This window comes from Oreochromis aureus, linkage group 1 (assembly GCF_013358895.1).
Source record: "Oreochromis aureus strain Israel breed Guangdong linkage group 1, ZZ_aureus, whole genome shotgun sequence".
Classification (NCBI taxonomy): Eukaryota; Metazoa; Chordata; class Actinopteri; order Cichliformes; family Cichlidae; genus Oreochromis; species Oreochromis aureus.
Genome location: NC_052942.1, coordinates 15,216,846 through 15,505,203, shown reverse-complemented (window position 1 = coordinate 15,505,203; position 288,358 = coordinate 15,216,846). Strand labels below are relative to the sequence as shown.

The 288,358-nt window shown below is 39.4% G+C and overlaps 14 protein-coding genes across 22 annotated transcripts in view; 5 read left to right on the top strand and 9 right to left on the bottom strand.

Moving 5' to 3' along the window:
• Nucleotides 1-577, bottom strand: part of LOC120435446 (cell surface A33 antigen-like) — a 2,252-nt gene extending 1,675 nt beyond the window's left edge. Inside the window, exon 1 of the mRNA XM_039605277.1 lies at nt 394-577. Coding sequence (XP_039461211.1) covers nt 394-433 — 40 coding nt within the window. The 5' untranslated portion in view covers nt 434-577. The remainder of the gene's footprint in view (nt 1-393) is intronic.
• A 4,897-nt stretch (nt 578-5,474) lies between these two features.
• gpa33a (glycoprotein A33 (transmembrane), paralog a) lies at nt 5,475-10,458 on the bottom strand. Its single transcript, XM_031728938.2, has 7 exons — nt 10,273-10,458; nt 9,525-9,697; nt 9,194-9,413; nt 8,710-8,874; nt 8,017-8,133; nt 7,773-7,899; nt 5,475-7,150 (listed from the first exon to the last, which is right to left on the bottom strand). Exons 1-7 carry the CDS (start codon nt 10,307-10,309, stop codon nt 6,664-6,666), a joined length of 1,326 nt encoding a protein of 441 aa, XP_031584798.2. The 5' UTR covers nt 10,310-10,458; the 3' UTR covers nt 5,475-6,663.
• A 7,769-nt stretch (nt 10,459-18,227) lies between these two features.
• Nucleotides 18,228-21,402, top strand: grpr (gastrin-releasing peptide receptor). Its single transcript, XM_031728937.2, has 4 exons — nt 18,228-18,598; nt 19,659-20,010; nt 20,311-20,424; nt 21,049-21,402. The coding sequence occupies exons 1-4, from the start codon at nt 18,228-18,230 to the stop codon at nt 21,325-21,327; spliced, it is 1,116 nt and encodes a 371-aa protein (XP_031584797.1). The 3' UTR covers nt 21,328-21,402.
• An 8,930-nt stretch (nt 21,403-30,332) lies between these two features.
• On the bottom strand, nt 30,333-38,856 carry vegfd (vascular endothelial growth factor D). 2 transcript variants are annotated; one of them, XM_039608850.1, is made up of 9 exons: nt 38,587-38,856; nt 37,912-38,143; nt 34,894-35,110; nt 34,693-34,813; nt 32,830-32,899; nt 32,570-32,697; nt 32,369-32,481; nt 31,360-31,525; nt 30,333-30,632 (listed from the first exon to the last, which is right to left on the bottom strand). In XM_039608850.1, exons 2-9 carry the CDS (start codon nt 38,023-38,025, stop codon nt 30,614-30,616), a joined length of 948 nt encoding a protein of 315 aa, XP_039464784.1. In that variant the 5' UTR covers nt 38,026-38,143; nt 38,587-38,856; the 3' UTR covers nt 30,333-30,613. The 2 variants fall into 2 exon arrangements, with proteins under 2 accessions (XP_039464784.1, XP_031584811.1); XM_031728951.2 differs by having other exon boundaries at nt 37,912-38,856.
• A 471-nt stretch (nt 38,857-39,327) lies between these two features.
• pir (pirin) lies at nt 39,328-52,355 on the bottom strand. 4 transcript variants are annotated; one of them, XM_031728875.2, is made up of 10 exons: nt 52,159-52,355; nt 51,028-51,146; nt 50,852-50,944; nt 49,268-49,348; nt 46,900-47,106; nt 45,015-45,099; nt 42,649-42,693; nt 41,106-41,188; nt 40,667-40,733; nt 39,328-40,539 (listed from the first exon to the last, which is right to left on the bottom strand). In XM_031728875.2, the coding sequence occupies exons 1-10, from the start codon at nt 52,274-52,276 to the stop codon at nt 40,421-40,423; spliced, it is 1,017 nt and encodes a 338-aa protein (XP_031584735.1). In that variant the 5' UTR covers nt 52,277-52,355; the 3' UTR covers nt 39,328-40,420. The 4 variants fall into 4 exon arrangements, with proteins under 4 accessions (XP_031584735.1, XP_031584736.1, XP_039464783.1 ...); XM_031728876.2 differs by having other exon boundaries at nt 51,028-51,124; nt 52,159-52,295; XM_039608849.1 differs by lacking the exon at nt 52,159-52,355 and adding an exon at nt 51,677-51,815 and having other exon boundaries at nt 51,028-51,124.
• Nucleotides 52,356-61,223: 8,868 nt separating this feature from the next.
• zgc:113276 (uncharacterized protein LOC553748 homolog) lies at nt 61,224-70,124 on the bottom strand. Its single transcript, XM_039608830.1, has 10 exons — nt 70,024-70,124; nt 69,530-69,740; nt 68,675-68,877; nt 68,376-68,591; nt 64,187-64,601; nt 63,821-63,942; nt 63,486-63,725; nt 62,773-62,934; nt 62,495-62,584; nt 61,224-62,402 (listed from the first exon to the last, which is right to left on the bottom strand). The coding sequence occupies exons 1-10, from the start codon at nt 70,039-70,041 to the stop codon at nt 62,232-62,234; spliced, it is 1,848 nt and encodes a 615-aa protein (XP_039464764.1). The 5' UTR covers nt 70,042-70,124; the 3' UTR covers nt 61,224-62,231.
• A 3,570-nt stretch (nt 70,125-73,694) lies between these two features.
• Nucleotides 73,695-80,510, top strand: il1fma (interleukin-1 family member A). Of its 2 annotated transcripts, XM_031728873.2 has the most exons (7): nt 73,703-73,775; nt 73,906-74,024; nt 75,104-75,200; nt 75,276-75,618; nt 76,089-76,214; nt 76,383-76,522; nt 78,956-80,510. In XM_031728873.2, exons 1-7 carry the CDS (start codon nt 73,764-73,766, stop codon nt 79,169-79,171), a joined length of 1,053 nt encoding a protein of 350 aa, XP_031584733.1. In that variant the 5' UTR covers nt 73,703-73,763; the 3' UTR covers nt 79,172-80,510. The 2 variants fall into 2 exon arrangements, with proteins under 2 accessions (XP_031584734.1, XP_031584733.1); XM_031728874.2 differs by lacking the exon at nt 73,906-74,024 and having other exon boundaries at nt 73,695-73,775.
• A 414-nt stretch (nt 80,511-80,924) lies between these two features.
• Nucleotides 80,925-91,245, bottom strand: ace2 (angiotensin I converting enzyme 2). The gene is made up of 18 exons (XM_031728950.2): nt 90,928-91,245; nt 90,690-90,848; nt 90,477-90,570; nt 89,626-89,769; nt 89,158-89,273; nt 88,891-88,996; nt 88,191-88,288; nt 87,810-87,982; nt 86,383-86,609; nt 85,534-85,678; nt 84,283-84,381; nt 83,959-84,081; nt 83,503-83,732; nt 82,849-82,907; nt 82,635-82,732; nt 82,430-82,546; nt 81,746-81,940; nt 80,925-81,313 (listed from the first exon to the last, which is right to left on the bottom strand). Exons 1-18 carry the CDS (start codon nt 91,114-91,116, stop codon nt 81,220-81,222), a joined length of 2,466 nt encoding a protein of 821 aa, XP_031584810.1. The 5' UTR covers nt 91,117-91,245; the 3' UTR covers nt 80,925-81,219.
• A 3,918-nt stretch (nt 91,246-95,163) lies between these two features.
• nhsb (Nance-Horan syndrome b (congenital cataracts and dental anomalies)) lies at nt 95,164-147,251 on the top strand. The gene is made up of 13 exons (XM_039612925.1): nt 95,164-95,716; nt 136,149-136,301; nt 136,388-136,524; nt 137,859-137,906; nt 138,137-138,181; nt 138,304-138,345; nt 138,689-138,751; nt 140,615-140,807; nt 141,927-142,058; nt 142,410-142,562; nt 142,845-146,033; nt 146,229-146,370; nt 146,524-147,251. Exons 1-13 carry the CDS (start codon nt 95,437-95,439, stop codon nt 147,155-147,157), a joined length of 5,211 nt encoding a protein of 1,736 aa, XP_039468859.1. The 5' UTR covers nt 95,164-95,436; the 3' UTR covers nt 147,158-147,251.
• An 8,911-nt stretch (nt 147,252-156,162) lies between these two features.
• scml2 (Scm polycomb group protein like 2) lies at nt 156,163-183,604 on the bottom strand. Of its 4 annotated transcripts, none has more exons than XM_031728872.2 (14): nt 183,474-183,604; nt 179,793-179,866; nt 179,465-179,533; nt 178,973-179,043; nt 176,825-177,059; nt 176,191-176,279; nt 175,688-175,931; nt 162,279-162,586; nt 161,883-162,015; nt 160,318-160,524; nt 159,382-159,555; nt 158,898-159,113; nt 158,473-158,627; nt 156,163-158,188 (listed from the first exon to the last, which is right to left on the bottom strand). In XM_031728872.2, exons 2-14 carry the CDS (start codon nt 179,812-179,814, stop codon nt 158,063-158,065), a joined length of 2,049 nt encoding a protein of 682 aa, XP_031584732.1. In that variant the 5' UTR covers nt 179,815-179,866; nt 183,474-183,604; the 3' UTR covers nt 156,163-158,062. The 4 variants fall into 4 exon arrangements, with proteins under 4 accessions (XP_031584732.1, XP_039464721.1, XP_031584730.1 ...); XM_039608787.1 differs by having other exon boundaries at nt 158,473-158,624; XM_031728870.2 differs by having other exon boundaries at nt 183,470-183,559.
• Nucleotides 183,605-189,428: 5,824 nt separating this feature from the next.
• On the top strand, nt 189,429-226,390 carry cdkl5 (cyclin-dependent kinase-like 5). Its single transcript, XM_039608768.1, has 20 exons — nt 189,429-189,519; nt 193,241-193,275; nt 204,409-204,454; nt 204,533-204,669; nt 205,056-205,176; nt 205,498-205,557; nt 206,452-206,542; nt 208,935-209,037; nt 211,261-211,347; nt 211,795-211,875; nt 212,013-212,188; nt 214,558-215,405; nt 215,599-215,939; nt 217,244-217,345; nt 217,673-217,778; nt 217,996-218,131; nt 219,941-220,046; nt 220,451-220,612; nt 222,109-222,360; nt 223,778-226,390. Exons 1-20 carry the CDS (start codon nt 189,483-189,485, stop codon nt 224,186-224,188), a joined length of 3,438 nt encoding a protein of 1,145 aa, XP_039464702.1. The 5' UTR covers nt 189,429-189,482; the 3' UTR covers nt 224,189-226,390.
• Nucleotides 226,391-227,065: 675 nt separating this feature from the next.
• rs1a (retinoschisin 1a) lies at nt 227,066-236,347 on the bottom strand. Its single transcript, XM_039608762.1, has 7 exons — nt 236,242-236,347; nt 233,680-233,786; nt 233,434-233,459; nt 233,110-233,230; nt 230,866-231,007; nt 230,119-230,314; nt 227,066-229,382 (listed from the first exon to the last, which is right to left on the bottom strand). The coding sequence occupies exons 2-7, from the start codon at nt 233,732-233,734 to the stop codon at nt 229,230-229,232; spliced, it is 693 nt and encodes a 230-aa protein (XP_039464696.1). The 5' UTR covers nt 233,735-233,786; nt 236,242-236,347; the 3' UTR covers nt 227,066-229,229.
• Nucleotides 236,348-236,363: 16 nt separating this feature from the next.
• On the top strand, nt 236,364-248,542 carry ppef1 (protein phosphatase, EF-hand calcium binding domain 1). The gene is given in 28 exon segments (XM_039608763.1): nt 236,364-236,499; nt 236,811-236,918; nt 239,785-239,822; nt 239,824-239,893; nt 239,896-239,912; nt 239,995-240,055; nt 241,455-241,618; nt 241,711-241,825; nt 242,295-242,341; nt 242,682-242,739; nt 242,742-242,847; nt 242,957-242,993; nt 243,122-243,273; nt 244,068-244,071; nt 245,206-245,305; nt 245,343-245,359; nt 245,476-245,575; nt 245,578-245,667; nt 245,670-245,710; nt 245,815-246,000; nt 246,890-246,959; nt 246,962-247,031; nt 247,202-247,308; nt 247,419-247,582; nt 247,993-248,005; nt 248,008-248,076; nt 248,168-248,218; nt 248,221-248,542. Coding segments are annotated over 28 exon segments (2,274 nt in total). The 5' UTR covers nt 236,364-236,456; the 3' UTR covers nt 248,397-248,542.
• Nucleotides 248,543-254,956: 6,414 nt separating this feature from the next.
• LOC120438332 (phosphorylase b kinase regulatory subunit alpha, liver isoform-like) lies at nt 254,957-269,572 on the bottom strand. Its single transcript, XM_039608757.1, is given in 34 exon segments — nt 254,957-255,949; nt 256,030-256,230; nt 256,307-256,503; nt 256,506-256,539; nt 257,972-258,090; nt 258,318-258,419; nt 258,539-258,668; nt 258,754-258,832; nt 258,915-258,994; nt 259,474-259,636; nt 259,728-259,864; nt 259,965-260,074; nt 260,775-260,945; nt 261,038-261,183; nt 261,275-261,353; nt 261,551-261,695; nt 261,804-261,913; nt 262,006-262,140; nt 262,517-262,595; nt 262,862-262,969; nt 264,275-264,345; nt 264,348-264,369; nt 264,482-264,604; nt 264,755-264,808; nt 264,913-265,059; nt 265,143-265,189; nt 265,192-265,240; nt 265,340-265,420; nt 265,793-265,875; nt 266,035-266,203; nt 266,382-266,429; nt 267,233-267,391; nt 269,074-269,163; nt 269,284-269,572. Coding segments are annotated over 33 exon segments (3,630 nt in total). The 5' UTR covers nt 269,152-269,163; nt 269,284-269,572; the 3' UTR covers nt 254,957-255,775.
• Nucleotides 269,573-288,358: the final 18,786 nt, after the last annotated feature.

Below are 288,358 nucleotides of genomic sequence, written 5' to 3'. Positions count from 1 at the left end.
TTATAAAGACAGTAATTTGTGGTATTTTTCATGTGCAGATTCTTTGCTGGAAATGGAGGGGTTGTAAAAAAAAAAGAAGTTACAGCCATTGGGTAACACAGATAAATTGCACACGAAAATATTAATCTGTTACAATCCCGCATTGAATAAATGTTGTAAAGCAATCCATCTATGCTTTGAGGGAAACAGAACCCATTCTTATCAACGGCTAACACAACCAAGTCTTATTTCTACTTTGTTTGCTCATATTGTTTTGGAAAAAATCACACTTTAAATCATCAATTTAGTAAATCTGTAAGTTTCAGTAAGACTGATCACATCTAAACAGGCTTCTCAGGCAGTTTGGTGAGGCGCAGAGGGAAAAAACAAATGTTTGCCAGTAGAATAACTCACCCATACACAGGAGCATCAACGCAGAAATCCTCTCTTCCATGGCAAAATCAAAGGTGGAAGCTGAGCTGTGCTGAACTGTGCTGAGCTGCTCCTCACACGCATACAAACTCAAAATCCGTGTGAGGGATGACACGAAGTTGCTTTATATATTTTCTTTGTTAACTCAGGCTTTCTGTTTCAGGGTCTGTGTGCATAAAAGTGGGTGTTTGATGATCATTTGACTGTTCCTCCCTTGCCCCCCCCAAAATACATAAAGTCTGTACCACCTACTCTGGTCAAGGAGTCAAGGACAGTACCAGACAAATAGGTCATAGAGATCTATTTTTTAAAAGGTATGAAAATGATTACAATAAAGTGGAACACTGGTGCTGAAAATAAGATGTGAGAGTAGGCCTACTGCAGCAGAAAAAAACGTTGATCTCATTTGATCATCACAAGTGCAGAGAGTGTAATTACATCAGTCAGCGCTGTTGTGTTTTTTTGTTTTTCAAATATAAAAGCTGCACATAAGAGCTCTGAACCTTTAAACTAAATGTAGTTAAACATTAAACATTAGTCAGTGTGTACAGGTCAGACTCTGTCCTGTGGACTAAAAAGAATGATAGCATCAGAACATCCACTGTACCTGCTGCTGAATCAAAAGAATGCTGAGTACGCTGTTTTGCTTGCATTTCTAAATAGTATTGCACATACATAAATACAATATACATACGTTGTATATTACTCGTGCATATTTAAATTAACCAGTTAGTCATCCCAGCTAAAAGATGGACAGTAACGACAGAGTCCAATGAAACAGTAATAGTAACTTTATTAATAAATGTATTTATACATACTTGTGTAAGATTCCTAAATCATAAAACCAACTAGCAGATGAATCCTTCCAAAATGTCACGTCTGTCGGAGCAGCGGCATGGCATGAGAAGACTGTGGACCCAAATGCAGGCGCAGAGATGAGGGGTGGATGATAACAGAAAGTTAGCCTTTATTTCTGGCTGCGAAACACTGTAAACAGGAGGGTCTGAGAAAACTAACACAAACCTAGACTGGGGAAAACTAAGCATAACACATAATCTGAGGATGGAGACCAGAAGCAAGGAATGAGAAACCAGGAAACACAAGGTAAGCTGATGGAGGAAAAAAAAAGAGGCAACACGGAGGAAGACATAAAGACAGTCCAACAAGGAAAAGAGGGAAACACACACTATATATACACACAGAGGGTATTGAGGAGATAGCAAACAGGAGGGGAACAGCTGTGACTGATCAAACGAGACCGGGAAGGAGCAAAACAGAATAAATAATAAAATAATAAATAAGTAAAACAGAAAACACACGGACATAGAGACAAGGAATGACTAGACTTGACACAATGGTGATACACACATTTTGTTTAACATTTGGTGGTAATCATCAATAACACACAGTAATTGATGACGATAGTAAATAAAGTGGCACCAGAAGATTTTATGTGTGTAGTTGTACCCTGCTGCAAGATTTTGTAAAAATAACAAGTTAGGGGAAAAAATCCATTGTCCGTCCTCTTTCACTTCACCCTTGTACTCAGACGCAAATGGACACAGGCACAGAAATGCACACATGTGCACGCACACCTACACATACCAACGCACACCTACACATACCAACGCACACGTACCCACATTTCAAGATCATTTCACGCTTGTTTTGTCATCCCCTGTATGCTTCTGTATTTGTTTTATGTCTGTCTAAGTGTTATTACTTGACACATGACTAAAGCAACAAACAGTCGACTGCAGCTCAGTGAACCAACAAGCATTAAAACCCAAGTTAAGAGTTTATCATTGTTAAAGGGAGACATTTTGGAATCCATGCTATATTCTCTCCTTCCGTCCTCCCCAGTCATTAACACAAAAAGGTGAGCAGGGCAGCTTCATCATCCACAAACATAACTGTTAATCCGATCACAGTTTAACAACCTGTTTCAGCTCTGTGTACATAACTCTGTGTACACAGTTGAAACGCATGCCTCTCAGACATGCGACCACTTATGGAGCAAAGACATATTACAAAATCCTCAAGGTTAGTTTCGCAACTGTTTCCTAATCATTGACAACTGCTAGCAACCCACTTTGATCATAAGTGGGCCAGACCAAATAAAGTCAACTTTCCTTCAGTCTACAGAATTTTAATTACACATTATCTACCTATATAAAAACGATAAAATTTTGAAGTAGTGAAAAAACTGAAACTTCTTATCATCTAACTTTTTATTAATTTGGTGTAGTATGACTAGGCATGGGGGATCTTTATTAGCAGGAAAAGTTGGAAAACTTAAGTAAATACAATTAAAAGTCCAAAGTTTTCCAATGCCGTTCAGTGGGTCAGATTGAAGTCTCTGCCAGGCCATTTCTGGCCCTCGGGCCTTGTGTTTGTTTGTCTCCTGTAAGTTCAGTACGATGCTCCCGTTCATCAGAAATGAAACATGCGAGCAGTGCTCCTCTCATGCAGGCACACTTTTCCTCCCTGCTCTCCTGTGTTTAGCTACCCCATGACTCTGAACCATGGCAAGGAAAAACAAAACGAAAAGTCCCAGTTGGGAAAAAGCCAACCTCTTCAACCTGTGGTTAAAAACATCAGTGACACTGGTCGTGTCGCTCTTTTATCAGCTGATAAACATCTGGTTTTGTGCTGCTACCTAGTGTTTATAGATCAGAGATACATGTTATTTTATGTATGATATTTAGTGTTATGAATGTAAAAATAAACTGTGACTTCACCCAGAAATCTGTTTAACATTTAAAATTTTGCTTCTCATATCTCCCTGAACAAAATTAAACATGTCCACAAATGACTGAACAGTGTTAGCAGGTAGGACTGTATGTAAGGTGGATCTCTTAAATGGTGTAATCTTGGCCCCTCAAAGGCAGTCTGAGAATTAATTCATGATCCAGCATTTGTACCAGTAGCACCAGTAGGAATGACAGTGTGAATATGGTCTGAAAGTAAATGAACAATGACATAACAATGACATTAACAAAACACAATATACAGATAAATATGAATATAATATCCTAAGTTACTTAAACAACTGTTAATGGTTCCTAAATCAGTATTAATCTAGAGATTTGTCGTCAAACCAAATTTCCTAGCTCTATGGGAATTAGGGCATTCATATTTAAATATAATCAACAGTGCCATCTAGTGGCTATACCGGCCATATGCGAGATAGACATGCTCTCACATGCCCCCTCCACAAATATGTTGTCTAGTTTGCCACTAGTTTCCACCTGACAAAAACATTACATAAACACTACAGACAAGTTAAAGTCTCTATCATCTAATCGTTACAATGGTTAAGGACTACACAAAGTCTACATAAAGAGAACTAAACCTCAGATTTAAGTGGTTACATCTGTGATAAAACACACTGCAACACACATTTATGCTTTATCCTTTGCAACACACAATGATGGAGGGACAATAAGGAACAGAAACTTAAGGCTTAATCCGCTAACCCCAAAACAAGCTATAAATCCTCTCTCTGCCTCTACAGACACCAACCTAGGATGGTTGCCATGGTAGAGTGGGAAGAGTCATCTCCCATTACAGGAAGATGTCTGAAAGGTGCAGAAGATGAAACTGGCATAGGATCTAAGGCCTTCCCACACCTTTTAGAGAGTAAAACTATTTAGAAATTCTAACTGTTTAATAATACATTTTGGAAACATATAATTTGAGCGTATTTGTCTTCTCTCAAAAACAGAACACGACATGTCACATAAACTGCAACAGCAACAATGCTGTAACAACTAAAAACCCTTCCCTAGATCCAAAATGTTGCCCGAAAAACTTGCCTCCTGATTTTTACAATTAAAGCAATATCAGTGCCACTTACATGGTATGTGTGTGTGTGGCATTAAAGCAGTGTAAGCTGCTTTAATAGAATAATACATTTCAGCTGATTTAATTAAACTAAAATTGATACATTTAAAATAAATCTGCTGTGGTAAGTGTGAGTCCTCGATGTGTTTATTAAAGTCTAAAGTTATGCTGAGAACAATGAGATATGAGAATTTGTTCAGTTCCACATACAGCAGATGATTCAGCTCCTGAGCCAAGGTGCCAGGGTGTAATATTTCCAGGTACACACCTTTGTGGGTCCATCCCAAAAAAATGCAGCTAGTTTTAAATGGCAGAGAAGGAAAGAAAACCCTTTCTTCCATTTCACTCAGCTGCTGCTGGTTTATTTCTATTAGCCATTAGGATGACTGAATAAAATGCCACTCGTGTTTTTATTCTCGTGTAAAATCCCATGCTGTGAATCCCATCAAAGCCACAGTACTGCATTGCAAGGAGACAAATTACACTTGAGTTATTCTTTTTTTTGTGGCCCACACTCTAACTTCATTTGCCCTGTGACAGCAGTGAGAGTTCATGTCATTTTTAATTATACTTAAGCTTTTATCAAAGACAAACTTGTCCACATTCTGTGCTCCAGCTATTCAAATATGAAGACTCGCTGTGCGACTCTGTCACTGTAAACAGAAAGAAAAACTGTGTTCACTGTTGTGATCTCTGCCGGAGTCATCCGAGCACTAGATGTCTCTGTTTTTCTTTTCAGTTGCAGTGCAGGTACTGACCTAAATGTGATTACCTGGATGAATCACACCAGGGTTTAGTGTTTTTCTACTTCTCTTGCTTTCCATATATACTGACACTCAGCCATACTTGTTTTACACCACTGACTTGATGAATTCACCTTCTTTAATGTTTATCTTACTAGAGTTTTGCTTTCTAAGTTATCATCTTGTGATTTCTACCAGTCCTCGTCACAGTATTTGAATCCAGCTGTGGCGCTGTCTGAACTATGTATTGCATTATTTATATACTTTAAACTGGTCATCAAATACGTGTGTAACATGTAACACACTAAAATTTAAATCTACATTGGAGGCATGACCACGTGATTTGAAAACCTGCGCAGTAATGTAGTTGCATAATCAGCCAATTATGTCATGACCACACAGACATAGTTAAGGGATTTAGTTATTAAAAGATATGTAACTCAGCATTAAGCAACTGAGCTCTTGAGTCACATGTCAAAAGCTAAGCCTTGTCAACTTTATTTATCATATCTAAACAGCATATTTCATACAACAAATTGCATAAGAATTTGATGATTCTCAGTAAAAGTCATAATATCATCAATGCAAAAATATGTACAAAACAGCATCTAAGTAATTATTCAGTGTACAAAAACAATGTTTGAATTTGATGGAGAAAAAAAGAAGTCAATCTTCTAGTTCGACTTTTTGTTATATTCTTAAAAAATATATATATATACAGAAACTGAAAGCACTCAATAGAAAATTAAAGGTAGTCCAATGTTCCTGATTCTATGTAACAATGCAGACTGACTGTATATAAAACATTTGAGTAACTGTTAGCAAAAAAAGCTGAAGAGTTTTCGCTAGGACTACTACCAGTGATACCAACGAAGAAGAATGTTAAATAAAGAAAACACCAAGAGAGAGAAAATGCCCAAAAACTAAAGTAACAAACAGCTTCAATAAAACATATCTGATAACATGCGAGTTCGATGTTGTGCCTCGATGTGTGTTTGTGTCGAGGCATGATTCACTTCAGAATGTGACCAGACCAGAGTCACATTCGCACACAATTCACAGGAAAACATGACACATGCACAGAAATATCAGAGAGAATGACTTAAAACATGTTAGATTTTTAAAACTGTGACAGAAAGAAATTATTTATTTACAAAAAAAAAAAAAAGCATAAAACTAGCAGTACACAAAGAGACAGCCAGTGCACTGTTCTCTTACTGTACAGCAAAAAATTTAGTCAAATACGCTTGTATACTGTGAGCTAATGTGTGCATAAATCACCACGCCTGCTCAGAATCTTAATCAGGGGAATAAGCTGCTTATCTAGTCTTTATCCTAACGTTATAAGTTACTTAAGAGAAAAATTCAGAAAATCTGAAGCGCTAAAATATATATTTAGGGGGCGCTCTGTCAAATCTTTGTCCAGTTCTCTATATTTGTAGAATAGGACGTTTGCATACAAATCTTTTCCTGAGCAGTGTTCAAACTTTTTAAAGATTAACCCCACAAATCTCTGTCCCTACTCAAAAGGATCTAAAACTATTCCTCCCAAACAGATTACTATTTCAGCCCTAATTTTGCTGTTTCATGGGGGTCCATTTTGTTATAGCCAGGTCCCCCCCCTCATGTAACAAAGCTAGTGCTTTGTTACAGGTTGGACGCTTTAGTCATCGTAGTCCCTCCTTGGGGGCTTACTGTTGGGCACTGGTGGTCTATCACGGTCACGATCACGATCATCATAGCGGTTGTCATCACGGCGACGATCTTGGTAACGGCGATCGTCATCGTAGCGCTCGCGGCGGTCACTGTAGTCGCTGCGCCGATCGTCGTAGTCGCTGCGCCGGTCATCATAGTCGCGGCGCCGATCGTCATAGTCGCGGCGCCGATCGTCGACGTCGCGCCGTCGATCGTCGTAGTCGCTGCGGCGGTCGTCGTAGTCGCTGCGGCGGTCGTCGTAGTCGCTGCGGCGGTCGTCGTAATCGCTGCGGCGGTCGTCGTAATCGCGGCGATCTGGCTCACTCTTTTCTTCATTGCGTTCAGTCTTCTTGACACTGGAGTCCTCATAGCTGTCCTTCCCCTGCCCTTCAACACGTCGACCCTCACCATTCCTATCCGGCTCCTTGTCGTGGTACTCATCCCCCTCACGAACTCTAGAAAGCGGAAACAACAGTCAGACATGAAGGGTGGAGAAATAATTGGGAGAAAAGGTGTGGTTTATTCGGCTGATTTCTTTTTATCTGAATTATATGTGATCTGCATGCAATCAAAGCTAAGGAATCTCACCAACAGATTCAAGTGGCTGCCAGAAAAATCCCAAACGCTTTGCAAAAGCTGCTTATGTGAAGGATGCAAGTTTATTTTCTTATATTTTTAATCCTCAGATTAAGAAATCAACACAGACATCTAATTCAAAACAGATACGGCATAGACTGCAAGAAAATGGAGCGATGCATGTTTTTGCACCATCTCCTTTGCTAGTGTCTGTTCCTGTCACCATTAATATACTATGAAGTGGATTTTTAAAAAAGTGACTTTGCTTTTTAAACCAACAAACTCTTCCTTTTTTGTCTTTTGCATACTCAGCAAGAATGGCCACTTCCTTTGATTACAGCCATATGGAACCTCAAATACAATATGTACAATTTTATAATTTTGTTTAATCACTTAAAAAAAAAATTATCCCAAAAGAATACTGTGCACAAAACATCCCGTTCACTCAGTATGAGTGTCTATATGTTAATTGCTTGTATCTATAATAAAGAGGAACATTACCCCATGGCGTATTCCTCATCTTTGTTCTTCTTTCGGCGACAGCAGCAACAGATGACGATGATGAGTATAATCAAGGCAGCAGCAACTCCACCAATTATTCCTGCAGTGGAAGCAACGTTCATGGATGCTGCAGGGTTGAGGACAGACAGGTTAAGAGGAGGAACAATACAGGGGTTTGCATCAAAATTTTCAGTAAAGATTTATTTATTGAAAGAACATTTTTATTTTTAAATGTTTCTCTTACGTGGCATGACCGAGAGGGTGAGGTTGCAGGTAGCAGCGCGGATCTTGTTCTGTGAGGTGCAGACGTAGTATCCTGATGTATCTTTGGAGATATTATACAGAGACAGGATGCCGTCCTCTGAAACACAAAGAATTAGTCACATATACTGAAAAATATATGACCTCTATCTTTGGCCATTCTGAACAGTATGCTGAGTAAAGTAAGTATGCCGAGTAAATAGATAAATACAGGATGCGATAGAGAAGAATGAAACCGTACATCTGACTGATATCATTCTTGGCCTCTGTGTTTCTGCCACTTCTCCTTAATTTTTTTAAAATAGACACTCAGCATGGATTCACTAATAAAATTATTTTTAGCAAACTAAAACAGAGCTGAATTTAATATTTTTACAAATATTTAAGTGTTGCCTCATTAGTGAGACCAAACTGCAGCAGAGACTATTCTGAATCTCCTGTGGTTTTTCATCTTTAGAATGTCATTCATGTTGCACCTCCTGCTCACTTTCATCATGTTTAATATGCTTCAATATTAAATACCAAACAGTGGCTGTATAGCAAAAGTTAAGCTCACTTGTACACCAAGCGTAGCATCTCTCTGATCATGTCCACATTTGTTCTTGCAAGCAAAGATTAGTAAAACTTTATGCTCTGATATGGGACGTAGATTTGAAAGAATCAGAATGTCACTTACTGTCAGTGGTTCTGGAGTCTTGAGGAACAGACTGATTCTGCACATTAAAACGTTTCCAGCTATAAGTGGGATTTGGAGATCCTTCTGCAGACGCACAGGTCAATGTGATATCTTGGCCATACTGTGCTGTTCCCTGGATCTTACAGACGGGTGTAGAGGGAGCCACTAAAGAAGACAAATATAAATGTAGTGTGATTACTTTAGTAATGGAATACAAGGCAAGCCACATCCCGAACAGGGCTGACGTATAGCAGACGGATTCAGCCATTAACAGTGATATCTCTGAACAGCAGGAGCAAGCCCACAATCATTATGACCTTTCAAAATATGCATATACAGGATACAGTAAGCGTTGAAACACGCACAGACACTGTCTTTAATAATTCATTGCATTAGGAATAACTAACATTTTAGAACATATTAAGGTTAAACATCAGAGTTTAACATTGTATAATGTATAAAGAAACGACAGCTGACATATTACCTAGAACCACCAAGTTTGTGATGGCAGTTTGTTTGCCACTCCTGTCACCTGGGATCTGCACACGACACTCAAAATTTTTATTGTCAGCTAGTGAGATGGAGAAAAGCTTCAGGTTAGCCTTTCCCTGAGTGACACCCACATCCAGGGACACCCGACTTTCATAGTCAGTGTCTATGTCAGTAGTTGGGGTAGGGCCATGAAAGTAGGTGGCGATCACTGTCTGTTAGAAAATGACACGATTAGTGGAATAATAAAAATCACAAGGACATGTTTGCATCTCATGATTTGTATATTTATTTGGAAAGATTCATAAAGATAGGTAGATGCCAACCTCATCAATGGTAGTTTGTTGAGTCAAAGAAGACCAAGTGATGACGACTTGTGTCTGGGAGGTTATCGAAACTGTAGTTCTAAAGGAGCAGGGCAGTGTGATGTTGTCCCCTCTGGCATACTCATACTGACTTTGGGGGATGGTAACAGTAACGGCACCGACACCTGACAGCACTGTGATGGACATAAAAACAAATCAGACAGACCCATATAAAGCACTCTCAGCTATCCTGTATGTATAAAAACACTACGTTCTGATATGGAATCATTTGTCTTCATGGATTCCTCGCTATAATGGTTCAGCAGCAGAAAATCAAAGTTGACCAATAACTCACTGCTCCACACCCACACGCACCTACTAAATAAACCAAGCTTGAAAAAGGAACTTATGATCATTATTTGATTATATTTAAAAACAAACAAACAAACAAACGAAGGTCTGTTACAGCCATGAGTATCAGCTCAATTTTGGAGCAAGTTCCGTGTACAAAAGATAGACGGCGAAAAATAATAGGGTTTTAATTTTTAAAAAGCCTGCCATTAAATAATTGTTTTCATGACTTTTATTACTACTTCATTTGCTTAGACTGGAATATGGTACTTTAAAAGCCATTTAATAATAAGAATGCCTTCTAATCAGGCTTCTCGGGCCTGCTCCCTTTTTAGACGGCGATCCTGACGGTGCGCAAACAGGTGTGGCAGCTCGATGAGGCGCAGAAAAAGAAGAGTTTATTTAAAAAGATACTCACTCAGACACAGAAGCGTCAAGGAAAAGTTCTTCTCCATGGCAAACACTTACTTGCTTCAAACTAAAACCCACTGACTCTTCAGTATCTACTTATTTCGCCACAGAAAAATGAGAAAACAACATTTGCATCGAAACTCGACAGTCCGCGAACAATGATGCGCCCGCTGCCTCCGGTTGACTGATTGCGCTCCCTGCCAATCACGTCGCCTTTGGAGGTTCAGCTGACATTTTTGTTCCGCCCACCTGACGTGTTTTAGCTTGTAGTTTGCTCCAGCGTACCTGCCTTTTCAGAGATACTCCATTATTTAGATTCGGCTTCTCAGGATTTGACAACAAGTTTATTTCCACCACAGGCCTAATTTTAAAATATTACATGCCCAATTTAGACAGTTGGACCTCGAAATCTTTAGTTTGTCTTGTTGAGAGAACAAAATATGAAAATAATCACTCTTTCACTTTTTAAGTATCTCCTTTATTTTATTTTATTATTTCTTGTTGTTTGTCTTTTTTTTTTTTTTTGAACATTTGGTTTTACTTTGTAAGAGTGAGAAAAACGAAGGGCGTTAAAAAAAAAAGCATGACGAACACTCGACAGTCTGAGTAGGCGGTGCGGTTGTTTCCCCGTCAAACTGGTTTGACAGGGGTTATCACCCAAAGGCATCACACGCAAAGGCGCAACGCTGAAACTAAAACCAAGTGTGCTGTCCTCTTAAAATGGCTGATTTCGAAATAATAATTAATAGGACTGTGTATATTTGGGGTTGTGTGGGACTCACCCTTAATTTCCGTATTTGTGTCCAATAATCCTTTACAGATGATTTAATGTATAAATATTGCTAAATTGAACAAAAAGAAAAAATGGGGCTGACCCAAAGATGGAAGCCAGTGTGTTATCTGTGCTGCATGGGCATCAATGGTGGCCTGTTTGCCTTTATTATTAAGATTTTAGCATTTAGTTCTTCATGACTATAAGTCAGTTACCAACTCCATTATCAGAAGGCAACACGTGCAAGAACTAAACCCTAGCCACATCCCTTTTTACTGTGCAACCTGCACAATTAAAATATTGCTGACGAGTTCCTGTGTTGACTAAATGTCATCAGTTGTAGCTTTACAGCTGAATAAAAACTGATAAAAAATAATTGTGTGTCTCCAAAACTTGTAAGTAAGCACTGTAATCAAATAAAGACATGACACCACCACTGTCATCTGATATTTTGTACGCATGAGTCTGATACCTGTGTCATGTCAGCTGACTTCCTCTATCACAGTGTAAGGATACAGTGTTTTTCCACGCTCTCCTTCAGGTCTGTCAGGTGGTTGTTTGCGTTTCTAAGTGCAATAACCAGTCATAGTCTCCCAGTATAGTTGGTCTGGCTCTGTCTATATTAGTGAATTAGAATGGAGCATTTTGATTTGATGTTATTTTTCTCACAGTAACATAACTTCTGATATTTTCTAACTCGTATTTAAAAAGGTCATGGCATATTTTTATTCCTTCCCTGCTACTCACTGACTTCCTACCTTTCACTTGCCCTTGATGTTGTTTTTGCTAACCAACCATCTCCTCTCCCAAAAAATTAAAACTGCAATTACCAGTTGGTAAATTAAAAAAACAAGCCTCAGTCAGCAACACTGCAAAGAAAGCCGGCACAGCTGATAAAATCGAAACTGATTCAAACAGAAGGCTACCTAAAACCCAATCGTAACACTGAAACACAACAAAGGAAGTAGAGAAAATAAAAGTGTATGTCTATATTTAACTGATGTGTAACACATAGTGTGAGAATACTTTCATGGTTATCATCTGCATGTGGTGCAACAAGGGCACTGTTGCCACTTCCTCTCGGTGAGGAGTGCCTTTTTTGACTTTGTTAGGGAGCAACAACAGTTAGGTCTCAACACATTAAAACAGATAAACATTTTTCTCACGCTTCTGAGCATAATAACGTATATTTTTAACTTTCAAAAAGACAGTGGGCATGTCATGAGTGTACCTGCATCAGCTTCTTTATGCGCTGTCACTCACTGGGTGGTTTTGAACATGAAAAACAGAATCCGGGTACAGTCAGTGTTGTTGGTTTAGAGGTTTTGTTAAGTCACCCATGTGGTTGCCTTTCAGTTAGGTTTTCCAGACCGGAAGGCCTGACTAGCAGTTTCTGCTCTAATTCATCTCAACAGAGGGTTCTATCAGGACTCTGTGCACACCAGTCCAGTTCTGCATCAAACTCACTTATCCATGTCTTTATGGACCTTGCTTTGTGCACTGGTGCAAGGCATTGATGTAAGGCTGTGACGAGCTGCGTGGCCATTGAAAACCTTTTCTAGGAGTGCTCTGTGCACTGTTCTTGAGCTGAAGGCCACATAAAGTTTGGAAAGCTGTAGTAACTGACTCTGCAAGAAGTTGGTGACCTCTGCATCCTCTGCTCTAACCCTGTGCGGATAAATATAACAAAAAACAGAGTTAACGATAAAAACTATTAAAAATAACGATAAAGCCCGATAAAAACCCTGAAAACCATAAATTTCACACCCGAGCCTCACCGGTGTTAGTCCATGCCCCCATCTTTTCTCCTAATGCCTTTTTTCTTGTTTTCTTGACTTTATTATCTCACCTCCACATAATGGCTTCAGACCTCACTACAGCATATACCTGGCAGTTCTTCAGAGCAACATGAATTAGGTTAGATATGTTCTTTATCCGTGGCACCTTGCTAGGTTTGTGGTTGATTTTTTTTCTGTGTTTGTACCTGTGAAATCTGTGTAGAATAAATGTTTCTGTGGATCAACCATAATTGGTCTCTCACAGTTAAACTTTCTGCCTGACTGCTTGCATCCATTGGCTCTTTTTTCTCCCTGATGCCTGTGAGGTTCCGTTATGGTGTGGCAACTAAGAGTTCATCGAGACATCACGTTCTGCAGGAACCTGCTGGGTAACTGGCAGATTTGAGGCCTCAGGGAAAATCATCTGGTTAGTAGATAAGTGCACAAGATCTCATATACAATCCCGATCAAAAGTTTAAGGCCACTTGAAAAATGGCAGAAAATCATATTTTGCATGGTTGGATCTTAACAAGTTTCCAAGTAGAGCTTCAACATGTAACAACAAGAAATGGGAGTGAGACAAAACATTTTTTTGAGAATGCAGTTTATCAAAAAAACCGCTTAAACTGAAACAGGCTGTTTTACAGCTGATCAAAGGTTTAGGACCACATGCCTTTAAAAGGCCAAATGTGTGCAAAAATGAGGGTTCATTGACATTTTCTGTCAGGTAGTCACACTGTCATGATGTTCTGATGGCAAAGGCAAAAAGCATTCCCTTTTTGAATATGGTCAGGTTGTTGAATGACATAAACAGTAATTTGGAATTTCTTAAATGATCCTGCGAGTTATGGAACAAAAAAGTCAGGTGGAAGACCCAAAAATATTTCACCAGCACTGAGCGGGAGGATTCAGTTGTCTGTCAAGACACTGCACAATCCTCGACCCAAATGAAGTCCATTACTGGTGCTGACTGCAGCCCCGTAACCATCAGACAGCATCTGAGACTGAAGGGCTTAAAAAACAAAAAAATCTTCAATCCCTCGTCTCCTTGAACGCCATAGAACTGACCGTTTGGACTTTGCAAGAGGGCAGTAGTTTAAAATAACTGACTGAAATTTTCTGCAGGTTTAAAAGACTTTAGACCACAGTCTGCAGTGACAAAGGTAATCACCCACACAGCCACTCTGCAGTATAGTAACTGATGCTAATTTTAAGATTTAATAACTTTATTAATGGTGGCATTGCAATATTTGGCACAATATATGCATTCATGCCACCCTCATAATGAACCTTAGAAATGCTGCTAATCCATTATGTTGTCATGTAGCGCCACCTTCTGACTGAAATTAAATTTCATGACTAATATCCCACAAGAGTTATTCCTTCTCAAATCAACAAAGGTCTTCTGTCTGAATGGTATACATTTGCCTTTTGCAAAAAGGCTTAAGAAAACATGTTGATTACTTTTAACATGAAAATCCTTCCATTCTATTCCACTTACCCTTATCAGGGTCATGGAGGAGCTGGAGCCTATCCCAGCAAGAGGTCACCAATCTGCTACAACCACCACACCACCGTGCTGACCAAGTAGCACCAGAAAAACAATAACATCAGTAGATAGTGTAATCTGAAAGGAACAAAAACTCCATCTGGAGTTTCCAGATGGTCCGATTATATCTGTGTATTGTGATCCATCATAGATCACGATACACGCATGCAGTTTGAAATACACAAGCGCAAATAGTTTTGCTACATTAATAGTCCCATATACTGTAGGCCAAAAGCACAGCATTTGAAGAACCTCCTCTCCTTGTGTTTTTAGTGACTGCTATTAATGCAGTCGTCCATTGGGTGGCGCATTACTATCAAGACATACATAATAAGGTGGAGCCGCAAATCAGGCAACACTTAAAAACTAGTAAATGAAAAATCTTTTCAAAATAAACTCGGCAAATGACTACATGTGTTCAGTAGAAGATCAAACAGAGAAGATATAAGTTAATTTCTGTAATTGTGACTGATTTTCAGTATTTTCACTTAGCCCTTATATGAAAACAACAAGAAAATAATACATTTTGACATATTAGCATGCGCATGGTAAACCAAATGTTTAATTTTTATATAGTACCCTCTTGAAATGGATGAATCTCATAATCTAAGAGTACCTTCTTCCATATAAACCATCAGTATCTATATGTGTCATCACATATGTAGTCACAGACTTGATGAATCCCACACTGGGGAAATTCATTTCCCCAGTAAATAAAGAACTGTAAAAAAAAAAAAAAAAAAAAAAAAAAAAGTAAATATTTTACAGATACTATACACACTGTTGTGGGATTAAAGGTTTTTGTCTGTCAGCTAGATTTCCCATGACTCTTGTGAAACCTGTAGACCGAATTTCTGTAAATCCTGCTGAATTATGTGCAGTTTCATAAAGTTCAACACAGCGTTTCATGCTGTATCACATAACTGGCAGGGAGCTGTGGTAAAAGGTTATTGAGCTGTCTACTTTCACTGTAAAATTACACACAGTGAATGTCTGTAAGAGCATCACAATATTGCTTCCTTGATATTTACATGACATTTAAGGCTTTGTGTAACCTTTTCCTCGTGAAATGATTAATGATTTTACAAGGTCAGAGTCATTTTTATAAATAGTGAAAAGTAATCAAACAGTTTTGGGTTGCATAAATGTGTTTTCTGTCATGAAGTGTAAATGTCTCTGTGCTTTCAAATTTGGACCAGATCATCCTTTCAGCTCCAGGTTTTCTCTCTGGGCTCTAATCCTCCTTTTCCTTGTTCTCTTGACTTTATCTCGCCTTCACATAATGGCTTAAGACCTCACTACCATCATTTGCTATTATAGTTGAACCATATTAACTTACACTTCTCCACACACACACACACACACACACACACACACACACACACACACACACACACACACACACACACACACACACACACACACACACACACACACACACACACACACACACACACACACACACACACACAACCAGGGATTAGATTAGATATGTTCTTTATCAGTGACACATCGGATGCTTGCTGGGTTCTTTGTTATTGTTCTGTGAAATCTGTGTTGAATAAATGTTTCAGTGGATCAGCAGTAATCAGTCTCTCACAGACCATTTTTTCTACTTGAGTGTGTGCTTTGGTTTTTCTCTCTGATGCCCGTGATGTTCCATTATGGTGTGGCAGCTGAGAGTCCATTGAGACATCACTTTCTACAGAAACCTGCTGGGTAATTGTCAGATTTAAGGCCTCCAGGAGATGTGGAAAAATCACCCAAGCAACTAATCTGTGAGCACACGACATCTGCTTAAAGAAGTTACAAGAAAGCCTGCCTAATAGAGCTCAGGCTACACTGAAGGATAGAGGTGGTCATACCATACATTGACTTTCAAGCTTGTTAGAACTGTATAAACTCTATTTTTGCCTCATTTCTATGTATGTATGCATATGATTCAACTGATTTTCAGTCCCTTTCTTAAGAATGGTTCTGATTCCCGAGCTCTTTAGATTACCATGACCTGGATGACTGAGAACTGACACAGACATTTCTGATGAGGCTTCAGTGAACAGTGGATGAATCAACTGAACAGCCTGATGCAGCTCGATGCTGGATTTTCTTTTTTTAGACCTGCCACCTTTCTCCTCCACTTGTCCAGTTTCTTCATTCTTTTTAAGCACAGACTGCACACCATGTCGAGTTGTCAGGTTTTTCAACCAACCTTTTGTTGGTACCAAAATACATTTTTATGCCTGTCAAACAGTTATCTTTGGCTGTATGACATCTCTCCCTCTCTCTCGATCTATCTATCTATATATACACACAGCAGTGGGAAAAAGTGTTTGCCCCCTTCCTGATTTCCTTTTTTCTATATTTGTCACAATTAAATGTTTCTGATTATCACGAAAAACGTAAATATTAGACAAAGATAACACAAGTAAACACAAAATACAGTTTCTAAATGAAAATGTTTAGGGAGAAAAAAAATCCAAACCTACATGTAAGTGTGTGAAAAAATTATTTCCCCATAAACCTAATAAATGGTTGAGCCACCCTTGGCAGCAAGAACTGCAATCAAGTGTTTGCAATAACTGGCAGTGTTTTATAGTGCTGTGGGGGAATTTTGGCCCACTCATCTTTGTAGAATTGTTGTAATTCAGCCACATTGGAGGGTTTTCGAGCATGAGCCACCTTTTTAAGGTCGTGCTACAGCATCTCAATCTGATTCAGGGCACGACTTTAACTAGGCCACTCCAACATCTTCATTTTGATTTTCTTAAGCTATTCAGAGGTGGCCTTGCTGGTGTGTTTTGGATCATTGTCTCTCTGCAGAACCCAAGTGCGCTTCAGCTTGAGGTCAAAAACCTCTTGGATGAGTTGCTGATGGAGCAATTTTGGTTGGCCATCCAGTCATGGGAAGGTCCACCACTGTTCCAGGTGTTCTCCATGTGTGGATAATGGCTCTCACTGTGGTTCCCTGGAGTCCCACAGCTTTAGAAATGGCTTTATAACCTTTTCCAGAGGGAAAGATCTGAGTTACTTTGTTTCTCATTTGTTCCTGACAAGTGTCTGGCTTTTGAGGATCTTTTGGTCAACTCCACTTTCTCAGGCAGGTCCTATTTAATGTTTTCTTGTTTGAACAGGTGTGGTAGTAATCAGGCCTGGGTGTGGCTAAAGAAATTAAACTCAGCTTTCCAAAGATGTGATACACAAAAGTTAATTCATGTCATAATAAGGGAGGAGGTGGGGCGTGGGTGGGATACAATTTTTCCCCATAATAATAAACAGCTCCCTTTAGAAACTGCATTTTGTGTCTACTTGTGTTTTCTTTGTTAGTATCAAAATTTATTTGAAGATAATTTTAGTGTGACAAACATACAAAAACATTATCTATCTATCTATCTATCTATCTATCTATCTATCTATCTATCTATCTATCTATCTATCTATCTATCTATCTATCTATCTATCTATCTATCTATCTATCTAGCTATGCTCTCTCTCTCTCTCTCTCTCTCCATATATATATATGAAAGTTATAAAATTATAAAACGTCTTTCCATTTTAATCCACCTTTAGTGAACTGTGAAATAATAGATTTTTTTGCTCCTTTTGTGTGTGTCATTTTCAGGCTTTCTCTCTAAAATCAAATACCACTGACACACTTATTGATTGCTCTTTATTGGTGCATTTTGAGTTCCACTAAGCGCACCGGGTGGCCGATGGAGACCTGCACACATCATCAAAATATCACGATAACGTCTCCAGTTGTTTTATTTTTGGAAACCCTGAAAGGACGTGTTGTCATATCTCAGAGTTTAAACATTTATCCCAAATTATCTCTGGAGCAGTCAGTTGGTTTGACGGTGGGGGAGATGGAGCATCAGCATACAAACGCGTCGCGCAGCCTCATTTCTCCTCCAACCCCGGCACAGACGATGTTGTACACCGGTGTAGCCATCGCTTCTGTTTACGGTGTAATCATTGTGTTGGGGCTAGTCGGCAACATCACACTCATCAAGACGTTTTGCTCTGCCAAATCCGTCCGAAATGTGCCGAATCTCTTCATGTCGAGTCTTGCGCTCGGGGATGTTTTACTGCTGGTGACCTGCGCTCCGGTGGATGCCAGCCGCTACCTGTCAGAGGAGTGGCTGTTCGGCAGACTGGGCTGTAAAGTCATCCCCTTCATCCAGCTCACCTCGGTTGGGGTTTCTGTGTTCACTCTCACAGCCCTGTCCGCTGACAGGTAGGTTTTAGTTGTTATTACCAGTGTACCTCAGCATAACTCAAGATAACTTTAAGGAGCATCCATAAAGAAGTTAAACGACCGCATCTCTTCTATTGAAACCACAGGACGTAAAAACTTAATGTCTAAGTAGACATTTACCTGTGTATCGATCCTCGGAAAATTACGCATGACAGAGCTTCTGCTCTGGTCTGTTGCCACGTGTAAAGCTATAAATGCAATCAATAGCTACACAATCATAATTATTTTGTATAAATGTATTAGTTAGAATTAGGCAACTATTGCTATTTAAATATATAACACAGTCACTGGTACAGCTTCGTTAAAGCAATTAAAAAATGTTCAATGCTTCGGCTTTTGGTGAAAAACATAAATGCTGCACCTGTAGTGTTCCTGTGCATCCTGCGCTTCAAGCGTTTGTTATCTGAATAGCCTATAATGCAATCCTAACCCTGAGAGAAGAAAAAAAATACCTTAAACGTATCTTTGACAAGAAACACGATTGTTTAAATGTTTGAATGTAAGTATGCGAGGACAATCAATTCATTTTGCTGCACATTTCCTAGACATCTTTTCTCCACTCGTCTCTAAATAAAGAATGTTAAAGGATTTTACACAGAAAATTTGTTCACACTGCATTTTTCAGAAAGAGAAATCTCAGCTTTAAAGACGATAAATCACAGAGTAATTTGTTTCCTTACTTGTTAATGTTACATCTGCACTTGTGTGCAAGAGCAGGCTGATATCTATGGTGCTGATTATGATAATGCCCATCGAATGTACTGGTAACATCTGAAGCAGGTGTCTCAAACCATTGAGAACATAAACAGTCAAAGACCAGAGATTCATTCACAGTATGCAAATATGCAAAGAAAAAAAGCTGCTGACTTCTGAGTTTTCCCAGCTCCAGACTGTTAATGGGGCAGGAACACACCTTTGAAAACAACAGAAGCTGTAGATTCCAAACTGGTCTGAGTCAGTCACTATTATTACTATCTCTTTGTCTAACTGTGAGTGCGTGTGTGTGTGTATTTAATTTACCTCTCTCTGTGTCTTTTAGGTACAGGGCCATTGTAAGACCCTTGGATGTTCAGACATCAACCTCCACTACCAGCATTGTCCTGCAAGCATTGCTTATCTGGGTCTTGTCCCTGATCCTGGCTATACCTGAGGCTGTGTTCTCTGACCTCCACACCTTCAACATCACCTCCACTAATGAGAGTTTTGTGACCTGTGCTCCTTATCCCCATGGAGTTGAACTGCACCCTCAGATTCACTCCATGGCCTCTTTCCTCATTTTCTACATAATACCGCTGCTGGTCATATCTGTGTACTACAGTTTCATCGCTCAGAGCCTGATGAGGAGCACCTGCAACCTGCCAGTGGAGGGAAATGTGCATGCAAGACGACAGGCTAGTGTTAAGTTTGTAACTTGGAAAGCTATAGATCACTTTGGGTTATTCTTATGACATGAAATTTACTGACAACTTAAAAACGATCGTTGCTTGTCTGTTGTCTTTATTACGCTACCAAGGAAACAAAAACAGTCAAAACAAAAAATTAGGGGAATAATTCTCCATACTGGAAAAAAATGTATTTCCACCATGTTTGTAGTCTTTTAAAATGTACCATATATTTCCCCTGTAAACGTTTGTAATGGTCCTCAAAATTTGAATTAATCTTACATTTTGTTTTTTGTATGTGATCAGCAGATTGAATCAAGAAAACGCTTGGCCAAGACAGTGCTGGTGTTTGTTGGTCTGTTTGCACTATGCTGGCTACCCAGTCACGTTATATACTTATACCGCTCCTATCACTACTCCCAGGTAGGCAAATATTTATTTATTTTTTTTTTTTTATCAGAATCAGAATACTTTATTGATCCCTAGGGGAAATTATGTTGGTTACAGTGCTCCAGTACAACCAGTAACAGAAACAGACAATACAAGAAGTAAAAAATAGCACAATATATACAATATATGCATATATATATGTCACTTACTAATAAATATCTGAATAAGAAAGAAGAGCATGTGCAAAAAGGGTGTAGCTATGGCAGTATTTGCACTGTTACAACTCATCCACCTAACACACTGTGTGTTAGGTGGATGAGTTGTAACAGTGCAAATCAGTTTATTTGTTTCTGTCTTTTTGTGTATTGTAAGTGGAACATATCTCAACTTTAAAAAAAAATCTATTCTGCACAAAATGATCTGATTTATCAATTGATTTATTAATTTTGGTTCTATCCCTGATCTGAAAATGCCGTCAGCACTTGATTTTAAATATGCTATTTAAATAGAAATTTTGTTTTGGAGTGTATGAGAAATCTGTTGGCTCACATAAAGTAGATCTTTTTAAAAAGAGGCAAGTCAGATGAATTTAGGTTTTTAAAAAAATATTTTTTGATATCTCAAATCTAATCTTTTAATCTCCTTCTCGCCTGCCAGGTGGACACCTCGTTGCTTCATTTTGTCTGCAGCGTTGTAGCTCGTATCCTGGCCTTCACCAACTCCTGCCTGAACCCCTTTGCCCTCTATCTGCTGAGCAACTCCTTCAAGAAGCAGTTCAACCAGCACCTGTGCTGTTGCTGTCGCATCATCATCAAACACTCACAGAGCCCGATACATTACAGTACACGTGTGACTTCTGTCCGCAGCTTAAATCACTCTATGGCGAGTATGACCATCATTAATGGTAGGCAGCTCGCTCAGGAGGACTGTGTGTGAGCGTGAAAGTGAACTGCATCATGCATGTAACATATGTTTGCGTGGTTTTCTTGTAGCTTCAGTTCTCCACATGATACAATAAGCCCAAATAGTGATGTCTTCTCAAAAAACATTACACATCTAGACAGTCAATTCAATCAATCTTTTGTTGATGTCCTTGAATCTTTTGCGGTGTGTAATATTTGTCTTTGTTAACTGTCTTATTGTGAGTCCATTTTAAAAAGCAGCTATTTGGCTGGATAATATGGTGGCCCTGAGAGGCCAAACGGACTGCAACTTAAGAAAACACCAGCAATAAGAAAAACTCTGCAAAAGCACACAAAACACAACGGAAATAGGAAAAACGAAAACAGAAAAAGGAAAAAACACAGGGAAAGTGTTTCTGGGGAGACAATAACCCAACGGACCAGTTGCAGGAACCCAAAACATGGTAGGCGTGTTTTTATCATGATTCATATAATACTGATGATGGATTTTTAGGCTAATAGTTAGGCTAACACACTTACCTGTCATCTTTTCTTTCCTCACAAAACCAATAGATCCTCCACTTCTTTTAAGTGTCTCCCAGCACAATTCTTAGCATATTTTGGTTCCTGCAACTGGTCCGTCGGGTTATTGTCTCCCCAGAAACACTTCCCTTGTGCTTTTGGAAATCTGTTTTTTTCTTATTTCCGTTGTGTTTTGTGTGCTTTTGCAGCGTTTTTCTTATTGCTGGTGTTTTCTTAAGTTGCAGTCCACTTGGCCTCTCAGGGCCACCGTAGGATAATCATTTTCCTTAAATAAGAAATTTACACAATATATTAATGGTTTCTATAACTGTTATAGGAAGCGAACAGTTATTCAGTGCAACTCAGTTTGATTTTTACAGGGCCAAATCACAACAGTACAACATCTCAAAGCGTTTTACATTGCTGGGTAACGACCCTGCAATACTAGAAGGAAAACCCCAACAATCAGTTTACCTCCTGTGAGCAAACACTTGGTGACGGTGGAAATGAAAAACTGAAAAGGAGAATTTCTATTTGACACCAGAATTCAAGAAAAGCAAGTCTTGAACTAATAATTCAACAGTATCCTGTTCTTTTAATGACAAAGGAACGGTCCCTGGTGAAAATGTGACCTTTTCATTTCCTACAGACTCAGTGGACTTGCTTTTTTATATAGAGGAGAGGAACAAAAGAGTTTTTTCTCTCTCTCTCTCTTATTTCCCTTGTCTCATGTTGCTGTGTCATCAGCAACATGACTGATTAGTTGGCCATCATTTTAATTAATATGATGAATTAGAAACAACACCAGCACTGTGTAATTGGATATATCTGGTACTTTTGTCTTCTGCCTTATTTCCCAAAGGAAAATACCACAAGAGGGTGAGAAATAGCTCAAGCCTGGATAAATGGTCTGCTTCTTGAGAAATATCTCAAGCTTTAATTCCCAAAGGGAATGAAGCAGACCATTTATCCAGGCTTGAGTCTGGTAGTAGAAGCATACTAGCTTGTGACTCCCCGAGGTTGTTTGTGTCTCCTCCTGATTTGAACCAGGGATCTTTTGTGTGTTAGCTACATATTCTAACCACTGTGCCACAAACGGGAAAACAACTATTGAAACGTTGACGCATTAAATAGTATTGTTATTGCTATTATTTTGTTTTTAAAAATAAGCTTATCCTATGTAATCTGTATGCAGCCCCATTGATTTATATGTAAAACTTTGCACAAAACCAAATACAGCTGTGATGCTCACCCTCAGAAATGTATTTTAAATATCAACTGTCCTCTGTAGGAAAATGCCTCACTTGGCATCGTGAGCAGTAAACAGTGAATGTAAATCCACACCTGTGGTATTTGGCAGCACAATCCACAGCGATATTTTTGTTGTGTAATTTTGCATTTAAATGCATTTTTTGGGCAAATTAAATTCCGAAAATGTCATGTAATTTGTCAGACTGTCGTGTATTGATCACCTTTTTCTTACAATAGGATAAAACTCATTCAAAACCAGAGCCCTTAGTCCTGTTGACTTTGTATATGCCACATATTTTCTACACTGGTGTGCTCACTGGCCATGATTACTCTGTACTGTCACATAATTAGATTTACCATCAGCATGTCACATCCCAATGTCCTAATTTGGTGTTTCACAGTGGGAGAAGATGATGCCTGTAGCTGTAATAAGTGCGTGCATAATTCAGTTTGGGTAGTGTTTGTTTAATTGTGGTTTGAGCACTTTGCCAAATTTCTGTCCTGCATGGTCTTAACCCCCTACTTAACATGTCATCTGTACCGTCAGGCTCGTTCGGTGAAGAGTCTCAAATGTAAATAGGATAGGTTATTAACTTTAACAGTTAAATAATGGAGAAAGTCAGATTAAGGCCAAATCTGGACACACACTTTCATTTACGATCTGGAGGCTCACCTAAAAAGCTCTCGGGTTATTTGTTGTATGTTAAATGTTTATAATTGTTGTTCTGCCAAATGGTGAGATGTCCTCCCAGCATATCCTCCTGCTCCTCTGCTGCTGTTTGACTTGCTGGTTCTGTAAGCAGTGAAATTATCAATAAATTCCAGCGTGTCTGTTCCATTTGCAGTTGTATACAATGTTTCCAAAGGGTAAATAGACCACCATGTTTGGCAGATAAGGAGGCATGGTCTGGGCCATGAGCTGTTCCTGTTTTTTTGGCTTTTTTTTCTGCACTTTTTACTCTCTGTTTGCTTCATTTCTGTTGCTTGTTCATCTGGAAATGTACATCTAAATCCTGCAGAACATCCTGCATCTTAATGAGCTGTGCAGTCTTAAAAGGAGTTTTCTTCACCATCAAAATGATTTCTGTTCATTTTTTAGTTACCGCTGCGCTCTGGTTAAATTTAAGTTTCAATTCAATTAACTAGGTACAAATTTTAACTGTAATTCAACCACCTGCTCTCACTCCTGTTCTAACTGAATGTGGAAAAACTGGGTTTACAAGCTTAAAAAAATCTAACTGCAGTTAAATTTCCACATGGTGTTTTCAAGCCTGAAAATATGAATCTTAGTGTTTTAGTGTGCACGGCTCTCCCAAGATGCTGACCACAATGAGACATGCTTTAATAAACAGTTTATAATAGTTTAGTGAAAAGTTTATTTTGGCAAATTAACCACCTCTGAAAGCTCTTTTCGTCATCTGCACGGTCACATCTGTCGTCCTCATACATGCCTGTGCAAAAGTCTAAAACCCCTCTCATGGCTTTATATTTTGCTCTCAAAGAGTCACACTTTCTTGCAGCTTTTTAAAAAATAATCCTGAGCAATCGTTCTCTAGGCTTTGGGAGAGTCTTTCGAAGTTTTTCTTCAACATTGGCTGATTTTTCACTCATTTTAATTCCGGTCATTGTATATGACCGAAGGTTTTGTTGTTTGTTTCTTAAGTCACTTAACATCGACCTATGAATTATTCAAGCATAAAAAGGCATCTAAGTCCTATTAGCTGAAGACTTGGCATATCCCATCATAGTTTGCAGCATGTTCATAAAAACTTTGAGGAAATAGGACAAATGGAGTGTGTAAGGCCTGAAAAACTATCTGCAGCATATGAACAGTGTCTGAAAGTCATGTCCTTAAGAAACAGGAAAAGACCTGACACAGGAGAGATACATCTGCTGATTCATCTACTCTTTACTGAAGTCTCATCTGAGTATCAGTGGTAACAGGTCTGATGTAGTGTTGAATCCAGATTTGAAATGTTTAATGAGGAGGTCAGGAGAGAGGTACAACACTGAGTGTATACAGCGATCTATAAAACAAAAATGTACGTCAGCAATACGGGAAAAAAATTGAGGGGTGACTCAGGACCTTTGCGCAGTACTCTATCTAGTGACAACTCATTCAACTCACTCATTTCCTTTTCATCTTTCATCTTCCTCTTCTTCTTTTGTTTTAAGAGCGTCGATTTATGAACAGACCCTGAAGAACACTTTGAGTTCTCCTGAACTCGTCACACTTTTCACTCAGCTTCAAGGTCTGCGTTTGTGTAGGTGTGACATCCGTTCACTGAAATCTGTATCGATCTATGTGGCTGGCCACCTTGTTATCGTTAGGTGTTAAAAGACAAGCACATGTGAAAACTGTCAAATGTCATCATGTTTCCTTTTTGTCTGACTTGATGTCAGTATCCTTTAACATGAACCGTGTCAGTAAAATCAGTAAAATTCAGAATTGATGAACTCACTTCTTTAGTCCTCCTGTAACAAAAGAGTGACACATTTTGTATTCCAAGTACATTCTTACCTGATAGTTACCTGATCGATCAGTGACACAAAGCCAGTGAACAATTTTCTTTAAAATGTGACTTGACTGTTAAAATATCACATTGTCTGCTGCGCACCTCTGTACTGTATCGGACCCAGTAAATTAATGAAAAGGTTAAAGAAATGAAGAAATACTGTGATGCTCTGACTCTCTGAAAGAAAGATAATTCATGCAGAAGCAAAGACCTTTCTCTGTTCAACAATGTGCTGCACTGTAACAAAATTACAGATTATTTCCAAACATCTTAATGCACTGTATCACCCCTTTTAAACAGCAACACTTAATAGATTTTGTTATTTTCACTTTGCTCACCTCAGGGAGTCAATGATGTAGCGCCAATCCTTTCTTTTGGCCGGTGATGTGAGTCTTATATATAGCTGAACACCTTGAGCTTCAGGTAAGATAAGAGAGTGAATAAATTGACATCCCTAGAATGAATAAGTTGATCTAACTTAGTCACCTTAGGCAAATTGTACTTAATTTTTCAAGGCAACGAATTAAGTTCAGGGAATAAAATTAGATTTTGCAGTGCACCTGTTTCTGACCAGCTAACACATTTTTTTCTCCTTAGACCCTAAATTTAGTTTTGTTATAAATTTTATTTGAGTTTAAAAGTTAAAGTTAAGTATAATTGAAATGAGTATGTATATAGAATACTGTAGTTCTGCATTGCTACAATGAATACTTACATATTCAATCTACTTTTACATAAGTGGTCGTTGTGCCCAAAATGTTGGACAGGATTGGAAGAACAGAAGATACAAGTTTAAATCAGTTCAATAACTCTGCAAAAATTTCAGATAAAATAATGCGTAATAATGTCACACAAAATATTCACATCATTTTAGTCGAAATGAAATCATCGCTGTCATTGTTTCAGTGTTGTAGCATTAAGTTCATCATGATCTGAAATTTCTACACTTATCTCATATCCATTTCATATTTTCGAGAAGTAAGAATTAATGGATTTTACACAAATTTGAATTCAGTAAAAAATTAGTGAATTCATGATTGCTTGTAAAAGTGCAAAAATAGCTGTTTCCAATGACGTTTCTCTGCAATTAAAACAGATGAGTGAGGAAATAGTCATCGCTCAAATTCTGCAGCAAGGGGGAGACAAAACTCTGTGTAGCTTTGCAGCTGAACTGACCTTTCTGAGGCTGGAGCAGTTGTTTTATGAATTCATCTCCCTGAACTGTGAGACGTGATGACATTCAAACATCTTGTCATTTTGCCTCTTTGTGATGAGTCCAAAATCAATTCTGACGCTGGCTAAAACATGTAGGAGACAAAACTGGTGTACACGACTGAAAATCAATACATCTGCTGAACAACAACAGTAACACATAAATAACCACATTTACAAATGAGAAGTTTTGTTTGTTTTCTGTCTGATTAATTTCAACACTATTAGACATGATGGAGGTTATCTGGATGCACATATATAGTACGTCAGATAACAGACAGTATGTCAAATACCACACAAATGGAGATGTTTATTCATGACAGTCATCAACAAGGGAAAAATGGATGTCAAAGGTAAATTTCTACAAAGTGATCTAAATGAAAGACAAATATAAAATACACAATAGTTTTTTTTGTGCAGTTAAATTCACTTTCCCCAAACCAGCATTCAGTAGATGCAGCAGTTTCAGTCTCAAGTCTGTGAGGACAGGCCTCTAACACATAGCACATGTGCAATCACCTCATTCTTTGCAAAATTGATTAAGCTGTCAGTTTGCATTGGGGTTGTGAATGAACAACCTTTTTTCAAGTGCAGTTATTGAGCTGTTGTCTCAGCAGCTGCTCAAGGACACAAAGAAAGCTGTTTTGAAGTGAAGTTCTTGTGCAGTACTGAATTGTCTCATTGCTTCGTTAGGAAACAAGCTTGAGGTTTCCTGGAGACAGCATCGGGTTTTCTTTCTGGAAACGCCCTTTAATACATTCATTTTAACCTCTAAGTCAGTGTATCCCAACTACTGTGCCGTGGCACATAGGTGTGCCGTGGAAGATTATCTGGTTCCACCTGGTTAGTACTTCAAGCAATCAGCGTGAGTAACGGGTAGAACAATTACATTCTTTTCCGCTAGAGGGCAGTACAACTACCTGCTCTAATTAAATGGGTTGCCAGCTGCCAGTAAAAAAGAAGAAGATAAAGAAGAAATTACATAATAATCATGCTGTGAGACAAAGCCTAATAGCAATAGATAAACATTTGAAAAGAAAAAGTAGTCGGTCTGAGCTGGATCCTGGAGAAAACTCCGACCCAGATGAAGGCCCTAGCATAGTGGTCAGAAGAAAGCAAAAAAGGTATACTGGGGACAAACCGAGCCAATTCCACTATACCTGGTGCGTGGGGAAAAATTATCAATTTGCTTTTTGTGACATTTTGGTTTGGTGGTGTGCCTTTTGATTTTTCTAATATGAAATATGTGCCGTGGCTCCAAAAGGTTGGGAAACACTGCTCTAAGCAGTGGCACAGCATGTCAGCAGGGTAAGAGTGCCTTGGCAGTCTCTACTTATAAGCAAAGATTCCAAGGCTTGCTTTTGATTCCGTCTTCCACTGATATGCAGATTCTGATTATGTCATGTTTCATCCGTGCAAATGCTTCAAGAGAGTCCGATGTACGCTGTAGAGTAATTTAACATGTTTGCCAGGTACCAAGAAGAACCAGGACCAGGAAGTCTTCATTCACAGTGTGTATTATCACGTTAAATTCTCCTGCTTGGGACATTTTTAGCATTTTTATGCTTGGGACATGAAAAATGCTATGTCCCAAGCATATATTTTGTTCATCACTTCATGCAGATAGGGTACTTTCTCATCTTTTGCCCATATCTCAGCTTATTGAAATCTCCGTAGCTGACAATGCAAGTAAAGATCCCAATAAAAGACTTGGAGATCATCAATAGGCACCAGGCAAGCTTCGGGTCCATCATAGCAGAGTACTCTTTGCAGTAGAAAAGGGGAGATCTTATCTTTAAAACCAGTATGACTCACTTACCTCGTTAAAAAATGCTGCACCTTTCACAGTTAAACGCACTAATAAAAGCATAAACTCACCAGCAATGGCTCTGTGCACCAAACTGTTCCCTGAATTTTACAATGTCTCTATCTGATGGGATTAAATATAATGTAATATGAGCAGCAAATCATAAAACCTCAAAAGATCTGCAAACAGCCAAACAGGGCAAAGCACTGCTTAAATTAAATGACTACTGGATTACACACTGTTGCTCTGTGCTTGACAGAATCTGTTGATTTTAATAAGGAGGGAAATACCTGCTTTTCATCAGGACTGGGTGAAGCACAGCTCCCAGTTTTAGCACTCGCAGGTGTCTTTGAATCTGTACGTCTGCTGCCACTGACGTTCCTGGGAATATTGCTTTATTTTTTTCAGTTGCAGTTTTCTTTTTTAAGCCTGACTTTTGTGTTTATATTTGACTACTACTCAGAAGCTTGTATTTCTTATGAATGTGCATTTTGCTGTTGTGGGCAGGTCCATATACACCACAATCCAGCATTCTGCTTTAATGTCTTGAACTTAATCAATATATTTACACGAGTTATTGGCAAATGAATAGCGTCAAGTCCTTAAACTCATGGAGTAGAAGACTTGGCTGTCAGAGGAGTATAACCAAGGGCTCAATCAAAAATGCATTTGCAAAAACACAAACTCCTGAAATAATCCTCACTGTATGATGTTAAATTGGCAAGATATGTCATAGCAGTGGTTCCCAAACTTTTTTTGCTAGGCCCCCCACATCCTCCAACCACACACACCCATATTTTGTTTTCAAACTCCATTGCAGTTTATTCCACACCTCAAACCTTTTGTAAACAATTAAAAAAATAAAGGTTAACTGCAACAGATTACAGGTTGCAATGAAATAAACCACCACCTCTTTTAAAAAGCAGAAAAACAAATCATCTTTAATTATTTTACATATAGTTGTTTTGGGTTTTTTTTACTGTGTAAGAATATTCAACATTGCTATCAATACATTTTTCAAAAAATGTCTCTCTGTGCAAAATGGGTTTAAAAACATAAACAACTGTGGGATAGTGTTTGTCCGTGATTTGAACCGGGCGAACAAATATTGGCAGGATCAGTGTTTTGCCAAGGTGGATCCGGTTTACTCCACCTCCATTACAGACAATTAGACGTGGAAGTAGTGATGTTTTTGGGAACCACTGTGTTGTAGCAATTAAGAGAAGGGCTTTTGAACTCACAGGCCAAACATATTCATGTGCTTTTAAGTTTGAAACTTCTTGGGTCATCATGCAGGGGCCCTCCATTTAACTAATTACGGGGTTCAGCAGTCACAATTTACATTTCCCACACTATATGACAAATGTTTTCTGTTTTATTTTACAGATTATTATATGGCTATGCTGACATTAAAACAAAAAATTAACACAAAATATTTTTTTAATTAATTATTTTTGAATATTTAAAAATATTTAAACACATGAAATAAAGTCAAAGGAACAAGATAGTTGGGATTTAAACGTGCATCTGAAATAACAACCGTTGACTCGGTGGGTGTTGCTGACTGTATGACTGCATTTTTTAAGAGTGACATGTTGAAAAATCATTTAAAATAGCTACCTAAGACAAGCTGAGGTTGTCTTATTTAGCAGGGGCAACTCGTAATTCCTGGTTATATCAGTCTTTATTTTCAATAGGGAAAATTAACCAGTACCTAAAAGGAACAAAACACTTTTTAATTACTTATGAAACAGTCCAAACATTAAGTTCAAATTATAAAAATAGTCTTTTAATATAAACTATTCAGTGCATAAAACAAATGTACAAATCTTCAATTTTACACATTGATTAAAACAAAATTAAGCATGTTAAACATCAATTAACATGGTCATGTGAGCTAATATAATTAGTTAAAGTGATCTGCATAAATAAGACTGTAAATAAATTATAAGTCTTTTTTTTCTGCCTCCAAACATCCTTGGAGGCCAGGTCGTTTATTCCACAGTGGGCGTCTACTTGGGCCATCTGCATCTGTGAAGACAAGAGGAGTCATTTAGTTCACGCCTCCTTCACCCTGCATGAACCTGTACTCAGCAGGAGTGGATGTTGATGTTCATCCTGCATGAGTAGCTGCTAGGAATAAAATTATTTCACTTTATACAGCATCTCTCTTGTGTTTTAGTCATCTTCATCTCAAAATTTCAGTATTTTCTTTTTAAAGACTGGCTTGTTATATGTGTAATGATACTTTCCAGTGCAGATTAGTATATCTGAAAAACCCATCGTTAGTCAGACAAGCCTTGGAGACATGTGCTATTTGCTGTAGCACATCATTTCTGCTCAAACTCTCACCCAACTTTGCCCATACTGGGCTAATCACTGTGGCAGTGATAAAGATGGCTGCTGCTGATGTGAATCTGCTCGCTTGCCAGAAAGTGGGGGGATATATTTTGCGGAACAGAAGCATTTTGGTTAGCGGTAAGTACATTTGCCCTCAAGGTTTTCTGTAAGCAATTCCCAATAAGATCTAATCAAAAGGGCTGTTTTAAACCAAACCATAATCTTTCCCCAAACCAATTATTTTTATTGCCTGAACCCAAGGAAACTGTGACTGAAATGTAAAATTATTATCCAATGAGGTTTTCTGGGAGGCTAAATTCTCCCACGAGTGCCTGTTGATAACTTCCCTTGAAAATAAAAATTGAACAGAGATGTCCCAGACTAATTTGCATACTGTGAAGGTCCCTCCCTGGTCTACCTGCATGACGCCTCGTCAAAGCGTTGATGCTTGTGGGCACAGATAGAGGAGTTCACTTGACAGCGATGGGTGGTTCTTGACTGGAGTGTTGGCTCAGTTCTAGGAAGACAGTCACAACGTTCCACGTCTATCTCACAATCTGGCATCCACGGACTGAGCGGAAGCTCTAGGAAAGACAAATTAATGAGGTAATTTTAGGGCACAACCAAAGTACGACACGATTAGCGGAATCACTACATTGTCACAAGGTTATACTTTGATAATCACCTTGTTGAAAAATGAATTTACAACTTTGACTAAAAAAACTGGAATTATGTGTAAAATGTAAATAAAATCTTAATAATAAATAACCCATATTTTATTCACAAAAGAGCACAGAAAACATATCAAATATTTAAACTGGGAAAATGAGTCATTTTAAGAAAATATTAGCTAATCCATCCGGATTGTTATCAGTGCTCATTTCAAAAGCCTCCATCTCTGCTGGTGTATCTGTGCATTGGTACCTCAGGAATTGGCAGTTTGCACATCTGGAAAGCTGAAATGTACTTTTAAGAGCCACATATGCTCCCATTGACATCATTCCAGCAGCTGAACTCGTCACTTTCCTGACCTTTACAGACTGTTGTTAAAAGAAGAGTGGATGCTAAACAGTCGCAGACATGGTTGTGTTCCCGTTTTTTTGTGATGTGCTACTGCATCAATTTCAAAATAATTTACTTTCTTTCTTTCAAAGTTGTTCTCAGTTTAAACATTTGATGGGTTGTCTGTGCTGTGAATAAAATATGGGTTTAGAAAATTTGCAAATCATCACATTCTGCTTTTATTTGCATTTTACACAGTGTCCCAAGTTTTTTAGATTCGGTGTTGAAGTACCATTCACACAAACAGAGAATTAGACCTTGTTAGGTGGGATCTCATGTCAGTCCCGTCTGTTGCTCACAGCCACACATTTGATCCTAACAATGGAACTATTTGAAACGACAGGAACATGTTTGCATACACGCACCTGGTGTACTGGAAGGGTAAGGTATGCATCTTTCAGATGAACAGTCCCAAATGAATCCACTGGCACACAGTCTCTTGGAGTCCTCTGCCTGTGACAGCTGGCCCAAAGCACAGCTGCCAACAAACAAAATCACTTGAAAAAGAGGAAAACAAAAGATCAAACAGACTCAGCTGAGAGACACGAGTGGGGTTTGGGACTCACCCATTGCCCCTGTGAGGTTGAGCGTTACGTCTTATTATTGCAGGCTCCAAACACTTGCACTCTGTATGGTTTGCAACTTTTACTAGCACAGGTTCTGGTACAAACTTGAATGGGATTACACTGAGGACCTAATAATATAAAAATACACACACATAATCACAAATATGCAGGTTTCACTGACTGACTGATGACAAATCGTGGTGTAATTAAAGGATAACTGAAAAGGAAATCTCTTAGTCTTCTGAGATGTGATCACTTACAGTTTTATTGACATATTCAGTAGTTGTGTTTCTGCAGGTGACGCCCTCTTGATTGCAGCAGCCACTACATCTGTCAGCAGCAGCAAAACATGTAAAATGAAGTGCACGGACTGAGCACCTATCATTTTTCTTGTTTTAAGATTCTTCATGTATAAATGATCATAAAATATAACATGTATGGAGGACCAAAACAGCCAAAATGAAATGGATGTGCTAGTAAATGCATCAGAACATCAGCAATGTTCTTGGAGAAACAACTGTTGGTGCCCATCAGTCTGGGAAAGTTTATACAGCCATTTCCAAACAATTTGACGTCTGCCATTCTACAGCGAGAAAGATTATTCGCAAGTGGAAAACATTCAAGATTGTTGCCAATCCTTCCAGGAGTGGATGTCTCAGGAAACTGAGTCCAAGGTCAGTTATTGTAACGCAGGCATTTTGCAGAACTAGAGTCTCAGTAACTCCTTTCTATACAGTGTTGGGGAGTAATGGAATACATGTACCGGCATTACGTATTTAAAATACAAAACATGTACAATAAAAATACAAAATAAAAACTGTATTCCTTTACAGTTACCATTTAAAAAAGTGGTATTCAGAATACAGTTAATTGTTGAAATAAATGGATTACATGGCGGTCTTTTCCTGTTTCATAAGGCTATGCTCTCTCTATTTTTGGTAATTCCACGCCGGTGGAAACCTCCAAAAAACACACATTAAGAGGCTCTAATGTCTGTGTCTCAATCTCGTGGCCCATGTCACCTCTACTTGCGGCCCGCATAATGACGTGAAGAAATATTTTTAAAAATTATTATTCAAAAAATGATTTAATATGAAAGCAATAGGCAGAGTGTTACAGGCATAGCCCTAAAGAATGTAGCCTCATGGGCAGTGTAGTCTGTGCTGCAGGGAGAATGGACTGCCATACCTGTTATGTGTCTGTGAGCGCCAGGGAGGGAGAAAAAGGACAGTCGAAATGTAGGAGTTGTCACCCCACCAGAAACGGGAGATGGAAGCATGTAAATATCATAATAACCACTGCAGCCAAAAGGAGAGCCTGACGAGCCGAGTTATAAGTAAGCTATTAAGACTCGACTGTACACTGTGTTCGTGTTTTCCTCCAAAACAATAAGTTCCGTTGGAGCAGCCTTTCAACGCCTCTCTCTGTCTCTCGCAAGCAAAGTTGACCCAGACAATAAAGTAAAGCTAGTTTTTGGCTACAAGCCCGACATGAACCCGACGTATTAGCCAGAGGTCCCTTTACTATGGTTCGGAGCCGCGGACCTGTTTTATATACGCGCGGAATAGTTTACAATACGAGATCGCTGCAACAAGTGCAGCCTTACCTAATGTCCACCCTACTGTTACTCATTTTATATTAAGATTTAATAATCTAGTTGGTATTGGTATGGCGAGTAACTTTCAGTAAAAGTAACAAATCACACAGCAATAGTACATTCATGTAGTTGTAAAAAGCATGATAATATATTAAGTAATCCAAAGTATTCAGAATACGTTACTCTCATTGAGTAACGTAACGGAATACGTTACAAAATACATTTTGAGGCATGTATTCTGTAATCTGTAGTGGAATACATTTTAAAAGTAACCTTCCCAACATCTAAAACTTGGATCAAAAAGGGTTATGCAACAGGACAATGATCACAAGCACAACTCTATAACAGAAAGGCTGAAAAGAGACTCAAAGTGTTGCAGTCAAAGTCCGGGCCTTAACCCGATTGAAATGCTGTGATGAGAACTACATAAGTCCTGTGAAAACCTTTCAGTTTTTTCAGTGTATACAGTGATGATCCCTTTTGTTATTGGTGTAATTTCTCGTTTCATGCTCCATCTTAAACAAACCTGTGGACAGACACACAAGGTGGTTTGAAGAACACTGAGTGGTCGGTGCCCAGCTCCTTAGCCACGTCAACACATGTTTCCCTGGGCATGCACTGTGTACGCTGCCACTCTTCGTCTATGGCTTAATAGGAAAAACGCAGTGTTTCAATGCACATAAAACACAAAGACTTGCACATTACATGTAATGCATAGTTATCCAACCTGTAAGAATCTCCAAGCTGTAGGATTCAGCAGCAAAGCGTGTGGAACGGTGTGACCCCACTGAGAGAGGAGAAGTGAGGGTCTCTGGCTGGGTCTCTGGCTGCTGTAGTCTAAGTCGACACTTCCACAGTTTCCAGTCAGGAAAGTCTGCGAGTCTTAGCAGCTCATCCAGGCTTGAGGATGACCGCACCTTCCTTTCCCACTGTTTGATTACTCGCTGCAATGACAGACAGTCTTTTTTTTTAAAGTCTCGTATTTCCATAAAAACAGTAATCTAAACAGTAATCTAAATTCTATTTGAGATCTTTGGTTGTTTTGGGATGGAAGTTTTAAATACTAAATACTGGGCTTTTATATAGCTTAAATAGGTACACTAGATCTATTAGGAGGAGCGCACAAGTATGATTAAAGCCACCTCAGTGATAAATGGAATTTCTTATTTAGCAAGTTTAATTAAGACAGCATGCTTTAAAAGATAAAATACAGGTAGCTCCTTAATTTTTTTAATTTTTTTTAATTTTTCTCGTTTTTGCCTCACTAGCGCCACAAATGTGATTGAAGTGCAGACTTGGAGCTTGCCTGGACCCCGTGAACATCATCATGTGCTGCTTTAGGTCTTTACTGCAGCCACCTTCAGTTGCTCCCTGTTTTGGGGTCTTTCTGCCTTCAGTTTTGACTTTCCTAACTGCCAACCAGGTGGTTGACTAGGCCACTGAAGAAAATCCAGTTTTCCCATTATTCTTAGTTAATCTTGGTTTCATCTGTCTAAAGAATTTTGTTTCTATCAGAACTGATCAGGCTCTTGTAGTTGTTTTCAGGCAAATTCTGTATTTAATGTTCTTGGATGTGACCAGTGGTTTGCATCACATTGTATTCACTCTGCAGTTACATTTATGAGTCTATTGATTGTGGACCTATTCAGGTAACTTCAAGGTTAACCTTGGGTTTTTTGTACTACAAAGGTAGCAAATCTAGATTAGAGATCAACAGGTATGGATTATTCAGTCACCACATACTGATTCAGTTTTTCAGAGAATACTGATACTACAGCTGACCTCTGTGTATGAATAGTAGGAGGGTCTACAGTAATTCATTAGTGTCAAATGTCTGTGTTTCCCTGGTGATCAGTAAGAAACATCTATTAGATGTAACATAACTTGATTCTTTCCCACTGTTTGCAAACAATTTTACAACAACTGTTGTTGTTCTACTAGAAGAAATCTATTATCTTAAACAGAGCACCTATTTGTAGCCTACTTGCTGAATTTAGACGAAATGCACATGTAGAAAAAGCCTATTTGAAATTTATTTTTATAATTTATTCTGTACTCCAACACTAAGCCTGCTGTGGAAAAAATCGATCTGTCTTTAATGAAATACTTTATTTCAATCCACTAGACAAAGTCAGTCAGTTGTTTTTTAGCCTCTTAAAATGGCGAACTATTTATAAAAATGTCTGTTAATTAGGAAAGTTTTGTAAAATTCCTTGAATTAAAGGTGACAGTCTGCAAGTCAGTCACATCTTGATTCTTTGATTTAAAATCCCCTGCGGTGGTATACGGGTGCAAAACTACAACAAAAATGAATCTTTGCCAATAAATTACAGGAGTAACTTAATTCTTTTCACTTCATGTTAGGCAAAGTTTCATACTTTCAACTTCCGACATCTTGACAGTCACATGGGGGTATAAGCAACTTTTAGTGAACAGTGAAGGATTTCCTGGGAAAATCCCATATGCTAATCATTAGCATGTTAGCCGTTTAACCGTTAACATTCTACAAAAACATTGCCTATCCTGTATGCACGTCCTCCGAGAGCTGCTAGTGTGGCTTCAGACTCATTGGATTAAAAAACAACCAAATGGAGCATAAAACTAAATTCAGTAACAGCTGCTAGAGAATTTTTGTTTGTTACATTTCTCTATTTCTGAAGACTGCTTAAAAGGAAGTTTCCTAACTGTGCTTCCTGTAAGCAGTTTCCTTGTTCACCATTTAAGTGCATGTTGGCCAAAATGCATATGCCAGATTTATATGAACACTTTTTTTTGTTTGGAACTCCATAAAGAGTAGAACAGCTGTGACTCAAAACCAAAACGCTGTACATCATGCCACCGCAGAAGTGATGATGTTGACAGAATAAATTGAAAATACAATGAATAAGACATGTGAGTAACCTTTTATGAAACACAGCCAAGTTTTTTTCTCACTCTTTCTCACACGAAATCCAAAATGTTACGTGCGAAAGGATCGCAACTTTCAGCGCTCTGTTGTTGTGTTGACATGCTAAAATACAGTAAAACACTAAAGAGCAGAGGATGTGAACTACCCAAGCAGGAGAAAGGAGAGAGTTGAGTTAAAATTTTGGAATTCCCAGTCGCATTTTTTGTGGCGTGTAAGTCGAAGCGTGATGCCAGATGGTAGATCTATAACAGGGGTGGAGGCACGGCAGGATGGATGGTCACAGGCTCCACAGTGCTCGGTTTATTTCCTCTGGACAGCTATATGGATCAAAACCCTCTGATGGGATTAGAGTGTTACAAAAGAGGAGGGTGGGGCAGGTTTGCTTCTACTTAAATGTGAAAGACAGCAACAAAAAAACGGGAAAGGACAGAGAAGAAAGATGGGAACCTGAAGGAGGTTGAATTTTTTGGTGTGGAAATGACTAATGATGAAGAAAATTTGGTAAAAAAAAAAAAAAAAAAAAAAAAAGAGTTAAATTGTTTTTAAAAAATCCCTCAAATGTAACTACCATGTTGATGTACATTACATCTTTCAGCCGCTGCAAATAAACATGTTCACATGTGAATTTAATGTGATTGCAGTAACTGTGGCAGTATAAGTTTGTAAGGCAAAAACAAGGATGAAAGAAGGAAAGAAGCAGCAAAAAAAATGAAATGGCTCACTTCAATCAGCTGAAGTTACAGATCAGCTTGCACTTTTTCTCACAGACGTTTTACATGTTTTCATAGTTTAGACAGAACAAAAACTTACAAACGTGAAGCGTCATGCCACACTCACCCTGTTTGCTCCCTCCCTGTGTGCGCTGTGACCCACATGTATCCAGCTGAGCTCCACCGCTAGAGTCACCAAGCAAGAAATTCTCCACAGAGTCCGTTTCATCTTCATCATCATCCTTTGACTCTCGCTGTTCTTTCTGAGGAAGCTATATGATCTTGGTTCCTTATGCTGCTGGCAGAGAGCACTTAGAGCTGGCTGCCTCTCTGACTCGGTTTCCCAGACCAGCTGAGTCCTTCAGACCACACACAAACACAAAGTCCTCTCAGACCAGGTATGTCCAAAACAAACTCTTGGTCTTACAGACGAAAACTAGTGTGTGTACGCGTCTGTGAGTGCGTGTGTGTGAGCCAGGCGTAACCTGTCACAGACACCCTCAAGCCAAATGGAGAAAGGGGGTGTTTAAAACAAGCACTTCTTCCTGTTGAAGCTTTAATGAGAAGCCGAGATGTCCAGTTAAATGCTGAGGCTATTACAAGTTAAACGTTGCAAATTACCTCAGACAAAAAGAAAATGAAGGTTATCCTGAAGACTTCTTATCAACACACTCAGTTTTAGATTCAAGGCCGATGATATAGTTAAAGGCCTGTGGCTGGATAAACTAAACAAAAGCCTCTGTGTTCAGACTTCTAGGTTCCTCATAAGTGCTATGTTACAGTATCTGTATTGCAAATTCACCACTATCTGTCTTCATTTCTTCCCGCTGTGGTTTTTCGATGCCTCTTGAGTTCCAGGAGGCTTGAATGCCTGTCTTTCTTTCACTGCTGCTGGTCCTGCAGCCTCAAAGTGCAGCTTTTTATGTTCCTCGTGTTCCCGTTTTCCCTTTTTTAATGTCCATCTGTCAAGTGATCAAGTCCCCTGCCTATTAAATCCCCCTACCGATGTCCTTTCTTCTGAAGCTGCCAAACCACACACAGCCAAAGAGCAATACCATGTGTTTTAAATGCGATCCAGACTGCTATAACATGTAAGGGGAAACAAGATGCTGGCACCACCCCTGTCTCACAGACACCACACCCACACACCCCTCCAAGCCCATTTGTCTTTGAATGTAATCCACTAGCAACATGTGTGCTGTGAGGACATATAAATAAAATCAATTATTTGTATGACTATGGAATGCTTTAAAACTTTTATGTGGTTTATTAGGTTTTAACTGGGCCCACACCAGTACATTTAAAGAATCTCACTTTACTTTTGTTAAATTATTCCCGTATACTAGCAGTACTAAGACGAGAGCACATGCTAAGCTTCCCCCAAATTATCATGTTATATTATGCTAAAACATTTAATTTGTGATGTTGAGAGAGAGGAGAAGGCAGAGCAAACTGGGAATTTAAACTGTGTTTTCAGTGTTTGTGGAAAATGAACCTCAGACACTGGCTGAGAAGAGACAGCAAGAAGGGGAGAGAAGTAGGAGCAGAAGGCTTGCAATTAGGTACATTTTATTTAGCACAGAAACTTTTATAGTGGTTAAATTTGGATAGAAATGCTGACAAATCAGTGTGTAAAATAACATGGATGATTCTTATAGTGGTCATTGATCAAACCTTAAAAACTTAAAAACAAAGAAAGCATGAGTACATCTGAGAAGTGCATTTACACATGTCATCTAGTCTTTTAAAGCTTTCCAAAGATGGATCAAATGAAAAGTCAGATACATCTCTAATGTCCCATGTCAGGTTTTTCTCCGATTTCTTAAGGACATGACTTTCTGATACTACTCATTTCCTGTAGATCATTTTTTCAGCTTTGTTCTTTTGTCCTCCATTTGCCCAGTTTCCTCTGTTTTTTTTAAGGATCCACTGCACACCATGCTGATACCTCTTTGGGAATCACCTTGCTGGTACAGAATTACTATTTATATCTGTCATACTATGCTTTCTTTGGCATTTTTCAGAGATTAAGCTAAAAAAAAATGTGAATAAATGATGTGTTTTTGTGACAGGCTGCAAGTAACAAAGTCCCTAATTGGTCAGTATTGGTCAGAATTGTTGGTTCAGACCTTGGAAGCAAAATATAAAGAAATGAGGTATGGCTCGAAACTTTTGCACAGTGCTGTAACTCTCACACAAATGAAAATGATTTCGCCCCGACTGAAACAGCTGTTTGTTCAAGCAGCAACCCTTTGAAACATTTTGTTGACAGTGACCTGTAGTGGCCATAATAACATAAGAAGTTCAGTGTTATAGAGTCACTCTCAGTCTAGTGAGGAGGTCAGGGTAGTTTATCCATTTCCTGTTTCAAACTGATAGCCAGTGTCTCTTCTTACCATGGCCACTGCATTACCGTAACCTTAACTTCATGTTAAATGCAGATCCTCTACTTTAATTCAAACCCTGATTACCTTTGTACCAAAACACAACAAAGTTCTTACAAGCATATTTCCTGCTCTGGTCATTTCATGTAACAAGTTTAATTTAATCACACATAAATCATAGCTTAAGAAATAAAAACAAGTTCTCAAAAACAAATGTTTTCTAACGGGCAAAGGAGTATCAGGATGTGGTGTTCAAACAGAATCCCTGATCTTGGATCTCCAGTTTGGAGCCCTCTCAAAGCCATTTCTGCCATTCTGGTAGTCTCTGAAAGCTTCTCTGATCTCGTCCTCTGTGGTCATGACAAATGGACCTGAACAGCAGACACAACATGAGTGTTACATCACAGCTGTTATAAACATCAACTATACCCTAAAAACACAAAGCATCTTTTTTTGTCTGTCAGTGACTTTGTGGAGGAAATGACACCAGTGACTTACCGTGTTGTACCACAGGCTCGTTGATTGGTTGTCCAGCAATCAGCACAAAATGGGAAACCTCGGAGCCCTAAGGAAAAAAACACAAGAGGAAGTGAAGTAATATTTGTTGGAATTACAGACGGGCTAAAGTTTTTCATGAAAAATTCAAAGTCAGTAGCTCCCAGCTTAGAGACAGGGACCGAAGACGTGTTCACCATTTGGTAAATGGACTGGTGCTTAAATAGCACTTTTACTACAAGTCTCATTTACACAGCACTTTTACATAAATCTTTAAGAGCTTTCTACCAATCACCCTGCATGAAGGAAGATCTAGGTTTCAGCATCTTGCATCTTGACAGTTCACACTAAAAACACCTCACAAAGACAGGAAAATCACCACTAGATGACATGAGATGGGAAATTCCCATAGCATATTACTGGTGAAAGATATTTTTCCAACCTTGTTTTCAAATTTGACACAGTCTCCATCCCCAAACACCACAGTGTGATGAGGTTCCACCTGCTGCTGCTCCTCATCTGGGCCTTGAAAAGAAAGGGAAGTCCAATATTCAAGGCGTGATATTTGTGAGCGAGTAAAAGCAAAGCACAAGTTCAGCTGTTACGGCCTCATATTTGTATCTTTTATCGTGCTGCAGAACAATTCAACGTGATGATCTCACTTTTTATACTGATATGAGTTTATATATTATTTTGCTTTGAGTAAAATGAGTCATTCTTCTTTTAAGATGCCCTAAATTATCTCAAAATATTCTAAGGTTGATATATTAATAATTATAATAATAACATTTGTTAAATTCTTAATTTGTATTGATTTTCTAAATGTGACAGTTTCCCACCATTTTGCCACATTAATCCCATTTTTTCTTATGACGAATGAAACTGAGTGCACATTTCATTCATAGAGTTGTACTTTGTCATAAATCATGTAAAGAGCAACACAAAATACAATTATCAAATATAAGTGATTAAGTTTGTGAGTCGAAATAAGCATCATTAGCATCAAAACCACTGGGAGTAAATTTGCCACCTCCACGTTTCACCCATTTACACTTTCAAACTACTTGAGCAGTTTGTTCGCAACACCAACACTAAATGCTGAGAAACACAGCCAATCCCACTTGTGTTGGATTCATTCATCAAAGCCAGCTGGTGCTGATTTGGGAGGACTGCCTGTAGAGTTAGAGACTTTAAAATCAAATTTCTTTAATCTTGGCAGTCATTTTCATCCTCTCGTGTCATCAAACATCTGCTCGAAATTACACCCAGTCTGAGAGACCCTGCAGTGTAACAATGGAGCAACTGAATCATAATGAAGGATATTAAAAGGGAAATTCTAAAACAAAACAACAGGTTTCAACAAACTAACAAAGCCTCTGAAAATGAGTTCATTCTCTGAGAGACTTTGTTCGCATGTGAGGGGAATTCCCTGATTACACCATGCTGTTCAATAAGCATGAAACGATATAGTTCACAGACCAAACAGGAACACTGACGCAGCATGCTGCAGTTATAACATGAACATAAGCTCACTGATAAGAAGTCAAACAGTGAGATGGTGGTATTTTACACACAGGTGCACTATAATATTTCCAGAGATGCTGGATCATCTGCAGTGATCTAGTCTAAAGAGATCATAGCTGAGTGACAGTCGATATCCATCAAGCTGAAAGGAAGATGCAGCTGGACTGAGATCACACACATTTTTGTAACTTTGATAAGGCCCCAGGACGAGCAAGGAGGGAAACCAGGGAGAGAACAAATCCAAACAGAGCACTACCCGACGCATTAGCGACCCCCAAAAGGCTGTCTGCCTGCCAGCAAGCATACACAAAAATAACCAGATCAAGTTTCAGAAGAATTCAGGTGGAGCATGGGTGAATGTACAACCAATCTCGTTACATAAATCTGAGCTGTTAAACAATAACAAACAATAAAATAGGTATTAGGAAAGTAATGATTAGTCAAATAAAGAAGAAACTTACCAACATGAGTGGATCCTGATAGTGTGTAGATGAACGTGGTCCAACCTGTCAAGCGCAGAAACATCATATCTTAAGTACAGGTGTAATAATAGAATAGGTTAATCATTTTAAAAGACAATTCACCTCTACCTGAATTTATTCTGTTTTTGGACATTTGTAGGCATCAGAAAAAAGGTTGTCAACACTGACTCTCAGTTTTAACATTTGACAGGTCATTTACAGTGTTGGGCAAGTTACTTTGAAAAAGTAATTAATTATAGTTACTAGTTACTTCTTCAAAAAAGTAACTGAGTTAGTAACTGAGTTACAAGATTCTAAAAGTAATTAATTACTTGAAAAGTAACTATTGCGTTACTTTAAAAAAAAAAAAGTTTAACCCTCGGGGGTCCAGGGTATAATTGGCCATTTTTACCTACTGTTGATTTTCCCTCTACATTTCATCTTTAAAAACGATTTACTTTGCCTTGTTTGGTATCATTCTTTTCAGCACAATCTCACGTGTCTGAATTTACAGTTATGTTTTCATTTTGACATACTGTATTAACACAATTGATCTAAATTCAGACAAAAAACATAAAATCCAAGTAGAAAAAGTTATATTTTTACTGTAAAAACCACAAACATTAATGAATCATATTTCATAACTTTAAATGCAAATATAAATTGTCAATTTTAAAATCATAAGTTTTGCAAACAACAAAGTTATTTGCAGCCATTTACCTTTTACCCCCCTTTTTTAAATAACCATTTCAAACTATTTAAAGAAAAATCAGGTGTTCTGCATTCAATAAGATGCCACACAAATTATTTGTGCCACTCCAAAATCTTCTGTCCACTATAAAGGAGAACATCACAACCTGATACCTGCAGGTCTGACAGCAGCAGGTGTATCGCTCCTGTTTTCTACCTGGAGACAGCAGTCGCCTCATTCTGACACACAACACAAAACTATCGACAACACTACACACCAACTACACAAGACAACACATTAGACATTCCACACACGCTAAACGTCACAAATCTCTCACATCTCAAAACTCTCTCTCTCTCTCTCTCTCTCTCTCTCTCCCTCTCTCTCTCGCCGTCACGCCTAAAGCTTCCCCCTCTTCCTAAACAACCAAATGTCATATTGCCATATAATTTTTTGATTGGTCGACATGGTGAATTTTTCCGCCAACACGAAAGGGCTGTTTTTTGTTTTGGTTTTTTAAAATTTTTTTGGTCATAAGCTGAGAGTGTTTGCTAGCGCTGTCCTTAGACAGGAAACGTGACAAAACTATTCAGGAAAAAACGCGTATATATTGCTTATCATGACTCTGGTTTTACGTGGCCTATCAACACAATTTAAAAACTGGCACCTTGTTGCTTTGTCTTTAAGTGGTCATGTGATTGGCTTACCACGACTACTTTATTCTTCCTCAGTCAAACAGCAGCACTCATGCAATTCTTTTGCCCCCTAGCCAAAGGTGTTGTGCCAAAAAGTGATCGTCTGCAAGAAAGTGATTGCCGCCCGCGGGAGCGCGCGCAGCTGCTTAAAGCTGTAGCGCCCAGATTAGTTACACATTGGCAGCTACTTCCGTGCAACTGATATAAGGTGCAGTAAGCTGAAGACAGCTTCAACCGTCTGTTTGTTGAAAAATAGAAACGCGACCGCACCGCATTTTCTTGGTAGTAACGGTAACGGCGTTGTAACGATAGGAATAGTAAGTAGTTAGATTACTCGTTACTGAAAAAAGAAACGCCGTTATTCCCATCACTGGTCATTTATGTTTTAATGAAATAAAGCCTTAGAATTATTTGCAGATGCATTTTGCTATTTACATTTTGTACTGTGACCTAGGATTTTTATTTATTTATTTATTGGAAAAAGGAACATATGAAAATTTGAAGATTCCAGAATACCAAGTCTCAAAGTAACTAACTAAGAGAATAATTTATATTTCGCAGTCACAGTCACCAGTAACATTTATCCTTTCTTATGCAATCCAACATGAATAGAAACAAGAGGCTTTAATAATCATGGATTCAACCAAATTTTTATTCTAAAAACTCTAATTTTAAAAGCCAAACATTTGTTTTGAGTTTGTTTTTCTGTTGCTTTAAAAAAAGTAAGTTGAAACACTTTTTATATCCAGAAGCATTAGTCATTGTTCTGTCTCTTTTACAAATATGCCAATATTCAACACAGCCTGTGGAGAACAGAGTCCTCTCCTGGCAACAACACTTGAGAACCAATAGTTCAATACCAGACGGCGTCAGTCCCAAAGTGACCACAAGATGTTTATGTAAGCATCATCAAAGACATGATTAAGAATTTTATTATTATCAACTCATGTTAGAGAAACTAGTTTCTAAATTTTTCCTACCTTGAGGGACAGGCTGCACATGCGTGGCCCCTGCCTGCAATTTGAAGTCCAGGTATAACGTCGGAGTTCTCGTGTAGATCTTGGACTAAACAAAAACAAAAGGAAACAGAAAAAGAAAACAAGAGAGAGTAAGACAGCAACAAGGAGAGTTACACAGTTATTCTTCTGTTTGAAGATATAAAATATCTGAGTATATTTGAGTAATTGTTAAACAGTTATTAAGACTACTAGTCTTAATTTACCATAGCTTACTCCACATTGCACTCCACCAGACACCTATGTAACACGTACCGATGCAATACTCGCAAATATAATTTCTTACAGCACATGACTGAAAACACAGTTTTGGATTTCACAGTTTTTATGAGTTTTGTATTGCAGTTTATCAGCTGCATAGCTAACTGCTGCATATTCTCTTTCTCCATTGTTGTTATCTGTAACAGGCAGTTGTTTTCAACAGAAAAGACCGCTACATCTCCTGCTCAACATCAAACAGCAAGCAGACGTTTTTAACAAATAGCTGGTGAAGCATGTGACGATATAAGATTCACGCATTTCCCTCAGACGTTAGTAGAGACCAAGAATATTGCCAAAAGCAAGCAAATACTGGTCAGTTAACCAGAAAAACAATTCCACTGTAATAATTATGTTAGTCTATAGTTCAGACACATGATTAGTGCTTCCACATAAATACATTAAAATAAATGTGTTTCAAATGTGAATGTCATCACATTCATGTAGTACTTTGTGGAAAAAATGTATTCATAGGCTACATTTTTTCCACTTTGGTCTCTTTATTTTTGTTACCAGATGTGTATTGTGACATGTTTGCTGTCCCAAGAGCGCTTTACTGTAAACAGCACTTAAAAGTGTCTTGTGAAAACATTTACAAAGTGTGGGAATAAAACTGGGCACAATTAAATTTAAACTAACTTGCCGGTTTAAAAAATGGATACGACTGGCAGAAGACCAAAGTGATGAGCTTATCCAAAAAATGTAATGTTGGGGTCAGGCGTCGGTGTCATTTGAGGCTTTTAATGATTTCTTTGAACTGTTCTTTTTACAGGGTGGTATAATTGTACAGCGCACATCAGAGGATTTAATGTTACCGGCAGTAACCTTGTTCATTACACACACACACGTATTTGTATCTTTACAAAGGCCATTGAACTTGATATTCTTCTGAAAGTATATCACAAGCAGCAAACTGGATCATTCCTCACTATACAATTCCTCAATGTACAAGTGTGTAATATATTCTATTATTTAATTTAGTTTATTTAGTTACTGTTCTTACTGTCGTGAAGCAACTGTGACAACATAATGTCTTCTGGTATTAATAAAACATTCTGATTGTCATTATAATAAAGTCCACATACATAGATGAACACAAACACATACTTAAAAACCACTAGTTGCATCAGTTTCCTTCACTTTCAGTCTTACATTTAGCCTAAAATTTGTCAATAGTGCCCACTTCCTTAAACAACCTCCACATCAAATGTTCACAAAAGTATTAAAACAACCACAAAGGCAAACCACAACTAACTAAAAACTCAACCCTCACAACGCCGAACAATCTGCTTCTTATTTGTAGTTTCCACCTTTCAGACACTGCTTACACTCACTCTGGTCAAACAGTGCAGTTAACAGGCTCCTTCCCCTATTGTAGATGAACATCCACACCCACACACTGTTTGTAGGTTTTTCCTTTTTGCCTCAAGCATCCAGCAAATGAGCAATCATCATGAGATCAGCAGCTAACAGGAAACTAAACATCATGCCCTGTTTTAGAGTGCTATTCTTATGGACTTGATAGGAGAAAGGTTTTAGTGATATCAGATCCCTGTAGATGAATTATAAAAACAAACACACATGCACACACCTTTGCTCCTAAAGCTTCTCCAGATATCACAGTGACCGCAACTCCTCCCTGGCTGGGTTTGGGGATATCTGACCCTTTAAGCTCCTGGTACGCAGGCTCCACCATCTTTTCTTGCCTTGACAGGTTAACCCACAACTGTAAGCCCACTACCGGCTCCTCTGACATGGGCATCTCAGCATGGACCACCCCCCGTCCTGCAGTCATCCACTGGTGGACAAGGAGACATAATTCACATGTACAAAAGACACAGTCATAAATGATGTGCAAGCATGTGTATGATAGGACTAATGAAAAAAAAATACAGTTTATTATTGTCTGCTTGAATTTTGTGTTTGGATTAGAGGTGAGCTAGATACTATTTGCATTGCAGTGGTTTGGTGTAGGGCCTAACACTTGTGGATGGTGGCTATCAGCGACTGGTTCATCATTTTGGAAGAAACAGCTTTGAAAAGCTGCCAGTCGATGTTGAAATTTTGTACAGACATAAATCTCCCTGAGGGGATGTGTTGTAACCTTGGTGTTCCCCTCATTTTTGGTCTGGTGTCACCATTATGCCAATGTGTGTTTTTTAGATAGAAGAGATAGAAGGCAGGCAAGCAAACACTCTCATTGAGTGTGTATGTATACAAATAATGAAATATAACTTATATAACTAAGTGCAACTATATTTATTGGGTTCTTCTAGGCGGGTGTCCTGTAATACTGTTTGACAGCCACCTAAACAAAAAAAACACACACACACAGCACAGCCTAGAAGCAACGAGAACCACTGATAGTCTTTGACAGAAATTGCAAATTTAGATTGGGAGTATCTCCTCATCTCCTTTAGACCGGCTGGAAATTTCAGCTCCCAACCTTGTGTAACTATATCTGCCCACTTATCATTTATCTGAGAGTGTTCATCATGCAGGTTTTTATTTATCAGTTACTTGATGTAAACTGGAAAATTAAAGATGTATAAATGTAGCAGAAAATTAGTACAAACCCTTAGGAAATCCCAGAGAATGAAATTTGAAAATAATTTCAAAATATCTGTTATCATTAAATAGGCATGAAATATCTGTAACTTAGAACAAAGCTTCTGGTTTGGATTTAAAAAATGAGTCACCATCTCAACTTAACCTGAGAACATTCTCAAACATTTTCTTTGCTGATCGCTTCTTTCACCGCTTCCTCTAATGAAACCCTGCTTTCATCTACATCATCTAGCTTTTCCGTTAGGACAGGCAGGCGTTTGTTTGAGCATCTGCAGCTCCCACAAGAGTCAACTGAGGGTGCACGGGGTGGGTTAGAACAAATCCAGCTGAACTGACTGAACCTCTGCTGCACACTGAAGCTGAGTCAGTGGGCTGTGTTTGTGTGAATATTGCTTTACTACTTTAAAACAGAGGAAACATCCCAGAGGGCACAATATCCAATTAGTGTGAGTGCACAACATTTTAATGCATATGTAATGAGTTTTGTGGGGATTCATATGCTCTCATAAACTTAAGTCTTGTTCTACTGTTGAAGCCTCACTGAATCCAAATATGAGGCTGTAGTCAATAGCGGCTTAGCGCAAACACTGGATACACTGGGAAACAGCTGTGCTTGGTTCAAAATCCACATATCAGTGCCAACTGACAGCCTCTGGGACTGAAAAATTAAGCCACTGTGGAAGTGAAAAAAAAAGGGAACAGCTACCTGAATGACCACTTGAGGCTGTCTTGAAGAGTGAATGAATCCCAGAAACGACCATTAAATCTCCAGATTGATAAAGGGCTATATCCAAGTTTAGTTTTGGTCTCTAAAACTAATTTCCCTTTTTATGACAACTATAAAGTGTTGATTTTTTAGCACTCTTGTTTAAATTGTGATCAAAATATTGAACTTACCTAGTGGATGCTGAAGCCGTCAGCTAAAGTCTTAGTTGTCTCTTAAGACTTCGCATTGCTAATTCAAATGGCTGAAATGTACCATGTTTGGCATTGCTGGAACATTTTAGTTTAATCATCTGAACTTTTGTATTTTCTTTGACTGTTGCACTAATTAGCTGGTATGTCATATATGGAGGCACCTTGCTAGCCAAGCTTAGCTGGTAACTTATGAACTCAGAGTTACAAATTAAAGGGCATACAAATTAAAGGGTGACATCATGATGGCTCTTTCCATCTTTTATGTACAGTGTATGATTTGTTGAACAAGGTCTAAGGTTTTAGCTCAGAGGGAATACTCCTGCCAGTGCAGAACTCCTTATTTGAAACTTTGACCTTTTTCAATATGAGCATCCGCCATTTTAACTGTATACATAGGAAAAACATACAGTTTTTCCTATGTATACTGTATACATAGGAAAAATCATTAGAGGTCCCCTTGTAGAAAGCCATACTTGCAGATCTCCAGATTTCAGTCGTCCTGAATGGCCGCAAAAGTCTTCATGAGCTATGATCCCCTCTAAAAGATATGTTACCTGAAAGACACATAAACAGCATAATCAGCCATTATCAGTATTTAGTCACAGTTAAAATTAAAAAAAGGCATGATTAAACTTTTTCCCTTTAATGGCACCTTTACTCAACAGGTTTTGGCAAAATCCTTTAAAAACATAAATATTTTTTCATTAACTCTACCATTGATTTATTTGCTTCATTAACACAAAAAGGCATGGTTGCATTTATTTTTAAGCAGGAACTTTTAAAAATATGGATTTTTTTTTTCAGAGTGGTCAGAGTAGACAGGAAGAGAAGTACTGACAGTAAGGCCAGAAGGTCAAAGGTGAACATCTGTGTAAGAGAGGAACGCTTGGGCTCCCGCAGTGAACTGCATGCGATCTGTCTCCACAGCTGTGTGATTTCAAAAGTCATGTGAGTGTGTACAAACACACCTGCTGAAAGGCATGCTGGGAGTGAAGCCTAGTCCTGTCCACCCACACCAGGAGATTTAAGTCGCATCTGCCAAGTCAAACAAAGTTGGGGGAAGTCCGGCAATCTAAGGACAACGTCTGGGTTTTCAAGACTACGAAGACACAAGTCGAGCCTGCCACACTTCATTGATTCATAGCTGTGGTAGCAGCTTTGCTAATGTTTTGTGTAAATTGTGATGTCCATTCTAGAAAGAGCTGTGGCTACTTCATATTTAATTTGTGTGATTCATAAACTGATTAATAAGTAAAATGTAAAAGTTGAAGACAACATCACCTTTTTAAAAATAATTTGCTTTAAAAAAAAACCCTCACATTTAGAAGCTTCAAGTTTTAATTGGATCAAAAATTCAATAAAAAAAATATGCACAGATATTTGGCATTATTTTAAAGTCCTCATAATATGTATAAAATAACCTCTCCCACAAAAGTAAAGCTGCTCCACTAATAGCTGGGGCATTTGTTCATTTCAAAACAGGGGATTTTTTTTTTCCATTTGATTCTTTGCACGTTTCCTTGCAAACCATTCTGGGTAAAAGGTGAGTTTATGCAACGTTTACAGTCAGTGGCATGAAATATTAGTGTTTCTTCTACTTTGGACTTCATCTATGTTTTAAAAAGGTCAATCAACCTGAAATAACGTTTGTATAAATGAATGTGGTACATTTATCTCCTGGGCCTTGTCCTGATGTCACCATCTAGTGACGAAAGGAGGAATTTCACCTACTGGTGATGTACTAGTGTGACCACGTTTTGGTGAAAGGCTGACAACTGCAGTACTTTCACGTCGTACTTTCATACGCTGCTTTGCAACCTGTTGCAGTGTTGCAGATTTTGATTTTAAAAATGTAAATTTGAAATCTTTTCTATTTTTGTCTATTAAGTGTTGTAAAACACTGAAAGAATTCTCATAATTTTCTAAAGAAGAAAAGGAAAAATAGAAAAACTGATTGCTTTTTTACCCCCAACAGAAAGACCAAAAGCAGGAAGGAAGAGCAGCAAATTCCCAAACTTGAGAATCTGGAACTTGTAAATCTTTGGTCACAGCCTCACCGTCTCAAATCCTCTGTGAGGATGGTCTGGAAATCCCGCTGGCTTGCTCACTCTAAACTCATCCAGCATCAAAAAAGGATCCAGGTTCCTCAGCTGGAAATAAAATATGCAGCATATGTTTGAGGAGTGCTGTTGAGTGCATTTTCAGCAAGCAGCATGACAGCTGAAGAACGTACCTCCTTTCTCCCAATGCTCCTGCGGACCCGAGCGCCGAGCCCCTCTTCCTGTTCCACACTCAGAACTGTCTTTTGCACTCTCCTCACATTCATCGTTCTGGGGAAGATTTCAGTAGTCACTACAACGTATATAACATATACATAAACATACAAAACAATGATACAAAACAATACATAACATACCTCAGCATTCACTAAAAAGAGGATAATAATAATAAGAAAATCTTTATTTTTCCCGTGGCATGCCTTTTTTATTTGTTGGTTCACTACTTGTGATAACTTTTGTGAATAATTTTCATTTTATATCTATTACTCAGATTTTAACTCTCCATCTTTATCTATTAAAGCACTTCCTTACTCTTAAAAGTTTCAGTTCACCTCTCCTTTCTAAAAAAAATCTGTATTTATAGACTGTCGTGTCTCAAATGACTTAGAAGTCTCAAAGTAAATAAATGTTTTTAATAGATTATTAATTATTTCATCCTGAAGACAAAACCGCACCTCTACTGTAGGCGACTATTCTGAAATAAAATACTGTAAAATACCAAGATATGACAAAATAGCCCCTATTTCATTCCCCGATTTCTAAACACTCGATTGGGCGAACTGGAGGATCTCAGCTGATCTGGCGCCACTGCGAAAAGCTCACAGAGTCTGACGCAGTGATCAGCTGATCGGTCAGCTGATCATCAGTTCCTGCTGTCGGCTCACTCCCGTAACTTTCGCTGTATTCATTTGATACTTCTTCAGACCTTGTTAGGCCTACACCGTCTCTGTTCGCTCCCGGCTCTGTTGTGTGATCACTTCCTGAAACGACGTCTGTTCATGATTTAGCGTTGAAGCCGATTTGCAGTCTGGTCTGGTGATCACGTGACCAGCAGTCCCTTCTTTTCTGTTTAGTGAACAACTCTAACCACACATAGTGCGTCATATTCTAGGAAATAAAGGCGCACCGCACTGCATTACCTGCCATGAAAAGCCCTTTCGGTAATGTTTAAATGCGACTCGAGAATGACGTTTACAGAAAAAAAGCATACCACGGTAAAGAAAAAGCCCGTTCTCACTCTGTGTAGAAACACTAGCCGTTTATTCCTCGGCTTTTTAGAGGCTGTATCCAGCTCATACACTTACCTGCCGGACAGGAGCGAGTTTTTTTCTGGAACTTCACCTGCTCAGATAGCCTACTATAACAAGCCAGGGGCGGAAGCGTGTGTATGTTTGTGTTTGGGGCGGAGGGATGACTAATCATTTTTCAGCCTTATGATTAAATGCCGCAACGGTTGTGTCCCTAGGCCCAGGTATTTGCCCACTGCGGGCACACGGGGCGCGGTTTTGAACCTCTTCAAACCGTTTCTACCGCCCCCTGCTATCTGGTTGCAGTATAGGTCATAAACTTATAAGCCACAGTCATTGCTTCAAACCTGCTCTCCTGCAGTCCTCCAGAATCCCAACAGCAGGTGCTTGACCAGTTTCGTGAAATACACTGAAGTATCGACTCCTCCCATAGCAGATATTTATGTTCAAGAATCGATTTTCATATTAACATATCAATATTTTAGTAATTTGGGCAAATTTGGATTTTATCAGTAACAGGAACAAAATGGAAAGTAATTAGAATTGGTAGGAACTACTTCTTCTTCCCCCTGTCGTCATGATATGCAAAATACGGCTGTGTAAATGGATCACGGCTCACGCGTGTTCGCTCATTTAGTTAGTCGTAAGTGGAGCCGTGTAAACAGCCAAGATGCAGTCTGCGACATATGCGGCAAGAACACAAAACTTTTCAAACACAAAAAAGTAAATTATAACACAGAATATGATGATGAATTTAAGATGGACAGGCGCTGCTAGCGCGAGACAGACAGGAACGACACAGTGTTTTATCTTAGCCTGTGTGTAGTCTGTCTGTGTTTCCTGAGGGAGCGAGAACTATGATCAATAAGAGCTTAAGAAATAAAAACCGTGAATAAACCAAAGACACGCACACAAGGTCATCACACCCAGTACAGTGACTAAAGAGCTATTCTATTCTAGTTACTGGGGACATTTCATTCTTGCATGTACCAACTTCCTGTTTCTCCTATACAGTAAAATAAAAACGTACAATTTCAGCACTTGTGCCATCACAGGTTCACACAGAGCCCTCTGACTCTTTATCCTGTCATCACCAAATGACCAAGGAATAAGCTCAACACAAACAACATGAACATCCAGCTCAACAATGTTTAAAGTGCTAACAGGTGATTCTTTGAGACTACAGATTTCCCCCCACAGTTTATTGTTGTGCTACTAGAAGTGATGTAGATATATTTAAAAGTTTTAAAATAGACATCGGAGAGAAGGATACAGTTCCTTTTGAACATCACACCCACCTTCAGAAATATCTGACCCTCCTTACTGGCCCACAGTTTTTACTGATCAGTGTCTCAGGCCACAGGGTCGAATCATTTATCAGCTTGCATTCCTTTAACTTTGAAGAACTCATTTGTTCTTATTTTTCTGCTGTGAATCAACCACTCCCCTTTATTTTACAGTGGGCTTTTTCACCTCTCCCTAAAAGCCAAAATTTACTCTTAGTTTAGTTCAGGTTGAATAAGTGAACCTGCTTACAGAGCGGTTATGGTTTTGATGACCTATAAGTAAACTTCACTGAACTGAAAGGAAAATGTGGATTGATGTTGGTTGATATGTTTTGCAAATGGTTAGAGGTTTTTCATTCTAGTAAGGAGATACAGGTGCAGTAGCCAGAGTATTGCTGGAAGAAATCATCTCAAAGGTTGGAATCTCTTTTCTCATGTATTAATCACATACTTAATCATACCACATTAGTTATAGTAATATGTAATATTATATATAATTATATATAATTATTATATATAATTATATATAATATAATATGTAATAATATAGTAATATTTGACCAACAGGACTCAGAAAGTTCGGGTGAACAACTCTCTTTCTTCTCTCCGTTCCACCTCCACTGGCTCCCCCCAGGGCTGTGTGCTCTCCCCCCTGCTCTTCATCCTCTATACCGATGACTGCAGATCCACACAGCCCAACTGTCACCTGGTGAAATATGCTGACGACACAGTTCTCCTGTCACTGCTGTCAGGCCCCTCACAACACCACGGGCCCACTCTTCAGGAGTTTGTAGAGTGGTGTGACAGCTCCAAACTTGAATTGAATGTGAGCAAAACCAAAGAGATGGTGGTGACCTTCTCCAGTAGGCAGATGGATCTGGCTGCTTCAGTCGCCACCACCATCCACGGGAAGCCAGTGGAGGTAGTTGAGGAATACAAATACCTGGGAACCATCTTTGACAACCTCCTGAAATTCTCTGCCAACACAGAGGAGATTCTCAGGAGGTGTCACCAACGGCTATACCTCCTTAGGAAACTCAACTCCTTTGGAGTCAGCACACCCATCATGATGACTTTCTACTATGCCTTCCTGGAAAGCATCATGACCTTCTCCATCACCAGCTGGTTCCACTCCCTCAGCCTTCAGAACAGGAACAGACTGCAGCACACTGCATCAGTGTGCTCTAAAATCATTGGCCTGCCTGTCAGAACTCTGGCACAGGTTTTCAGCCAACAGGCCCTTAGACAGGCAGCTAAAATCATCAGTGACCCCTCTCACATTCTTCACCCCGCATTTCAATGGCTTCCCTCTGGGCGACGCCTCCGCTGCATTTCATGCAGGACTGAGAGGAGGAGAGCCACCTTTGTACCCAAAGCCACTCTGCTTGTTAACTCCAGCCGATAAGAACATTTCCCACACCCATAAACATAAACTACACTCTTCTTACACTACTGACACTTTATTCATTTTAGTCACTTGCAGTTATTTATTCACCTTCAGACTGGTGTAATTTTAAAACTGTATATACTGTATATTCTGTGTATTTATTATTTCACTCCTATTGCCTGTTCTTATTGTCCTTATCTTCAACGTATGCTGCTCGGTTGTTTGTTAATTGCCCCTCGGGGAAAAATAAAGATAAGTCTTCTGATTCTGATTCTGATATCACTTTCTCACTTTACTATAGTAAAACACTCCTGTCACCAGTTTGCATGCATGTGGAATGTTAACACAGTGAGGCCAATGTAATGGGAGACACTAAACAGATAGTGGGACTCATTCTCCTTGTCAGGGATGTAAATCCTTAGGTGACGGCTAAGCAGAAAACAAGGTCATAATTCTCTCTATGAGGGAGAAGGTATAGCCCCCCCCCCGTGAGAGGGGCCAACATGTAAGGAGCTGCGACTGCAAGATGGTTGGTGCCTGTCGTAATGGTAATTACTATGAGGGTGAAGAGGGGTCCTATAAGGCTTGGATAAGCCATCAAGTGGTGGCCTGCAACTCTCACTGGAGTTTAAAAGGAACATACTTTCCATAGTCAGTGGATTCATTATGGCAAACAGCTATTTTGGACCTCAGCACTAGTGTTGTGTGGGATGGTGTTTGGGATGTGGTCAAACATTTTGGAAAATAGTTCAAGAAAATCGGTCAACCTTATTGGTTGTAATTTCACACATTCAAATTTTTATGAAACAAATCTGTTAAATTACAGATTTGTATTCATTCAAGTCACAGACGATAAAAACAAGCAGAAGTCAATATGTAATATTTTTAGATTTTTATTGATGTTAAATTGAATTTCCAGATTAGATATGTTCTCAGTTCAAGTCACTTCAATGTGTATAGCACCAAACAATGGTGTTTTCAAGGCGCTTCACATTGTAAGGTAACAACTTTATTAGAAAGAAACCCCAACAGACAAACCCCTCTGAGCAAGCACTTGGCGACAGTGGGGAGGAAAAACTCCCTTTTAACAGGAAGAGACCTCTGACAGAACCAGGCTCAGGGCGGGGTGACCATCTGCTGCGACCAGTCCTGGGAATTTCAGAAATGACTTTACCTGATGTAAATGTAAAACTAGCTAATTTAAAGTGTCCAGTGAGTTTTCTCAAATATTTTGCAGTTGATATCACGATGTCACAACACGGGGGAAACTTTGTTTCTTCCCTTAAACCTCCCAAAAAATGCACGCACAGATGAGAAAAACCGAGATATGCGACTTGGCTCCTTGGATAGCTTCCTTTTGAAAGTTTCAACGATATCTTTATCATGTTTTGGGTGGTTTAAATTCAAGGAGTTCAGCCCAGACTTTCACAGTAAGCCGGTTGGAGATGGCTTCAGAACTTTTTGTACTGATGACTACGCCTGAATGTTTTACAACCTGCAAAAGCAGTTCTTCCACGCAGTTTTCCACTGAACATCTGTGTGTTTCTTTCTTTTGATATAATTCCAGACTATCGATATCTGTTATTGCCAACAGGTGTTCTTGGAATACTGAAGTAGTTACACTATTAAGTATTAGGTCTTCTAAATCAAGTAAATCCATTAAAAACTCATCCCCAGTGACAATTAATTTCTCTGAAATATCAGTGAAAATGGCGTTGGCGATGCTGTCAAAATATTTTTGCACTTCTGGGCCTAAATGCAAATGCATGTCCTGGATTTCAGTCAAGATTCGAGCCAACAAATGTTTCTGGAGAGAATGAGAAGGTGGGAACTCTGAAAGTTTACTAAGCTTTGAAAGCACAGCCTGAATTAGTGTGCTCAGCCATGTTTCAAAGTCTGGGTTGTTTTTGGGTGGCTCGCAGGCTACAGAAGATCTGTGTTTCTCTGTCTTTTCACACGACACCGGTTGAATTGTGTCTGTTAACAATGGGATGCTGGCTTCATGTTCAACACAAGATTTGTGTTGCTGGGGATCTGGGGTTGGATTGATTCCTGCTTTTGCAGCACTGTGTTGGTCAGCATTTTGACAGCTTTCTTCTGTGTTAGCTGTTTCTTGGGTTTTATCATCTATATTCTGTGCTCTGGTAAACTCCTGCTCAGCAGAATTGTCAGGAAAAAATTCAGTTTTGCTAGTGGTGGCGTGGACAGACGAGTCTTCATGCATGGGGGAATTCTGGGAAGACCTGAGAGGTACTCCTAGTGACTGATCACACAGCTGCGATGTGTCCTTTACAAAACCCAAAAGCAGCTCTGCAGTGAAGCTATCTGGAAAACCTAATGAAAGCTCGTCGCACTGCTCTGATGTAATTTTATTGAACAAGTTATTCAAGAGGGACATCAGAGCCTGTACTGTGGAATTAGCTGGATTGCTCAGAGCTATTTCATGATTTATCACAGTTTTGTTAGTGGTGGTGTGGACAGACGAGACTTCATGCACGGGGGAATTCTGGGAAGACCTGAGGGGTACTCCTGACACTTCACAAAGCTCCAATGTGTCCTGTACAAAACCTAAAAGCAGCTCTGCAGTGAAGCTAAGTAACTCCACCAGAGTGCCAATTTCGGGTCACTTTTGCCGGTCCAAGCCCGGATAAAGAAGCAGGGTTGGAATTGTGACATTAAAAAACAATAATTAAAAAAAAAAATTTGAAATTTAATTTGTAGTTCTAAATAAATTCTAAATGCATATAGGACGTTTCTCACTCACTTTGTCTCTTCCACGATGTTATTTCTCTTTCCAACAAAGTAGGTTACAATGACATTAGCATGAACAATTATGCAAATTAGGCGATGACGTCATTTAGCGACTTATAGCGACTTTTAGGACAACCAATAGCGATTTTCCTTACTGAGGAGTTGGCAACACTGCTCTGCAGTTTTTTCACCTTCTGTGATTAATTCTGGTTTGCCTGCTTTATGGAGCTCAAACCAGGCAAAATTGAAGTATCAGTATTTAAATGTAACTAGACTCAGACGAGGAGTGGAACAAAAGTGGCATTAATTAACCCTAATTCTGGGTGATTACACTGTCCCTTAAATGTATTTTCCATTTGTGTACGTATTTTGTGACACAAAACACCTCAGTGTTGAGTAAAATTATGAGCAGCAGAGGATTTGACCGGGGGTCCTTTCAGGTGCCACATCTCCATGCTAGCTATCCATCCATCCATCCATCCATCCATTCGCTTCCGCTTATCCTTTCCAGGGTCGCGGGGGGCGCTGGAGCCTATCCCAGCTGTCACATTTTATGCATATTTAAATTGAAATAAGCTGTTTAAAAAAATAAAATCGGTTCAGGTACAATAATATCTGAAGAAGTATTTTTAGTCGTTTCTAGACAGGTTCTGGTTTAATTTACTTACCAAAACAACATGTTTTGGTCTTTTTCTTTGCCTTAGTGCAATATTATGCAGTTTGGCCACTTTTCTTTGGGCAATAATGGAAAAGCAGTTTTTCTAATGCTGGTCCTTGGGACTGCTTGTTTTAGGTTTTTAGGTGTTTCCCCACTCCAAAACACCTGATTCAAATGATCAGTCTGTTATTGGGCAGGTGCAGCATATAATACCCAGCTGGTCATTTGCATTATTTGAATTGAATGTGTTGGAGCAGGGATTGGGATCACAGCAATGAGTGATGGGATGTCCCTGCCTGCTCTAGTCTGTATCACAAAAAATCCTTGGGCAAGATACTGACCCCAAGTTGCTCATGTGGTGTTCATCAGTGCGAATGTGTGTGTGAATCAGAAAGCGCTTAGCTGTAGAAAAGGTGCTTGTATGGATGTTTGGGTGAATAGGTGAATGAGGCATGTTGTATAAAGCGCTTGGAGTGTTGAGTTGAATACAAAAGCACCATATAAAAAGCAGTCAGTTTACCATTTATTTATTTGTTCCATTAAACGCTTCAAATAAAAATTTGGAATCAATTAGTTGTTTTCTCATGCATTTACTAAACGACTATATACAGAAAACTGTGACACTGTCCCTTATTGCTCATTGTTGCACTGAGGCACCAAACCAATTTCAATGCCAAGATGGTTCAAATAATTTAAGGAAAAAATGAACTCAAATGATTTTCTCTGACTACAAAAATGACCTAAATAAGACAGAAGTACACATTCAGTGCATTTTGTCAGCAACAGGCATGAGGTTTGTTCAATATTTGTTGTGTCTACAAGGCTCAGCTGCCCTGATGAAGGCTCTTCTTTGTATTGAGGAAAGCATAAAGAAGGCTAAACTAAATTAGAAGGAGCAGTCCCACTGTACATATGATTAGAATTCATGGCACTTTCTGGTGTGTGACAGTTAGTGTGGCCCTTTTATGATTTGTGGGTCCAGCATCAAATTTCGAGTCCTTCCCATCACACACGAGGTGTTAAATAATCATCTTATTTTTGCAGTCATATTCTCTGTAACATCCCAGTAACTCTGGTCTGCTATGTGGCAGGTAAATCTCACCCCAGATCATCTGGAGATCTTTGTGATCTAAGTCAGAGCGCTGAATAACTGTCATGTGACTGTCAACATAGAAACCAACACCACCTCCATGCCTGTCTGGACCCTTCTTGTAACATCTGAAATTCTCTGTAGATATCTGAGGACTGTTGTCCAAATGAGTGTCAGTCAGGGCCAGCACATGGATTTTATAATCTGTTAATAGTTTCTCAACGTCAAGAAGCTTATTTCTCAGACTGCGTATGTTCAGATGAGCTAAGCATAAATCTCCGAGTTCAGAGTCAGCTGAGGGATTGTAGTTTCAAAGAGAGATGGGAGTCACGGGTTCTCTGATCCTGGTTTGTCCTGATGGAAAGTGTCCTCTCTGCTTCCTTCAGCTGAGAAGCTGTTGGCCTGATTCTTAGTCTCCTGGTCCAGGTCCAGTCTGCGGCACAAACACCTCACGGTTATCATGCAAAGAGTATAAATAGAGCTCACATACACGAGATGATCTCAGTGAGTCTGAATATCATGAAAAAGATTTTTTTCTGTAATGGTAAACTTGAAAGCAGCTCCTCTCTTACTCACATTGATCCAGAGAACAGACACACACTCTCCATCAGTGTCACAAGACTGAAAGGTCGGTACTAAAACTGGACTCGGGTGCAGGAACCCAGAGCAGAGACAGGTCGTTATACAAAGTTAATTAGTTAAACACGTGACAAGGACAAAAGGCAAAAACACAGAGCTTGACGTGGCAAGGCCTGGGTAACGTGGCTAGGTGGGCGTGGATATAGAAAGGGGGAATTGGGCCAGAGATGCAGACTGGAACAGGGCAGTTAAGCAGTCACACTGAGGAGTTAGGGAGGTAGTGGAGAGGAGCTCTGAAGTTGGTGAGTATATTATATAACTATTCTTACTAGCAGGAGGAGGAAGGGAGTGATGAGAGAGGGGTGATGTGAATCCAGAGTGAGCTGAGCGGCGTGGAAAGGCTGACCTGAGATCCGGAGGTTCATGACGGTCGTTTCGACCCAGCATTTTGAGTTTCTTATGTTTTGGTTTATTTTTGCATTATGGATTATTTTCTTTTTCTCTTGTGCTTTGATTATTATTATAAATCTATATTTCTGTTATTCTTGGTGAGGGATTAGTTCTTCGGTTGTGTCTCATGTTTAGTGTAGTTTGAGTTCCATGTGTTATATTTTTTCTGTCTGCCTCTCAGTGTCAAGTCTGTGTCTTGGTGATTTGTTTCATGTTTCCTGTTTTATTTTGATAGTCCAAGTCTTATGTCTGTGTGTTCAGTTTTACTTCTCCCCTGCCTCCTTAGTCTAATTTCTCCCAGCTGTGTCTCCCTCCTGTTGCCCATTCCCTGATTACTCCCCTGTGTTTTCCTGTACTCTGTGTCGTACCCTCTATATGCTGTATGTTTGTTATGTTCGGTCTTCCAGCACCTCTGTTCTGAATCTTGTTTTGTTTTTGCTTTTGTGAGTTTTATTTTATGAGAAAGTTTTGCCAGCAATAAAGCTGCGATTTTGAGTTCCAGTCCTGTTTTGAGAGTCCTGCATTTTGGGTCCTTTTTCCTGCCTGCCTGCCTGCCTGCCAGCCACACAGCCCACCATGACAATAAATATCATTATATAACTTAAGAAACACTTCCATTTGACTTAAATTTAATATAATAAAAAATATGTATTTTTAAAATGTTATTCTACAAAATGTGCAGCAATTTAATTTGTTTATTCTTTTTAGCTGATAGTCTGTGGGACCCAGGAAGACCGTACACCTGCATGTCTACAGTTTCTGCACTCCAGCATCCTGTTCCATGTGAGAGGATTTTCTCTGAGGCAGGAGAAATTATCTCCAAGAAAAGAAACTCGGCCATCACACAGTGAAACAAATTCTCTTCTTATATTAAAAACCAAACAGGATGACCTTAAATGCATCACGTTTTTAATTTGAAAGTTCATAAGCATTTTCCTTTTCCGGTTCACAATCAATTCTACCCTCAGGTCAAAAATATGGATAAGAAAATTGGCCTAATTTAATATTATTTATAAACACACCTGTCCAGCTGTCCTGTGATTAATTGCATAAGTACATGGAGGCAGGACCTCAGAGCAGAAGCATAATGTGTTGTACATTATTAAGTATATTATATATTTTTCACTTATTGTATTTACCAACATCAAGAAGTCACAAGTAAAGAAAGACCACGCCATGGGGCATCTTTAAACATAGAAAGTTTGTTGATCAAAATTATTTATTAAACAAACAACAATTTTTTCACTCAGTGCTGGTGAAATTTTTTAGGTCTTCCACTTGACATTTTGTTCCATGATCCTCAGGATCATTTAAGAAATTCCAAATGACTATCTTACTGCGTCCCATCTCAGTAGTGATGGCGTGCTGCGAGAGACCCCGTTTATGCAGTTCAACAACCCCACGACGTTCAAAAAGGAAACGTGTTTTTGCCTTTGCCATCAGAACGTCATCACAGTGTGACTACCTGACAGAAAATGACAATAAATCTACATTTTTGCACAGATTTGGCTTTTTAAAGGCATGTGGTCCTAAACTCTTGATCAGCTGTAAAACAGCCTGTTTGTTGTTTTCAATAAATTGCATGCTCAAAAAATGTTTTGTCTAACTCCCATTTCTTCTTGTTGCATGTTGAAGCTCTGCTTGAAACCTTGTTAAGGTCCAAGCATGCAAAATTGGATTTTTTGCCATTTTTCTAGTGGGCTTAAACTTTTGATTGGGACTGTATGTCTGACGGCCCATGAATAAAATACTGTTTGACCCATAAAAATTAAAGTTTTATTAAAACCACATTTGTTGAAGTTCCCAAATAGTCACTTGATCATATATTCAGTCGTCCACATTGATTATTCTCTAAGTACACTTTGACCAGGATAACCAGGAAGAGATGACTGACAGCTATTTTTGACTTTTTTAGGCTAAATGGTCATTTTACAGCCACAACAGACCTCGCATCTGTTGAATGTATTCTTCAGTTTTTGGTTTTTGTCCACTTAGTTCAAGAGCCTGCCCACCCTTCTGCTGATGACGGCCTATAATGTCCTTGGCAATCCTCATGCTGGCAGCCTGCCCTCCAGCGAGGTTTACTGCATGAGGTCCAACCTATGTGAGAAATTGGGGGGAAAAGGCACGGACAGCCTGGAATATAACTACAAAAAAAAAAAATCACTTCAACTACAATTTGTAAAACTTACCTGAAGAGCTGCGTACTGCCCCATCAGGTAGAGCGGGCATTCTTCTGTCCACTGTAAGCTTTCCATTATGCACGGCCATCCGTCTATCACCTAAAGAACACAAAACACATGTCATCATTAATCTATTTTTATATCCTGAGACTGATTGCAGAAAAAACTACATGAAAACATAAAAAAAATTCCTCATCATCCAAATAATTTCCAAAACTTTTGTGCATGTACAATACACTTCTGTGTTGTACATGCACAAACACTACACATTTCTCTACATAACACACCTGAATTGGGAATTCCTTCATCACTTCAGAAAGTAATGGGTCCTGTTTCACATCAAGTTTGCAGCCGGTGGCAATCCAAATCTTATCTCCAGTCCAGTGCTCCCCGGTGCTGAGGGAAAGGCTCCAGACCTGGTTTCTGTAGCACCAGCTGGCTTCACTCACCTAGACGGTGTGAGATTCAGGTTCGGATTCTTCATCTCCCTGTTCATTATAGGCCTTATTTGACATACAATGCACACATTGTCAAGCCAGTGAGGTAATTGCATTGTGCAACTGAAACATGGGTGACATGTCCACATTAGGATGCTGGAAAGGTAGTACAACTCAGGAGTTTGTCATTACCTGGTGGGTCATATCTCATTTTACTCTTGGGACCTTCTACACCATAGGTGTCAAACTCTGGCCCGCGGGCCAAATTTGGCCCACAGCCTAATTACATTTGGCCCGCGAAGCCATGCCAAATTACTATTAGAGCTGGCCTACTGGTATTATACAGCTAATATATATATCGTCTAGTATTAAGCTTTGCTTGTTCCATATTCAGTTTTTCAGCAAAACTTGTTTGAGTCCATAAGAAAAGATTCATTCTTATATCTGGAGGAAGATTTTTTTTTCAATAAATATTAATGTTAGCCCGCGACTTTGTCCCAGTTTTGAATTTTGGCCCACTGTGTATTTGAGTTTGACACCCCTGTTCTACACTGAATACAAACCTGACAGTACGTCTTCACATCCACCTGTCCGTTCACTATGAAAGGCTGCAGTTGGATGTAGGCCTCCGGGGTGACGGCCCCTCCCTTCCTTGCCTGATGAATCATTGCCAGGCGTTTGTGGAGACTCCTCTCATTGTAGAACTGCCGTAGGTAAGCTTGGCCATCCATCTTGATGCCGTGCTCCACGTGAGAGTAACGACCCACCAAACTCTCAACGTCACCCACGTCAAACTGTTTCAGCTGTGGAAGAAAACAACACGAGCTAAAATGTGTACTCGAGTTGGACAGAATTATTATTAATTTTTGGTTCACGTGCTGTTTCACAGTCTCTAAACCTGGAGGTGTTTTCTCATAACCCATGTCACTTGGCTGGCACCTTGCTGCAGTGCAATTGAGATGACGTGAGCGCTGGTCAGACCTCCACCAATGACCATTACTCTCTGGCCGGGCTCACAGACTACATACAATGACAGAAACACACAAGCACACAGTATTTGCACAGGGAGGAGCAAGTGTGAGGATAGGTGCCAAATGGCCAATGAAGTCTGCAGAAGCAAAGACATTTATCAGAAAGCAAAGCTTATAATATTCTGGGAAATATGCAAAACAACTCACAAGGCGGATTTTTACTTTAAGGTGCTGGGGCACTGAAGCTTTAATGTTTATGTAATCAAATAATGTCTGGAAGAAATCTCACATACCTTGAGGAGCGAAAGTATCTTTGTCTCTCACACAATTTGTTTCTCGAGGTTTTTGCTTGGAATTCGGCAGATGATGCATGAGATGAACTGTATGCAGTAAACGCTCCTCTGGGTAGCTTTCACCAATGCTTTTCACCCACGATGGGATGTTCGCCATCTGGGCACGGGTCGGACCTGTTGCCATGATGACCTGGTAGGCTCTTAGGATGGTGCCATCTTCAAGTTGGACTTGAAAATATTTAGCTCTCTTCCCCGCCCCATTTCTCTTTGCATCGGACACTTTAAGGACGTCGCTCTGATTTTCCTCCTCCTCTTTCAAGTTTTCGTCCTTCATCTCTGTCTCGTCTTCCTTCACAGGGGTGATGTGCTCCACTGTTCCCTTCAGCAGCACTTTGTCCAACTTGTATCTCTCCACCTGTGTTTTAACTGAAATAGCTGAGGAAACAGCAATTCTCAAAGTTTGGTGCTCATGCTGCTTAAATTTGGCAGGATAAGTGGTAGCAGTTAGCAATTTAGTGTTGGCGTTGGTGTTTTGGTGAGTTTGTCGAAACAACAGAAGATGTCATGCAACATTAGTTACATTGTTGCAAAGTTTTTTTTAATAGTGAAAACTAAACTCAAACCTAAAACTAGGTGTGAAAAAAAACCCCATTTTAGTTGACTAAAATAAAAAATAAAAACTACAACTGTTAAAAACAATTCAAACATTGAAACTAACTAAAATAATTTTCTGAAGTTATAAAACCAACTGAAATAAAATATGGAGGAAATAAAATTAGTTCGATTATTTCTTAAATTATAAGAATAAGGTTTGATGCAGGGGCGATTCTAGGATCAGAGCTTTGGGGGTGCTGAGCACTCAGAGAGCTGCCCGGCCAGGCAAGATAAACTTTACTCGTCACGATGAGACTTCTTCCCTGTCTCTGTCAGTCCCTGCATCCTTAAATGTCTCCACTTGTCCCGAGTTCTCTCTGACTGTCTCCTTGGTGCATTTAAACCCCTGTTCCTCCCTGTCCTCGTCATCTGTTCTTCATCTCCGTTATCAGTCATCAAAATGTTTCCCTTCTCTGTGCAAGTCTGCAAATTTCTTTATTAAATCATAAGATTCTTAAATTCATCAAGTCTCTCTGTGCCTGGGACCTCGTCACAAAACATGACATCACTGTTTTGTACATTTTAACACAATTTAATCCCCACATTTGTGAAAGAAAAGCAAAAAACTTTTTTGAAAAGTCTGTAACAAAACCATCAAATCTGATAAAGGTTATTTAAATGCTGCAAAAGAAGAAGGGATTGGAATAAAAAAAAATACATATACCTACCTATTATTGGCTGAGGTTTTAGTAGAGTTGTGGCTGAACCACATAAAAAATATATCATTAATTTTAATCTCCCCAATCAATGATAATGTTATGTTGAATTGTTGTTAAAGAGGGTCAAAAATGTTTCAACCCAGTTTGTTTTGCAGATTCTGTATAGCAGCTTTAATATAGGGAGAACACAAAAAATTGAAACACTGATCCAACATTATTCTTGATTGACGGATCATTTGATCTTACACTTTTACCTGAATGTGGCTCCTTTTTTTTGTTGAAAAAAAACGTCCTTATATCCATTATGAACCTGGCTGTCTCTCTGTACACACACAGACACACAACAGGAGTTATAAGGTTAATGGACATCCACTCAGTTAGCTAGTTAGTACCTTGGGTTTAATATCGGCACATGCACATATGACAAAATAAGCAGCTTCTCTCATTACATTTCAAACAGGACAGTAATAACAACAGTAGGCTATGGACAACTTTATGTTTAGGATTTTAAATAGGCTGTATAAATGTCAATGGGAGCAACAGGACGGTCAAATATCGCTGATTTTACAGGGAGTGCAGAATTATTAGGCAAGTTGTATTTTTGAGGAATCATTTTATTATTGAACAACAACCATGTTCTCAATGAACCCAAAAAACTCATTAATATCAAAGCTGAATGTTTTTGGAAGTAGTTTTTAGTTTGTTTTTAGTTTTAGCTATTTTAGGGGATATCTGTGTGTGCAGGTGACTATTACTGTGCATAATTATTAGGCAACTTAACAAAAACAAATATATACCCATTTCAATTATTTATTTTGCCAGTGAAACCAATATAACATCTCCACATTCACAAATATACATTTCTGACATTCAAAAACAAAACAAAAACAAATCAGCGACCAATATAGCCACCTTTCTTTGCAAGGACACTCAAAAGCCTGCCATCCATGGATTCTGTCAGTGTTTTGATCTGTTCACCATCAACATTGCGTGCAGCAGCAACCACAGCCTCCCAGACACTGTTCAGAGAGGTGTACTGTTTTCCCTCCTTGTAAATCTCACATTTGATGATGGACCACAGGTTCTCAATGGGGTTCAGATCAGGTGAACAAGGAGGCCATGTCATTAGTTTTTCTTCTTTTATACCCTTTCTTGCCAGCCACGCTGTGGAGTACTTGGACGCGTGTGTGATGGAGCATTGTCCTGCATGAAAATCATGTTTTTTTTGAAGGATGCAGACTTCTTCCTGTACCACTGCTTGAAGAAGGTGTCTTCCAGAAACTGGCAGTAGGACTGGGAGTTGAGTTTGACTCCATCCTCAACCCGAAAAGGCCCCACAAGCTCATCTTTGATGATACCAGCCCAAACCAGTACTCCACCTCCACCTTGCTGGCGTCTGAGTCGGACTGGAGCTCTCTGCCCTTTACCAATCCAGCCACGGGCCCATCCATCTGGCCCATCAAGACTCACTCTCATTTCATCAGTCCATAAAACCTTAGAAAAATCAGTCTTGAGATATTTCTTGGCCCAGTCTTGACGTTTCAGCTCGTGTGTCTTGTTCAGTGGTGGTCGTCTTTCAGCCTTTCTTACCTTGGCCATGTCTCTGAGTATTGCACACCTTGTGCTTTTGGGCACTCCAGTGATGTTGCAGCTCTGAAATATGGCCAAACTGGTGGCAAGTGGCATCTTGGCAGCTGCACGATTGACTTTTCTCAGTTCATGGGCAGTTATTTTGCACCTTGGTTTTTCCACACGCTTCTTGCGACCCTGTTGACTAGTTTGAATGAAACGCTTGATTGTTCGATGATCACGCTTCAGAAGCTTTGCAATTTTAAGACTGCTGCATCCCTCTGCAAGATATCTCACTATTTTTGACTTTTCTGAGCCTGTCAAGTCCTTCTTTTGACCCATTTTGCCAAAGGAAAGGAAGTTGCCTAATAATTATTAGTAGAATAATTGTAGGGTAGCAAACATCGTCGGAAAACATGTTTTCAACACTGCAGGTTACCTGGGTGTAATGTTTTTCAGCTAAAAAGAAACATGGTCTGATTCCCACCTAACTATATGAAGAGTAACTGAAGGTTAAATAAAGCTAACATGTCCTGTTTTACGCCAGGCCCTCCGCTCCGCTGCGTCTCGCTCTGGCAGAAAGAGGCGAGCTGGAACAAACCATTTTGGGAGGGAGGGGGAGGCGGGTAGCTATACTTTTGTTGTTAAAATATTACGTCTCAACCAAGTACTGTATGGTTTTGATATTTTTGTAGTGTGTCACACAAACAGCAAATATTGTCAAAATCTGGGGGTGCTTTGATTTATAGCACCCCCAAAAAACGCCCCTGGTTTGATGAGTCTTTGATGGATGTCTGGAAGACCACGAGTCAATTGTTTTCAAATATTGATGTTCCTATTGTATTGGCTTGCTGGTTTTCTTACATTCTTAAATCTTGCCTCTGGCATATGTCCTCCATACATTAAAAATGAAAAAGACTAACTGTGAAGCTAATAAAAGCTAAACTAAAACTAGACATCTTCAAAAAATAAAAGCTGTCAAGAAGCTGACAAGAAATCCCACCTCTTAAACTATCTGAATCTAAAAACAAAATCCTAAACCACAGCTCTGTTCCAAACTTTGATGTCCCCCCAACAGCAACAGTTAAAGAAGAAATCACATTGTCTAAAAGAAGTTTCTCGTTTTAGGATTTAAAGTTTCAAAGTTTATATTCTGTTTTGCTTGCTTTGGCAAACTTCTCCTATTCAGTAACACAAGTGTGGTGCTAAAAGAGCAACAATCAAAGCTTAGTAAGTGTACCAATCAATGCAGTGCACCTTCAAACAAGACAAGCACACGTGCTATTTACACGCACAGCTGCTCTCACCTGCTCCTTGAAGAAATCCACACTTAGTTTGGCTCCTGGCAGACTGAAGGACAAACTCTTTTTTAGCGCAGAGTTGATGTTTAGACGTTTCCTCTCTTTCTTGCCGAGCCTCATGTCGTTAAAGAACGCATTTTCATCCAGAATATAAACCTGCTCTGGGAGGCTATGAAGCTCTGCCGAGCGCTCGCACCTTAAAGCAAATTCCTGCAGCGCTTTCTGTCAGGAAAAATATTCACATGTTAACACCGTTCTTATTCGTACCTCATTTCCACAGTAGGGGAAGTCGATTGTGTTTATACCTTATTGAGAGGGTCTGTGTGCACCAGCGAGTGTGAGCGCAGATGAGCGATGTTCAGAGCTGTGAACTGGCTCTCCCACAGAGCAGTCCACTCTCCATAGGTGTCCACCACTCTGAGACTGAGCGGGGCATAAACTGTCCTCTCCGATGTGGCCGACTTTGCTTGCTGCAAAGTTATTGCTTGTTGCAGCGCCATCGCCTGGCCTGCAGAGCATTTTCATTTGTCAACAAAGAGAACAGAGAGATCTGTTCATTCTTATTTAAATAGAATGAGTGGATATAAAAATATGTCTCATCATCGTGTTTATATGAAACTCAGTTCTGTTTGAAAAATTGGTGAAATTACAAAAGCTGGCTTTTTTTTAAACAGTGCATTCAAAAACTATCCAGAAAAAGTCTAAATGATTAGAAAAAAAATCTAAATTATTTCTTTGCTTAGTGAGACAAAATCATGATTCGGTTCAGTTTATGTGGATACTTGGATTTTATTCATTCATAATAAGGTAATTTTGAGTTTTATAATTTGTAGTTTAGATGGCAAAATAGTACAAAACTATGAAAAACTCCCAGTTTCTTAGTACTCATATTCTTCAGTCTGCTTGTTTTGTTTGACCAACAGCCTAAACAATATGCTGAGCTTGCTAAAATAAGGTGTATGCCCTCACGCTTTATAAAGAGATCTACGGTACGTCCGGCATTTCTGCATAGCAATGACTCAAACGATCCGCTTTCAGTTCATTTTGCCTGGACAGTTTGGTTAACTGCCAGAAAACGTTTTTCCTGTGAACACTGAGATCCTCAGCAACGATCATAACATCTTCCCAGTTTTGAGAAAGTAAAGCTAAGCACACTATACCATCTGTTACCCTCTTCTTCCTCTTCATCTTGCTAGTATTGGGCTTGTTGCTGGATGTTTCTGTGCTTGGCTGAGACTTGGTGGTGGAGGTGGAGAGCAGCGAGTCATGTCTAAGGTCTGAGTTTGGGTCCCAGTCATTGCTAGATAGCAAGCTAGCCAGGGTTAGGGCATGAGGGCCACTTCCTATTATTAACACATCATGTATCACCATCTGAAACACACATACAGTAATGATGTCAAACAGTACAAGGCTTATATTACTCATTTTATGAAAGACAACCATGAGAAGGTAAAAATGAGTTTCTGAAAAGCCATTTATGAAACTTCAAACAACACAATTTGACCAAAGTTCACCTGAAAAAGCAAATAGAGACTTATGCTGTCTTGTCTTCTTGCCAGGATTTAAGCAGATAAAATGCTACATACTTTCTCAGGAGTATGACACACACTTTCATGCACATTGTCTCCATTGTATGTTTAGTATGTTACAGTACCTGGTTGGATTTATTCATCAGCTTATTTTGGCTTCTGAGATGGTGAAAATCTCGCCAGAACACTGGATTGAGGGTCCACCGTGTGCCACTGTTACCAATGTTGCCACAGTGGAGTGGGCTTCTCATGTAATTCAATCCACCTGAACATCTACGGATTTAGCTGGATGTCAGTGGCTCCACAGGGCACGCTGGAAATAACTGCAGAATGTGTGCTTGCTTGTTTGTGTGTGTGTGTGTGTGTGTGTGTGTGTGTGTGTGTGTGTGTGCTTGTATAAATTTAGTAACAACTCATCCCAGCAGCAAAACATCAAAGTCACTGCATAGCTGATATGTTTGCAGTCATACAGTCATGTGAAAAAGTTTTCACAGGCTTCTATGCAGCCATGAAGACAGCGCTGATATTCTCTGGAGGCTTTAAAACAGGCGTATCAAACATAAAGTCCGGGGACCAGAATTGCCCCAGCAAAGACTAATAATAAGTGAAGGAGAAGATTTTCATGACTTTTACAGACTTTCTTATTGGTGAAGACCTCCCCCAATGCTATTTATAGTGCACCAAAGTAATTAAGTAACAGATAAATAATTAAATGACAAAAAAGTTCCTTTTTTCGCTGCCTATAGAAATTTGTTTAGTTTTTTTTGTGTTTAGAGAAAAACAATAAATGAAAACAAAAAGACAGACATTTTCTGTGAATTAACAAAAATAATTAGGACAGTCTGCACAATGAGTCACCAGAACTTTCTTGCCACACACTCTCACTGACCACATTATTATTGAAGTACTAGGTTTGGGTCTGGCTGACCGTTATCTTTACAATGAAGCAATGTTCACACAATCGCTTACACACAGTAATATATATTCACTCCCATCCACCAAAGCACGTCCAGATCAACCAATTAGAAAATACTAACTACCCACATAGCATGCAGGTCTGGCCCGGATCTGGTGTCAAGCCGGCACTGCTGGCATGATAAATGGTATGTCATCCAGATATGGGCTAGGCCTGGTGTAGATGGCAGTGTTTATGTGATGGCATGCCACATCTGGCTCGATTGTGGTTTGGTTTCTGTGGCCCAGGCTCATAGAAAACAGGTCTGGCACAGATATGGCATCAAGCTGGCACTTCTGACTGACTGGTGTCATGGCAGGGTGTATGTCAACTAGATGTGGGCCAGGTCTGGCAATGATGGCGCTATTTCTGTTCCTATTTTCCTATTTTAGTTAGAAGACCCAAAAGCCATGTTGCAATACTATACTGCTATGGTAACCAACGTTTCAAATGCGGGTTTGTCAGGTTTGTGAGTGTACACTTTATCCAAAACCTAGTGAGGGTTTACTCATGTGTACTACCAGGTGGCTGTAGCTCAGGAGGAAGAGCAGGTCACCTACTTATCGGAAGGTTAGTGGTTCGATCCCTCCTCTAATCTGCACGTGTGTATGAATGTAGTTAGGAAGCACTCAGTTTAGAGAAAGTGAATGTGGCATGTTGTGTTGAGTACTCTGGCAGAGTAGAAAAGTGCTATGTAAGAATCAGTCCATTCACTGTCCGAACAGAGTTTCGTCATGTTACTTTTGCACTATTATGTTCCGGTACATGTTGTTATTACATGGCTTTATTAAGGTACACATTAGGCTGACATCTGGGGCCAGAGCCGAAACTGTTCTGGGCCACCACAGGACCACCACTGTGTTTGGTGCTGGCCCATGTGTGGGCCACCAAAGGTATGTGGGCCATGTCTAAGCACATTGTGTGGGCCAGATCCGGGCCATACCAGTTTTGCTATGTGGGTATTAGAAACATCACACGTGTGATCTAACGTTTGGATAATTACACCCAAAAACAACATTAGTTTTGTTATCGAGTCTCTAGAAGGCAAAAGGAAAGACACGCAAACTGCCCTTTATCAACAACATCAAGATCCAAAGAAGGATAAAAAAAATATATTAAATATTCTAAAACCATAATTTAAATGAGTTTATATCAATTCTAAATACTTTCTTTCACCCACTTGATGATGATGTGCAGCGTTAAAAGAATGTAACAGCATTACGATTTATTCAAATAATAAATCAAACAATAATCCACAAAAACAAAGATCCTTGTGGGAAATTACAACATTACATTAATTAAAAGTTCAGCATTCAATCCTTTAAAGTAAATATCTAGAAAGCCTCTCTTCTCTTCACTAATAAATCATGTTGTCCTCCCCTAGGTGGTGCTGGAACATGTTAAATACCACATATTGTAAGGACGTTATATCACGTTTCATGTCATTAAAGTGGGCTAAAACGCTGTAATTCAATACAAATAATGATAAGCAAGACACTGTGTGGAGGTCATAATATAAAGATCTATATATACATTTTAAGCTCAAAGATTTGTGCTGACTTCTTTTCTTATAATAAGATAGTAATCAGATGTGCATTAAAATGACAAACCTTCCTTTAAATCTATCTCTCTCAGTTGGGTAGCCATGACTGCTGGTAGCATGGAGGCATCACAAAAATCTTAAAGCAGACTTAAAAACCATTGTTTGTCTGAACTCATGGTAGGTTGACCTTTTTGAGCAAGAATATGAAATACGTACTATACAGCCAGGGGTGCCTCCAGAATTTTTTCATAGGGGTGGCCGTATGGGACCCACTAAAAATAACGGGGGGCACACCAAAAACTGAATTTTCAGTCAAATATAGGTTACTTGAAAAACATGGCAAAAAAGAGAACGAAATAAAAGAATTACATGCCTTATATGAGACTGAAGGAGTCACTTGGATGAGTGATGCAATATTTCTCCCACTGAAAATGTTACATCTAGATGAACAGACTCAACCTTTTGGGAATTATATGCCTGGTTAAACTCCTGACATAAAATATGTTCATATGAAAATCAAAAAAGATTTTGAAATCTATGATAATCTGTTTTAATTGATTGACTGACTGACTGGAAGTCCCAGCCATCACTTTAATGAAGAAGCGGCATCTGTTTACTTATGATGCTTCAATTAATAGTGAACACTGTACTTATGGTTCTGAATGGAGGAATTTTACTTGCAGTAGACTTTCACAATCTTCTACTGTTGTTTGAAATACTTTGTCCACCACTGGTAAAAATGAACTGATATTTAATTACATTATACGTCCATCATAAACTGTCACAGGGGAAGATTTTTTTTTTTTCCAACAGCTTACATGTGATCTGTGAAATACTGTAAATCTGACTTTTGTGTTTTCCATTTGAAGCTTTTCAGGTTGTCATGATAATTATTTTATTGTTATTATTGGTGTTTTTAAGGAAGTTCAAACCCAGCGAAAGAAAAAAAAGGATGTTATATGAGTAATATTATATAGTAATACTATGTGATAATATTTTAGTCTTTATCAGTTTTGAACAGGGAAGTGTGTGGCTTATCAAAGCACTGTATTTGTTGCTATTGAAAAGATATTTTACAGTTAAATCGTAATCTTCTTCTTCCACACGCTTCACAAGTTCTGCTTTCAAACAAAACCATACACTGTGTCCGCATTTTCATTAAAAGTGTTCTAATCTTCTCTTACTTCCTTTTTTGACAGCAGTTCCCCATCCACGACAGTGTCAGTGTTTTCTCACTCACAGTTCCCCTTTTTGTTCTATGAAAAGCTGAAGCACAGACACACTGGAAGACTTAAAAACTGCCACTTTCACCGGAGTCTGTTTCAGTCAGTGGTATTAAGCTATCTAGAGCGGACATTGCTGCCACCATGGACACAAAGGTAGGTGACGACGCTTAACTGTCCCCTAACAATGAGCACTACATGTAGTGAGATACACTTAAAACATAATCCTGACATGATTGCCTTTGTTGAGAAAAGTTAAAGTTTGTGTTCTTTTTGTACATTTTAGGAGTCTCTGGTTAAGGGCGGTGTGCTGATTGCACACAAAATCAATGAGGGAAAGCATCAATATGTAGTGGAAAATGTGGTGAAGTACAAAAATGACAATGGAGGAAAACTTTATGTCAGGTATAATTTGCTCTCTGTTTAGCGGATTCTTTCTTTTCAACTATTTTCTGGCCCCTAACATGGAATAAGTTAACACTGTTTTAGTGTAGAGCCTCAAAAGTTAAAGTCATACAACCTCAAGACGGACATATATATATATATATATATATATATATATATATATATATATATATATATATATATATATATATATATATATATATATATTTTTTTTTTTTTTTACCAAGACCAAAAAGAATGTTTTTGGTAAAAACATGTATCCTCTTAGTTTTTATTGATATTTACATTGAGGTTTTCTCTCCAGCTTACGGATTGAGCCTTCTATTGATGTACACTGAAAAAAAAAACATTTTTCATCCTCATTAAACATGAAGCAGTAATAAAATATATATTTATTTATTCAAATAATTAATTGTTCAGGAATAAATTGAAATAAACTTGGTATAAAATGAACATATACCAGTCAAGTACATTTCATTTGACCAGATGTAACCAGATGTAAATGTAACATTTTACATTGTAAAATGTAACAAAATTACAAAATTTACATGTGATAAAATTGTAATGTAATAAAATTACTTAAAGTCCACATTTGTGCAGAATTTATTTTTCTTTTCTTTTTCTTTTTTTTTAATGTGAGTTCAGTTTGGAGTATCTTGGTTTGTTGCATACCTAATGATGTAATCCTGTTTTTTCTCTTATTTTCTCTGTTTTCAAATTGCACTACTTAATCATTTCAACATGACGCAAGAAAAGTTTGAAACTGTGAAATATTAGGTGAATTGAGCAATTGAACTAAGATGTATTATATAATTCTGTTGCCTTATTTTGTGATTTTAATCCAATTTTAGGTTGGATTGTTTTTTTAACTGAAAATAATATTTTTTAGTTCAACTCTAGCTCAGTGTACACATGAGACCTGCTATAGTGGAAAAAAATAACCCCTTTAAAGAGTAAAACTAGTAAATTGTTTTTTATTAATATGCTCTAACTCTTTTTATTACACCTGCCAAACACAAAGGGCTCAGTAAAGCATATTGTATATTTATTTTATTCATTTACTGTTTCATTTTTATCAGGAAAGGAGACAAGCTTCTGCAGATAAATGGCATGGACCTGAATGATCTTACACCTGAAGAGCTGGCAAACGTGATAGCTGAGGGGAGTCCAATGCTGGTGAGTTGAGGATTTTAAAGTTTAGAGATTTTATTTTAGAGCATTTTATATCCTCTTTCCTTTCATTCTCTTCAGACAGTGTGCAAACCAGCCAGCGAAGAGGACCACACTGAGGAGACATCCCTGACTGAAGACACTTTACATCCTGTCTCTAAAGAGTCCACAGTCCTCAGCTTTAGCTGGGAGATGACAAGGGAGGATGACCCGGAGGGAATTGAAGTGGAGCCGCAGGAAGAAGAAAAGGAAACGGGGAATATTGAAGAGGATCTTTGCCAAGCGAAAACTGAAGAGAATGAGATATTTGTCGTTGAGATGACAAAAACTAGCATCTCCCTGGTGAGAGGCAGGGGCTGTGATGCGACAGGATGTACCCTTAATGACATCATCATGGTGGCAGAATCCAGCACGGTGACGCTTGGTGAGTAAAAGCAGTTTTACTCTCCTGCCTTTTCTCCCAGCTTTTCTTCTTTTCTCATAATTAACTTTGCTAATAGTTACAGTATTTAATGCAAAAGTGTTTGAATGTTGTGAGGCAACTGGGTCTTTCTTTTGTTTCTGCATATTTGTGGTTATCTAAAGAGGAAGCTACTATAAATGGTCATGTGTTTACACCCGTTAACCAAAATGTGTCCTGCCAGCTGTTATGACCGTGACTAGGCAGTTTTTCAGCAGACCCCCATAGACCACTTTTGTGTTGTACAACTGCCTTCAGCTGGCAACTTTAAATCTCAAAAAGGAAAAAAGAAACCTGTGAAAGTCACGATCGATGTGAAGAAGACAAGACCACTACCGTAAAATCACAGTTTGAAAACGGTCAGTGCAGTCACCTTTGTTTTTAAAAAGGGATATGACTTATAAACACGACCTTGTTCCCATTCTTACTTTCAGTTCCGAGAGGAGGCGGCACTTTCCGGCAGGAAAAGTTGTCGAATGTTTTAATTGAAAATCTGGCCACTCACCAATACCTCCGAGGTATCTGTTCTGAGAGGATCGTCTATGCTTCTCCAAATCCAGGTTTGTCTTTCAGAGCAGGACACATCAACGTGGCACTCGTGGTTTTCAGATGAGTTTTTACTAAAGCTGTCATCATTCACATTTACTCCAGTGTTAGGTAGAGTAAGAAAATACTCTGTTCTGATAGAGAAACTGCTCTCATTGTTTTGGTTGCCTTTTTGTGCTCAGAGAGAATTACTATCTACTATTACAAGTCAAGCGGTCTCATAAGGGGTTCCAGTGGGTTGCCGGTGGTGCTAAACCTCACCGATTCCAACTGCTTCCTCATGTGCTGCAAGCAAGCGGACAGAGTGCTCCTAAAAGTGGAGGTAATAAGTGTATGCTCTTGATTTTGATTGAATTGTGGCAGTGAAAAAAAAGGCTTGATAAACATTTGTTTCTCTGGACTCAGCCATCATTGTTCAGGGAATGAAAGCATTGCAGTTTCTGTCCTTGGTTCTATGTAGATACACTTCTCACTTTAAAGATTTGCTTAGACAGAGTTATGTTGCAAAAAAATATATAATGGCAGAAGGGTTAGCATCTCAAATTAGTATTAGTATCAAAATTGTTTAAATATACACAGATTAGGCATAACATTATGACCACCTGCCTAATATTGTGTTGGTCCCAAAATAAACCTTGCCCACTGAGGCATGGACTCTGCTGTGGTATCAGGCACCAAGATGTTAGCAACAGATCCTTTTAGTTATGAAGTGAGACCTTCATGGGTCAGACTTTTTGTCCAGCACATCCTAGAGATGCTCAATTGGATTTAGATCTGGGGCAATTTGGAGACCAAGTCAATACAAAATGACAGGCTTAATCTGAGGAAAATTGATTATTTTCACAACATTAAAGAGTCCAGTAAATCTGGGTTTCTTAAAGGAGTCAAACTCAGTTTAAAGGAATGTCTTTGGAAGAGAGCCTGGTGAGCACTGTGGAGCTGGGGTCCTCCAATCAACCATTCTGGTCAGCAGTTCCGAGGAGGGCAGGTTTGGCCTGTTTCCACAGATGGCAGGGCCATAGATGGTGCTGAACAGAAGGAACTGTCCCCCCTCCTTCTTGAGCTGTGAACAAAGGAGGCTGGTAACCAAGAGACTTTTCAAAAGGAGACAGGAACAAGAGACAAGCAGTGCAAATGGAGCAGGAAAATAAGTGCATATTCTCTAAAATCTTTGTTAATTTTTGGCCATTAAAAAGAGTGTCTGAAGAATGAGACTGTGTAATTAGTGGCAGGAACTGGCCACTCAGTTACTGCCCTAATTTTCTCCAGGTCACCTGCACATTCTCGAGAATATAGCCCAGAACGGGCTAGAGGCATGAAAATTGCATTTCTCTGTATTCATATGCAACCCAAATAATGGCCTAATGAGAATGGGAGAAATAAAGAGAAAGGGGTTACAGAGAGGAGAGAGAAGGAGAAAAAAATCCACATGCCTGCAAGAACCAAAACAGTACAAAAATGGCTACTTTAGAGATTTAGAGATCTACTTTAGAGAGCCCTTTTATTTTCAGAATTGCCTTAATTTCAACAACCCTCTGGAAACATTCCTCAGAGATTATACTATCATTGACATGATAGCTTCAGACAGATGCAGCAGATTTGTCAGCTGCTCATCCATGATGAGACTCCCCTGCTCCACCACATCTCAAAGGTCCTGCAGTGGATTAAGATCTGGTGACTGTGGAGGTCGTTTGAGTCACTGTCGTGTTGAACAAACCAGTTTGAGATGATTTGAGAGCTGGCACATTATTCTATTGGAAGCAGACATCAGAGTACACTGTAGTCTTGATGAATTGACAAGGTCAGCAGTAATACTCGGGTAGGCCGTGGTGTTTAAATGATGCACAGCTGGTACTCCTAAAGGGTGTTCAAAAAAATATCCACCAAGCTGAACTGTTGATATAAGGCAGGATGGATGCATCCTTTCATGCTTATGCCAAATTCTGATCCTTCCTTCCAAATGTAGCTGCAGAAATCAAACCTTATTGGACCAAACAATGGCTTTCCAATCTTCTGTTGTACTGTGTGAACTGTAGCCTCAGTTTCGTGTTCTTAGCTGACAGTAGTGGAACCTGGTGTTGTCTTCTGCTGCCATAGCCCAATTGCTTCAAGGTTTAATATTTTGTGAATTCAGAGATGCTCTCTTGCATTCCTTAGTTGTAACGTGGGTTTATTTGAATTACAGCTGCCTTCCTAAGCTTTAAACAGGTTGACCATTCTTCTGTGACCGCTGACATGAACAAGCCATTTTCACTCAAATCATCGGTACCTACTTGATATTTTCTCTTTTTCAAAACATTCTCTGTAAACCCTTATGTGGCAAATTGCAGCAGATCAGCATTTTCTGTATAATCAAACAACCATGCAATATTCAGGTCCCTTAAATCACCTTTCTACCTCATTCGGATTGTTTGAACTTAAGCAGGTCATCTTGACCACGTTACACATGCCATGGACTGAGCTGCTGCGATCTGATTGGCTGGTTAGATAGTTGCGTTAAACATGTGTAGGTAATAAAGTGGCTCGTGAGTAAGCATTGGTTTTGAATCGTGGCTCATGGATAATCTTGAATGACCATCATAACACTCCTATTGCAGTTTCGTGAATGTTAAAGTAATGCAATGCAGATTCAGTGTAACTGTATAAGTTTAAAACTTACTTGGGGTCAGTTGTATTTCATTTCATTGTGACTTGAAGATGTTTATAAGGAAATGGGCATTTTCAAGCGAACTAATCCACCCTGTCACCCCTTTAGACATGTGAGAAGCAGAGGCTGAAGCAGATCTCCAAGAGCGATGAGAGTACCCTCTCCTTTGTGTTTTACATGAAGGGTGACTCAGCGAGACGACGGAGTTTTGAGTCAGCATTGTATCGCGGTTGGTTCATCAACGTTTGCAACACAGACACAGTGGGGGTGGCAACCCCGGATGGACGTGTGGATCAGTCCTTCCTCTTCATCATTCAAAAGTGATGGAGGGTCATTTTCTTCTGCCTTTTCAGGACTCAGAAAAGTCAGTTACATTTTTAAAAATTTCTTGTAAATATTTCGTGTGACCTGGTTTAACAACACAAACCAACATCCATGTTTCAAATTCTGCTGCTGCAGAAATCCATAGTTCTCCATCTCATTAAGGCTATGCCTCTACACAGCTGTCATTCCACATGTCCCTACCTGAGAGATGACGTGGAAAATTATCTCAGATACACCAACTGTAGCGTTACGCTTTAGTTGTTTACCTGCCTCAGTGACCTCACCCCAAGTGATGGATGAGTCATCCTTCTTGTCCCCAGGCTCTGCTTCCTCTACAGAAGGCATGTCTGTGGGATTGAGGAGATCCTCAAAGTATTCCTTCCGCCATTCGACTTACATCCTCAGTTGAAATCGGCAGCACCTGCACCACACACCGCATGCTTCTGAGTTGCCTGAAGGTTTGCCAGAATCACTTTGATGCTGACTGAAATCTTAATGTATGCTCTCACCAAACACATTCAAGTTTTTGCTTCAGAGCCGCACTCCACCTGGGCCTACCAGGAAGGGCACCACCCACCTTGCAGCCGCAGCTCAGTGCAGCAGTCTCAGCAATGGAGGTTGGGAACATGGCCCAGTTGCACTCACTCTTCCCAATCTCCCTCACAATGTTGTCAAATTTCTGCTGGAAGTGTGAATTTGACATGTCACAAACCAGAGCTTCTACCACTCCCAGCACACCCTCACTCTGTGTTTAGATATGCCACGCCCATCCAGCATCCTCTCCCACCACCTGATCCAGCTCACCACCAGGCGAACGTGGCGATCAGCTGTTCCTTGGTGTCGGGAACATACGGCAGCAGATCCGATGATACGATTCCAAAATCAATCATTGGCCTGCGATCTAGGATGTCTGATGTGTACCATGTACTGATATGTAAACAGAGCTGGGGTCCGTTGTTGTTTAAAGTCTTTCAAGCTGATTTTTTTTTGTTTGTTCGTTTTCTTTTTTGAACTCATATTGTATAATCTATATATTTGATTCAATAATACTGTTTCCAATATATTATAAGACACTGTACGGAAAAATTACACATTACATGAACGATAATGGCCCAATGCATTAACACAACCAAACTAAAGTGCACGTATTTAGAAATTAATTTTAATAACACATCTCAGACGTCCTGGAAATCACACCTTTAGGCTTTGATCGTATAATGTCAACTCATACAAATGTACTACTCTTCTTTTCGCTTACTGGTCACTCACTGCTTGCGAAAGAAATGTCTTTTTTTGTACACATGCGCAGCTGACAAGTAAAAAAAGTTCCATTGGTAAACTGTGTAGCAGACTTTTTTTAATGCAACATTCATGCTTTTATTTTATCATTTTTCTTTAGCATCTAGGTGTATAATGACAAGATTTGATATTTTAGGAAATCTCTCAGGTTTGATATGAAAACACAGTAAACTAGACTAAAACTAAATGTGTGCTGTGATTGAAGTGTGCATCTTGACACGTAGGTGGCATCATCATAAATGTGACTTGAATTTGCTTAACTTTTTCAATTATGAACTTTGTTTTTAAAATGATAGTTTAAACTGGTTATTATTATTAATATTATTATTATTAGTTACAGTTAAATATACATAATTGCACAGGTAAGTAAAAAGGGTTTAAAAAGGGGTTTCAAAAAGGGAGGTAAGGCAGTGTGTTAAACTTATTACTTATTGTATCACAAAATACTGTATAATAGTGCGTCATGATAGCAGACTTTAATGACATTCACGTGGAAGTATATTATGTAAATGGCAATTAAGGATACTGTCCGTTAACAGGGTTATTCACTGTTGCGAATTAACAACCTTCAGCATAATGGTTCACATTTAACACTGTTAATGTTCTGTTAATGTTGATTGGAGGTCATGCAGCACTGATGAAAGAAGAAGAGAACTTTTAAAGCTTTACTTTCCCATTTCTAAGAAGGCTATGAGATTACTGGACACGGGTACTGATCTTCCCTCTGCTCTACTACAACAGCGGTAGACTCAGAATCCAGTTTGCTCATTGTCACTGTCATAGGCTTTGTTGCTTTGTCCATCAGTGGATGACTCATAGGGGTTCTCCACACCAGGCTTTTTCCTACAAACACAGAAAAATAAACATTCCTTAACATTATGCACATAATTAATTTCATTTGAATATTTTTAATTTACTCCCCGAGTCTGTGTGAGGTCAAGATATCATTTGTGAAAAGGGGAAGACTAAAGCTCTGATGGTAAAAACACACAACTGCATAGACAGACTTGTAATCACTACATATAATTAAAACACACACACACAACTCGTCCTGTTAAACCTGCAGCTCGAAGTCTTCTCTTCACAGTTGAAACTGAGACTTGCAGAACAGCTTTAAATTTTAACCCATTTTATGTTCCCTGAAAAAGGCTTTTTTGTATAATTCTGAAATGTACATTATTTTTCAGTTATCAAGCTATTCATTGGAATGACTAACTGGAAAAATTCAGCAGTTCTAAAACTTTTAACCGGTAGTGTATATTTTGGTCTACTCACTTCCTTCGCTCCTTGACACCGGAGACGACAAGGTAGACGCCAGCTACCACCACAATGCCCATAACCACACCAAATACCACCAGCCACACCTGCACAGGTTGCTCAGTGGGTGAGGCCAGTGTTGGTAGGATACCGGCAAACTCCAGAGTATTATCATCTAACTTGAAGGCGTCGTTGATCCGGCCTCGAGCTAACCTGGAAGGGATTTTAGATGACTTTACTATTGTTTTACAACTCATAAACAGCCACAGGCGACATTACTGCCAGGTTGGTTATTTCAGGTGTAGTAGGAGGTAATTAAATTACAACTCATATTGTAAAAATAATATGTTATAAATTTATACTGTTGTTATAGCTGTACCAAGACATTTTAAAAATAATTGTAAAAAGTTTACAATTCATTTCATGAGAAAAAGGTTTGAGCCATAGTATGGATGAAAAGTCAGATGATCACCAAAGACACCCGCGACTAATCCTGTAAAGACCATGGATGTGTGAATAAAACAGCAATTTGATAGCAATTTGTGCCGTGTTATGGAAGATCAACGTTTCCATCCAACTACAAACTGCAACTGAAAAGATTTTAAATAAATGAATTAGCTTGGCTACTGCAGCTACCTTAGGATGCTGAGCTCAGTGCTTTGGGATGTTCTGTATGTAGCCACTCATGCACTTGATCCTCACCTGATAGCTTCCTTCAGCTCATTCTTTGGGATGAATTCAGTGGTTGCATTTGGGTTTTTGGCGACAACGTAGAAGGAGACTCTGGGAGTCTCCATATAGGTGATGACATCAGTTGTTCTGCATGTGCAAACAGAGAAAACTCAAACCAATGTGCTAACAATTTTTTTGTTTTGCTTAAAGCACAAAATATCGACCGCATACTGACGTGAAAGGAAGAGTCTTGTTCTTCTGGCTGTAGTACTGCCTCAAGGCATAAGCAATGTTGGCCCGGAACAGGTAAAGCTCATTGGCATTCCAGGGGTACTGAAACACATAGTAGATAAAAAACAATGGGAATGACGTTAAAGAGACAGTATTTCACTTCATAAGTGCAGAATTCCTACAAAATTTCTGGTGCAATGACGATTTTTAGTACTCACAGCATCATCGCCCATTGCAGAATTTAAACTTAGTCTCACTTTAACTGAATATTCTGGATCTGTAATGGGAACAACAATCAGTTAAAGACTTTTTAAAGATGTATACCTGTATGATAAATGTACTCCAGCATATTACTTTAACTAGCATAAAGCCTAGAAATAAGGAAGAACAGATAGCTGTAGGGGTGAGGACCCAAAAAGCAGACTTTTGATTTTAAGATTTTAAGAATCAATGAAAGCTTAAAGGCTAACAGGACCAGGAAAAGTATGAGAAGTCAGGTGATAAATCAAGGACATATGTTTGGGAACAGAAGACTGTGACACTAATTAAAATGTTGTCTTCTTTGAGTATAAAAAGCAAAATGTAAAAAAAAAAAGAACGCATTTTGAGAGCTGCATTATGCTGGATGATAGATTCAAGTTAGTAGATTCAAGTAAATTACTGTCAGTTCTAAAGTTTGTGTACAAATCATTCAATGAACTTTAAAAGTGAAAGTACAGAGCAAAACAAGCTGTTTCCTGCCACTTTCAGTCTTTTATCAAGTAGTGGCATCAGGAAGAGCGGTATCAATCTCTAGAGACTCTAAATACTATAACTCCAGATAGGTGTTTTTAGTGCTAATAATTTTCATTGTGGGCATCTTTTGTACTCACATGGATCTTCACTCCAGCCTACCACCCTGTTGTGTTTCTTGTTATCTGCCTGCAACCATGGATCTTCACTCCAGCCTACCACCCTGTTGTGTTTCTTGTTATCTGCCTGCAACCACTCATAAAGTTTATGGAAATAGTCCAGCAGAGGTTGGGCATCCATCTTTGTGTCACCAGATATTGCTTGCAAAGCCCTGGTCCAAGACTTAGACCTTCCAAGTTCTAACATATTCCTAGGAGAAAACAATGAGCTTGATGATGATGATAAATCATTCCAGCACTTTTAGATGTGAAGAACAAAAAAGTAATACAATGTGCTATAGCAAAATTGAAATCCTGCACCATTTATGCTGTAATTTCAAATAGCTAGTTGGACTTCCTAGAAAACATAAACAGACTGCTTTGATAAGAAAATCAAGCAAGCAAGGTTAAAAATGAAGAAAGGGAAGTTGTATGCACCTTAGCTTGGTTCCTGCTTCCATAGAATTAGTGATGTCACATGCAGACAAGTCGCCTGTGTGACCGGCCGCATCGCAGAGCGCTTTTTGGAACTGAAACTGGTAAATGGTTCGTGTGAAGTATCTGGATCGAAAGCAGTAACAAATGGACACACACACACACACACACACACACACACACACACACACACACACACACAGGTTCAGTTTAAAGTGAACTGAGAACTGCACCAAATGGTCATAACTGCTTTAATTTAAGAGTTCAGTCAATCCACAATCTGTGCTGTTATTGACACAAAATGCAGCTTTACATTGGGATTGTTACCTGATGAATGAATAGTCTCCAGACACATGGAACAGAGCGGGTGGGTCACAGTAAGTCTCATCTCTTGGCACTGGCTCCATCACCCCAACCATCTCTCTCCTATTAAAACAACACAGAATCAATAATACAAGCTGACAGGCCTGCAGTGAAGCAGCTGCTGAACTGCACAAAATTATGACCTTATTTTATTTCTCCAGTTTTTAAGTCACTTCCCTACAGTTATGCCTGCTGAGTTTTGGACTAACATTTCTGTCGTGTTTTTGTTGTAATTTTACATGGCTGCCAGCAGAACCAATCCACAATGGATTTTAAATTGAACAATTAAGATGTGGTTGAAGTGCTGACTTTAATTCAAAAGATTAACTAAGGTTTTGCATTTACAGTTTAGGAGTTAGAGACATTTTTGTTTGTTTTGATTTTTTTTGTTGAGGCAAACTTTTAAATGTAAGGACTGTTATTAATACTTGGATAAAAACTGTTCTTGGTGGCTGCTTGAAGTCTATAACCCATGTACATCATAAATCATATGTGTGTTCACTTAAAATGTTGTCACAGGCCTTTATTGCATCAACATTCAGTTGCTGCATTGCATTTAATAACTAGAAAAAAGGATCTGTTGTGTTGAGATTAGGTAACTGGTTTGCACCTTGTTGTAAACTCTTTGCATTTCCAGTCAAGAAGGCACATCTGCGTTATAGACTTCCATAATGGTACAATGACCTTCTTGAGAGTGTTGTGGTCTTTGCTTGATGTTGTGGAGGAAACATTTCTGCCATAATCTCCTTTAGTTGTCTTCTGTGCTCTTTTGAGCCTTTTGGTGTTATTGAGCTGGCCTGTGCATTAATTCTTTTTATTAACTTTGATTTGGTCACTCCTATTTTTTTACAGGTTTATGTTGGTTTATTCAGCATAATTTGGCCTACTTCACTTTAACTCACTTTAACTCTTTGAACCTCAAGTTGAGATTCAAATTTAAATGCAACACTTCAAATGAACTGTAAATTTTTGGATTCATTTTTCATGTAATTGAATTCATTTTTTTTTAAAATGGCTGTAAAGTTTGCATGCAGTTTGCATGGACAGTTTGCATTAAGTGCAAAAAATTCTGCACCTCATTTGCATTTTGTTTGATTTTAAAATCTCTATAGGGGTGTACAGATGCAAAAAATGGTTAAAAAAAAGTATGAACCTAACTGTAATCTGATGATATTGAAGTAAACTTTATACTAAATATTGGATAACTCTGCTTACTTCATCTGCCACCAGCGTTGCATCCATTCATCCTTGGTGATGTTCCCTGCAAACACCTGCCACCTCCATTCCTCCAGCATGTAGGTGAAAGGCAGGGTGGCCACAATAGTGAGTGCCTGTTTCAGCAGAAAGTTGATCTCTGTGTCTGTAAAGCATTAAACACAAAGACAGTTTATGATTCAGAGTGAGAGCGTAATTAAATTTTACAAATGCTTTATGTTTATGGCCTCTTTATCAGCGACTGTAAATCAATGACCAGTTAGCATAAGGCTGCAAGTCATCTTATCCTGATATCGCATGTAGTGCTTAAGTTATCTTAACTCTACATTTAATAATCCAGACACATTACAAAATTAAATCTGCAATAAATATATTTTTTTTTGCCACGCAGAGGCAATAAAAACAAGGTCAACGTGTTCATAATATCTTGGTTCATGTTGACAACTTGGTTACTGGCCAACAGCTTATTATGCAACAAGGGGCAAGCATCAGGACAGAAAAATCAAGCCAGAAACGGCAGTTCCTCAGGGTGTCATTTGAGGTCTTCTATAGAAGTGAGACACCAGCAACTGTGACTACCTGAGTTCTAATGTTGGGTATATATTGAATGCTCAAGCTCTACAGCTGCCTGGTACCAAAGGGCTCCTAGCTTTTGCTCATGTGGGGACAGAAAACTAAAACACTGAGCTGAAAGAAGTTAAAATGCTGCATACAAAAACTGCAGAGTTAGGTGATTGCTCTCTGTAGCTTACTCGTTCACCTGTTTCTTGTTATTATAAATCTATTGATTCTATTGATTAAAGCAGCTTTAATGTTTTGGAGAACCAGTGCTGCCCACAGTGACTGTACCTTGATCATAAATGAAGTCAGCAGGCAGGAGATTCAGGCTCTGTAGGTGTTTGGGTGTTGCAGCAGAGAGGGACATGATTTCTCCAACAGCCTCGTGGAAACCCTCATTGGCTCCGTCCCTCAGAAGGTAGGACAGGTTGCGGTAAGCCATCTGGTACTGGTTGTGTCCCATTTCATGGTGTGCTGTGAGGTAGTTGTCCATGTTAACCTGGGTGCACATCTTGATCCTGAAGATATCACAGGAGAAATGTTGATATCAGCAATTATACACTTCATTAGACACTTCATAATACTGTGACCAGTGACCAGTAAAGGAGCAATAGTGAACTCCAAGCACTAAAATGAGAATAACTGATTAAAAATACAGGTAGAGGACCTCAGTTTTACATGCAAATTCTTTTCCTGTAATTTCAAACCAAATTGACACACAAGTAACTATAAAATTATTTTGCTTATTTTGCATTTTGAGAAACTTTGTTGTTCTAGGCAGGGTTGGGGAAACTATATTAATATTTTACAACCTAGACTTTGGTTATCTTTATCAGCAGAAAAGGATGATTCAGCGATTAAATAGCATCACAACATCAGTGCTCCAATAGGTTTATTTTTATGGCTATCATAATTCCCAGCTGCCAACTTGCTTTAACAAAAGTCGAACCTAGATAGATAGATAGACAGATGGATAGATAAAGCAAATGTTATGAGCAACCTCTTGTTCTTCATGTCTTGCTAAGTTTTGCTAAGACAATGGGAAACAAGAGCATCAAATTATTGAAGTATGCAGGCTTGGAAATACAGTATAAAAGGCAAAGACAGAGTTTGTACAATTCTAAGGAGCTCGAAAGTCGATATCTTGTATATACACCTTTATTCCTCTTGCCTAGGAGAGCTTGAACTCTCTTAACAAGCTTTCTTGTCATTTCTTTGCGTAGTCTTCAGAAATAGTTCTCCAGGCTTCTTGAAGGACATTCAAAGCTCTTGTTTGGATGTTGGCTGCCTTTTGTTCTGTTTTCTAAAGTGATCTCACACTGCTTGAATAATGTTAAGGTCCGGGCCATTGTGTGCTTTTCCATCCAGGTATGCTTTTACTTTATCCGAAGTGTGTTTGGGATCATTGTCACATTAAAAGATGGCACTGTTGCCAACCAGACAATTACCAGATCCCATTTTGGATCAAATTCAGAGTCTCACTGAGCTTCTCTTTACATTTTGACATGCATTTGAACCAAAAAATTCACATTTGGATTCATCACTGCGTAAGATCTGCTAACGCTAATTTCAATTTTACAAAGTGCCTTATGAAATTTAAGTTTTGTTCTTTGCTAAGTTGTCGGTTGTCTGTAGATACAAAACGGGTTAACTCATAAAGAAATGACAGGTGTCTTAAGACTGTTGCACAGTAGTGTAGCTGTGTGGATATACTCTACCTAAAGTCCTTTCTGTTTCCCATGTCCCAGGCTGTGGGGTGACAGACCACACTGCGTCCATCATTGGGGTGTTCAAACATAGAGTCAGTCCAGAAGTTGTCAAACATCTTGTAGAGGCCCACAGACATGAAGAACTTCTCAGCTTCTTGGAAAAGCTGAATCTTGGTCCAACCCTGAAATTTAAGATGACAGGTAGGGAATTTTTAAGTGTACATATTTTTTTCCACCCATCCACTCTCTTCCACTTATCCTTATGAGGTTTGCTGCGGCGGGGGGTGATGGTCTATCTACCATAGGACAAGACACAGGGTACACCCTGGACAGACAACCCCACGTCACAGGGCTCTCTTTTTTTAATACAAATAAAAAGTTCTGCCATACCTTGTCCACCATAGACTGGCTGACATCGATATCCGGTTTGTCAGGATAGGGCACTGATAGAGAATAAAGGTTGGTCCAGAATCTTCCCCACATGTCACCTGATCAACCAACAAATAAGAAAATTATTTTTTCATAAAGTTTCTCCTTCTACAGCAGACTGTAGCTTTTTATATGTGCACACTGCATGTGGGGTGGATCAGTTATTTCCAGCTAAAAGCCACATGTACAATATAATAAGTCTGTTGGCATTATTTTTCTGTAGCACAGAGAGGTAGTGATAATACATGACCAACAGAGGGAGACACACTTTCAGTTCTGAACTTATGAGACCTTGCATGAACTATCTGCTCTGTCAAAACGTAGATACAGTTATATCCCACAAGCCCTACACTTAAACCAAGGATCAAATAAGAAAATATTACAGAGTTATTTGGAGCCTGATAATCATAGAGGACAGGAAGTGAAGATCTTAATTTTCTGTATATGATGAAACAGATTTAAATCTTGACCCTTTCGTGATAATAAAGCTCCTAGGGTCGCACAGTTGCGAAATTTGTTTCGCAACTGTGCTGAATCTATGCCAAAAACACTAACTTTGTAAAATTAAAGCATATAAAAAATGTAATTATGAGATTAGTAGGTGGATATTTCGCATTCAATGTCTTTGGTTTCATTATTAGCTTTGAAACCAGAAACATACCGAGCAAGTGGGCTGGGAGAAATCCATCTGAATCAATATGCCCTGGATAGACCTCCATAAGCTTGGCTCTCACATAAGCATGCAGCTCCTTGTATAAAGGCAGGATCTGTGGAAAAAAAAACAAAACAGTGTATTATTCTTGTTACAATTATTATAAATGATTTATGTTAATTACATCACAGAGTCAATAACAAACTGCACATTCTCACTCTCTTTAACGCAGAGGCACTGAAGTGTGAAGCATGCGTCACACAGATAAGGACGTACCTGTTTGTATATTACACGGACATCTTCCATTAACTCATTGCCTGTGTAATGGTACATGACGTCGTCCTCAAGAGTCTCATAGTTGTATCTCCAGTAAGCGCCATAGTCCTCAAAGCCTGCACACAATAAGTGTTTGTGTCAGAGATCAAGAAAAAACACAAAGTTAAATGCTTTTTTACATTTTTTGGTGTTTTTAGCATTGATGGTAATCACACTCAATAAGCATAATGTAAGATACGACACGACTAGTGTTACATGAGCGAGATACTGCCAAAGCAAAATTAGACCTCAGTGGTGGAGGAGTGGTCATGATCGCGGAGCACTATCAGCTCTTGTCTCACTATCTTTACCCTTCACTGAGAATCAGTTTATATCTCTACAGGTCGCTGATAAAGTAAAAGTCTGCATCAGGACACACCGCAATGAAGCTTGTCTGTTATTCATTATTTTTTCATATTAGTTCCTCACCATTTAGCTTGGCAGCTTCATTCTTCAGATCCACGTAGTCTTCGTAGAGAGGTCTCATCCTCTTTCCTACTTCTTTCCTCCAGCCCTCCCACACATGGAGACGTTCGTCGTAGTTTTGACTAGTGGCCATTATTTCATCCAGTCCTGTAAACAAGTAAAGACACAGGGCGGTGTCACGGCAGACTCACACTGAAGTGAGAAAACAGAAAAATGGCTATATCCCCCCCCAAAAAAACTAAACTAAAAAAATCAAAAGTAAAGTTGGGTTTGCTGTTCCTGTATCCATTCTGACACTGATCAAGAACAGGTGTGCGCCTGGGGCAAGTAGGTAGTCCATTACAGGCTTAAAAAAGACAGATAAACCATCCACACTCACATTTACACCTACGTCAAATTTAAATCTGCAAATGCATCTAACAGGGAATTCTATTGGATTACGGGAAGAAAGTCAAGAACCCGGATAAAAGCTGTGCAGGGCAAAGGGAAAGGCCCTCAGCAGGCCAAAACATTTAAAACCAGAGCCTTCTGACTGTGAGGAGAGAGCGATGAATTAGTGCTATTTTATTATTTTATGATAAAGTATCACATTTCTAACCTAAACATAGTGCTTTTTATTCTGCTGTAGGTACCGTTAGTATCTACTTTTCATTTACTAATCACACACGTGGAGTTCCCTGCTGCTGCAATCCCTTGCGACATAAGTAGCTTTACTCCAACAAATACAAACTTTTGTCCCAAACAGACATATTTTCATCTTCTTAGCGAGCGTGATAATAATAAACTGCTCTGCCTGTCTTTGACAGCAGCAGGCAGCCACTTTACTACAACAGGTCCTTATTAGAAGAGCTTACCTGGCTCCAAAGTCAGACAGTTGAGCGGGTCGTCAAGCATACACACTTTGGCTGTGCTGTAGATTGTACTCATCTCACTCATGACTTTATTCAGCTACAGGAAGATATGAAAGAATACACAGGGATAAAATGTTTAACTTGATGTGGAAGACTGTGCAGTTTGTCCAAATGAAAATTTTGCCAAACTTGAATTTAATATTTAAATAGTCTTACATGTGCAGCTTTATCTGCAGACAAAGCACCAGAGCCTTTGTCTTGTAGGGAAATGAGCTGTAATTTGATTTCCAGGTCGTTGATCTGGTCGATGGGGTATTTCTGGGACTCTTCAGACATCCTGTTGTAAAACGTGCCCCAGATCGCTAACTGTTCTGCCTGTGGAGAACGACTTCAGGTTTTGTAACTCGGTAACAAAATAACCACATTTTAAAGTAAATGTTTTCCAAGTGCTGACCTCTTTGTCTGCGTTCTCCTGTGTGATGTCGGTGTTGTAGGCCCATGATGCCAGCGAGTACTGGTACATAAGGTCACTCGCCTCCTTGTCAAACCTGTCCAGGAACTCCCTCGCCTGGTTCTCCACGTCTGACTGAGCAGAAACAGCACAGGACACAGCCAGAAGCGTTACAAGAATCCTCGGAGACATGCTGGCTGCTTCAGCTCCACACAGACAAGCTCTCACTGAGAGGGAAGGACTCTTTTATACAACTTCATTAACCTTCTGTGCTGCCTTGGCCTTTGGACAGTAGAGCCATAACGGAGGGTGTATCTGCGTTTTCATTTACAGATACAATGTTTCAGAGAAGCTGCAAACATCAGTGGGCCGTCTTCACAAAAAGGGGAAGTCTTAGTTTCGCTTTGATAATTATCAAGATCTTTTGTAAGCTGTACAATAAGTTGCATGTGCACAAAATGTGCTGTTTTGATAGGGCCACTTCCTCAAAGGTTTTCTCAATATACTTTGATAGAAGTGAAAAGGTTGTTGTTATGAACAAGACATCAGTCTTATCTTAATTTTGTTTTACTTCATTATTTATTATTAATTCACTTTATTACTTCTCCTTTTTTGGCTTTTTTCTTGTGTCTTTAATAAGTTTATTAAGTTCATGTTGTTTATTTTACTTATTTTGTTGCTTTATGTGCTCTTTTAATCTCAGAACCCCAAAATGCAATTATTTGCTGAGGTAATTTTACATGCAAAGCTGACCATTTGAGCAGAAAAACAGAACACAGTAGCTTTAGATGAGCCTGAAACCACTTTATCAGTTGGTGACGAATTTCCAAGCACTAGATAAAATTGCAAGTCATGCGCTGTTAGGCCCTAAATACTGATAAGTAATCAGCCATAAGGACAAAGTTTATGCCATATTTATGTTTATTACTAACACTGAAGATTATTTAATACTTTCTGGCTTTCTCTGCTACAAACCAATCAATAATTGACTAAAATATCAGTAAAATAACAAGTTAAAGGCCAGTCTGAATTGTTACTGCATTGACAGCAGCAATCTAAATTCGGTCCAAGACAATCTCGGGTTGAGACTTGGGGTATTCTGAGGAAAGCTTGATTTTGAATGTTGCTTTGTTATTTACTTCTGCTTTTAAAGTGGCAGTTTCCAAATATATGTTTCTACCTTGGCAGTAATTTGAAACACTGGTGCAACAGTGCCCTCCTATGGAAACTAGTGGCATTACAGTACTTTCAGCACTTGGAAGTTCTTTCCGTCTCACGGTTAAACACTATTTAGACCCTCATAAATCCTAAAAATCTGAGGCTTTATTGGTACTTCCTCCTGTCTTCACTCTGAGGGAATCTATTCTATCAACAATTTAGACATAAAAAATGTTTTGTTCCGTGTAAAAAGTACAGCCAGGACCGATGTGAACTTTGCAATTCATTTTGACAATGTGTATGAAATTCTGAAATTAAGAAATATGATTTTTCACACACACACACACACACACACACACACACACAAAGAAAAAAAAACGTAATTTATGTTTGAAACCAGGAACTTTTTTTTTTAATGACTGGGAAAAATACTTGTGGAAACCTGTAAAGTTCTGTAACTGTATCTCGTGTAGCTGCAACACCATCATGTGGACAAATCTGCCAAAGTTCTTGAACATGCTTTTTGTGCTAGTTCTCAACATTTTAGATGTCTCCAGGAAAGCATTTCAGCATTCAGACCACAGACTGTACATGGGGTTTATGTTATATAAACCGGACACAGTAAAACTACACCATTCCAGGTGATAATCAAATCATAAGAAAGACTTGTTATGGCCAGATATCATCTGATCTGGTTATCAATTTTATGACAGAGTTAAGTGACTTCCGATAATAAACTAGCTGACTGCAGATCTCACACATATCGCTGTCTTAAAACTTCTCAAATGTCTAATTGATTGAATTGATCTCCATGACAAATCCTGTCTCATTATAAATAATAATAAAGGATATAATGCATAACTGTATAGGGAACAATTGTAGCATTCTTGTCTTCTTGGCAGCTTGGAGAGAGGCCCGTGACAGGTTCCTGTTAATCTGCACTGCCTCAAATTTGCTGCAACAGCAAGTTTACTGCACACGTCTATATACAGACTGAGCCTAGAGGCTATAGGCTAATCACTGTGAATGAAACAGACAACGGGCAGGCTTAGCATCCTGGAAACAGAAATTCAGCAAAAAAAGAAAAAAGAAAGAAAAAATAGGTTGACTGGATATGGTTCAGTTATCCCACAGGATCTGCTGTAGTTAAACTTTCTGGAGAGGTGTCGGGGTTAACAGTTTATGAATTTGGAGCCTCAGTGCATCATGAGAAGATACTGGGCAGTGAAGTGTGCATTGCAACACACTTAATTTTTTTAGTTTGGTGGTTTATATTCATTAGCTACTATGTCCACATTATCTATAATTGTGGTTTTCAGTCTTTGCATGCATTTTTTTTTGGGGGGGGGGGTTCAGAAAAACAAAACTGCAACTTGTTTAAACAACAACTCCAGATTACACTGACCTAACAAAACACCATGTTCTTTGTTCAATGGGAAATATAGTTTGATACCAATTTAAGACACAAGCTAGCAGTCTACAAAGACACACCCAGACCTGCACCGACCTCCTTTGGCTATTCTGTGGGGACACGTAGCTGGTCCCACACTAGCTGACAGGTATAACCTCTGCACAGAGGTCTTCTTGTGATAGGACATCCCAAAACACCTCAATTCAGAGGTGCGTGCACCACGTCTGCTGGCTCCTTTCCATGTGTAGGAATAGCAGCTCTAGCGCCGCCTCACAAACAGGAAGCAGCTTTCATCCACAATCTTATTCTTTCTGCCAACATCTAACACCAGTGGCCACAGGCAAACGTGACAGAGGCATGGCCTCAGAACTGGTGCTAATTCTCCTCCCAGCTGCTTCACACTCAGCTGCCAACTGCCCCAGTGTGAGCTGGAGGTCGCTACCTAATGGCGCCAAGAGACAATTATATTCCAGCTATATTTGGGGTTTAGAGAGTTGTGAGAAACATTGTGTTAAAAATCAAAACACAGCTAAAGTGTTACTTTCTGCAGTATTTAAACATGAAGCTTATGCGCAAGTTCAATATGTTCAAATATGAGCTCTCTGTCATTCTCCCTTTCAGACTCTCATTGGTGCAACCCACCTCCTCCCCATCTCCACCTCAGAGACACCTCAGTCAGAGGAGCTTCATCCAAGCTTCAATTTTACCACCACCTCCAGTGTCACATCCTAAATCATATCACCACTGAGATTCTTCTCTGCCATGAAGGGTCATCAGAGTCTAATTGCCAAATACATTAATTTCTCTATCTCAATAAATCGTGTTCAATTCTTCCAAGTGATCTCTCCTTATTGAAATGCTTTTGGCCCGTTTAATGACACTGTATGTAAATGAAACTGTTTGCTCAGTACAGTTTAGATACTTAATTAGTTATTTAAGTTTATAAGATATTCTCATAAAATTAGAAAAAGCTGTTTTCATGAATAATTAGATCCCGTGGACTTTTTTCAGTATTATTAATTAAGATGAGTTTAGAAATTATATCAACTCGTGTCCCCAGCTCCGAACATGCCCTTCCAGAAGTCTGCGTGTAAAAGGTTGGATGCTGAAAACGATCTGTTTTCCCCAGACTTACCTGATCACCTGCATTTAGGCCAAGTAAGACATTAATATTTTTCAGCATGATCATCTTTCAGTGTCTGCTGACATGTACGACTGTCACGACCATTCCCCATCTATTCATATCTGCATCTCCGGGTTTTACCTCAGCCTTCTCCCTCATCTTCTCTGCCTGCACATACTTCAGGCCATGGAGCCAGGTTGCATCAAATACCAGAAGAATTACCGCAATGAGGGCGGAAAAACGAGGGAAGGCCTAAAAAATAAAAGCTCCAAACGCGGAGATCGGTTATGAAGTAACCTTTATGTATTTAAAAACAGGGCTTTGCCAGACATGTTTTCACTTTTTGTCGTATCCACCTCTGTATCCTGTGTAATTACCATCAATTTTGAGGAAACCTCTTCAGTGATTTTTTATTATTTTCGTTGACCCAGATTCTTATTTTGAAACCTTTCAGCGGCATTTCCTTTTCGCTCTGGCTGATTTGACGCTGGACGGAGGCAACCCATGATCGCAGACTCAACACGCATCCTCACACCACTGACCTGGGCTTAGCTGTGTCCTGCATGTGTGTGCATGTGTGTGCGTGTGTGAGCGGGAGTGTGAGTGATCCCCAGAAACCAGCAGCAGGATGGAGGATCTCAAGGAGAATCTGGGAACTTTGGATTGACGCCCGGGGATAACGCGCAGACGGCCTGAACCTCATCGGGCTTCTCGTGGATTTATATATTTGGATGTTGTCCGTTTTACCCTTTTACCTTTTACTTCTAGGCAGCGGGATTTTACGCTTGGCTTACAACCCTTATCATCTTTGGCGTGCAAAATGCCATTCGCCAAAAGGATTGTGGAGCCGCAGCTTCTGTGCAGACACCCGATCCCCAATGATGATGGTCTGCTTTTCGAGGACCTGTGTGCCATCAGTAATGTGGTTCTTTCCCGGACCTTGCGACAGCTCTCCGACCTGGCCCGACACGCCTGCTCCTTATTTCAGGAGCTGGAAAACGACATCATTAGCACCAACCAACGGGTCTGGGTCCTCCAGAATAAAATAGGCCAAATACAGCAGACTGCCAGTGCCCTAGACCCCAAAAAGGAGGCTGTGCGTAAGTAGACGAACACATGTGCATACCCCCATATTAGGGGGAGAAATCGCTCCATGATTTACACCTGAGCGTTTTGGCTTTGGTTTCCATACATTAACATCCCTCATTTGTCCCCTAATGCTTCTTAGTGTCCCTTCCTCAAAAAAAAAAAAAAAAAATATATATATATATATATATTTTTTTTTTTTTTTAACACAGCTGCACGCGCGCCCGCCGTAGACACGGCCGCGCTCGCACCCCCACCTTCATTGAAATGTCACACGAGTGCGTTTGCACATTTGCCCATCCAGATGCATGTTTCACAGCGCAAGATGTGTTGACTACACATTTATGTAGCGTTGGAGAGTCGGATGCGCGCGTATCTGTGTGTGTGTCCTTCGACGTGGAGGGGAATCTGTGTGTGTGTGCGTTGACAGGCAGGCAGCGAGAAGCGGAGCGGAGGGGCGTGTGTTGCCGCTGCATTGGCTCAGCATCGCAGTGTCTCTACTGCGGGTAGCGCACACCTGAAGCATGTTCAGGCCGTGTTTCCCGGTCCCCCAACAAGGCCTCCTCCTCTCAGAGAGGGTGTGAACAGGCCAGTCTGCATGAAGTTAAGGGTCGAGTATCTGTTTCAAAAAAAGGGGGGGGGGGGGGGTTACGTGTGTGTGTGTTAGTCTGTGTTTTTCTATCTGTGTGTGTGTGTGTGTGTGTGTGTGTGTGTGTGTGTGTGTGTGTGTGTGTGTGTGAAGAGAGAGAGAGATGGGGATTTCGTAGACGACTCCCCGTGCGCCAAACCCACCCTTTCCACATGCAGCGGCACCAACACAGCATCAGTAATGAATCCAGATGTCCATGTTGCAGGGTAAATGTTGAGCGATCACGCCTATATGTTCAGGCGTCGCATTCATTTCCAGCTTACGCGGATCTCATAGGGAAAAAAAACAGAAAACAGAAAGAAAACCCGCCTGATTGGCAGCGATGAGAGAGCCTGCAATTGACTGTAACAGAGCGTTCTGTGCAGCAGCTACATATTATTTATGTTCTCTGCAGTGCCGTCAGTATACATCTTGAGATTTTAGAGGTTCGTTTCAGAGATTTTAGGGCAGTTCTGTACGCTGGGACTCATCACTGCTGCATGTTATCACAGTGTGGGGACAATAAGAGCTTCTTGGGGGTGGGTGAGGGTCTGATTGTAGGAACATAAGCACCCCTCTTCAGATATAACCCCCTCAACACACATCTCTGAGCGTGTGGTACGGCGGCCATGTCTTTATTACATGGGAAACAGTTTTGCTGTGTTGCTTTTGTAAATAAGGGTTGGTTGTCTCACATTCAGCAAGACAGAAAATATGTTCAGTTGTGCCACATGGGCTCTTAAAAGGTGTGAGACATTTGGATTTCTCTTCAAGCAGTAAACAGTAAACTCATCTCTCCATAATGGAAACTCTTCAGACCTGACACAAGCAGCACTAAACCCAGAAACCTGTCACATACTTGTTGGGCGCAGCAGATCCTGTAACACTGATTTGTTTAGTGGATTGTGCTTTTTTATCCCCCTATCCAGTCAAGACATAAAGCACAAGTTGTTGTTTTTTAAACACGCAGCACGGTCAGAGTTTTGAAAAGTCTTTGCACTCATGCTGTCAACTAGAAATTCTCTATTGTGAAATGCTGTTTTACCCTTTCTGGCCCCTTAATGTTCGTTAAATCTGACAACCTGAGATGTTAACATCGACTTTTTACGTGATGTAATTTTAGGCGTCCAAGAGAAAAAAACAAAATTGCTGCTCATATGTGCATACACTATAATAAAAATATAACTTGAGCTCCTCTTCCCCATTTGAATTGTTGTTGTTTGAGAATTCCAGTGCAATATGGCCAACTTTGACAAAACAGGTGAATGATGCTGTGCCCTATTCTATTTTTTCTTTAACTGTCCCTCATACAGTGTTACATGCCTACAAATCTATCCCACAATTAAAATGTTAAAGATATCTTGCCCAGTTATATACACTGTAAAACATTTTCCCCTTTCTGATCCTTAGATATTTAATTTCCCACAAGAGTATTGTTTTGAACTTACCAGTCACTGGCATCATTTTTGATCATATTCTTATTATGCAGAGATTATGCAAAGAAGTGGCTCCATGGTCTGAAAGATCCCCCTGGTTCAGAACTGGGAGGAGACACAAATCTACCCTCTGGGTGTCGCAAGCTACTCTTAGTGCCGGTCCCAAGCCTGGATAAATGGGAGGGTTGGATCAGGAAGGGCAAAATATGCGCCAAATTAAACATGCAGATTCATTTGCTGTGGTTAACCCTTGGGAAATAAGGGAGCAGCTGAAAGCACCTTCTAATATGCATACCGAAAGAACAGAACTTTGCTTTTTACAGTGTCTTATAATGCAAAAACACTTAGTGCTGGAATATCCTGTGAGTGGTGGCGATAGAGTTAATGTGGCGCATTTCGAAGACAACTGACAAAATGCTCTTTGACTTCAGATTGGTTGCAGGGAGAGTCTGACTTCTCTTTGGAGAATGCTCATTGGACAAACACCAAAAATTTTGCTATTTTTATTCAGCTATCAAAAGGGCTATTATCTTCCTGTGTGCTGATAAACAGAAGCAATAACCCCGAGGATGTAAAAGTCACTGTTTAAACACAGACAGAGATTCAGTGTCACTGACAACAGTTTCCCCGCCTGATGGTGGAGTGTATCAAGATTCCAGGGAGTCAATATGGTGCTAACTTGGATTGATCCTGAACATAGCAGTGGGCAGTCTTCAGATGGCGTTCAGACCACCTGTGTTGTGTGAGACATTGATCAAAACATAATTAAACAGTCTGTACTTGTTGTCATCTGTTAGCACGTGGTGTTAACTTGGAATTGTTCAACTTTCTTTTGTTTGATAATGCGTAACGAAAAGCAGGTGACCTACAGCTCAGTGCTGCTTTTCTGCACTGAGGACTGAAACTCCCGCTGCTCTGATAATGCGCTCATGCTACTCCTTCTCTGTACATATGGACTGAGGGATAAGCCAATCGTGCAGGGGAATCTCATGGCAAATGTATGAATATCATAGAGGAGGAGACCAGCGGAGATGTGACAACCATAGATAACAGATTGTTGTGAAATTTGAGGACTTGTAGGAATAACAGGACAAACGATAGCTGGTGATGGGAAATGGGCACTTATCACTTATTTAACTTTGAGGTGAGCAAAACTAGGCGTGAGGACTTTTGTTGACTGACATGTGACAGGCTGTGAAATATACCAGAGGGTTACGTAAGCACCTAAGCCTTGAATATCCAGTAGCAACTAGATGTCAGCAACAAAAGGGATATCACTTTATATGGGGACACGGCTTAAGGCTGAGGGATATTTTTACTGTTGGCCATCAGGATGTCAGATTGGAGTAATGGCTGTCTGTAGTTTCCTGGGACTCAGGGTGCCAGATTTAAGTATCTCACTGGCAGCCCAAGGCTCAGTGATACTCAGTGATACTCAGATACAAACAAATAAACACACACACACACACCTCTTTGTGACTGCTTTGGTCAGTAGTGGATTGATTGTAATCACTTGGCAGATAATCTCCAAGTCTGAGTGAAACTGAAAACTCCAACACAATCAAGAGATGGCACGCACTGGTTGCAGCGCTAATGCACAACTTTTACTTTGAAGGCGAATTCTCTTATTTCTGGGTTGTGTCACATTTTTTCAAGCTTTAATAACCTTTGGCTGGTAATTACTAAGTGTTTGCAGACAAGTTGGTGTCTTCCAAAGGAATTTACAGGTGACTACAGCAATCTGCTACAAAGGACAAGGCAGTTTATGGTGCAGCATCCTCTTTGCAATTGATTTCACCTAGTGACAGCCAGCAGCCTCCAGGAACCCTGTTTTGCCCCCATGATCAGTGGTTGTATCCGATCTAATATGCCAGACAGCTTTTGAATAATGTGCACATGATGTCACGTGAGAAGCCTATATAAATTAAGTCACCTGCCCTATACAATTTTATCCTATACATCTTACACTTGTCACACGTTTTTTTAATAAACCTTTTTTTTGGGGGGGGGGGGGGGTCTTTACTGGCATGATCATTCAGCATTAGCATGGTAATTATACAACTAGGGTCATCGAAATACCAAAAATATACTGATCATTACGAGTAGCTAAAGAAGTATTTCCTCTCTTAGTCCAAAAACCACTAAGACATTGTTTGTATATTGCCTTTTACAAATCAGTTATCATTCCTTGGTAACCCCCTACCCCCCAAGAAAAACACACTTCCATATCCCATATCTAACTCTGCCTTTCTGCAGTAGTTGTCTTCTACTTTCTTTGGTACTTGTGGGCTTCAATCTTTTTCTTCTTCAGAACACTCTTTTAGTACTTGAAGAACTGCTGTCTTGATACATATGCTCCCTCATATTAAAAAATACAGTTACTGTTGCATTTTTCTATTAAACGGTACTGTAAGCATTGGCTATGGTGACATCTCTATATACAGCAGGTTGATTATTTCCCTCAGTGATCAACTTCTCCTACAATTTGATGCGTTATCAACCAATGACGCTCTCTGTGGATATATATCACAATAAACAAGATGTGATTGGCTGATGCCTGCAATGGAGCTTCAACAGTTGAATTTCCCTTAGTTTTCAACACATTCAAGCAAAGTGACGGATCCATAATTCAGTTCAGCATTGCGAGACATCCCCCCTTTCAAAGTGAGCGTGAAGCGAAAAAGTCAAAGCTCAAAATGCTTTTGTGTGAATCCTCCCTAAGACAGTCTTATCTGTCTAGCATAATGATAGTGTACTTCAGCTATATTGTTTATCACTCCTCAAAGCTTCACCAATCAATTTTTCACATTAAAAAAAATAACTCAAATGCCCGTGTGAAATCGCTCACAGCTTCCACAGCCAGCCAGCTGAGCAGCTTCTTGACCTCTGTCTGTATCTATCTAATTTGTATCTAATTTTCCAGATATTGTTGTTAAATATTTGATATTTACATATTTGATACAAGTACAAGCATTTGGGATAAATAATGGAATAATGTGTGAATGCTGGCAGACCAGACTTATAGATTATGTACATTAATTAAATAATGCTATGAGAATTACAGTTAAGTACTGTTCAGCTCTGTAAGGCTCACATAGCCTGACTGGTTTGGATTCAGGATCTTTGTTAAGTAGTAATCTACAGCATACACTCTCCACTGAACACACACACACTGACACACAAGGTGGAAGGGATTTTAATGTGAACGTATTGGACTGTGGGGACTGTGGCAAATATATTGTACTGCTCTGGCAACACTAGTTTCTTCGTGGTATGCCATTAAAGCAAATTTGACTTTGAATTTCAGAGCGTATGGCCTGTGGCAGCGGGAGGCTGCTCTATCTCTCGCTAGTCTGCATAGTAACAGAGGACAGAGAGGGAGGCCTGCTTTAACCTTTCAGCTGAGTCAGTCCCTTTCTCTCTAATGCGTGTCGTACATTTTAAGTCGCTAGTCGTTCTAAAAACTAAAACTAGGATCGCTTCTGAAGCAGCATTGTTGCTTTGTTTGAGATAAATTGAGGAGAGCGACTGACAGAGAGAGAGAGACTGAGAGCCTGAAAGTACACAGTAATTCTCAGTGGTCTGAATGTGTATTTATTATTAACCAACTCATAAACAAACTAGCAGAATGAACTATTATCTATGGAGAAAAACATAACCACTCTAGGAGAGGTACTTCTGAGAACCCTTGGAGGAGTTCTCAGCAGGGCTCAACATTGATTGGTTCAACTTGGATAAAGTGCCATTTTTGAAAACAAGAAGTCTATCAGAAGCTAGATGATAAAAACTGCTATCAGTGACCGAAAACTTGGCTCCATTCTCTTGTTTGTTGATGTTGTTGTGGTCTAACAGATCTATGGTTACAATCATGCACTGTTTTGAGATGCATCATTGTTGAAAGCTTTCCTAAAGCTATCGTCACCCCACAAGTCCGATGGATCCCACATCAACTGATTATTGTGCCCTGAATTCCTACAATGGAAAGTCACCTAGTTAGAGATATTGACCAACTTCATAGGGTGCTACTGGCTTAATCCATTCAGTGTGTGGTTCTCGGAGCAGTGCAGGTATTTGGTTTCAAACACGCATGGCACCGTTTGTCTGCCTCACACCTTACCACAAACAACCCAAGTCAGATGCATCGATTCAGATGTTCCCAGTTCAATATGTGTGATGATTTGTGTGCAAAGCTTTTAGTGACTGTCTCCTTGCCTCTCTCATTCCTTTTTTTTCTGTCCTCCATCTTTGCTTGTCTGTGTCCATTCTCATCCCCCTTCTTCTCCTTTGCTTTCTCCTCTCCATCTATACCTCTTTCCTCACTGCCCTACTTTCACCATCATCGGCAGCATGGAGAGTCTTCTGCCTCTTGACAGCATATTTAATGTTTAATGCACTTTGATTTTCACGCAGACACTTACAAGCCGGAGAGGAGAGGAGAGGCGAGGAGAGGAGAGAGTTTCATAGTTAAAAGGAGAAATGAGGAGAAATCAAAGAAAATTATGACAAATCCTCAATAGTATCAATAAAGATGGCAACAAAAAAGGGAGACATGAATGGTGTAAACCTATTAAAGTCACACTTTTATTATGGAAGTATGCTTGTATTGACAATGCTGGCATGTTTACGAGTGTAACGTTTAGCATATTCAAAATCTGGTGGTTAAGTCAGAGACAAACTACAGTCGGAAGCTGGCACACTGTAAGAAGAGAATACTGAAGATGTTGTCCAGTTGCTTGAATGGAAATTTTTTTCCTGATCCTTGGTTTGCATCTATGTTGCAAGATCCACTACAAATGTGCTTTAGTGCGTCGACCTTCTACCCCAACCAGTCCTGCTAGGGTCCAAATATTTTACTCTGTGATGAAATGCAATTTTTTTTTTAATGTTTTAACCCTCTTGAGGCAGGCGGTGCCGATTTGCAACAGTTAAAAACTAACAACCTGATTACCCCACATACATATTTTATGAGCTTGTTTTTTTTTGATAATTTTCCCCAAATATCAGATTTTTCCTGTAACTAAAACTTAATTTGAGCCTGAGAGGGTTAACAAAGATTCATACAAAATTCAAGTCCTTAGAAGCAGAGTTTATTTATGGGGCAAGCGTGGTGTAGCATTAACTATTTAAACTAAGATTGCGACATGTACACATAAAAAAAATGTCGTTTTCACATTCAAACCAATTATTGCCAATATGCATTCAAAAGAGATGATTCTGGGAAAGCATCCAATAAGTGCAGCAGAAAGACAATGATCTGTGCGTGCGTTTGGTAAGCAGCTCCAGCTGAAACAAACAGGCCTTCTTCTGTAATGTTTAAGAGTTGCATTTGAGTGTGCATATGAAAATAATTCATCCCCCCATGAGCACAGTGATGAGAATTACTGTGCTCGTTTAATGTGAATTAATGACACAGAACCTACAGAAAGCTCTTTTTTTTACACATGGACACGTTCATAGACATTTCAATCATCGGTGCGAGGACAGGTAGAAACATAAAAGATCTTAAGTGAAAAAGAGGCTTCAGAGAGGGTGGACTTTATAAAATTACTAATACTGTTAGATAAAGACCTTACAGAAAACCCCAACAGTTATGTGACCTATGAGCAAGTGCTTTGGCCTCAGTGGGGAAGAAAAAATTAGTTTTAAGAGGAAGAAACGTCTGGCTGGCCATCAGCCACGACCTCTTGGGACTGAGGGGAGGAAGACAGGATACACACACGCTGTGGAAGAGAGCCAGGGATTAATATTAACCAATGATTAAATACAGAGTAGTGTATAATCACATAGTGCATGAGAGTAAAAGGTGAGTGAGGTAAGAAAGAACTAAGAAAGAGAGTCAGAGATACACACGAGCTACAACAAGTAAACCAAAGCATATGGTCAGCATATGTCCACTTATGTTGCCACAGAAACATGTGGACACGACATGTGGGGAAAGCACGAGAAAGGGATGTGACGCCATACTGTGTTGTTATTACTATCTGCACAAGACAACAGAGTGCCCGGCTGTCCTCGACTTATGCACGCACACACCACACACACACACACACACAAACACACACATACACACACACAATGTATTTTATTCAACTCCTCAGAGTCTCTTATGTCATGGAGAGTAAAATCACCACTGCACATTTTCTGTTCTCGTGGCCCAATTACCTCTATGCTAATTTTGGCTGGAGTGATTCCGCTGCCTCGCGCACAGTAGCACACAAACACACACAGACATCTGTCACAGTTTTGGATCAGCCTTCCTATGCTGGCTGGAAGACACGCACATACAGCTGCATACAAAAATAAGCACAATTAAACATGAAAATACATGCACACTCTCTCTCACACACACACGCACTGGCATAACATACACACCCGACCTGCTGAACTCTGAAAGCCTCGTCGTTTCCCCCCTCATGTTATCATTTAAAATTCTGCTTTAAGTGCCTGTGGCTCTGTCGCCATTTCAGCCGGTGATAAAACATGTATGTAGGACTTCTAGGTCTATACAACCCAGGAGCCAGCCAAGTGGCTTCCTGGCATGCCGGCTTCATGAAGGTGATTCTTCAAGTGTGCACACTGATCTCTGGCATATTCATGTTATCACAGCTGAGCGGTTATGCCTGAATGTGGACATGAATGGTTGTTTGTCTTCATGTGTTATCCCTGCAACAGACTGGCAACCTGTCTAGGATATACCCCACCTCTCACTGGGATAGGTTAGGGTTGGATTGATGGATTGATGGATGGATGGATGGACTTATTCACAGATATTGCACAGAGAGATTGGACTGTAGGGTAGATAGTAAAAATGTGACCCAAGCTAAAATATTTTTTGCAGAAAAGAGAACTATTTCCCCAAGTGAGCAGACACTATACTAACTTGATGCCATTAAGTATCCGTCACAGTAAATGTTAATAATGTCCCAGCATTATTTAAATCACATCAGCTTAACCAGTTTCCTTCAACAAATGACAACTGAAACCTCAAAGGACTGTTTTCTTTTTTTTAATGCTAAAGCATTCATTTTACCTAAATAATAAAACTGCATCCTCATTCATTCTTTTAGCACTATGCTCTAACCATGCTGGCATACCTGCCATTGTTTTCGTTGCTTTGCATTATGTGTGTGAGTTCATGATGATAGCAGCCACATTTGTCCAGCAGAGACCTGCCATAGCAAAAGCTGCCACGGCAGCTGTTTTAATTGTGTTGTATCTAAAAGTCTATTCACGACAGAGGCGGTCAGCATGGCAGCGTCATGCTCTGCAAGGTGGATTCACAAAACTTTACAGCAGTTTGATATGAAAATGAAGCATTACTTTAAAGATCGGTACTCACGAGTACTGAGTACTAGTATAATAATGTAGTAATGACAGCATCATTAATGGATGAGCATTACAGCTGATGTGCAACGTTGCAAAATGCGCTCAGAAAACAAACTTTCAGCACCTCCCTAACACTATGGCAGTGATTGCCTTTTGCAAATAAGTAAAATTTCCACATGGATGGGTGTTGCAAATTTAAGAGCACTTCATGCCCCCTTCAAGGAATTCTGCTAAACTGAACCTCTTTGCATGATTATTTTGTCATAAAGTATAGTGATGGCAAATGCTGTCGTAGAGACAGCCCGTGTGTAACAGACAGCAATTGTGGCAATCTCGTGTCATTGCAGCTCAGTCAAGAAAAACTCGATCCTATGTGAGTGCGCCTGTGTGTATCCAGTAGCTCTGTCCATGCATAACTGTGTCCCTGATGTGTGTATGTGTGCCAGCCTCCTGTGACATGCTTAACTGAACTGTCCTGACCTGCTGTCATCTCTGTCTGGAGACCCCATCATCATCACCATTCACCCAAAATCTTTGAAAGATGGCCGGGGACCAAAAAAACAAACAAAAAAACAACATAGTCAGCAATCACTCTCTGCTCTGTGTGTGTGTGTGTGTGTGTGTGTGTGTGTGTGTGTGTGTGTGTGTGTGTGTGTGTGTGTGTGTGTGTGTGTGTGTGTGTGTGTGTGTGAGGGAGATAGAGGGAGAGAGAGAGTGAGTGAGCACACCGAGAGGACATCTCTGTAATCCAGCACTTCCAGCTGATAACCAGCATCAATGCAAACACCTTTTCTTTGTTTTTCTAAATTTTAAAAACTCTCGTGTTGTACAAAGAAAACCAAGAAAAATCTTAATTTAAAGCATGATGTAAAGTGTTTAAACTACTTACCTTGCTCTCTTTGAACATTTAATAAGTAAAAAAAAATGGTGAAACACAATGGATAAACAGGAAGTGGCATCCTCATATTTGTCAGCAAAGCCAAAATAAGTCAGCAGGCATATCTACCAATGACAAACCTTTATTTTTGTGTAACATAGAGTATAAAGCTGAAGTCAGAGAAATTTTCAGAACGATCAGATTTATAAAGTCTTAAATTATCAATTTCAGTACTTTTTTGCTACAGAAGGCAGGAAGAATTTACAGGAAATATATATTTTCTTATAAACACTGTCAATAGACCTGTGATAATCAGCGGGTTTCTTTTCTGAATTTAAATATCTTCTGGCATCCTTGCTCTTATACCACTGCAAACAGAATTTCTTGACACTTGACAAATTTCAGTAGGTGCTTGTTGACATCTTACCAACCAACGGGCCATCATAATGGTAATATGTAAAATGATATTGAAATAATTTGTGATCAAATTAATCAGCAAGAATGTGAAAAGGAAAAAGTCTCTGTTTAAAATGTATCAAATTTGGTCTCGTTTTTTGTTTTACACCACAGAAAATTCTGTTTTTGGTTTTATTAGTATTCAGTGGGAAGAGAAAAGTATTTCCAGAGATATAACATCAGCAACATAATGTTTAATATTTAAGCTGCTTTTAAAATAAAATAACAGTGATCGTTTGATTTTAATGGCTCCAATAGAGGAAAAGTAGGACAGCAACCTCCTTGCGACTAACAAGCAACCAGGTGGTCACCCAGAAGTTAAGCATGCAGTACCTTTAACCTCTAAGAAACCACTTTCAGTTGCAAGGCAACATTCCCGATCGCCCGCAGGAAAACTGACTGACTACCTGACTGACTCTCTGGTGTAGGTTTGCAAATGATCGCCATCTGATTTATAAATTCAGACAGACTGTCAATGTAGCAATCAATCTGAATGAGTCTGCACCAGTGAGTGAAACTCCTCCGCATTATATCTCGCTGCAATAGAGCATTTGACTCATCTGGATGCCAACTGGTTGTATTCTGGTTTTATTCCTATTTAAAAGAAAGGTTGCTGGAACGCTCGCCATTTGATGTTATGTAGCATCTTTTTCACTTTTTGTGAAGAAATTTCTGTTTCAGATGATGACATGATTTTCCCTGGTGTCACTGTTACATTAAAGATTTCTCTACGTGCTGTTGCAGATCATTTGCACAATTAACATCAGTAAAGGTGTTTGAATTTGGAAATCTTTTAGTGTTTTAGAGGTAGAGTCAGTTATTGCAGAGCTTTTGAAACTCTTTCATTGTCTGCACCACGCTTTTCTATGCCGGGGCTCTTACAAACAGGTGTGGTATTGGGTTGGGGTGTTGCTGGAGGAGCTGCCATGTTACAACACAGAAATAAAAAGATAGCTGGTGAAGAGATTGGGGAATATGAGACTATGTGGGGAAAAACTGTTAATAATGAATGAGCAGAGTTGAGGGTTGTTCAATTATCCAGAATGCTCTTATGATGAGAATTGTTAAACTGAGCTTGTTTCATGTATACTGCTACTTTCACCTACAAGTTTTGGAGAGTCCCCAAAAGAGACTTGATTATTCCTTCCTTGGCTCAGCGGGGCTGTTAATACTACTATACAGCTGCAGTGATCAGAGCTGTCAGTTGTTGCAGTCTGGTATTATCAGATGGCAAAAATAGGATGGGAAGCCAATTATATCAATAATGTTGTGACCATGTTCTTTACTCATGCTCACAATATGGACAACAGAGATTATGAGTATCAACTTGGGATTTAGGGGCAAAGCATGGCAGATGATTTTCAAAGGAAAAACTTCTGGAGAGACTTGGTTGAATATCAGCATAAAAATAGAAACAGATGGAGTCAGAAAAAGCTTAGTAGAGGTTGCCTGGTGCTTGTTTTAAGGACTGATCAGCTCTTAAGGAGCTCCCTAGAAACAGATTGTCTCTGTAAGAACCTTAGCACACCGTAAAGACGAACCAGCCTAATTGGACTATAAGCAACCCCTGCCTTGAAGTCAACATGCTCAGCTTCCTGTGTGCGTGCTCGTTTATGTGTGCGTGATGTGGAGCAAGCATTAGCACGACAGGTAACATCACTGAAATATGTAATTGTGCATTTGCAGAGAAAATTTTAAAACGCTTCTAGAAAGAAATCTGTGCTCTGTGAAAGAAACTTGCTATTGGTCAAATTCCGCAGCCAATACGGTGCAATAGGGTAAGTTAAATTAATCCAATTTCACAGCGGGCTGGTGAGAGGTGAGGACAGCCCAGCCATAGCTGCACTAATTAGCCGTATATCTGTCACTATCAATTGTATCAGAGAGCATACCAAAGCCTACCGTTTTGCAAACACATGCATATCTGTATGCAAAAACGTGCACTCCCTCACAAGTGCTACTGTCTTCCTTCACAGAGTTCTCGTATTCTTTAATTTTTTTAAGGAGTCTGTGATATTTCACATAAGATTGAAAGAAAAAGTCACCCTATAAGCATAAGAAGTTCTTTTAGGTTTTGCATGCACGTTGTGTGTTCTGTGGCTTGCTCCATGAGTGTGCTAATGTACCTCTTGATGACAGGCCAGAGATGCGTTAGCTCAGCGCTGCAGGCAAGCACAGCTGTTACAAGGGAGAGGAGAGGAGACGAGAGTAGAGGAGATACGGGAGAAGGAAGATGGATTGCTGCTGAGCATTGAGTAATGTAATAGGATAAAGAGGCTGCACACACAATACCTTCTCTGTGACGTCCTACTCTACTTTTATCATCTTTTGTAGCATACTTAACAAAAAGTACAGCTAAAGGAAAGATGTCAAATCAGGTTATTTACTTGGTGCGGTTACATAAAAAGTTGAACAATGACCAAAATTGTTACAGTTAATCCTGAGTGAAACTCTAATCTTTGAAGTAACGGTTGTAGTGTATCCAAAACATGTCACCCAATTATCCATTTTTTAATATCCTGAGAGGAGACATTAAGTCACCAAAGCCAATGGGATCCATCTTTAGGGAATCATGAATGCCCGTTCCAAATTTCACAACGATTGATCCGGCAGTTGTTGAGCTATTTCAGTCTGGGCCGAGTGTTGGACCACCTATCAGACAGAAGCACTGTGACAGGGAGAAATATACAATAGCAAGGAAAATTGATGTTGTTTATCCTTTTTTTTTCAGTAATAATACTCCAGATACAATATGTGAAAAATAATTACAGTATGCTGACAGAATCTGTTCCCTTTGTATGATCTAGTAATTATCACCACACAGTCAAATAATTACAGTGGCAAGAAATTACAATTAACCAATTGTTTGACTTACAGGGGACTCCTCACGACTAGTGTGTGTGTGTGTGTGTGTGTGAGAGAGAGAAAGAGAGAGAGAGGCAGAGAGAGTGATTGAGCCTTACCCAGCAGATTACTCCAGTGAGGCCAAGTCCCTACAGATGAATTCTGATAGCAGATTAATAGCCTGTTAACATGTTAAAGCCACATTTCTTATTATTTTCCTTTGTGTCAGCACCTAATCAATTATGCTCCACTAACACTATGGAACACAGACGTTGAAGACTTTGGCATGAATACAATTATTCTGACCAATTAAGGTCCAGTGAACTTGTGTGTTGTTGCCTTAGAAATGGTTCCTTCGAGCACGGGGACCAGGCCTGTGACCACTCGCAGTCAGACGCCGTCTTCGATGACTTTGAGGCGATACTTCAGCATCTAGCTAGCCATAAAGTATGAAGGGAGAAATATTTTTTAAGTGTCAGGTAATTTCAAATCCAGCTCAACAAACACACAAACTGTTTGTGTGCAGTTTGTCGCACAATGTGTTGCTAGCTAAAGGTCCAGCTGCTGTATTTCACAAGTAGAGAAAAGAAAGAGCTAACTTCACTCAGAGTAAGTCCTCTTGTTTTCAAATCACATATTGAGTCTGTACATGTGACATTGTGTTTTTTTTTCATATTGTAAAACATGCTACAAAGCAAACTGAGGTAGACTAACAGTGTTATTTAGAAGCTGCATGAAAATAATCTGCAGGATAAACAGGTTAGTTTGCTGCACTGTGATGGATTTAAAGCAAAGAACCGTGTGTGACTGGTGCACTGTGGCTGTGGTTTCATGGATCTGAGTTAGGTTACATCAAGTGTAGCAGAGATTCACATGAACTTAAACTGATAATGCCGAGATTCATTCACTGAATTCAACCTTCATGCCATCTTTATACCATCTAACAAATGAGACAGCATAAATAGTGTACTGTCAGTGTAGAGGATGGAAATCAGCCAGGACAACTCATCAAACATCTGCTGACAATTCAGGTGTGTAAATCCACAAAGAGCAGCAGGTCAGCTGATCACAGCCTGTACACTAAGGAAATCTATCGGAGCTCTCGATAGAAATGATTGTGAGTTGTGATTCTTTTCCCCACACTGAGCCACTACAGCTGATTTTTAGGTTCCCCACCTGCTGAATCCCACTTTAACCATTCATTCATTTTCCTGTTTAGAAAGAAAGTCACCCTCTACAATGTAGGCAACAGAAACAAGAGCTGTTTTTTCTCTGCTTGTGTTCTACTTAACTGATTCAAGCTGAGTAATTTTATCAGAATTAAAATTTAGACTAAAATAAACTTGTATATCTATCTACTAATATTATTTTATTATTACATTAAGCACAAGGTTCAGTTAGCTTTGCATAAAAATAGGTGGTAGAAATGTTCTTAGTTACTTTTACTTTCTTACTTTGAGTACTTTCAGAGCCTGTATTTTTTCACTTTTACTTGAGTAAAGAAGTTGAATCAGCACTTTAACTTTTACTGGAGTATTTATCTGTATAATATCTGTACTTGAACTTAAGAACAGAATGTCTGTACTTTTGCCTCCTCTGCATTTAATCCATGCGTGTTAAAGTGAAGCAGAGCCATATGGTTTGCAGTGGATCACAATCACACAGTGATCCTGAGGATGAGACTGACCCAGCTGAACCTTTGTAGAGATCATTTACACAATCAGTATTTATCATTGCCACATGGTCACTGATGAACAGCTCTGATGTCACACAATCGCACTGCTTGTTACTACAAGCAGGAAGCATGTCATGCATGCAGCTGAGGCTCTGTCAGAGATTTCACCAGCAAGAAAACATGAAACTAGTCTAGACTTTTTCCTTGTTTACTAGTTTTAGAGTTAGTCTCTTTTTCTTTCTGCTGCATAGACTCTCCTCTTAAAAAAATACCAGATGCTTTCTTCTCAGTCACAAGCATGCAGATAAAATATTAAAATGCAAATACACTTTAAATTAACACATCCACATACGGAGAAATGCTTGTATAAAACATTAGGCAAGCACACGTGCAGGAATCCATGACCAACACTTGGATGTCCCACAGAAACTGTCCCTTCTCTCATCATCAGGATAAAAAGGGAGATAATGCATTATACATTTTCTCCTCTTTTTAACAGCTCATTACGGTACTCATTTAGAGCCTTTGACTAAAAACAGGCCGTTCCTAACGAGACAAGGTTTGCTACGTAAACCCGTCATTTTTATTCAAGTGTCGTGCTTGTTTTCTTCCCAAATTACTGCTCGGCTGCAATGACCAAATAGTTTATTGTATTATTCGTATTTGTAACCACTCATAACAGTGAACACATTATTTGTTAACACATTACAGCTGAGTCTATGGACTTCCTTCTTGTTCCTTGAAATCCACTGGTGAGGTGAATCTAGGTGAATGCTAATAACTCACAGTAAATCCATAGACATCATGTGTAGATAAAGTGCAGTCGCTGAATGAGGGATGGATTTTTTTTTTTTTTTTTGCTTTAAGATTATGGTAATGTAGATTATGCAAAAGCACAGATGATTAATTTTTTTGTAACGATCTTGTGCTTTAAATTTGAATTTTTTATAAGAGAACTGCAATCTGGACTGAGTTCTCAAAGTTGTTTAATGTCTCATATCTCTAAATCCAGCTAATCTGAAACCCTGGAGTTCAAAGTTGTAGTTCTATAGATAAATGACAGAGATTTGTTAGAGGTTTGTTTAGTACTAAAAATATTCTAGATGTTTTTTTTTTCAAGTTCATTCATCTGTGAAGAACGTCTGAACAAAAATCTCCTTGGCAGCCTGGTCAGGATATGTTAAAGGGGTATTTTTTAATGAACATGGAAAAATAGCACCTGCAGCAATTAAAGTGGTTGCCTGTAAATTATTCTGTAATTGCTGCCGCCAAGCTGCAATTTTCCCACGCAAAATCAGATTTGCTTTACAGCAAAAAGGAAAGGAAACTGCACAAACAAGTGCTTAGCAGCTAGCTAGTGCTAACGATTATGCTTCAGAGATACATTACATGGACAGTTATTGAAAGGCAACCATCCTCCCCCAAAAAAGAGTTGCTTTATGGAAGGAAGTGAAGCAAAAAAAAAAATTGATATTTTCACATTTTCTTAGTGTTTGTGAAAAAAACATTTTTTTTCTATTAGCATTAGATATGCCAGCTAATGCGACCATAAAGTTAGCGTTTTACTGATCCCTCTACGTAGTGAACATAGAGAATCTCTGTGTGTTAATCATTCAGGGATAGTTGTGGCTAGGTTAATACACACACACACAAAACAGGAAAGTGATGTGTTATGGTGCAACACTACATGCTGTAACATCATTTAAAGGGCCAAAGATGATCTATTATAGGTCATAGCTTCTTTTAAAACACGCGAAAGGTCATATTAAGGTTTCTCATCGCATTTAGATTCCTCAAGATTTGTTTGCCATATTGACTGAGGCACAACCACCGATTACTGGGGGAAAATATGTATACGGTGAGCAGCTAGGAGTGGTTAACGTCACATGATTAGTGGTCATTTTCCATTTGATAAAGAAATGCTGTTAATTTAAAGTGCACAGAAGCAGGTTATTACCGAATATGACCAAGTATTCTTCCTAACAAAATATCCAGTTTTGCACTACAATATCTACGTGCAGTGACTTCACCATTATCAGATTTTTTTATTATTAGGTTTCAGCAATCACAGATCTTAAACACAAACAAATGCATTGTGATGTTTTCCTCCAAGGAGCTTCTGTTGTTTAAAAATAACCTTTGATGGGACTTTATATGTGAACCTGTCTGCCCTTTGTATACCTGCTATCCTTCCCAACCGTACATTCAAAAGGTTGACTCTAAATGCAAGAGGTATATGCCATCAGTTACCCTCTAAATATACCCTGCAATTTAGAAACTCTGGGGTATAAGCAAAAATAAAGACAATAAAGCCGCAGTAATGTATAACAAGGCTATAGTTTCAAAGCCGTTAAACAGATTTAGACAGTAAATACCTCTCTTAACCCCATGGTAAAGAGATAGATTGGATACGACTAAAACTGATCTTGTTATCTCGTGTCCTGCTGTAGCAGAAGCATGAAGCTCCATGAAAGTCTATTGTGGGAAGTCTAGATTTTTAATTTGGAGAAATAGCAGTCAAATTGTTTTTTTTTCATATATTTTCTTATTTAAACTCTTAGAACAAAGGAACACAAATTCTAATTTATACATGTCAGCACATTAAGCACTATGTTTAATTCCTGTGCAACAAATGGTACCTAATTTAATATATAACTCTAACATTCTATAATAATGATTTTTTAAATGATGTAATTTGTGTTTGTTTTAGAAACCTCGCCCGTCTTATGGGGCTGATACATGTATTCCATCAGATTATGGACAGAAAATTATTTAGCAGTTTCTCTCTCACAGGTCTGTGTTTACACACCAATATGCTCACTCTTGAGTCCAACATTGACATGATCTCTCACTTGCTGCTTGTAGCAGCTTGCTGGCCGTCACCAGGTAAAATCAATCACAGACCTTCTTTGCCTTGGTTTCCATTTTTATCAGTTTGCATTAAAGTTGCTGACTTTTCTGCAAAAACTCACCATTTACTCTCCAAGCGATAGTGAAACTTGAACTGGAAACACAGAGCGCTCACCTTCAAAATAAAGATTGTGCCTTATTTTCCACTGCAGCCAACATATTTCAAAAGGCACACCGTATGCTTTGAAGGTCTCAGTCTCCATTTGTGATTTCTGTAGCACTTTTCACTGTTTCACTACAGCTAGCCAAGTCATTTGGAAGTGTTTGCAGACAAGTCAACATCTTCCTTTCAAACTGTTGGCAACCGTAGAAATTTACTATTAACCAAAGCAATCGCAAGAAGGTTTGCAGTACCGGACCATGTACCTTTTTACACAAAGTTACAGAATACAAAGATTTCCCTAGCAACCTGTTGTTTCTTGATGGTCGCTGACTGGTCTCTAGTCCTACATGACTGGCGCCTAACATGCCACTGATCCAAATTTCAGCATAAAAGCCTTATACAGTGTCAGACCAATGTTTGGGCAAACTAAATCTCAGACTGTGAATCTGTTGATTTGTAAATTTATGCATTTAAGCAGTTTTACAGCCTCAACTGTTTTATCAAAACATTTCAAGCAGACAGCAGATAAAGAGGGTATTTCACTATAAATACACAGCACAAACTAACTGATGAAATAAGAGATGCCTGCCCTGTGATGCCCATGTGCTTTCTTTTTTATCTATATGAATCACCGTGGATATTGACATATAAACCTAACCTGGGAAATACTTATTTATAAAGCAGTTTCACCACTGGGTCTGTTAAGTAGCTGTGCAAAGCTTTTAGTTGTATGTTCCTCAGCAGACTGATTTTGCTCAGAAGTCCTTAAAGTTGTTGGAATAAACTGAAAACTAAGTTGAAAAGTTAAGGCAAAAAATTTGGGTGATAATTTGGATTGTTCCTAAGCAGAAAGAAGCTGTTTTGTTTTTGTGAGCTCGTCTATGTGGTGTATGTCTGAGTCAAGCATGTGCTGCTTTTTCCTCATCGTAACACCGCGACAGTTTGAGAATTCTGCGAGGAGCTTTGGTGAGCCTTGGCTGAGATGGGCTGTTTCAAGCACGAACAGTAAGAGCCACAGAGACACGTTCAGTTTATTTTGAGAGTTGGGACCTGCAGACAGCGTAAATTGGCAGAAGTTTTCGGTAAAGCCAGCATACTCATTAGAAAATGAAAATCTTAAATTTAGTGACAGCATACTAAAAAAACATAATAGCATTTTAAATAAGAGCTCCACCACAGTCTGCTTCAACTCTGAGGGGATTAAATGCAAGCAAAATCCCCCAGTGGGGGGTTAAAATCTGTGTGAGTATCTCCTCAATCCGCTGCCATCTCCTCCCAGGCTCAAACTGCTTTATTTGTTTTCTTTTTAGCTCAGAAAAGTTGTGTTCTCCGCATAAAACAGCAAAACCTTTTGAAATCTTGCCAAGTAAGATCTGGCACAGATGAGGTATTAATGTTTAGTACATTGAAATTATTACTAAAAAATTATTATATATTTTTTAGGGATTATGTACTTTTTACTGAATTTGTCATTATATTATTGCGCTTGCTCTTTTTTTCTGCTTCACTTGTTTTTAATAGCCAGAGAGATATATTTGCTAAAAAGCCTGTTAGTCCAGTAACTTGCAGAACACATCTGCTAAGCTTATGCTTCTAATAACTTTCTGTATACCTTAATCTTTATTAACAGGCACACGTGACTGTGTATGTGATCACTTCATCAGTCGTGATGTGTGTTCTGACTTCACATACACCGCCTTAAGACTAGAAATTAGTATCAGGCCTAGAGCAACTGCAGAGATACTGCATGGACACCACGAGACATCCATTGTTGTTTGCATTGCTAACACCAGGATCTCCACTGCAAACAATGATTCTCTGTCACAACAAGTGATGAAAGAAAGCTCAAATGTAATTACAAAGACTTCACTGTAGTAGTATCTCATTCATAGGAAAGAAATAAAATACAGTCATGCAAACAATTTTCACAGAACTCTACAGGCCATGATTCAATACCCCCTTTTAACAGCAATAACTTGTACTAATCGTTTTCTGTATGGCTTTATCTGTCTCTCGCATTATTGGTCCATTCGTCTTTGCAACATTGCTTCAGTTTATTGAGGTCTGAGGGCTTCTGTTTGTCTGCACAGCTCTCCTGAGGTCCACAGCATTTCAATCAGGATAAGGTCTAGACTTGGTTTTTGCGAAATTTTAATTGCTTTCTTTTTCAGCAATTCTGTACATAAGCAGATGGTTTCACACTTGAGTGTAGAATATGTTGGTATACAGGGGAATTCATGAGCGAATCAGTGACTACATGGTGCCCAAGTCCTGTGTCTGCAAAACAAGCCATGCGTTGTACAGTTGTTTTCTTATTGTACTGTCATGAATTTGAGCTAAATGAGATCTGTAGACTCTGGCATGTAACGCTGGTATTTTTATTTTATTTTATTTTTTTCAGTTCCTGTGAGCATTGTTTTCTAATTCTGGCATAGTTTGCTTCGTTTTTCACAGGATTGTGCAGGGTCTTGTGAAAACTTTAGTTTTGGAGTTATGCTGATCTTTTTCTGGGTCTTCCAGAAACGCTTTACCTGGAAGAAACAGTCACTGTGGTCAGTGGTCACAGAGTCAAAATGACTGTTTTTTTATTATTTTCATATTATTTTAAAATCCTGCAAGATCACCAGATGCATTTCACCTTTACCTAGATGAAAGAGGAAATCTCCAAGACACATCTCTCATAAGAAGTCAGCTGAAAAACCCACAGAGTTAACATCATCATCATCGTTCATTTGTATAGCACTTTAAAAACACACCAGGCAGAGCAAAGTGCTGAACAACAAAAGCCAGACAGTAGCTCCTGGTATTTCTGGTACTGTTCTGTAGTTTACTTGTGCTGGCCGACATTTATTCTAGACATTGCTCCAATCAGATTTTCCATTTTTTATTTTTTTCATAATAATTATGAATCAAATGGCAACATAATTTTCACCTTAATCTTCAGCTTCTCATGGCTTTACAGAGCTATACAGTCGCAGATTTCCCTGTTCGCAGATTAGAACCTAACTCCAAATTATTCGTGAAAAATTTGCTTATTCACTGATTTTTTCATAGACCATCTAAAATATTTGCTAATTATTTTCATTAGGATGATAGTATGAGATATATTCGGTGTATTTAGCATTTTTAGAGGGGGTTTCAGATATTCCAGCTAATACCACGGGTCGTCTGTATTGTGAATTTAACCTGATTGTTAAGCTATCAGTGTCTGTTTGGCTGCTGCAAGCAGCTGTTTTCAAAGGAAAAATCCCCAAAAGACACTACCTGCACAGCAGCAAACATCAGACACACAGTCTTCCACTAATGCATATGGCTGAGCCGGGCCTTCCACAAATAAAGAGGCTGATATTTCACTCAGCTGTTAATAAAGACTAAAGTAGAGTTGTAAGATTGCCGAATGATTTGATTTCCATTCATTAGGTGGACAAACTCAAATTCCATATGAATGCTTATTCAATAAATACATCCTTACGGTGCAAATAATCATGTAACCAGTGATTTAATCTGCGATTCTGAGGTCATCAGGTGCTTTGTGTCTTTTAACATGAACGCTAGTTGTTCTCTGTAAGCCCTGGATCATTGCCCTGAAGTGCACAAAAATGTATTAAAAGGTTTCTATAGAGATTTCTTAATCTGTTAATCATTTTTGTTTTTGCTTGCTTAGTGATCAATGTGTGGATGAAGAACAATGTCTGTCATTACATGATGACATATTTTTATAAAACCAGAGCTAGTGCCATTCCCTGACAGCTCACAGCTTCAGAAACTGGACTTATAATATCAATACTGTAATAACTTCTGTATTTCTACATGGAGTGTTCCTCCTGTTTGAATTTGAAGTAAAAGTTGTGATAGTTTAGATGCTGAATGGCTGATAGTGACCAGTATGCCAGCGGAGAACATAGAGCTGTGAGCCTGTGATAACTAAAGCTAGCTTCCAAGATTCAACTGTGATGGAAAAATGGGAAAAAAGACGACAGATGGAGGGAGAAGGAAAGAAATCTGTAATCACTGTACGATGTTGTATATGTGTGTGTGTGTGTGTGTGACAGTGAAAGAGAGAGTATGTCATGTGTGTGAAGGGACAGCGTGGAAGAGAAGAGCAATAAGGCCAAGCTTCTTCCAGGAGACTCACTCTCACTGTCACATCGATCAGACTACGGCATCGTACACACTCATGCAGCCGACACCCTGCTCTTCTTGCACTCTCATTGGTGGAAATATGACATGGAAGTAAAGAGAGGATTTTCTTATTTATGTAGATGTACCAGTCTAGTGAATAATAGCTATAAATCATTTATATACCTATAAATGATAGGTATAAAAGCTGCAGATTTTATTTACTAAACATCAAAACTATAACCTTGCAGCTAGTTGGTTTGAAGCAGGGTAAAACAGGTAGCCTCGTGTCAGCAGGAAGCAGGATCTTTAACATATCTGCCTGGTGGACTTCATGTGGCTGCCGAGATGTAATCAGCTGAGGAAAGTTTTTATCCAGTACAACAACAGTTGCTCTAGGAAATATATCTACATAGATGTAGTGCAGTCTGCCTCCTCAACGAACTGCTGTAATCACATAAAACTTTAATTTAATTATGCCAACTTATATTAATATTTGATTCATTTATGAATATTTTAAGCATTGTTCTGTACATAGTGATGCATTTCCACGATGTACTTAGGTCCTGTTGACAAAAAGTACACATATTGGTCACAGACACCAGACACTAAAGGGATACTACAAACAAAAACCCTTCACAAATAAATTACATTAGCAAAAAATTCGTCCTCATGTCACCTTTGCCATGATGTGTGGGTATATGATTTTATTTTTATGCTCTCAGTGTAAAAAAATTTAAAACCACAAATTCATTTGGTACAGATCGAACCGGTTATTAATTAGTCAGCTTGCTGGTGAGATGTGCTGGCAGGTAGATTTTGTTACTTTTGCACAGAGCCAGGCTATTTGTTTCCCACTGTTTACAGAGAAAAGTTGAGCTATGCGGCTCCTGGCGGTATAATTATTCTCAACTAACTCGCATCAAGGTAACAAATAAGTGTACATTTACAAAATGACCCTGAAAGGCAAAATAATCTGGCAGGCTAAAGCCAACAGAATTAGAGCAAGTAACTGAAGAAATAAGTGCATCAAATTTAAAAATGCACACAGGTACACAGGCTTATAGAAAAGCTGCAGAGGTGCAGCAGTTATTTATAATGCAATGACAATATGGGTGCGGAATGTATTATTGTTGTTGTCTTTGTTCTCCATCGGCTCCCGGGAGCAGATTTAAAAAGGGGGCAGGGTAGATGTAAAATAATGGAGGCAAGAATTTTTAGTTAAAAGAAAAAAAATAATTCCTTTGTGCACTAAATATATAAATAATCATAAACTTTGTATACACATTAATTTTATAGGCACTGGCAGGGACGTGAGCACGCACACACACACACACACACACACACACACACACACACACACACACACACACACACACACACACACACACACACACACACACACACACACACACACACACACACACACACAGAGGGCTACAGGGTGTGCCCAGCATCAGCGAGAGTACTCTCTGTGTGCCTGCTCTCTTACTCCCGGTGCCCTTATTGGTTCTTGCCCAATCCGGTCATCCAATCGCAACAGCCGGAGCGATTCTGTGCACAGACTTGCAAATAATCTGCAGTTTTACACACAGCTCTCCACAAGCACCACAATTATCTTTGTGTTTTCCAATATTCATGGCTCATTCTGTTACCCTGCAGAAAGTGATGAACGTCACGTGATGAATGCAAATTACCTGCCAAGTTACCTTCTCACAGCGACAAGTTACTTACATCTTTTGCAATCCCTTTCCAAACTATTTATACTTCCTTTAATACAATAGTTCCTATACTACACATGTTATTCTATTTATGTGGCTTTCCAAAACACATCTGTGAAAACTGCTTTTTCTTTTTCCTGAGTCTGTTGTTTAGTTGAGTAGAGGCTTATGAAGCTGTAGTGAATTATTAAGCAGGGTGAATTATGGGGCTGGAGTGAGTGAACAGGAGAGAGAGAGAGAGAAAGGGAGAGAGAGAGCGAGGTCTGGACAAAAATAGGTCAACCTAGCAGTGGCAACCCAGGGAAGTAGAAATGATTCGTTCTCTGAGGAGGAGCTTTGTGTGTATGTGTGTGTGTGTGCAAGTGTGTGTGTGTCAGAGATGCTGTATATTTGTCAGCCGCTCGTGGTGTAATGCTAATTCATATTCTACAACAAAGCAGCTTAAAAGAAAAGGTTCACCCCTTGAGCCATGAAAGGGAGCCAAATGTCAATTCACATGTGAATATAGTCTGGAAAAAAATAGTGGGAAGTATCAGTTGACACAAATAATTTAAGGTGGGATGGAATTATATAGTATTTTTTTTTCTTTTCGGGAGGGGGGGGTCTGTGATGGAAAATAAGCAGTCAGGACATTTCTATAGCTGGCTCATATGATTTCGTTTCAGATTTTTAAAAGCAAAGTAAATGAGGCTGATTGTTAAAATTTCACCAGCTCCCTCCACCTACCACCACCAGCACCACCTCTTTGCTACCTTATTCAGCAGCGCTGTCTTGCTGTGGCTCTTTGTCTCATGTCAGATGAGTAACTTCCCCTCTAGACATATCTCTTCATTCAATAACTGACGACTTGTAAATCAAATTCTCTGCTGAGATGTGAAAAAAAAGTCAAAAATATGAATACACTTCTTTGTAGCACAGCTTTTTTCTTCTCTTCCTCATGTTTTTTTCTTTAACGTCTTCTTAATCATTACACAGTCCATCAGATTCATCTTCTGAACCTTGAAAGAAATCCAATCCCAGGGTCATGAACCGCTTGCTCTGACAGTCTGTGCATAAACTTATTCATTCATTAGCAGATGCTACAAACATTTTAATAATACCTATTGATATGTGATATGTGATTTGCACATGTCAGTATTCATTCATTTTTGGCTTATATGTCCCTCCATCTGTATGACTAATGCACATCCGTACGTATTTTTGTCCTTCTACCTATTTCTTGAGGGAAATTCCTTCAAATATAGCTCAGACTTTCAGTTGAAACGATAGACTAATCAGATCTTGAAAGTCAAAGGTCAGTGATGAAGGTCACTGTGCGTGCTTGTAAATGCCATATCTCAAGCACACCTGTTGTTCAAAGGTCGCCATTACCTCACGAAATTAAAATTCATGTGTCAGTTATTGCAAGAATTCACACACATTTTTGCTAAGTAGGATGAAATAATGACAATGATAAATGATGAGATTTTAGTGCAAAAGGTCAAGAACATAAAATTGTGCTGCAGAAACACATTTCTTGCCATTTTGCAGCAGCTTAACTCAGGAAACGAATGGGAGATGCGGCCATGTTATTATTAGTCTAAACAACAAACACGAGTCTGGACAGGCAATGCAAGGCATGCAACTTCAAGTTGGTCGATCTATTCATGACTACTTTATATTACACATTCATTCTTTTAAAAGGTTTTGTTTTTTGTTGTTTAGGTGGGTGATGTTGCACTGTGGATATGCAACAGCAATGCACATCACTCTTCCAGGATTTAAACAATTTGATTTCTTTAATATGACACACAGCTATTGCATTATTTCCTAAATCCATTCAGACTGCTCAGTTTAGGGCTCTGATTAGTGCCTGGTATAATCTGCTGACTCCTACTGCTTGACTTTAAAATCCTGCTTGTGTTATACAGACAGAAGCAGTTCAGCAAGAGTTCAGGATAATGTAAGTTTAATCGTTTGGTTTTTATTATCAGTGGACAAATTTTGGTTTAGATGGATCTCGGCATCTTATGAAGTGTTCATCCTGTAGGGAAGAGACCCACCAGTTGTTAACAGACAACCAAGAGCATTACCACCGAGCACAGCGTCACCCTGCCTCCAGTGAAAACCCACGAGAGTGTTGGGATGAATTCTGCATGTTTGCATTAGTGAATGTACGAGTATGAACACCTTTGTGTGTCGCTGGCGCTGTGTGCGTGTGTACTTATGGGATGAAAATACACATTTATCTATTTCCTGTGTATGTGTTCGTCGTGTATGTGTTCATGTGTGAAGGGGTGAAGAGGTTTATGTGTGTGGAAAGGTAAGAGAGAGGGAGAGAGAGAGACAGAGAAAGAGAGAAGCATGACCTACATTTGGCAAAGCTCATCGTATGAAACTGCCTAACATCACCCCAGAGCTCCTCAACGCAGAGCCACACGATTGGCTGCTTTTAGCTCCAGCCTGACAACAGCACTGGCATCACCCAGGGGGAGGGGGAAGGGAGAGAGAGGGTAAGAGAGGGAGAGGAGGACATGGGGAGGAGGCACATACATTAAATCCAAAAGAAGAATCAAATAGATGTAGTAATAGAAAGAGACAGAGAGTGAGGAAAACACTCTAATTACAGACAGTGATATTATTAAAGTTTGTGTGTGTGTGTGTGTGTGTGTGTGTGTGTGTGTGTGTGTGTGTGTGTGTGTGTGTGTGTGTGTGTGTTCTTCTTTTATATAAGAGAATATTTGACATGGTTAGAGACAGTGTGATGGTCTATTTCATAGACGGCCAATAATAATTTTCCGAAAAACTCCATAAATTGGGTTAGTAATTTGGTTGTAGTGGCCCTTTAAATAGCCCAGGGAAGCCCCAAATCCCGCAACACAATAACACTTTAATAATTTTCTGCCATAAACTGATATATCTGTGTAGGTTTTCATTCGGTCATGGTAGCCTTAAGCACTCGAGCTAAAGGCAATTGGACTTCTTTTTTTAGGTTGTTGAAAACATTTATTTACTTATCCTCGAGGCCTTGGTCTTTGATGCTGACAAAAATGTATCATTTTATGGGGTTTTTTTCTCAATTTCAGAGTAACTAACATTTCTGCCAATATAATGACAATTTATGTAACTATATTGTTTTCAAAAATTCCTGCAAAAATATTCCAGCAATAAAATAGAGTAATAAAGTAAATTACCTACCAATATGATCAAATACTGCTTTAATACAAATAAGAGGCTTAAATTTAAAGGAAGATTCAAGCATTATTATTTTGATCCAATTTTAAGCAAAAAATCTTACTTTAATCGATTTTTAAAGTTATAAAATGATATACTACCTATAAAAAAGTCAAACATTATAAGACTGAATGGCTAAGTCTATTATAATATATCTAAGTGTTGACACATAACTCTCCATAAAAAATGTTGTAAAAATTTGTGATTATTATTGATTGTTACTGTTTAAAATGTACGTTTACATATACACATAATGGATTACCCTTTCAGTTTAAAAGGTAATTTAGTTTTACAATTTCAACAATTAGGACACAGAACAAAAAATTACATCTAGCAGTTAAGTGAAGGGTACCTAAAACTTTAGAATAACACTAAACATGAAAGACGTCATGATCCAGGCTCAGAATGTAAATGTTTTATCATTTCGAATTTGGTTTCCATGCATTTCCTTTTTGTATCTTATATCTTTTAAAGCTCCAGTTTCCGTGAATATTAGATTTTAGTATCCTTGTTCATCTATCTCTTGATTTGTGTTTGTTTTTATAAGAATCTCGGGGTTCTGTGTTTAAGGTTAGTATTCTTGTTTATGTTTGGTTTTTTAGTTTTTTAGTAGTTAAAGTGTGATTTCTGTTTATTCAATAAATCCCTATGGTTCTTGGTTTCACATGTATTCAACGGTATGTTCATTAGTTCCTATCTGGTATTAGTGTTAATTACTTTAGTTTTCTGTTGAATTTAATGGATTCTTCCTTTTTTCTTCTCCTGTTTTCCTGCTGTTAAGTTCACCCGTCTGCAGTGTTTCAGATTTGATTGTCAGTCGCTTCCCGTTTTACTTTGTTAGTCACTGGCTCTAGTGTCTGGTATCTACTTTGTACTTTCTGTCTCTTGATTGAGTCCGACTGTCTGTAGCACCCCTGATGTCTCTACTTCAGGTGTCTCCTTTTCCCTCATTACTGCCTTTGTATTTAAAGTTTGTGTTCTTTGTCAGTGTCTGTTTCCTTGTCTACTTTCATGACTTGAATCCTGCTGGGTAACCCTGTGAAGCTGGAGGTAGTTAATGAACTCAGAAGTAAGATTTTTACAGCCAGTACCAACAATTACACTTCAGTAAAAGTTAGTGTTTTCTCTGTTCTTATAAGTATTAATATTATTTTATAGACTGCAACTCTGACACGTTAATTAAATAAGCTGTATTTTGTATTTCATTGTGATTTTTTATCAGTTAGTGTTGATGCTGAAATGTATAAAATGCCTCATGTTCAGACTCTGCCTCTATGTGCAGGTAAAAAAAAGGTCCATGGAAACACATATTCTTTTATATGTTGCCAGATTTGTTGGCAACATTGGAGAGTGGCAGAATAATGAAAGCTTGAAACCAACAATTTTTAAATCTTGTATGATTAAAGGGGCTATAAGCAGTAACAAAGTGTACAGTGAAACACAAGTCTCTTTGTGTTTGTGAAATTTCAATACCAGACAGGCATTTTAAAACATTAGGAAAACGATAACAAAACACAGGAAAAGTGATCTCTAATAGCACTCCAGGTGGAATATCTCAGAGCTTATCAGTTTAACTGGGTAGCAATGAATTAGTATAAATAGGAACTCTTGTCATTTTTCCATAAAACTGGACTAAGAGCGATGTTACGAGGTTACTAGGTTGGACTTATAATATTTACATAGTACTTTCACTTACAGCACCGCTAGCTCTAAAAGTGAGTCACTCTCTTCCTTCCCTTTCTCTTTTCCTTTCCTTGAGATCCCCAGGCACAAGGCATTATGGGAATCACTCTGGCACAGCTCTCACTCTTTGCAGCTTTAATCTTTAAGTTGTTTCCATAGAAACAACTAAATTCACTCAGCTGATAACTGTTGGATCATTTCTAAAGCCATAAATGAATGTCTTCATCTAACATAAAGCTCCTCTACAGCCCAATAGCACAGGAATGTCTTAGTCACTGTTATTCACTGATTATAAGGAATGGAGAGTCAGTGCTGATGACGGTGTGTAGGACAAAAAGAAGTCCAGTTGTTAAGGTGTTTTTTTTTGTTTTTGTTTTCTTGTGTCTTTTGGGGAGATTGTTTTCAACATTTCCCAGTATGACCACTGCCATACCTTTGTAACTGGTGAACCCACTTCCTTAGATTTGGTTATTTCAGGTTAACATAGCTGCAGCAGAATCCCACCTGTCGTCTTCTACAGCATGTTGGTGTTTCTTCAGTCACCTCAGAAGCCCTCTCCTCTCCCCCTCAGTATCTGTCTGTCTCTCTTTGGTCTCTTCTTCTGTCACACTCTTAGACTTGGCATGTCATTAGAATTACAGGCAGACAGAACACTAAAAAGAAAAAAAAAGTAAAACATAGCCCATTAGTGTGATTGGAATAAAGACCAGTTGAAAACAGACTCAGACAGACACACACACTTGCGCATGCATGCACACAGACACATGCCCATTCACACTGTGACCAGGGTAGGAGTCTTCCTCGGCACGTGCACAGCAGGAGATCACCCACTCCTTGCAAATGTGCCGGTTTCCATGGAGACACACAGTTAAAAATAACATGGGCGATGGCTTGTCTTGTGCCATTCCACTAACATGGCTGAAGCACTCACAAACACACACACACACACACACACACACACACAGAAATGTTGGCAGCAGTGTGTCTGACAAGCACACAGAGAACAATATGAAATCACACACACATACGGTCACAGTTCTTACAGTATGATAGTGGCATTTATTCCCACCCTCCCGCCGCTGGCCTATACAGAGGTGATCTCTGATATTTTTGGAGAGAAACAAAAACACACTTAACTATGGTTACTGTATAAAGCAGATAGTATGAGTACACCATTATAGTATATAAATCTACCTTTATATTAACAGTTAACTTTAATTCTTTGAGGAAAAGTCATCCTGTTACTCATCCAGCAGATATACACCAACATAAGTGTTTATTATTTTCTTATTACTTGAGGAATCTCCAGAATTTGATCACTTTTTAGAGAAATGTGACTTTGTACCTGATGACACACGTTGCTAACAGTGTGTGTCTCCCACTTGGTAATGTGCAGGTACTTTATTAAACATTTATAAGAACTTTTCTCAAGTTAAGCAGTTGCCTGCTTTGCCAAAACAACAAATTATCTATGTATAATTTTCTCTTGATAATTCTCTATACATGTCACATTAGGTAATTTCTCATAAAATAAAACTACCTGTAAGTGAAGCTTTACAATATTTTGCAGTTATAACGAATGTTTTTGTCCCTAGTCTGGTTAGGGATGCATCACTAGACACAGTGATGGAAGATGGAACAACAGACAGCATTAAGACAGGAATATTAAACTAGGATACTAAACAGCATCAGTAAAACAAACAAACAAAAAAGTCAGCGCAGTCAGATGAGACAATTTGTAAGAGGAGTTCAGAGAGTCTAGAAACAGAGTCACTGACTACAAATTATTCTAAATAACTAACATCAGTTAAAAAGACCACTTTCCTTTCCTAGTTGCTGTCTCTTACACAGGTTCACCTATCTCCAGTCTGCACAAAGGACTCAGCCAATACTTGTGATATTATAAAATGAACATCTTTATTCATAAAGGTCATCATAAAAACATGCAGATAACATTTGAAGTATGTCAGGTGTTTGGTAGAAAAAATACAAAACATGTATTTACTTATATATTTACTGAGGCAGCGTGTAGACTGCCATGTGATAATTGCCAACATTAAGAAACAAAGCGTACTTGCTGTCTGGTATAGAAATCCTTTGATGACATACAGCTTTTTTATGCCTTTATAACAATTCTACATGAAGTGAATGTTTGTACAACACACCCCAGTAATAAACTCACCATAATTACAAATACACAACATTGGCTCTCACTCTATGTAGTGTTCATGCAGTACCACTAAGGGGCAGCACAGGAGCTTTCCACTGGTGTCTGTTAATACTGAGCAAACAGCAAGTACAGAGCCAGGAAATAATCCCTTGAACATTTAACCTGCTGTTATATTGTTGATATTTTCTCTGGCTCGTCTGACCCATTGTGACGTAGTGGGTGCTATAAATAAGGCTACGCCTGTATTGACAGATGCTCTGCCTCATCTCTGTTTGCCATTACGGCCAAGTCCTGCAGCCTTATAGAAATGGGCATGTAGCTATGATAACATGAATGTTGTGCAGGCCGGAGGGAAAGAACAGAGGGATTGAGGAGGAGGGAGACTGAACAATGGCGCAGGTGTGCAGCTTTCGAAATAGGAACAGAAACAGAGAACAGCAGTAAATGTAATGATTTGAGAAGATACACACTGGAAGCAAGTCACATTATATGCCAGCGCATTGAGATAAATTACACTACAATTCCATAAAAATGTTTAAAAATCTAGTTTTAGAAATTCAATTTCAAAGCATAGAAATTGAAAAGTGAAGTCCAATAAATTCTAAACTAGCTTGGCAACCTTTAATATTTTTTGTAAATTCAGTAAAAGTCTACTGAGCAAGATGGTTCTTCAAACAGATAAATGTTCAACACTTTTGCCTTTGCAAATGACTTTGGACATGGAAGAATTATGACATACAACATGAAGTCACTGCAAAGTGGTTTATTCTTAACCTCCTAGGACTTGGCGTCCACATATGTGGACATCACATTTTGGGTTGTCTAGACCAAAATACAAAATTTTGCTCTACAAGGGCCTGATTTCCACTTAGTTCTATTGAAATTTAAAATGAAAGTTCTCATGTGTGAATATAATTTTTCTCAGAAACAAAAATCAGGTAAAAAAAAAAAAAAAATCTGGTAATTCTTTGTTTTTACATTCATCAGGTCCCAATCAGCCCAAATAGCAAAGAGAAATTAAAAATGCATGCATGTCTTAGGAGGTTAAAGGTAGCAAGTACATTAGTGAAAGGTCTGTAGTGCTTACTGTGTTATTTTAAAGTTCAGCTTTAAAGAACTTTTAGCATTATGAGGTCACTGCCAGTCAGTCTCAAAAATAGTGTGTACCTTTTGACAAAAATATATACAGAAGTAGTCATTTATATGGTATCAGAGTGACATTCATAATCATCAAGCTAAGAAAATGCAAGAGAAAAATACAGAGCATGATCCCTCCATTAAAACAAGTCTGTAAAAGCTTGTTTTAAGTGACTTAAAAGATGAGACTGATAAAAGTGATTTGGTTAAGCTTCTCAGGCAGAGCAACCCATTAGGGTCCTATCTGAGAAGCTCAGGTTACGAAGCAGTTAATATGCGGTTGAAAGGTCTCTGATCTTGCACTGATGTTTCATAGATCACTCAGTACCACAGCCCCTGACAAACAACCCCAGGGACGCCAAGCTATTAAGGACTTCCCAGCAGTCCTGTTTAGGAAATGTGCTGTAAATAACTGAGGCAACCCACGAGCAATGTCTGTACATTTAATATTCGGAGCCATGTGCTCTCTTTGTCTGCATATTGACCACTGCGGGGAAGCGTGCAGGGACACGTGGTGGCTTTAGATGTGTGTTCAAATATTGCTGGTGTGTCTCCCGGGCATGGCAGGAGGCTGAAAGCTCCTTGATCAGACTGCCAGCTCCACCAGCTCTTCTCCAAAGTCAGAGCTCCAGATTACAGCAGATTACGAGGCGGGGTGTGCTTACACTCTCTCTTTCTGTGAGTGCGTGCTGTTTATTTTACACCCACATGGGGATGATGACCCTGATAGTCAGTGCAGACAAAGACAAAGTTTCCCTAAAGAGGACACTAAATTATTGAAAAAAAGGCAAGAAAAGGCACCATTGAGCTCAGCTTTTTCAAACAGTAGACTCAATTTTCTCCCCTCTTCTTCAGTGTTGCAAAGTTCTTCAAATATTTGACTGCATCAATGAGAGATGTTATAACCGCACAGCATGTCTTTTAGATCACGGTCATACATATTCCCAGCATGTGGTGGATTAATACATTAATACGTTGACGCTGAAGCCTCCTTCCACATATTACCGCATCATAAAGAGATTATGGTCAGGGACAGGCCATGCCCAGGCAGGAATCTACCATCTGATACAGGCACATGGGGGTGAATCACAGGGACAACAGGGATGGCATACAGAAGTGTAGGCCTGTCACTCTTTGTTAGTGTCATGAGGCTGCCAGCAAAGCCAAATTGGAACAGCCACATATTCTATGGACAAGAAAGAAATAGTCCTTTATAGTGATATGTTGGGTCAGCTGAAGGGAGGAGAAAGCAGGGATAGCAGGTGGGTGGGTGATGAGGAGGAGGAGGGGGGAGAGGTCTGTGTATGCAGATGTTGTTAGTTGTTGTTAGATGTTGGGCTTGCACAGGAATGGTTTAGAAAGGTCTGTAGCTTTAAATAAGGTGTTATTACTGAGGAACAGATGATAAGGAGTCTAAAAGAGAAAGGAGGACCAGCAGACGAAGACACAGAGGGAGAAAAGAAAAAGAGGAACTATACAGCTGCTGACTATGGCTTTGGCTTGTCTTGGTCTAGGGTGCGTCCCTGTGCGATCCAGAGGTACTGTCTCCAACATCAAGTGTATCTTAAACTTCTTTCTTCCTGTTTAGTCCTTATTTTGATTGTCTAAAATGTTCATTGGATTTTTATTAGGACAGGACCATTCTCCTGTGTTGATTTTATATCATTTGTAGAATCAATGTAGAATATTGCCATATCTATATTTTTGGGAGGGAGTGGTGTGTTAGGCTGTATATATAGAGTGCTCAACACAGATATCCATTTAGTGTTAATAATGCATAACTTTAAACCTTTTTGTATACTGTATACCCAAATTAATTTATCTGCCCTTACATTCATATAAATTTGAGTGGCATCCCATTCTTAATCCAAAGGGTTTAATAGGATGTTGGCCCAACCTTTGCGGCTATATCAGCTGCAACACTTCTGGAAAGGTTAATTCAAAAGGTTTAGAAGTGAGCTTAAGGGAATTTTTGACCATTCTTTCAGACACTGATGATGGATGAGAAGGCCTGGCTTGCAGCCTCCACTCTAATTCATCCCAAAGGTGTTCTATCAGTTTGAGATCAGGGCTCTGTGCAGGCCAGTCAAGTTCTTCCACACCAAACTTATTCATCCATGTCTTTATGGACTTTGTTTTGTGTAAAGTCTATGTTGCACAGTCATGTTGGAACAGGAAGGGGCCATCCCCACAATGTTCCCATAAAGTTTGGAGCATGAAATTGTCCAACATGTCTTGGTATGCTGAAGCATTAAGAGTTCCCTTTCTCCTGGAACTAAAGGACCCACCCCAACTCCTGAAAGAGAAACCCACACCATAATTCCCCCTCCATCAAACTTTACACTTGACAATGCATTCAGACAAGTACTGTTCTCCTGGCAACTGCCAAACCGAGACTCGTCCATTGGCTTGCCAGATGGAGAAGTGTGATTTGTCCCTCCAGTGAACACTCCACTGCTCTAGAGTCCAGTGGCGGTGTGCTTTACACTACTGCATCCAACGCTTTCCATTGCACTTAGATATAATGTGATGTAAGGCTTGGATGCAACTGCTCGAACATGGAAACCCATTCCATGAAACTCTTTATGCACTATTCTTGAGCTAATATGAAGGTCACATGAGGTTTGGAAGTCTGTAGCAACTGACTCTGCAGAAAGTTGGCTATTTTGATGCGCTATGCACCTCAGCATCTGCTGACTATGCTCTGCGATTTTACGTGGCCAACCACTTTGTGGCTCATTTGCTGTCACTCGCAAACGCTTCCACTTTGTTATATACCATTAACAGCTAACTGTGGAATATTTAAGTGAGGAAATTTCACGACTGGACTTATTGCACAGGTGGCATTGTATCACGGTACTGCGCTGAAATTCACTAAGTTCCTGAAAGTGATTCATTCTTTCACTCATGTTTGTAGAAGTGGTCTGCATGTTTGATTTTATAAACCTGTATTGTCTACCAAGCATTTTGTCACATAGTGATGCAGTGGTAGTACTGTTGTTTTACAGCAAGAAGGCCCTGGATTCAAATCCATTAACTGGCTGGGGACTTTCTACGCATGTTCTCCTTGTGGGATAAATGGAAGAAAATCTATGCATGTGGTTAGAAAAGAAAAGAATTAAGTCCTTTTCAGTTGTCAAGATCAGGGAAACTAGCGATTAGAGAACCAGGAAGAGATAAATGCAATTTTTTTGTGCCAGGCTATAAACATGTTTATTTCTGCCATGAATTTGAGCATTTTGGCATAGAAGTCAAAGGGACTGGCTGAATAATAGACATTAATCAATAAATCAACCTAAAGATTAACTGATTAAATTAATTCTTAGTTTTATATCACTAAACCTTATACAGCAAAAGATTATACTGCCATTTTTATAGGGGTTGGAAAAAAACTGATACAACAAAGTATATTTTGTCTGGCAATATTGTATTGATACAGTCACACAAAATATTGATATTTTATTATAATAAATTAAAATACTCCAGGAATACTACAAACAAAAGGGCCCATCTTGCCAATCTCTCAGAGAGATTGGCAAAGGTTGGCAAATAATTAGTACCTCATTTATAAATGTAAACAGACTGCCAACATGTTGAATAAGTATTTGTGAAATGAGCACAACTTGAGGGAACAGGGAGGTTGCTTTGAGTAAATGTTAAAATTAAATGTGAATTTTTGTCTATGTAGACAGCAACAGATATGTGATTTCTGACGATTAATCACAGTTATTTGCTGTATTATCAGAAGCTGATTTAATTTAACTGCAAACTTGATCGCATTCAATCGCAGACTGATGGCAGTCTTATGACAACTTTTACGGCACCTTTTAGTGACAAAGAGAGACGGAAAGTTTAAATTTAAGGACATCATTTTCAAAAAAAAAGTTTGATAAAAAAAAAAGTTTGATAAATCGCAATATATGTTAATGCAATACTCATATAGAATATCGCAAAATGTTAAAAATTGCAATAATATTGTATCGGGAGCAGTGCTGGGGTAGACTCAAGAAAAATAATGTATTACACAATACTACAAGTTAAGCAGTATGTTACTTAGTTACTCACCGCAGAAAGTGATTCGTTGCACTACTTATTATTTTATCATTACTCTATAAAATTACCTGAAATTATTACATAATTACCAGTTAACAATATAAACCTATAGGCTACAGTCCCACACACCAACACAAATCCCTACCCTAATGGTGACACACATAAGAATCTTTCTTTTAGTATTTGCACATGAAAACACAGCCGGCAACACAAAGCAAAGATGAAAGGCAGCCCAAAGAGACTTTAAAGCAATCGCCACAGTGATTTTACTTTAGAAACACGAAAAGGTAGAAACGGAGGCTACAAGTCTGAGTTCTTATTCAATTCAATTCCATTTTATTTACATACAGCGCAAAATCACAACAACGTTCAACTCAAGGCGCTTTATACTCTAAGGCAGAGAGCCTAGAATAATAGAAATCACTCCCTTTGCAACCTGGTGAAGATCAGGGTCTGGACAGCAAACACAGCGATAAAGTCACTGTGGATTCTTTGCTAGCTTTGAGTTAGCATGCTGTCTGTGCAGCTGCTTGCAAAGGGCCAAAGTTGTATGAGCAGCATAATGTAGCTGGATGCCACTTCAACTTTACCATTGCACTCTCATCCTTTTGTGCAATAAAAATTAAAGTAATTTCCGTATCTCCACTCCTCAAAAGCTCTATTGCTGTACCACTCTGCCATTTTTCTCTTTCCACACATGAAATAAAATCAGCTGATTGTAGCTTGTAATTGTAACTGTAATGTAAATACAGTAATGCTTTATATTACCGTGTTACTGAAAAATGCCATGTAATCACAGTAACGTGTTCCACCCAGCAAAGATCCTGAGTGAAGTATTGTGATAATATCATATCGTGGGGTGTCTGACGATTCACACCATTTACATCTTTATAGTCATTTGTACTTACACTGACCACTCAAAATACTTTAATACAGTACTCTATTCCATGCATGAGCATATTATCTACCTCACATTCTCAGCCAGTTCAGAATCACCAATTACCCACAGAGACACAAGGAGACGATGCAAATTCCAAAGAAAAAGGCCCCAGTGGACCAGGAGGAGATAGAAAACCAGAATCTCAGAAAATATGAGATGTTGCACCGTTTGAGTTGCCATACGCTCACAGTGCAGTTTTCCTCAGCAGAACTGGCTGGCTTGTGTTTCTTATATAACAGCTGTCTACTATGACAAGATTCTGCAGCTACTGCCTAGGGAGCATACTGCCTGACCCAGATACACCCTAATACATTCTACTAATGACTTACATTCACTCACATCTGGACAGGAGAGATTGAAAGAGATAAAAAAAAAAAAAAAAGATACAAAATCTGTATATATAAATATATATAAATATAGCTGGACCAGTAATAGAAAAGTTAATGCTAAATCTGGGATATGTGTAGTTGTCACAGATGATTATGTCTGGTTGTAGTCCTGCTTCATACAACCTTGATACAAGTATAGTTGTGACACTGTGTAAAATGGAAATAAAAATACATTTTTAGATCATTTAGCACATATTGAATCAAAAGCAGCACAAAAAACAACTTATAAAATGTTTATTATTTTTGATAGATATATTGAATTTGCTGCTAAAAACTCAAAATCTTAAATGAAACAGTGATATAAAGGCAACAAACAGTTTTGCAGTGCTTAAAAAAACACCTGGTGAGACATTTCACAACTAGTTAATTGATAAAGCTCTATTAATAACATGACTGAGTCTAAAAAGAGCATCCCAGATAGGCATGGCATCCTCTTTCCATCCCTTTTGTTTCACAGATTACGAACACTATTGCCAAGTCTTTGATCGAATCAATCAGAGGTGGGATTAATTTATGATAAAGAAAAAACAAATCTGAAAAGTTAAACATCTTAAGTTTACATCAAGCAAAACTGGGAAGAAAGAAAAGAGCTTTTTCAACTACTGTAAAGCAGCTCTGAAACAGAGTGCTGTTAAAAAAATGATGCAACACTGAGGTAAACATGACTTGAATGAAACATGTTGCCAGTATCAGATTTAAAAGCATGTATTTCAAAAAGTTAAGTTTCATGATTTCTAGATTAATAAGTTCTGTTTGTTCTATTTTCGTTTGAATTCAATTCATATTTTCTTTTTATTTACTAGGGTTATTTATATTTAGAGTTTCTATATATATTTTATATCATTTTTCACAGAACCATGAATTTCCTTTTACAGAGAAACTATTTTGGAGTTTGGCCAAGCTCTCGAGCTGTTATAAGTGCCACCAGTCCTCCTGCAGATATTCAGCATACCCAACATGGCGAGAGAAAGGAAATGTGGCCAAACTGTGTTCATCCAACACTGTCAGTGTAATAAAAGCAGCTGTTTGACATACAGGTGCTTCAATTTGCTGTTTGGTTAATTGCAATGTTACAGCATTGCAACTGGGTTGCTAATTTTGGGGGTTTGTAACATCTGAACACACATTAATTGTCCAGTTGAAACAAACTGACATTTTTCTGCCTTTAAACTTAGATAAAGATACTGTTGATCTAAGAGTCGATACAACATAAAATGCTATCTTTTTCTCATCTGTTTGTACCAATTTAATGGACATAATGTGGTCAGCAATGTACAGACACTCAACAAAAGCTTTTCTTCCAGCTTTGTTCAATATATTTTGCTTGTCTGTCCTACTTGTAATGAAACTAAAATATATTTCAGTTTCTCTTAAAAAGTTCTAGTTCTTTTTTTCAGCTGTGTGAAGTCTTGTTATATCTTCAAAAACATTATCTTTCTGAATTATACGGATGTGAAATCTAAAAAAGTGACTTTGTCTGTAACTGTAATTTGTGATGGTTTGTTTGATGTCACTGAACTGACTCTGTGTTTTTGAACCTTGTAGTTTACATGAGCCAAATGCTGTCTGATTATAATTGGATGCAGGCACATATAAGGAAGGTTGCGTGGCTACTGACGTACAGTGTGGCTTCCAAGGCTACAAGTGCATTTTGAATTATGAGTTATAAGACAATTGACTGCATAAGCTAAAGGGTTTAACAGCACATATCTGTCATTCTTTCACTCCTTGTGTGAAAATCAACTTTGAGAATTATATACAAATGAGATATATATATATATATATATATATATATATATATATATATATATATATCTCATTTATGATGGGAGAAATTTTTCTTTGCGGAAATCTTTGTTGCAATAAAAACAGTGGTCTGTTGGTATGTTCAGAGTTTCAGGTGTGGGTTTAGCTGCCACCTGCTGGTGTGTCAGGGCTTTGTCTTGTGTTTTCAAGACATACAGACTAGAGACTGGCAAATTCTGTGTGTAAACAGATTTGAAAAAGGTGACTGGCTGAAGTCTTTCAGTGTGGAGCCTGCATGTTCTCCCTGTGCCTGCGTGGGTTCTCTTCGGGTACGCCAGCTTCCCCCTACAAGCATGTCTAAAGACATACTTGTTAGGTTAACTGGTGATTTTAAATTGGTCAAAGGTGTGAAGGTGGGAGTGAATGCTTGTCTTTCTGTCTGTGTTAGTCCTGTGACGGCTGGAATAGGCTCGAGCCTCCAAGCGACCCTGAACTGGACAAATGGTTAAGAATATGGATCGAAGGATATACTTGTATGTGTGTGTGCAAAGCACTCTGCAAAAGCCCTGTGTTCTAAAAGTAAATAGAGATTGCCTTCAAAATTATTTAAAATTCCAAAAGTGAAGTTATTTATGAATTAATGTCATATTAAATGAATGAAGACTACATTATATCTGCATTTATTGTGCTGGCCTTCAGCACAACAGCAGCTTTCCTAATTATATGCTAAAGTATTTGATGGGCAGGTTATTCAAGCATCTTGGGGAGCTTGTCATAGTCTTTCTGTGAATTTAGAGCATCTCCTGTTTCTTCACATGGTCCTCGATGATGTTGATTGCTTTTCCTTCTTCTCCTCATCATCAATTCATAGCACTGTTGTTTTGCTTCAGATTTTAACCATATTTTAGTTTGTGACTGGACACGCAAACTCGAGAGTCCCAAGTTAAAACTTAAACATGGATGGTCATATCAAAGATTCTATTTAACAGAATTAATTGCGTCTCTCTCCTCTCATCTTAGCGGTGTCGAACCTTGACATAGAGAGCAAGCTGTCGGTTCACTATCAGGCTCCATGGCACCAGCAGCACAACGTATTTCATCCTTGCACCCGACCGCCGTGTCTGGAGGAGCTGCACAGAAATGCTCAGCTCAGTCTCAGAGCTCTGCACCGAGGTGAGAGAGGCAAAACCAGGCCCCAAAGTTGCATTATGTACAAAGTATGGATTGGAAATTTGTACTCGTGTGTTCGGTTTTCACAGACGAACAACAGCGGCAGCGGTCCACGAGTCGGGAGAGAAACAGGGTGACCATCTCTATCTCAGTGGCGCCCCCCATGCCCACCTTCCCTTCGCCCCACACCATCCGGCGGCAACAGAGGAGTCGCCTGGCAAGAGCGGTAAGGATGACTCACTGAGAGTAACGTGAACTAAGAGTATGTTACGTTTAACAAACAGGGTGGAGTTAAGATGTGGTTCACTGTAAATGACAGCAACTACACCAGGGACTTCCCTTGCTCCATAAATCCTCATTTAGGACTGTGCATCTTATCAGTGGTCAGGTAATATCTGTAGTAAAAGGTGTGATGAAATTTGGTATTTGGCGTCAGTATCTCCAAGATTTTTCTTCAGTCAAATGTATGTATTTCGATATTGCACCTTAATACTTATTGTTGACTCCTATAAAACAAAAAATAAAAGGAGATAATATTTTCATATACTTACGGTGTCAGAGTTCCACCTCCCTCCACCCATATTTTGATTGTGATTCCTATGCAACACAAGAGATCAAACACACAATAAAGAAAGTTAGAGATTAATTTGATTGATATAATTTTTTGCTGCAATCACATATTTTTATAGCCTGATAAAATTATCATTGTGAGTTATTTTGGCCATGATAGTTGTGTAGATTACAGCTCTAATTCCAACATAAACTCGTCTTAAAACAATTCTGCCGTGTGGCTCCAAGTAGGAGAAACTACTCCATGATCTGAACCAATATAATGTTTGCATTTGTGAATGTTGTGTGTGGAGCACCGATGCAACCGATCCACTTGTCAAACCAGTAACAGTTTAATAATTTTGAAAACATAGCTTTTATGGGAACTAAAAATACTCCTAATAGAACTCTCAGGTCAGCTGATAAGTCTAGTTGTCCCTAGAAGCAGGCTAAAAAACAGAGGAGATCGGGCCTTTGCGATTGCTGCGCCCAAACTTTGGAACAGTCTGGCTCTTGAAACTAGGATCTCTTCAACACTTGACATTTTTAAAACCCATTTAAAAACACATTATTACTCTCTAGCTTTTAATTGTGACTGAGTTTTGTTCTTTGTGTGTGTTTGATCTACTTTTCACTTTTTTACTATGTACAGTACTTTGGTCAACCTGTGTTGTTTTTAAATGTGCTTATAAATAAATTGATTGAATTGCTTACTTTGAATTCAGTGTACAGGTGACAATAAGTTGCTTAGATACGCTTAAAGTGTTTGCTTAACTGGTTCAAACTGCCCTGTGGTGCTGTTTGCACAACTTCTTGTTGGTTTTTATGAAATCTGTACTTGGTGGCCACTAAAATCTAAATCACTATTATCAAAAAATCACCAAGTCTGAGGTAGATGTGCAAAAACTTCCTTTCCTCTTGTTTTTTTTTCTTATTAACATTTTTGTGGAACCTTTAATTCATGTCTTCCAATAAAATGATAAAATATCGTATTCTAACTTTTGCATGCAGCAAGAGAGAGCAGAAAGGGAGCAAGACTTAGACTACCAACCCAGGAAGGTAAAACAGAAATTTGTATGTGACTTTTCTATTGACACCTGCTAATGTGAAATTTATGTTATATGCACATTTGTGTACAGTTACTCCTGTGTGTCTGGAACTATATGTTATCATGCTACATCTTTTATACCACTTCTATTTTTTTAATTGCTTTGGAACTTTTTTGTGTAGAGGTTGTGTGTTTTTAATTGCACTCGCTCTACCCTTTCTTGTTTCAAAAACTCTTGAAGGAGAGGCCTGTGAAAGAATCAGAAATCCAGACCATACAGAGAAAAGTAAGAAAGATATTTACATTTGGTCAAAAATTGATCATTTTCAGTCCTGACAAACTTTACAACATTTGCCTGTGTGTGCAAAAAAATGCTTGCTTTTATGTGTGCGTTTCTTTCTACTACAGGAGAGGCCAAGAGAAGCAGATGTTCAGACGATCCAAAGAAAGGTAAGAAAGATGTGTCATACCTGACATCTGATGTCAAATATTTGAACACCTTTTTTTTCTTGTTTTTACAGTTTTTATGTTAGGAGATAAATGCAGGATTGTTACTATATAACATATGTTAAAAAAATTCCTGGGTTATGCATTGAAGAACAGGAACATGTAGCAGCATCGATTAAATATCTGTTGGGGAGAAAAGGTTGAAAAGAGTGCACTGCCTTGTTCAGTTGTCACCTTTTGATTTTCCTTTAATCTTTTTATTTGGAATTATTTTAAATCTTTTGGATTTCACATGTCACTTCATCGACTTAATTTATTTATTTTTTGTTATATTTTGTGTTCTTAGTTTGAGTGCTTTTACTCGCTTCACCCTATTGAAAGTTGCATCTTCATTCCATGGAATAGAAAGGTACCAAGCTTTTTGGTTTTAATTTCTTTTTTTGTCTTCCTATCATATTACTTGTTTAGTAGTTTGAGTCATTCAGCTACAGCTTTCAGTGTGGAGTACTTTGATAATGATTTAGCTATTGCATAGATTCATTGGACACTTCATTAGGTACACCTTACTATTACTGGATTGGACACCTTTTGCCTCAATTCTTCATAGCATAGATTCAACAAGGTGCTGGAAACATTCTTCAGAGTTTTTGGTCCAACACGATAAAATCACTGATTTGTCAGCTACATATCCAGGATGTAAATCTCCTGTGCCACCAAATCCCAAAGGTGATCTATTAGAATAAGATCTGATGACTGTGGAGGTCATTTGAGTACAGTGAACTCACTGTCATGTTCAAAAAGCCAGTTTGAGATGATTGGAGCTTTGTGACATGATATGTTATCATGCTCAAAGCAGCCATCAGAAGATGGGTACACTTCTGTCACCAACAACCATACTACATTCAAAATCACTTCCTCATTCTAATGCTTGAATTTCATCTCTGTTGGGTAATTTTGACAATGTCTACATGCCTAAATACCTGGAGTTTCTGCCATGTGATTGGCCGATTAGATGCCACGATCGCCTAGCAATGATACTAATACTTATGTGATGTAACACAAGCTTATAGGAATCATGTTACATACTTTTCCATAGCATTACATTTGAATTCAACAGTTCAATCTTTCAAATAACGAACAGATATTTGTGAAATCATGATACATTTGTGTATGTATGTTAACAATCTAAATATGCATATGTACAGACAGATACATTTAATAATCATGAAAATTATGTTTCATTACATTACAGTGATTTAACATTAACTGACATTTGAAATGTGAAGTCACAGTCTATTTACGTAACTTTAATGATATTCTAGAAGAACAGAACAAAACTGTAAAATGCACAGTAAAATACTTTTATATTAGGATTTTTTCCTACAGTGCAGCCATACCCGCAGCCATACCCGCGACCTTGTGGTTGTTAGTTCACATTCATTGGCCGATGCTTAGCGTCATGTTATTATGTGTCCCAACATCCAATGGCATGCCACATTGTTTTCATGGCCACACCCTTACCCCAGGTGCAGAGGCCTATTTCTGTTCAGGAATGTTGTGAATACTTTGAGATTTATATTAATTGCAATTCCTACCTCTACATTTATTTTTTAAAATATATAATTAGCACAGCGTGGCCGTGCAATGTTTTATATGTTTTTTTTAGTTTTTATTCGTATTAATTATATTTTCACTTGTTACCTCTGAATTATTGAATCAGACCTAGATGACATGAAATTTTCAGCAAAATTATAATTCAAATATTAATTTTCGATCATTTTATATATTTTTCCATAGTATTACATTTGAATTTAACAGATCATTCTCTCACATAACAGACAAATATTTGTGAAATTATGATACATTTCTGAATGTATTTTTACAATCTAAATATGCATATGTACAAAAAATATATTTAAAAAACAAGTAAATTGTGTTTTACTATATTTACAGTGATGTTATGTTATTTTACCTTTGACATGTACAATCACAGTCTCCTTATGTAAATTTAATGATATTCTAGAAAGACAGTACAAAACTGTAAAATATACAGTAAGATACTTTGACATTACTATTTTTTGGAACGGTGTAAGTTTACCTAATGAAGTGTCCATAAGTGTATATGATAATGTTAGAGAAATTGTAAAAAAAAAAAAAAAAAAACTGTCATGATTCACCTCACCAATGTAAGTAATTACTGTTATTCTTTAACTTTCTTAAATTAAATCCTAACAGACATTTAATGCTGCCAATCTCTGCCTGTTTCTTACAGGCTACCTCTACAGGGGAAGGTGAAGGCAGTGAGGTCTTGGGAAGCAACAGAGCCCAAGCGTCAGCCCCCAGTGCCCCTTCAACCCAGGATAAGCAGACAAACTGGTCGAAGGAAAACGTCCCACCATCAGATCACAAGTCATCTGGCGATTCTCATCCTATCTCTTCCTGTATCATCCCGATCAATGTCACAGGTAAGTTAAAAAAGAAAGAGTAAATAAAGTTAAAAAAAACAAAAAAACAGCATTTAAATCAGTTGATAATCTGAAACAGAGAAATGCAATAGGAACATGTAACTTCTGAGAAAAGATGGAATGCACAGGCCTTATTCGGTATGTGCTACAGCTCATTCATGAGCTGTTACTGTTAAACATATCTGCTCTGTTATTTGTAATTGTTGATATACTTAGAAATCATCAGCTTTAATAGCTTAAACTCTATTTAAGAACTACATACAGACTACATATTTACTAGTAAATATGATTTTCAACACGGTTTTAAAGTACACGTTTGCACAGTCACTAAAAGAGGAAAAGGCACTACTTTTACCATTTGCAATAGGTCAAACGCTTTAAACCGCACATTAATAGCAATAATAGGAACTTTTAATTGTAAACACAGAAATTAAGATGCGACTGAAGTGGCAAAGCAATATGTTCCCTCAAAGGAAAGAAGAGCCACACCTGCCGTTTGCAGCAATTACTGGCGGCCTTTGACAACTATCACGGATCTTTGGCCATATCATGCACACGTCTGGAAAGATTCCCCTTACTCTGCAATCTGTTGTGACTGTCATTCACCCATAGTTAATGGTGTAGAATCGTACCAGATAGAAAATAAAAACTTGCCAATTCTTATGGCTTAAGCCCTATGGTGACTATTAAAACGCATGTGTAAGCAGCATATGAACGTGCAAATGTTAGATTCTATTTACATGCATAGAAAAGGTGTAAATGGCCTTGATTGTGCAGTTTCTTTATACACATACACAGAAAAAGAAGCAGTACATTTTATTTGAAGTAAATATTCTAATCAATTGCCATATAGATGTTGTGAATCTTGGTACCCTAGGCAGTTTATAGGGTAAGTTTAATCAAGATTGAACCAGTCATCTTGGAGGACTTCAGAAACAAACATACAGCCTACGCTAAAATCATTATAGTACGATGATGATGACGACTTTTACTGGCCTTTGTCAGGACCAAAACAGAGACTTTCTCATCTAGATATTCCCAAACCTGGGATCATACCAGATAGTTTGCTTTAAAAAGATTATTAAACAACATTTTATATATACATTGTTGTTATTACAGGAGTTGGGTTTGACAGGGAAGCAAGTGCTCGATGCTCTCTAGTCCATTCTCAGTCAGTTCTTCAGAGGAGAAGGAAGCTAAGGAGGAGGAAAACCATAACAGGAATACCCAAAAGAGTACAGCACGATATGGGTATGTTATAATAAAATCCTTCTCGCATAGTATTTTACTATACTATGTATTTTTGTACTTTTGGCAATAAAAAAGTTGACTTGTATTTTTTGCAAACAGCTAATTTGGTTCTCCATTTTTAAAGAGGCTTAAATGTGAATTATTTTGATCATGAGTTAAAAAACTTCACAATTATGTGTAAAGTTTGAAGATGCGAGCCAAAAGGATATTAAAGAACAAAGTTGTTGTTTATTTAAGGGTTCATCTTCCTGCGGGGTTGTTTGTGGATATCACGTTCTGAAGAAAACTCAGATGAAAAAGTTAGCGCAGGATATTTCCGAAAGTAAAGACACTTTGATTCTTTGCTTTCAGATTCCGATGAATCACCCGTGGCAAGAGAGCGCACAGTGATTATCCATGCCAATCCACATCAACTCTCGCTCTGTCAGGAAGAACTCTCAGTCAGTGGTCGCCTCCATCACACTCGTGACTCTGGCTGCCAGACAGATGATTTTCTTATAGCATGTAAGTTTCTGATACTGGAGGAGGTTCTTTAGGGTGAGCACTTTTACCACACATTACAGCACGGTTCTTCCTTGATTAATCTACTCTGTTTTCAAAGACCCTCTAGATCCCATTGCATGAAAATTATCTCGAAGCTGCTTATATACTTTCATCATCCCTAAACTTGATTAATTGATCTGGAATTTAAATTATTTCTTTTTTGCAGTTACAATCTACAGGCCACATGCATTAAGAAATATCTCCATCTGTCCCCCTCTCTCTTTTCTGTTTTTTCATTTTCAGGTACAGCTGCTCCCTCCAGAAGGCGTATTAGAGCTCAGCGAGGCCATCAGGGAATTCCTGCCTCTTTGTCCCATTCAACAGGAAATATTTCTTCTCTTGGTGACCAGTCAGACTCAACATACACCACAGCCACATCCCATGGTGGGCGATTGCGCTCCCGTAGCCTTCCACGAGAGGGTGGACGCCTGATGGATAGTGATGAGGATGACGATGACAATTATGACGATGATGATGAAGATGAAGAATTGTCACCTTACGAAGCAGAGGACTTTATTCCAGCTGGCCCCAGTCCAAGAATGAAGATGATGATGATGAAGGATGAAGAGGAGAGCACAGATGACCAAGCAGCTCCAGAGCCACTACAACTTGGAAGCCTAAAAAGGCTGCAGCGAACTGGGGAGAGAGACAGAGGAGGTGGAGGAGGTGGAAGCCCAGAGCATAGCTGGATGGAGAGGGGTCGTTCACGGTTACCACGCAAGGCTGACATGGGCAGCTGCGAGATCTCGTCAAGCTCAGATACTTTTAGTAGCCCTATTCATTCAGTGTCTACAACAGGAGTCTTAGGCAGCCATGTGGATCACAAAGAAGACCACCAGTCATCGAGCGGGAACTGGAGTGGTTCTAGTTCTACCTGCCCCTCACAAACATCTGAAACCATCCCGCCACCCTCTTCTCCACCCCTGACAGGCTCATCCCACTGTGATTCAGAGCTGTCACTCAACACCGTGCCCAATGCTATTGATGAGGGATTCTCTCTCGATCCCTCATATCACTCTGACCTCAGACCCCAAGGCCAGGGTCACAGATCAAGCTCATTCACATCCTCAGCCACAGACCAGCTGGATGATGCAGGGGTCAGTACAGCCAGTGAAGGAGAATGGACATACCCTCCAGACCAAGATCAGACTGACCAAGATCAAGACCCTGACCAGACCCAAAACCTGAGCCAGAGCCATGGGGTAACCCAAGAGTACAGCTCTAAACATAGCCTTGAAGACCAAGCTGGCTTCAGTGACAAAACGAGCAACACTGAAACAGAGCCTGGCTCTCATTACCCATCTGATACAGAAGGTTTCTATTCTTCTTCTGTGCATATCAGAGAGTGTAATCAGAGTTATAGAGGATACATGTATAACTATGCAGACCAAGGGCCTGACTGTGGTCAGTCCAACACTGTGGCAGCACCACTATCACATGGAGTTTACCCTGAGCCCTCAGCTGACTTCAGAGCAGGCACTCTAACCCTGGGGAGGACATCTCGTTCATTGAGGAAACCGAAAGTCAAACCTCCACCACCCAAACGAACCTCCTCGCTAAAGGAACCCAGTGGTAGTGTTGATGTCGGAACGGACACACAGGCAGATCAGGATCAACCAAAGATGGTTATTGAACAGGAGCTTACCTTGTCTTCCACAGATATGAAGCTGGAACTGGACCTAGAGCTTGGAGTTGCTCCAGAACCATTACAGACATCCTGTCTAGTGGCAGAGCCTTTGGGAACATGGGGAATGGGACTTGGGGAAACTGTGGACATAGTAGAGCCCATGTCTTTCAGCTCTGCAGATACACACTCATTTAAAGATGAAGGTGCTGTGCAATCTGACTATGCAGACCTTTGGCTTCATAACAGTGAACTGAAGTCCAACAATGGTGAGTACACATCCATGTCCAACTCAAGCACCGCCACAGGCACTACTGTCATGGAGTGTATCAAGTCACCAGACAGCTCTTCCTCTTCCACAGAAACCCAAACCCAGGCTCCTACCCAGGCTTCAGACACCGTCGCAACTAGTTCACCACTCCCACCTGAAGACTTCAAACTAGGGTCTCCTGAGAAACTGGCTGGTCTGGCCTCACCATCAAGTGGTTATTCCAGCCAATCAGAAACACCTACATCAACCTTGCCCACATCTTCGGCAGCATTTTTCCCAGGACCATTGTCTCCTTCAACTGGCAAGAGGAAGCCCAAAGTGCCAGAGAGGAAGTCTTCTCTCGCTTCCCTGCAGCATTTCCCCAGAGATGGAGCTTCCATTTCCTCTTGCTATAAGAGAGACCCAGACTTTCCACCTCCACCTTCTCAGCTGGATCTCAGTGTCCTTCATGGTGGCTATGTCAGACACACGTTATCCCACCGGACTTACCACATGCACACATTGCACCATAGCAAACACAGAGCTGCAAATGTTTTAGCCAGTGGCACAAAGTTGTTGGCTCCTGAAGCATCAAATACCAACCCACCACCAAGTTCAAACCCTACATTAACAATTCCTAGTTCAAATCTGTCAGCGATAACACCGTCTGCTCTTCGATCAGTGCAGCTTCATTCTGTTAGCCAATCTGCAGATCAACAAATTACTTACACTACAGACCAGGAAACACCAAGTGTAACAGAAACTGCTACAAGACCCAAATGTCCTCCTAGTGCTTCTACTCTGGCTCCGCCACCTCCTAACACTAGGCCTCTCCCTCCTCGCAGACCTCCTCCTAGACCACCAGGTCATGAGCGCACCTCCTCCCCTGAGCATGCACAACCAACTCCTCCCGGCCGTCATCCTGATGGGCCTCCATCTTATGAAAGCCTGCTACTTAGACAGGACCGCTATGGACCTGGAACTTTCTGGGCTATGACTGCCTTCCGAACCCGAATGGACCCATCATCAGACCTCTCTGAGGACAGCTCACCTGTGCATCGACCTGTCCCACGTGCTCCCCATCCATCTCCTGTGGATCTACACACACATATCCATTCTCATAGAGAGTTCAGAGGGCTCACCCACTCATCTCGTGCACATCCTGAGTTTACGGTTTTAGGAGAACGCTCGTTCTCTCAGGATGATGATGATGATGAAGATGAAGAGGAGGAAGAGGAAGAGCACATGAAAGAACCCCCTAGAGCTGTATGTCCCAGAGGAGGTATGCGATCAGATCATCCTCCACCCCCAGCATATGAGTTTGCTGGGGGATCCCACTCAGACTCAGGGCCCTGGGCTAGTCCAATCAAAGTGCCTGGTACCACAATGGAGACATCGCATTCTTACCTAATCAGTGACCCAAGAAAAGGAGGACACGAAGAACAGGAAGAAGAGGAGGAAGTGACATCAGGTGCTACCAGAAGTGCCCAGCAACAACAGCCACAGGAAAGCAAAGATGATTCCACGACTCCTGACACTGAGGATTACTTCAGTAAAGGTAAGTTTCTAAACAAAATACCACTTCCAGAAGTATTAAGGTTGTATTTTGTAAAAAATAAAAAAAACAAAAACAAAATACCATTAAGCTGTTTTATCACAAAACAACATTAAATTCTAAAAAAAGGTAGTTTAAGGGATGGCTATTTCATCGACTGTATACTAAGTGATCAGACAGCCAGATGACATGTTTTAGGGATGTTGTGTGCTACAGATTCCACACCCAGTGATAATTCGCTCTCCCCTCTGACGGATGACACCAAAGTGGATGATGACATCATTATCACGTCACCCAATAAGACCCGAACAACTGAGGACCTGTTTGCCATGATACACAGGTACTGGTCAATATATTTAATTGCAATGTCTATGCAGTGTTTGTAATATATCTATTTTCTAGATTATTTTTTGTAATGACTCTGCTACATGTTTATGTTTTCTGTTTATTCCATGTCTGGATTTTAATTGTGACTTGTGATTTCCTTATTTAGATCCAAGAGAAAGGTCCTGGGTCGTAAAGATTCTGGCGACTTAAATGTTAAGTCTCGTCTCTGCCCTCCAGTACCAGTGACCCCCAGCAACGTGTCCACCGTCATTATCCCTCCAGCACCTCCTCTCAACATTCCAGTTACCTTAGCCACTGCTGTTGGGTCACAACGAGCCCCTGTGCCAATCTATCGCAGCGCCAAGAAATCAAGTACGTCGAACGAGGAATTTAAACTATTGTTGCTAAAAAAAGGAAGCAGGACTGATTCCAGCTATCGCATGTCAGCTACAGAGATTCTGAAAAGCCCTATTACCCCTAAAACACCAGGGGAGTCTGTTCAGGAAGGGCCCATTAGACAGGGAGAGGAGCCACCCTCTACGCTCCAGGAGACCCCCATTTCTGGCCTCGACCCAATCCAGATACCAGGTCTTTTTCCCAGAGCCAACTCTGAGAGTTTTGCATCGAAAACCCTGCCTATGTCGGCTGCATCTCGACAAGGACGTTCTCGGATACCCCCTGTAGCCAACAGTAGTCGCTACAGTACACGCAGTCGCCTCTACACAGCCCCCATGCAAGCCATTTCTGAAGGGGAGACCGAGAACTCAGATGGGAGCCCCCATGATGACAGATCATCCTAAAGCCACCCGATGCGTGATGTCCTCTATTCTTAGCTGTGCCCTGCAAACGGCCCCTTCTACTTTTCTTGGATGGCTGTGTCATCGAGGCCAATGGTGTAATTCTTATGACACACAAAATCTGACTGTTGCAGAAATAAATCCGGTTGTGGATATACTATTCTATAAAAAGGTGTCAAACTGTTGTGAGAATTTGAACCATAAAGGTTATGAAAAACTATGAAAAAATAGTGTATTAAATAAATAATTCCCTTATCGAAAAAAAATGCAAGACTTATTTTGATTGAACTATCTTTTTAAAAAAAATAAGAAATAACGAGTTCAAAATGTTAAAAAAATTATAAAAAGAAATTTTGTGGAGTGCAGACAAGGTGCGTTTGTGTGTGCATGAGCAAGCACATGCAACATCCACTGATATTTCTACTTCTTGTGTTGTGAATGATGTGGGTGTGTGTATGTCATTGAGGAACTGCTTTCTTATTCAATTTAAAAATTCTTATGACAATTAATATTCTTTTAACTTGTGGTGCCCAAAGCATCAACTTCCTAGACTCCATATTCAATATTCCTGCCAACCAGCAAGGTTTGTCTCATTGTGGAAGTTATCTCTCAAAACAGCATTGACTTATTAGACTGGATTTCCATCTGCAGACCTGGCATAGAGAGTATATCACACAGAGCCAATCATATATTTCTTCACATAAATTATATCCAAAAAGATGACATGATGCATGTATTTTTGTAAAATTGCTTCTCAGAACATGATGATAAAGTTTCACCATGTTGCATGAACCTATATGGAAACATCCCCTGGATCCTGGTTTCTGTCGACATTTTTGTGGTTCTTTTGTATTATATGAATCTTTCTCTGCAGAAAGATTTGGTTGACATTTGTACCACATTGCCGGTGATCTAAACTGATTCGTCTTGGATTTGAGTGTTTAATAAGAAGGAGCAAGGGCTTGCGCCTATTTGTCTAAGATACATGCTAATTCTGGACAATCGCACAGTGGCCTTTCTCTACCAGAGGTGGTTTTAAGCAGGGAATTTGTAAATCTCTGCATGTATTCATGGAGCTGTGCCATGTTTCACCAAAAGTCAATCATGAACCCAACCTTGAAATCTAGTATACTTAGACTAATTAAAGATTTTCCAGCTGCTGGCCAGTCTTGCTGTGCTGACTTGAAGTGAAAAAAAGGTACATTTCAACCAGATTTAAATACACCACTGAGTGCAGATGGTGAAAATGCTTTAGATGGTTCTCAATCGGTTTGACTAGAGGTTCATTTGGAAAGGTTTCCAAGAATCAACTTCGCTTTTGCACTTCATGATTATTCAAGAATATTCCTTGAAAAGAAAATATATCTTATAGTGAAATGCATATGTATATTTGTACTGAATATAAAGAAAACTCATATCTATATAAAATGACAAACAGAAATTTTATAAGGAATCAATCTGAGTGTAGCAAAGAACAGGTCTCACTGAAAACATAACACATAAATCTTAGCAATGTACACTGTTCTCCTCTCCTTGTTGCCTCTCCTTCATTTGCACTGACCCAGTGTAGCATTAGACAGGTGAAAGCTCAACCCAGTGTCAGGTGTACACCATTTTGTCTTGCACTCCAAACCTCATATATCTCAAAATCTGAATGAGAGGAGGCAAGAGGAGGAAAGGACTGCATACATCCAGTGTTCAACAGTCAGCAGGGTACCGATTGCCTCGCTGCAGCCTTTTCTCTCCCACACCCGGTTTCAAGTGTGCTGTGAACTCTCTCTCATCCTTCAAATAAACATTACACAGTGTTTTACAGAAGCAAACTATCATCAGTGGAAAGCTTGAACTCTCACCTGCCTACCACAGCAAACGCAACACATACACGTCTTACATTCAGAGACCGTACTTCAATTGAAACCACTCACTGTATTCTGTGAATACCTCAGCAAGCATATTACTGTTTTATTGTAAATGATAGATAGATAGATAGATAGATAGATAGATAGATAGATAGATAGATAGATAGATAGATAGATAGATAGATAGATAGATAGATAGATAGATAGATAGCAAACCACAACTGTTTGATACTCAGCGAATATCAATTGCAGAACTGACACTGTGTAAGATGGAGAGAGTAAAAAGCTGTGAACTGATTACTTTGACATTTATCATACTCATACTGCTGAAGCGCACCTGTTCCTGTTCACTGTTTTATTTGTTGTGTTTTCTGTCGCATGCAATAAGCAACAGTGGGGGGGAGGGGGGTGGGAATGGGTGAGGGAGAAGAAAAGAAAAGGACACCGCCAAATCATTATTTTTATCTGAGGGATGTCTCCATGAGAAGAGATTTTTGTATTTTCTGTTCAAACGTCAAGTTCAATAGTGTGTTCTATAGATGTACAAACTGTCTGGCTAATTCTGTTCTGTATAGTCGTGATCACAAACAGGGGTTTATCTTGTACTGTATATCTATTCACTGGACAATCATAGGTTATAAGAGACTGTAAAGAAAATGATCTAGAATCTGCTGGGAGGGAGAAATCTGAACACTTTCGGTGCTGGGTCCTAGTCCTGGTGGAGCTGTGGAAGTGAGAGAAATATTTTCCAGGAGAAACTGCTGATTATGTTTAAAGTGCATATGTGTACACGCCAGTTTCGATACAATGTACAAATAAAGAGTAAGCAAGGAAAAACATGAATTCGTAAATACAAAAAACTAGTTTGGATGTGATCAGAGTGTCACCATCTACTTTTGACTAATAGCTAAATATTTTGTTTCCCACTAATATTATTACTGAATAACTGAAATAAAATCATTTGTAGGGCTGTAACAGTATTACATGAAAAATGCAACGTGACTGTGAATTGCCATGTGAAATTCTCCAAACACTCAGTATTTGACCAGTTAAGTATTTGACCTTTAGTTTAGTTTGTGATTTTTCCGTACTGTACCTGGCACTGACGCCTTAAAGGTATTCCAAGACTGTTTCTTTTATTTGTAAGGAGTGGACAGAGGGGTTGACACATTTTGTAAGAAAGAGAAACTCTTGAGGTTGCCATGCAGACTCTAGTTTAACACTCTTTTCGCCCTCTAAAACCTAAGTCCTCAGCAGCTTGGGAATACAACAAAACAAGAATCTGTAACTTTTATGGATTTTTTTTTTCAATCTGTTTCCAATATCTGCACGCAAGGGGAAGTTTGATGACAACCACTTGGTATTTTTATTCAGAGGTGTACAGTATGGAATAACACTAAACAGACTTTTAAAAAAAAGTGACATAGAGGAGAAAAAATAAACACTGAAAACAAACTGTAACTATTTAAAAGATGCTCCATGCTTAAAACTAGCTAGGACTTATCAGATTTGAATCACTTTTGTATTTTTGTATAAACATGTAAATACGTTTTTAAAGAAAAAAAATGTTGCAAATTCTTTCTTTTGTAAAATAAACAAATAAAAAAATTAAAAACAAAGAAAGTTTTTTTTTTTTCAAAGTTTACATGATTATTTCCAAGCCTTTGTATATTATGGGGCTGTGCAACACCTTCAGTCTTGTATTTATTTTGGGGGGCTTGGGGGTCGGGAGGTGGTTACAACATTGTGAAAATTCCATTACTCTATATCTAATTCATTTTAACAGCTCATCAGGCTGCTTAGTAACTGTGCATAGAAAAAAAAGCCAATAAATGTGATTGCAATGAAATGAAAGGCCTATTGTGTGACACTTCATTTCATCCCCATCAGATCCAAAAGCACTGAGAGACTCTTCCCACTAGATGGTAGTGTTTTAACGTTCAGGCTCCTAGCTGCTACTCACATTTTTCATGAGAAGGACCCAGCATTAACTAACTTTCCTTCACTATGGTTGGACCTCATGCTTAAATCCAGTCAGACTAAATTAGGTACTGATAGACTGTCTTCATTTTAAAATGTAAGGAGTAAAAAAAAAAGAAGAAAGGAAACATTGCCATATCTGTTATGACCAGTAAACCTGACCACACTTTCCATACAACATATCTTGAATATTTAGTTACTAACCCTATGTAATAAACTGGCAGTCTCAGTCTCGAGTCTGCAAATGACTATTAACACAGCCATGAAGAAAAATATTTAATTTTTACTAATTATCTTAGACTAAAGGTGATGTGCACAAGCTGAGATCATTTAATCAAAACTTGCACTTGTTCAAAAGATTATGAAAGAGTAACTTAATACATTTATTGTATTTTTCGTTTGTTTGCTGGTTTGTTTTTCGGGGTAGCTAATTCTACATTGCCACGTCTAAACTCTACCAGGTATAGCTACAACTGGTAGCCTGCTGGCTATATTTACAGTGTCTCTTGTTATAAAGAATTACATGCATTATGTTATTTTATTTATCTGTTTTAAAAAGCTTTTGTTTCCTCCAAGGGTTTTTGTTTGTCTTCTATCCCTGGTCCATAGCCTGCTAATTATTGAATAAATAATTAATATCTTATCTCTCGCTCACTCAGACTCCATATATTACCCTCTTCAGTCCCTCCAGCTGCTGCCCCCCTTTCACATTTATGAAGCTGTTAATAACTAATCGTGATGTCTTTATGCAGCTATGGTTATGATAGCTTAGCTATCCGACAACTACAAAGAAAGTTTGAAAAAACAAACTGTGGCCTTGGAGGGGGTATTACCACCTTTACATATTTACAGTTACTGTTTCAAAGTTAAATAATATAGTTTTACTTTCACAGTGAGTTATATTTGCTTCTAAATCTCATACGACAGCACATTTTTGTCAGTGAGTGCAGTATGACTGAACTTTCTCTTAGGGACCGAAGTCTCAAACAGCTTTTGTTTACATATCTTGAAGCTAGCTGTTAGCCTCTGCAGTTAGCTAATGGTTAACTATCCATGTGCTCCTTCCTAACCAACATCCGCTGTTACGTCTACTTAACAATTTTCCCTTTATACAAAAAAATAAATGAATAACTTCAAACTTTTAAAAAAACTACCAGTATTGACAAGAACTATACACTGACATTGACTACTTCAGCCCAACTGAATTAGACGGTAACATAACAAAAAATAAATACATACATTAAAACACTCTCTCTATATATTAATGTTCTCAGTCTGAATTATGAATGTTACATGAATACAGTTTTTTTTAATAGGTCTGGTACTATTTCTATAACCAAAGTGTGCATTTTCAAATCTCTCAGTACAAAACTCACATTTGATCACATTTGTAACACCACTAGTCATTCTTCCAAATCTGATGTCGTGATTTCATTGTATTTGCACATATTTTCATTCCACTTAATCATTGTTTCAGAACACATGATCATTGTGATATATTTTGAGAACATTTGCTTTAATCACCCAAACAAAACAGTAAGATCTTTTCTCAACGTAGTACTTTTACCAATCATTTCATTCAGGAGCAAATAATACAAGGTAAGCGTTTCAAATTGTCCTTGGTGATGAATGAGTGTAACTGAACTGTAAACCTTACACTATGTACACACACACACACACACACACACACACACACACACACACACACACACACACACACACACACACACACACACACACACACACACACACACACACACACACACACACACACACACACACACACACACACACACACACACACACACACACACACACACACACACACACACACACACACACACACACACACACACACACACACACACACACACACACACACACACACACACACACACACACACACACACACACACACACACACACACACACACACACACACACACACACACACACACACACACACACACACACACACAAAAAAGGGAGAAAAAAAAAAAACAAGTCATTTACATAAGCAAAATATATTTTTATTTTATTCTTATCACTTTTACACAATTAATCAAGCCGGTCATTAACATTGGGCCATAAATTTTCATCAACATCACAGTGGATGTCTTCGTTGTTCAGGCACCGTGGGAAAAAAATCTCCTGGCATGACAAATCCAGGCTTGACATTGCTCAGCAGTTATATCACCACAAGCTTCACACATGGCTTGAAGAAGGGAGACATGCTCATGGGGATGGCGATCATACACCTTCCACCTCCATGTAGAGAAGAATTCCTCAATTGGGTTGAGGAAAGGGGAATATGGTGGAAGATAGAGGGTCATGAAGTGAAGATGTGTTTGAAACCATTCCTGAACCAGCTGTGCATGGTGGAAGCTGACATTGTCCCACACAACAACATAGACGATGTCTTCTCCCTGACAGGCCTGCTCCAGTTCATTTAAAAAAAAAAAAAAAAAAAAAAAAAAACTCTATCAGGTGTTCAGTGTTGTATGACCCTAGGACTGGTCTACAGCCTACCACACCATCTTCAGATATAGCTGCACACATTGAGATGTTTCCCCCACGTTGTCCAGGGACTTGGATGGTAGCCCTTTGTCCAATAAGGTTACGTCCTCTGCGTCTAGTTTTTGCCAGATTGAAACCGGCCTTATCAACAAAAATATACTTGTGATGATTCACAGCAGCGTCCAGCTCCATCACCCTCTAAAATGATAATTTAGTTAGGTTTTTTTTACAACTAATAGTTGTCAGTACTGTTACAGTAATTGCATGCCAGTTTAGTGTTGTACCTGAATATATTCTGAACGCAGTTGTTTCACCCGGACATTGTTCCTCTCAAAAGGAACCAAGTAAATTTGTTTCATGGAAACCTGGTGCTTCTTCAAAAGCCGGGCAATCGTTGGAAGGCTAATTGATGGCACATTGGCAAAGGTGTCATTGCTGTTCTCAATAGCCTGTTTGATTTCAGACAGCCGTATGTCATTCCTTGCCCTGACCATTTCCACCACAGCCAACTCCTGCTGGTCAGTCAAAACACGTGGGCGACCACCACCAGGTTGTCTCCTGTTAATTCTGAGGACAATCATATACTGTCAATATTGAAGTATTACAAATTACATTACTGTAAACTGACAATTACATGTTGTTCATCTATACAATAGAGTACTATATTTTAGAAGTGAAGTTGCTATAGCAGACATACCGGTTTTCTTGGCGAAAAGTTCTGATGATAGAGCTGACAGTTGACCTTTGTAAATTAGGCTGTACCAACCTGGCAGCCTCAGCCATGGTAAAGCCTCTGTTAACCACATGGTCAACAATGATGGCCCGGACTTCATTAGAGATGATGGTGCGTTGTCTTCTGCCTACATTTCTCTGAAGACCACCTCTCTGTCGAGGAGCACTCTCCGATGAAGGTTTCCTCTCCCTACGAGTCTATCCTGCTCCATATTTGAACAGTGCAAAGTCTCAAACACAGTTCTACTTATATGGTAACTAATTGTGATCATCAGGGGGAAACAATTAGCAATTAGTATTTCTAGATTGAAAGCTCTTGCAGCAATGTGTAACTTACAAATGACCAGACAACAATCAGTCAAGTTGGAAATCCATGGACATAATGAATGATTCATTGATTAAACATTAAGATCAGTTGAATGAAGTGACAGACAAATGTATTAAACTGACTAATAAGAGATACAAATCCAAAATTTTATAGCGATAACATTATGAAAGGCAGTAACTGTGAACGAAACATTTATTTAGATGAAACACTTATTTTGTGTAGTGTCAAGGATATTTTGTCATTATCTGTATTGTACTAACACAATTGAAAATATGCTGAAATGTTTGAAAAAGGTGCACTTTTGATGATCTGTTGTGATATAAGTACTAAGAGTTTTGGAAATGTACCAATTGCTTGTGAAAACTGCGCCAAACCAATAGAAAAAAACTGTACTAACACGCAAAACAGACACATGTACAGACAGATATGGCACATCACCTGTAGGGGCGCTGTTTGGGTCCAATTTGAGTGTAGGAACACTCGACGCCGTCAGGACTTAAGCGTTCCCATTTTAGCGACCATGTTCAGCATATGAATGTATTTCTGTTTGCAGTTTCCAGCAGCAATGTGAATTGAATGTGACTAATTCAATTTAAACTAATTAAGAAAAAATCGAAGTGTTACTAAATATTTTGAAGTAAATTTATCTGAGTACACACTGATCTCTGTAATTATGAGAAAACCCATTACATTTATCTTCAGTGAATTATTTGCTCCAAGGGCATTTGTTTTGGGGGTTTGTTTTGTTTTATTTTTTTAAACCCTGCTCCACAAATAGCCTGAATATCTGTTTGATTCAATTTAGGGAGCAAAGTGCTCTCTGAGGGCAGTAATTTAGCTCCTTCGCTAATTTTTAACCGTTGTTACTTCATATTAAATATATTGGCTGATTTCCCCAGATGATCATGAGAAGCATATGATGTGTGTTTGTGTTTTTTTAAGATTGCTTCTCACATAAATAACTGTGAATGTGAGACTGTAGCCTCCAATAGGGGGTCATTGTACTCTGAGCACACAACCAGGAAGCAGCACGACTCCTAAAGAAAGAGTACTGCTGTTGAGCTAGTTGAATTTCTTGATCTTTTTAACAATGACTCCTATTGAACTGTCACTTTGCCTAAATGAGACATCCATGACCATTTGACCCTTAAATCCCACTGCTTGCTCGATAGACACATAAACACAACCAACCAAATCTAAAAATGTTTCCATGTTGTTTGGTGTTTTTCAGTTATGGATTATTTTTTTTGTCTCTTTACTTCCCACTTAACGTTTTTATAGCAGTTGAACTTACTTGGCCATTGGTTTAAAATAAAGAGGCTGGAACACGCTGCAGTTTCACATGAGGAAAGTGCAGGGCTGCAGGATGATTAACAAGATGGGAGCAGGAAAATGCTGGTATCCCACACAACAATTAAAAAATGTTGCTATTTCCTGATGAATTATTGACAGTCTTTTATGCAAAGTGATTCAGAAAACAAAACTAAAGATCTCTTGGAACTGCTGGTCGGGAACCACCAAACTAGAAGGTTTAATAAACCTGTGCTCGTAGCTGCCCTGCAGGCCTTGTGCTCGGGTCTCAAACACTAAGATGATGTAAACAAATGTTTAATCGTGTGAATACATATCAAACATATTTAACAAACATCTTTTGTTGAACATACAGTAAAAAGTCGTGTATATATCTATATATATATATACATATGAAATGCTGCAAAGCGAGATGACAAGGCATAGAAAATATACATGGTTGTTGTGCAGTCCCTCTATGCTTTAGCAATGAACACAAAATTCTAATGATGTAAAACATCTAAGAAGAAACAAATCTTACTAAAAACCTGAGTTTCACATTAAAGCAAGAACGGTTTCAAGTATCAACTTGTTACCACTACAGGAGAGCAACAGTGTGAAATGCAGCTACAAAAGACATGATTTGGTTTGAAAATTGTTCTGAAATGTTCAGAAAATGAGGATTTCTGCCATCAGTAACAGATAAATACTTTGAGACATGTGAATAATTACTCAGACACAATATCTTCCCGTACGTAGTTATTTGACAGTGCACACACACACAGGAAAAAATAAAAAACAACAACAAAAACTGTCAGGCAGAAAGAAATGATTACACTTACGCTTGATACACTTTGTTACAGTACAAAAATCATATTTAAAAAATCAACTTTTTAGCTCAACTTTATACAAAACAGTTTCTCCATCTTGTGCTCCACCAGAAAAGAGCACTTTTGACTTCCTGTACAGCGCTCAGGCTTGACCTGCTTGCATTTCTATGCCAAAACACTTACAGCCTTCCAGTCATTGTATGTCTTGTGTGTATTTAATGGGTTTGACTGTCCAAGCATAATACAATCATATAAACACATCAGTGTTCAAGCTGAGACTAACTAGCTTGAATGTCCTGCCGCATACTGACAAACACAAATGAGAGAGAACTAACTCCTCGGTAACCGTTTCGTCTTCATCTACAGCCTGCGCTGCAAAAATGAGAGTCATCATTTAAATAGGAAGTGTACCCGCTCTGCAAAAATGATAGTTACCTAAAAAGATTATAAATGAGGTGTTTAATGACTTCAGAAAACTGAGCTTCTCCAATATTTCCACGTTAATTTACATAAACTAACTAGGGCGCCCCCGTTGATCAGTACCCATCAATAATGCTCATGACTTCATACATTCACTACTGGCATGCATAAAACTAAACCCGACAGTCTGTAAGAGATGCAGTCATTCAGAAGCTTTTATTGCCTTGTTAGAAATTACGCAGCGAGACGTTCACTGCCAGTACCTGAACTAACCTTTCATGTCTTTTGTGCAGAGCAGCCACCCTGAAAATCTGACCAGGGAAAGAAAAAAAAAGCCAGACAGTAAATAAAAAAAATAAAATAAAAACAAAACCTATAGTGTACATCCGTGTGTATCTGTAGAGGTAAGTTAATAAAGACTGACAAATTATGGCATCCAGTTATTCAAAATAAGGCAAAAAGGACATAAACACAATGACCTAAGATCAGATATCTGACACTAATTACAGCTATGTAAATGCTGACTTCATGTACTAAGAGTAACTTCATGTACTTTAAACAGATGTCTGGAATTTAAAGAAGACACCGATTTCAAGTCAAAACAGTCCACTGGGGAGTTTTACTACAATTCAGAATTGCTTAATTTTTTATCATTTTTCCTTTAAGTGTTTAGACTTTTGCTAAAAATTTCCCCCAAATTCACAGCTGCTCGAATGCTGCTTCAAAGTGTCTTCCACTAATTCTGAGGAATGACGGTGAAATCCTCAGCGCTTCCATTTTTCAGGTTTCTAAAAACGCCTCAGAATTCACACAACGTAAGGCTAACATGACCTCAGTGTCCTCGTTAGTAGCTACAACCGTGGCTCGTGTGGACTCCACTGCATCCTATCACTGCAGAATAATGCTTGCTTGTGTGTGTTTGGTTGACAGCGATCAAACAGGCGTTCATCCTCTACTGTTTGGTCTGCTTCAGCTTCTCAATGTGATGACAGAGCTTCAGCGCAGGGCCCAGCTTCAGACCCATGTACTTCATAATGACGTCACTGCGCAGCAGCATCAGTGCCTTCCCATCAATCTCCTGTAGGAACAAGAGGATGTTTTCAGCTTGGTACAAGCTTCATTCATTTCTCTAAAACAGTCTAATAAAAATGTTAATGACTTTAACCAGGCAACTTCCTTTAGCACAACAAAGTAACATATTGTGTATACTACTGTAGACCACAAGAGGAAGATTAGAGGTCGTCTTTGTCCATAATGTATGTTACTTAACATTTCAGTTATCTAAGTGCATGGCTGTTTGTTGAATTAAAATAAAACTAATTTTTATAAAAAGAGTGAGGTTAAGTTAAATGAAATACTCACGTGTTTCCTGAACAGTTCCACGTGCGGCCCGAGAGTGTGGGGATCGGCTTCTTGGACGAACCGTATGACATCATCAACCGACCAGGAGGAAGCGCTGTTTCCGGAAGCATCTTTGTCCTGTTTCATGTGGTCTGGACCTGTTGTTGAGCTAGCTGCTGCGAGGTATGAGGGCAAAAGGAAAGAAAAACAAATTAAGAATTATGAGAAAGGAAAGAAATGATCCCTGCAATAGTTTGATGTTAGGGTGAGCTGTTAACATGGCCTTGATATTTGTCTCACAAGTTGTAAAAAAAAAAAAAAAAAAATTGTGTCACAATAAAAGTAAAAGGAGAAACAAACCCTATAATAAACTAAGGGGGATATTTGTCTGTGTAGTGGTTAAAGAAAAACCTGGTGTGTCTGTGACTGTGTGTAATTAATCCTACCCTCCACTCGTCTGTGTGCACACACTGGGCCAGGTTCAGTGGGGTTGGAGCTGACTCGTCGGAGAGGCGGCGGCGTCTGTGCGTGTCCGGGGTAATACGGACGCTCCCTCTTGGCTGCTCTGTAGTCTGGCGTGTTGTGAAGGGGGCGGGGGCTCGGAGTGGGATCCTTAGAGGAATCGTTGTTAGGCAGGCCGTTCTCAGCAACAGACAGCGGTTCTGTTTCAATAAAGAAAGAGGAGCAGATTAAGACTTCATGAGTGCAAGAAGAAAACTGGGGGGGAAAAAGCACGATGTACACAATGACAAGCTGACAGACTCATTAAACAGCAGCGTGTCAAAAACTTTACACTACAATACACCACACTCCATCAAAGCTTGTAATAAATTTGAAAGCTTAAAAGCTCACAACCTTTAATCTTGCTCTTTAAAAAAAAAATTAAAGCTCTTCACTTTTACAGTCAGTACATGCACACATTCCCCCCACCTGACTTGGCCCTATTGTAGAAGCGAGTGTTGTTGCTGTAGGGGCTGAAAGGCTGCGAGCTGAAGAGACTGTCACTCTCCAGATGTTGGCACATGTTCTCCAGGAACCGCAGCACAGAAGAAGCACTGGAGGCAGAGGGCAGCTTCACATAGCGGATTCCATGCTCTGACCGCACTGGAGGCAAAACATGGCAGCTATTAGTTTGCATCTGAGTGTGTGTGCACACACAAACACACACACACACCACACAATATGCATTCACAGCTAAAGAAAACAGCAGATGGTTTTGGGTTAGCAGCACTCTCCATTTATAAACCTGCATATTTCACCCCATCCCACACGGCACAACACCCTCCCATCCAAGCCAAGCCTGCACAAATCCACAAATTAAAACCCCTCTCCCCACCCAACCTCTCCCATAGCCTTCCCGATCCGACCCCCCGAGGGAGACTCAATCCCAAAATCCCAAACCAGGTTAGACACACATGTCACTTCTTATTACAGACACAGTGCTCACATCAGCTGCTGCCACAGGCACCATCTTTTATTCCACCTCTCTCCTGTCTCTCTCTCTCTCTCTCTCTCTCTCTCTCTCTCTCTCTCACACACACACACACACACACACACACACACAGTACATTCACATGTGTTTAAACCAATTTCCCTGGGCTGATTGCCCATCTAGGACGCACAGTGTTGGAAAATCGAAATTAAAAGGCACTGTTTTATAATAAGTGATAATGATTGTGGAAATATGCTCCTGACAATAAAATACTTATGCGAACCATATTTTTTTGTCACTTTTTGTAATAATTACAGAAAAAGGACAAAGCATTTTACTCAAATACATGTTAGATGTGTCATCAACCTTCATTGATATAGATTATTAGATATTATATTGTTCACATATTATTCCATGGTGTTCTCCTGATTTACCTCTAATGACTTCTCCTCCTGTATGGGACTGGCTCTGCAGAAATGACAGCAGTACAGAGGGCTGGTATGTGCAGTCGACGCAGGCCTGAACAGCCTGCTGAAGCACTGCGTTGACTGGAGCTGGACCGAAGTGGTCTGGGAGTTGCTGCACCAGTTTTCGATCAAGATGCGGGCCGTAGTCACCGTGCTTGTTCACATAGACACACACTGAGATGGCACAAATACAGGAAACATTTGCAAAGAGCACAAAAGAATTAGACTTTTTTTTTTAAATACAGATAGCAGAATACAAATTTTAATTGGAGTTTGATCGAGGCTGTTGGATCAAACTAGAGTTACTAAAACTTAAATCGACAATTTATATATAGACTTTAATTTAAAACAGATACATTCGTTTACACTCCGTAGCACATTATGACTGTCATGTTTTGACGATCTGCAGTCTATCATGTACACAACCCTTGATTTAGTCATTTGTAGGAACCCATTTGAGTATTCTTGGTTAAAGCTTTACACCTACAAAGTGCAGACAGACATGCCCCAAAGCTGCTTTAGCATTGCATTAGTTGAAGACTCCAGGGCATTGTAATACTGAAAAGTGAACCACTGATTCACTCTAAGGTTTTTTCCAAGAATTTCTCTGTATTTGGTTGGATTTTCCTTCCCTTAGTTCCATAGTCCCCTTGACTCGTTTGCTAAGAATGACCCTTCTTAGCATGCTGAAGCATGCTTCCTCTGAAGGGATTAACCAGATTAACCAGGTGATGAGTAATGGCTATGGTTTGTAGAAACAGAGAAGAGGTTTTTGGCACAACTTCATAATATTCAAGGTGCATGGCGAAGGAACGTAAAGTCTGAAGTGGTTCTGTTGTATAAAGAACAATGTGACTACTTTCATCAGGGCCAAATAGTTTTTCCATTGGTGGCTCATCAGAGAATACTCTTCCTCTTACTTACATCTTCCTCTTCTTTGTTATGTCCTTTTAGTGCCATTTGGTCCAATTTAAAGAATCATGAGAATAGATAATTCATGCTACAATCCATCAAAACCCCAAAATACTGTAATCTCTGTAAACAGAGTAAATGTAATCAGTTCTGCTCATTTCAAGCTTTTTCCATTTTGCAATAGAGACCATTATCCTCCTAAAAACACCCAAAGTTTCAGACATGGTTAATGTCTCCAACACTGATCTATGCCTCATCCCAATTTTATCGCAAACCAAACTCAATGGCTAGAGCAATACACAGAGTGACCTGTGGTGACCTAAGCTCTGTAAAAATGTAATACATGTCTGATCATACAGTTGAGTTAGTCATAGGTGATCCATTTTTAGACAAGATTAAATGATAATTAACCATTTGTAAACATTTCTGAAACATGCTTTAACTTCATAATTTCGGGTTTCTGTTAGAAGTATGATAGGGAAAGAAAAAAAATCACAATTTCATCTAATTCATGTTAACGTCTACAAAAATAAAGCACACAAAATCATTTGATCAATTTTCCTATAAATATTTAGTATTGAGGCATTAAAATCTGTTTTGGTTTGTTTTATTTTTTTTACCTGTGCAAACTACATTTGTGCTGTTGTTAAGGTTGTTGTTGTCCGCTGAGACGTGGCTGATACTCAATCTGGTCTCTAGAGGTGGAGCTGTAACTGATGACGCCCCCAGGGACTGTACCACCCGAGGCTTCTTCTGAACCAAAAAACAAACAAAGCCTTTCTCAGTAAATCTCAGTAACCTACAAAGGCTGTTAGATAATCATTTATTAACTGTCTCTTTTAACTCTTCTTCACATGGATGGCACTGCATACAGTGGCTTTCACAGTAAGGACATTTTTAGTTATACTTTTTTTTTTTTTAGTAATCAACTTTTGACTGTATTTTCTCTTTCTCTAAACCATTTCTGACATGGCAGAGTCACTGGCCAAGAGACTGCGGCTCTGGTGACATCTCACCTTGTTCTTAGGCTTAGGTCCTCTCTTCTTGTGTGGTCTGGGGGCCAGTTGAGTCTCAGTGCTAGTTCTGGCCGGGCTTTGTGACGCTCCATTTACCGCTGCTGCTGCTGCTGCAGCTTCTGCCGCTGCTTTCAATAAAGCGATAGTCTGGGATTTGGGACGACGACCGCGGACACCCTTGCGTACAGGGAGGGGAGGCAAGGGGTTGGGCAGTCGGTACGAGGTCTGCATGGAGGAGGAGTTAAAAGACGAGCGACGTGTAGATGAGGTGGAAGAAACAGGGGCAAGCAGGGCACCAGGGAGGGTAACTGGAATAAAAGAGGATATGGAGAGACAGAATAAGTACACGGAAAAGATCTGAGAGATATAAGAAATCAAGATACTTCTCATTACTAAAAAGATGAAATTCTAAAAAATATTGGGCCGCAATTAGCTGCATCTCTTTCAGTTCACTTTTAACCCTGTAAAGCCTGAAACATGAAACAATTACTAGAATATTCTAACTTTTTAAAAATTGTGTTAATTGAACCTTCTGACCTTTGAAAAAAAATGAAGTGAAATATTAATCAGCATATGTGACTTTTTGTGTACATTTTTGTGCAATTTATTGCTTACAGTAGTTTATGTCTTATTGGACGTGTCCGGTTTTTCAAGGGGAAAGAAAAAAAATCACACTGATGATGTAGAGGTGTCAAAAACACATGTATCAGATGAGCTCCGTTTGGGATTACAAGGTTAACAAAGTAATCTTTATTCAGATTACTTATGAAAAAAAGGAAAAGCATCAAATAAGAAGCTGGAACCATCAGATTTACGGCTTTTGTTTGTTGCTTAATTAAAATGATTATTTAATTATCAAAATATTTGCAGATTGACTTTTATTCAGCTGGCCAGCTAATTATTCAATAACTGACGGTTCTTTACACACAGCAGTGTCCTAATCATATTTACTCTCCACCCATACAGAGGCTTTAAATTAAGACGTGCAGAGAATCCACTTTGCTGTAGGTCGTTGAGCCAAAGCGTGGAAAGCAAAAGTTAAAAGAAACACAAAAGCCGAGGGAAATGAATAACTGAGCCCTGCAGAGGAGATTTGTTTTGATTTTTCAGAGTCCCCTGGGATTGACAGGTCCTTTGTCTTGGGCTCCTCCCCGTTCTGAAATCAAAGTCAAAAGTCACGAGTCCCCAGAAAACCGCTTTGAGTTTCCATTTTCATTTCAGTTTCACTTTTCAAACAAACAGAGAATTGTATGATTCTTTGTTATTTTGCGAGTTGGGACCACAATGTTTTGGCTACTTTCTCAAAAAAAGAAAAAAACAAAAATAACAAAAGCAACGACACATCTAACCTATATCTGAAATAGTAACCTTAGGGGAAAAATAATTAGCAAAGAATACTATATTAATAAAAATAAGACAAATATAAATATATAGTTGTAATGTTTAAGGTTTTCAATGGCATTTCTTATTACTCAAGGATGTTGTCAGATGTTGTGTAAACTGTAAAAACTAGTCACTGACATCAGTATCGTGAAATGTTAGTACTGCACACAGGCCGACATCCAGCAGTGTGGGATAAGCTGGGATCACGTATACGTGCTTCTCCAGAACAGAGACTCATGATCTGTCCTTCATCCCTTATGTCAAAATAAAAGACTCCACCTCCTCCAACCCAAAACAAATGAAAAAGAAATGTTGAAAAACAATCTTAACAACTCACATACAATTTCCAACTTAAAACGCTTTATTTGAATATATCTGAAAGAAATAACAGGTACTTTAAATTCCAATCAGCAGGTGTTAAAATAGTAATAAAGTAACAAGGAAGTGAGAGGAAAGGTAACAGCCCCTGGTACAAAAAAATATGACTATGCAGTGGCACCAGCAGCTCTTTTCCATTCATTCATTCTGTGATAAAATCATATAATTATCAGAGAAAATGTGTGAAAGAAATGTAGCCAGATAACAGAAAAAGAAAGAAAGAACATCTCCTATTTCAATACAAATGTATAGCTTAGTGAGAGCAGGGGCCTGAGAGTCCATGTTAAAGCTCTCAAGGGGCAAAAGCTTTCATTAGAGCCCTTGACTGAAGCAATATGGAGCGACTATGGAAGGTCTACGGTATTCTCTGAGGGGCCAGTCTGGGCGCCCTGAAAGCTGCTTAATTGGGAAATGACTGAAAGTGGGCGTAGAAGAGAGCAGTGTATTATTTCAGGGGGCGAAGGCTCACTTGCTCACCAGGAGCGGTCACACAAAGCGTGCTCAGAGAGCGGCGGCGATACCAACCTGCACGCACAGCGGTACGCTCATTCACACTGAACTCAGAGTATAAACCCTACAAAGGCAGATCAAAATATGTTTGCAGGGTACCAGTCAGTATCAGCGGGTTTAATTCACCGTAGGGAATCTCGGTTGGGGCTCTTCTCTGATCTTTCCCCGCTGCAAAAAAACATAATCCGGTCACATATGTGACAGCTACCGACGCCACACGTAACATTTCCACACTAGTGATTAATGTCATATCCTAACACATAGTGGTTTTGTTGTCACATTGAAATAATGACTGAGCTTTTCAACAAAAAAAAATCTGCTTATAAAGTACTTTCATTTAATGCTGTCACTGTGGCAGTATCGCAGTCATATTGGCTCTCAGCCTGTTCCAGCTCCACGGTGAAGCTATATGATGTTTACACTGAGCAAAGCTAACCCGATACCCTCCCACTGAAGGTCATTTCACACCCTGTGGATTTGAAGTTTCACTGCACAGACTTAATGACTGCTTCACGTTTAGGAGGCTGCATGCAAAAAAGGTTAAATAGTAACTGCTGTATGTCCGCATATGAAGCTGGGAAGCTGTGGGTCCCTGCCTTTATTCTTATTTAACTTTGACTCGAGCAACTCACGTAAAATCAGGAAGGAGTCAACAGACTACGATAATTAGCCCATGTTATTCACCTAGCCTCAAAATCTCCCAGCTCCCAATCCGATGTGTCAGGAAAAGCCCAACCCACAAAACTCACAACACTCAATGAGCCAAACTACAAACATTACAGGACACCACCAGAGGTCAGAGCTCTTTAGGTGATCTACACAATATTAGGCACGTGATCTTGAGGCTAATCTGTGCTGTTAATGAATCACAAATAAACAATCTATCAGATGTGTCCGTAACAAAGCACTGTTCCTAGAACCAGCAATCACATTACAGCCACTAATCCCACATAATCACATCACCTGCATTACACCAGCTCTTTAAATATCTGCATAGCAATTTTTTTAAAAATCAGTGTACCTTTTCATGTGCAATCGAAATGCCTTTTTCTGGGTTTGTGTACATTTTGTACATGTGTAGATTTGTATGTTTTCTCAAATTCGTTCCAAAAAGAGACAAGAAGATTTTCATAATATAGTTCCCTAATTAGTGGTCTCATAGTGGGCATGTGCAAGGGTAAAATTATACTGTTAATTGAGTTTTACACCTTAGCCAGTGATGCAAAGCAACACAAAGCATAATACAAGAAGTAGTGTCGCAGGTTAAATACGTAAAAGAGCACTTTTTTCATTTGTTTTAATAAGTAATGTGTATGAATACATTAAAAAAACTGGGACTGGTAAAAGTCTGGTCATTTTAAGGTGACAAATCTTAACGAGACAAGGAAAAACCTTTGGGTTTTTAGTTTTTTTGTTTTGTTTCTGTACCATATGAAAATCAGTAAATAATAAATACATAAAAAGGCAGGGACAAAAAAAGCAGCGTGGCTTGCACAATGGCTAAAAGGGATTTAAAAAGAAGACCAATGATAATTTTGGTTAAAAAACAAAGGCAAAACATCAATTTCAACAAATAGAAACAATAACAACAAGCAAAAATAAATAATCCCAAGTTTTCCAAAAAAAAGCAACAATTCTTTTTAATATGTCTGAGCAACACTAGCATGTATACAGTGTAACCAAACAGAGCCATATGGTACTGATCATGACTATATAATTCCAGCTCGACCCACTGACCTGTGTAAGAAACCGCCTGAGGAAACACGCGTGTGTTTGGCAAGAGTGTGTGCGTGTGTGCGTTCGTGCACGCATGAGAACGGCATCACGGAGCGAGAAGTGTGTCTGCTGTCTGGGGGGTGGGGGAAGGGGCCCCACAGAGTTCCCTCTCATCTAATTACACCACAGACACACACACACACACACACTTACATGTAGAGCACCCTCAAAGCAAACAGTCCATTCACACACACACACTTACAGGCTGTTCCTTTGAGTGAATTTATTGCAGTGTAAAACTCATCGGATGCAGATTTAACTGTGATACTGTGTGTAGAAAGCAGAAGGGGAAGTTGGTTGTGTGTGTGTGTGTGTGTGTGTGTGTGTGTGTGTGTGTGTGTGTGTGTGTGTGTGTGTGTGTGTGTATAGTACAAGAGTCTTTGTCCACACACACACAAAGTCTTCATCTTCAAAACACACAATATAAAACAATAAAATTACTCCTTGAACTGACTGCATGATTACAAAAGTCAAAGACAAGTGCACGTATAGCAGATCTGATGTGCACTAATCGTTCCCGGAGCCTTCTGCAAACTAAATCCTGATGCCTCGCACACAGAAAGACATGATGAAAAACACATGGAGCTCTAAACTTAATTACAGCCAACAATACTGTTAAATCCTCAGACTCTTAGTCAGTCTGTCTGGCAGTAGTCATTGGTCTCTAACAATGAATCTGAATGAATGCAAAAAGACTCAAAAAGTCATCAAGTTAAACAAAGAGAGCAGCTTGAACCCCTCACACCAAACAAGTCCTCTGCACTTGTGAAACAACTTTTCTGTGAAATGTAGGATCACTTTTCACTTCCTTTTTTTTAAGCTTTCGATACAGCAACACCATAAAGGAAATCGGGAGTTTTCTAATAAACTACACAATTATTTCAATTATATTAACAAGAAATCATATTAACGCTCTTCTACTACCGCTACTTCCTGTTTTGAGGAAATTCATGATTGTGTCCAGCATTGTTAATTTGTTAGATCTTCAGACATGTTTCAGTTAGAAAACAGCAGACTTGTGAAACACAGTGAAGCACAGCCCACTCAGAAATATGTTACTGTTCCAAAATCAGACAGCAAATCACTATGTGTGTGAAAACACAGCTCACATCAACCTCACAAGAAGTTTTTCTTTCATTTGCACAAGCGCAAAAAGAATCTTAACTTGATAAACAAAGGCGACTCACCAGGAAATCCTCGGCAGAGAAACGAAGAGCTTCACTTCTGCAGTTGTGGCTTTCGTAGTAGTAGCACTATTAGTAATACTGGAAGTTAAGGCAGCCGCTAGCTGATAGTAACAGTAGTGTGTATAACAATACTAGTGAGTGAGAACAGTTGCTTCCTGGTTCTCTCTTTGAAGCAACTCTTTATTCTTTCAGCCCGTTGTTGATTTCTGTCCCAGCTTGTTATTTCCTCTTCATAACTTTCTCTGATATCCTGTCCTCATCTGTACTTTGTTGTCTATTTTTTGCGCCTCTATCAGCTGCTTTCTCAGTTTGCCTCCGTGCGTCTTTCCCCTCTTCGTCTCTCTAGCTTTCTCCCGGCAGAAGCCCACAACAAAGCCCACGCTGCTCCTGCTTCTGCCATTGGTCAAAGCCGCTGCAAAGCTTCCCTCCCAATGAATGAGGAGGCGGGGTGAGGGGTGAGGGAGGGGTGGTAAGATTTGCATAGGGGTTTTGGGAGGAGTAAAGAAAAGGAGGGAGGGAAGGAAGAGTGGGTGTGTGGAGGGAACTGAGTTGAGCCCTTTATTAGCGTTATCTGTAGGCTATATCGACAGTCTACATCAGTCACCTGCTTCTAAGCAAGCCTCTCGGGGAGGGGGAAGATGAGGGAGGGGACAGGGGTTAATGGTGGGGCTGCAGGAGTGGATGGGGGATGGGAAAGTAGGGGTTGTAGGGGGGGAAGAGAGGTTAACCTGGATCAGAAGAGTCCTGATTGAGAAGGGTGAAAAGGGGCAAACTCTTGGAGTTGGCGCACACACAAGCAAGCTCACACTAAACATAGAAACACACACACACACACACACACTGTCGCAACCATGGAGCCCCCACACCCCCCACCAGTGTAACCCTAGCCTATTCAGACATTCCCCGATGAAAGATGGCCAGGTCCAGCATCAGGAAGCAGTGGCATAGTCGGATATCACCCTCACTCTGGAACAATGCGGAACAGAGCAGCCAGAGGAAGCCAGTATGGGAAAAGTCCCTTCAGAGACAACTTAATCTGTTTCTAAAGGGAAAAAAAGGAGCGCTGATGTTGCAGATTCAAGAAAAAAATATTTTCTTAACTCTAAGCACTGATAGATATATGTTCATTTGATAACATCATTGTTTTTTTATGTCTGCTTTTGCAAGAATGCTTTCTTTCCTTTGCACTGATTGCTACTGAATGTCTAAGTCAAATATCTTCCTGCTTGTGTGCCCATTAAGTATACTGCGGGTAAAAAGTGAGACTTAGAAATAATTAAACACGTGTAAATCCCGTGCATAAGAATCTAAGACGACGAGAAGTATTAATTTGCCTCAAAACAAACAAAAGATGACTGCCGTGTGTCAACGTGTGCTAACACGGCGACGAGCTCTACCCTTCATGCATTATTCAGAGAGACGAGACAAATAAACTAACACAAAGACGCATCACACCAAAAGTTTAAAAAAAAAAACAGGCATAATGACAAATGCTTACTGTACAAAGAGGAAAATAATTACACCCAATCTTGGCGTCCTCTGTAGCTTCTTTCAAAAGTATGTAGCAGGGTCGCAACAGGAGAATTTTGATGAAAGCTAATGAGAATTTTTAAACGTAGTAGTAATTACAGAGTCTCTCACTCCTGTTCGCACATGCACAGATAATTATCAGCTCATTAACACCTCAACCAAGCCCTACTTATTCACTTATTCGCATCCAAACATGGTAGCTGTCTAGTGATTTACATTATTCTTTTTCTCCCCCTCTTCAGAGTGCACATAAAGGGAAAAAACCTCACGCACACACAGACTTGGAGATAGTTTCACAAAGAAAGGCTGTGACTCTGGTTTTGATCACACTAAAAACAGATGTTCAAAGCAGACGTTTTCTCTCTAAATACCTTTTTTTTGTTGTTTTTGTTCTTAACTTCTGTTTTCATTCATTTTTCTATCACATCCTGTTCTATTTTAGTCGCTGGTTTAGATTGTTTGTGTGGGCTTGTTAGTGTCACTGTTTGCGTAGCAGCGTTTTACCATAAAAACAAAGCAGCACTAATTCACTACAAACCGTGAGTAAATCAGGAGCTTAAACAATGGCTGGCGGAGCAGCACTGTTAAATCACTCAGCTGTATTCATTTCAGATGGAAAAAAGAAAAAGTCATCTGGAAGAATTCAGGAGTTACAATGACATTTCACTGGAAGAATGCACAAAGTCTGCAGATGAGGCTTTCTCTGTCCTTCTGTTAACCCGTCTGTCACACTCAAAATTGCTTCCAAATGAAATAACTAACAATGGCCTCATTGCTTTAAAACTGAAGGGGACTGCTGCATGTTCACTCACTTGCTTAAACACACTAAACCACATAATAAAAAGCCAGGTTTTGTCAGTTTTGGGGGGTTTTTTGTCACTTTTTTGTCACTTTCTGCAACTTGTCAGAGTTCATATAAATCAAGACGATTGCACACTGGCTGTTTGAATTCAGTTCAATTCAATTCAATTCAATTCAATTCAATTAGCATCACTGTCAATGCCACAAGAAAGGCAAGACAGTGCAGCATCTTCATAAATTACAGCAGCAATTCTGAATAAAGAATTCACACGTGGCGCAGTTAAAACAGTGAATATCACACCTAAGAGTTCACGTTATAGTTCTCCAGTTTTCTGAAGGTCTTTTGAAGTCTTTGGACATTGGCTGCTTTTTCACTCATCTTCCATCTGACCATTTTCACATTTATGTTTTTTTTGGCATTGTTAAGTCACTTAATACTAACCAGTGAATCATTCAAGCACCTAACTCAAGGGATGAACCAGTTTATGTTATGTGTTTTTCTACACATAACATAAAACTTAATCTAATTTAAAAAGTTTTCTGTTATGTGTAGACATAAGACAGGTGTGTTGTGGTCATTGTAGGTACTTTGTTACTAGCAGCCTGTTATTAAAAAATTTTTTCCCCATTTCTTTGGTTGAATTTATGAAAAGTGCCAAAGATAACATAGTTTGATGGGCATAAAATAGCATTTTTGGACCATCTAGATGATTCCTGAAGAACTTTTCACTGAACTCTTGGCATATCTCAGCATGGTGTGCAGTGTGTCCTTAAAAAAATTGAGGAAACTGTTCAATTATAGGACAAAAGAAGGTGTGGTAGGCCTAAAAACTACCTACAGCAGATAAACAATATTTGAAAGTCATGCCATTAAGACCTAGGAAACAATCCAGCAAAGACTTCTGGCTCTTCAGTTGATCCATCCAGAAATGGTCTCAAGAGTGGCTGCCAAAGAAACCGTTATTAAAGAAAGGAAACAGAGAGAAAACAATGAGGTATGCCAAATTACACAAGAACTGGACTGAAAATCATCGGCAGCAGATCTGAAATTTGATGGTAATGCCATGGTTCTGCCATGGTCTGGCTCTGTATTTTAGCCTGTGGTGTTGGAGAGCTTAACAAAATTGACAGAATTACGCACACAGCCAAGGACCATCAGATTCTGATCCACCACTCAATACCATCTGGAAAGCATCTGATTGGCAAAAGCAGCTAACATCCAAGAGCATCAACGGTCTGGAAATCTCCTTCAAGAAACCTGGAGAACTATTCCTGAAGACTACTTTAAGAAATGACAAGCTTGCCTAAGAGAGTTGGACAATAAAGGTGATCATACCAAATATTCAATTTCAAGCAGATATAGAATTATACAGACTCTGTTTTTGCCTCATATTCTGTACTTTCATTAATGTCTACACACATTTCAATAAATTGCTGTGCCCATTTCACACTTTTGTAGCAAACTATGAAGAAATGAGGGGGTGGCTTTCCCCAGAAATAAAGACTGTGGAAAACTCACATGGAGAACGTTACGTAACGATGGCATTTCTCACCTTTAGTGATTAATATTTTGCCAGCCTGAGTGTAATTCACAGAGCTACAGTGGGATTTAATATCTTTTTAGTGGACAGAAACACAAACAAGCTGCAACCTTCCCTACCCCAGCACTGCAAACATGCTCTGACATGGCACATAACTGTTGTCATCCATCAGTTATGTGGAGAACCCACAAAAAGACAAAAAAGAAAAAGACACACACATGCACACACCTCCCTATTAATCAAGATTCTTGCTTTATTCAGAACCACAAGCTTCTTCAAACAGGGAACACCAACAATTGGCTAAAGGGGAGGAAACTGCTAGATGGGAGCTGATGACCTTAACAGCAAACATGGGGAGGATTGATATTTATTACACCTGCTAAACTTTGTTTAGAAACCCCAGTTTCAGAGTCAACAGACTACCTCAAGAGCCATTCGTCAACGTGATTTTGATGGATGGCAAGTGTCTAAATAGCAGCCAAAGAAACTAAACAGCTGAACTCTGAGCATTTTGCACTGGATAAAATCACATGGAAACATGCTACGTAACTGCTGAGTGTAATTAGCACATAATGCACGCTGATTGATAGTTAATAGCTCAGTGCTGCCCTCACACTAATAATAGGAACGGAAGCTCGAATTCCCACAGACTCACACTAGGACTGTTTTGTCACACATGCCTCCACAGAAAAACGACACAGTACTTAAAGAAGCAGCACAGTGTTTTTCTGTCTTTAGTTGTTTCACACAAGCACGCGCATTTGACAAATCTTCACATAGTTGGCGAAGCATTTATAAATATTTAAAGTATTCTAACAGATGAATTTCTTGCCAAACTTTCCACGTCATTAGGCCAGTGTGAAACTTTGGTCTGTGCCTCTCTCTATCTCGTGGACATGTCTACTTTGCAAAAATGTCACAGGGACTTACAGTACCGGATTAAATACAAATACGTTTAATATATATAGTAATAAGTAATGTTTTCAGATTTAATCAAACAAGCTTTCTAAAAAGCTCCCAGCAAACGAAAAAGCATTTTTTTAATAAGAATACAAATCCACAAGATAGATCTTTAGTTTAAGTGGACGATTAAAGAAACATAATTATTCAAACAAAATTATGTTTTGATAAAGATCTTAAACATTAATGATCTTTATGTTGTCATCTCCTGTGATATTTGTCCTCTCCAGTGTCCAGAGACATAAGCTCAATTTTCTCCACATACGCTGCACTAACGTTTAAGGCATTCGGCCTCATTGTACATACTTAATTCAGCAAAACAGGACAAATAATTTCCCCCACATACAAAACCTTTCAGAGGATTATAAACTGAAATGTGTTCTTTCCGAGCGTACGTGACCAAAACTGTATCTCCGTGGAAAAAATCAATGATTGCCGTTTTGCTCTGGCTGCCACGCAACTTTGTCACGTCTTCAGAAGGGCAAGAAGGAGGCGAGAGCAGACCGAGCTACCGCACATTAAAACAGCCTGCAGTTATGGAAAGCAGCGCTAATGTATGATAAAAAGATCAGAAACTGGAATCTGCTTAAGCTGAGTCTTCAGGGAACTTCGTAGACTCTGTGTGGAGGTCAGAGCGGGGGGTCATAACCCCGCCAACCGAGCCAAGTCACACAAAGAACAAATCCAACTGAAGCCTTGACATTCCTAAACTGGTTAGCTTTTTAGATTTTTTGTACTTTGGTTAAACAACCTTGACTATGGACCAAGACAGTCCATTGTCTGAAAAGCTTCTGGTGCTGCATAAACTATATTGATTCCATTCTTATATTTATTTATTACAGTTTAATACATTATTTCCAACTTCTGCTGCTTGGAGCTGACTAAAATAATTATTGTGAAATGGCTCTGCAAGCGCCCTCTTATATGATTTCAGACAAAGAAACCATCTTGAAATATTTGACCCGTTATAAAAACTAAATGAGTAACACTTAGGAAAAGGGAGCAGTGATTATGACATCATTTACTGGTAATTACATCTTAATGATAGTGATACTTTATCTGAGTGTTTACATTTTATTTTATTTTTGTTATTTTTATAATCTCATTACACTTTAACTACAGCTTAATCAAACCACATGCAGCTAAAGCTTCACCTCAACTGACTTATTATAACTAATAATAGCTGATTAATAATGAATTAACTTGAACCATTTTGCTCATAATGCTTATGTAAATTTACTAGATTAGGAATTATAAATATCAGACTGTTTTAAATGAGGTTTTGTTGTTTGTTTTTGCGAAGGATCTGAATATCCTTATCATTATATAAAACACTATAACATCCTTAATGTAAATAATCAACCCACTGAAGGGAGAAGTTTTTTTTGGTATTGTTCTTAACTTCTGTTTTCAGTCATTGTGCTTCTCATATCCTGTCCTGTTTTAGTCACTGTTTCAGACTGTTTGCGTTGGTTCATTTGTCTGTGTTTATTTTACTGTTAGACTCACTGTTTTACCATAAAAGCCTAACCGGGGGCAACATCTACAAACTTGTGGCTACAAATCCTACGTAGCCTACATAGCACAGGTCCATTTATTTTCTTCCTGCTTATCCGAGCAGGAGTGCAGTCTATCCATGCTGACACTGGACAAAATGCAGCGTCCACTGTGAGCCATGAACAGGTTGCTAGCCCATGATAGGCCATAATTCACAATTCCTTTATATGGTTTGCAAAATTTGAGCATTTGAGAGAATAAATAATAAGACACACACACACAGAAATGCATATTAGCTGTAATACAATCAACACAAAATGCATCTATTCCTCACACAGCTGGAGCTGACGGACCAGCTCACTCCAAACGTTCACACCACAACAAATTGAGTAACTGAATAAACACAATTAATTTCACTTAATCAAGTAAACGACTCGTTGCAAATGCTTCCACTTTTACATTTGCAAACTTAGCACCCTCACAGTTTGACACAGATGATTTTTTATTCAAGATAATCCTGTTTGCGTCCCTCTGCACGTCAATGTAAATGCAGGGTACAGTTCGTGTTGTAGTGAATCTCTTACTAACAAATAAATAAAATGTTAGCAGAAATATGAAGAGAATATGACGGTAATCTGACTGAAAGAGTTTCAAATGTTTTCTGATGCAAAGTAAAAACTTGAGCTCTGAAGAAAAAATAAGGCACTCCTATTTTAAGACAAAGCCTGTCTGTCTTTAAAATGGCGAGAGCGAGACTCACGCTTCTTCTCTCAGTTTAAGCCAAGTAAAAACCCCAAGCCTATTTAAAGAGAAGTGAAAGCACACAACAACTAGGTCAATACTTTTTACACCATGTTTCACGCACACAGTTACTGTATCTCTGCCACTCTGATCTCAATGTAATGCCACAGCTCTGACGCATGTCAGCATTTATGCTCTGCTGCTCTCTAGAGGCCAAAACGTGTAGTGCCCGAGATCTGACCAAGATTACCAACCAGTAATAAATAATAGAAGGCTTGTTAATTAATTCTGTAAATTTGAACCAAACTTCTCACATAAGAACCTTCTGTTCCATGATAACATGAATCCTATTGGTAAGATAACATTACTGAGCACAACAAACCTCTGCCTGAGTTTGTTTTTGTTCTGTTTTTTAATTTCACAAAAAAAATATATATATTGTAAGTAGAAATTATAATGATGAGACTGTTCAAAACATCTGGAAATTGTTCATCTATTCATTTTCTTAACCAGTTAAAAAAACTGAGGGCCATTCACAGAGAGCCAATTTATGGTAGGAAGCCAGAGGACACAGAGACACAAGGAGAACATACAAACGCTACACTGAAAGCTTCAGCGATCCAGTGGCTTTGAAACCAGGACCTTCTGGCTGTGAACTGTTAGCATCTCCACCATCACACTGCCCCTACATCCAGGTATAAACCGGGCACACCTCTGCCTAAGCTCCTGAGATTAGCTGAGTTAAGGCAGTAAGTCACATGATATTATACCATGTTAAAAATAAACAGGCAGCCGTCAGTGTGACCCCCCAGCCACCTAGTAGATACACCTATGATATCAATTTCAAAATCCTACGTAGCCTTGTTCTAAAGTTATCGCATACACAAGATTTTCAGGAAACTCAACCTCTGACCATGAGGTCGAGGTCACTGACATTCAAACTTATCAGAGGATTTAGTAGATATACTTATGGTATCAATTTGAAAATCCCATGTCACCTCATTCTTGAATAATATATTTTAACTGTTTATTCACATAAACAGATTTTTTAAAAAGCCCTGAAAAATGCATGAGAAAAAAACATAAGAACCAAAGCAGCACTCACAGAAGTTTCCGGGTGGCTGCAGGTTGTGTTTTGTCAGGGCACACCAGCCGACAGGGAAGATGTCTCTGGAGTCGAAGGGGCACCAGTAGTCAAAGGCGCCTCGCCAGCCGTCGAACATGACAAAAATCTCCTGACCTCTGACCTCACCCACTGTGGCGGGACAAATCAGGTAAGGGTTCTTCCTGTCCACAGCCTCCAGCTTCATACCAGGCTGAAAGTAGTTTTTGGCAGGGCTGGCAGGTTCCTAATGAAACACGTAAATATACATGCAAATAAAATGAATCCTGCAAATCTAATGGAGCTTTATTTTAATGGCAGATAAACTGTGCAGAATGTGCACGGAGCCCACATACAGAGTAAGATTTCATTGTGTGATTAAAATGGACAAAATTAACTTAGTAATGTGGCCGTGCTGTTTTCTGCACTTTACTATTAAAAATTTCTACCCAGTTTTTAAACATTATTTTCACTAAACATAGCTGCCCTATTATTTTTGTCATTACCTTCTTAAAAGCCGAAGCTGGGGCCATCTCTGCACCGCTGAGCGTCCGTAAGAGGAACATGGGCCAGGAGGATGCATTCATCCTGAAACCTGTACACAAGGCCAAAACAATTCAGTTTAACCTGATTGTTAATGCTGCAAATCACTGACCAGGACTTCTTTATGTTCACACTGGATTTCTACATGGTTCTTCCACAAATATGATGAAGTACCTTTAAGTGCAGGATATTTTTATTCTGTTTATTTTAGAATAAGACTCAATGTCACCAAACTGCACTTAGAGACGAAAACATTATCAAGGAACACTTGTGCTTTTCCTACTATTACAAGTCGAAATACACATACAACATAACATACACCCTTTGGCAACATACAGTCACTGGGAGAGTTCAATTAGGCAAATTAAGTACAAAATTATTTTGTGTATGCTCTAAAACCAAATAATACCGATCATAATGTTATGTTTTCAATGCATTATGTACATGCTTATCATATTTTGTTAAATATATTTGAGTAAGTTTTTAGTTTCTAGGGACTGTAATCATTCAGATATTTCAATTTACAAACATGCCCTGAACGTTACATGGAAGTCTCAATAATCAAAGTGTTCCCGGTAACAGCAGGAAGGCACCCACCGAGCGGCGGCTGCAGCATGTCTCCGTTCCTCTCACAGGTTCCTATTGGCTGGATGTCCAACGAGTCGACCAGCCGCCAGAAATCGTTGGTGTTGTCGCTACCATCCAGACGCAGGCGTAGCCGAGTGCCCATCATCCCCATCACCGTTGCGATGCACACCGAGTTAGAGTTGCGAGGGTCCCGTGCTTCAAGTTTCATACCTGCCTTGAAGTCATTGGAGGGGGGGACTCTGGACTGCAGAGGGATACCAACAGACCTTCAGTCATCGCTCCATGTTCGAGGGGCTGATACAATGATAGACGTTAGAGTAGTGTGTACACTCAGCTTCAAATATAGAACATGAAAGATGAGTCTGCTAATGTTCCAAATGTGTACTGGCAATAACATCTACAAGAAAAACAGTTGTTGGTAATTGTCTTAGTTTTTTGTGACTTTGGCAGCCTGTGGTATTTAGCCCATCCGATCTATCTGACGCGGTGCCCGAGAATCATTTTGTCGTTCAGTATACAGTACTGTGCAAAAGTCTAGAGCGACTTCCATTTCTTGTATTTTTCCTGGAAAACGGGAAAGAGGTGCAATTTTTTGAAACATGTGCACACACACAAATGGAAACACAGTATATAAGACAAAAACTGAGCTTTTCCAATTCTACCAAGCTGGAACATTAATATTTGGTATGACCACCTTTATTCTTCAGTACAGCCTGAACTCTCTCAGGCAGCTTGTCACTTCTTTAAGTCGTCTTCAGGAATAGTTCTTGGGCTTCTTGAAAGCTCTTCCTTGGATGTTGGCTGCCTTTTGTTCTGTTCTCTGGGGAAGGCAATCCATAACTGATGACTGAAAGACTCATCGCTGTACCTCTCTGCTGACCTCCTTTGTACATGCTGTCCATGAGACCTCTTGCCACTGATTTTCAGTCCACTCCATGAGTAGTTTGGCATACCTTCTCCCTGTTTCCCTATATTAAGAACGGCTTAACAGCCATTGGATCGTCTAAAGTCCATCTCTCAGGCTAAAGTCCAGAATACAAAGAAATGAGGGGGAAGGGGCTCAGGAACAAATCCAGGTGATATGGATTGTGTGTTGCTTGTAGATTGTGGTGTTTTGATTCTTAGTGACGTTGCTGCTGCTGCCACAGCACTCTTTGATATTAATGCATGTAATGTTTGTAACTGCAATGTCTTTTTAATTATGGATGTATTTACTGACAGCTGAGACAAAACACACAGAAAACTTTCAAAAAGGATAATAAATGTTACAAACTGAGGAAATATTTAAGGTAAAAAGCCAGATTGTAACTATTACGGTTCATATAACAAATTGTGCTCATATGTTTGGGAGCCAGTCAAGGTTTTCTTACAGTTATGTCTGGAAGGTTACTTTCAAGATGTAATACTTTACTAGTTTTTCATTTTTCTCAGAATTTTACTTATTAGATTTGATAACTTTTTATTTTTTTAACAATTTAAACTGATGACATAAAGCTGAAAGATTCTTAAACCAGTGGGGTAAAGCTCATAAAAATGGGAGTGCAGCTGTGCAAAATGCAGCTCTTTACTGGAAACCAATTCACTTGTCATGCGTACTACACCTTAACATTACATTTCGAACAATTCTATACTTTCAACTTTGTGGCAACAGTCTGGAGAAGGCCCTTTTCTTTTCCAGCATGACTGAGCCCCATTTGCACAAAGAAAGGCCTGTAAAGGCATCGGTTGAAGTTTGGTGTGGAAGAACTTGAATGACCCTGACCTTAACCGCATCAAACAACTTTGGGATGAACTAGAACAGCCAGGCCCTTTTGCCAAACATCAGTGTCTGACCTCAAAAACGCTCTTTTGGATGAATGGCACAAAGTTCCCACAAAGCACTCCAAAATCTTGCAGAAAGCCAGAAGAGTGGAAACTCTGCAAATAGGGACCAACTCCATATTAATGCCTATGCCTACTTCACAACACTGTGGATTATTGTATATGAAATAAACTCCACTCACAACAACCGTGTGTTTTTTTTTAATAAACCAATCAGGAAGTCCCTCTTTTGTCTGAAATCATCGCAGAATGTTTTAGTGCCAGGAAAGAAGCAATATGCTGAAAAGGGAAATTAATGATATGGCATCTTAAAAAAGCTTCTTAATGATCAAGTACCTGTTTGAAGCAAGAGGGCGACGCTGCAGTGGAGGAAGTTTCTCTCAGATATTCCTCCCAGCTGAACGGTTCTAGCACAGTGGACAGAAACAAAACGCTGATCACTCAGATACAGAACGGGTCAAAAAAGTGTAAAAAATCATGTGTTAAAATAAAACCAATCAACAAAAAAAACCTTGTAATAACACTCAGGCTAATTTAAGTGAAAGTAAAAGAAGCAATCACCACTTTATATTTCTAAAAGCAAAGTAAAGCTTAGTCTGCGCAGGATGTCGGAAATACACAAAAGAATGTGAGTAATACTGTTAGAAAAGCAGGGGTGCTTTTGTTAACCTACCCCGGAAACTTACTAAAAAAAGACATAATGAGTTACTAACTGTGGAAGTGGTGACACTGCAGTGGCTGGATTAATAAAAGAAATTGTTTTAAATTAGACTGATAATGAGAGGGTTAACAATGAGGAGTGACAAGGCAGAGATCTGCACAGCTAACCATTAGACTTGTCGAGAGCAGAGCCCGCTGTGATGCTGCTCCGTCTCTCCTTCTTCTCCTCCTTTTGATCTGAAATCAAAGCGGTGATTGAACGGCTCATCAGAATTATGGAGCTTCTGATATACAGACTTTAATTACTGTGAGAATGAAGGCATTGTAACAGTTCTCAAACTACCTCAAACATACCAAACATAAAAGACTCCAATCGTGTCTTTGTTTTAATAAAAAGAAGAAAATCAGCGAGAATTTTGATCGTTTTGGGATGTACCTTTTAGTTTGGGGTTTTTTGGGGGGCGTATTGGATCAAATTGGCACTGTGCAGGCTTACCTCTGTGTGGCGTTCGGCCCATGGTGACTGTGCTTCTTGGGGTCAAGTCAGGCAGGCAGCTACCCAAACAGATGCTAGAAATAACACAGTCAAAAGAGTTCATCTCAGCAGAGATCAAATGCAACCACTTAATAGCACAAGCGATTTTTCATGTAACATAAACTTATACTTATGACAACGTTAGAAATTTAATTATTTCAGATAATTAAATGGAAAATACTCTGTACTAAACCCACATAACAACATTAACGAATTATAAACTTATTCTAAAAATGTGTCCACTTAGAAAGCTGACGTCCCTCTAGTTTCCACAACGTTTACGCATCCATGTTGGAGAATTTACTTTGGAATACTACTGCAGCTTTATAAAGCACTAAATAGTTTAGAGCTAAATTACATTTCAGATCTGCTGCTACATTATGAAATGTCCAGACCTCTCAGATTGTCTGGAACATGTCTGCTTGCTGTCCACAAGATGAAAACTATACACCGCAAGGCAACATTCAGTTTCTATGAATTACAAACTGGAGGGGAAAAAAAGCTTTTTTTATTAAATTAAATTTCTGTCCATGTAGTAGTCCACTCTAATGTGTAATTTCCTGTTTAGTCTGTTTTATTTTATCCTGCACTCTGTTTCATCTAAATCTTGTTGAAATGTCTTTTTAAGTCGTCTTTCGCCTTTTCTGTCATCTGTAAAGTACACCCATTTACCTCGTTGTTTAAAATTGCTTCGCAAATAAGCCTGCTTGACCTTTTTCGAAAATGCTGTGATATTTTGCTCACTCTCAACAAATCTCGGGGAAAAAGACCAAAAATGAAAAATGACTCTATCCAACTGTGTAGCCAAAGCCTACTAACTTACTCCTGTTATTGTGAATTACCTAAAAGCATAGTGAGCCATGCTTTTGCGCCAGGCGACCATTCGTAACCATTACTTTGAGTCAAGTGCTTCTACAACCAATTGAATCCAAACATGGCTAAAAATAGTACCTACCAAACATAGCGTCCACACTTGTTTGAGTGCCACTTGTGGCACAATACAGACAAGTTAGGGAAGTACTGACAGAGCTGGATTAACATGTTTTAGTCATTTTATGGGATGAAAATCAGTCATTTCTCAAAACCCTCTGTGTTATTTTTCTAATTGTGACCTATAATTTACCTAAACTTTCCACATTTAAATTTCAGGGGTCATAGAGGATGCGCAAGAGCTGTTCATTGTGCAAGACAAACAATGAACTTCAAGCAGAGGCAAAGAGGTAACTAAAACATGTCCAATGCTACCGCTCATTTTAACTAGTTCAATTCCATGTGAACTCATCTGCTAGCAGCTTTTCAACCATTACTACTCCTTTTTCAAGAAAATCAAACTGTTACCACGCTGCTTATGCTCCAAATCTGGTCCAAAACCGAGGATCAATTTTAAGAAAAACGTCAGCACAGTGACACTCCACGCAAATTCTGTACATAGCTACAGCTCAAACTGAAGAAAAGAAAAAAAAATAATCCACAGCACACAAAAGAGACAAAAATACAAATTAAATCCACAAATTCAAAGGTTAAGATGTCTTCAGAAGCCTCACAATGTCTCCTTTCTTTGTGCTTCAAAGTTTTAGCATCTGCAATGTATTGTGGCCGTCCCTCCCTCTGAAACCCCCCTCTCTCTAACCCCCCCTGTGCAATGAATCCCACTGAGTCAGAAGAAGCCATAAAGATTCCAAGCTGCCATAAAAAGCCATTAAGACGTGTGGACGTGGGACGTCTGCTGGCAGACATGAAAAGGATTCCAGCTCCAGACCGGTTCAGTGTTTGCATTGGTTTGTCCGCCTTGCTCAAGAGGGTCAGACAAAACTGCCCCGCAGACCAGGAAGCACTTAATTTTTACAATCTCCATTTCCACTCATGCAGCCACTGATCTGGGATTAGTGCGACGTTCACAAAACGGAACAGTGAGAAGACGTGAAAAAGCCGTAACTCTCACTCAACAGGACGAGCTGTCAAAGTGTTTGTCACTGATTTTATTTTTTATTTTTTTATAAGGCACACATGTTTAAATTAAAAAATTCTTTCTTCTACTACAAACTGATTTTTGACTGTATTATGTTAACCGGTCCTAAATTATTAGGATTTCGAGTTGTGGAAGAAAGCTAGTAAAGCAATAACAGAGGAACAAAGAAAGTTTGTTTTGTTTCTCGATCAAAGATAAAGGCGGCCAATAAAACAAATATCAGTCATCTTCCCCCAAAAGCTTTTTCTGACTCTTAATTAAGAGTCAAAGGTACCTTGTTTATTTCTATTAATAATTAATCTAACTTCTTTTTTTATTATTAATATTTTTGTTGTTCTTTTTAGTTTGGGAGTGAAAATGTGGAAAAAAAATGCTTAAAAAAATTTAAAACCAAAGAGTAATGTGGTGTAAAGGTTTGGGTTCTTATTATTATTTTACTTGTATTTTTTAAATAAAATTTAAAGCATCACAAAAGATAAAGAAGAGAAATAAACGTGAGAGTAAAAATATAATGGACTACAGTGCAGTACAGTAACGCTGCACATTCTTAACTGTAAACTGAACATCTAATAGTTTTGAATGGTTTTCATTATTTCAGTTTTAACAGCATTTCAGAGACAAACAGAAAAGAGAAAGTGAGAAATTATTTATCTGATGAAGAATGAAGACAGTTGCTCCACGCAACCAACTCTCAACGACCAAATGGGGGAAGGTGACTTGCTGATTATTAGATAACATAATAACACCTTTACTCAACTGTTGAATAATAACTTCTTTTTTTAAATGATGAGGGATGTTTATTTGCGCTACATCACTGTCTTCGCTTTTTTTTCTTCAATAAAATGTTACAAGAGTGAGACGAGCTTCCAAAACCGGGTTTGAAACCACGCTCTCGGCCTGGCCTGGTGTTTCCTCTGTGAGGCAGGACAGTTGGGAGACCGGACGGTGAAGGGATCACATTACTGCTGCTGGGAGGCTGAGGGGTGTGTTGGCCGCTGCAGGGCGTCACCTCCGCGATCATAACTTGGGATATCCTTTCAGACCCCATAACTTTAACAGCAAAATATTTCTTTCTTTCTTTTTTCCACGCCAAACTGCTTTTCCAACACCAGCATTAAAGACGAGTCGCATAAAAGCTTTGAAATAGAACAGCATGCAGGTTTGGGGGAAAACAATAAATAAAAAAAATAAACGTGCATTGCTCTTTTTTTTATTTTGCAGCCTGTGAGGAGGGAGGAAGTTAAACAAGCTGAAGGTAGAAATTTAAATGTGAAGAAAAGTCTGTGACGCATTTTCATTTGGGTTATGGTCACATTTAGTGGGCGGGACAGTGCTCCTCACACGGGCTAAACACTGCTAACGATACACTGTATCCACAGCGGTGTTACTACAAGGCTGCAGGATCGCGCTAAACGGGTGTTTTTCTTTTCCTCCTCAGTTGCAGAGCAATCCTCTGCATTAGTCCAGTAAACAGAAAGCAAAGGGAAAGCTGCAGAGTTCTATGTAGCTACTGTAAGCAGCACCGAGCAGCCCGTCTGCACAGACTACAGTATAAACACGCTCCGCTCTCCGACACTGCGTGCGCTAATAGTAGGAAAGCTGAGCGCTTTTGACCGCAGCACGGAAAACAAAACAGCACACGAGACTAATAAAGAGGGATGAGCCGTACCAACCGTGTCAACTGGGTATTTTGATGCGAGACTCCTCACTTTCTATCAGATGCAAGCCGCCATATTCGCTGCAGCTTCGCGCATGTCCACCGCGCAGTGCTGTAATTCATTTTTTTTCTTTTTTTTTTTCTTCTTGCACAGGGGGTTAAAAAATAACCGGCTTAGAGGAGGGGAAATATTAATTAGGCCTTTTATTAAGAAAGTATTGATTCCTGTTGGGTATTTGTATTAAACAGCATGTCACGTGGAAACGAAAATCTCTTTCTTTATGTGTATTTTTTATTGTGACATGCTAATTATCACGCAGGAGGTGATGAGAATAGAGATGACATGCAATGTAGCGTAAGGTAAATTGTGTTAATAATGAAAAAAAAATGTTTTTATCAATAAATTAAATTAACTGAAAAAACAGACACGTAATCTGTGTTACAGTAACAACAGAGCAGTTACATCATGTAAAACTATAAATGCGCTTTCCCGAAAATCATGCATTTTAAATAGTAAAATCAGCAAATGACAATGATGTGATTTGTGGTATATTATCAAAGCTGATATAATCATGGCTGGTTGAGAAGGAGTTCATTTTATTTGCTTTGTCACTTCAGTTGTAACAATGTATCAGTTTCAAACAGTTCAGTTTTATAAAAATGCATTTTAATTGATTGTAACCAATATAATTAGGTAACATTTTGCATGTTGTATTATTTTGTGTAAAAAGTATTTGTAATAATGCTAATTGAACATTTGTCACTTTTTTGTTGTTTTTTTTTATAATTTCATGGGTATAAAAACGTCTTTTGGGTTAATTCTGGTATATTTTCCTTTTTCTTTCTTTCTCCATTTATTTAATCAGTGACTATTACAGCACCACACTATATAGGAGTAATGAATGAACTGTTTCCACCTGAAATGTAATGGAATAAACATCCAAAGTAGTATAGAGTAAAAGAAATACTCAACTAAGGTTCCTGAAATGTGTTTTGTGTACAGTATTTCAGTTAAATGCATTAGTTATGTAACACAACGACACATTTAAAAGATAACTACAGAATAGTCTAGAAATATTGTCACATGGCAGTGGTTATAGGTTAAGATCCCCTCCAGTTGTGACACTGTGGCAGAAAACAAACTCTTTCAAATCTCAGAACAGTAATTACTTTTCTCTATCATAGTAATTGTGGCATGAAATCCAAGTGGGAAAGTGTTTTTTTTTTCCTTTGTAAAATGGTTATGCACATTCACCAACCAAATGACACCACACAACACGTAACCTAATAGTCAGTTGGCTACTGTCCATTAAAACATGTATAAAACTGTGCTGTTTGAAACTCACACTTGGTCAGCAACAAAGTAATTCAAATGTCATCTTTCTCCACAGTAATGAAGCCCATGTTAATGACTGGGGTTACTCATCCAGTCATAATGTGCTAAAACAATTTAATGTGTTAAACCAACATGTACAGTGCTGCAGCAGCAAACTGCAGGGCTGGCATTTTAAACTGATTTCATGTTTGCACTCTTACTTCTTTGTGCACCAAAAGAAATGAGCTGGCCATTTACCTGGATGCTATTACGTATTCAGATTTAGTTTAGACATAACAGTACAGAGAAACCTGTTTGTTAGTTTTAGTTTAATAGTTTATTGTAATATCATCTTTTACATAAAATTAGAAATAATCTCAAGCCTTGTGCTATAATTATTGTGGTATCTTGTTGCATTGGGAAGTACTCTAATAGGTTTAGATTTTAATAAACAATCACCTCACAAGCTGTGATGCACTGGCAGACAAAATGATCCAATACAGACACAGGTAGAGATCTCAGTCTGAAGAAGGACAACTGGGGTTTATAAGTCATTAACTTTTAGTATAACAAATGTTGCTCAGACAAAAAAGGTAAGTATTTTTTTTTAAAGTACATTTAGCCTATTTGCTGATATTTGTATTTACATAAAGACATGCCTTAATGGCATTTATCTTAGTCCATAAACTATTCTCCGCCTCATGGCTGCTGGACAGAAACTGAAAAAATATTTATCTTATGAACACGTTAAACACATTATCTCAGTAAAGATAAATCACACCTGCCAAAATGAACTCGAGAAGGTCAAACCGAGACCAGAAGGTGTGGGGAGGGGGTGGGGGGGTCACACACAAACAAAATAATGCAGCATTTAATGTGCACCATCTTTCTAACACCTGCTCTCATTACGAAGCCGGTCGATGCAGTGTCCGCGAGTCCAGTGGATTCACACCGATTTCGCCAATTAGTGCATTGGTGGAGGGGAGGTGTAGGTGAGAGCGAGTGGAGAGGAGCTGCAGGAAGATTTTTAATCAGTGACACAACATGGGTTGACCAAAGGGGAGGGGAGGGAGGCAGCAGCAGTAATTAACAGTGTAAAAATCTGCGTGCTGCTGGAAGGAGACGATCGCCGGGCTTATCAAACGCTCAACAAACAGTGCGCTGGACTGCATTTCCATCCCAAAGTTTTATTTTATCTCGGCTCGCTGTGGATCTTAAACCACTGCTGGAACGCGCAGACGTCCGTGTTTCTATTGGCTGTGCGCAGCGCCGCTCAGAGGAATGACGATTTTGCTGCTATAACCAGCTGATGCTGAGGCTATGAACGCGGAGCCTCTGAAGAACTGTTGACGGTACATTGACACCCCGTCATCGGCGTTATGCCTGCGGATTCGGTCTCCCGTCCGTCCAAAGACTGAGTGAGTAGGACATTTGATCGTGTCACGACGCACAGGCCCGGGTTCCCCCCCTCCTCCATCTCCTGTCGCTCCACATGATGTTTCTTCGTCTTCCCACATCATCATTTTCATGGGCATGATGCTCCGTGCTTCACAGATTGAGCTTTCTCACCTCGTACAGGCGTCACATCGCATCTGCAGGTAAACCTTCGCGTGGTTTAAACGGTGGACGGGCTGCGAGGTTTTTACTCGTTATCTCCTAGGATTTTATTTGATTTTTGGTATGTGTTGGGAATGGTGTCTTACCACGGATTCATGAGTGAAGGCTTTTTTTTAAATTGAGGATGTTGTTGTGCAACATTGTCGTGAACGTGGACCGTTATAATGTATGCACTGGTTGCTGTGTAGGCTGAGAATCGACAGAGAATGGACAGCGATGGAATGGTGGTGCGCTCTGCAACGCAGCGACGAAAGAGACGCAGTTTCGGTGCAGAGAGAGCAGCATTACTATCCTCCCCCCACCCCCCTCTCTCACCTCACGCAAAAACACATAGTCTCGTGCACGCGGACGCACGCACCTGCCTATTAAATTCACACTCCCAAACTCACTTATTGCCGAGGTATTCTTTGCATGCAGACTCCAGCGAGCCTCAGTTGCAGTGTCGTGCTGCCGTCCATTCTATATTCATTCAGTATTTTCTGGACTTTCACGGTGATGTTTTCACCTTGTTTCCATTTCGTTTTGCAAGGAGAGGAAGCAGCTTATCAATAAACCGAATGCATGCTGTATCCATTTTTAAGATTTTATTTTCCTCCCTAAAGTATGAGCTCTAATGTCTCATAGGTCACTCTTGTCGCTGGCGTATATCTATTAAAATGTGCACTACGAATTAATTCACTACCCAGTGTCCTTAAATGACAAGCCATGGGTGGCCTTAACGTCCACCTTATCTCTTCCCCTGGAAAGACTTAGCTGTGTGGAGCGTACACTGCATAGGAAAACGCCCACACAGGCACATGAGCCAAGTCAACATTAAAGTGTTTTTTTGCACTGCTGAATAAATCAAGTGTTATACAAATGAAGTTGGACTGATACTGTGAGAAGCTTTGATGGTTCCAGTCCAACAGCATTCACATTACAAAAGAGGCATTTAATATTCGTGGTCAGTTTTTGGATGTGTGACAAGAGAAAGTCTGCCTTTAGATGTAATTGTTCTGGAGCTTTTTTTTTCTTTGCTTTGCTTAAACAAAATAATAACAATATTACTTGTACATAGATGTATAATAACCTCACAGAAAGATTGAGGGGTAAATATAAGCAAAGAGGGAGAATGTTAAATCTTCACATCAACCATCTCAGCTTGACAGATTCAGAGATCTGCAGAGACAGCAGTCACTTCACAAAGTGTAACTGTTCCTGATGTGAGAGTGGTTTTGGAAAGTAAAACAACTGTTTTTGACCTAATGATCCTTTAGCTTAAAACCCAAGAGGTCACCGGGATTGTTCTAAATCCTCCCGACACAGACGTGAATTTATACATCTGCTTTTCTAGGCAGCCCGTTTGATTGAATTTCACCCAATAATTCCTCAGATGATCTGGGTGTTGTCACGCTGTGTGATTGAGTGCTCGGAGCTAAGTTCAAGTCTGACACCACACCTGAGAGGGTATTGCTGAGTTGTAGGTTGTAATGATGACCCAACTCTTACCCTAATGCTATAGTTTGGAGAAAGACAAAGCAGACCTATTTGAGGAAAAAATGAGAGTAGATTTTGATGTTTGTCATTTAGAATGATCATTTTCTTTGTTCTGTGATTGCTAAAACTGGGAGAACAACTTAATAAAAACCATAATTACATATTCTTATTGCTTGTTTGGGTTGTGATGACTTAGACCTCAGAGGGTTAACTTGCTAATACCAAGAATGTATCATTTTTACTGTGTTCAACATCCAGTTTACCTTGTTAACACTTCCTTGTTAGCCCAAACACAAAAGCTGTGAATAGTTTTGCAATATTTAGGTGTTATGTAAAATATCTTGATGCATGCTCAATCATCCACGTAAGGAAATCCCAGAAAGCTTGATCGTGTTCACCTGGACGTCGTGTTTTCAGTGGGAGAAACGTTTAATCACTCATCTAAGTGACTTCTTCAGTCTCACTCACTTGGATGAGTGACGAAACATTTCTCCCACCAAAATGATGAACACAATCAGCTTTCTGGGATTACATAAAGTACTTGACAAATTTTGGGGGAGCCGATGACAGGAAACACGAATGACGACACAGAATGTGATGGTTAATCAAGTAGAGACCTTTCACTGAAAACCACAAACATCACTCAGCTGGTGTCTCCAGAGGGAAAGTCAGACCGAAATCTGTGGGCTATATGATGCATCACTGTTTGTTACCAAATTTGTGCCAACCCATTTAGTAAGTGCGGAGATGTTTTATCGGATAAGTGAAAACTTTGACCTGCTGATGGTTGCCGAGTGCTGTAGGCAAATTAAAGAGGATTCATTCTCCTCGCACCATGGATATTAAAGCACTCCATCCAATGGCTGTCAATAACTTTATTAAATAGCAAAAATCCCTTTTTTTTGTAGGGACGGTTGAGGAAAAGGTAGGGGATCACTCAGAGGAGTCCTCCTCTGAGGATCTTCTGAGCACCTATACAAAATCTAACGGCCGTCTCCAGTTGTTGTTGACATGCTTCCTGCAGCATCCTCCGTGTTGATGTATAGCTAATTAGAATAGATGGGGTCTGTGTGGAAGTCATGCTTAAGCCATGAATTATTTAAACATGTCCTCAAGGAAATGTTGCCTTTTTGTATATCTACATGTCCTACTTATTCACTGTCTGTGTCAGGAAGACTAAGAGTACGCAACTCCCTGTGCAAGGAATGATGGGATATTTGGACCTTCAGAGGGACCCTTTGACAACATATTTAAATGCATCTTTGTTTTTGTCTCTGGTCTTCCAGGTGTGCCGGCATGCAGTGTTGGATGGAAGTAGAAGAAGGACATCAGGACATGGAATAAAGGGAGCGCAAAGGACATCTGAATACTCGACTCAGATACCTAATAATTACAATAACAATAGATATTTTTAAAAAGTCCAGAAAAGAGGCAGAGAGAGAGAAAGAGAGACACTATGGTGTAAAGGGAGTGAAGATGGGCCGTGGTCAGACGCTTGCAATGTTCCTCCTGGAGTCCACAGTTCACTCCACCGGCTGGTCAAAGCAGGAGTCTCCTCGCTAAAAACCCGAGCAGCTCATTTCACCCACTGGAGGAGCCCTCACTCTCGGTGATGTAATGAATAAGTTTGAAGTCCTTGGCATTGTGGGCGAAGGTGGGTGGATTTTACACGGCAGATTTCACTGCATGCTTTAAAACTTGAAGACTTTATGTACTGTTGCTGGTAACACTGGGGTCATAACCAGTGTACATTTTAATGGGATTTAGGTGTCTTGCACTGCACAGCTGAAACCTACACACATAGCTGTTGACAGAGCGTATGTATCCTACTTTAGCATTTTTGAGCACAGGCAGATTTTAAAGGGGAGCGTGAGCTTCAGAGTTTGGTGAAGTCTCCCATGGAGTAATGTCTAATTCATTATAATAATAGCTTTGGTCATTAGGTCGCCATATTTATCTTGAAACAGGATTGTGAAATAGGCAGGTGTTTTTTTGTTTTGTTTTGGGGTTTTTTGTTTGCATGTATGCCTGTTTGATAAGAACACGTTTAAAGGTTTTAGCATGAAGCCTCGCTCTTTCCCGTTTTGCAAACTGAAAACATCCCCTGCATATACCTGGTGTTTGGATCCTTTCCACAGCACTAATTTAATCAGTATGATAACAGTCAAGCATGCTCACCCCTCTGCTGCTCAGTTTATCTTCTCTAACAGTCTCTGTTTTTATTCCTTAATCACTTTCAGTTGCTTCTATTCTGTGTGATTATCATCATCATCAGTGCAGTCCAACCCTTCTTGGTCTTGGTGCAGCAGACAGAAATATGAGTATGAATATGCAGAATCTGCAGGCACGGGGACAAGATTTTTATTTAGACCAAACATGTTTAAGAAGGTGTTGTTTGCATACAGGTAAACAGCCAGTCCAAGGAATTGCACATTTTTATTCAATTAGATTTTTTTATTTTTTTTTTAATTTGTCTGCATTGCTAAACGACAACTTTCATGTGGGATAGAAAGTCTGGCTACTCCGGAAGCCCCAAAATGTTATCAGATGATAGCCAATAGGTTCCCTTGCCTAGAGCCTTTAGTTCAAAGGGTAGGATCAGCCCCTTCCTGGCCAGAAAGAAGTGCTGAGTTTCATAAGCACTGCTTAGAAAATCTAGTTTAAATTAAAATTACTTATTGAATTAAAAAACACTCCAAGCTCAAGAGCAGGAACTGATTTGTAGTGCTGATGAAACTGATATTGCTTTAATCTATAATACGCTAAATTTTCCATGTACAGGTAGTTCTAACTTTCAGTGTTACTCTAGCCTTACTTTGTTCATGGTTAGTATGAGATGATTTAATATAATCACTTGTTTTACTGTTTATGATAAAATTAGCAGTGCCTATCTGACAAAGACCTCATCCTGCTTATAGAAGAGCAAAGCACTGCGTATGGTTTTGGTTGGAAGTGTTTAGCTTGGAGGATGTAAAATGCCTTATTAAGAAATCGTAGAAATCACACATTTTTCAGCACCATATGAGTATTGCTGAAATGTTGAATATGCATGTAAGTAATTCTTGCAAATCAACTTTGTGAAATTTTCAACAGCATAAATTAGTCTTGTTTCTTCTGAAAAGCTAATCCTTGATTCAGCTATTTTTATTCCTAATCGTACTTTTCTTTAAGGTTTATATAAATAAAATAAATAAAATTGCACTTTTAGCTGTGAGTGACTCTTAAGTGAGCCACACAAACGCCCTTTAATTAGCAGTCCGTGTAGCTTCTGTTTCTTGTAGCCAGCAGCGTGATTTGCAGCTGATTTGACTGAGCTGGACGGACATGTATTCCTGCTTTACTCTAATGTGAGAAGACAGAGTAGCCAAGTGTTTATTCTGCTGTTGGTAATTCTCGCAAACTGTGATCTACACCAGCACTCGTTACTACATCTATCAAAAAGTTATGTACACAAAGAACCGCAATAACAGTTTTCACACAGTTTTCTGTTTTTTTTTTTCTCATGTTAAAAGCTCTGTGTGTACACATTTTTCATACTTTACACAGAGCATGTTTTATATATACAGTGTAACCCTGGTGGCATATATTAAAGTTAACTGTTGTCTCTGGGAACTCGCTTTTTTATTGTATTGCCATTTTTCTTCAACATTGACACAAATGGGTTTGCTGTATTTTAAATGTATGCTATCACTAAAAATTGTTTCAACTTTTTCTTCCAGTAAAATTGTGTCTTTTTTTTTCTCTAAATACATCCTAATACTAATGTATGTAAATTAGTACATACATTACTAATGTATGTACACATTGAAGTTTACATTGATGTAAACTTCAATGTAAATTGAAGTTTACATCAATTTATGTGTATTGATGTAAACTTCAATCAGCAAAACTATAAAGAAGATTTTTTGTCATACTCACGAATCAGAGGTAAAGCAAATTCAGAACATTTTGTTCTTTGTAGACAAATCTCCTTCACAGTTGCTACATGTTTTTCAAACATTACAGAGAATCAAAAAAAATGATCAGATTAAACAACTGCTGCATTTTTAGGTTCTGATATTTTTTAAGTGTTTCCTTTTAGCATGCGGTTAGCTAAACAGCAAGTTTGAATGTAGTAAGGATCTTTCTTAAGAATGTTATTTAGGAGTCACCATCCTCTCCTTACTGCTTATTTACACATTCATGTTCCTGTGATTTATCAAAGAAACACATTTGTACGTGTACTCGTAATACTGCTGGGACATTCAGTGCTCTAACTAGCACCACTCACCTATCTTTGTCCATGGAAAAAGTAAAAAAGTAAGAAAGGAATTATGAAACAACTTAAGTGGGTTTTTGAAAAAAAAAATACAATTTGCAACACATCTCTTCTAAATTCCATAATCATGTAACTCATGCACACGCTTGTGAGAGGTCTGTGCCATTTATTGCCAGCAATTTATGTGTATTGATAAAATGTTTGTTTTATCATGTAAGTAAATCAACTTTGTAAAACTCTGGAACTGCATAAATATTACCACAGAGACCATTTTTACAGTTTTTCTGTAAAGACAAACTATATTTCTACAGGCTTCTCTTCATATCTGCACCTCTTTCTTGTCCCTATAGCAAACAGATAAATATATATTTGAATGAATCAAAAATCTTATGGTAAGAAATATCATTATAAAAAATAGGTTTTAATTGTTGTTGTTTTTAATTTCGTTTCACAAAAAAAAGAAAAACAAGAAAAAAAAATAAACACTGAAAGTAACTCCGAAAGCAAGCTAAGTGACAGATGGTGTCAAGGGAAAAGGGCATCATTCTCCGTAAGACTGAAGCTATAAAAATCTCTAAAACTCTGCACAGAAATCAGGCCATTGCCACAAAAACAGACCGATTCTGGCAGAAAGACAAGCAGCATTACCTAACCCATTACGTTGCATATGTGATCTGAACGGCAACAAGAGCAGTTTGGAAAGACGTGGAAAACAATTAACTTTAGCAAATGCGAGTCCAGCTGACATCCTTGCAGGACAGAGCCATAGACTCGACTTCTGAAATATCAGCCATCATCCGAGTCTTGTTAAACTGACACAATCATCTGTCTTAGTAAAGACAGGAACAGGGACACGGTGTATGTGTGCATTACTTGTGAAAGGTATAGCTGTGAGTGTGTGTTGAGTGTGTGGGAGAGCGAGTATGCATGCCTCCGCCTCACCTATTAACTGCTGTTTCTCTGGTGGTTCTCACCTACTGTACTTCTTTCTCATGAACCTGTTTGTTTGAGGTTTGGGGGTCAAAGCATAATTAAGATGTCAAAACTTTAACACCACATCTGAGTCTCACTTTTTTATTGAGCGTTTGCATCTTTCTCTCTATTTCTTGTTGTCCAGGAGCATATGGAGTGGTGCTCAAGTGCAGGCATAAGGTAAGATAGTATTTCTGAGTCTTACAGTATGCCTGGTTTGTTTTATTGTGATGTAAAGTGTTTGGATGGTGGCAAACTTTCACTGAGAAGAATCGTACGGTGATGAAGATTGAAACAAATGTGACTGGTATGATGGTTAAAATACTGCATATCTCAGAAAACTACAATGTCAACATTTCCCATTTCATCCCTATTTCATCCTTGAAATGTTAGCTAGCATGTTTTAACCCATTGTAAAAGCATACTGTAATGGAGGAAATCCTTTGCTTGGCTCTAAGTTGATATACTATGTAGACAGAAGTGCTGAGCCACCTACACATTAGCTGCTCAGTAATGGTTACAGATACCGTGAAGCTCCCGGCTCACAGTTTTGTGCAGATGTTAATGCCAGAGAAGGTTTGGATGTCTGCAGAGCACTAGCAACTTTTACATACTATGCACCTCAGCATTCAGTGACCCCGCTCTGTAACTCCACAGTGGTCTGACCCTTTGTCACTGCAGTGGTTCTAAGACACTTCTCTTTTGCAATGTTATCATTTACAGTTGAGGGAGGGAAGAAATTACAACCAGTGAGCTCTGTAGAACGAATCATTCTTTCACAAATGGTTGTAAAGCCAGACTGCATGGTTATGTGCTGGATTTTATACATCTGTGACAATGGGACTGAAAACAGCTGAAAGATTAAAAGACTGTGTGGCCCACTACTTTTTTCCATATATAGCATATGTCTGGTCTGTATTTTAACAACCATATTTCTGTAGCTTACAGTAGGGAGACAAGCTGTATAAGCGCAGCTTAGACTTACAGGTCTAATTCATTTAATAAGGAACAGATCTGCTGTTTTCATAGAGAACATTTATTGATGGCTTAGTTTTGAAGATTCTGCTATTGCACAAAATCGACCAGCGAGCAATTATAATGCAAAACGAAATAAAGTTCATTTCTCTTTTCTAACACACCCACAGTTGGTCCATTTGTTTTGCAGACAATGTGCGTGGTCACAAATTTTGAGCTACAGACCACTGTGCTCATTGGCAGATGGCAAAATTTACCTCATGCACACCAACATTTGCAGCCTCACCAAAAGCACATCTCAAAGCTGTGAGGCTATTTATGCTAGGGTACTTATACTTGCAATGCCAAGCAAGTGTTTATCATGCAAGTTATTATCATTTGCCAATTGTTATAAAACACAAGGTAAAGCTGAGGCAGATGGAACCGTTAGTATTGCATTTATGTCCTAAAAAATAGTGGAGAAAGTGGTTTATTTATCGGATGATGGGATGGATGAATAGACAGGGAATCCCTTCAGAGTGAAAGAATGATTACAACCACCTTAAAGGTAGATTAGAAACTTTAATGTCACCACTTGCACATGTGCACCCTCATATGAATCACTTACTTGGTGCTTACTCACTGTGTCACGCTGTAAGCATGAATTTGAATGTTCTCTGACAGACATTGTTAGATCACGTTGGATTCTAGCGGTGACTCTTAAAACAAAGTTATTAAATGTGAGCCATTAATGTACTTTGTATGCATGAATGAAAGGGCTGAAGGTGTGACTCATCCAGCTGTGTCTTACTTAATATAACTGTGCGGTTTCAAGCTTATCTTTAGCTGTTATATGGTCCTATTACTTGTTTCTGTACAGTCTGTTTAGAAAGTAAATGAATGTTCTCAACATGTGAGAACTTTCCAAATCAAAATGATTAAATTACATTGTTAGTCTTTTTGACTTGTAATGATTAGGAATTCTCAAACAAAGCTCAAAGACCTTTTTTACACTGTTGAAATTTTGGACTTCAGTCCAAATTTATTGGAATTAAAACTGCTCTGGGAAACACTAGTGCACATGCAAGCAAAGACCGCCTGCAGCCGAAGGACAAATTTTCACAGTGTGACTTCTAATAAGGCTCGCATGTGCATACCAACCAGTCAAAAGGAAATGAGGCAAAATACAAAGGGCCAGTTTTGTAATATTTGAATTAATTTTAGGAATAAAACATTTCCTTCCCAACCAGGTCAAAACTCTCCTTTTTCTCTTACTGCCATCATGTGTTTAGACTCTCTGCATGGGCTTGTGGGCCAAACAGAAGAGTTGTGCAGTTGGATATGAGGGCATGCCAGCTCATATATGACTTTTAACCCTCATCTGTTAAAGGCTGACTGGGTATTTTGTCACCATGTCAGGTGGGCGGCATACACACCTAAGTTTGTGAATGCGATGACTCGAGAACGAGGCGACATGGGATTTTGAAAGTGATACCATATAGGTGTCTGCTCGCAGGCTTGGGGGTAGCACTGGTGGTTACCAGTATATTTTTTAATTAATGCCACAATTCACTGGAATATACGACATGCCTCAGGAGGATATTATCTAATAGATTTTATTGGACCCATCCTACACAATGTAACATTAGGTAAACTTGCATGATGATCGCTGCTACGCTGTTGAAAGTTATCTGCAAAAAGTAGTAAGCTAACACATTCATTCAGTTAGCACCTCTTATCTCTACTGGTCATGTTAAACATGTCCAGTCAGTTATCTTTATTAGAGTTTTTATGTTGTCAAATCTGAAAGGCCCCCACGTAGTTCTGTGGTTTGGCATCATGCATATCCATTCAGCATTGTTTCTGTTGTTTTCTATTAGCACCAAGAACAAGTATAGCTTAATGGTCAAGAAGCGCGAGCAGGTCACAGTGACAGCACTGCACGCTGCTAGCTGTGCATGTTGCTTATATGCTGTGAATTTTGAGGGTAAAAAAATGTAACAAATTTACCAAAGACATATGTAATGCCTTATTAATTCAGTTAGTAAGAAGCAGGTTGTTGTTTCATCTTTCAGAAATAACAAATCTTTTTGCTGCGTGATCATAATTAGCAGCTAAATGTGCTTAAACTTACAGAAGGTAGTTGTGTACATTAACCCCTTCTAATGAAATTCTGTCCTGTTTTGCAAAGTAATATGTAGCTATAGCTTTCAAATTAACGTAGAGTTGCTGCCCGAAGTTTACACACATGGACATAGAAGTCATGGTAACTTTTAAATTTGGATGATTTCTTTAAATTGTTTTTTTTCCAGGGTGAATAATTGTTGTTGCTGTATGTTTAATGACTTTAAAAAACAATTTAGACTTTCTCTAATGCGCTGAAGGACAAAAGTATACATACAGGCTGAACTATAGGTCTCTGAGTCATTTCTAAACAACAACAGAGTCCAAGAAATTCAGTTCAAACAGTTTACATAAGTACAAGTTATTTGGATGTGTCAACACTTCGCTAGGGTCTGGAAGAGGACCCAGACTTTTACCCTCCAATGAAAAGAAATGTGCAGATGTCCAAAAACAACCCAGGAATCATCGAGTCTCAAGGCTGCTATGAACTGGAAACTGCTGAAACACCAGTGTCGCTGTCCACCGTAAAGCCAACGAAGAAAGAAGCCCCTGCTCCAAAATTGACACCTTTAAACTCGACTGAAATTCACAGCTGTTCAAATGGATACGCCAAATACCTTCTGAAGAAAATTTTATGGTCACACGAGACAAAGACTGAAATTTTTGGACACAATGACAAGAGTAAAGGTGAGTATCTCAGGCCTAAGAAGACTGTAGCAACTATCAAGCATGGTGGTAGTAGCATCATGCTTTGCGGGAACAGTGGATGGAATAATAAAGGCAGACTACCTCCAAATTTTTAAACTTCAGCCCAAATCAAGAACTAGATGGGACAATGATCCCAAACACATCAAAAATGGTTCTGGAATTAATAAATCATTCACGTTAACATTAGGTTTCTGGAATGACTTTCCCAAAGCCCTGATCTCAGCTCTACTGAGAATTTTTAGAATATAACCAACTAACTGTGCCTAGAAGAGTGGTCAAATATCCAGCCAAAGTTATGCAGAATTATTGAAGCTTGTTTATGGCTACCAAAGCATCTGGTTGACTTACAACTTGCTAAAGGATATTTAACCAAACATTAATGTGAGTGTATCCATATATATGTGAGCCTGTATTTATACTTATAACCCTTTGTGGATTAGAGGAAACGCAAAATAAATTCAAACTGCACTCAATTTCTTTTTTTTTTTCCTTTTTGGTGAATGTGGTGACTGTGAATGTATGACTGCAGCTGTAGTTAACGAAAAAAGTGCAATATTTTCCTCTTAAATAAAACAAATTTTGCTACTGTTAATTCAAATGATTACGGTAATTTCTTATGAATGACAATTGTGTTACATAGCACTTCGTTCACAACCGCTAGTTATTCATTAATAAAAACGGCACCTGACATCTAACCCAACTAATGTCTAAAGTGCTTGTCGAGAAAGTGGAAACAAAAACCCTCAAATGGTTTCAAGGAAATGTCTTTTATTTGTCTAAGACTGATGAGCTTGATGCTCAGAAAACATGATTTTCAATCAGTGGTTTTAATTAGTTTTAGTTAGAGTGATTGTTTATTTACTGTTTTTATTTATTAAACCTTTAAATTCAAATTATATAGTCTTCTCCAATACGTCTCACCTCTTTTCACATGGTGCAGTACAATGACCAGACAGCCCATGTGAAAGTACGATACAGACACAGTGGTTTGGATTGATAGTCAAGTGCTTTCCATTCATCTTTTCAGACTTTTTGTATTTGATGTGTTCATTGATCAGGCTTATTTAGGGCTTTTCCAGGCTTTTGAATCAGTCTTAGGCAAGTTGACTGCCGGTATGCCGAGTGGAGCACTGATGTTTTAGAAAGCAGGAATAATGCTGTCAGCTACAAATAATGCAGCTATTCAAGCACATTAGTCAATAAACTTGGAAGCAATCTTGGAATATGAAAACATCTGTGGATGAATCAGCATGTTACAAATGAACACAAACACACACACACACACTGGTATCCTGGCTTGGTCAGAGAGGAATGGGGTTAATGGCGGATTACTGCAAATATTATGAGCACCTGTATTCAGACATTCATTAATAAATTGACATTAACGGAGAGTTTAATTACACTGAAAGCAACAAAGGGGGCCCTTTTTGATAAGCACTGATGTGGTTTACATGTGAAACAGATTGCTCCACGCTGTGCCTGTTGAAATAAATTTTCTGGGCTTTCTTTAATATAAACACCAAAGCAAATTTAAAGATTAAAGAAGTTAAATTGCACATTGTTTTTAAAGACACTTTACCCTTAGATGTGCAGAAACATTGAAATTGCCATCTGTTTAGTGACAGTTTAAAGTTACTTGACCTCCTTATGTGTTTGGATTCTGTGTGTCTATAATCTGTACTTTTTTGATATTGTCAGTGCGCACAGAATAGTTTTGTGGCTATTTTGTGATATTTGTTTTTTAATCGTCCTCAATTTTTCAGTTGTTCTTAATAGATAGATAAATGAATGTTTTTTTATAACTGAATGTTTAAAGGCAGACTTAGCATTGAGTACTCTGAATTGGTTGGTGTTTTCCCTGTAGTCCATTTTCCTACATACCATACAGTCTGAGCATGTTTCAGCCAATATAAGCCCTATCATTATGACGTCCCTTCTTTGCTGTGCTTCATAAAACTTTCAAAAAAGCCATAAATTATACACATTGAGTGACATTCTGAATATGCATATACTTGCATTCTGAGAACATGAACAAAATGACACTATAAGTAGAACACAGTGGTTAGGCAGGAAGTTGAAATTCAAAGAGGGACAGATAAAAGAGAAGCTGGAAGAAAAATCTGGGAACCAGATGTATTAACATGCAGGATGCAGCTGAATGTAAATTTGGACAGCGCCTCATCTCTTAAACATATTGGCCTGTTGTGGAGGAAGGCTTAAGTTTTTTGGCTCTTTGTACTGTCTTTGTGCTCTAAAGATAAACCCTGCATTTGTGAGAGAAATGTTTGTCTACCCTTTATGGCTACAGTCACAGAATCCTAATATGTCTAAGAGACACAGAGAAATGCCAAAGCATAGTAAATCCCAGTCAAATTAAAATAAATTTGACTTAGGTGGCAGGTAATCTACTAATCAGAAGGCGACTGCCTCAGTCCGCATGCCAAATATTTTTGGGCAAGATACTAACCCCAAGTTGCTCTGATGCATCCATCAGAGTGTGAATGTTAGAAAGAAAGCACTTACGTATAGAAATAAGTGGTTGGGTGAATGAGGCGAGTTGTATAAATGTGCTTTGAGTGCTTCAGTAGAGTAGAAAAGCACTACATACAGTAAGAACCAGTCCATTTACCATTTACCAGTAAATTACTTTCCCCTGGTTATTGGTACTGTTTGTATTATTGTATGCACTTTACTCAGACACAGAGTGAGAGACAGAGCAGGAGAGCAAAATACCACTAGAGCATAACCATTACTATCCAAGGTTTATTGTACTATATTGATTATTGCATAAAACATTCTGAGTCATTAACTTTTAATTAAATATGATGTGCATAAAATATCTGAAGGACTAGTGAGTGGTAATAGTGACTTTTAAATTCCAAGCGTTCTATAATGCATTTTTTTGGTGGTAGAAAACAAGATATGAGCTTAACAGTAAAGGTGACCCCAAGTTAATGCACAGAGGTGAAAATACCACCTAACTTAGCTATTGTTTTAGTTATACCATCAGCATATTGGTTCTGCTGTTGAGTCTCATTGGCAGGCTTGTTCAGTAACAGAGCTCACCTCACAGTATGCCTGCCCACATAGGCTATGACAATGGTCAGTCTTTACATTACTTTATTATAGCCATGATTTTAAAAGATGACCTTTCTCTATACCATGAATTGACTCTGTGTGTGTGTGTGTGTGTGTGTGTGTGTGTGTGTGTGTGTGTGTGTGTGTGTGTGTGCCTCACAAAGTCCACTCTGGCACAAGAACAGTTAATATTTCCATGCTTGCATAGCACAAATAAAACAGCTAATAACATAGCATATCTTTAAAATTCAGTATTTTTCTGTCACAGACTTTTTTTTTATTTCTCTGGACCACAGATTTGTTGTTTTCAGCAAATCTCCATTTCATAAGAAATTAAATACCAGCTGTCAGAGTGTGGGTATGTTAAACTGGGTATTGCTTCCCTTCCTCTGGGTTACTAAGAAGTGACATGTGACATGTTTCTCACTTATATAACAGTGTAGGGATTCATTTTCACACACACTTGGAGCCAAAGATTCAGACCATTGCAATAAAAGCTTTTTAGCTTTGCTGCAAGAGAGCAGTTATTTTTACTTTTCTCAGCTGGAAGCAGGGCAAAAGAGAAAAGGGTAGCTGAGGGAGAGAGACAGAGAAGCAATGTGTGAATGTGTGTGCGTGCACGATGGAGAGAAGGAGATGCAGAGGGATGTATCGAATAGGGAGACTACGCTGATGGTAAATGGGTCACCCTGTTAGGAGTCTACAGCAGACCTGCGTGTAGTTAAGAGAATCATGGCTGCAGGCTGTGTGCGCTGGGCTAAAACCTTACCCGGTGACACAGTAACTGTACAAGGAAGGAATTAAATGCATTTTAAATGTATGTTCATGTGTAAATTATATATGCTTCACCTCACGGTATGCATTTGATGGAACATTTAATTAGTCTAGTGAACGTGCGCCAGCGTTTGTGCAATGTTCCGCCACTTTATGCAAGTGTTTTTATTAGCGTATGTGGGTGTGTGCATAGAAGCTTGTGTTATCTTGAATTTGTGTTTTTGGAGTGACAATAGCACAACCTACACAGCCAGTGTTTCCTGGTGCCTATACAGTATCGCAGTGCAGTGCTGGAGGGCTGAGAGGACTTGTTAATTAATTACTGGTAGGCGACCAGCAGAAAATTCATCAGTGACTCTTTGATAATTGATTATTTGTTTAAGTGGTTTGTCACATTACAGTCCCATTCATTTACTGGTTACAGATTCTCACACGGGGTTTCACTTGAATTTCTCCGTTTAAAATCTTTGTGATCAGAACATGATGTGTTAATTTCACTTTTTAAAATAAATGAATAAATAACCCTGGATAAAGAAACAAGTGTGGAATGGTCATTAGAATATGAAAGGAATTTTATTCTGAAAGTCTAAAGCTTTTGCAGGCATCCTGTTTTCACAGTAGTAGTCATAATTCAAAGAATAAAACCCACTATCCTTTTCAGCCCTGAAAAGAAGCTTTACTATTTGCAAGCTTTTATTCTGACAGTCCAGTACTATTTAGCTAGCCTTTTTCGAAATGAGAAACAAAGTGCAGACATTGTTCATCAGCCACCCCATGTCCAAGTGTGAAGGAGACAGGAAAGAAGCGTGTTAAAATGGAATTTAGTTATTGAGTAGGTGTTATTTTGAAAGGCCAGATTTTTTAAACATATCCTGCTTAAACCACTATGGCATCCACACAATAGTCCATTATATTCATGTATTATTGTAGGGAGTTTACGTCACAAAATGAAGTACCTTGAGCCAACTGTTGCTGTGATTTGGTGCTATATAAAAAATGGAAATGAATTGAATTGAACTGAATTGAATTGAATAGCTCATTATATACAGAAGAGCCAGCATCATTTATGAGCCCCAGCAATTGGCTTCTATATTTGTTGTTTGCAAGCTTTTATTATGAAGAACACACTTTGCTTAGAGTCTGATTTTGAAGGGTGAATCAAAATTTAGACAGTCTAGATCACCTTCCCTCTCTTTGCCATCCTTACAGCAACACTTATTCAGTCCAAATGACATCCTGATGTCCTTGCTGTAGATCCTGATGAGATATATCAGTGAGTCAATGTCTCACTTGCTCCTGGCATACAGCTTGATGCCATCCATGTACAGGAGGTGGCAGATGGTCATTCAACTCCTGAATGTGTTTCTATAACCACTTGCTGTGATGAGCTGGCTGAGGGTGTTGAGGCCTATACAGCACAGCAGCGGGAACAGTGTATCACCTTGATATAATCTGAACTTTGATGGTGACTTGTGCAGTTGGCATGGAGTTGTTGTCTTCCACAGATTCATTCAGTACCTGATGAAGGCTATTAGTACGCCATTAATCTTTTATAGCACCAAACACTCCAGTAGTTCATGTAAGGCGCAGGCTTTCTTGTAGTCAGTCCAGGCGGTGCTCAGGTTGGTCTGCCTGGTCTTAGAGTCTCTGACTCTATCAGTGAAAGGGTCTTTGGAGAGCAGGCCGTTTGTTCTTTTGAACTCTGCCTCTCTGCTTTATCTCTTCAGACTAGTAGCCAGAGGTGTGAGACTCTGTTTGGCAGTTTTGAGATCCTCAGTTATGGAAATTTTGTACTTATCCATGGGCTGCTGACAGTGGGGATGGTAACTATGGCGGTGTTAACATCGTCAGATAGGATTTTGTTAATGAGCCCCAGATGTTGTACAACTGTCTTGAGTCTGGCTAGTCTTAACTACCATTATTGACTGCTCGGTATTGTTCCTTTTGTGTTGTCTCCTCGGGATCTTCAGCTCACTAACTGCTTCCTTCTTTTGACATTAAAGCACTGAGCTATCAGCTGCTTCTTGGTCAGCATGGCCTTCTGCTCATCCATAGGTTGTACCTCTTGGGTCAGGGGGGCATTTAAGCTTCGCTTTTTCATGTACTTTGTGTAACTTGTTTAAATCAGCAGCAGCAAATTAGCAACGGTGAGGCTATTTTGGAGTGTGCTGACATATCTGTGGTTCCAAAGGTAAATCAGTGGAGGTCAGAGAGCCCACACATGAGCACAAGTATCATCAGCGCTTTCGATATTGCTACCACAGAGCTTGAAATGTCCCATATGGTGCATAGCTGCTGGTGTGTGTGTTTTTGTCTGTCTAGTAAACACTGTAAAGCTCCCAGTTTGCTCTTCAGATTTTTTCCCCCCTTGGCTAAAATCTCTAACTTTACTCTGAGGATTAAGTGCTGTCAGAGCTGTAAATCCTTGTTGTTTCATTTCATTTGTCTCTCATGTAAAAATCTCTAAACAGACAACTTTGTACTGAAAAAACGCACAGGCAGTCAAACGATTTGTTTGTGTGAGCAAAAGCACTACAAATGACGTTGGCTTTTCCCCACACTGAGGCCGATTCTGTTGCCTATTCCACAGAAAACAAAAGGACAATAGAGGAACACAAGAGCGGCCAAGGACACTGACCAGTATGTTGTAATTCTCGTAGAGCCTCTGGGTATAGCATCAACACCAAATAGACAAACAATGTCATGTTGACTTCAACAAGACTTTTTGCTTTATGTTGTGACATGCACAACATTTGCTTCGTATCATTTTATATGCGGCAACACGTGTTGAGAGACACTGTATCACTAGTAGCTTTAGCTTCAACTCAGACGCTAAATAAAACAATTAATGCATGCAGTGAGAAGGACTGTGTCCTTCATGGAGATTCCACTTAGTCCTAAAATTGCTACTTTCTTTCAGCAAAGTAGGCCCGGTATTTGATTTTCAGTGAAAAAAGTCAGGCTGTTGCATTATATGACTGTAATATTATTGTATGTAGGGGAAATGTAATCACCTAGCATCAAACAAGCTGGCACACATGTAAATCACTGCGTTTACCTCTGAAAAATCATGCATTTTCCGTCCAATAGCCTGTTCCAGTCCATACAGTACAGAGTGAAACAAAAAGGAGTTCATATGGTATAGACTGAGGGTCCATCCCTTTGCAGTAGTTGCTAAAGAGGCTTTTTAAAGTGTGCTGCTGCTGGGCCATGGCAGTCTAGCAGCAGCACAAATCTCTGCGCTTGTGTTGTAAAAATTCAGCAAGGTCAATCAAGCAACCTGCAAGAAGCTGAAGGAGGCCTAAGAGCGTTTTAGCTATGCCAAAGAAGTGCTGTTTTTTTATGTCCATGTGTATGTGCGCGCTTGTGTGCATGTGTGTGAGAGAGAGATAGCCCTGAGTAAAATAAATGAAATGAGAGCACCAGCATCGCTCTTGTTTTGGCACTGCCACGGCAACTTTTCCTTCTTAATGTTAGGAGTGGGCAGGAGTGGAATTTAAATGTCCTCTCTCTTTCTTTTTACCTTTTTTTGTCGTTGTTGTTCTGCAGATACTTTCTATTTCTTACTTATTCTTTGATCTTAATGGTCTTGTGTTGTATAGGTCTGGTTGTTGAGGTGTTTGTCTTTGGCCTGGTAAGTGGTTTGATTTGACATTTATCCTCATGTCTTCACAGGAAACCAATGAGCTGGTGGCGATTAAGAAGTTCAAAGACAGTGAAGGTGAGTGGAGTGAGCCAGGAAGTTAGGAGAAGAGAGAGAAGCTGCTGTCTAATTTCTGCTTCTTTAATTTCTGCACAGAAAATGAGGAGGTCAAGGAGACCACTCTTCGGGAGCTGAAGATGCTTCGGACACTGAAGCAGGACAACATCGTCGAGCTGAAGGAGGCTTTTCGGAGGCGGGGGAAGCTCTACCTCGTCTTCGAATATGTTGAGAGGGTCAGTTCAGCGACTGCGTCGTTATCATTTGACTTCGCACACGTTCCTCCTCTCTACTCTGCCGTATCTAGATTCCTAGCCTACTTCTAAGTTTCAGGATGTTGAGACTGCTCACTTAAGCATTAAAAAGTGTCGCCATGGCAACATATGAACTATGCTGTTGGTGAGTAATGGTATTCCCCACTGTGTTGCCAGGGTACCCGGCCAAGTGTTTATTTTATGACAGGTTTTATTTTCATGCTGTACTCTAGTCATTTAGCATGGTGTCCCCTCTCACCCCCTGTCAGGGCTAAAATAAAAAAAAGAAACAAAAAAGAAATTAAAGGTTAACACCATTTATATTTTTAGAGCACACTTTCTAACAGGGAATTTCTTGCACCTTGCAGAATATGCTGGAGCTACTAGAGGAAATGCCCAACGGTGCTCCGCCTGACAAAGTCCGCAGCTATATTTACCAGCTCATCAAAGCCATCAACTGGTGTCACAAGAATGAGATTGTGCACAGAGGTGAGGAATTGTCACCTGGTCTAATGTCACATCTGAAAATCGCACTTTTGTGATAATTCTAATGATTCAAAAAAGGAGAAATTCAGCTCAAATTATGCTGTTGTGCATGAGCATGTTGGTTGAGTGTGAGCCTTTCCACACATCAAGAATAGTTTTCTAAGAAAAAGTACTGTCATAGGAGGGAAACTGAAGCTGAAGTAGACCTTCAACTCTCTGCAAAAGATGTATATTGTTGTCTTGTGTTCATGTTACGTATTCATGTAGTAGGACAGCATTTGAAGCATATTGTTAATGCCTCATTTTTCTACATTTTTCTTCCAGATATTAAACCAGAGAACCTCCTTATCAGCTCCGAGGATGTTCTCAAACTTTGTGACTTTGGTGAGTCTTCTTTGGTTCTTTACAGCAGCCAGTCATGTGTCACAGTGCTGTAAGGATTTAGAGTCTGTGTGCAAGGCAGTAAAAACCCCCAGACCACGCACATTTCACTGCTCGAGTGATGATAACTGCTTTTAAAATCAGGCAAACTCTTTAAAACAGCTTTCAGCTGCCGATTGATTGTGATTATTTGAGCTTTTGCAGTTATCTCTGTGATTGCATTGTGCCCAGTTTGGTTTCTTGGGCTTAGTTCAGTGTGAAAAATCCCACCATTAATTTGTCACCTTGTAAGTTGTATATCAAAAGGATCAATTCTGCCATTTGGGAAGCAGCCAAGCAGCATTATAAAATGCAGCCTGCTGGGTTTTAACACAATTAATCCGCCAAAGAAGCCCAATTAGTGAAGCACCTATTTTCTCTGTAAAACACTAATAAAGTGCATTGATATGACACGTCTTTGCCATTTTACTGTTTTCCAGGTGTGTGTTTTACATTAGCGTCAATATCAGCAGGCTCACATGGTTAGTTAGCGTTGCATAATTGGCTAATGCAATGCTATTTAGTCAGCTGGGGTGAGATTTGTTTGTTATTCACTGTTGGAGCTGGCGTTCTGTTTATTGTGACTTTTTTATGATTAAAATGGACTCTCTGTACGACACTTTTCCAAAGCACAGTCTCCAACCGCCTGCAGTGACATAACTAATTAGTTTGATCACATGGGAAGACCGTGTTGTTACTAAGCTGTCCAAATTATTAGAACACTGAGAGTCCTTTTTTTGTTTTTAATTGATCTTTGAAAGAGTCTAAATCGCATAATATCACACGTCAATGTGATGGCTGTGTAACATACAGAATCAGGTGTAGGTGATTTAATGAATATCTGTTACTCTGGCTCAGGTTTTGCTCGTAACCTGTCTGAAGGAACAGATGCCAACTACACTGAGTATGTCGCCACAAGGTGGTACCGCTCACCTGAGCTGCTGCTGGGGTGAGTTCCTGTGTGTGCGTCTGCGTGTGCATGTCTGTGCATACATGTGTATGCAGGAGTTGAAGTGAGAAACATGAAGCGAAGGAAAGAGCACAGAGCACAAGATATGTTTCTGTGTTTTTCCACAGAGGGTATCAGAAGCTTTTGCATGTGATACCACCATACCTTAAACAAAATAACACAGTACTGGTCTCATTTTCTCAGCTGATACTCATTCATTTTTGCATTATATGTTTAATGTATCAGCTCGTACCTACAGCCTGACACGAGTAAATGAAAGCAAGTTATAGCAGAAATCTTATTATATCAAAGCAGCTTTAAATAGAGATCTCTTCTCATTATAAACTGAGGCCAAAGTTTCCAAAGATCCCAAAAATGTCCAGCTGCATTTTCTGGAATAAGAAGAAGAAGAAGAAGAAGAAATGAACATGATTTTAATCTGTTTAAACAGGAGCCCAGTAAAAATAGACTTAGAGTGTCTGGGCTATCATGAGACTTATTTTATTGCATATGTACCAGCATGCATTCATCAGTATGAATAAAATGTACCAAGAAAATATCCCCGACACCATTGACAGGTAGGAAGGATCCATGCTTTCATGATGTTTATGCCAAAATCCTACAATCTGAATGTTGCAAATCAATCTTCTGTTCTAGTGAGTTCATGTGAACTGTAGCCTCATTTTCTTCTTCTTAGAAGAATGACAACCAGTGTGGTCTTCTGCTTCAAGATTCAGCATATTGTGAGATGTTCCTCTGCATACCTTGTTTGTGGTTATTTAAGTTACTATCAGCTTGAAGCAGCCTGGCCATTCTCCTCTGGTATAAACGAGGGATTTTTGGCCAGAGAGCTGCTGCTCAACTTTTTTGGACCACTCTGTAAAGCCTAGAGATGGTCGTGTGGCAAAGTCCCAGAAGATCAACAGTTCCTTAAACATTAAGAAATAACCTTTCTTCCTCATTCTGATGCTTACTTTGAAATTCAGCAGCTCGCCTTGACCATGTCGACGTGCCTAATTGCATTGAGTTGCTGCCATGTGATTGGCTGATTAGATATTTACATTAACAAGCAGTTGAATAACTTTTTTCCTAACAAAGTGGCTGATGAGTATGTGTAAAAGACACTGGAACTATAGATTTTTTTCCTTTTAGAGTGAATCAATTGTCCAAGCAGCAGGCAAATCAATAAATATGAAAATCTTGTAAAATTGCTCTTAAAAGAAAACTATTAATGGATGTTCAGAAATGAAGTCTGTGCTTTCACTGTCTGGAAACAGGCTGTTTTCGTTTCCTTGTAAAAAGCGGGCTCTCTCTCAAACAGCTCAAAAACTGTACTGAACACAATTTCATCTTTTTAATTCATCCTACATTCTTTAATAATTTAATGAAAATTGATAAACTGATTTCATTTTTAATTAGTTCGCTACTGAAAGTGATGTATTCATTCCGTTCAGTCTAAGAGACCTCAGCTGTAAAAGCTAGTTAAATATGATTCGACATGCTCTATATCTGGACTTTTACATGACACAAACACTCCCAAATCCCCAGTAAGTCTAATTGGATTGTGTTTATTTGGGTTTTATTACATCTGGGCAAATATAATAAACATTACTGCAGTATGCTGAATAAAAGTTGACAAAACACAAAAGTTGACTGGTTATTGCCTGTATGATCAATGTCACCCACTTAGCGAGCTCTAACTGCATCTCTGTGTGTTTTTGAGCACGAAATTAAGCTAACAAACCATTTTTTAAATAAAAATGTTCATTTCATTTCATTTCTTTAATTCGGATGGCTGGAAAAACAGTCAGTGATTCATCTGCTGCATTATGACATGAGCCACCATGTACACACCATACCCAGAGATCAAATTTCACTTTCCTCGTGGACTTCTCTTGCCGATGTTGTTTTGGTGCTTTTGCTGCATTTAATGTCCATCCTAGCTTGGAGACAGCTGAACGTCATCTAGCCTCGGTTCTGTAGCCTGATTTAGTAAATGCCCTGGAACATTTATTGAGACAGCGTTTGAATGCCGCCCACTCAAATACTCTCTCCCTCCAACACCACCTCTCCTCTGCTTCTCTGCTGCCAGATCTCTCACCATTTCTCACCAGACTTCTCAGCTCTGTTCCCTCAGAAATGACCATCTTCTTTATGAGCTTCTCAACATCGATCGTTTTATTTTAATTGCACCACCTCCGTGAATTCTATCACCCCCGCCTCGCTGTCATCCCTCTCATAATCGTCTCCTCTTCATTCGGGGACTTGGTTTTTACCCTTTTTCCTCACCATTTTCATTTCCTCTCTCATTATTATCACCCTACCGTCTAATTAACGAGGTCTCTTTGCTGTCTTTGATGATCACATATTTGTCTGTTTTTCTCTGTCTCAGGGCTCCTTATGGAAAGGCGGTGGACATGTGGTCGGTGGGGTGTATCCTCGGGGAGCTGAGTGATGGACAGCCCTTGTTTCCAGGGGAAAGCGAGATAGATCAGGTTGGTGAGCCGAAACAAGGGTGAAGCATGTAGCTAATTAAACAGGCTGACTGAAAAACAGAAATAGCTTTTGATGTAAATAAATCAAACCCTCACATTTCAAAGTCCTACGGTGTGATGTTTAAGGTGGGCTGACAGGTTTTATTTATTTATTTCAGATTGTTATAAAGGGAACAGGCATTCATAATATTTGACGCTTATGTACCTGACAGAACGCCCACTTTGGTTTCTTCTCTGATATAATAAAACAAAAGAAGAATTACTGAGAGTCCTCGTGTAAAAATCACAGTTACAGGGGTTTTTTTGGACTTCACACCTGGGCTAGAGAAATTTCAATTGTGTTGTCGGAAATGAAGCATCTGGGAGACAACAGAGCGAGCGGGTGGAGATCTCAGAGATGGTGATGAGCGCTAATTTTGGAAATTTAATAGCAAGTCAAATTAAATTTTATTCATCCCCAAAATCACATGTTTGTCCAACAGAGCTTTAGATCTGTGGAACAGAAGAAACTGTCTCTCTGTTAGCTCGCAGACAACCAATCGATATATCGAAGAAAGAAAATGTATTAACATAAATAATCTGTCTCAGGCCTGCCCTCAAACACTTTATGGATTATGTGTCCAATTTGCCGTTCCAACAAGTTTAGTAGGAAATTTATGGAAACAATGTGCATCACTTTCAGGTCAGTGCACCTGGGCTGGTGCTCTCATTTAAAGCACTTTCCTTGATTGGACAGCATGCTGTGTTTAACCATCTAACACCAGGTGTATCATTTATGATACCTGAGGTTTTGAGTTTTTGTAACCTCTGATGACCTCTGCATCATCAGATGTAAATAAATTGTACAATATATTTTTAAGCAATAAAACCCAGAAAGAATTATAAATATATATATATATATATATATATATATATATTTATATATATATATATATATATATATATATATATGAAGTGCAATAGTTTCGTGGCTCCAAAGGGCACCAACACCACAAACATAGCCCACAGGTCAAGTCGGTGAGTTGAATTACCAAAGGTGAGGCTTAGCAGAACGCTATCAGCTGCAGCTGTTGCCTATGTTAGCAAAACAGCTATCATTTATAAAGTGAAGAAGGTGTTTTCTGCAGCTCCTTTATTCACCGTAACCTGACACAACCAAAAAGGGATTTGTCTCCTTCCAGGATTGAACTGGGAAAATGTGCTTATTAGACAAATGTGTATATTATTATACCACTAAATATTTACAACACACAGTTTTTAAGAAATGGTAGCTATATGTAGAGATCAAAAGCATTTTTTATATCGGGGTGTCAACATGCTTTTTTAAAAATTGCTGTTAAATTGAGTTTTTACGCAGGACTGAAGAGAAACTAATAAGATGCACAACATGATGGCAGATAGGCAGGTAGGAGAGCAAGGGGCAGGAAGAAGAATCAGCAGCACCATTATAGTCTGGGAACACGGGGCCCAGGGGCCCAAAGTTTAATCAGGGCCCAAAGTGTCCCAGCAGATCATCACATGCATCAAGATGATCAAAATGATTCAAATCACCTGTCAGCTGTATGGCGGTTGAGCAGTGTGTCGTTTATATTGATGATACTGTAAAATATAAATCCATAATATATGGCTTTACAGAGTGTTTCCTGTTTGATTTTACAATTCACATCTTTAATGTTTCGCTTTCACCACTCACATGAACACTATTTTACTCGGCAGAAAGCAGCTGCTGAAGATTGCGCTGAATCAGGTTGACGAGGGGTGTGATTGGTTTAGCAGACGTTCACCCCTCCAGTGAACGAAAACGTTCCTCCTTGTCTAAAATGTGCACATCGTCAGATTTGTTAGCTAATAATACATCACTGTTGGAAACGTGTAACAATAAAAAACTATAATGGAGAACAAAATGAGCTCATCGTCTGTTCCCTAGTTGTGCTGCCACCTTTGATCGTGTTACATCATCTTCATCAGTTTGCCTAGCTGTCACAGAAATGTGCTGTAGATGCTCTACACTTTTTTTTGAAGCTTTGGAAACTCCATGTCCACAAATACATCTTGAAGTGAGATTATTTGAAGTGGGATTAACTGCTGTTTACAAAGTCAAGAATGAACTTTGATGCTGGAGATCTGCATATATTGTTTACAGACTTGCGTAAATATTAAAAGAAAATTAATCATTTATGGCAGGGTGTTTTTAATGATATTTCTCTCTTTTTTTGTCTCCAGCTTTTTACCATTCAGAAGGTTTTGGGGCCACTTCCTGCAGAACAGATGAAACTCTTCTACAACAACCCTCGATTTCATGGAATCAGGGTACAAAACACTAACTGTGCTTGAATTCTTCTCTCCTTTCTCCTCACCCTCCTCTTCTCTGTTTTTTTTACCTCCTTTCCTTCTATCTCAGCTTTGTCTCCTATCTCTCTCTCTTTTGTGGCAGTGTTCCCAGCACCATGACTGAGTGGATTGCTATGACTCATGAGATAGGTGGTTGGTGTTCAGTTTAGCAGCAAGAGAAAATGCCCCAGAGGGACGATCAGGACTTGTGTGTGTGCTTGTGTGTATGCGCACGCTTTGTAGTTTGTTCAGCGTGATCCGCTGATAGATTTCTGTGTGATTTGAAGTGAGAGCTCCTTTTATTTTTTTTTTACTGGCAGCTACATAAACTGTGCGTTGGAAATTGTAATAGTAGTCTTTAATGCACAGAAAGTTTGCGTTGGTTATGAATTTGATCCAGTGTTTGTGTCTTTGTGCTTCTGCCAGTTTCCATCAGTTACTCATCCTCAGACTTTAGAGAGACGTTACCAAGGCATCTTGAGTGGTTTGATGTTGGATTTGATGAAGGTAAAATGCCAAGAAACATTCCAGCTCTCACACAAGAATAATAATTATTGATTCTACTGCTATATCATATATGAAACCTGAGACAGGGGTCACTAAAATGCATCATTCCCTCTACGTGCATGTCTTTTTCCAATCAGAATCTGTTGCTGCTAAACCCTACTGAGCGTTACCTAACAGAGCAGAGTTTGAACCATCCAGCCTTCCAGCCTCTGAGGCAGGCAGAGAGAGAGAGGCCTCCGCCTGCATCTCCCAACCCGCCACGCTCCTCCAAGAGAAAAACACACCATCATGGAGAAAACACAGTTCCTACAAGGTTAGAAAGCAATCCTTTATTTCAGGCTTCTGTCAGAGCGTCTACATGCGGTCATCTTACAAAGCCCAGTTTGGATGTCTCTGTGTTAACACTGGAACCAATGCTGTGTCATAGTGATAGACTTTTCATCACATCTAATGTCAGAGACTGTTTGTATCTGATTACATCAAGATTTAGTGTTTCTTTGTTTTTTTAAAACCAATGCTGTTTTAGTGTTTTGTTTTGTTTTGTTTTTCATTTTAATGATATCCCAGCCCAAGTTGAAAGCTGCAAAACCAGTTTAGCTCAGTGACTTGAGCAGGCAACCACATGCCATATGGCTGAGAGTGCCCAGCCTGGGTTCGAGTCTGACCTGCAGCACTTTGCTGCATGTTTTCCTCCTCTCTGTCCCTCTGCTTTCCTGTCATTTCTTCACTCTATCTGTCAATAAAGCTGAAAAAGACCAAAAATAAGAATTTGATCAGAACCACTCACAGCAGCTGCAGTAGTAATTTATGCACAACTCTCTTTAGTTCCTGCATTCCCTTTTCAGCCATTCTGCTGTAGTTTTGCTGCTGTGCTTGTGGTCGTTGTCCTGTTGTTTGACCAGGTTTATGTCGGGCTTTAGCTATCAGACCTCAGGTTTGACTCCTGATTATTTTAGTATACAGAGGATTTCATGGTTGTTAAGACTGTAAAACAAGCTCAACAAGCACAAATCATCACCACTCCACCACCATGCTTGATAGTTGGCATAAAGTGCGTTTGGTTTTCGTCAAATGCGGCGTTGTGCATAACGACTAAACATCTCCACTTTGTTCTTCTCTGTCCAAAGGACATTGCTCCAGAGGTCTTTGTTCAGATGCAACTTTTCAAAGCAAAGCTGTGCTGCCGTGTTATTTTTCGAGACAGGAACCTCAATCCTGGCACCATTTCCTGTTCAGTCAACTATTCAGTCTGTCTAATTGTAGTGTCGTGAACTTTAACATGCTAACAGAGGGCTGTAGAGTCTAAGATGTAGCTCTTGGGTTTTCTTGAAATTCTCTGAGAACTGCACAGTCTGACCTTAGAGTGAATTTGCTGGGATGTCCACTCTTGGCAACTATCTGAAATGTTTTACACTTGAGAGTAATCTTTCCCACTGTATAGTGATGAAATTCAATTTGGTTGGAAATGGCCTATAAACCTTCTAATACTGATGGCCAGAAACAGTTGTTTCTCTACAATAACACACACGTTTAAATGCTCGCACCTTCTGATGTTCAGTTAATCAAGTGCATTTCATTAGACCCTGGCTGCTACTTACCCTCCGAATTCCTATGGAAGCAGTTCAAGTGTATTTGGCTTTTCAAACACTGTATCTGCATTTTGATTTAGTTTTTGTTAAACAGATAATGACACAGTGTCATAGGCCACATGTTCTAGTTCATCTGGGGTTGTATTTATCTCATTTTAGCTATTTTTTGCTGTCATTTTAATATGTTTGTCTGAAACGCGTCTCTCTCGTAAATGAGACATTGAGTCTGAACCTGTGTTCATAAAAGTTAAATTAAATAAGTAAATAAACCTGTCCTGATATATAAAACGTCACTATCTTTCATTTTCACATGACTGTATTTTTATAACTATATAAACAATGCTTTTGTGAGATAACAGAATATTTTCTTTCAACGTGATCCTTTCCTCGTTGTTCTCTTATGCTTCTTTTTTTTTCTTTTTTTAATTTGAGACTCAAAAAGATACATCAAAAATAAGTTATTATCGTTATTTTGACTCACTTGTACATCTGGAACTGAAAAATATTAAACAAACTGTTGGCCTCAAATTGTATATTTTAGATTAAAATGCTCATCTAAGGCTTGATAAGCTCTAACATTTTAATGTGAAAGAAAGGATAAAAAACAGAATCAGAGTTTGCAAGAATAGTTATACTTTACATAGACTACTTTGGTTGCGACACCATGCTGACAGGAAAATCATATAGATTGATTTAATAAAATGCTTTTTCTGGTGCTTGAAAGTTACACTTTTAGTTCTCTGACCAAGATACACCTCGCAATGATGGATCATCAAGGCTTGTGAAACTACATCAAACTAATAAGCCACGAATCAAGGTCTTAGAAACCGGACAGATTTGGGGGGTTTTTGTTTAAAAAATTTTTAATATTTAATATAAAATACCAGCTATTTTATCTTAATGTCATATAGGAAATGCTTCCACAAGCACTTTAATAAATGGTTGTAATATTTGTATAAGAGATTATTTCCAATTTACAAACATAGACTGTCATATCCAGATGGTGTTTTTTTAAAAGATTATTTCTTGTGAATGGTTTTCAGCAGGAAATATTAGAACACCATGCTAAACGGCCCTCCCTCTGCTCCTACAGGAGTCACACTAAGAGTTCAAGCCGTCGTTCCAATAGCAAAGAATGTTCAAGCCTGCCTCGCCACGGAGACCTCCATCACCTCGGGAATGAGAGTTTTCTCAACGGCAACAAACCGGCACCGTCCAGTTTAAGTCCGACTCTGCACCCCAAGGGCCAGTACATGTCCCAGACTCTTAATCGTTCTATCTCCTCCAGCAAAGATCTGGTTAACAACAACCTGCCACACCTGCTCAGCCCCAAAGAACCCAAAAGCAAAACAGAGTTTGATTTCAACTTGGGACCCTCCCCGAAGTTGCCAGACCAGGGACATGGGGTAAAGTATGGCCACGGCAAACCCAGCTCCTCTCGCTCTCAGCAGCAACAGCAGCAGCAGCAGCAGCAGCAGCAGGTCAGTCGACACACTTTCCTGGAAAACAAAACTAACACCCTACAGTCTGGGGCAGAAAAACAACACAGCCGACATGCCCACAGTATGGCCGACTCTGCCCACGGATCCATGTCCTCATCCTCTAAGAGCTCAGCGTCTTATCTCAGTCTGTCCAAGAGCCACAGCGGGCTGAGCGATGCCAAATCTGTGGGGAATCTCAGCGACGGCCGACTCCACCCGGATGACCCAAACTCTAACACAACAGCTGGGGTGGGACCCAGTGCCCGCTTCTTCCCTGCCAGCTGTTTAGACCTCAACACCCCTTCAGGTCCTTCTGGGCCTCCTGGCAGCCCCTCTACTCGACACAGTGATCGATCTGGACACAGCCCCGCCTCTCGTAGCAGCGGCAATGCCCGCATGGAGAGCAGCACGCTGGACTCTTCATCCAGGCACAAATCCAGACATAAATCTTTAGTGCCAGGTAGGTTTGATTAGAGTCAATTCATTTTACACTTTAAAAGCTTTATTAAAAAACAAAAACAAAACACATCATCAAAACAAACAAACAAGGAAATTAAAAAAGATTAGCCTGATGACTTAAATTAGTTTGGACAGTTAAATAGTAGAACACTTCTTATCGCTCTGCTAACTTTGACTTCTTTTCTCATCTCTAGAGGACGCTGGTGCTCCAGAGCTCTTGGACCCAGGAGGACCTGGGATGCCCTCCACTCACACTCTGCCTTCCCCTCACGAGTCTTATCATTACGGCCTCGGCTATACCTCGCCTTTCTCCTCTCAGCAGCGGCCACAGCGCCACTCCATGTATGTGAGAAGGGAACGCCACCGACCACACGGAGTGGAGACGGCGATGGCCGGCTTGCCTCCCCCAGGGCAGGCGATACCAACGCGAGCCAGTAGCCTGCAGCTCCTCTCCCCACAGCTGCAGCACAGGACCACCCTCACTGGACACTCAGTGAGTTCTTCGAGGGAGGACTGCACGGACGACATGACGAGGGTTAGTGGCAGAAAGTGCCTCGAACGTGGCGGGATTGAGTCTAAAATAGCAACAGACACACAATGAAAAGCTTAAATTAGGGTGCATTATGTTGAATGGTGACAGCAGTTTTTGTACTTCCCCACACACTTCTAAACATATTCTTTATGCCAAAAACATCTGACCAGGATCTCTCCACATTTTAACGACCCAGTCCAGAGTCCTCCAAAATTAAAAAGAAATAAAATTGCTATTTGCCCCACTTTTAAACCCATTTGTCCTAATGCTAGTACAATTAATTAAACAGCAAACCACAAACAAGGTCAAATTGTGCATTTCAATGACATGAATTAGTTCAGAAAGCACCTTTCAGACACTAAGCTTTGATAACACTAAAATGGGTAAAGTGCAAGAACTATTCACCCCGATATGTTTGTCAAGAAGGGACAGTAAATAAGCCATACGTATATTTCAAAAGAGCTTTGTGTCAGACTGTCAACATGCTTATTCCTGCTGTAAACCTGGGCATTTAATAGGAGCCTCTGTGGGGGTTGACTCACTTTTGGAGTCCGATCCAAGTGGCCATTCGAGGAACTGTTTTTTGGTGTTTCCTAACAGGCTGCCGCTTACTCATGCACAGTAGAAATAAGTCATAAACACAAGTAAAATTGCCCAAAACACACAAAATTTCAACCTCCACAGCAATAGTGGTACAATAATGCATAAATGATGCATCAAAAAAAATTTTAAAGGGATGTTGACGATGATTGGAAAGCACTAAGGTCAGCAGAAAAGGCAGGTGAGGTGTTGCTCATTCATAAAAGACTTTGACATTTTAACTTAATTTCTCGTGAGATAATGGGAGGTGGTGCAGCGTCAATGTTTTAACTTTTCAGTAAGTGCTTGAAAACCTTTTTCTGTTTCCCAAACACGATCACTAAAGCTCTGCGTCTGCAGTTTAAAAGCCTGTCTGAAGGCAATAATAACTGGGGCTGTTTTCTTGGAATTGTTCTAAGTTACAGAAAGATGATGGAGGATGAGGCAGGTTGATGAAAAATCACACAGAGACAAAATTACAGTTCCTGAAATGTATGAAAGCTCATCCGCGGAAGATATTAAACAATGGAAGCGGAACAAAGGGTGAAATGTTCCTTTGTTATGTGCACTGACTGTCTGTCTGCGTGTGTGTGTTTGCGAGTATGGGTGTTTCATGATGTGATGTGCGTGTGTGTGTAGGAAGTGTCACAGTCTCGCATTATCATTGCCACTGCTTCATGCTGCTTCTCCAGTCTGCTTTGACCTGCAACTGTCCGTCTTCTCAACAGAGTGAGCAGTCCCCTAAAGACATGAGCCACCCTTGTGCCCCCATCAAAGACTCTACGCGGGACAACACTGCTGCTTTTCTTACACAGCGCTCTAAAAACGAGGTCCGACCCCCCGACTCCTCCCTGTCTCCAGCCAGTTCAGCAAACACAGAGAGTAGCTCTTCTGACTGCTTTTCTTGTTTTGTTCCTACTTAAGCCAACAGCTTCACCGCACGTTGTCGCTGGTATAAATGTAGCCTCACTGAAAAGCGCTAAGATGTCCTGAATGTTTGTGTTGTGAGCCAGAAAAGACTGCGATAGCTAATAATAAGGGATGAAGTGAGATTAAACAGGAATATCGCTCAAAACGATAAAAATGCTGAAAAAAATTTGTGTGTCCCTGTTTCCCTGTGTGTGTTCGTGGGTCTGCTTCATGTGTGTGCTCTTTAGGTTGGCATGTACCACGACCCTCATGTTGAGGACGGAGCTTCCTCCAAGGAGAACCGGATGATCTTCACTGAGTCTATGCCTCGGAGAGTAGGGAGCTTTTATCGAGGTAAGGAGCAAGAAATAACAGTAAAACCTGTAAGGTTCCTCTTTCTTTTGTTTATTATTTCTTTGAGGCATGGGCTGGAGCAATCTTTGGCATGTCACAGTTATCACATATGTTTCTATTCATGATTTTATCAGGCAGTAATTCCCCAAACATCACACATTCATCATATTTAAATGATCAAAAACAGTCATTTCCACCTCTCGTTGTTTCTCCTCAGTCCCTTCTCCCAGGCCAGATAACTCCTCCTCTTTCCACGACGGCGTCGGCCAGGGTCGAGGGCCGGTCGTACCCGTTGTACCCGGAGACCCTGTTGCCATGGCCAACCACTCCAAACGCCAGACAGCTTTTGACTGGTGAGAGTTCATTTGTAGTCTTTATGTGGCATGTTGAGGCAGCAGTGCAGTAAATGTGGAAACAACAGTGGATTAAAGAAACATGAACAACTTTTAAATTGTTAAGCCTGCTATTAGAATTGTGCACGTCCAGCACACAGTGTGTCAGACGTGCAGGACATTTATGGATGAAGATGTTTTGGTTTGGTTTTTTCTTCTTTATAGTTTCCTTCCCCGATCTGAACATCATCCCTGCTGTTAAAGTGTCTGACTTTTTTTTTCTGGCTGTCACGTGACAGTGTGTCATTAACACCAGTTAATTTCTATTGTTCAGACTCTGTGCTGCTGCACTGAATACATATAAACTCTTTATATATATGATGGGTTATTCCATGAGATTGTCACATTTATTGATTTGTTTTTTTAAGATAACTAATTCACTATTAAAATTTGCACTTGCAGGTGTTCTATATACACTTACCAGTCACTCTGTTTAGCTGCTCATTAATACAAACATAAAATCAGCCAATCACATAGCACTTTAGTGAATTTAGGCATGTAGATATGATCTGCTTAAGTTCAAACTGAGCATCAAAGTGAGGAAAAAAGATGATTTAAGTAACGTTGAATGTGGTATGGTTGTTTTTTGAGCATTTCAGAAACTGCTGATCTACTCTGATTTTCCCACACAGTCATCTTAAGGGTTTACATAGATCCAAAAAAGAGAAAATATCCAGTGAGCAGCAGTTCTCTGGGTGAAAGAGCCTTATTCGTGTAAGAGGTCAAACAGCTTCAAGCTTATTGGAAAGCAACAGTAAATTAAAAAAACACGCATTACACCCATGGCATGCAGAAGAGCATACCTGAACGTTGAAGCAGATGGACTACAGAAGCAGAAGACCACACAGGAGAGGCAGTGCCACTCCTGCCAGCTAAGAACAGGAAACTGATGCTACAGTTTTCATAGCCTTACAGTTGAAAAGTGGAAAACACTGCCTGGTTTGATGAGTCTTAGTTTCTGCTGCAACATTCGGATTTTAGGGTCAAACTTTGGCATAAAAAGATGAAAGCGTGGCTCCATCCTGCCTGTCAATGGTTATGGCTGCTCATACTGGTGTATTGGTATAGAGATATTTTCTTGGGACCCTCTGGGACCCTTATTACCCTCAACTAAGCATTGTTCAAATGCCACAGCCTATCTGAGCAGACCATTTCCATCCCTTTATGACCACAGTGTACTCATCTTCTGATGGCTACTTCCAGCAGGGTAATGTGCCATGTCACAAAGCTCAAAAAATCACAAACTGGTTTCTTGAATATGAGACTGAGTTCATTGTACTTAAATGGCCTCCACAGTGACCAGATCTCAGTCCAATAGAGCGTGTTTGGGATGTATAATGGATGTGCAACCAATGAACCTGTGATGCTATCATGTCAACATGGACCAAAATCACAAAACTGGGTTTTGCTTTGTTTATTCTTCAAGTGGGCTGTTTGTGGTGGCAGTGGCTACAGAAGAAGCCTGAGTTCCTCAGAAAGAGTATATTGTTTTTTACATAATGACTTTTTTATTTAGATTCGTTACTACAACATGTTTTTTTTTTTTAGATTTTCTGTTTCAAAGCATAATTTGATTAAGTGTTTCCTTGTTTACATGCAGCTGGTTTGAAATTGAAAATCGTGAGGATTATTAAGTTAGACTCCTTTACTGTGCTCCATGTGTTGTTTCATAGTGTATGGTTTCTATGTATTACTGTATTATGTATTTTGTTTGCTCCCAGGCATGTTATAATCCAAGTTATATGAAACGTTTCCACATTTGCCATGCAGGACTACTGCAGAAGCAATGGTCATGAATCCTCCAGAGCCTGCCAAAGAGAAGGAAAAGCAAGGCTTCTTCAGAGCCATTAAAAAGAAAAAGAAGAAGTCACAAATAGTAAGATTATTAATGACTTATTAGTAATGACTTTTTATTAATAAGATTATTCTTTTCACCTGGTTTTTCAAATCAAATATTTGTATTTTGGTTTCATGTGCTGTGCACCTTTTGAGTTTAGCACGTACTGATTGTAAGGCAGAATCTGCAGTGTCCATATTTTCTTGCATAAATGTTTCATATGAGCTTAACACTGACATCTTGTAAGATTAAAGGGAAATTCAAATTTATTAGAAAGCTCTTAAAATTATTGAGTACATCTTAAAGCAAAAGTTGCTCTGAAGTTCCACCGTCTCTTTTTTGCTTCCTGTTTATCACATATTCCTCCTCCTCTGCAGTTGTTCTTCTCTTGGATGTCAGAGATTTGTGTTTAGAGTTGTGGCTGTGCATCTTCTGCTCCACAGACCGACATGGAGGACGGGAGGAATCCCAGCATCAAGAAAAGCCTTTTCCCCCTCTTTAGCTCTAAGAATAGCTTAAAGCACAACTCAGCTGTCAAAGTCCTACCTGTAGTCGCCTCGCCTATGGTACAACACCAGCCTGCCGCGCCCTACCCTGCCTCACCAGTAATCTAACCCCGACGCTGTGGCTGCATGTTGACTTATTTTGCACTCACTGGAATGACCCAGTTTGAAATCCTCTCAGACTGATCGATTGGCTAAAGAATATTTTTTGCTGAAAGGATTTCAAACACACACACACACACACACACACATATATATATATATATATCTATATATATATATATATATATATATATATATATATATATATATATATATATTTAATGCTGCACGCTGTTTTCACATCCATTTTGTCTTGCTATAACGCTTGTCAAATGCAGTCACGTTGCACTCACATTGCATCGTGAGACATTTCAACGTGCAGTGTGCTGTTTGTCAGGCCAGTGTAAGGCATCATTTTATCATGAGAGGGTCATGAACATGTTCAGCACATGAACACACACTCCTGCTGTAGAAATTACTGGTCTCTTTGCTATGTTGTGTAATAATACTGAAATCATGAATAGTTATTTCATAAAATGTGCTCATTTAGCTCCTTTCTGAGAGCTAGATTAGGCTAACTAGCTAGCTTAGCAAGGCTGGAAACAGGGAAAATGGCAGATAATTCAACTTATTAGCACTTCCTAAAGGGAGCTGGTTATGCTTTTCCTTATTTCCTTTTCTTTACTTGTAGTGCACCTGGTTACATTTTCTGATAATGACGCTACTATGTGCAAATAATCCCTATGAGGCAAAAACGTAGGCTAAACTTCTCTATATAAATATTTATAGGCAGTTTTTTTTTCATTCTTTGATCTGTTCTTCTTAGCATGGTCAACTCAGCTAGACAGATCTGGCCGTAAGCACAGTAGCCCCACCCATATATTTTTTTTTAGACTTTCTGTTTCTAAAGGGCGACCAATCAGATGAAAGTTGTATTAAACTGAGTCAGAGTTAAAGAAGGAGGCGCTAAAACAGATTGTTTCAGACAGTGGATGAATAGAAGGGCTGCACAAGTATACAACATACAATATACAATAAAATATTTTGAAGTAACAGTACAAAACTACTCCTTATATAGTCCAAAAAATACAGAAGTGGAATAAGAAAAAGAAGTACACTTTAAGTAGTTCTTATGTAGCCATGAAGCTGAATAATTGTGTATGAAGCGAAAAGAAAAAAGGCCAAAGATTTACTAGATTTATTTTAACAACAGTAAGAATTTACTGTTTGTCACTGGTTTGTATCATTTTTCTTTTTGACCTTTTAAGCAAACAAATGACCAACTATCAAGCTACCCAGTGATGAAATTAATTATTAGTTGCATCTCCAGTGTATATTAAAGCTTATCTAAACACACTCAGACACCAGAGGAGAGAGAGTGAAGCATTTTTTCATAAGACAATCATCATCGCCACTTTCTTGTCTTATGTATGTTTCTGCCAGAGCAGTGCATGAAGGTCCTCACCGGGATTTTAGTGAGATGTGCGATCATCATTTTTATGTATTTGTTTTGGATTAAAAATAACACTTCCATATTTCTATTTCTGGAACGTCAGGTTCCCGGGAATGGACAGGATCACTTGTCCCTGCAGAGGAGCTCCAAGTCGTCCTCTCACCACAGCAGCCGGCGGAAAAACCGTGAGCGATCCCGAGACAGAGATCGAGACCGGGAACAGAGCCGGGACAGAGACCGGGAGAGGGAACGGGAGCGAGAACGAGAGAGAGAAAGGGAGAGAGAGAGGGAGAGAGGGAGGGAGAGAGAGAGAGTCAATGACTGGCCGGACAAACAAGTGGACTCACACTCTCAGGTATGTGCCTACTTTAATCTTCAGTTTAGATTTATCTGCAGATCACAACCCAGTTTGAGTCTTTCATCAGATTTTTTTTAATTAGATTTTTAAAAAGAACAATACTTTATCTTGTCATACATACTTAAGTTTTCCTATAAATTTATATCATTGAAGTCACGAAACTAGGATATACAGCGCCGTGCTCATAAAAAGTGTCACAATAAAGCTCCCAAGACTCAAGGCCCAGAGAAAGGAAAACTGTATAATCTACAAAAGGTCAAAGGTTTTTATTAAAACTCCTTAAGAATTAAGCACATTTAGTATTAATGCCATTCCCGCATTATTCCTACAATTACTTTCATGCTTTTAGGAGAACAAAGGAGGAAGCTATTTCCACACATGCAGTGTAGACCTGAACTTTTCCAGACATTACCCAGCAGTAGGGCGCCCAGGTGTCCCACTTTATGTAGGACAGCACAGTGTTTTATCCCCCGTTCCCCCAACCCACATAGTGAGACAATGCCCCACATTCTGATTTAGTGGAGTCAACACGTATTAGTCTCAAAAGAAGCAAGTGGTTTACTCAAACCCAACAATGATTAGCAGGGAGAACAGCAGCTGGAATAACCATTAAGGTTTAAATGTTATTGGAAGAGAAAGGGAATAAATGAGTGAAAGAACACTATTCAACAAAATCAAACCTTAAGCTTGAATCTTATTTTATTGCATTTCTTTAGAATAGGACCTAAAATGTTACAGTTTACAATTTGTTCTTCACAAGCCACTAATTAAAATCAAAGTAACCGAAACATTAGTAGCATATCCTCCCTTGTCCCACATAAACATACTGTTTGACCCACAGTTAGCTTTTGGGATCTGGTCACCCTACCTAACAAAGATATATAATAAAACACAAATGTCTGGTATTAAAATCAGTTTTATCCTGCCAGCTATTTACTATTAAAGCAACTGTTTAATTTCAGAATATAGCTGGTAATGTTGCTGGGAAAGACTATCTCCTGCCGTATGGTGCATGTGAGACTGACCTAGATTCTCCCAACAGTGTGTGAGACTGGCTTTAGTACTCGACAGACAGAAAACATCGTTTTCACCCATCAACTCCAGACAATGTCAGGAGAATCAGGTCAGGGTATTGTCTGAAGTTGACCTTTCTTTCATGTGGCACTCAGCAGGAGATAGTCCTCCTCGGGTCCATGCTCACTACTCGAAATGCACAGTTTAGGCAAGACAGCTACCTGTGGATAGCATCCCTGAGCCAATGTGAATTCAAAAGACAGTTACCTGCACTACTGTCACTTGTCCTCAGCACATGTGACACACTGTTGGGCTTGGTCATGGGATTTGTAAACAATAACAAAACTAGTCTTATTTTTTAAGATAATTCATCAGTGGTGTCTCTTTCCCCCCCTGCCAGAGCCAACCACTCAAGTCACTACGTAGGCTCCTTCACCTCTCCCCTTCTTCCTCAAATCAAGGACAGGCTCCCCCTCCTCCTCCTCCTCAAGACCTGCGCTTCCAAGCCCCCATGCCCAACCCTCCTCAGCCCTCCTCCAAAGCAGGCTACCCCGAGGGTCGAGGTCATGCCGACAGCAGGGGGCACACTGGGGTGAGCAGCTCCGCCCAGGCTAAGAGCCGCAAGGCCAGCTACCCCCTGCCGGGACAGATAGAGTCCAGCTGGCACGTATCTGCTTTACAGCGGGCAGAGGGCGCTCAGTTCACCCCCGAACAGCTGGGCATCAAACCGGGTCAGAATGGACCCACTTTTACCCGAGCCTCCCGCACCAGGATGCCAAACCTCAACGACCTGAAGGAGACCGCCCTCTAAAACCTCTCAACCACACCACCTCCGATGCAGCTCCATCCCGGAAGCACCTGCCAGAATGCAGACATCGTGGTACTGCAGTAAGGGTCTACACAAGAGCCTATTTCACTGGATCAAGTCCTAATTCAGAAATGTAGTAATCTGTCGATGCTCATGCCTCTGAAATCTAAAAGACTAGACGTTGACCGGCCAAACACCTGGGACAGTGTGGTTTAGGGAAGCGAAGATAGGGAAGGGCCCATCCTTTCTTGAGATGCCAGTACTGTATCAGCTCTACATTATTGTCTGTCTCTACTTACAAGGTTACATCAGAATAAGCTGATCATCCCTGTCAAGGAGACACTGCCCATGTGGCCTCTTTGCTGCCATCTTCTGCTCACAGGACGCTACTGCAACACATTAGACAGCCGCTGTCATAGCAGTGGCCAATAAACTCAAATGTTTTTCAAGCTCTGATATTTGATAAGAACATAAAAAATGATTTATATTAACATTATTTATGAAATATTTATTTGTTTTAAATTCAAGGATATAAGCTATAAATGACACAGTATGTAGGTTATATGGGAATATTATAAGGTAATATAGAATTAAATGTGTAATTGCAAGAGCTTTAGTTTCGACACAAAGAAATGCATAGATATTTATGTGTTGATAATACAATATGTCACAAGGAATATTTAATAATAGTGAATGTCTTTTTTTTTGTTTGTTTGATTTGATATGTTATTAGCAGATTATCATGTTATGTTGTTTTTACCCTTTTTTTCTGATTGTTTCATCAAAATGTAAAAAGAAATACTGACAAATATATAAAATATCTGATATTACAAATAGTGCAAATCTGCCCATCACCCTCATGACATCAGTTTTGACGTTTTGTGAAAAGTTGGGCTATTTGTTAGCAGGGTTTGGTAGCAGAACAGCCAGAGTGAGACTGTTAGGCTCTGTGCTTCACATATTGTAATTGTCAGGTCATTTTATCTTACATTCCCATTGTCGCAGTTTTCAAATTTGCCCATTTTTCAGTTCCTCAGTTCGTTTAGTGACAAACGGCTTTCCAGCATCTTGTTGCTGCCATGTTGGTTTTGTCCACAGCCTTAAAAACCATTCAACGGGCATATTCGCCCACATCACCACGCAGCTGTAGTGAGGGAGGTTTACCTAACATGACATTGAAAATTTAAAGTGTTTTGAGACGGCAGGGAAGCTCTCTGCAAAAAGGCATACCTCACCTGCAACCTTTAAGATCTTAAAGGATAAGTCTGGTAATACTTTATCTTTATTTATTTATTTATTTTGTCAGAAATTCCAAATGCATTGTCTGTGGAGCCAAAGTGGGGTGTATGTGCTCTAAACATCTTTAGATTCATTTTAATTCATGTTAGGAAATTTGTTATTTACTAAAGTAGAGAGTGTGCTCATTTTAATATAGTAAGTACAGTACTTGAGTGAATGTGGTTACTTACATTCCCCCACTGGCTGGGTGTGGGCTTTTCATAGGACTTTGCTGACGTCATGAATTATATGAAATAACACCAGACTTATCCTATAATATGTGTTTACATTTCCTGTGTGCATTTTAAAAGCTTGTGTTATCAAGATTTTTGTAAAAGCCTTTTGTAAATCTGAATTTGATTTTCCAACTTGCATTACTATTAACATTAACAGTCATAATCAGGGATGATTTTACTTAACTTGATTGTTCATTAAAGCATTTACTAATTGTCTTCTGATCTGTGGGCAATGTAAAGCTGAGGTGTGTAGAATGAAAAACATATTGTGGCCTAGGGGAAGCATACAGCATTGTTTTTCCCCAGTATTTCCATTATTCTTCATTCTGTCCTCCTTAGTATAGAACAGTATTAAGGCCACTGGAGGGGGGGGGGAACAGTCTCGTTACGTTATTCTCAGAATTCTGATTTTAATTTGAGAATTCTGACTTTTTCTCAAAAATCTGACTCCAGTTGCAAAATTCTGACTTTTTTTTTCCAAATTTCTTTTTCTCAAAAGTCTGACTTTAGCAATTCAGGCTTTATCTCAGAATTCTGACCTTTTCCTCAAAAATCTGACTTCAGTTGCACAATTCTGACCATTTTTCCAGACATTTTTCTCAAACTTCTGACTTGTTCTCAAAAGTCTGGCTTTAATCTAAGAATTCTGACATTCTCCTAAAAAATCTGAATTCAGTTGCAAAATTCTGATTTTTTTGTTTTTCTCAAAATTCTGATTTTAGCAATTCAGGCTTTTTATCTAAATTCTGACTTTTTCTCAAAATTCTGATTTTAGCAATTCAGGCTTTTTATCTAAATTCTGAATGTAATCTAAGAACTCTGACCTTTTCCTCAAAAATCTGACTTCAGTTGCACAATTCTGACTTTTTTTTTCAAAATTTCTTTTTCTCAAAAGTCTGACTTTAGCATTTCAGGCTTTATCTCAGAATTCTGACTTTTTCTCAAAAATCTGACTCCAGTTGCAAAATTCTGACTTTTTTTTTCCAAATTTCTTTTTCTCAAAAGTCTGACTTTAGCAATTCAGGCTTTATCTCAGAATTCTGACCTTTTCCTCAAAAATCTGACTCCAGTTGCACAATTCTGACCATTTTTCCAGACATTTTTCTCAAACTTCTGACTTGTTCTCAAAAGTCTGGCTTTAATCTAAGAATTCTGACATTCTCCTAAAAAATCTGAATTCAGTTTCAAAATTCTGATTTTTTTGTTTTTCTCAAAATTCTGATTTTAGCAATTCAGGCTTTTTATCTAAATTCTGACTTTTTCTCAAAATTCTGATTTTAGTAATTCAGGCTTTTTATCTAAATTCTGAATGTAATCTAAGAACTCTGACCTTTTCCTCAAAAATCTGATTTCAGTTGCAAATTTCTGACTTTTTTTGTTTTTCTCAAAATTCTGATTTTAGCAATTCAGGCTTTTTCTCAAAATTCTGACTTCAATCTGAAAATTCTGATCTTTTTTTCCAGACATTTTTCTCAAACTTCTGTTCTCAAAAGTCTTGCTTTAATCTAAGAATTCTGACCTTTTCCTCAAAAATCTGACTTCAGTTTTCTCAAACGTCTGTCTTTTCTTCAAAACTGATTTTTTCTCAAAATTGTGATTAACTCTCAAATAAATCTCTCTCATTCTGAAAATTCTTAGCTTAAAGTTAGACTTTTTTTTTCCTCAGGATTTTGAAGGGAAAAAAAGTCATGACCTCAATTTTTTTTCTTCAGTGGCCTTAATTCCCTTTCATACCTTTGTGATTTGAAAGCGTAAAGCAAAAAAACTGTATTCCAAATGCCATCACAGACAAAAGGAACAAAGAAAAGAAGAATGGGCCATGAAAAGTTCGGATCCTCATTTGGTGAAACTAAGAATCAATCACAGTAACTTGATGGTTGACTGAAAGCAATAACACTCATAAAAAGACTCGGAGTGATGCAGATTGTATTAGCCAAATCGGCAGCTAGATGGATTTGAGCCAAATATAGCACAAAGAAGGATTTCCTGCAGGAAACTGTGATTACAGCAACTGTTGGCAACTGTTGGTATGTGACATCACATCATTCTGCAATACATTTTTTACATTTTTCTTAAGTTTATCCCACAAAAGGTAAAACTGCCCCATGTTGTGCGCGTGTGTACAAAATCCTCATTGCTAATGATTGTAAATGACTGCTGACATGGGTTTGTTTATATCACTAATGGGACAAAGTGATGATGAAGTTTGCCTTGCTAGTGACCCGAAGCCTTACGTTAGTTTATCGACTCAACGCATCAGATGGAAATGAAGGCTTCAACCCTCAGCAGGTCGCACACGCTGAAAACTGAGATGAGAAGAAGACTTTTTGTTCAAAAATATGAATGTGTTTCCTATAACATCAATTCTCTTTTTTTGTCATTAAGCTGTTTCCCACTTCTGACAGGGTGTAAATAAAAAATAACAGAGTATCTATACTGACCGTTCTACTTTAAAAATGATAGGGTCTCATAATAAATGCCAACTGTACATTTTTGAATGTCTCAGAGTTTGTTTTGGAGCACAGACGCAACATAAAAACAGACACATATTTGTTTATTCAAGGACATGGTTTAAAAACACAATAAAGAGAACATCTTCAGAGCAATTCAGCTCTGCAATGTATTCCCTAAGTGTAATGGGAAATTCAAATATAATATTAAAGAAAGCAATCAGGAATTTTTAACCACAGCACCAAACGACAACAAAAAAAATCAAACAAGAAAACAGTACGTCAAATGAGGCAATAAGACCCCCAGAAAAATCCATACTAACAAATCAAATGCATTGAAAAGACCAAAGACAGCAGTCTGTTACACTTATCCGATTATCTAACAGCTGTGCACAGCTGGTGTTTAAACTGCAGAATAATATGCATTTGTTCTAATTTGACCCACCAGATGATAAATGATGTATATATGACTGTTTACTATATATTATGTTTGGACAAATAATTAATTAGAAATGTAAAAAAACAAAACAAACATTTAAAATTAAATAAAAAAATATAAATTTTTAAAAATGTTGGAAATGAAAACAGTAATTGGATTAAGGAAGACCTTGTTGTTGTTTTCGGTCTTTTCATGGGATTTGCTGAAAATATGAAAAATGCAGACTACTACTACACTGATTCATTAAGGTAAATAAGGAGGGGAGACTTATTGTGTAAATTCCCAGCTACGCTCAGATTATCAGGAGAAGCAGACAGAATTTTATTGACCTATCACAGAACGATTTGGATTTCTAACATGAGCGCAGATTCAACCACCATAGCAACGCTACCTCTCCCTCTCCACGCCTAATTACTGCTTTCAGTTTATGCCTTTTCATTGCAAATGGAGCAATCTATTGAGAACTCCCCAAATTGAAGTCCCCATAGTGAGACTGGTTTAATACAGACAATGCAGAGTGGAGTGAATGAGAGCTCATTGTACATATCAAACAAACCTGGTTTAATGCATTTATGTAAGTGTGTTTTAGCTGTTTTGTTTGTATTTTTAGAAGGGGGTGGGGGTTGGGGGAAGTGGGGGGTTTACATGCATTTGTTCATGCAGAGCAGGAGCTCCAGGCGTAGAGCGATGCGTGTGTGCCATCCCAGAGGGAGGATGCGAATGTAGCGAGCAACGATGGGCGGCCGCAGAAGGTTCTGCACAGACGAGGACCGATCAGAGTTCCCATAAAACACCTGAAAAAAGACAGAAAGGCAAGATGAAGGTGTAGATTAGTTAAAACCAGCACATCTGCAAAGACTAAAACTGACCATATGTTGGGTTGTTTTGCATTAAAGCTACTATTTCTAGAACCACAGGTACATGGTAGCTGACTTGCAAACAGTTATCATTCAGCTGGTTTTCAATGACTGATTAACAGTTTAAATCACTTCTAAAATATGACTTCGCATGACATCAGTATCAGGCAAATCTAAAATGCCTAATGTTTAATGCAAAGAGGCATTGACAAAGAATTATGTAGCTTCATTCTTAGCCTAGTCAAAAAGAAACCTCTGGTGTCTGAGTATGAAGGGCATTACATACAAAATTTTAAATAAAGAGAATGATAAATGGCTCAAAAAATAAATTAAAAAACCATTGAATACGTAGAAAAAATACATTTAAAAAATCGTGGCAGTAATTAAATTCGCTGACAAATTAGGTTACTGTTATATTGATACCTCTGTTTATTTGTGTTCCGTTTTACTTAGTATTTTATTTATATGCAGCTGTCAAATACTGCATAAATACAGAAAAAAGATGAAAAAATAACAGGAAATGTAGATCAATTAATACAGACTCCTTATTTTTTATATTAAATTTTCATACATTTCATGACATGTTATTTATTAATTTAGGCACTTTCAGGCCTCCATACTTGAAGTGTTGAACGTCACATTATACAGTGTAGGCAAAGTGCACTTAACTGACCCTGTTGTTTCCAGTCTGGTCTTTGTAATAGATCCAGTTGAGCTTCTCATCTGTTCTGTACTGAACACTGTACTTGGTAATCCACTCATCGGCATCACAGCGGCCCTGAGTGAGAATCCCTGACACCACCGTCACCTCCCTTAAGTCAATCTGCAGCCACTGACTGCTGTCCTGGAACTTAGACAGCCAGGCGCAGCTGGAGGAGAAAGACAAACATTTAATATCAGCACTGATTTCTACAACAAATATCATAGTTGGTCACGACAGTTTAGCACAACGCAGGACAGAGAAATTTACAGTGCCTGTGCTGTTTTTACAATATCTTCTCTAAAGATAAAATCCTGTTGTTTTGTGTTCTGAGGAAACTGACAGTTTTTAACATGCGATATGATGTTTTCTTTTCTGAAAGAGAGAAAATGAAAGAAAGGATTCAACTTAATGCTTAAAAAATACAATATTTAGCATTTTAAAAATCCATCCATGGATGGATGGATGGATGGATGGATGGAGTATTTTAAAAAGTCCTACTAGATTCTGTATGTGTTCTTACAGTATCTTTTTTTCCCATTTTGTCTCATCTATATGGTTTTTTAAGCGAGAGCATTTTGGTGTGTTTAAGTCACAAAATATACATAAGGAGTGTGTTTACTACACTTTTCCTCACAGATGGTAAGAGTCATGATCTTTTTTTTTAAAGAGACACAACAGTTGGCTGTGTGGTGCTGGCCTATATATATATATACCTACCCAAAGCCCTGGCTGTTGAGTCGCGCCTTACTCGGTACCCATGAGGAGAACCAGCCAGTGTACTGGTCCTGGTTGGAGCAGGTGATCTGCTCTTGACTCACTGATCCAGCCTCAAAGCCAAGAGGTCTGTGGTAGGGACACTCTGCAAAGGAGATTGGAGACAACTTAATATGAGCGCTCTTAGTTTCAGGTAATATGTCTTCTTTTACTGAAAGTTCTCGTGGCCATGAGATTTTAATATCGTCACCCTGAGAGAAGAGAATACAAACGGCTATCTTAAGCCAAGCAGTACATCACTGCTTGGCTGACCCTGACCCTAACCCTATATATATATATATATATATATATATATATATATATATATATATATATATATATATATATATATATATATATATGTAAGCCATCAAACGATCACCACTAAGCCTGTCCTTAATTCTCCATTTCACCATCCTTTCCTCTCTCCTAACCCCTGCAGATTCCCATAATCACACCCTCTCGCTTCCATGGCCCCCACTGTTAGGAGCCTCTGTGTGACCCATATCCCATCCTAAAATCCTGCAGTTTAATTCTCCGCGGTGAGAGATCAGTGATGTCCATTAGGGCAGCAGACGGACAGATGGCCATGTTCTGCTCTCCATGGCTTTGGCTCCGTGTTGTTCCCTCGCTTCCTTTAAAATCACACGAGAGCCACTCCTTTACTTGGTAAATAAATCCTTAAAATGTGTGAGAGAGCGAGGGACAGTGGTACATGAGTGAGAAAAAACATCAGCTGTGGACACATGGAACAGAAACTGTAGTAGAAGTAGCCTGCTGCTCTTTTGTTTACTACTGGCTTAAGCCTATCTGGCACAGGGTTGCATCCTGTCTAATCCCAGTATTACAACACACCCGGCAGAAGCGTCTGTGTGAGTCAGGAGATAAGTGTTTACATAACAGTAATGCAAATGCCTCTGTATTCCTCCCTAATGTGTTTCCTGACTAAAACAACACATATTCAGATGGCTGAATCAACAGGCAAACTGCGAGGTGAGACTCCGTGGATTGAGGAACTCTGCGAACCCTGACGCAGAGCGGGCAGGAAAGTCTTTCTCACTCATCAGTTCTCATCCACGTAGCGGTAATTGCTGGTTTTGTAATTGTGAGATCAGCACGGTCTATTATGAGCCCCGTAATCTCCGAATCATGCTCTAATATAATGATAGTCGGCAGAACTTCTTCCTCCTATCTGTTTCTGGTTGCCATGTGATTTGCGGCTCAGCTCAAACACACTGATTCACTCGTTTGTCAGCTCCTCTCCTCATCGAGTCAGACGTGATTCAGATCTGATCTTTAGCTCTCAGGCTCAAGTGAGGCTGTCAGAAGACCTTTTTTGTAGTTTCTTTGTAGGAGGTCCAAAAAAAATAGGAAAACAAAACAGGTTTACATATTTCACTGGGATTTAGTTTAAAAGCTAAATCCCAGCCTAAGTCGGCAAAGTGAGAGAGCTTCAGAGAGAGAGCGTTCAGTTTGAGGATGAATATGGTACGATTGAAAACTCAAGATCAGCTATTAATGGGCGCTGCAGTGAGATTATTTTTGAGTGTTTCTGACAAACATCCAAATGCAGATTTCCTGTTACTGAAACGGGAATTCTGGAGGACTGTGCAGTGTTATCACAGGTAGCTTCTGTTTCTTCACATGGCCCCCCCTCTTCTTCCCTTTCTCCAAGGATGTCCAGTGAAGCATGTCCATCCACCCTGCGGCGTCAAATCTGGAGCCTAATGCACTCATTGCATGAACACGAACACACACTGAAACTCTCCTTCTACTTGTATCAGCAGTGATAATCGTTTGAGCAATTTTCAAGCAAGAGTCCCAGAAAATTAAAGCGTTCAGCACCTCAAATATGAAGATTTGCAGTCTTACTTTGTCTTCAGCTGAATTGGCTTCAGTTCTCTGATTGTTCATCAGATTAATCAGTAATAAAAATCACTGTTAAGTACAGACCTTTCGGTTTTGAGCAGGTTAAACAACAGTTAATTCTTGTCTATCTAACACACCCTTCCCTTCTCCTTTCAACTATTATCACTTTAGTGGTGCAATTGTAGATCAGCAAAAGTCACGTAATAAATCTCATTAGTAAATAAGTCTTGACACATGGGGTTAAAACACATTGATGTTATGAATTAATAAAGTAGTGATTGAGATTTAAGCTACTTATATGATTCATGTCCACTCAGAGTGATGTTTAATGGCTCTCACCCGGCATGCAGTCCACTCCTCGCACCAAAGATGAGCCAGACCCAATGGAATAAACCTCCGTCTGCGATTCGCCTCCATCACAATCACATTTGCAGGACTTGTTAGTCCACGCCCCGGGGTTCTTATACAGACACACATAAACAATGTTTATTAGCTGAAAATTGACATAGAGCTCATTTACAAATGATAATAACTCTGGTGTGGCTGTTATCTGTGTTTTGCTGTTGATGTTGTTTTTCTTTCTTTTTCTTTACAAGCAAATCCTAACACTGTGACAGTTAAATCATCTGTGACATATTGCTGGGTTGCTGAGATTTTTCATACCTCCTGAGCATAAATGCTGATGAACACTGTTCAGCCAGATGGACAGGAGGGGGGGGAAAGCCAGTTGATGAGGCACAGAAGAAGAAGAAAAAAACAGGACTGTTAGGACACCATAGTCACCCTTCCTGGATACTAAAATCTGTCAATCAATCTGTTAGTTTAACCACATTAAGAAAAGGTAAATAAACATAACACACACTGGTAATAAAATATAATATCAGTGCAAGTGTAAGAGTGAAACTGTACCGTTTGTTCCCAGGAGAAGGAGGCCCAGCAGGAAATGTTGTATGATGAGAGCCATCTTCTAACCCGCTCCAAACCAGACCAGACTGACCATAGACTGAGCATTCAAGCTAGTAGTGATAGGAAGGCTGGATTACAATAATCCACGGGACACTAATGGCCTTATCTAATGCCATCCTTATCTAACAAAGCCCCTCCTACAGCTATTCACCCATCACCATTAATGCCATCATAGCTGGAAAATCTCCATGTGGTCACAGAGGTCAAGTCAAAAATCCTGCATTTAAAAAAAAGAAGACACCAGTGCAGCCAATTGCTACACTAGAGTTATGTGTGTGTGGGTGTGTGTGTGTGTACAAGAGTGAAAGCAAGAGAGATGGATGCCGGTGGTGGCTGATGCTGGGCCTAGTGATCCATATGATTGGACAGAAGGACCTGCAGTTGGATGTCATCCTCAGATGTTTGCAGTTCTCTTCTATACTATCATGTTAGGTTTGAAGGAAGGAATGACGGAACTTGGTTTTTAATACTTGGTTCTTTGCTGTGACGTAACAAGAGTGACATAAAATTGTATCGTATTTATTGTTTTATTTTATTTTTATTTAAAAAATGTTTTAAAAAATAAAAAATTTTAAAATTAAGAAATTTAAAAAAAATAATTCAATTAAGAGACTAAATACATAGATGAAATTAGTATTTCACAAATGTATCAATGTATCATTGTTCAATCATAAACCATTTTTCTGTTGGCAAAAGTCTCTCATAAACATACTCTGTTTTATTAAAAATGAATGCATGCATTGTATATATTGCTTATAGATCTATTTTAGTTCATGTTATTTAGTTATTTTGTTTTTTGAGGGGATTTGAAATGCTGCAGGTGACAGCAATTTAGAGACAAGCACGTGGGTAATTTTCATGAGAAGCAACTCTTAAAAACAAAATAAGCGAGTGTCCTGCTCCTGTTTTTGTTTGAGCGTGGCATTTCTCCCTCCTCCCACTCAGGGTTTTAAAGCCAGGTGGGTAAAAATAATTAAGCCTAATCAAGCTAAGCTGTTTCCAATTTGTGCTGATTAGAGTACGAGTTTCACTCCCTGTGCGCCCTTTTGCTTTCATCACCAGTGGCCTTATAAAAGAGATTCTGCAAGTTTCACTGGGTGATTTCTCTTCATGACTTTTTTTTTCCTTCAAGGAACTTGACACAGCAAACATGAAGGCGACTGTTCATGTAACGCGTAGGATCCCTCCACGCACCAAAAAGAGGATTCATGCTTACTCCACTCTCATCTACAGAGCTCATAAAGAGGTTAGAACGCACACTATAATTGTTTGTGCTCTTTAATCTTTAATGACTTTAACATTAAAACTACATCTCCATCTGGCCTGTACATGTTCCTATGTGATGAGGGACTGGTTTCACATGCACTTCTTTCTCGGTGTTCTTCTTCTGCAGGTTAGTCCTGTTGGACTGAGAAGTCCTGAGTTTCTGACCAGGAGGCATGGTGTCCCCAGACTGGTCCTGCTCAGGCTTGTAGGCTCGGAGGCTTCTCGGCTGTCCAAGTCAAACAGGTTGAAAGTCATCACTCGGAGAGAGCTCAGTGCTGCTGTTGCACACGTACAACGGAGGATTCATGCAAGAGCCGCTGCCTGAAGATATAGACTTTAAAACAAAATTTTATTTTTATTATTAAAGGGTTTATTTTTTTAATCTCTGCCTCTTTATTAAAGTAAAGCTGTTAGGTATTTAACCCTAACAGCTGGTGGATGGAAGACTAGGACAGACAGAAAGTGTGTACGCTCAGATTTATGGAGGGAAATTGTAAATGTGGCATGTCAGGGGTGGACAACTCCAGGCCTCGAGGGCCAGTGTCCTGCAGGTTTTAGATGTCCTTGATCCAACACAGCTGATTTAAATGGCTTAATGACCTCCTCAACATGTCTAGAAGTTCTCCAGAGGCCTGGTAATGAACTCATCATTTGATTCAGGTGTGTTGACCCAGGGTGAGCTCTAAAACCTGCAGGATACCGGCCCTCGAGGCCTGGAGATGCCCACCCTGTGATATGTGGTGAGATCACTATAACACTACCAGCGTTAACGGGCTTCAGGATCGCTGTCTGACTACAAAAACAAAATGATACTGTTTTGTATGAAAATCGTCACACTAAAGCGGCTTAGAAACACTGAAGTAGGTTTTTACAGGTGCTTTCTCAGTCCAATCTGAAGTTTCAGGAGAGGCTGGATGATTCAACAATAGGGTTCAAACATCAGTAAACTTAGGCGAAGTCCCGACCTTAACCCTGGGGAAATGCTGTGGCATGAGCTTAAGTGCAAGTGTGGCTGGGTGGGGATTTTTCCAGGCTGCCCCCAAATAAAGGCGCTCTCTTGTCATAACTAGGATGAAAACCAGACTATTTTGAGTAAATGTATGTTTTCTCAGGAGGACAAAGAAGTTAAAATACACACATCCGCTTTCAGGCCGAAATCTCTTCTCATACTTGGATAACAAGCTAATTAAACTGCATCTGAAAACTTAAAACGCTGTCAAAGGAAAAACAACTTCTCACTCGTGAAACACCGGCCCCTCCCGGGTTGAGGTTTCACTCCACCTGATGCCTCCGCCTCTTCTGTGAGCTCTCCTCCTGCACCAGTAGCTCCTGTTGCATGTAGAGCTGCTCCGGAAGCGCACCAGAGTCCTCATATCGACCTGTTTTTACCCTCAAATCGATTTCATAAGCTATTAAGGGAATATAGAGCGCAACCGTATTTTATTATTATTGGTATGAATGAACTGCATGACCCTGTCGCGCGGATAAGAGCTACAGGTAGGTTTGAACTGATGATTTTTGCCAAACACCTCGTTGGAACACGATGCTGTCCTAAAAGGTAACGCACAGTAAGACAATGAGAAGCATTTTTGTTTTATTTTGGTATGATTTGACTCGATTAACTAGCAGGATAATTCTTACTGTCGCTTTTTTGTATTGTATTTTATTTTTGTAAGTTGAAGCCAATCCTGCACTGTGAATACATTGAAGGCAACATGATAATCGAGTACTGCTTTAACGATGTGTCTCTATAAAGGGAGCACCTTCTCATATCAATCAGTGTCATGTCACCAAATGCCACCAAACAGCTGTGGAAGAAGCGGCTAATGTGAGCCCTCCTGGACCCTCTCTGTTAGCCATCATGGGATGTGGCACCTCTGTCGCCACAGAAAAGCAAGGGGAAACGCTGGAGCAAGGTAAGCATGTGTAGGTGGTTTAATGCTGGAGTACACCGGATATTGGGATTTTTATTGCCCCCCCCCCTGTCCCCAGAGAGATTTGTTCCTCCTGTGAAAGGTGGGGAAAAACCCACATGCAAAGACGTCACACACACAAAACAGCCCATAGGTGTTAAACACTAATTGGAAAGCAAAGCTCATGTGATGTAAAACAGCATATGTATTCGTGCTGTGTAATACTGGAAATTTTGGTATAGATCCGATACTAAGTAAATGCACTGCCAATGTTACCAATACCGATACTTTTAAATTATAAAGACAGCTTATGTAGGGAAAAGCGGCAACTTAGCAAATGATTAACATAATTCAGTGAGCTACATACTGAACAAAGAAGATGAAAGCAAAGTATCGATCCCATCATCGCTTTGTACCAATACCGATACCAGTGATAATATCGATATTTTTTATGGATCCACCCACCTCTACTGTTTCTGGGCCCTTACAGAGACTTTGATTTCCGTTACTCGAGTACAAGATAGTTTAATAAATGATTACACATCAGGCACATACAGTTGCCCCTTATTAAAAATGACTGCAGTCAGTTCACCTAAATTGCAGGGTGTACTCCAGGTGTTACTGCATGCTTGTGTTTATGCAAAGGCATTTTGTAATGCTAGTACTGCTACTACTATGCTTTAGTAAGTTACTAACCTGTTCTGCTGCAGCGAGTTGATGATAGTTATTTTTTTGCTGCAGTAAATGTGCCTCTGATTTTGACAGATGATGCTTTCCCTCCTTTGCAGTCTGTCTTTTCTTCTCTTTAATGAGTGCTGCTGCTCCCAGAAGCTTGTTTAATTTGCTTAGTTTTCCCAATCCCACTGTTGCACACGACCTCCCTTGTGTCTTGTTATCTCTCATACCGTGTGTGTGTCTGTATATGCTCATTTGCACACAGTTTTATTCAATTACGCGTTTCACGTTTTCTCGCTGAATTGTAGTTTTCCCTTCATGCAGATGAACCAGTTAAGACTCCCAGCCCGGCTCTGAGTAAGACCCCGCTCATCCTTAACCGTCAGGCTTTTACTTATGTGGCATGTATATCTGTGTTTGTGTGCTTGTCTGTCTGCAATGTTACATTTTGCAAGAGTAACGGAGGGTTCCTGTGGCCTGTGGAGTTCTGCAGAACTAAAAGATGGGATGTTTGCTTTGAGTGTGCTGGTGGAGATGTATAGGGGAGGTCAGAAGGAGCTTCACTTGTCTTTGTGGATCTAGAGAGTATGAGGAAATAAGGAGTGGCAGAGAAGTATGTTAGGGTGGTGGAGGAAGCATATGAGGATGGTGAGATGTGGAGTAGGAGTGACACAAGGGTTCAAGGTAGGGTTGGGATTTTATCAGCGGTCAGCTCTGAGCCCCTTTTTGTTCGAAGTGGTGATGGACAGCTTGAGAGATGAAGGTCAGGCAGGAGTCTCCATGCACTATGATGTTCGCTGACATTATGATCTGTAATGAGAGGAGGGAACAGGTGGAGCCTGGAGCAATGGAGGTATGCACTGGAGAGAAGAGGAGGGGAAGTCGGTAGAAGCAAGACAGTACGTGTGTTAATGAGAGGAAGAAAGGTGTAACAGTGAAGCTGCAAAGAGTACAGGTAGTAAAGATGCACGAGTTTAAATATTTGGGTTCAGCCATGCATGCAGAGCAATGGACAGCGCACAATGTCAGGAGTGATTTGTGGCCTGCTATGATGTATGGTTTGGAGACGGTGCTGCTGACAAAATGACAGGAGGTGGAACTGGAGTTGGCAAAGCTGAAGATGCTAAAAGTTTTAATCAGTGACAAGAATGGACAAGATTAGAAATGAGTACATCAGAGGGACAGCTCAGGTTGAGTAGAGACAAAGTTAGAGGCGAGGATGAGACAGTTCAGACATGTTCATAGGAGGGATGGTGGATGTATTGGATAAAGTTGAGTATGGAGCTGCCAGGCAGTAGGAAAGAGGAAGACCACAGAAGGGTCATGTATGTAGTGAAGGAGGACATCCAGAGGGTTGGTGTCACAGAGGACGATGCTAGGGATGGGGTGAGATGGAGATGGCCGAAAAAAGACGTTTTAAACATTTTCATCTGTTTTCATCTTTGTTTGCTACTACATACACTCACTGGGCACTTTATTAGGTACACCTTTTGCCCTCAGAACTGTCTTAGTTCTTCATGCCATAGATTTGACAAGGTGCTGGAAACATTCCTCAGAGATTTGATCCATACTGAGATGATAGCATCACATAGTACCTGCAGATTCATCTGCTACACATCCATGATGTGACTTTTCTGTTCCACCACATCCCGTGGGAGCTGTGATTTGAGCATTGTGGCATGGTGCGTTGTCTTCCTGGAAGAAGCCATCACAAGGGTACAAATTTTAGCCCTACAATCTGAATGTTTCAGCATGAAGCATGTTGCTATCATACAATTTTTGTGATCCTTGAATTGTAGCCTCAGTTTCCTGTTCCTAACTGACAGGAATGCCACCTGTAGCCCGTCTATTTCAGAGATTGTAACCAGTGGTTATTTGAGGTACTGTTGCCATCCTATCAGCTCAAAGCAGTCTGGCCATTCTCCTCTGAGCTCTGGCATCACCCAGAGATCAGCAGTTTGTCACTAACAACCATGCCATGTTACTTACATCACCTTTCTTCTCTATTCTGATGCTCAGTTTGAACTTCATCAGGTCATCTTGACCTAAATGAACTGAGTTGCTGCTATTTAATTGGCTAATTAGATATTTGTGTTGATGATCAGTTGAACAGGTGTAGCTAAAAGAGTGCCTAGTGAGTGTATTTTCTCACATGTTGAGCCTGTAAATTTAAAAATACAACATTTTGTTGCAGCTATGAAGGCAGCTGTTTTGATCCAGCGATGGTACCGGGCGCTACATGGCCCGTCTTGAGATGAGACGCAGGTACACCTGGAACATTTTTCAGTCTATTGAATACGCCGGGAACAAGACCAGCTACAGGTGTCTCTCACTACAGGCATCTATTTTGCAAATTTCAGAAGTATCATAAAGCTTAAACATGTGTTTCTTTTTGTTTTTTCAGCTCTCTAGTTTCTTCACTTTCATGCTGGACAACTTCACTCAGCTGAATGGGAATGGGCCAGGTTAGGGGAGAAAATTCTAATATCTACAGCGTAAAAGAGTGTATTATTATTATTACTTTCACTATCATCATCATCATCATCATCATCATCATCATCATTATTATTATTATTATTATTATTATTATTATTATTGTTATTATTATTATTATTATTTTGCATGTCTAAAACTTAGATTTTTGCCTTTAATATTTGGAACTGCTGAAGTAATGTTTGCTTCCTTTTGGAGTAAAATATCACACTGTAGCAGCTAAATAAATGTGCCTAATTTTAAGAAACATTAGTTTTCTTATCAGTTGGTGTTTAATGATTGTTCTTTTTAACTTTTCCAACACCCCCATTGCTTAAATTAACACCATTTTGTTTGTTATGCCACTGTACTTTAGATATTTTGATCTAGACGAGGAAACCCATTGCGTATACCCTGTTGCTTAGCAACTACTGTGAATGTGGAGGCCAATGTGTCAGTGTGGTGCGCTGAAACAGCTGTGGCTTAAGTGTGTATTGACCCGCTCTTCCAGCTCAAAAGCATAATGCTTCATTGACAAGCTAATCCTCAGGGAAGCCCTTTTTTGCTCATCATCTCCTGAACATCTTCTTCATGGGTTTTACATTAAGTCTACGTAAGGGATGCAAAGAGGCCAGACTCTGCTGTCTCGGTTTACTACGTACGGGATCTGTGTTTTTATATTTGTTTGTCAGAGACAATATAGAGGAAATAACACAATGGGAGAGGAAATGGGCCTCTGGGTGAACGTCTGTCCCAGCACTGTTTGTTTGCATAATTTAGAGACTGTCAGGATTTGTTCTTATATTTGAAACATCATTGAGGTCTCAAATATGAGAAGAATATTTAGTATATTCTATATTACCTATATATGAGATTATAGTATAGCACCTGTATATGAGATTTGTGTAGTTTAAGACAACGAGAGAGAAGAAAAAAGCAACAATACACTCCCATTACAGACAAAATAGAAATTGTTGGTGACAAGCTTATCATTGATTAAGTCAGAAAAAGAAGAGCTGTGTGGTGGGTGGGTTGCAAAGCAGCTTGCAGATGTGCTGCAACTATAGTCATGTTAAAGCATGTTCAGAAGCGCCACCTAGAAAACATTTTGCACTGGGATGCTTAAAGGGCATCAGCTAAGCCATCATCTCACGTGAGCTGGCATTAATAATTGATTGCTAGCTGAGGTTTTTAAGGGTTTATTTTTTTTTTCATATAACCAAATATTGCACATTCCTGTTTTGGATTTAAAGGATGTAAAGGTGAGGATAGAGGAAAAGGTACAGGATACATACCATTTACTAATTTTTTTCTTGACAAAGATAAGATTTCATGTTTGTGGACATCTAGCTTTCATTTTAAATAAATTATATAATATGTAAATTATTTCAGACTTGATCTCCCAGCTGCTGGATCCAGTGGTCGACCCATGGTTAGACAGAGAAACCTGCTACAACTTGATCCATGTTCCAGAGTCCTACACCGGACCTAGACTGTCGTTTCCTCTCTCTGTCGCTGATACAAATGCACTCCTGAGTGCTTTTAAGGATCAGCAGGTACCAAATATGAGCCTTTCACTTTGTCTCTTAAACATCTGATTGTCTGCTGGTTTAGATTTGGGGTGCTCACTGCTTTTTTTCCCACACAGACTCTCCATGCCAGATATGTTCTCCAGCTGCTGTATGAGACCAAAAAGCTCCTCAAACAGATGCCAAACATAGTCCACTTGTCGACATCCTACTACAAAGAGATCACTATATGTGGTGGGTCTCAGTGTCTCTTGTTAATTTAAGCTTCAAAATTATAAGTTTTCAGGACCACAAAACAAAAAATTAAAAAATATATATATTTTAATCTCATTGTAGCCTATGCTACACTGCAGTGAAGCACAGACCAAATGAATGATCTCCATAGTTTTTAAATGATAGATGATGCCTTGTTGTTGTTTAAATACAGTTGATTGTATCTTACTGGCAGCTTCCCAAGAAAGGTAAGTCCTACTTATTTGCACACTGATCAGCCACTTGACTCCTCTTGCACAGCTTTCCTCCTCCTACCTTTGCATGTCATTAAACTCAAGAATACTTGAGTAACAAAATGAAAAACACACACTCATAAGGCTGAGGTGGAGCAATCCTTATGATTAGGGAGTTTTAGACCACTTCTGTAAACCCATAAAGCAACAGGACTTCAGTTTCTTGATTGCAGTGACTTTTTTTTTTTTTTGTACAGGTGATCTGCATGGGCGACTCGATGACTTACTACTTATATTTTATAAGGTAAGGCTGCCCGTACAACAGCTTTCTTAAGCATCATTCGTGCATCATCTACCTCACAGCAATATCAGATTTCATGTAGATTTTTTATAAACAAAAGACTGAACCCTCTGCAGTTAAATCCTAAGCAGTCGCTATATGTAATTTTTATTTTTTAATAAATTTTTCTGCCCATCAGAGAGCAAAGAACAACTAACTGACATGCGTCACGAAACTACTCACATATTTATGTCCATTAGTCATTCTTTAGACTGTAGGTCATTGCAGGGGGTTGTCTATGACGACAAACCTCAGATGGTTAAATAAGTAAAAGCTGAAGATCTGACTGTTTTGTTTTTCTCAGAATGGCCTTCCCTCTGCAGAGACACCGTGCGTGTTTAATGGGGACTTTGTGGACCGTGGAAAAAGTCAGTTGAAGTGGTTATCCTGCTGTTTGCCTTCCTTTTGCTTTACCCAGACTACATGCACCTGAACCGAGGAAACCATGAAGACCACATAATGAACCTCAGGCAAGTTTGGAAAAGGGTGAAGTGAAAAATATTTACCTGTCTAGGTTCACCATGAACACGAGGAGAATAGAGTATCAGGGTTTAAAGGTATGTTGTTTTCTTTTTTCAGATACGGGTTCACAAAGGAAGTCATGCAGAAGTACAAGGTAAAGTCCAAATACATGCCGTCAGTCTGATTTTTTTTTTTTTTATGTCCACAACTCAGTAAGCACTTTGCAGCTTGGTGACTGTCACGGCTGATTTTTTTAAAATTACTGTTCTCGCCTGTTTGCAGACTCATGGCCGTGAGATCCTTCAGCTGTTTCAGGATGTTTTCAGCCTCCTGCCCATCGCAACAGTTATAGACGGAAAGATTCTGATCGTTCACGGAGGAATTTCAGACCAGACTGATCTGGACTTCCTGAGCTCCATAGAGACACAAGGTCAGTGGAATCAATCAGCTGTGGCCACCAGGGGTCAGAAAAAACAACTTTTTACATGCGGACACACTCATACCCACCACATATCAATGTAGCTGTGTGCAGCATGAAAAAAGTGGTTTGTAGTTTTATCCAGCAACAGGAGGCAGATTCCTGAGACGCATATCGAGACATGTTGTAGAGTTGGTTCAGCAGCTTCTCAGTAACAACTGCAAGGCTTAGTTATTGACAAGTTATTAGAGTAGCTTCTTTCTAGGTCTGCTACTGTTTGAATAGGGGTTAAAATGGGATTTGGCAGGTGGGGAGACCCTAAGGTTGGGTGTCGGAGTGCGGTGTGGGAAAAGGCATCACTTTCCCTACTTCTCAGTAGGGGTGGCTGTGGCTCAGGCGGTGAAATGGGATTTCTACCCACTGGAAAGGTAGCGGATTGATCCCGGACTCCTCCGGTCTGTGTGCTGAAGCATCCTTAAGCAAGATGCTAAACCCTGAGTAGTGTGATTCTGTGTACGATGTGTATGTTAGAAATCAGTCACATAAGCTCTAGTTAAATTTTATTTGTATGCAGCCTATAATCAGCTGGCTTCTGCTGCTGCTCCAATATTCACTGCTCCTTGTGGATTTAGCCAGCTGAATTCATTAAGATCTAAGCAGATGTTCTTGAGCTGGTTGGCTGATTTCCAACCCCTAGACAACATAAAGCTGGTAAAAAGTAAAAGTAAAAAAAAAAGTAAATTGGTGAGTGATTCTAATCAACACCATAAATCTGGTGTCCTTGATGTAACCGAACACTGAAAACAAAAGCAAAGTGTGCTTTGCAGTCCAACATAGAGCATCATTGTAAAGTTCACCTGTTTGTGTGTTTGTTAAACTGTTTGAAAAGTTGCATTTGAAATTCCCTGCATGATTACTCTGTTTATGCTCACTCATCCTCTATAGCGCTGATTAGATTCTGAATTAGGCCATCATGAACAAACTTTATTCACATCTGCACCTTGAACACATCACAGAGATGAGAGGTAAAAAGGGATGTGTTGATGGTGTAAGCAGACATGTTTAATTGCTCATTAATCTAAAGTGCCGCAATGCCTTTCCAGACATTTCCAGCCCACTTCAACCCCAGTTTGTGGGCTTTTATTATGGTATCAATCTGCATTCAAGATTGCTACTCCAAGTCCAATTAATGGACTCCTGCTTGATAAAAAACAAAAATATTTAGCCTGACAAAGTTTGAAGGTTTCTGCGACACTGCAGTGTTTCACACTAGGATTAGCTGAATAATGAAGCAGCAAACCGGAGGCCAGGTTTCCAGCAGAGGGGTTAAAAAGCAGGGACTCATGCACAGGGATTAAGAGAAACCGTTTGTGAGGGTTCACCTTATTTTGCAGGACCCATACAGAGTAGTTTGACTTTGCTTCACTGTTTGGTGCTCTGGTGACGTTCACTAAGTTTCAGTTTCACAGAGCTTTTCTTCTGGCATGAGTGTCTCAGACAATTGCAAAAAGATGTTTAAATGCTTCTAATATGGCAACTTTCAACACTCTGTCCTGTACCTATGCTATTTTATTGTTTTTTACTATTATTATTTTTATTTTGAATGATGGTTTTGAAAGAAAATGACACAAAAATAAAATTGTATTTGAATAAATTATTGCATTTATTCTCTTAAAATGCAGAAAGCACAGAGCATGAATGGTCATCACAGGTATCTCAGAGACTGCTTTAATATGTGTGAAAGTTATCATTAAGGTGGATTTTATAGATTAATTTGTTTATTTTTTACATTAAAATACTCATTTACTGCTTGCTAAGCACTGCACTAAAGATGTGTATATACTTTTTTCCCACCCTCTTTTTATGTTCCTTTTATGTCTTCACGTTTTGCTGTTTGTCAGCATGTTGTTTCCACCTCACTGCTACCTCCCATTCCTTCCTCTTGTAGGTGAAATCTGCCCTGAGATTTCCCAGGTGCAGTTTGGAGCACCTGGACATCAGTCAGTCCTGCAGACAGACCAAAAGAACGAGATCCACAGACAGCTCTCGTCCCAGCAGCAGTCGCAGTCAAAACAAGAACCAAAGGACACCCAACACGAGGTGTGACCGCAGCCCACAGACACTCTCATGTGTTATGTAGTAAGGTCAGTGTGCAGTTAGCTCCTGTTAACAGCTACAGGGCCTCTTTTCTACCGCCGTTTGTTTTTTCTCTAGGAAGAAGCGATGCAGGCTCAGCCGACAAGACAGCGCCGCCTCCACCTCTTCCTCCTCCTCGTCTTCCTCGTCTTCCTCTTCACTCTGCTCTCCTCGAACCCCATCCTGCCTCTCCCGCATGCTTTTCCATCTTCTCCTTGCATGCCTTACTCTGTTAACGTCCTCCAAGTGCCTTTCCTGGACTCTCTGTCCTCCATTCCCCTCCGTCACCTTCGCAGCATGAGCAGGAATGGAAGCAGGTGAGAGGAGCAGAGAACACATTAATATTGTTTAATAATCGGCTCATTTGATGAGGTCCTTCTTTGTCTTGGTCAACACTTTTATCTGCTTTACTCTGGAGCAGATAGTGGATATATTGTGGAGTGACCCTAAAATCCAAGATGGCTGCAGTCCCAACACCTTTAGAGGTGGAGGCTGCTACTTTGGCCCTGACGTCACCCAGAGACTACTGCTCCAACACGGACTCCAGCTGCTCATCCGCTCTCATGAGTGCAAACAAGAAGGATACGAGTTCTGTCACAATGGAAAGGTAGACAAGGTGCAATCATTTCATTTAAAAGTGTCACTAACACTTTAAAATACAGCCAAGACTAAGGGCTTAATATCCCTGTAATTAAATGGAATTTCACTGTAATTATAGTTAGTTAAGTGTAGGTGCCCTTGGATAAGAGGATAATAAGTAATATTTTTACACAAAGAAATAATTATAATCTAAGCAAATATAAGTAGTCTGTAAATAATTATAGGTAATGTGTAAGTAATTTTAAATAGCGCATGACGAGCTTTAAATTTTGTATGTAATTAAATTTAAGTAGTGCATAAGTGATTTTTTGTGCCTAAATTCTAGATATAATACAGGAAAGGAGATATAAATTACACCCTAAGTCATTTTAAGTAATTCTAAAGTAATTTTGTACTGCATCATTTCTTTGTAATTTTGCAGAAAAACAAACAATATTTTCCCATCTTACATTGTAGAATTTAGGGGAACCAGCCGTGTTATGGAGTGGCTCCATCATACGGTCACATAGGCCTGAGAATTTTGATGGTATTTATCTTTTCCTTGTAAGTCGTTAAGGCGGAACAGTCATTTCATTTATATTGGCAAAGTAAAAGGACAGTTGATTAATAAAACATTCATCATGAACATCAACATAATGAATATTAAGTAATGTTGTAAAAAGCTGAGATTAATCAATTTCATAATACCACCCACACCATGGAAAATACTGCATATTTACGATGTAAGATGAGGTAATATTGTTTGTTTTTCAGATAAATTACCAGGAAATTGCACAGGACTTAAATTTATTTGACTTGTTACCTCTTATTCTAGTGTGTTTACCTTTTAAGTATTTGAAGGTAAATATATTTCAAATGAAGTACATTGCCTTGTTGAGACTATTTGCATATTATAGGTGATCACCATCTTCTCTGCGTCCAATTATTACGAGGAGGGAAGCAACCGAGGAGCCTATGTCAAACTGGGCGAGAGCTGGTGCCTCGCTTCTACCAGTACCAAGTCAGCCGGACCACTCGCAAACTTACACTGACACAGAGGTAACACGGGTGTCTGGTGTGTCTGTGTGAACTGTGGGGCCGATAAAGCAATGCTCAGGGTAGTAGCACTGAAACTAATCATGGCAAAATCATTTGCATAATTTTATAATTCTATTAAATGTGTAAGAAAGGTTCGTTTGTGTGTAAGAAAGGTTCGTTTGTGTCTGCAGAGTGCGAGCCGCTGAGGGCTCTGCTCTCAGAGCCTTAAAGGAGAAGCTGTTCGCTCACCGCTCCGAGCTGATGGTCGGCTTCCAGCAGTACGACCAGAATAACACAGGTGCTCTCTTCTCACTCCATTTTCTTATAAATTTCATGTTGTTTTAATGTTCAGGTTTGATTCCCAGGCTGACATGTAGAGTTTCTACATTTGCACACGCCTTGCTTCAGGTCGTGTGTCGGTCTGCGAGTGGGCTCTGGTTCTGGAGTCTGTACTGAGACTGGACCTGCCGTGGAGGACGCTTCGTCCACACTTAGCCCGTCTGGCACCAGATGGCAGCCTGGAGTATCAGTCCTGCTTCGAGGATATGGGACCAGGCATTCCCCTGCCGCAGGTCAGAAACGAAGGGTAGAAAGGAAAGCGCGTACATTCGCTCGAGTACTGAGCTTAAAGGAAAAAAGAGATGAAGGAAAACCGTTAAAGTTCACTGTTTTCATCTGAAGTTATCGCCTAATATAAACATCCCTTTGTCTTATTATACAATACTCCAGTCACAAACATCCAGATTATTGAAAGGCTAATTACCTCTTCACAGTATTTTTTTTTACATAGCAGTTCTTTCTCATTTGCACTTTTAAAACAGTCCATTTTACTCCTGATCCTGTTCTTTTGTCTACAATGTTGAACTTGTATCTGCGAGGAGGATTCTGCCCCTAGTGGTACAGTTACTTCTAGCATCGCAGTACATGTTCTTGCACTGCTGCTGTTAAACACAGCTGGTAGCACTCCTGTTTTTTTTTTCAGGTCACTCCAAATTTGGCGAAACTCTGTTCAGATACAGGACAGACATTGAGATAATATTCAACATCATAGACAAAGATCATTCAGGTAAATAAAAAGCCAAAAATATTTTTCGAGATAATGTTTCAAATAAGCCAAAACTGACTTGTACGTGAGTGATGTTTGTTTTAACCTGTAGGTCTAATTTCCATTGAGGAGTTTCGTCAAACTTGGCGTCTTTTTAGCGCTCACTTGGGGTTGCCATCGACGACAGTGCCATTGATGACCTGGCCCGGAGTATTGACTTTAATAAGGATGGCAGTATAGACTTCACTGAGTTCCTAGAGGCATTTAGAGTGGTACACAAACTGGACAGCAAAGATCAGCAACTGCATGAAAAGATGGATGGAGAGAAGAGGACAGGCTGAATACTAAACTGTGGAAGTACCGATGTAGGATACTGTAGGATATAACAAAGAATACTTGAAGACCATACCACTGGAAGTGATTAGGTCATGATTCATTGGCAGATTTCTCGATTGTGGTGTGTGGGTTAAGGTTAGGAGGGTATGGCTCCGGGAATGCCAATATCTAAGGCTGATTTAAATAAAGTGATATATCTCAAATTTTATTATGTCTTTTATTGCACCACCAGCTTTTTAGAGGGCTGACTGTGGAAAAAAAAACGTCTTAACAACTGCTGGCTCTAGTAAAATGAATATTTCAAAGAACAGCACAATAGAGTGAAAAACCTTTACAGTGAGCTGATTAAAAAATCAGCTACAAAATCAGAAGAAGCTCTCGGCGCGTTGTGTACTTCAGGCACTGTTTGATTTACTTTTATTCATTTTCTTCCACAGAAATTGAACTGAAAAATATGGTGCGATTGAAAAAGGTTGTACAGCTGTGCCTAATAAAGTTGACTGAATGTAGGTTTACAAGTATTGGTGTAAAAAGACTTCCTTTTTTTTTAAAAAAAAAAATAAAAATAATATTTGTGTGAGTGTGGACAAGTGTCTAAGACAGACTGAATGTTCAACTCTGTTTGGCTCAAAGCTGGTAGAAAGTTCAGCTGTTGAACTTTAATCCGCGTGCTCAATAAATACATTTAGAGAGCGAGGAAGAAGTCCCTGGGATTTTCAAAGTAAAAGCCCACTGAATGCACTATGGAAAAATGTCTGAACCTTTTGTGTTGACTGTCACATCAATTTAAAATATTTCTAAAGTACCCAAAGTGCTTTGGAGAGAGCACATTTACATTCCAGGTCTCCAAAGAACAAAAACAAAATACACAAGAAGCTGAAAGATGTGTTTTGTTGTATTAAATAATTATTGTTGAAAGTAAAACCCACTAAAATGTTTTCAGAATTTGCAAATTGATGATGATCATTCATGTCATAAATCATGACACACTGTTCTTCCCCACACAAGGTTCTGTTATAAGTTAAAGGTCTTGTTATTGGCATTATTGGCTGTTTTTATGTGGTGTGGTATCAATACTACATTTTCAGTAACACACAGCACTAATTAGAAAGTCTGGATGGTCACTCTAGAGCAGGCCTCAGAGATTTCAAATCTCCACTGATGTATTAAATAATACACATTTGACTGGATTGATAATACCCCAGGGACCAGGTGATAAAAGGAACCGAGATGTCTTGACTGTGGTACTTATGTTACTGCATTAAAGTGGACGGATTATAACCACCTTTTCTGAAAGGTTTTGGCTGTGGATGGGCATGCACAGAATTATATTACTTCTAATTCCTGACCTTGCTCCCTGTCACTTGTAGAAAATGGATGTGAACTTGTTGACGTCACCTTTGAAATGTTTTCCTGCGAGTGTCTTAAGGTTAACCAACGCAGCAGCACTTTAGATTATATTTAGCAAGAAAACAAAAAGCTGAAGAGAGAGCATGTTGAGTACACTGGAAAGATTTGGAACTTTGCTGAGCACAAGGCCCAAAACATGAAGCTCTGATGGGCGAGTAGTTTGTGTCTCTATGAGGGATTGGAACATTGTTACTGCCTACATGTTTAAATTATTCACTCATGCTCACTGGAATGACACTGGCTCCTGGCTATGTCACACCTCACTGGAGTTCAAAGGACCAAATGTCCCACACCCCAAATTTAGATTAAGACAGATTTAATAGTGTCCACGTGTAATAAATTAGCAGGTTTCATTGTTCACCTTCAAGACTCATATTTGTCAATATTGTTAGAGTAAGAAAAAAACAGTTGTTTTACTTGCTACAATGTCCTTATTTGTTTGATTAACAGACTATTTTTGGCTGGGCTCCTCCAAAGCAACCTTATAAATTTATGATACTGAACATTTTAAAACAATTTGTGTTTCAGTGTTGTGTTTTTTTTTTCTAATGGTTATGTTGTTAAATGTCACCTTGGCACACTATAATACTATGTAAAAGTTATATGAGCGCTTTTAAGTAATCAGTATGATTTGATGATTTTTTATGATTATTTCTTAAATTGTAAAATATAAATATCCAGCAGGAGATCCCTAAATTATTTGTCCAAAACTATAAGATGTTTAGTTAAATGTATTGTTGTCTCCGTCAGAGATGGAGAGTAGGCTAGAAACTGCTTTGGCATCATTTGTAAACACACATTTTCTCTTCATTTACTAGTTGGTCTAAATAACTATTGTTGGGTTTATCTAGGCACAAACCCCGCTTGAACACGAGACACTCAATAACTGCACAACAAAACAAGGCAAGACAGAGCTCTTTTGTCTTTGTGGCTCACGAGGAAGTCAGCCCAGGCCTTCACCTGTCCTTAGCCAACTTCAACTGATTCCTTCGCTACAGCCCTTTATATTGTCAGCAAGCAATCATTCATGAATATATGCAATTACAAATACACGTGACATTCTTAAGCAGTCATATCTGAACAACATCAGTGTCTGTATTCTGTGTGTGTAGGTGCATGTAGGTGTGTGTGTTTCCAGCCATACCATACATAGACATACGACCTTTCAATGAACTTAAACTGTGTGTATGAGGTATGCAGAAAAGCAGAAGTAAGTGTCTTGCTAAACTATAAAACAGGAACTTGCATGTCATATCTCAAATGAACATTTAAAGGTGTGAAGTCTTGCACCTCAAGAAACAGAACATGGTGCTTTCAAATGTATAACATAGCTCGTCTCTGCACTAAGCTGCACTCTAAAGAAAGAAAGCACATTTTGTCAGCACAGACACAGATAAAGGAAAATTTAGAAGGTTGAAAATAAATCCTCTGACTGTCTGGCATTTTCTTCATAATGATAGCCATTAGAGGACACATAAAGGCAATGATTATATATCTATATATTTTAGCACAAATGACAATATAAGAAATATCAATTCTAACAACTATAATTATAGAAAAAATAAGGAGTGTATTTTTATCATCATCATTATAATTATAATTATAATTATAATAAATAATTATTATTATTACTTGCTTAAATTTGAAGCAATTATATGATAAAAGGAGATCGCTTGAACGCACCACGGTAATTTGACAGATTTTACATACAGTATTTGAAAGCAGCACAATTGTGTCGACACAGCAGCGTTCAACAGCATTTTAGAAGCAAACAACACACAAAAAGCTAATGTTGGTGAAGAAGAACAGGGACACCGGCCATAGATCTTTTCAGATAGCTGTGACATGGGATTTGTAGTGTGATTATCAGACCAGTGCTTATCAGAGGATCTCTGCTAGCAGTTAGCGACAATTGAAAACCTTTACATCACAGTAGCACTGTTATGCTGCCATCTTTCGGGGAAATTATGTCATTACACCGATATGAGTTTGGGTATAGGTGGATTTTTTTTTTTTTGCTCGTGAGTTTTTGCAAACAGAAATGTCCACGAGCTGCAGTGAGTTAACATTTTACACAAATGTTATTCAAATCCCAGTGTTTGTTTGTTTTTATCACATCTCAGGATTTTAGCCCCATGTCTTAACAACAACGTCCTGGTAACGTTTTTAGTGTTTATTTTAATTTTTATTTGAATCAAAATTAAAATTTTTACAAATGTTTTTAACTTTTTCTTGTTTTTTTTAATGTTTTACAAAATTTCAGTTATGAAGCACTTTGCAACTTTAAGAAAATAGCTATATGAATATAGCAATTTGTAATACAATATTTATATTTTCAATTAACGCTTTATCTGGCAAGGAATCATAAATAGTTACTTGATTTGCATCTTAACAATGACCTTTTTAAGGAGCGATAAAGGGTAACAGTCTTGTAATATCCTCCAGTAACTCTCTAGGGTTGTGAAATTTACCATGTGCAAGCATTTCAAGTTCCCAATAAAAGGTTAAAAGCCGCAAAACAGCAGTCTTAGTAGGTCTGAGATGGTCTGACTTATGTCTTATATTCAAATCGGCACAATGAATGTGATCTCATTAAGTGATAGGCCTGCATATGACTAGGACAATTTTGTAAGTCTCTAATAAAAGATGGGACTGTTTTGGAAAATGGATATGGTTCTAGACATGCACACTTTGAGTCTTAGATCTTTATGATGCCAAAATGCATCAGCAGCTACACTCCCCTGCTGTTCAATTCAATTTTATTTATATAACGCCAAATCACAACAACAGTTGCCTCGAGGCGCTGTTCAAACCTTCTGTTTGCTAAGAGCAGTTGCTCAAAAGGAAGTTGACTTGGAGGGTGATATAAAAGCTTGTTATAGAGAGTGAATGTGCACGGGTTGAACCAAAGTTCAGTACAAAGAATTACTGTCAAACATGAATCATGTAATCATGATCTAGTAGTCCATGAGGATTTTTATAGAGTTGGAAATTAGCACAATAATTCTCCTTTATCTTTCATTTTTTTTTTTTTTTAGTTATATAAGTTCTTCTGTTATACAGAACTGACACCATAAACAATGAAGGCTATTCAAGATGTGTTCCTATTCCCACTAAATATAAAGTTCTGGCCAGGCCCAAACCAGGACTCAGTGACACTGCTGACCTGGAGTTTTGCTGCTCGATGACCAGTGAACAGGGGTTGTTTTTCTTCCTCTCTAGATGGGCTCTTTCTGATTACACAACAGTGTGCACTGAGGCATGTTACAGCACCTCAGGGAAGCTTCTTAACATGTGTTATGTGTTTATGTCTGCTCCCTGATATCTCATAATCTTTGAAGGCTACCAGTGGACATAAACATATGCAAAGAAAGGGCAGATGTGCAGAAAATTGTTAGTGTGGGAAAACTGAAGAGGAAGCGAGCAAACATCTTTGCTATGGCGTGTTTGTTACAAACGACAACAGCAGGCAAGCATGGAGACACATCAATGAGATTTCAGATTCCAGTTTGATTCAGAGCAGCAAGGGACATGATCAGCTTTTATCTTCTGCTCTTCTCTTTTATCTCAGTGCAGGCTGTTTTTTCTAAGACTGTCCATGCACAAGTGTGTGTGTCTGTAGTTTATGGATGTATCTCTGTTTGCATTCTCTTCAAATTGTCTAAATAGTTTTGTCTAAACGTAGATTTAGTGTAGCATGTGGATGGGGCTGCAGTGGTGTCAGCTGAGATGCTGCAACATGTTTTGGCTCTTTTAAGTGTGGCTGCAATGAAGGCTAACTCATGACCAGGCCTGCTGTACAGGTGTGTGAGTGGCTGTGTGTGTTTGTGCACTTGTGACTGTTTCTATCATTTATGTCAATGAACTGTTTGGATATGCTAACACTCCTGGGAGCTTCCACTGCCTGTGTCCTGCACACCACAGTCTTCAGATTGCAGATGGCCTCTGCCAAGGCTGCAGAACATTTGCTCGATATAATGTACTGAATTGACTATATTACTTTTACTCTGAGCACTGCTTCAATGCTGTTTTCACCAAAGAATTACCTGTTTAAAACACTGACATTAGTACTGACTTCATGCACGCAGACTTTAAATAAGAGTCCCACATTAAAGCCTGGAGTTTGACAGCAGTTCAGGAGCTGCAGACTGTGCTGTGTCCATTCCTGTTCACCTTGTATCTCAGACTTTTAGTACAACTCTGGGTCATACCACCTGCAGAAATACTCTGATTATGCAGTGTTGAATGTAATAGTGTTGGGCAGGAGGAGTACAGAGCACTAGTGGATGATTTTGTGGTGTTGTCTTGGGAAAATCATCTGTTTCTGAATGTGAATCGGATCAGAGGACAACTGTGCGACCCGTTCCTGGGAAAGGATGTTGATGTGGGGAAGGAGTACAAGTCCAAGGGGCTGTTGTGGTGAGCACAGCTGTGGACTAAATAAAGTATTTTTCATCTTATTTCATGATCATGTTATGCAAAATTCAAACTGTAGACAACTGTGAGTTGGTTCAAAGCGATTGTAATTCACTTCTTGATAAAGTCACAGCACTGTGCAGAAGTGCTATTTTGCATCAATGAGCCACACTGTCTTGTGATTTTTAAACTGGTCTTGAGAAATAGTTCTCCAGGCTTTCTTTTCATTCTTCTTTGGACATTAGCTGCTTTTTTCACTTATTTTTTTTTTTTGCAACTTTTTTTTTTTTTTTTTTTTAACCTGACCATTTTCAGAGGAATGCTTTTTAAATTTAAGGTATTTAACACTCATCTATGAATCACTAAAGCATAAAAAAGCACCTAACTGAATTGACAAACTGGTGTTGTGTGTACACATAACAGAGAAATTAGCAAACAACTGATTTTAAATTGTATCTCGAAAAGAAATAGTGACACAGAGACATCATTAAATGCACATGTGGTTACTCTACTGCGCTACTATTGCAGATAAAAATGTCAGCAACAAGAGGCCTACTATAATTTCAGCAGCTGGGAAAACAGACTAGACCCCGCTGTTAGTCTATGCCAAGGAAAACACCTGGCCAACTTCTACCTGTTGGGTAGTCGTTAACTTACTTTTGCTGTAAATTAATTACTACATTGAAGTCCTTTCTGTGAAACAGGAAAATGGATGTGCATGTTAAAAAGACACATGAAAGCTTTTTTTCTTTCTTTATTTCATGCTAAATGAACAAACCTTTAGTATATGATGAGGTAAAGTTGACCAGACATATCAGTAGCATAACCCTGGAGATTTGCAGAAATACACAGATTTTTACTCTTTATACACACAACACAGATTAAAAAAAAAAAACTGTTCCCAAACAGAGTATTGTTAGTACTAAAACACGATTGGCTGCCATGAAAACAAAATAATAAAGAACATGGAAACTATCACATTTAAAAATAAATACATGTGTTGTTATGAATGTGGTCATGTGTGAGTGAAAAGCTAATCTGAGGGCACAAGTTGTAAATTTTACTCCTTTTTCCCACATATCTGGGGAATTATCTCATTAATTACAGCAGAACAATGAATTACAATGTTACTAAATAAAAATAAATAATAACAGCAGAAATGGATTTGATTTATGAGGAATAAGTGTGCACATATGATCAAAATCTTTCCTCTGGTAAATGCTGGGCCTGAATACAACTGTAACATACGATAAATTACAAGACAGACAACAGAGTAAGATTGTAAGTGTCATAAACATACGTCTGAGCAGCACGTTCACAAAATAAATAGGTTTACAGTCTAGACTCACAAAGACTAAATAAACTGAAATACAGAGGTCTGCACTGGCAGCTAAGGCTATGATGTTAGATCAGTTATATGAGTGCTACACAGTTTATTAAAGAGTATACTTACAAGCACCGCATGAACAGTATGAGGTGATAACGGGAAGTTAGTTTTATGAAACATGCCTCTTCGGTATTTATAGAGTCTGTTGGTAAAACACACCAGTCTGCCTATTCACTGCATCAGGCAGCTGGAACTTGGCAGGAAGTCCTGGACGTAAGTGACTGCCGCTTTGGAGAGATAGGTCATGGTGCCATAGCTACCACTAGGAGCGCTGTCGTAGAAAAAGTTGCAGATTCCGGTTGCTGGGTCCTTCTCAAGGAAATACTCACTGGCGCCGTGGGATTTCTAAAGATGAAGAGGTAACGCAGAGTGAAGCCCAGTGAACAAATACTTGCAACAGACCAAAAACCTTTCTCTGTTAGTACCTGGTCACTGAGGAAAAGGTCATTGGCCAAATGCAACACGCGGTCCACGTGGATGATGCCGCCGATGTTGTCCACGTCTACGTCCGCTATCAGGCCCACAACCATCACAGTCTCCACTAGCAGCTGCCGGTACTCTGGCTGTGGGACGTGGTTCAGCACAGATTCAACCTGCACTGCAAACTTAATCTCTCCTGCTGTCATCTACACAGAAAACACAGAATTTAAACACACACATATGCAGGAAGTCCAAATCTGCAGCAGGTCTGCAAGTATCTACCTCTCTTGTGGTAGAAGAGGGCAACACGTATCCGTCGATGGACAGACCGTGGCACTTCTGCAGGATCTTCCACACCTTTTGGTAGAAACCCATAGGTACTCTGTTGATGGCACCATCTAGCCTGCGTCTCCTCAGCCACTGACCTTGCCTCTCCTCCCAGTGCAGCTGACCGTCTCCTGGACAAGTGCTCACGGGGACAGCATTCCACTGGGAGTGGAAGGGCTGCTGCAACGCTGTGGCGAGGCAAAACATGTAAAAAAGGTTGAAATATTGGAGCATTTTTTTGTCTCACCAATCCACAAAATAATAGCTTTTCCACCTTTCATGCAGTTATCCATGCATACTGACACTCTATCAAACTTGGCAACAAAGCACTTTAGTATATATGCTGAAGGACAAGGCTGCTATCACTCTGTTATTGACAAATACTCCTAAGAGCCTACTAACTAGTGTTGTAGCTGTAGTAACAGCCTGATATAGCTTGTGCCTTCACTAATTATCTTCCAACCAGAAAGGACACTGTATACTGTTGCAACAGCTGCCACATTGCTTCATTATGATAAACACACCCAGGGTTATTTTTGTCAAGCTATTATAAATGCAGACATCTCCCAGACCCAGAGATTTATGAACACAAGCTACCCCAGGCTTCGGCCACAGTAGAGCCCGTGCTGATATGAGATGAAACAACAATGTTGTTTTAGCTGAACATAATGCAAAGAATTGGAATCTTGTCTTGATATGTACTGTTTCATCATTTATAAATAGATGAAAGTTATCAATCAAGCTCTAACACACTATACTTGTTAGTTGGGTACATTTGTGAGCGATTGTGTTCTCATTAAAACCGTTGTTAATAATAATAGATGACAAAATAACATCATCCTCATCCTTAAATAAGTAAAGCCACGAGTAAAGTGTAAGATATCTACATAAACTATGAAATCTGAATGGACTTTGCTTGGTCTACACATACTTCCTATTGCAACCTTAAAACAAATAAGCTGATATGAAGCAGGCGGGTGAAATGGTTTACCGTGAGCGAGGAGATGTGACATTGCTACTCAAGGAAAAACCGCCACTGAAGATCTACACATGGATATGGATGACAGATGACAGAGAAGAGTTTGAGATGGTTCACACGGCTGTCACACTGCAAATATGATGGCGCTGGAGCCACACAGAGCATGGGCATGGGTAAAATTACAACAGAGCTGCGAAAATCAGCACACGAGAAAGACTGCTGTAAGCAAAATGATAGCTGGACAGGGCTGATCACAACAGAAATCCTTTAACAAACCATGCCAATCCATGACCAAATGCTATAACAAGATGGGTTATGGGGGGTTCTGGACTGGTTCATCAGTTATCTGAAGTCTTGTTCTCCTACTGTCATGGGATGGGATGAGAGTCGCTCCAGCTATGGATTTAGACTGATTTAGTCATTTAGACCAAGGTCAGAAAAAGTCACATGCTAGATATTATTAAAGCCAACCCACACTTGTAGGGCGAGAGTCATCCAGCTGCAAAAAGAGAAGAACAGTGTCATTATATAGATAGATAGATAGATAGATCGATAGATAGAAAGGCACTTGAAGCAGATGATATATATATATACATACTTAAATTACAATACTTAAAATTCTATGTCCTATTATTTCCCACCTGTTTTATCTCACTCTTTAGCTTGTGTATTCCTGTGCGTTCAGTCTTTGTAGCTCCCGTGTGACCTAGTTCATGGATGGATATCGCAGGGCTAGTGGCTGTAGACTGGATTGGGCGCACTGATGAAAAGAAACAAGAGTCACAGATCAAAGATTCTGGATTGTTTAGGGGGAAGTCAAATACATTTTTTCCTGATTAATCATTTTAAGTAACAAGGTTCATGATCTGGTGTAGAATACATAGACTCTGTGTGAGAGCCACAAAATATATGTCCATGATTATTAAAAGGTGTTCAGCTGTTCCTGAGGGATAAGGGATGGATGCGTGAGGGAACAACAAAACTCACTGCTTCTCTCCACCCCAAATTCTTTGCCACTGAGGATGTGATGCAGTAGGTTCTTCATGCCAAATGGACTCAGGCTCATCAAACTCTCTGACGCCTCCTCCCCTACAAAGACGTTGCAAGCCTTTCATATTGCACACTCTGCAGACTTAATTCCTTTGCTCATCCACTCAGTTATGCGTGCATGTGTATGTGTACGTTGTGTTTTGGTGTTTTTTTCCTACCAGAACAGTGCAGGCTACGAGCTAACTCAGTGGCCATCACTTGCATGATGAGTCCTATCCTGAGTCTGAGCATGTCCCCGAACAGAGCGGGCTGGGAGCGCACATACATGGCTAGATACACCATAATTTCCTACACGACAGACACACACAGTTCAGAGCTGTAAGATCAGCGTGTGGAAAAAGTCATCAAACAGTCCAAACAGTGACTGACTTACCTGAGTGAGCACTGCTACACTTATGTCCTGACCACTGGCTTCGTAGATGAGGCTGTTTAACTCATCCGGAGGAAGAGGGCTGAACAGAATCAGGACAGAGACCTTGGATTATTACTGGAAAATTTCTTCAGCCACACTGTTTTACTGCAATAACGGCTTACACTGTGATCACTCTTTCCCTGGGTTGAGGAGGTAGACCTACAGTCAGCTGCTTGTGATGGGAAATCAGATCTGTGCAGGCCTGCAGAAAAGACAAATACATGTGGAATGAATTATTAATAAATGGTCATGGACACTGTTGATCCTGTTCAAAACACACCTATTAGGAACTTCCTAATTCTTACTTGCAGCATGAGTGAGTGACTGAAGCTGTTTGTAGCAGGAGGAATAGGGTAGGTCAACAAAGAGACAGCAATGATTCAACAACACTGGATCAGAACAGAGTCCAGATATCTGATCACAGTGACTGAGCCACATGGAAGATACCAATGACACAGCTAAAGACTGAATATATAAGTATACATGATTTATGGTACATGTTTGTAAGGTCAATTTGTGGCTACATGTGGAATGGCATCATCATGCTGTTGGTGGTAGTGCTGTCTTACTACTTAGTGGTGTTTAAATCAAGCACATAATCTCTGCTGCAAGTTGCTGACACACTTCATTTAAAATAATCTCTAACCAGGTGCTAAGCCACCTTTTTCCTAAGACACTGACCTCAGCGAGGACCTCCACCCTCTTGCGCAGTATTCCAGAGATGTACCTAATGAGCCCCCACTCTTTGCAGGCTCCGGCTTCTACGTACAGCTCCTCCAACAGTGATCGCACGCTGACCCCACCCTGCCCAGGACCTGACAACTCCACCAGCCAATCAGCTCCTCTGCTCAAGAGAACAAAAACACAGGATGGGCAATTACAAAAGCAGCATTTTTAATCAAACGTTTGCTCTACTTTTGTCTTGATGATCATACTTCATCACATAGAGAATGTAGAGGATGTCAGCCTGGTCCTGAAGAGTGGGGCATTCTTTTAGCTGCCTGACCAACGCTGCAAAGTCTGTGTTGCCCTGAGAGTCTCGAGGCAGGTGAAGATCAGCAGCAGAGTGTGGCTAGTAAAGGAAAAGTGCCAGGGTTAGACAAATGTACTCACAGCAATACTGAAGTCATGAGAGAAATGAGTTGGCTGGTGGAAGGATATGCTCTGTCTACCTTGTGCTGTTTCGCCTGTGGGCCGTGCTGAGGATGAGGAACATCAAGAAGGTTGAGAGATTTGCGATGTTTGCTCTTGACCGGAGTCACAGGCAGATACATGGAAGACTCTGAGAATATGTTTCATTAAAACAGAGCATTAAAAAGAGAGTCTCTGCTTTTTAACACACTGGCAGCTTATTACAAAAGAATGCCTTTTAAGGTCTCTGCTTTGCTGTTAAACAGGGAGGATATCTTTGATTATTACTGGATTATTATTAGAAAATTCATTCAATCACAGTTTTTACTGCAGTAACAGCTTGCACTGTGATGACTCGGTCCTTGAGTTCAGGAGGTAGACCAGACCTTTGCAGGTTTGACAGGCTTGACAACGGCTTAGTGTCTTGACAAGATTTGGCGAGTTTTGTCACTTTGATGTCAAAAAATCTAACATCAATCTTATTATATCATTACAGACTGCTTATAAAAGATGGATGTGCTAGGAGGGTGAAGCCAGTGCTTGAGTGCCATAAACCTGCTGTCTCTCTAATGGCCAGCAGGGGGCGAAACACAATTGAACTAATTGTAATGACGTTCACGAGAAAATTACCCAAGTCCTTGCTTAATGTGTGACCTCAGTAAACATTTTCAGTCACACTGACACCGTGCTTGTCTCAGATAAACAAAACAACCAAAATGCTCAAGACAAGGCTTCACAAACCAATTGGTGGCATCGTGGTGACCACATCCATCTTTTAAATACACATTATGGTTAGTATATCTGCACTAGCATGAAAACTAGCATGGTCATTACATTGTTGAGAAACTCACTGGGAACGTTCAGGCCCTGGACCTGCGCCATAAAAGACAGGATGTCTCTTGTGGTATGTTCTGGGACTGAAGACGTGGTGCTGCCCCTCTGGATGGGAGGAAGATGGCACTTGGTGGTGGTGCTGTGAAGGAGCTGGGTGAGGTACTGGTCAAATACATCTTTTGAGTCCTCTAGAGTTAAAAAGAATTGAACCATGTTTACACACAGGACAAAGTAATCGTACCACTCAACTGCTGTACAGTCTTGGACAATTAGTAATTACCCGAGGGACCACAGGTATTATACTCCTCTCCATATCCATCATCGCCTTCATCCTCAAGTAATATGTCATCATTCTCTTCATCCAGGAAGCTGAGACGAGTGTGAAACGAAGTGGTCTGGACACTGGAGACGTCTGACATCTGCACCCTGTAGTGGTCAGCCAAAGTACTCAGACACAAACTTTTCTCTAATCACAAAGTTCACATCATCTGTTGTTTTAAGTTAGAGGGAAACAAACCTCGCTCCAGCAAAATAGCCATCCTGCAGTTTCCTTAGAGTTGATAGGATACATGAATCAATTGTTTCTCCATCCTCATCTAGACAGAAAAAAGATGGACATTCATCAGGTAAAAAATTAGGAGCTACTCACAGTTCATGTGTTCAGCAGTGTCATCTCCTGTTTGAACATGCAGTCTAAACATCTAAGTTTATTTTTTATATTAGCTAAAAAATACAGTACATTCTTAATTGTATTATGTAGAACAATTACAGACTGATATGATTTGGTTATTACCCAGCATGCTACGGGTGATTGGGAATGTGAGCGTGGGACGTCCTGTCATCCTCCAGCAACAAGAGAGATAGGCCAGCTCGGTCCGTAACATCTCCACAATCATCTGGTTGTCCAGAGCCAGATAGAAATGGTGCTGATCCAGAAACTGAACAAAGGGAGCCCAAGCAGAAATAAAGAAATTCAAATATTTATTGTTCAATCATTAATGTTAATGTGGTTAACATAACAAGGTTACAGCGTGCCCTAGTTTTACCTGAGGGGTGAATATGTAAGAGCGATTTCGGATCTCGTAGAATTTGGATGTTCCCAGGACACCAATGTGTCTGTACGGCCGCCCACTCAGATTCAGCTTCTTGCTGTTCCCTGTGGCAGAGACACCAGATGGTACTCTTATTTATTTTAATATGAACTCACATGCACAGCTGTACACTGTAAGGAAAAGAGTGCTTGTTTACCCAGTCTAACATAGACATGGCTCAGGATGCGAGCTGGCATGACCCTGATGGGCAGAACTTCTGCCATCGTCTGTACCTCGATCCCCAGATCTCTTAACAACTCCTGGATCTCCTCCGACTCTGCTAGAACACAAACTAGAAAAAGAAAATGTATAAAAAGCAATTTAGATATTAAAAAGGTTGGTAGTTCAATACCTGGCTGCTCCAGTCTGGATGCCAAATATCCTTGGGCAAGTTACTAAACCCAAGTTGCTCTCTGATGTCTTTACTGGAGTGTGAATGTTAGATAAAAAAAGCATTTAAGCATAAAAAGGTGCTTGTATGAATTGGTGTTGACATTGGTGTGTACAAAAGAATATGCTGACATCAGAACATCAGAAATGACTAATCTCAGAAATGTGACATTTGGTACTGAAGCTGAAAGTCCCTCTATTTTCAAAGCAGTGTTTAGTTAATATCTGACTTTAACTCTCAGCCCATATTAATTGTTTCCTACAAATTAATCACCAACCTTGTACCACCACATCTGGTTTGAAGCTTGTAGAGAATCTCCTGTTGAGCGGATCTATCTCTCCTGGTGCTAAAAAACCCTTAATCCGAAAAGAAAAGGCAAGACGAAGCAGAAGATTTATAACATTCGTTGAATGCTTATAAGTAATAAAAGCAAGGTGGGTTTTATGTATTGAATTTCTGTTAGTAACATCTACTAGAAGTATTCTCATCATCATTACTTACAATACAACTACAGCATCATTACTAATTTGTGACATTATCTAAATATCTGCAATAAACACAGTAATAACAAACAGTTGCCTTGTGGCTAGCTATCATTTAAGGTGTATAGCTCAGGACCTACCTCAGCCACAAGGGACCCCAAGATGTAGAGTGACTGTCCCCACATGTGTGGCAGCTGGCCCATGGCTACCCTGTCTACTGAGTGAGGATTGCTATACTCCTCCTCAACCTGCAAGAGGTGGTAGCTTAATAAACAGATATATACACTGAAACAGTCCAGGTAAACAGAACAACAGATTGACAATGTATGAGTAAAATTAGCAAAAAAAAACCCCCTAGGTGAACAAAACTACAATTTTATAGAATATAAGTGATGACAAAAACAGGGCAAAGAGTATTAACCACAGCAATTAGCTAATTAGCAAATGCTAATATGCTAATGTTCACTAATTAGCTAATTGCTGTGGTTAATTAATTTTTCACTTGTTTAAAATTTGTCGTTAAACAAAGTTTAATGACTTCTACAAACTATTTTGTGAAACAAGAATAAAACAAATAGTAAATATATAAATAAAATAATAATAAATAAAACTAATTTTTTTGACACAACTGTTTTTTTTTACCTTTTAATTTTTAGAAGACACTGCAACTAATTATGGTTAAACTTGATACTGAAAAACATAAAATAATACACTACAATAGCATTGCACATGTAAAAGCTGCTCCTATGTCATATGTGTCATATTACAACAGACATTTTGAAAGTATTCTTCATGAAAGACTCAATTTCGTATCTTCTATTAAGTTTCTTTAGACTAATTTACAGCACAATCTTGAGTCCCCCTCAGTTCGTATATTTCACTAGGAAAATGGGAAATAGGTGCAGTGATTTAACTGAAATATATGCCAAAGAAATGTAGTAGTCAAAAAAGAGTTTGCACATTTCTAATAAGCTTCTTTTGTCCTCCCAGATAGTAACAAAATGCTTCAAGATATAATTTATCTTTTGTCTGTTATGTGTTGATACAACACTGGTTCATCCCTTGAGTTATTTGCCGTTTTATGCCAGAATGATTCACAGGTCAGTAACAACAAACCATGAAAAGCATTTCTCTGAAAATGGTCAAGTATGAGGACTGGAGTGAAAAAGAGAGGACGCCAATGACCAAAGACAAACTTGAAAGATCTTCAGAAAGCTTAGAGAATTACTGCTCAAGACCACTTGAAAAAATTACAAGTCGAACAAAACATAAAGCAATGAAAGGTGGATTAAGTCAGACCATGCCACAATAATGTAGCCCTTACTATGAGAACGGGTGCATATATCTGTCAAAATGTGGGACTATGTTTACAAATGGCTGTAATTCCTACATAGCTAATGCAATATTTTTGTTAATACTCTTAAAAACCACATTCATTTTAAAATATAACCCATACTATGGTGGTGTTCAGAGGTAAAATTATTTTTAAAAATGCATCACTGTCCAAATTTATGGCACTAACTGTATGTTGTGCTTTCCTGAGTCTAGGATACCTTGTCAGGAGGAACAGAATAAAGTTCAGGCACCAACTTAATGCCATTCTTCCCTCTGATTAAAACACCTCCAGTGCTTCACGGTACTCTTGCACCTGTGAAAAAGCAAATTTGTTGTTATTGTTAAAAAGCCATATCCAAAGTGACTCAATGATTGTGTGAGTACAGCAGAAAGTGCATATGAACCAGTGTATTTGGTTGCTTTACCTGAACTTGATCACCAGCAAAAATACCATCCAGGATGAGGTAAGTCCAAAACACAGGCCACTCACACTCGATATTCTCAAATAGCTTCAGCTCAGCAGGATCATAATGCAGCCGAGATGGATCCTAGCGAGAAAGATCAAGAGCTTACATAAGCTTTCCTGCAAAAAACATAAAAATCTATACTCTTCACTAAAAAAAAGAGCACCTCCTCCCTGGGTTCACTGCTGTAATGCATTTACATGTCCCATGAGCCTTAATACTAGAATATATCACCTCTTTGGGACAACGATATCCGTCCCTGATAAAGCGACAGCAGCCATAGCGACCCTGAAATAAAGCAAAGAGTAGAATTTAAAGAGCGCAGGTCAAAATACCAAACTACATACTTTTCCTTGGCAGAAATGTCCAGCTTGCTTATGCTTTGACTTCACCTGCAGTTTGCTTATGATCTCTGACTTCGTCACAGCCACCAGGTCAGCATCCTCCACAGCAAACGCAGGGAAAGAAGTGATGGACAGAAGACCAGCATCTATTTCCTTTGAAGTTGAAGCTCTTGGCAGCATGGAGCACAGAATAGACTGAAGGGGAAAACAGCACGCTGAATACAAGAAGGACAAACAGAGGTGATGCTACCATAGCTAAGGGCTAATTAAAATGATACCTGACAGTGTTCGACTTCATCAGGCAACACATGGATGACTGACTTGACCCTCCGTGAGCACCAAACAGATCCAGCTCATCTATAGCCTCAAGCGCTGCCTGCAACGTGCATACGCAGATTAATCCCTATATCCATGAATGGACAGTACAGTGTATCATAAATGCTGATAATTATTAAATAACACGTAGCCTTTGTACCTTAGCCATTCCTACAGAGCTGGCATTGAGCTCAGGAATGCCCTGGTTAGTCTTGTCACCTCGTTCCCACATTCCATAGTCCTGCAGTGGTAAAAATGGTCATGGCTTCATTTCTTTAGGCAACTGTCCAGGACTGAAACTCATCATGGCACTGAAAAGCCTATTCCACTGATTTATCATTCAACTATGATAACAGAAACAAAAAAAAAAAACCTCTGACTTTTTACTACTAATTCTTCTTTCATTCATTGTTTCAAAAACCTGTGGATACACTACCCTGAAGTCAGTCCAAAACCCAGAAGTGTTTCCAAACATCTGGACGTGTTACAGTAGAAGACTCGACATGCACATATTTTGGGAGCAGCTTTTATTCTGTGTCTTTTCATTTAACTACTCATATGTCACACTCCAGACACCACATACCCAAACAAGACCTCTAAAAATATTACCCACCGCTACTTTGTAGGCAGCCTCTATGTAGAAGACCAAGTTTTGGACGAAGGCTACCTCGTCCAGGTTGGAAATGATACGAAGACCTGCGGGATGAGATAACAACTCATGTTCAGTGTTCAGTAGCTGTTTTAACAAAGGAAAACTCATTCTTTAATAATATGATGTTACAACACCAAGGCAAAGAAAAGGCAAAAATTATATATATGTACATTAAAAAAAAGCAGTCTGCATCGCTATTGTACCTGAGGCTGTCATCTGTGCCAGCATCAGCAGGTAAATCGAGGTGGCGTCCACCTGGAGATGACCCCACTGATCATCCCTGACCACTGTGGCACAAGTGGGAGTATCATATTTGGCATGCAAGCAATCCTTTGTACTCTGGGTGTGTTTGAACTTCTCCACCTTGGCCACCTGGAGACACATGACCAAAGACTCATTGTTTCTTGTCTATAGCTTTAGCTAAGTTTATAATGAGTTTCCTCATAAGCTAATCAGCAACGTCAATAATTTCACAGTACAAAGCGACGTCATCAAGTTGTTTGTTTTGTTTACCCAGCAGTCCAATACTCAAACCCAGGGTATATCTTACCTGTCTCATCATGCACTGCAGAAGCCCCTGCATCAGTTTCACGACACTCTGCCAGCAAACAAAAACAGCTCTATCAGTAAACGGCAAAATCTCACCGTGATGCAATTTACTTTCTATTTCTAGCAAGCTAGAAAGGAAACAGCTACAATAATCTCTTGTGGCTCTATGTATTTATTCTCACATTTCCCACAAGAACTCGTGGAGGGCGGCTCGAGACTTTTGCAATATGCTGTATTTTATCACACAGGTTAGCAAATTTATCAGCTTGGACTATTAAACAATGACTCAAAGTTACAAGAGCTAAAATGTACTTAATAATTTCTAACAGAACTATGAATTGGGGTTTTTTCATACACATTAGATAATTTTTAGCAATTCTTTTAGTGAATCTCAATCAGGAGCTTTTATCAGTGCTGGCCTGATTTTAAAGTTAGATATTATAACACCTTACTCTATAATTAGGGGCAGAGTGGTACTTGTTTATTGATGGCACTCAGTACATCCACTGTAGGTTTGCATGTATGGGTGAAAGCCTGTGCATGTTCAGTGCATGTTATGCCAGAGTGAAATAATCCTTTCCTCTTTCTTTAATCCTCTTTTTTCCTAAAGCCTACTAAAACATTACGATCGCAGTGCTGACCAAAACAAATGTGATTCTTTTATATTCCCTTTCAAGCTATTTAAGAGTAAAACAATATTTTCTGTTGAGCTAATGTGATACTTTAGCTTAACTAAAGCCCACATTCATTAAAGTTTTCCTAAGTTTTGCTATCCTCAAATATTTAACCCGTCATAACTGAAAGAATGCACAGGCCCCTTTTTTACTCGCTCTATTTATGTTGCAAACACACCTGCTCCAGTTCGTAAGCTTTGGCCTTGTCTTCATCGCGGTCTGCATTCTTCCGGTAGGCCATACCCAGCCCCCACACCGCCAGGACACTGTAGACATTATCCCTCACCCAGGCGTCCTTCTTCTGCGCACTGGCAGGAAGAAGTCCTGTCACTGGGTTCTGAAACCAAGACACATGTGACATGTTAACCAATAGTAAAGACAGGGGTGGTATGAAGGATACAGTTGTGGTCAATAGTTTACCTGCACTCATCATGAGCCTGAATGTGATCATAATTGTGATTTAGGTTGGGTTTTTTTCAGAGTTGAATGATTGTACCACGAACACAAATCTTTAACATTTCTGAGGTCTGAGGTCAGGAAGCCCATTACAGAAGCTCCATTCCAAAACCAATTCTGGTGTGTTTGGGATCATTGTCCTGTTGGAAAACCCAACAGTGTCCAAGTTTCAACTTTCTAGCTGTTGATCTGACGTGAAGCTGAAAATTTTGAAGATAGTCATCCTTCATTATTCCATCCACTTTGTGCAATGCACCAGTATCATAAGCAGCATTATAGCTACAGAGCATGATGCTACCACCACGCTTGACAGTTTGTAAAGTGTTCTTAGGTTTGAAAGCCTCAGCTTTACTCTCCCAAACATACATTTTGCCATTGTGTCCAAACAGCTCAATCTTTGTCTCATCTGACCACAACATTTTTCTCCAGAGAGTATTTGATTTGTCCATGTGGGCTGGTGCAAATTTCGGTCAAGCTTGAAGGAGCAGGAGCTTTTTTCTATAATCCATGTGTGAAAGATCCACGACAGATACACAGCTGCAGCTTTTTAGCTAGCAGCTGAACACTCCACCAACGACTACAACACACAGACAGGACCCAATACACACTTTAAGCCAACGAGGCGTGATTCTTCTTCACCTATCACAGAATCATAGCTATTATTCTTATATGTGTTATTGTGATCTCCTATGAGCAGAGCTGAAAATGAATGGAAGCATGGTCCCGCTGGTTACAATTCAAACTGAAATTGTTAAAAAGTATCAGAATCCTTTCACTGAAAGTTACTAAAAGTTAATGTGTGCCCAGTAATAATAATACAGCAGTTGCAGTTTATATTTGGAGGAGCCTGAGACATCATTGTGTCACCCTCCTCTCTCACGAAACATATACCCCGACATGTCAGTACATGCTATGCGTGGAAAGCTGATGCCGTTTCCTATCAGCTGAGTACTCTCTGGGTCACAGTTTAGCATAGACAGCTGTTGATGGTGCCTCATGTGAGCTCAAGAGCCAGTAGATAACAGTACATAGCTTTCCAGTCCTCAGCCTGTTCCAGTGCCTGAACTTTGCCCACACTTTGTTTATTTCTGTGCAGCTCACTTTTGGCTGAACCCTAACCTATATGGGCTACAAAACATGTCCATACCTAGCATGCTTCTGAAGGAGAAATCAAGGATATGTGCATAACTGAAATCCATAACACTGGGTCCTGGTGTTGTCTCGTTTGAAGTTTGCATGACTTAAACGTTCAAATGGACTATAGTGTCCAAAATAATGTATGACAGTATTTCATATACAACCACGTACATTCTGCAACATCTAAACTAGTACACAGGTAGTGACGCATCAATAACTGTAATCACAGTATGCAACATACTTCATTTTGAAATAAGTGCTTCCACATTTAGATCTTGAGTTATTGCTTCATTCAAACGTTTCTCAATAACATTGCGAAAAAAGTGGCCCTCACTCCCTTTTCCTGCCAAAAAACGAAAATCCACCTTTGCGGAAGTGCTCCAGCTTTACTGCGCTGCCTCGTCTCTGGTGTATGTCTGGACTCACCTGATGGCACAGGATAGTCTCCTGGACCAGCCGGGCATAGCCGTCCAGCCGCACTCCTGAGTTACTGCGACTCCTCATCCTCTCTGATCACTGCACACACAACAACAGTTTAAGTCTCAGCGACCGCTTAAAACTCGGTATTTGCTTGTTTGTAAACGAAGCTTCGAACACCACCGGCTCTCGCTTAATAACTTAGGTAGGCTGTCTTACCAGGCAGCGACCCATCCTCCCAGTACTGTTTCGCCGACTCGATCCCCGCAGAGGCTGCTCTGCTAGCGCTCGCTAGCCGGGTAGCATCCAGCTGTTTTTTGACAATATCAACATGTAACATTAAGCTAGCAGCATAAATTTTCAGGCACACACGACCACACGGCCCGGTCAAAGTGCCTAATAAGACGAGTCAGGGCTCGCAGAGGACAGGACGTGAGGTCTCACAAACACAGAGAGGCCGGAGGGCAGAAACGTCTGTGAGCGATTGTACATCCAATCTGTAAAAAAAACAAAAACATTGTGTTCTTGTTGTTTCCCTGCTCGCCGACAGGGGGCGCCAGATCACTTTCGTTCCTTCTACTCCAAGGCTTTAAGCCTTAAGCGTATTCTCTTTATTTAGAAATGGGGAAAACTGACCGAGTATCCTGCTAGTTTATATGGCTTGTTTCATAAACATTAGATTTATTACATGTACTGTTGGGTTTTTGGGGGTTTATATTTTATATACAAAAAGTAAATAGTTTAAAGTATCTAGCTATTAAATGCATTCAGCTAGTTTCCCTTTATTTCCCTCGATTTTAAAGCAGCATTAAATGAAAACACTCGTTGAGTACCACAGAACTGTACTTTTGCACATTACTTAAAATGTAATTCATGCATTGTTCTTTGCCATTAAAGTCATCATCACTGTAAAGAATATACAGTTGGTGTATTGTGTAAATGTTGACAGTATTTAGACTACTTTTTATGTATAATCTGAGAAAAATATACCAGCAGAAAAAAAAACAAATAGACATAAACTTCCCTTGTTGTTTATTATTTATGTATACCAGGTCTATATTACAGTACTGTAGTGCAGATTCAGTATTTTAGTCCAGTACTCAAGTAAATGTATCTCCAGTATATCTTGATTTCAAAATCAGAGAAAGTAAAGAACAGTTAAAAGTAGCATTTAATTTAAATATACATAGTTAAATGCATAAAATATGTGGTCAAAAGATGTCATGGTAATTTGAGGCTTTTTATGATTTCTTCAAATCATAAAAAGTTGTTTTTCCAGGAATGATTGCTCAGCGTATGTCTCTAATGGTTGTTTAAAAAAAAAAGAAGAAAAAACAGGAATTGGGTGCACAAGCTCAGAATTATTTTGGATTTTCTGGGGGGCTAGAGTCTATCCCATCTGCCACAAGGCAAGGTGGGGTACACCCTGGACAGCTCACCCATCTGATACACAGAGACAGAAGACCATTCACACACACACACATAACACCTGTAGGCAATTTAGATTAACCTATCAACTTAAGCCACTAATTTGCAAGCCAGAGTACTCAGAACTCACGCAAACACCAGGACAACATACAAACGCCACATAGAAAGGCCGAGACAGATGATGGATTTGAACCCCTTTCGAACATGTTTTACAGAAAACTGCTCCAACTGTCAAGCATGGTGGTGGTAGCATCATACTCTGAAGCTATTTTGGAATAATGAAGAAGAAGGACTACTTCCAACTTTGTCAACTTCACCTCAATTAGAGATAAATTTATCTGAATTTCAGGACTGGGACCACATCTCCATATACCTCCCTTCTGGTTCTCTGCTAAATATGGCCCCAGACACTACAAGCTGCATTTTGTGTGCCTGACCCTCCTTCCTTTTTCAATTTATATACTTGTCATTAGTACATGGGGATCTGCCTGGCTCAGGAGCCACCACCAGTTCCCTCTGAGGCAAAACAGTTCCCCAAACTGCAGCCTCAATTCATGCTCAAGCCATCTTCCATTATCTATTAGAAATGCTGTCAAAACTAAAATGAGGATGTGGTCACAGATAGTGAAATCAACAGCTAGACACAACTGGGTATTCCAACAGGACAATTACCCAAACACACATAAAAACTGGTTTTGAAATGAATAATGCAAGCTAACATTAAGCTTCTAGAGCGGTCTTCCCAACAATGTTCCCTCTAATTTTTCATGTGTCTGAGCGAACACACAAACTCCCTGAGCGATCCTTTGGATCACTGTGAGCGACATTAGACGTGTGCACTGTGGTCTCGCCAGCATTGAATCCATCCAAGTTACATGGTTTATTAAAATTAAAATTAAAAAAATAAAATAAAATTACAGCATTTACATTTCTGTTAGACTACTTTTAATTAACTGCTTTAGCCCAGTTACAATGAAAGTTTAAAAAAAAAAAATCTTGTTCATGACCTGTGTAGTATATTAACACTATTGGAAGTAAAAATAAGTTGAACTCCAATTTTGAAAACACAACTTTCTTTCTTTCTTCTTTTTAAAAAAAAAATAAATAAATAAAACTCTGACTTGTATTATGAGTCTGTGGTCTGTGAGAGAGTCCTGTAACTCTCTGTCTGCAAAATACAGTATATAATGACCAATGTTGGGCAATTAATTATATAGTTACTTCTTCAAAAAAGTGACTGAGTTTTGCAAACAAGTTTTTTTGCAGCTGTTTACCTAATAATGATGCCAAGGCGGTTTTTTAAACAAACATTTCAAAATACTTACAGAACAATCAGCTGTTCTGCATCAAATCTGATGCCACACAAATTATTTGTGCCCCTCCAAAAATTAATTTCTGTCCACTATCAGATAAAGGAGAACAACAGCCTGATACCGGCAGGCCTGACGACAGGAGATGTATCACTCCTGTAACACCTGTAACATTCAGCAGTCGCCTCATTGTTCTGACACACACAACAAAACTATTGACTACACCACACACTAACTACACAAGATTTGCGCTAAACGTCGCAAATCTCTCACATCTCAAAACACCGCCGTCACTCCTAAAACTTCCCCCCGTTTCTTAACAACTAAATGCCATGTTTTGATTGGTCGACATGGTACATTTTGCGACCAATGGGAAAGGGTGTGGGGTGTTTTGGTTTCGTCTTTGCTCACAGGCGGAGAGTGCTTTCGAGCGTTTTCCTTATAAAACGCCGTTTTTACCCTTTCTTCACGCAGTGAATATAAACAACGATAGTATTCAGGAAGAAAACCAAACATTGCATTTTTTTTTTAAATCATAACTCTGGTTTTACGTGGCCTATCAACACAATTTAAAAACTGGTATAAAGTCCACACTTTTTCCGTCAATTGTTCCGTCTGTCCTGCTCACATCTCCAATGGTTGTACACGTTGTCATTAACGTGGCTTCACTCCACATCAGCCACGCTTTGCTAGCTAAAACACCGGTGTCGGCACATATTTACTTTAATTTCAATTCAGGTTAGAATTTTTTTTGTGTGCGCAACGCAGATTTTCTCTGCGCAGAGACCGTGCCAACAGTGCGCAATTGCGCACGTGCGCAGCTTAGAGGGAACATTGCTTCCCAAAGCTCTGACTTCAATCCTTTTGAAAATTTGTGGACTATGCTTAAAAGCTGGATCCGTGACAGGAAACCAACCAATTTAAATTAACTCCACTATTTCAGCCGAGAAGAGTGGTCAAATATCGAGCCAAAATTATGCAGCATTGTTGAAGCTTGTTGATGGCAACCAAACGCATCTGGTCAAGCTGCAACTGGCAAATGGTTAACCAGATATTAGTGGGGGTGTAAGTATGTATGTGAACCTGTATGTGTACTTTCCACCCTGTGGAAATTCAGAAATTCAAAATAAATTCAAACTTGTGCACCAGTTCTAGTTTTTTTTCTCAAAGTAATTAAAGATGTACGCTGTACAATCATTCAACCCTGGAAAAAGAACATTTCAAAGAAATCATCAAAATTTAAAAATTACACCTGACCGCAACTCTCTCTCTCTCTCATATATATATCGATATCTCTCTATGAGCACACTGTCGCGCTGAGCTAAAGGATCCTGTCTATCCCGCAATATACGCTAAATTCTGTAAACTCTCCTTATCAATCTTGCACCTTCCTTGCTCGCGTACAAACGGACAGGACATGGCTGCGACAGACTTCCCAAATCCACCTTCGCTTTTATAGTCATGGTCTCTCATCTTGATTGCACGTAGTAATTTACTATTACTACTCTAAAATATGAATTACATCTGACATGATCTACTACATGTAATAGGATGATTAATAGTACATTTCCCCTTTTTTTCGGAAATGACCTGTATGTATCTGTATGAAATCAATTCAAGAATCAAATGCTGCATTGTCTTTAGTTATATTGATAATATTTATTTATGGTAAAACAGTGGAGAAATATCGCTCTTGCTTTCATATAACTGCAGCGGACATACCTGAGTGGCCGCGATCTAATCCTGTTTACATAAAGTAAACCTGCTCCCGAGCAGGTTTACGCTTACGGATCTGTTGCTATGACAGCAAGTCCCAGATGAGCTTCGGAGAACCGAACGATCCAAGATCACGCGAAATCGTCAACATTCAAATCCGGCTAACTTACTTAGCGAGGTACGAAGAACGGGCCCCTGCTCCTGTTTTTGTTTGAGCGTGGCATTTCTCCCTCCTCCCACTCAGGGTTTTAAAGCCAGGTGGGTAAAAATAATTAACCCTAATCAAGCTAAGCTGTTTCCAATTTGTGCTGATTAGAGTACGAGTTTCACTCCCTGTGCGCCCTTTTGCTTTCATCACCAGTGGCCTTATAAAAGAGATTCTGCAAGTTTCACTGGGTGATTTCTCTTCATGACTTTTTTTTTTCCTTCAAGGAACTTGACACAGCAAACATGAAGGCGACTGTTCATGTAACGCGTAGGATCCCTCCACGCACCAAAAAGAGGATTCATGCTTACTCCACTCTCATCTACAGAGCTCATAAAGAGGTTAGAACGCACACTATAATTGTTTGTGCTCTTTAATCTTTAATGACTTTAACATTAAAACTACATCTCCATCTGGCCTGTACATGTTCCTATGTGATGAGGGACTGGTTTCACATGCACTTCTTTCTTGGTGTTCTTCTGCAGGTTAGTCCTGTTGGACTGAGAAGTCCTGAGTTTCTGACCAGGAGGCATGGTGTCCCCAGACTGGTCCTGCTCAGGCTTGTAGGCTCGGAGGCTTCTCGGCTGTCCAAGTCAAACAGGTTGAAAGTCATCACTCGGAGAGAGCTCAGTGCTGCTGTTGCACACATACAACGGAGGATCCATGCAAGAGCCGCTGCCTGAAGATATAGACTTTAAAACAAAATTTTATTTTTATTATTAAAGGGTTTATTTTTTTAATCTCTGCCTCTTTATTAAAGTAAAGCTGTTAGGTATTTAACCCTAACAGCTGGTGGATGGAAGACTAGGACAGACAGAAAGTGTGTACGCTCAGATTTATGGAGGTTGCGACTTCCTATTAATTGTAATGGTCCTGTTATTCCACAAGGTGGAGCCATGGGGCGTGAGGTCATGGGCAAAAACCATCTTCCAATAAGATAAGACTTGCTTATGATATTCTGACAGTTTGACAGGCAACTTCCAAATATCAAAATCACATTTCAGGAGAAAATCCAACCCTCCCACCTTTTTGAAAACATTTTTGGGGATATGGAACGATATGGAGTCAGGTTTTGAGAGGAAGGCTTTTATCCAGTTTATTTTACAGTTTTTTCTGAATGCTTAAACCCTAACTGTGATTCTTATAGCACAATTTCTAAAACTATTAATACAAAACCACTCACTGAGTTTGCAAAACTAAAAGCACAAACACTGCTTTGCACTCAGTTTGCCATTTTGTAACACACACTTTGCAAAACTGTAGGCACAATTCACTGCACAACACTCTTTTTGCAGAACTTTAAACACAACTCACTGCTTACACTCAATTACCACATTCCCAACACACTCCTAGCAAAATTATACACATGTATGGCTATCATTAACACTATTTTGCCAACTGTCTGGCACACTTTCACATGTGAAAACTGTCTTAGATAATTAGTCCACTTTGCAATCAGCCTAAGCACTATAAACAGGCCACAGGTAAGCTGTCTATGTGGAGTACAATGGAAGGAGCAGCAAGAGTGAGAATCAGAGGAGGCCGAGGGAGAGGACGTGGAGGTGAAGAAGTTGGAGGAAGAGGACGTGGAGGAGCAAGAAGAGGACGAGGAGGGGAAAGAGGAAGGGTAAGAAGAGTAAGAAACAGAATAACTGATGACATCAGAGCTACAATAGTGGACCATGTCATCAACCATGGGATGACCCTGAGGGAAGCTGGCCAACGGGTTCAGCCTAAACTGAGCAGCTACAAGCAGGCATCATTAGGACATTTCCAAATGAGAATCGGTAAGTACTTTGTAGCACTGCCATACTCTAATGAGAAACACAACACTACCATACATGCAAAAATACTGAAATTGTTACTTCACAGAATTGCTAGACGTCCAGCTGTTGGGGGCAGAGGCAGAATGTTCACTCCAGAGCAAGAGACCCATATAGTGAACATGGTGATTGCCAATAATGCAATAAGACTGCGTGAAATACAGCAGCGCACAATTGATAATGACACCATCTTTCAAAATGTACACAGTGCAAGCATTTCTGCACTAAGTCGTGTACTTGCGCGCCACAGAATAAGAATGAAGCAAATTTACAGAGTTCCTTTCGAGAGAAACACAGAACGTGTAAAGCAACTGCGATATGACTATGTGCAGGTAAGCCAGTGTCATTGGTTCTGAATTTGGAAGTGCATACTGTAGTGCTGTGCATGGGCCTGATGTGTTGCATTTGTTTTGTCTTGTCCAGAGAGTGATGGAACTAGAAGCAGATGCAATGGGACATGAGCTACTTTTTGTGGATGAGGCCAGTTTTAACCTCAGTAAAGATAAGATAAGATAAGATAAGATAAGATAAGATAACCTTTATTAGTCCCACACGTGGGAAATTTGTTTTGTCACAGCAGGAAGTGGACAGTGCAAAAGTTATGAAGCAAAAATTAGAATAAAATAAAATAAGAATAAATACAGTACACAACTGTACAGAATAGAATAAAATAAAATACAATATACAGTAGAATAAAATAGAATAAAATATACAATAAGATAAAAATAGAATACAAATGTTATATACAACTGAGTAAAAATACAACGATGCCAGAAAAGATTATTGCACATTAGTGTTATTGCACATGTGTGGACGTGTGTGTTTGATCAGTTAAAGTCTTTGTTGTGGAGTCTGACAGCAGTGGGGAGGAAAGACCTGCGAAATCTCTCCGTCCCACACCGTGGGTGCCGCAGTCTCCCACTGAAGGAGCTGCTCAGTGCTGTCACAGTCTCATGCATGGGGTGGGAGATGTTGTCCAACAGGGATGACAGCTTAGCCACCATTCTCCTGTCACTCACCACCTCCACTGGGTCCAGAGGGCATCCTAGAACAGAGCTGGCCCTGCGGATCAGCCTGTTCAGTCTCTTCCTGTCCCCAGCAGAGATGCTGCCGCCCCAGCAGACCACACCATAAAAGATGGCTGAGGCCACCACAGAGTCATAGAAGGTCTTCAGGAGTGGGCCCTCTACTCCAAACGACCTGAGTCTCCGCAGCAGGTACAGTCTGCTCTGCCCTTTCCTGTAGAGGGCGTCTGAGTTATGAGTCCAGTCCAGTTTGTTGTTCAGATGAACACCAAGGTACCTGTAGCTGTCCACAGCCTCGATGTCCATACCTTGGATGTTCAGTGGTTGCAGTGGAGGATGTTTGTGCCTGCGGAAGTCTACCACCAGCTCCTTGGTTTTACTGGCATTGATCTGGAGGTAGCTCAGCTGGCACTAAAACCAGGAGACGTGGCAGGAACATTATTGGACACCGTGCCATCATCAATGTCCCAGGACAACGTGGTGGTAACATAACCATGTGTGCAGCTATAAGCCAAAATGGTGTTGTTCACCATCATGCAACCATAGGCCCATACAACACTGCACACATTATTGCATTCCTGGACACCTTGCATGACATGCTCACTGTTCAGAGACCAGAGCAGACCCGATATGTCATCATATGGGACAATGTTAGTTTCCATAGGGCTGCTTTGGTCCGCAACTGGTTTACAGACCACCCATCCTTCATGGCACTCAACCTCCCTTCATACTCTCCATTCTTAAATCCCATCGAGGAGTTCTTCTCTGCCTGGCGCTGGAAAGTGTACGACCGTCATCCTCATCAACAGGTAGCCCTTTTACAGGCAATGGAGGAGGCATGTGGAGATATTGACCAGGCATCATGTCAGGCCTGGATACGGCATTCAAGGAGATATTTTCCCCGGTGCCTTGGACTGGAGGATATCGCATGCCATGTGGACGAAATTTTGTGGCCGGACCCAGAAAGACGACATGATGTAGGCTGATTGTCTTTTTTTTCCTTTTTTTGTGAAATTCCTATTTTGTGTTCTGACTTTGTCTTGGTTTTGATGAGTGTGAATAAACACCAATACTTGAAGTTTGGATCCTTGTATGTTTACATGACACTATGACAAAAGTGTGACCTCAAATTGACATCTGTACACAGAGAAAGCAAAAGCCAGATGTGTTTTGTATTCATACCATCAGTATGCAGTTGGTGCATTGTGTGCTTAGTAGATGATGGCTTGTGTGTACTGTTTGATACGAAAACACCATTTTTACGAAGGTGTGAAGGGTTAATCTAGCTGTGTTCGCTTTTGCAAGAGAACTACAATGTTTTGATAATTGGGTGACAGGTTTTCTTATTTGTGTGTAGAGTTTTGCAAAAATAGCCAATAGTTACAAAAAATGTGCTTAAGCAATCAGAAAAAACTGTAAATACTCCAGCCATTGAGTGAAGTGATTGATTGGAGTTCATCTTTTTAATACTTTGCGGGGTAATGTATAATGAATAAGCTGGATAAACCATCTTTGAGACACCCTCTGATTTTGATAATAGATTGCATCCAAAAATTGTAATATCTCTCATTAGCCAATGATTTAGTGTTTTGGACATACCATCAGTTTTATCTTTTAGCTTTTTTGACTTTTGATATCTTTTTTAAATAAACGCCTAAATATTTAACGTCACTTTTCACGGGAATCGTCCTCATGCTTTTTTCCAACAATCATAAAGTGAACATTTCTTTAGATTCAGGTCTGAAGCTTTAGAAAAAACTGAAATTCCATTCAAAGCTTTATCAAGCATTGATTAATCCTTCAAAAACATTACTGTGTCATCCGGGAACTGACGTCTTTTTAGTTCAGTATCAAATATATTAATTCCTTCAAGGTCTATGAATGCCTATCACCGTTTCACATGTATTCTCATTTTCTTTCTCTGTCAGGCCTGAGGTCCCATCTTCTGCGGTACCGTGCGCTCTCCAGACAGCTCTCCTTTAGCTCTTTGTTTTCCTTCATCAGCGACTCCATCTTTGTCCTTAGCTTGTCAATTTCCTCTTTGTTTTCTTTGTTTGCCTTTGTGTTTGCTTTGATGCTTCATTCAAAGTGTCTTGTTAAGTGAATCAAATCTTTCTTCACATCTTTTTGTGAAGGCTAGCAAGACTTCATATATATTCTCATTGCCCACCTGCTTCCCAGTAGTTTTGCTTTTCAGTTTTTGGGATTGGGACTTGGTAGCGGAGTGTGGTCGCCGTGGGTCTTGCCATATTTTGTTGACGTTCCATCTCTTCTATATCTTCATCCTCACATGCATCTTGGACTGCAGCGAGGTTGTAGTTGTTGTTGGAAAGGCTGTTAGCTTAGGGCAAATGGAGGAAAATGGAGGATTTTGTGTTGGAGGCAACTGTGAGTTCACGCACTGATAATCTATTTGTAGCCTAAGATGTTTAATCTGTCCAAAAAAGTTGAAAAGCAATTTCTCAGTCTTTGTTTTCTGTTTGTGAAATGTTGTGCTCATGTGCAAGACCCTGCCGAAACACTGAAAAGCACCACAATAAACCAACTCTGCCAACCACACACTTGTTTCAGGTCACCATGAATAGCTCACATTGTAAATCACAAAGAGCCAGTATATTATACTGTAGATTACACTCACTGTGACAGGATGGCTTGAAGGAAGTAATTACACTCTGCTTCATTTGGTTACAGCTCAGATTAAGGGACAACACATAGACAGATGGAAAAAATGTCTGAAAAATATTTACTGTTAGAAACATTTATTACAGAAGTTTCTGTTTGGCAAACCTCAAAGGTTTGCCAAACAAAGGGGGCTTAACAAAAGGGGGCTTAACAAAAGAGGGCTTAACAAAAGAGGGCTTAACAAAAGGGGGCTTAACAAAAGGGGGCTTAACAAAAGGGGGCTTAACAAAAGAGGGCTTAACAAAAGGGGGCTTAACAAAAGCTTGATTTTGTCAAACGACAGATAACTAACTATTTGGGAGGGTGCAATGGCTGCCCCTAAGCTTTCAGTAGAATATTAGCTCTGATTTCTAATTAAACTACAAACTGAGAGCATATATGATTTTATCTCGGGGGCTTGACAGTAATTTGATTTATTCAGACACTCTCAGTGTATTCAATTTCAAAGATCAGGGAGCACTTCTTTAGGGCTGGTCTGGAGACGTCAACAGACTTTAGGTGACAGGAAGTGCTGCAAGAACTGAGAAACACACTATTGATCTCTTTTTGGTGCACATGATGACAGGTGTGATTCATGTATTGTGAGTATTATGTGTTGAGGATTTCTCTTTGTGACTGAGATCCTTACCGGTGGCAAGATTTATATTGAGCATGTATCATGCATGTAGTGTCATCAGACACCAAACCACAGAGGGAGGAGGACTTTTGGAACAACTTGTCCTTTTTATATTCATAAGTTGTTTCAGCTGTTTAAGGTGTTCAGAGTTTTTGCACTTTACGATTTAAAAGAGAATTTAAAAGGACAATAACATCTTGAGAGTGATGTGGATTTTATTGAAAATATATATATTAAATAAATTGACACTGGTATCAAGCTGAGCTGTAATTTGACTATAACAAACTATTCATGCAACTTCAAAATGAGGCTCAAAAATCAGGAAAACATTTTCTTAAATGTTTGCTGCCTCAACGTCTCCCTCCCTGTGTCTCTGCTTGCCTACTCCTCTGCTTGTATCTCTGGTGAGCGGTAACAAGACACGAGGAGTGGAATCAGAGAGAGAGACGAGTCCCCACTTCAAGCATTAAGTCACATTTCAGCTCATCCGGCTGCAGGACCGATGAGCTCCTGCCACGGGGAACCGTCCATCTGTCTGCTCACATGAGTCATTACTCCTCCTACAGTGTGGGTCATTATTTAATCAAACTTGTACACAATGAGAGCTCTCACAATATAAACTCATTATCAAGGTCACATTTGTTGTTTTATGGGCAGTCGTCTCTGACCTTCTAATTATTAAAGTTTGATGAATCTACAGTTTTTGACAAACTCTGTAAATAATTGTGTTAACTATCCATCATCTCAACCAGGGCCGTGCAGAGACGTTTATAGGGGCGGGTGCTCAAAGCTAAAAAGGGGCACATTGAACCAGGCTGAATAACAACAACACACATTCATCAAGAATCTAATATGGAATCGCATCATACTATATCACTGTTGTGAGGCAAAGCAAACGTAGCCTATGTTTTACCTGATGGGTACAATGTTGCTGTTGAGGGGTTGCTGCTGCTCCTGCTGCTGATAGTGCTGGAGGGCAGCGCTGTGTTGATCTGAGACTGTAGACATTAAAGGATTATTCTATTCTATTCTATCCTATTCTTTACTTCTGTGTGATACTGATTTTTTTTCCTTTCTTTTTCATGTTGGATCGTTTTGAATGAAGAAGAAAAATGGAAAGGTATTTTTATGAATTGTGTGCTCATTTATTCCTTCTGGATGTTCTTTGTATTAATAAAAAAGCATGTAGGATTTCATACATTTATAGAATTTCGACCAAAACAAAGTAAACTTGCTTCACATATTCTAGTTGGTTAGTCAGGCTGCAAGTACTTCTCAATTTTAGTAAGAATGATTGATTATCATTTTCTTTTCCCTCAGAAAACAAAACGGCGATAAAGGTAAGAAAAACTATTGCAAAAAACTTCTGCAGTGTCTTCTCAGTTCAGTTTCAGTTTTATTTGTCATATGCAAGTTAGCACAGGGTCAACATCGCAATGAAATGTGTTTGACGAGCAGCGGTCTCTCAGCAGCATGATACAGTAGGAAAAAAATATAATAAAATATAATATAATAAAATAAAATAAAAATAGAAAAATAGTAAAGAGCAAAATATTAGAGAGACATGGTAAAAGAGAAAAGATGACTAAATATATATGTATCTATAAATATAAATATATGTACACTAGTGATTAAATAAGAAAATCTTGAAAAGAAATATGACGGGAGGGCAGATGGGATATTGCACAGGAATGAGCAGCAGAAATTTACAGTATTGCACTTTTTAAATATAAACTACAATAACAATAAAGTGAAGTGACCAGTGCAGATTAATCAGAGTACTTGTGAAGCTGCAGGGTAGCTTCTGAGTCCTGTGTTGTGTGTGTTTAAGTGTTGTGGTTGAGGTGTCGTATGGCTTGGTGGTAAAAACTGTTTTTAAGTCTTGTAGTCCGAGCAGACAGACTCCTGTAACGTCTGCCAGATGGTAACAAGGAGAACAGCTGATGTGCTGGGTGGCTGTGGTCCTTGATGATGCTGTGTGCTTTACGGAGGCATCGCTGGTGATAAATGTTCTGAATGGCAGGAAGCCTCGTGCCAGTGATGTGCTCTGCTGCCTTCACCACCCTCTGTAGTGATTTACGGCTGCTGGCAGAGCAGCTTCTGTACCAAACTGTGATGCAGCTCGTCAGCAAGCTCTCAATTGCACACCTGTAGAAATTTGAGATGATGCTGGTGTTCATGCCAAACTTCCTCAGCCTCCTAGGAAGTAAAGCCGCTGGCGAGCTTTCCTGATAGCAGTGTCTGTGTGAAGGGTCCAGGAGAAGTCCTCAGTGATGTTGACTCCAAGGAACTTGAAGCTGCTGACCCTTTCGACCTTGACACCGTTGATGTGGATGGGCTGGTGTTCCCTGACTGGTCGTTTCCGGTAGTCCACTATCATTTCTCTAGTTTTGCTGATGTTGAGAGTCAGGTTATTTTCCAGGCACCACTGCGTACAGTGCCACCACCTCCTCTCTATAGGCCGTCTCATCATTACCTGTGATGAGGCCTATGATGGTTGTGTCATCAGCAAACTTGATGATGATGTTGGACTCATGTTTAGCAACACAGTCGTGTGTGAACAGGGAATATAGGAGGGGGCTAAGCACACAACCCTGGGGCGTACCTGTGTTAAGGATGAGCGATGAGGAAGTGTGCTTACCAACTCTCACCACTTGGGGCCTGTTTGTGAGGAAGTTTAGAATCCATCTGCAGATCGGTGTTCCCAGCCCAAGGTCGACGAGCTTCGTGGCAAGTTTTGAGGGGATGATGGTGTTAAATGCCGAGCTGTAGTCGATGAAGAGCATTCTTGCATATGTATTCCCTTTCTCCAGGTGAGTGAGGGTGGTGTGTGTTGCCAGGGCGATGGCATCCTCTGTGGCTCTGTTTGTCCGATAGGCAAACTGAAGAGGGTCCAGTGTGTCAGGGAGGGAGGAGCAGATGTGACCTTTGACCAGCCGCTCCAGGCACTTCATGATGACGGATGTCAGTGCAACAGGACGGTAGTCATTCAGACAGGAGACCACTGATTTTTGGGAACGGGAATGATGGTGGATGCTTTGAGGGACGTGGGGACCACTGACTGCCTCAGGGAGAGGTTGAAGATGTTGGTGAACACCTCTGCCAGCTCGTCTGCACACACTCTGAGTAGCCGGCCTGGGATGCCGTCCGGTCCTAGGGCTTTGTGAGGATTGACCTTTTTAAAGGTCCATCTCACAGCTTCTGTTTTCAGAGTTAAAGTTGCAGCCTCACTGTCCTCCTGAGGGTAGAGGATCTGCTCTCTGTTGTCTGCATCAAAACGAGCATAGAAGTTGTTAAGCTCGTCTGCGAGAGATGCAGTGGGCTGAACACTGACTGTGTTGACCTTCTTGTAGTCAGTGATGCAGCGCAGTCCATTCCACAGTCGCCTGGTGTCAAAGCTGTGGTAGCTGGACTCCATTTTGTCCCTGTAGTCCTTTCTGGCCTTTTTTATGGACTTTTTATGGACTTTTATGGACTCTCATCATCTGCTTTAAGGTTTATTGTTCTAAAAAATAAGTAATAATCTTTACTTTTGTGTTGACAAAGATAATTTTACTGTGTAAAATTAGTCAAATGAAGATTTTTTTAAGCTTTACTATAACTGAACTCGCATTTTAAAAAAAAACCTTTTTGCTCTTTGGTCAAAGGCTCAGAAATGAGCTGCATGTTTCTGGGCCTTTAGCCATGAAACATGCAGCTTTGAATAATAATTTACACCTGAGTTGTCAATCCATTTGTATGAAAACATTTTTTCAAAGTGTTAGATTTCTTGATATAAAATTTCCATTTCCAATGCAGGAATAAAACATGTATTAACACAGACTTTGCTACTCTCTTCAAAGTTGCTAAGAATAAAAAGTCAATAATAAACCACAACACCAATATAAAGATTTAAACTTTAGATAATCTCTCATGTGAATTTTCATTTCAGAAAAAAGGCGAGCTGCGCCCCGGCTGACCCGGATGGAGGCTTCAATTATGTAAGTTAAATGCAGACGATCAAAAATTAAAAGGACTACAACTTCTGTTTGAGACTCACGCTGGAAATAATGTGGAAATATGATTCTAGAGGCTCTTGATAGGTTTCATCACTCTCCGACCTCAGTGAATCAGTGATGAGACCCAGCTCTATTTCATACATAACTAGAGTTACCCACTGATGATAACTAATGACAGTGTGCTCAGATTGTTCTTGAATGTGGAGCTTGTATCTATTCAGCACTAAAAGGTTTTTGTCAGCTTAATTTAACTTGCAGTACTTCCTGTAACTTCTGTCAGTTAGACAGTAATTATGCCAAATAAAGGACAGTAATTTGAATTGATTACCCTCATGCTGTATAACAGTTCTGTAACATTCTGTTTGCAGTTCCGTCAGTCTGGAAAAATCACACCCATCAGATTCACATTGATGTGATAGTTACATGTTTGCTCACTGTTTTTTCTCATGTCTGCAGACACCAAAAATACCTCCACCTGTGGAGATTACAGCCCCCGCCGGGCGAAGGTGACCGGCGGGCGGTCAGAGCCTACGTCCGGGTATGTGTGGGATGAGAAAAGAAGTTATTACACCATCAGTTTCATTGTCCTGGGCAGCAATGTTTGTTGGAAGTACTTATGTGGGTTTTTTTTAATGTGTTTTTTTCAGGAGGCGCTCGCAAATGGGCGTGTCCCATAAGTATTTCTCCAGGGTTTTTTTTTTCCAATTATAATATATATATATATATATATAAACCTTCCATTTATTTCTTAATCTGCTGTTTTGTTTGTTTGTTTAGAGACCAACGTGGAGACCCCCACAGACCCCCACAGTCTAAGTACCTATGCAGTAGTAGCACCCAGATTTTCAGCATAATGGTATTTTGCATTGCATTGCTGTTTTGATGCAGTTTTCTGTCTTCATTTATGTTGGAAGTGATAAGTAGAGCCGTGCGTTTTAATTTTTTCAGAAATCTCTCAGACCGTGGTATATCATGTTTAGGTGGAAACTAGTGAGCTAACTTCACGAAGCTCTTGACTACTTAAGTATTCTTTTTAAGATTCAAGATTAAGAATCTTGAATCCTCACCCTTCTTGAGCTTCTCGAGTGATGTTGCGATCACTTGGTATACAGTGGCTTGCAAAAGTATTCGGCCCCTTGAACTTTTCCACATTTTGTCACATTACAGCCACAAACATGAATCAATTTTATTGGAATTCCACGTGAAAGACCAATACAAAGTGGTGTAGACTTGAGAAGTGGAACGAAAATCATACATGATTCCAAACATTTTTACAAATAAATAAAGTGGGGTGTGCGTAATTATTCAGCCCCCTGAGTCAATACTTTGTAGAACTACCTTTTGCTGCAATTACAGCTGACAGTCTTTTAAGGTATGTCTCTACAAGCTTTGCACATCTACAGACTGAAATCCTTGCCCATTCTTCTTTGCAAAACAGCTCCAGCTGAGTCAGATTAGATGGACAGCGTTTGTGAACAGCAGTTTTCAGATGTTGCCACAGATATTGAATTGAATACGAGTTTGCTTTAATATCTGAGGAATTCTACAGTAAATCTGTCTGAAACTTGGCACACAGGTACAGTAGGTGTCCCAGAGGAGGGATGTGTTGAAAGTTGGACATCAACTACTAAGGATGAGTTTTAATGAATTTTTGAAAATGACATAATTCTATTTTATTGACTGTATTGAATTGAATACGAGTTTGCTTTAATATCTGAGGAATTCTACAGTAAATCTGTCTGAAACTTGGCACACAGGTACAGGAAGTGTCCCAGAGGAGGGATGTGTTGAAAGTTGGACATCAACTACTAAGGATGATTTTTAATGAATTTTTGAAAATGACATAATTGTAGTATATTGACTGTATTGAATTGAATACGAGTTTGCTTTAATATCTGAGGAATTCTACAGTAAATCTGTCTGAAACTTGGCACACAGGTACAGTAGGTGTCCCAGAGGAGGGATGTGTTGAAAGTTGGACATCAACTACTAAGGATGATTTTTAATGAATTTTTGAAAATGACATAATTCTATTTTATTGAGCGCTCTCTGTTGTCTGCATCAAAACGAGCATAGAAGTTGTTAAGCTCGTCTGCGAGAGATGCAGTGGGCTGAACACTGACTGTGTTGACCTTCTTGTAGTCAGTGATGCAGCGCAGTCCATTCCACAGTCGCCTGGTGTCAAAGCTGTGGTAGCTGGACTCCATTTTGTCCCTGTAGTCCTTTCTGGCCTTTTTATGGACTTTTTATGGACTTTTATGGACTCTCATCATCTGCTTTAAGGTTTATTGTTCTAAAAATAAGTAATAATCTTTACTTTTGTGTTGACAAAAGATAATTTTACTGTGTAAAATTAGTCAAATGAAGATTTTTTAAGCTTTACTATAACTGAACTCGCATTTTAAAAAACCTTTTTGCTCTTTGGTCAAAGGCTCAGAAATGAGCTGCATGTTTCTGGGCCTTTAGCCATGAAACATGCAGCTTTGAATAATAATTTACACCTGAGTTGTCAATCCATTTGTATGAAAACATTTTTTCAAAGTGTTAGATTTCTTGATATAAAATTTCCATTTCCAATGCAGGAATAAAACATGTATTAACACAGACTTTGCTACTCTCTTCAAAGTTGCTAAGAATAAAAAGTCAATAATAAACCACAACACCAATATAAAGATTTAAACTTTAGATAATCTCTCATGTGAATTTTCATTTCAGAAAAAAGGCGAGCTCCTCCCCGGCTGACCAGAATGGACTTTCGAGTCATGTAAGTTAAATGCAGACGATCAAAAATTAAAAGGACTACAACTTCTGTTTGAGACTCACGCTGGAAATAATGTGGAAATATGATTCTAGAGGCTCTTGATAGGTTTCATCACTCTCAACCTCAGTGAATCAGTGATGAGACCCAGCTCTATTTCATACATAACTAGAGTTACCCACTGATGATAACTAATGACAGTGTGCTCAGATTGTTCTTGAATGTGGAGCTTGTATGTATTCAGCACTAAAAGGTTTTTGTCAGCTTAATTTAACTTGCAGTACTTCCTGTAACTTCTGTCAGTTAGACAGTAATTATGTCAAATAAAGGACAGTAATTTGAATTGATTACCCTCATGCTGTATAACAGTTCTGTAACATTCTGTTTGCAGTTCCGTCAGTCTGGAAAAATCACACCCATCAGATTCACATTGATGTGATAGTTACATGTTTGCTCACTGTTTTTTCTCATGTCTGCAGACACGAGAGGTACCGTAGGCTCTGGGCGCTACAGCCCCCGCCGGGCGAAGGTGACCGGCGGGGGATAAAGTCCCATGTGCGGGTATGTGTGGGATGAGAAAAGAAGTTATTACACCATCAGTTTCATTGTCCTGGGCAGCAATGTTTGTTGGAAGTACTTATGTGGGGTTTTTTTAATGTGTTTTTTTCAGGAGGAGCTCGCAAATGGGCGCGTGCCTGTAAGTATTTCTCCAGGGTTTTTTTTTTTCAATTATATATATATATATATATATATATATATAAACCTTCCATTTATTTCTTAATCTGCTGTTTTGTTTGTTTGTTTAGAAACCAAGCTGGAACCCCCAGCCAAAGTAAGTACCTATGCAGTAGTAGCACCCAGATTTTCAGCATAATGGTATTTTGCATTGCATTGCTGTTTTGATGCAGTTTTCTGTCTTCATTTATGTTGGAAGTGATAAGTAGAGCCGTACGTTTTAATTTTTTTCAGAAATCTCTCAGTCAGACCGTGGTATATCATGTTTAGGTGGAAACTAGTGAGCTAACTTCACGAAGCTCTTGACTACTTAAGTATTCTTTTTTAAGATTCAAGATTAAGAATCTTGAATCCTCACCCTTCTTGAGCTTCTCGAGTGATGTTGCGATCACTTGGTATACAGTGGCTTGCAAAAGTATTCGGCCCCCTTGAACTTTTCCACATTTTGTCACATTAAAGCCACAAACATGAATCAATTTTATTGGAATTCCACGTGAAAGACCAATACAAAGTGGTGTAGACTTGAGAAGTGGAACGAAAATCATACATGATTCCAAACATTTTTTACAAATAAATAAAGTGGGGTGTGCGTAATTATTCAGCCCCCTGAGTCAATACTTTGTAGAACTACCTTTTGCTGCAATTACAGCTGACAGTCTTTTAAGGTATGTCTCTACAAGCTTTGCACATCTAGAGACTGAAATCCTTGCCCATTCTTCTTTGCAAAACAGCTCCAGCTGAGTCAGATTAGATGGACAGCGTTTGTGAACAGCAGTTTTCAGATGTTGCCACAGATATTGAATTGAATACGAGTTTGCTTTAATATCTGAGGAATTCTACAGTAAATCTGTCTGAAACTTGGCACACAGGTACAGTAGGTGTCCCAGAGGAGGGATGTGTTGAAAGTTGGACATCAACTACTAAGGATGAGTTTTAATGAATTTTTGAAAATGACATAATTCTATTTTATTGACTGCTCTCTGTTGTCTGCATCAAAA

Coding starts and splice junctions, on each gene's coding strand:
- rs1a (XM_039608762.1), bottom strand. CDS start 233,734: ATGGCTCTCATCATACAACATTTCCTGCTGGGCCTCCTTCTCCTGGGA. Junction 230,315..230,865: donor CTCAACAGCCAGGGCTTTGG/GTAGGTATATAT, acceptor TTTCTCCTCCAG/CTGCGCCTGGCTGTCTAAGT. Junction 229,383..230,118: donor ACCAGACTGGAAACAACAGG/GTCAGTTAAGTG, acceptor GTCTTTTTTCAG/GTGTTTTATGGGAACTCTGA.
- il1fma (XM_031728873.2), top strand. Junction 74,025..75,103: donor GGAGGAAAACTTTATGTCAG/GTATAATTTGCT, acceptor CATTTTTATCAG/GAAAGGAGACAAGCTTCTGC. Junction 76,215..76,382: donor CTATGCTTCTCCAAATCCAG/GTTTGTCTTTCA, acceptor TTTTGTGCTCAG/AGAGAATTACTATCTACTAT.
- nhsb (XM_039612925.1), top strand. CDS start 95,437: ATGCCATTCGCCAAAAGGATTGTGGAGCCGCAGCTTCTGTGCAGACAC. Junction 136,302..136,387: donor TCTCAGAGCTCTGCACCGAG/GTGAGAGAGGCA, acceptor CGGTTTTCACAG/ACGAACAACAGCGGCAGCGG. Junction 138,346..138,688: donor TTCAGACGATCCAAAGAAAG/GTAAGAAAGATG, acceptor TTGTGTTCTTAG/TTTGAGTGCTTTTACTCGCT.
- vegfd (XM_031728951.2), bottom strand. CDS start 38,025: ATGATGATGAAGATGAAACGGACTCTGTGGAGAATTTCTTGCTTGGTG. Junction 34,814..34,893: donor CAGCTTGGAGATTCTTACAG/GTTGGATAACTA, acceptor TTTCCTATTAAG/CCATAGACGAAGAGTGGCAG. Junction 32,482..32,569: donor CAACCTCACAGGGGCAATGG/GTGAGTCCCAAA, acceptor GTTTGTTGGCAG/CTGTGCTTTGGGCCAGCTGT.
- ace2 (XM_031728950.2), bottom strand. CDS start 91,116: ATGTCTCCGAGGATTCTTGTAACGCTTCTGGCTGTGTCCTGTGCTGTT. Junction 85,679..86,382: donor TGACTTCATTTATGATCAAG/GTACAGTCACTG, acceptor AATGCTTTACAG/ACACAGAGATCAACTTTCTG. Junction 82,908..83,502: donor AGGCTGGAGTGAAGATCCAT/GTGAGTACAAAA, acceptor TTCCCATTACAG/ATCCAGAATATTCAGTTAAA.
- grpr (XM_031728937.2), top strand. CDS start 18,228: ATGGAGCATCAGCATACAAACGCGTCGCGCAGCCTCATTTCTCCTCCA. Junction 20,011..20,310: donor ATGTGCATGCAAGACGACAG/GCTAGTGTTAAG, acceptor TGTGATCAGCAG/ATTGAATCAAGAAAACGCTT. Junction 20,425..21,048: donor GCTCCTATCACTACTCCCAG/GTAGGCAAATAT, acceptor CTCGCCTGCCAG/GTGGACACCTCGTTGCTTCA.
- scml2 (XM_031728872.2), bottom strand. CDS start 179,814: ATGGGCCGAACGCCACACAGAG. Junction 179,534..179,792: donor GGGCCGAACGCCACACAGAG/GTAAGCCTGCAC, acceptor CTTTGATTTCAG/ATCAAAAGGAGGAGAAGAAG. Junction 179,044..179,464: donor TGCTCTCGACAAGTCTAATG/GTTAGCTGTGCA, acceptor CCACTGTGCTAG/AACCGTTCAGCTGGGAGGAA.
- pir (XM_031728875.2), bottom strand. CDS start 52,276: ATGATTAGTCATCCCTCCGCCCCAAACACAAACATACACACGCTTCCG. Junction 50,945..51,027: donor GGAGCATTGGGAGAAAGGAG/GTACGTTCTTCA, acceptor TTTTATTTCCAG/CTGAGGAACCTGGATCCTTT. Junction 40,734..41,105: donor GTGTCAAATTTGAAAACAAG/GTTGGAAAAATA, acceptor TTTTTTCCTTAG/GGCTCCGAGGTTTCCCATTT.
- zgc:113276 (XM_039608830.1), bottom strand. Junction 68,878..69,529: donor GAAGAAGAGGGTAACAGATG/GTATAGTGTGCT, acceptor AATGCTCTGCAG/GCCAGGCGATGGCGCTGCAA. Junction 68,592..68,674: donor ACACAGACCCTCTCAATAAG/GTATAAACACAA, acceptor TTTTCCTGACAG/AAAGCGCTGCAGGAATTTGC.
- cdkl5 (XM_039608768.1), top strand. CDS start 189,483: ATGAATAAGTTTGAAGTCCTTGGCATTGTGGGCGAAG. Junction 209,038..211,260: donor GGGAAAGCGAGATAGATCAG/GTTGGTGAGCCG, acceptor TTTTGTCTCCAG/CTTTTTACCATTCAGAAGGT. Junction 218,132..219,940: donor CGCCAGACAGCTTTTGACTG/GTGAGAGTTCAT, acceptor TTTGCCATGCAG/GACTACTGCAGAAGCAATGG.
- gpa33a (XM_031728938.2), bottom strand. CDS start 10,309: ATGGAGAAGAACTTTTCCTTGACGCTTCTGTGTCTGA. Junction 9,698..10,272: donor CTTGACGCTTCTGTGTCTGA/GTGAGTATCTTT, acceptor TGTCCATCACAG/TGCTGTCAGGTGTCGGTGCC. Junction 7,151..7,772: donor GATGAGGAATACGCCATGGG/GTAATGTTCCTC, acceptor TCCGCTTTCTAG/AGTTCGTGAGGGGGATGAGT.